Here is a 230,465-nt window from a genome sequence, read left to right as displayed (position 1 = left end):
CACACCTTGCCCACTTCAATCATCACTTGGAAATGTCCCACCTCTGAAATTTTAAACCTCATGGAAATTTGCTCCAGTGGCTATGCCCTCTTTCTCTGGTACATTCTCTACTGCATTGTTTCCAAAAGCTCTGGACTCTACAATTGTTGTAACACAAATGCTCCATCAAGTCTATTTAAGGCTTTACTTCCTTCCTTCCTCAGCTGAGCTTAAAGAGGAGTTTACACCCACTAGTTTGATTTTACTCTCTCTCAACCCAGATATTCTGGTTTCTCTTTCCACAACTCTATCAAAACCGCATTTGCCAAGATCACCACCTCATAATCCCATCGGATTGTAAAACCATTTTCAAAACAGAAATCTGACACCAAGTGTTAGGAATATATGGAAAAAGAGGAACTTTCTTACACATGGGGGAAAAATGGCAGAACCATTCTGAAGAGTAATAGGTAAAGTTGAAAATAAATTACCAACAACATAACATATTCCCCTAGAAAAGCTCTCTCGCTTGAGCAAGAGAAGACCTATATATGAGTGTTTGTTACAGCATTGTAACAGCAAAAATTTGGAAATCACCCAAATGTCCATTGTGGTAGAGACTTTTACTTGGTCTCCAAAATTCACCTTCCCCTTCTTATTGGTAACTGAACAACCAAATTTTTGACATGTGGTCACTAGGAATAAAGATTCCCTTTCCCACTCTCTCTTACAGTTGTGATCATGTAAATTAGTTTTAGATAATGGGATGTAAGCAAAATTAGAGAATGAAACATCCTCCTTTTCTTCTCTCTACTGTAAGAATGCAAATAATGTCCACTAAAGCTGGAGCCGTTCTTTTGAAGTCCAAGGGGACCTGTATAGAGGAGTAATAAGACGGAGGGAGCCTGGGTCCTGAACTTGTGGCACTCAATACCATTTCTGGAAAACTAGCTTTGGACTTACACACAAGAAGGAAGATTTTTTTTATCTTCTTTAAGACTCTGTTTTTAAAAAAAAAAAAAAAAAAGACTCTGTTTTGTGTTTTTTGTTGTTGTTGTTGATCTTCTTTAGCCAAACTTAGTCCTAAACAATTGAAACAGTGTATCCACTAAACTGACTTTAGTATAGTAATAAATAAACAAGAGAAATCTATCCACATGGATAAATCTCAGAAGCATAATATTGCAGAATAAGGAGTACAAAATAATACTATTAAAGTTAAAAATGCATGATAACATAGTTTATACTTACATAAAAAAACAAAACACAAAAACTAGTCATAATAACTTCAAGATAGTGTATCCTCAGAGTAGGGATTTTTCTGATTTTGCATGGATTAACCAGCTAATTATTGATTATCTTATCAGCCAGGATGGTCAAAGCCAAACCAATTAAAAACCACTGAGTTTATCTTGTCAAGAGCTTTCAAGGCGGCTCTGTTCACCCTTCCCTTGCAAATCATTGCTACTGAAATAAAGCCCTGATCTTCAGTATTTGAGTCACTCCTGAATGATAAGAGGTAAGACAAGCTGTTTCCGGGATGTGACTTTGTGAAAAGCAAGCCAAGAAAACTATCTTGCCAAATTTAATAGAACTAAAGCTGAAGTAGCCTTGGCTAATTGGCCACTGTGGATTAACCAAAATCTATTCATATTCACCAACTTTTTCCTGAGTTTGTACTGAGTTAGGGTTAAGAATATTTGCCTTGTAAATTAATGTGAGTGAAACAATAGCTGGCTGCATTCTTTTTTTATGTGGAGACAATCTGATCTTGAGATCAAGAAGAAAATCAACCAGTTAGCCATTTTCAAGTTTCTAATAATGATGAGAATAAAAAACACCATTTGTTGAGTACTCACTATGCGCCAGACACATGATGTATACTTGCTGATTTGAAATATTTTTCACAACAACCTTATTTTATAAATTCAAAAACTGAGACTTAGCAATGGCTAGTGTCACATAGGCCGAAAGAGATTGAATCTGGGTTCTGTTTTTTTTTTTTTAAAGATTTATTTATTTATTCATTCCAAGAGAGAGGCAGAGACACAAGCAGGCTCCATGGAGGGAGCCAACGTGGGACTCGATCCCAGGTCTCCAGGATCACACCCCGGGCCACAGGCAGCGCTAAACCACTGCGCCACCGGGGCTGTCCCTGGGTTCTGTTTAAAGAGCTTTCTAATCCAAAGTCTATATTCTCAAATATTGTGCTAGTCCATTTACCACCACTGATGCTATGTACTGTCATGGGTTAATCGCATGAACAGGTAAACTAAATAGGTGATTACACTGCACAGTTAGAATGGTGATTACAATATGCACAGGCCATTGAAGGCCATTGTCCCCCAAATTCTTCTCCATATACTGCGATGTTGTTACCATTTATGTCACTTTTGGGGTTAAATAATGTACCCTAGAATGTTAGCAAAGTTTGTCTCCTCTGAGGAAGATATTCTAATAGACAAATCCATGGATTGATTTAACAGTTAAACTACAACTTAATAACAAACTACTAAAAGTGGATTCCCAAAGGAATAAAATACCTTCCACATACATTTTAACACATAATCTAAAAGTCTATTAAGGATCAAGTTCTCTGTAAAAAAAAAAAAAAAAAAAAAAAAAAAAAAAAAAAAAAAAGCTGTGACAGAGGGACCTTAGCAGTTAAATGAAACCATAAAGGTGCTGTATACCCTGTAGATTTGGTGTCTTAACCTGAAATGGAATGTTGTAAATTAAAGAAATCTTGAATATTACCTACCACAACTCTTGCATTACCACATCCACAGAAAGACACCGTTTACGAAAGTAAGAGCTTAGCTCAGAGAGATTCCTCCATTTGTTCATAGCCACAGAAGTAGAATTTCACTATGCTAAATCATAAGCCTCTTAACTCCAAGATTATTTCTCTGTCAAAATTTGAGGAGAAAATGGCAAAAAGCAGAAAAGAATGAGGAAAGAAAGAAATATTTGGTCCAACTCATAATTTTAACCAGCCCGAGCCTACATACCCACCAAATGCCTTTATCTCATTGGGGATGACAGGAAGGGAAAAGGCAGAGGATGTAAGAAGATGGCTCGGTGCATGCCAAGGGCACTCTGCCTCTGTTTGGGAGAAAAGGTGTTCAAATCACTGTGAGCTGGAGCTCTGATTTCTGCTTCTTTTTTTTTTTTTTTTAAGATTTTATTTATTTATTAGAGACACAGTGAATGAGAGTGAGAGAGAGAGATACAGGCAGAGGGAAAAGCAGGCTCCGTGCATGGAGCCCGACGCGGGACTCGATTCCGGGGTTTCTAGGATCACACCCCGGGCTGAAGGCGGCGCTAAACCGCTAAGCCTCCGGGGCTGCCCTGCTTCTTTCTTCCTTCAAGCCCACAGCTGATCTTAGGAGGAAGGAGAATGTCCTCCCTTTCATAATGGGAGGAGAGGCTTACTGTCATAGAGTCAGAGAACTCATCTATTTGCAGCCCAGTCCATCCTCAACCCTTAACATCCCTATCAAGGAGTCCCAAGCTCGGGTGACAAGGAGCCAAACACTTCCCTGTCAGATCTAATCTTTGAGCCAAAGTCAAGCTTGCTATGGTTCTTACCCTCTGGTCCTAGTAACTCCCTCTAGAGCCATTCAAACAGGTCAGACCCTTTTGTTCAGAATAATCCTTCACCTACCTGATGAGTAGAGTAGTAATAATAACAGCAAACACTTGCCTGTTATCAGCCAGGATAGTCTTCAATGTGTTTTACTTAACTGTTATCAGCCAGGCAGTCTTCAATGTGTTTTACTTAACTTTCTCAACAACCCAAGGGGCTATTATTGTCATTGGCACCCTGGAAAATTGAGGCAGAGAGAGGTTAAGACATTTGCTGTGCTCTCACATTTAGTAGGTGTTCAAATGAGGGTTTGAGTCTATGCAATCAGTCAGCATGTTACACAAGCTTTTCCTCCCTATTTCTTGCTCCCCCCTTCAGCCCCTCCTCATATGATAGGATCCTCCATCCCTTTCACCCTGTCCTTTGACTCACACTCTAGTTGGTCAATGATGCTTTTAACAGAGTCACTGTTGATGGCTGAGTTCACTGGGAAGCAGGCTCTTGCCACAGAGTTTGTAGTATGCAGGATGTTTATTAATGAGCACCCTTGATGTCAACACCTGAGGAAGATGAAAAAGATGGAGGGATGGGGGCAAAACAGACCTAAAACATTCGCACAAGTATGGTAGGTCTATCGAAGTATATATCATAAAATATTCACAGGTTACTCAGAAAATGTAAACCATTTTCAATGCAGTGGATATAAGACTGGCTGAAATTTTGACCACATTAAATTAATAACCTGCCCTATTTTTGTTCTAAATGTTAGTGAGGCAAGTTCACCCAAGTTGTTGGTTTTTGTTTTGTTTTGTTTTTGTTGTTGTTGTTGGGAGTTGTTTCTCCCTCTCTCTGTACTCTCTCATGCTCACTCTTTCAAAATCTTGATAAACTCCTCAAGAATGGAAACCTTGCCTTGCTCACTGGGTCAATCCCAATGGCAATAGCATAGCCAGCCTGGCACCTAATTCAATAGATTTTTGTTAAAAATGGGACATGATGGTGTTTGTGAAGGATGACAGTGGAAATCCTTTTACTGATTCAGGATAATTAAGTAAAAACTTCTGGGTATTCATGCCTCTGCACAGATATGATTTATCTTCCAAAAGAAAAGGTACATACCTTTGGTATGTATCACATATTCTTGTGTTAGGAAAAAGTCTACAGATCCCCTGGAAAGATTAGTAAGCCCCATATTTGTGCAAGCTCTTTTGTTTTTTTAGTTTAATAATGCTACTGCTCGTTGATCAACCAAGTTGTTTTTAAGAGCTCCACAGTATTTTGGCAAGTCTGTAAAGTAATAGATAATTAGTCCCCAGGAAAAAGAGGAGGAGGATGCCACAGCCCCCGCAAATCTGTTCCTTCCCAGATGCCTATTACAGTGGCTGCTCCAAATGCTATGAAAGTTAAACCTCAAATTCTTACCTTATTTATGCTTCCAGTCTGTTTATCAACTGTTCATATCTCAAAGCTGCAGATAGTCATATTCTTAACACATTACCCATTTCAGCACAGTTGATGTCTTAGCTAGAGGAATTTTTACAGTATAAATATTAGAGATCATACAAAGCTATACAAGAGAAATTGGTGGGAATATTATTTTAATAATAGCTATGAATACAGAAATGAGGAAACTTTTCAAAGGGAAATTAAAAACAGGTACGTTAAAATAACAGGAAATGGAATGTGATGAAGAACCGTCCACCTGCTAAATTAATATAGTCCCATTCAGTGTGAACACCGATGCATTGTTCCTGCACATTGTTAAGTTTGCTGAAAGGATTTTTTAAAGATTTTATTTATTTATTTGGGAGAGAGAGAGAAAAAGAGCACGAGGAGAGGGAGCAGCAGGCAGAGGGAGAGGGGGAAGTAGACTCCCCACAGGGAGCAGGGAGCCTAATGCAGGGCTCCATCCCAGGACCCTGGGATCATGACCTGAGCCCCCCCACCCCAGGAGCCCCCTGAAAGGGTATTTTAAGTGGTAATTCCCATCTTCAAGTTGAATTACTTCTACAAAGTAAGCCAGTTGCATTCCCTGGATGCCAGTCTCTCCGTTACATTTTCCAACAGGTAATAGCATCTCCCTCTCATACCCAACAGAATTCACATTTCCTTCTGGGACACCAGACATAACTTCCTGCTCTTTGGAGTAGTCCAGCCTGGTTCTTTCACTAAACTGACTCCATTCGTTTGTCAATTTTACATAAAGATTCTCCATTGAAACGGCTCCTTCTGAGTCTCAGTCTGAGACTGAGAAAAGAGCAAAAGAACTCAGCCAGGTACACCCATTAGAAGTACCTGCATTTTGTTTGACCTCCTGGAACCAACGAGTTCGACAGAAGTCAGAGAAGAATAGAAAGCTAATCAGATAAGCTGTTCGTCATGGGGCAGCTTTCCCATGAATGAACCCGTGATTTCCTCCAAGAATTACATAACACGCGTTTGCTCACTTTGCCACAAGTCCTTATCGTGCCTATGATGTAAAGCTGAGCTGCGAGCCATACACGTCGAAGAGAAGGGTCAGCTGGAGGCCCGGAACCAACCCCACAACTGCAAAGGGAAACTGACTAATCTTAGAAATGTGTTTTTCCTTCCTTGTCCTAGGCTTGATCCAACTGGAGGAAACGGACTGGTATTTCATGATTTTCCTTTACAATAAGCCGGGAGCAAGCTGCAGAGGAAGCTGGTCGGGTCAGAGCAGAAAGGAAACTGCCTAGCACCTTCGTCAATTTCCTGTTGCATCCAACTGATAGCAGACAGGAGAGGACGTGATGTCATAGGCGCTGGCCCTGGGCTCCTAGATGCTGCTGATAAACGCTGCCACCTTCCCATCAGGGGCTAGTGATTCAGGGTTCTCCACCAACTTCATCTCCATTCAGACTTTAAAAACCGCTTCTTAACTGCCCAGACCTTTAAAATGCTTCATCCTGTGTAAGAGAGAGAGAGAGAGAGAGGGCCAATAGTTAAACTATTTCCTTCACAACCAGCCCCCTGCTGATCCACCAACTGCTTTCCTCCAGAAAGACCCAAGATCTGTTTCGAGGGACATGGGCTCCTTGAGAATTCGGTCAGCTGATACAGACATTTCCATGGGAGGATGGGGAGAATGTCTTCGGATTTAGGCCAGGGTAAGGGTATGTTGGAGACATTTCATTAGAGACTTTCCCTATAGGACACGTGACTGCCCTACTCAAAAATGCCAATGACTTTCCCTTAATTACTGAATGGAATTCTAGTTTATTTGCAAATGGTTTGAAAGCCTTAAATAAGGCTCAAGGTCCCTACCTACCTTTCCAGAACTTGTCTCAAACTATCTTACTACTATCATTTAAAAACAAACAAACAAACAAAAAACAAAAAAGCAAAACAAAACAAAACTGTGTGCATGTGGTGTCCCAAGTTCCAGAGCTTTGGCTCAGGCTAGGTCATCCAAAATGATCTCCCTATTGCTATTCTTCCCTCCATGACTTAACCATAATTCATGTTCAAGTTGCTGTTTCTCCGTCAAATCTTCCCTGATTATTCTAGGTACAAAGAAATTGCACTAACCTTATAGTATTTCTCATATCTACTTCTCCCTTAGCCATAGATCATTTCGCTGAGCACATTTTGTGCTGTTTTGTTGTGTGACTTCTTAATTCTTGCATTCCTGTTTGGGTCTGTATGCTTTTGTAATAATTCTGGAAGGTTATATAGTTTACTTTTTTTTTGAGAGAGAGAGAGAACACAGGAGAGAGACAGTGAGAGAGCACAGGCAGTGGGAGGGGCGGGGGGGGGGGAGAAGCTGGCTCCCTGTTGTGCAGGGAGCCTGATGTGGGGCTCGATTCCAGGACCCCGAGATCATGACCTGAGCTGAAGGCAGACCTTAACCAACTGAGCTACTCAGGTGCCCCTGGCTTACTTCTTTATATGCCTGCACCCCACCCAGAAAAGGCCTTCAATTCAGCAATACATCTTTTAGATTAATTTTTTGAAAGCGCACGATATTAAACAGAAACAGACACAATCATGTATGAACTTAAGTGGAGGGACGCCTGGGTTGCTCAGTGATTGAACATCTGCCTTTGGCTCAGGTTGTGATTCCAGGGGTCCTGGGATTGAGTCCCGCAATGGGCTCCCTACATGGAGCCTGCTTCTCCCTCTGCCTGTGTCTGCCTCTCTCTGTGTGCCTCTCATGAATAAATGAACTATTTTAATAAAAACGTAAGTGGAGAGGAATAATCTAGCATACAATAAGATAATCATGCGTTTGGGGAATTTAAGTAGTTAGGTTCTTACAGACGCTCAGATTTGTGATTTAATAGGAAATACCTTGACTACTTTCATCAGCCAATCAACCAATCTATTAAGCAAACAAAAGTAAATAAAAAACTCCTCTGAGGAGCACCTGGGTGGCTCAATCAACCAAGTATTTGCCTTCAGTTCAGGTCATATCCCAGGATCCTGGGATTGAGTCCCGCATCAGGCTCCCTGCTCAGCGGGGAGTCTGCTTCTCCCTCTCTTTCTGCCCCTTGCCCCTGCTCATGCTCTCTCTCGCTCTCAAATAAATAGAATCTTTAAAAAAAATTTGTTTTTAAATAAAACCTCTTCTGAGTTTGGGTAATAGTGATACAGTTTCATCGATTGTAACAAATGTGCCCCTCCAGTGTAGGATATTGATAGTGGAGGAGGCTGTGTGTGGGGAGGGGCGAGGAATATATGGGAAATCTCTGTACTTTCTGATCAATTTTGCTCTGTGAACCTAAAATTGCTCTAAAAATAAAGTTTATTTAAGGAAAAAAGAAAAACTTGAGTACCCAGTGTATTAAACCAGTTTAGATACTGCACTCGACAGTATCCGGTCTCCGCTCCCAAACCTCAACCCCTTGACGTGCTTCCATCATCACTGCGATCAAATCTGGAGTCCCCATTGTATGATGTCACATGACAAGGAGGGATCACTGTATTTGCACGTGGCTTGGACCCCTGGAGGTGCTGCCTTCTACCAGACTTGCCCGGGCTGGCTGAAAATCGCAGAAGGGCACATGGAGTTAATGCCCCCAGTGGAGTAGACTTTAATCAGTGAGAGATAGAAGGCGGGAGAAACTCAACAGATAAATTGTCCTTCATCCATCCATGGCCTGTCTGGTTTCCTGTAGCCTCTCTGGGCACCAATCAGCAGTGTTCTGTTGTGAGCGGCCAGCTCAGTGACACCTCCTTGTATTCGCTCTCCTTCCTTCTCTGACTCATGCCCTTCTCTTCACTCTTACTTCCCTAGGATTGCCCCCCTCCCTAAATCATGGCCATGTAAACTCCTACCTCCTGCTCTATTTTCTAGGGAACCTGAACATCTGTCAAACGCCAAACCCTGTGCTTAGTGTTAGGGGAAAGACCTAGTGCTCTCTAGTTACAAATGCTCTTTCTATATACATTGTTCTTTCGTAGACAATGCATTCACATGGTTCATAAAAGGAAAGATACAGTGAAAACCTCCCTCCCCCATACATGTGCATGGTACTTCATGCCTTCTGCACTCTGTTTCCTTTCCAGTAATAGATCTGGGAAATTGTTCCAATCAGTAAATTAAAAACTTCCACACGATTTTGCCTGCATGGCTTCCTAACATGTAGATGTGCCACGATTTACTTACTCATTCTAGTAGAGATGAAACTCTAGGTTGTTTCACTCTGATCCTCTTACAAAGAATACAGAAATAAATACCATTATATGTAAGCTATTTTGCACGCATACCTGTGTAGCTATCGGCTGAATTTCTAGAAATGATATTTGCAGGTCAAATTATATTTGCATAAGAGCATCTGTTTTGGGCAGCCTGGGTGGCTCAGCGGTTTAGTGCCACCTTCGGCCCAGGGCCTAATCCTTGGAGACCTGGGATCAAGTCCCACATCAGGCTTCCTGCATGGAGCCTGCTTCTCCCTCTGCCTGTGTCTCTGCCTCTGTCTCTCTCTGTGTCTCTCATGAATAAATAAATAAAATCTTAAAAAAAAAAAGCATCTGTTATTAGGTATCTGACAATACAGTGTGTTGAAGTTTTCACTTTTTGTCAGTTTGGTTAGTGAAAAACGCTATCTCAACATACATTTAAATTGTACTTCTCTTACTATAAGGGAGGTTAAATATAATTTTAGACATTCAAGAGCCATTTGTTTTTCCTTTTCTGTGAGCTGTTTGTTTGTGAAGAAGCCTTCACCAAGGGAACAATCTTTGGCGCCTCTATTTTTAAAACCCTGTGCACCAGACTCAAACCAAATTAAATTGAGGACTTTAACACAACTCTCATCTCACTACTTGAGATACTGCAATTTATACCATCTCCACGTTGCAAAGTCTGGTCCCCACACTCAGCCCCTTCAGTCTAGCAATAAAGGAAGACGGTGGGGGAAAGGGAGCAAATTAGACTGAAGAAGATCCAGCTGTTCCAATGATAACACCCAGAGAAGCGAGAAACACTTCGCTGATGATGGGTGATATTGGTACCCAAAGGCACAAGGTGCCGCTGGCATGTCTGGCTTATTTGGAGGGGAATGAAGCGCAGTGCCCCAATTCTAAGAAAAACTGCTAAGGATGAAGCCTGACTCCAGCTAAGAGTAGACAGGGCTGGGACAGGCAAGGATGGAGACAGTGTAAGCATGAGAGTAAAGGTGTTTTCAGACTGCTGTGGGAACGCAGCAAAGAGGAGGGAAGTAAGGTTTGGAAAGGTCACACACTGAGATGACTTTTGAGTAAGGCCTTGAAGGATAGGGTGGAACAAGCAAGCAGAGGTATGGCCCTTCTATACAAAGGAAACAGAATGAGCTAAGGTATGGGGTCTGAGGTCTTCCTGTGAATGATGGCTGATCTAGGGTGACCAGAGAACAGGGAGGGTGTGTGTGTGTCCGTCCAAGTGAGGGGTATGAGAGAGGGGCAGAATGAAAGATGAAGTCACCCTTTAATTAAAAATTAAGAGCTTTTCTTCCTTAGGGTTCTTCACAACCAAGCTCAAATTTCCTTATAAATTTTTTTTTGGCATAGATGGAAAGCCCTAGAATAAATACAGCTTGGGGTGATGTAAAAACAACCTATTTTAAGGAAGAGGAAGAAGCTCACTAAGTTAGAGAGAGTTGGACCCTATTAGTCACAAGCCGTCTTCTTCTCAAACAAAAAATTCTGGGGCATGAAGGCTAATGGGCATGTTTGTAAGGATCAGCATCGAAGGTGAAATAAAGTAAAAACTTATATAAAAACTGAGGAAATGTATATCCCTCTTCTGTTTATGGTAATTAAAACTGTAAGGATAAAGAACAATAAAAAGGTAGTTGCAAAGAGAGGTCAGTGAAGTGAAATTCGCTGCATCGGAGAACCCTAATGATACCCACTTACTAAATGCCCCGTCGACTGTACTGATGGATACCCCAGAGCTGTAATCATTTTTTTTTAAATCTAGTTGGCTTTAACAAGAAAAAAAATATGATAATTATTTTTCCAAAGAGACATTGCCAAGGTTTATTCATGCCAAAACACTGAGTGAAATTTTAATGTGAAATAAACCACAGGAAAGCGATGATAAGTGAGAGGCTTACAAAAGCTCTGCCGTCGGCAGACGCATTGGCAGTCTCTCTGCTCTTCCTTCGGCCTCTCCTGTCCTCTAATCCTTGATGTTTATATCCTCCTCCTCTTCAAAATCCAACAATCTGCAGACTCCCGGGCTTAAAAACAAGGGCACTGGATTACCAACCCTTTAGGTGGAAGAGAAAAATAGTAGCCGAGGTTCCAAGGATCTCACGGGCTTTGCCCTTTGCTCAGCTTTGCCCTGCGGGGCTAGGTGAGGGCCGGTGGGTTCTTCCTTCTAGACGCTACCGGCAACATTTTGCTTGCTCCAGGGCAGCTCCAGGGTAAAGGTCAAATCAGGTCCACAGCTTCCCGTCTAAAGGGCTGGGGAGGCCGGGCTCGGGGTGGCGGGGCCTGGACTCACCGGCTCCGGGGCGTCGCCCTCCCTGCCCGCCACCGGGTGGGCCCTTCTCCTTGGCCAGCGGCTGCCAACACCCGGGAGCGGGCACCAGAGTCCGACCTGACTGGTGCGGGGCCAGCAGAAGTCGGTGGAGGGCTTGGAGGAGAGATTTCACTTCCTGATAGCAGAAGGCAAAGGGAGGAGAAAACCCTTTTGCCTCCAGCGTGAAGGCCTCTGCGCACGGGCAGTGGCCGCCTTCGGGGTTGCAGAGCCCTTGCTGACTCACGCGGGAGGCAGGGCGCAATCTGCCCTCTTTGATAACATTGTTGAGTTACCAAACCAGCCTGGAGACAAGCATCTTGTTAAGTAAGCACCAAATACACTTAGGGTCTTAGGTCACTATTAGGGGTTTTTTGTTTGTTTGTTTCTTGTAGCTGGAAAAGACATCCTCTAACTGGGAGGAACCAAATCAGTAACCAGGGAAATAGTGCTGGGGGTGGAGTCCACAGGGTCGGTGGAAAGTGCGAGAAGGGGGCCAAGAGCATGTCAGCCTGCAGTGTGGGAAACAGGTTGGGAACACGTTCAGGACTGGGAGTGTGTCCTGGGCTCTCCTGGAGGCCTCCCGCAGGGTGCTGGGGCTGGGGGGCGGGGGGGGGGGGGGCGGGGGTTGAGCGAGGGAGAGGGGGCTGCTTCTAGAGTCAGTGCAGAGCTAGCCATCTGGGAAAGCCACAGCTCCCTTGACTTTTCTCTGTAGCGCACCTTAGCCCAGATCCTTGTTGCCTAATACGTGCAATCTTACATGTGTGACTAGTCTCCTATCTTGGGTCTCTACCTTCCAACCCACTCTGGACACGGTAGCCAGATTGCCTATCAGTTCTGTTACTCCACACTTTGAAACCTTCCATGGCACCTCCCTGAAAAGTCGGGCTTCTAGAGTCCTTCGTCATCTTGCCACTCAGGGACTCATCAAGGTAGACTATGGTCTCTTGAGAACAGTTCCAAGTCACAACCTTCTGTCTCTCACAGTTCTTAGAGCAACAGCTTATGTGCAGTAATTTTCAGTAACTATTCAAGACAGATTTTTTTTTACCCTTAGCCTTTATCCTGTATCATGTATTTTAGATTAAACAATATTGACTGGTTATCGGATGATATGACAACATCTACTGATTATATAAGTGAATCACTTTAAGTGTGCAGTAAATAGCCATTATTCTCCTAAGTTATGTCTACCTTAATATTTTTTTCTTGATGGCCATCTATTGTTTGTGTGATCTTATGACTTTATGGTGATATGAAAACACCCTTTAAAATGATCCTTAGTGGGGTGCCTGGCTAGCTCAGTCGGAGGAGCGTGCAACTCTTGATCTCAGGGCTGTGAATTCAAGCACCTTGTTGGGTGTAGAGACTACTTAAGGAAATAAAACTTTTTAAAAAATGGTCATTAGTGTTGTTGACTTCAGTAAATTAACAAATTTGAGCAACTATGATATTTTGAATTTAAGTTTCTGTTTATTATAATTATTTTTTAAAATAATTTTTAACTAGATCTACCTTTATAATTGCACAAGCATTTGGTTTTTTCTTTTTCTATTGCAAAAACAGAACTTTATTTTCTCAGTAGCTTTATTTAGCTCATCAGTAGCCAGCTTCCTGGCTCACAGAATTATCATTTTACTCTTTGACCATTGCAAAAACCCCAGTTGGTATTTTTGTATCTTTTGCAGGTTCTTGATTCCATGATTTTGCTCTTTTATTATTCTCTCCATCTAGAATACTCTCTTGTCTTCCCTTAACTTCAAAGCTAAGTCCCAGTTTCGCATGCCCTGTGCAGCCTTTCCTGACCACTGTAATCCACAGTGGCTTCTCTTTCTTCTGAGTTCCTAGAGCACTCAGTATGTGTGTCACCCTTCGTGCATGTTTTCCTTGCACTGTGAAGTCTTCTTTTTAAATGTGCATGTAACCCAAATGTTTCCAACACTCGGCCTTCTCTTTTAGTATTAAACAGAACAAGTCAAGCTCCTATTGGATATTGCTCTGCTCTCCTGAGAACCCTTGGAATTACTGAGTCTCACATCTTGCTCCTAGCTCAATTCTTGATCCTCTCTCACCACCCTGCCTCCTGCATTTGTAGCCTCTCTTAATGTTCCTTTTCCCCAAGAAGAGGAGCCAGCTCTTCTCCTTCGTTCCTTTTTTAAAAAAAGATTTATTCATTCATTCATTCATTCATTCATTCATTCATTTGAGGGAGAGCACACATGCATGAATAGGGGCAGAGGGAGAAGCAGATTCCCCCCTGAGCACAGAACCCAAGGTGGGGCTCCATCCTAGGACCCTGGGACCATGACTTGAGCCTACAGGGGACACTTAACCAACTGAGCCACCCAGGCGCCTCTTCTCTTTCATTCCTAAATGCTTCACTAACACAAAGCTGTTTCATGTAATGGATTTTTACTAAACATTTGAGAATAATGGAGAGTAGCCTCGCTTAGAATAGAAAATGATGAAAAGTTGTATATGATCATCAAAATAATTACCAATTACTGAGCAATTAACATGGGCCAGGTCCTGTGCCAAGCATTTTACATACCTTATTTTATGTAGTATTCAGAGCATCCTTACACCCACTATCATACAGCTGGTAAGTGAAGGAGCCATCATTCAAGTCCAAGTCTTTCTTTTTGGCTCTAGGGCTTGCCATAATCTTTACTGTTCTTAAAGTTCATGGTCCTGAGAGAATCTCTTACTGTATTAGTAGAGTGTGTGGTCACCTATCCATGTTTAACTCCATTTCTTTTCTCTACTTCTTCTAGGACTTTGATTTTGTTCAGGAACCCAACTTCTTCAAGTCCCATCCCTGAGATCTGCATCCTGGTTCTTCTCACCAATTATGGTTGGCAGTCACTGGTGTGGGCATGGGCACAGGATGCATTTTGGCCAGTAAGACATGCAAAGAAATCTTCTGGGCTCCTTCTAGGAAAAGTTTCCTCTTGCCAAAAGAGATACATAGGGACACCTGAGTGGCTTAGTGGTTGAGCCACTTGGCTCAGAGGGTGATCTTGGAGTCCTGGGGATTGAGTTCTGCATCTGGCTCCCTGCAGAGAGCCTGCTTCTCCCTCTGCCTGTGTCTCTGCCACTCTCTCTGTGTCTCTCATGAATAAATAAATGCAATCTAAAGAAAACAAAATGAAACAAAAGAGATACACAGAAAGAGGTAGTCTCTCCTCTGACCGTTGTCTTGTGCAAAGGTGACAGGAGGAACTGCTGTGGTTGTCTTAGAACTGAAAGAAAGTTACCCTGAGGGCAAAGGCAACACAACACAGGATACAGAAGGAAAGATAGAATAAAACCCAGTGTTTATTGTTGGCTCACCAAAATATTTAATCTTTTTTTTTCAAAATATTTAATCTTAAACATTTCTATGTCTGTGCTTCCTGGAATTATAGTGTTATTATTTAGACCCACTTTGAGTTCAGTTTTCTCTTACAATGAAAACTATTTTATCTTTTTTTTTAAAAAAAGATTTTATCTATTTATTCATGAGAGACACACAGAGAGAGAGAGGCAGAGAGAGAAGCAGGCTCCATGCAGGGAACCCAACATGGGACTCGACCCCAGGTCCCCAGGATCACACCCTGGGCCGAAGGTGGCGCCAAACTGCTGAGCCACCCGGGCTGCCCCAATGAAACCTATTTTAATGGATGCTTTGGCTTCTCTCTTCTAAGACTCCAGCCTGCTGCTACTACAAGGATTCATTCTCCCACCATCTGCAGCCTTCTTTGAGTCCCAGGCTCCCCAAATCTACTCTCTCTAGAGGTCAAAGAAAACCTCCTCAAATTCTAGTACTTTACTGGATAAAAAAGGGTTTGTCTCAGCTTCACTCATCTAGCCTCTGGGGTCCCCTGCCCACCACTTCATTACCAAAAGACCCACTTAATGAGTTTTCCTAAAGAATTTTCCCAAGAGATGAGATTCTAAAGACCAGGAGTCATGTGACCTGAGTCTAAATCTCAGTTTCATTTCTTGCTAGCTGTGAAAACTTTGACAAGTTGCTTTAATTTTTCTGAGGCTCAGCTTCTGTCAAAGGGGAATAATAATTGGAGGGTTGTTGTGAAGATCAAATGACATCCACACAATGCCTTCACGATAGTGCCTGGCACTTGCAGAGCATTCAAGATAAAATGCTGATTGGAAGTAAAGGAAACTAGCTAAGGTAGGCCAAAAAGGAAATTTCCATTCAATGCATTAGCTCATAGAATGGAAAGTCCAGCTTGATAAGCTGGCCCAGAAAAGCCAAGGACTGGGGCAGGCTTGGGGATTCAGATAGCAAGCAGAAAGTGATCTTTTTCAATTTTTCATTCCACTACTCAAAATTAAAATTCCTGGGATGCTTGGGTGGCTCAGCAGTTGAGTGTCTGCCTTTGGTTCAGGGTGTGATCCCGGGGCCCAGGGGCCCAGGGATCGAGTCCCGTATCGGGGTCCCCACAGGGAGCCTGCTTCTCCCTCTGCCCCTGTCTCTGCCTCACTCTCTTTGTCTCTCATGAGTAAATAAATAAAATCTTTAAAACAAAATTAAATAAAATAATACAAATTCCTCAGAGCAAGCGTCTGATTGGCCTAGCTTGGGTCAGCCCCCCCTCTTGGTTTGGCTGAAAAAGGACTTTGGTTGCTGTCTCCAACAGTGGCCCAAAGCAAACTTGGAGTGCTGTCACCAGAAGAAGGAGTAAAGTGGAAAACAAACAATCTAACTACATTCATTGGTTACTCCATATTTATTATATTATGTTTATCAAACAAGGATTATGCTTAATCCATTTCATTGCCTACTATCCTATTACAGCCGTTATTGATGTTCGAGATTTGTTGTTTATTCTTATATAACTTGACTTATAACACTGATCATTGGTATTTTTAAGGTTTGATCTAAAAAAACCCACATGTTCCTTTTTTGGCTTTTTTTTTAAGTGCAGGAAGCCTGTTAATGATAATTATAAAGGGATATAACACGGTTGTTTTTGAAGAGTGGGGGCAGTAGACTATAGGTGAGGTTGTTAACCAAAAAACTATCACTATTAAAGACAAACAGTAGAGGAAAACATAGACAATTGGGGACGCTACATAGTCATCCTATCTGCAACCTTTTCTAAACTTTTAAATTTATTTATTAAATAAAATAAATCATCCCAAGAGGATGAAAAAAAAAAAGGGGGGGGTTCAAGGAATTAGTGAGAAAACATCTCAGTGGTCTAACTGGGTCTTTTTGTTTAATCTTCGGAGGAAGCGCTCTTTGGACCTCAAGCATGATCAAAAAGAAGGCAAGAGCCTTAGAGGAAACATTAACTTCACTGTTTATCACTTCTTTTATCCACATTTTCAACCACCAGTTTGTGCCCACTTTTCCTCAAAAACATATTTTGCCTGGATCCCAGTCCCCTTGTGGCTAAACTGCCACCAACAGCTTATTCTTACTCTATTCTTTTCTGTGAAACCGGGGCACAGGTCAACTTCCTCAAGCATTATTTGGCCTCATGCCTTTCAAATCATACTTAAACTCCCAATCCAGCTGTGAGAGCGATTTGGCTGAGACATCTGTTGGCCCTTTGTTCATCAGTGTTGAGTCTACTGATCTGATTGAGGAGGCAGATGTCCCCCCTCTTCCCTCACTGTTCCCCACGCACCCTTCCCCCCAACCCAAGAAGCTGTACACATGGAAGTAACGACAAATAAACAGGAAGGAAAGCCTTGGTCTTGGGTAAGAGGAGAGGAGGGGCTTGGGACCAAGTATCAGTGAACTTCAACGTTAAATGGCTACGTGGTAGAGAGCGAGCTTGGAATGAAACAGAGAAACAGAAGTCAGAGAGGTCAGAGGAAAACCAGGGAAAACAATTGGGGAAGCTAAGGAAAGAGAGGGCCTCAAAAACTAGAGAGGTTGTAAACAAAATGTGGCAGATCCACATACATACAATGGAATATTATTCAGCCTTAAAAAGGAAGGAAATTCTGACTCATGCTACAGCATAGGTGAACTTTGAGGACATCACACTAAGTGAAATAAGCCAATCACAAAAGGAGAAATCCTGCATAATTCCACTTATGTGAAGAACCTAGAGTCAGATTCATAGAGGAAGAAAGTAGAATGGGGGTTACCAAGGTCTGGAGGAAGGCGGTTGGGATTATTGTTTAACTGGGATAGAGTTTCCCTTTTGCGAGATAAAAAGAATGTGGGGGATAGACCACAGTGATGGTTGCATGACAATATGAATGTACTTAATGCCACTGAGATGCACACTTCAAGGCAGTTGAGATGGTCAATTTTGTATTATATGTCTTTCCTTTCTGTGTTATGTGTATTTTAGCATATTTTTAAATTTTAATATTTTTTGGCAAATTTCTGAAACATTTACTTAATTTCTTTGAAATCCCATTTACTCTTTCATGCCATGCAAACTTATTGCACAGAATAATTCCTTTCCACACACAATTGAAAACATGCCTACAGATTTTCCTAGCCAGAGGAGAATAAGCCATCACAAATGCTTTGCTCCATCCCCTTGTCAGTCCTAACTTCCTAAATTTAATTCTTCTTCTGAGAGAGGGTGTCACATTATCAGTTACCATGTGGTGATCAGGGGACCCTGGGTGGCTTAGTTGGTTAAGTGTCTGTTTCGGCTCAGGTCATGATCCTGGGGTCATGGAATCGAACCCCGCATTGGGCTTCCTGCCAGGAACCTGCTGCTTCCTCTCCCTCTGCCTGCTGCTCCCCCTGCTTGTGCTCTCTCTTTTTATCAAATAAATAAATAAGTAAAATCTTTAAAACAAACAAAAAAACATATGGTGGTCAGCCTGTGGATAGCAAGCAAACCAAATGCTGAAGTGTAGGAGAAATTTCAAGAAAAAAGGAAACCAGATTGTTAGTAGCTAGTGGGTGTGCAAAGTGAAACACCAGAAATTGCACTTGAGACAACAAAATAAGAGGGGCTTGGGGTGGTTAAGTGTCTGATTAAAAAAATATAAATATTCCAGGCCTTTGCTGTTAGCACTTTTTTTTTTTTTTTTTTTTTTTTAAGGAGAGAGGTCAACAGAGTCCCATGCTGCTGAAAGGTCAGGTGTGAAGAGAACTGAAATGTCCCCTGTGTGTAGTGTCTTGGTGACTCCTGGTAACAAGTGCTAGAAGGATCCTGCCATATTCTGGGTGACTTCACTATCCACATGTACACATCCATGCATATTTTCTGGCTCATAACTGAATTGTAAGTAAAAGCAAGTCAAGGCAGACTGATGCCCTCTCCAGGTCCCTGGCTCACTTCCCCCTCCTCCTCTCTCTGCCCTCACTTAGTGCATTTCCTTCACCTTGTTCTCCTCTCGATGGGTTTCTTTTTTTTTTTTTTTTTAACCAGTGGGCTTTCAAACCCCCCTTTAAAAAATAAAAGATTTTATTTATTTATTCATGAGAGACACACACACACACACACAGAGAGAGGCAGAGACACAGGGAGAAGGAGAAGCAGGCTCCATGCAGGGAGCATCGATGCGGGACTTGTTCCTAGGACCCTGGGGTCATGGCCTGAGCTGAAGGCAGACCCTCAACCGCTGACCCACCCAGGTTCTGTCCTCTCAATGGCTTTCACACATATTTCACCATTTTCTGCATAAAATTTAACAGGACTTACACATCCTGCTTCCTGAGGAGACTACTTAGGCCTCCCCTCTGCCAGCCTGTATCTCTTCCCCTGCTTCCAAATAGTAGCTAAACACTCCAAAGTTTTTTCCTAGGTTAACTCCATTTGGCTTCAAAAATTCTTACTCACCGTTGTCTTTGTCTTTTATTATCCACAATATTTTTTTTCTTATAAAGAATGGTAAAATGCCACTTGTCATTCCTTCAACAATTGCATACTAATTTAATATTTCAGAAATATTAATAGAGCCTCTATTCCATACCATGTATTGGGGGCGTTGCTAGAGATACAGTCTCTGCCCTCAAACAGCTCATAGTCCTGTGAGGGAGAATTTATCTTCTCCTGGACTTTGTACAGAGAAGTTTTGTCTTGAGCTTAAATTTAAAAATGGGAACGGTCAAAAAATATATATCTTTATAGAACGATTTATAACTATTTTAGGAAAAATATAGTTTTATAACTTCGGTAGGAACTCCTTCCATTCCTGATAAATTAAGTATGCTAAAAATGTATCACTCTGGCCTTGTTATATGCAGCATAACTTCTACAGCAGAACCTTCTCAGCTCCCCTACACATACTCTATGTTCCAGTAAGACTGAATTACTTTCTTCTCCCATTTCTAAAATGCAACTGATGGTTATAAGGCACACCATCAATTAAATAACATTTTAGAGAACAAGAGATACAACTGTAGTATATTCAGATAGTAATTATAAGACACATGCCAATTATACCAAATTAGATATGTTAAAATAGAAGGAGGAAGTAAGAGGATGAAGTGCATCTTGAGTTCAAAGATACACAGTGTTTTTTGCTCTCAGAAATTGCTTTGCATTTCCTAGGCTCCAAATATTTGCTTATGCTTTTCCTTCTGTTTGAACGTGTCTCATTTCTCTACCCTTACTTATAACCTATCCAGTCCTGCAGGGTACCTTACTTCCTTTCATGAAACCTGTCCTGATCTTGCCAAGGAAATGGGATCTTTTGTTTGTTCATTGATTCATTCAACAAATCTATATTTCATGCCAGCTGTGTTTTAGGTGTTGGGTTTTTTTTTTTCAAAGATTTTGTTTATTGATTTATTTAAGAGACAGAGAGAGAGAGAGAGAGAGAGAGGGAGAGAGAAAGCGCACATGCACAAGCAGAACCCCAGCTGAGCAGAGAGTCTGACCAGGGGGGCACGATCCCAGGACTCTGGCATCATGATCTGGGCTGAAGGCAGATGATTAATTAACTGAGCCACCCAGGTGCCCCTGTTTTCAGCACTATTCTCGGCGTGAAGGAAGACAAGACCGGGACACCTGGGTGGCTCAGTGGTTGATCATCTGCCTTGGCTCAGGGCGTGATCCCAGGGTCCTGGGAACAAGGCTCCCATGGGGAGCCTGCTTCTCCCTCTGCCTGTGTCTCTGCCTGTCTCTCTGTGTCTCTCATGAATAAATAAATAAAATCTTTTTAAAAAGTAAAATAAATGGAAGACAAGACAGACAAATATAGTCTTGCATTCTCTAGAGCTTATATTCTACATAGGGAGACTGATAAAAGTTAAAATTAACAAATAAATTAAATAATCATAAATTGTAATAAGTACTATGAAGAAAAACAACAGCAAGGAGCCGGGATCAATTATGGAGAGAGAAGTCTCCTCTATGATGGGCAGCCAAGGAAGGCCTCTACAAAGAGGTAAAAACAGAAGTTAAGCTCTCAAGGAAGAGGAGAAATTGTCCATATTGTATAGGGGCAAGAGCATTCCAGGTTCAGGGAAGAGCATGTGCAAAAGTCAGGAGGTGGGGGTGAGTTTTATGTGCTTAAAGAATAGACCTTTCCTTCCTTTGAACGTCACAGAACATTTTATATCCACCTTTGGGATTTACACTTGTCTCCCTGGACAAGTCTTGTTATCATTTTCTTATTCTCATTCCCATGCCTTATGTGTTAATAAATTCTCGAGGGCAAGGATTGAGTCTATTTCTTCTATGGGTTCCTTTACAGTGCCTAGGAGAGTACCATGCACAAATTAGATGCTCAGTAACTATTTTTTGAATTCCATAAGACTACAAATTTGGGTCAATTTACTGAGTCCATTATATAATTTTTTACCAACCTACATTTTAATAGAATACTTTGGGTTTTGGGGAATCCCTGGGTGGCTCAGCGGTTTAGCGCCTGCCTTCAGCCCAGGGCGTGATCCTGGAGTCCCAGGATCGAGTCCCACATCAGGCTCCCTGCATGGAGCCTGCTTCTTCCTCTGCCTGTGTCTCTGCCTCTCTCTCTCTCTCTCTCTCTCTGTGTCTCTCATGAATAAATAAATAAAATATTAAAAAAAAAAAAAGAGAGAATACTTTGGGTTTTTACTAAAGGTTGCTACACCAGCCATATTAAATCCTTGAGGGTATTTGCTATAAAATGTTATTGAAAACATTACTCAATGTATTATTTATTTAATGTACCTTCTGTAAATTCATTTTGGAATTCACGGCCAGCAAAATTTTACTTCTGGACTAGTTTTCCTCTTACTTTCTAAAACCAAGATTTATATAATGGACTATGTTTCATCTTACTGTTATGAGAGGTAAAAAATTAAAAACCAATTCAATAATTTAATTTGGACAATTAAAGCAATGTTTATCTATTTGATCCTAATATTTGTATTTTTCTCAGATTCTGACTTTTCTCCTTGTAATGAAAATAATATAGTTTGCCAGGTGCCATGCCAAGTACGTCACACGAATTATCTCATTTAACCTTTATAATAATCCTGAGTTTTACAGATGAAAAACCTAAGTTTTGAGTAATGTCAAACAGATTGTGAGTACTGGAGACTTTATTGAATCCAGGCAGTCTGACTTTTCCACTGAGCTATATTTTAATATCATATGGGGTAAGTCTCTTAAAATAATTTTGGGAAAGAATAGGAGAAAAATATATGTGTATGCTTACATGTACATACGTATATATATATATAATTATTTTAATAATTCAATTAAAATAATTTTAATTGAATTAAAAAGTAAGATACAGAGCTTGATGACCTATCTCACACATTTTTATATTTGGTGGTCATAATGAAATATGCCGAGTCCACTAACCCTTTGATTATTTGGTATAGGTGAGTTAGACTACAAATTTGGGTCAATTTACTGAGTCCATTATATAATTTAGAGTTAGAAGGACCTAAATAACAAGTAATTTTTTTTTAATGCAGTTTGAATACATGGTTAAATTTAGGATGTAAGAGATTTTATTTCAAAATTTTATCAGAATATGAGTTTGGATAAAGAATCTGCAAAGTTTCAAGTTCAAAATATGGCCCAGCACACTGCAACGAATTTCAAAGTGAGAATTCCCAGCTGCACTGCAGTAAAATTCTCTCAGATAATATTTGCCATGTTTTAATATAAGATCAGTTCCCAACAGGGAATTGGATCATGGGTTTCTAGCCTTCAAAGACTCAAGTTGAGCTCATGAGGAGAACTTTACACTTAAATTCTGCATTCTCTGTCAGCCAAGATTGCTTTTGCATTTTTATTGAAATATTTATCGACTGAAAGGAATTATTGGTATTTATTCCCAAAGCAAAGGCTATCTCTTAGGGCAGTATTCAAGACTACCTTTTCGTCACTTGTGACAAGAGTTTACATGGGCACTAGTAAGAAAACAGGGCTATTAATATATCGAGAACTGAAAAAAAATTGCCAGGAAAATTTGTTTCCCTTCACTAAAGCTACTGAGGTGAGAAAGCTCAGTAGGAGAACCTGTTTCAGCAACAAACAAAACCACAGAAGGAAATCCTCCCAGGGCATTAGGACTCATTTAGTGAGAGCAATAGCTTTTTTTTTTTTTTTTTTTTCAGAATGAACAGGTGTTTCCCCAGGAAAAAAAAAAGAAAAGAAAAGAAAAGAAAAAACAAAAAACTGCAGAGTCACCTTGCTGAGCCAATACATGATTGGAAACTGGCAAAAGCCAGATTCCTGCAGAATAACTCAAGAGGAACATAGGATACCCACACATTTATCGCAGAGTATATTTCACTTATCTGTCAGTGAAATTGCTTATCTGTTACTAAGCTTACTTGGCAATATTATTGGGAGCTTGGAGCGGGGGCGGGGGAGTAGAGTTGTTTCCAACTGAGACAACAACAAAAAAAGACTCTTTTTTCCTTCATTTTGGAAGGATTAATGGGAAAAGCACAAATTGACTCCATCATATTATTAAAATGGTCAGGAATTGAGTGAACAAATTTTAGTATGGCCAAGAGCAGCAGGGAAAAAATATGCTCTCTAAAGTAAGAAAATAACGGCCTAAGATGGTCACAAAAAACCAAGGGGCTAGAGTCTGTGCACAAGTCAGGTACATGCTGTTCAAACAAAGGTTTGCCAAATGGGAATTCCAAGATGGTTTTGCCCATTGTCAACTATGTTGTTAATGGGATAGGGGTTGGGGGAGTCATCAATTCATATGTCTAAATAGTTATCTTGCAGCAGGCTTTCAACGGTTGCTGGGTGTCAGAGTCTGCCCACTGGACATGGAGAATCTTTCAAAACCTCATTCATTGTTTTATTAGTCAACTAACATTGCCTGGGTGCCCGCTAACTGCCAGGCACTGTGCTGGGCTGAAAAGATACAGAAGTAAATAAAAGAAGGAATGATGATGGTGTGATTGGGTCTCAGGACAATGGTTTTACACCACTCAAACTCCCAAGAGCTTGTTTGACAAGAAAGAGATCAATTAGCTTCTAATAGAAAGTGTTAAGGACCTGGATTGTGAATTGGGACTGCATTCCTCATAAATACCCACTATAGAGCCTAAGTCACAGATCATAAGACTCTGGAAATACAGATTTACCACAAAGAGAACTGGATTTGTTTGCAAAATGGTACCTTCTCCAAAGATACTTCTATTCATTTCCCTTTAAATAAATCCCTCCTTCCATGGATATCCCATATTTACCCTTCAGCTAGGAATTCTGTTTACTCTCTGTATGCTTATTTCCTCACCTATGTCTTCAATTCCTTAACATCTGTGTACTGATTAAGAGCACAGCCTGAGAGGTAAGGAGACCTGGGTTTGAATGATAACTCAGCCACTAGCTGTGTGCGACTGGATCAGTTGCTTATCATTTCTGAGTTTCAAATTCCTCATCTATAAAATGAGGACAATAATAGTACTTGTCTCACAGGGTTAGTATGAAAATAAAATGAGATAATATATGCAAAACAGCTAGCCCAATTAGTTATAGCTACATAACTACTATATTCTGAAAGTATCTGCTCTCATATCAAAGTGGCATATAATCTTGACTTCTGCATGTCTCATTTTCTCCCCAGTTTTCTGTTTTGTTTTAATATGTAATTCATATTCTAAAACTAATATAATAACATTATGGAAAATTTGAAAATTAGAAGGAAAGAAACAATAACTCTTAAACTTTCCTAATATAATCACTAAAAATTAAAATTATTCCTGACATTATTACATTTGCACATCTGCTTATATGACATCTAGCTGGAATTGAAGGGAAAAAAAGTACTTCTAAACATGGCATCCTTGGCTTTTATACGCATTCTCTGTTGTTATGGGATGCGAAAGCCAGTTTGCTTACTGTGAGCCATGATTCTGGCGCCTGGCAACTAGCAGGTAAAAGGCTGAAGAAACACCTTTGCATCTCTCTACCCTGAAAATACATGAGACTGTGAGGTGCTTCTGTTACTTGTTTTGTTTTAAGAAGACTCAATTTGGAAAGGCTGGAATTTCCTAAAAGCATGCATTTTCCCCAACATTCCTGTCTAAAGGCTTCTTTTTTTTTTTTTTTTTTTAAGATTTATTTATTTATTTATTCATGAGAGACAGAGAAGTAGAGACACAGGCAGAGGGAGAAGCAGGCCCCATGCAGGAAGCCTGACGCAGAACTCGATCCCGAGACTCCAGGATCAGGCCCTGGGCTGAAGGCAGCACTAAACCCCTGAGCCACCCAGGCTGCCCCTATCTAAAGGCTTCTAATTGCATTACTAGGCAAAGGAAGCCACAGGCAAGCCTTGTGCTATTAAATGGTCAAGTTAAATTATAGCTTGGAGTAAAGGAATAATAAGGAACCAGTGTCTTTGCAAAATTAAACACTCTGCTCTGGATTTACTAACATTTTGTCTGTTACTTTGGATCAGAATGTGGAGGAATTTGCGATTACATCATTTTCTTCTTCTGAAAAGAAGTGCCAGTCATTTTCTGTTGTTTATCTGTCAAATATGTGCTGAAAAAATTTTAAATAATTTTATGAGCCCTTTTGGGGAAGCTCAAAAACCCTGAGTTACCTGGAATGGTAAAGAGTTATTTATTCAAGTAAAAACTACAGTTGCAAACAAAATTTCAGAATTATGGTGCACATGCAGTGTTTGGCAACACATCTGGTTTTTCTGCTTTGATGAAGAAAGCTTAACACACCAACATGAGTCATTGCTTTCTACATCACCGTGTGTAGGCATCAAAGCCCTTGCTAATAGTCCTGAAGAAGTTTTGCCTATTGCGGCTGAAGTCGTCAATTTCTCTAGACCTTTTGACTCTTGGGGATTTAAAACAAAAATTTATCAAGAAATGGAAGCAGAATGTGAAGTTATTCATTGGAATTCACTCCTAAAATTAACCCATAGGAAAGAAGTTGTTTGTGGCTTGATATATTTGATCACATGAATAAGGTAAGGCTTTTTTTTTTTTTTTTTTTTGGAGGAGATTCTGAGGATGACATTTTGAAACCAAAACACACACACACACACACACACACACACACACACACACAAGAACTGAAAAAGCCCTTTGGGTCAAGTTACTATTGTGAGACAAGGGATTGGAAACAGAGAAATAGGAGCCTTTCCCATACTGGAGGAGAGTCTTCAGGCTCTACTCAAAAATGATGAAACTAGTCAATTTCTCACAAAGCAGAATGTGCAGATACCTGGAAACACTACAAAACTTCTCCAAAAATTAGTTATGCTCATTTGATTTTAAAATTGAAATGTGGATTTAAAAAAAAAAAGATTTTATTTATTTATTCATGAGAGATACACACAGAGAGGCAGAGACACAGGCAGAGGGAGAAGCAGGCTCCATGCAGGGAGCCCGATGCAGGACTTGATCTCGGGTCTCCAAGATCACACCTTGGGCTGAAGGCGGCGCTAAACCCCTGAGACACCGGGGCTGCCCTGAAATGCGGATTTTAACCCTGTCTTTATTGACATATATATCATTGATGATGCAGACCTTGCAAAAATGTATAAATTCATTGACCGGAGGACACAGGAAATGATACAACTATCAGCTTGAAGCGTTCTAGAAAAATCCAATACGTCTTGCCATTGGTTGTAACCTACTTTGTTAATCCTGTTCACTTGTGGCTATCAAAATTAGGAGTAAACATTGATAGAGTATCATAAATGACCAACGCATTGTTATGTAAAGATTACTATTTAATTTCTTCTCCTGTCAAATGATGGCAGCCTTATTTAAATTTGCTTTGGGGAAGAATTTAAATTTTGATGTTTTGTATTTGCATACTGAATTTATTTCAATTACTTAATTAATGTGAATAAACAAGAGAGATGGGAAAATTTTTGTAAGTTTTTCCTGTGCGAAGGGAATCAATTTCCAATGCAATAAAATATGTAATATGAGGGAATACTTACATGCATTTTTGTAGACAATTATTTTCCTTTTCTATCAGATCAAAGAGGGGAGAATGATTCTCCCCCCAAAATAGTTAAAAACCAGGGATCTGGGGCAGCCCCGGTGACTCAGCGGTTTAGCGCCACCTCCAGCCCAGGGCCTGATCCTGAGACCCGGACTGAGGATCAGGATCGAGTCCCATGTCAGGCTCCTTGTGTGGAGCCTGCTTCTCCCTCTGCCTGGTCTCTGCATCTCTCTCTCTCTCTCTCTCTCTCTCTCTCTCCTGAATAAATAAATAAAATCTTAAAAAAAAAAAGAAGAAACATGGATATAATATAGCCACTTCATTTTACAGTGAGTAAGTGTGGAGACTCCAGAAATGAATTATTTGCCCAAAGTCACACACCTACTAAGTGTTAAAACTGCAATTTGAGCCTAGATCTCTTGTCTGAGGCCCTTATACGATGTTGCCATTATGTTTCTTCAGTGGGACATCCCACAGTCACATAAGAAAGTTCTTTGGAACCAAACCAGACCAAAACAAACCAACCACCAACAAACCTTTGTAAAAATGAAAGCTTTTGTTCCAAATGTGTTACTACCAGACTTTCCCAGCCTTGACTTCCTACCTGCCTAGACCTGCACTGATCGCCAGCTGCTAGGAAAATCCATCTGCCACTTACCCCATCTTGTTCCTGCCTGTTTTTCTTCTTTAATGACAGATGTCCTGGTTTCAAATCTACTAGCAGACTTAAGTACCTTAAATAAATAGCACTAGCCTTCACCTGGGTGTGTCTCTATTCTCTCTCTATCCTTTTTTTTTTTTTAATTTTTAAAAAAATTTTTAAGGGTTTATTTATTTGACAGGATGAGTGAGAGCACAAGGAGGGGGAGCAGCAGAGGGAGAGGGAGAAGCAGGCTCCCCAGCTGTGCAGGGAACCCGATGTGGGGCTTCATCCCAGGCCCCCAAGATCATGACCTGAGCGGAAGGCAGATACTTAACTGAATGAGCCACCCAGGCACCCCGATCTCTATTCTCTAGACTCTGTGACAGATTCAGTGTCTAGTGAGAACCCATGTTTTGGTTCATAGTCAGCCATCTTCTTGCTCTGTCTTCACAAGGCAGAAAGGATGAGGGAGTTCTCTGGGGTCTCTTTTATGGGAATATTAAACCCATTTGTGAAGGCTTCACTCTGATGACCTAGTCACTTACCAAAAGTCTCACCTCTTAATACTATCATATTGGGGTTTAGGATGTAACATATGAATTTGGGGGGGGGTGTAAACATTCAGTTTATAGCAAATAACTGTTACTAGAGTTTAGTGAGTTCTGTAGTAAGTATCTTATGGCAATATGCTAAAATGGACCCTTTGTTTGAAAAAGAAAAAAAACATTAGGACGCCTAGGTGGCTCAGCAGTTGAACGTTTGCCTTCCCCCCAGGGCGTGATCCTGGGGTCCCAGAATTGAGTCCCACATCTGGTTCCCTGCATGGAGCCTGCTTCTCCCTCTGCCTGTGTCTCTGCCTCTCTCTCTGTGTGTCTTTCATGAATAAATAAATAAAACTTAAAAAAAAAGAGAGAAAATGCTAATTTAAAGCCTTTTCATCTTCAAGTGTATGAAAGTCATGTATTTTTCTCATTTAACTTAATGAAGTATCTTTTTTGGAATATGAATTACTTTGAGTCCAAGAGCTTTTTTAAAGTTGCTCATCAAAACAGAGTTGAAATTTTGACTCTCAGTCTGTAGTTCCTATCTGCCACTTTGAAGATGGGGTAGGCCTTTTGAAATAAGTCTGCTTTTAGTACATGAACAATACTTAATAACATTAACCATCAATATCAGTATCAATCTGGTAGTGAGAGCTGTACAAGCATGCCTATGTCCTTACAACCACTCTGCAAAGTAGAAAGTATTATCTCAATGTATAGATGAGCAAATAGAGGTCAAACAGGTTAACTTGCTAAGAGATATACTGTTAAAAAATGGCAGGGTCGGGGATCCCTGGGTGGCGCAGCGGGTTAGCGCCTGCCTTTGGCCCAGGGCGCGATCCTGGAGACCTGGGATCGAATCCCCCATCGGGCTCTCGGTGCATGGAACCTGCTTCTCCCTCTGCCTGTGTCTCTGCCCCCCCCCCCTCTCTCTCTCTCTCTGTGACTATCATAAATAAAAAAAAAAAAAAATTAAAAAAAAAATGGCAGGGTCGTGAGACTGAGCACCGTGTCTGCTCCATGCTGAGTGTGGAGCCAGCTTAAGATTCTGTTTCTCCCTCTCCCTTTGCCCCTCCTCCCCCTCAAAAAAAAAAAAAAAAGTGTCAGAGCCACTTATTATGTTACTTAGAATAAATATTTTTTAAAAAATATTTTTTAAAAAAGATTTTATTTATATTTTTGGGAGAGGGAGAGAGAGTGAGCAAGAGAGAGAACACAAGCAGGGGTAGAAGGAGAGGGAGAAGCAGGCTCCCTGATGAGCAGGGAGCTCTAAGCTGGGCTCCATCCCAGAACCCAGGGATCATGACCTGAGCCAAAGGCAGATACTTAACTGACTGAGCCATCCAGGCACCCCCAGAGTAAATATTTTTAAAAAAATTCATACCAAGCCCAATATTTAGACACAACCTTTCTTATCACTAAAAAATGAGTGTAGTTTAGAGGAAGTTCAGGAAAAACATGCCTACTGCTGGGAACCCCAAACACTTTTGTCGGCCCCTAGTCCAATTTCTACCCTCTGCAAATGGGAACCCAGTAGGTTGGAACAGCAGGAAGTGAAATCAAAGTAGGTGAACTTGAAAGGATAAACTGAAACAGAAGTCTATCTAGGAAGTCAACAGTGTGCAGGGCAAATGATAGCAGAGGCAGCCTCAATTTATCCAGACTCAGCTTGCTTGAAAGCATGGCCGTAACCAGCAATAGAGAAGAGCAATTAAATGACACAGGTAGCAACTGACTGGGCAAGAGCACAAGGCAGGCACCCCTCCCTTCAGCAACTTCCAAACACACTCTGGGGAAGATTTTTGCAGAGATGTGGGGGGGAGCCCTTGAAACACAAGTTACCCTAATATGATAAAGTTGCCAGTAAAAATGATGATCATGAAGACAACAGGAACAAGTGTTTAAGATAATGGTAAGTCGAGAACATGATACAAAATCATCTGTGAACTATTAAAACATATATGAATATGAAATAAAGGCTGGAAAGCAATACTCCAAAATGATAAAAGTCACTGTGTTGTGATTGAAGAGTTATGGGTGGTTTTTTTTCTTTTCTAATCTTTCATAATATTGTTACAATTTTTAAAGAGTTTTTACCAAAAAAGATGGTAGGTGAAGAGAACATTTAATTAACATTTTTATATTCTATAAGAAAAAGAGAAAGTTCTTAAAAACAGTAATAATTTTTTCCTTCATTCTTCCTTGTCATCTTTTCAAAGTCTACCTCAATCTGCCTCTCATTCCAATTCATTCTGTGTTTCAAATGAAACAGATTGTTCCCCCTCAGGCTGAGTTATGATATAGCTTGAGCATATTGTGTTTTGCTGGCTTAGGTGTCACTTGTGTGAGCCATACAGACGTGCCTAACTCTGAGTTAGAAGTACCTGACTTGCAAAAAAAAAAAAAAAAAAAAAAAAAAAAAAGCTAAGGCATCCAATTTGTAAGACCGCAGAAGGCATGAATCAGATACAAAAGCACAGACAATGTTTCTTAGGTGAAGAAATAAAAGAACTTAGATGCCAAACTTGGGAGTGAGGTTGTTTTATTTATCTTATTTATTTAAATTTTATTTGGTTAACATACAGTGCAATATTGGTTTCTGGAGTAGAATTCAGTGATTCATTGCTTACATACATCACCCAGTACTCATCACAAAAAGGGTCCTCCTTCAACCATCTATCCCATCCCCCCACCCATCTTCCTCCATCAACCCTGTTTGTTCTCTATTGTTGAGTCTCTTAAGATTTATTTCTCTCTCTCTCTTTCCCCTCCCTTCCCATATGTTTATCTGTTTTCTTTCTTAAATTCCTCTTTTGAGTGAGATCACATGATATTTGTTTTTCTCTGACTGACTTACTAAGTGAAATGTAGCATAATATACTCTAGTTCCATCCACATCATTGCAAATGGCTAGATTTCATTCTTTTTTTAAAGATTGATTTATTTATTTGAAAAAGAGAAAGAGTGGGGAGGGGCAAGGACAGAGGGAAAAAGAGAGAGAATCCTTAAGTAGACTCCCTACTAAATATGGAGCTTGATGTGGATCCCATATCCCCTGAAGTCATGACCTGAACCAAAATCAAGAGTTGGCCACTTAACCAACTGAGCCACCAGGAACCCCAAGATTTCATGCCTTTTGATGGCTGAGCAATATTCCATTGTATGTATATAACACATCTTTATGCATTCATTGGTAGAGTGAGGTTGTTTTAGTTGAGAAAGTTGGAAACTTGAATTTAGGAAAAGGAAATAGATTACTTCACATTTATGGGCCTATGCGATAAACAAAAAGTAAATTTTTAAAAAAGATTTTTAATTTATTTATTCATGAGACACACACACACAGAGAGAGAGAGAGAGAGAGAGAGAGAGAGAGAAAGAGGCAGAGACACAGGCAGAGGAAGAAGCAGGCTCCATGCGGGGAAGCTTGATGTGGGACTCGATCCCAGGTCTCCAGGATCATGCCCTGGGCGGAAGGCAGGCACTTAACCACTGAGCCACCCAGGTGTCCCAAAAAGTAAATTTATCTCCAAAGATTACTTAAAAATAAATTTGTTAAGGATTTACAGCATATCTCTATTGTAAAATAAAATGTTTAAACTTTTTGTTTTTTAAAGATTTATTTACTTATTCATTGAGAGAGAGAGAGGCAGAGACACAGGCAAAGAGAGAAGCAGGCTCCATGCAGGGAGCCCAATGTGGGACTTGATCCCCAGATCTGGGATCATGCCCTGGACTGAAGGCAGACACTCAACCACTGAGCCACCCAGGCATCCCTTAATCTTTCTAATGAAAGTTTACTACTGATCTTAATCTTACTATACATAAACCCTAGACCCAAAATTTATATGACTCTGCAGACATAACTATATCTTTAATTATTTAAAAATAAAGGCCTAATCAGTAAATCGAATTTAAATTTGGTAATTTAAAACTTTAGTTTTCATAGTATTGCCTTGCATCCAAGATTCATAAGGAATGGTATAGCATAGCACATCTACAATTTGGCAAAGCATTAGAGGCTATTTCAAAGTGTCCTGATTACTTTTTTCCGTTATCTGTTTATAAAATCACTCATTTTAAGAGAGACACGTGGAGGCACCTGGGTGGCTCAGTGGGTGAGTACGTGACTTTCAGCTCACGTCATGCTCTCAGGATTCTGAGATTGAGTCCCACATCGTCAAGCCCCATATTGAGCACCGCGTTGGGCTCTGTGCTGGGCATGGAACCTGTTTTAGATTCTCTCCTCTCTCCCTCTGCCCCTCCCCTCCTTCATTCCTAAAAAGAGAGAAAGGGAGAGAAAGGGATCCCTGGGTGGCGCAGCGGTTTGGCGCCTGCCTTTGGCCCAGGGCGCGATCCTGGAGACCCGGGATCGAATCCCACGTCAGGCTCCCAGTGTATGGAGCCTGCTTCTCCCTCTGCCTGTGTCTCTGCCTCTCTCTCTCTCTCTCTCTCTCTGTGTGACTATCATAAATAAAAAAAAAAAAAAAAGGGAGAGAAAGACCTGCCTTTGTCTCTATATGTAGATTCATTGTTTTTTGAGACAGGATTACCGTTCGTAAATGAATTAATAATAATAAAGAATCAGCATTTAAAATAAATATACCAGGGATCCCTGGGTGGCGCAGCGGTTTGGCGCCTGCCTTTGGCCCAGGGCGCGATCCTGGAGACCCGGGATCGAATCCCACGTCAGGCTCCCGGTGCATGGAGCCTGCTTCTCCCTCTGCCTATGTCTCTGCCTCTCTCTCTCTCTCTCTGTGTGACTATCATAAATAAATGAAAAAAAAAAAAATTTTAAAATAAATATACCAAAAGCTATAGAAGGAGTAGCATAGCCCGTCTACCCTGCACATTCTGCTTGGTGCTAGAATATTGGGTCAAACTACATGTTGTGCATTCCATGAGGCCAGGGATTACCACTTAAGGGCTCCCACGTTCTTGATAGCACTCAATGCTAGATTCCTAATTAGTCACCAATCAGCACTTGTTGACTTATAGAAGCCATGTAATGTGGCTTGATTGCCTACTCCCTGTACTTCTTCCAGCTAGAGGTCCTCCTCTTCCTCCAAGCAGCATATTCAGACTTTTATCTTCTGCTGTTAGTTTTTCTGAGTTATGGCCAGGCCTTCTTTTCCCCTGAGACACAGAGGCCTTTGAGGACGGAGACATTGCCTTTTATTCTTCTATTCCTGACAGTACTTGGTACATTCTAGACACCAAATATGTATTGGTTGGAGGAATAATTGAATGAAATAGTAGTTTAAAAGTAAATATGAGGGTTGGAGGACTTCTAGCTCTGTTTCCTAAAATTGCTTGAGTATCTCTGACAAAATAAATTGAAGTTTATATTTGTATTTGTAAATACAAGGTATAGAAAGTAGATAAATAGGAATCTGTATTCATGTGTTCTGTTCCCCTTACAGGAAGATCTTTATACATCACAAACTATATGTGTTTTATTCATAATGTTATTATATTACTGGCCCTTCAGAATTTGAATGTTAAGTAATACTTATGACAAATAATACACTAGGATATGAGCCATCTACTCTTTTTCTAAATGGGGCTGCTAATCTTCTAGCAAAAATGTTTGTCTCCATTCCTTTTTTCTAAATATTGTAGTTCCTCTTCCTAGAAAACAGATTATTTCTCTTGAGCAGTATAAACTTAGATCTCTGCCCTCCTAGATGCATTTTTATCAAAGTATTTTTCCATGACTTTTATAGTCATGATGTGCGAGAGTGGAAGGAAGAACATTAACATTTATTCATTACCAGTTAAGTGGCAAGTATTGTGTTAGGCAACTTTATATTTGGTGTCTTGTTCAATCTCACGAAAGAACCTCTGAGATATGCCATTTTACATAAAAAAGAAACCAAAGCTCAGAAAAATTAACCCTCTTTCTCATTGTCTTATAAACAACAGTGGAGCTAAGATTTAAACCTGGGTTCATTTCACTTTGAATGTTATAGTCTTCGTTGTTTCTTTTCCTTTTTAAAAAAATTATTTAAAAAAAATAAATGATTGATTGAAGCAATTGCTATACCCAGTGTAAGGCTCAAACTCACAACCCCAAGATCAAGAGTCACATACTTCTCCAACTGAGCCAGCCAGGCATCTCCAAATCCTATAATCTTTCTACTGGATCTGTGAAGATGAATGCAAAATAAGAGAAGGCTGGAATATTTTACTTCACTATATCTAGTAATGGATAGAAGGTAGTAAAGGAAGGAAGCATAAATATATATAGAGAGGTACCTACTACCCTAATAATTGATTTAAAGTGATTTGAATTATCTAAAGATATAAAATATCTTTTTCAACAGGCTACATTACCAAAATTTTTTATCATTATGAGAAGATTATCTTATAAACAACAAAAGCAGCCTTTGTAAAATGTCTTTGCATTTCCAGGTGTACAAGAGATAATACTAAAATACTTAGCACTTCTGATGCCTTCCAATCAAACTAGAATTTGAAGTTAGATAATTGCTTTGAGCTCCAGAAAGCCATTCTGTGATCTACCTAATGACTTTCAGGGGGCCCAAAGAAACAGAATATCCTGGCCAGTGGTAAGCTTCTCTCTACCTAGAAGGAAAGCACCTTTAATTGCACAGACAGAGGTGTCTGGCTGACTTAACTAGTAGAGCATGTGACTCTTGATCTAGGGAATGTGATTTCAAGCTCCATGTTGGGTGTAGAGCCTACTTTAAAAAAATTAATTTTTTAAAAATTACATGGACGATCTACATTTTAGAATATAAAAGCAGAAAATATTTATGAGTAAACATAGAAATAAATAGTCCATTTTTTTTGGATTCTTTTTACATTGAGAAGGTGGAAAGAGAAGTGAGCTGATGGGGTACCTGGGTGGTGCAGTTGATTGAGATTGAGCACTGGACTCTTGGTTTTGGCTCTGGTTGTGATCTCGAGGTGGTGAGGTTAAGCCCAAAGTCAAGGCCTGCTTTGAGCTCCACACTCAGCTGGGGAGTTTAAGACTCCTCCCCACCAAAAAAGACTCTTTCTCCCTCTCCCTTGCTCCTCCCCCAATGTCCCCCCCCCCCATGCACATGCATGCTCTCTCTTAAATAAATGAATAAATCTGAAAAGAAAAGGAAAGGAAAGGAAAGGAAAGGAAAGGAAAGGAAAGGAAAGGGAAGGAAAGGAAAGGAAAGGAAAGGAAAAAAAAGAAAAGAAAAGAAAGAAAAGAAAAGAAAAGAAAAGAAAAGAAAGAAAAGAAAAGAAAAAAGAAAAAAGAAAAGAAAAGAAAAGAAAAGGGAGCTGACATTTACTGAATGCTACAGTCTGCTTTGAAGAAATGTTTTGGATTCACTAGGTCAATATTTTATACAGGGTCAAGTGGATGTCAGACATGGCTTGTTCGGTAATGCCCACTGCTATAGTCTTTTTCACCATGGAGAACAATCTATCAAGAAAAATATCATCTTGCTTGTGACTTTTGTTAATCTCACCTTTGAGCCTGTGGCTAGAAAGCACCTTTGGGTTAGATGGTGTGACTTCTATACAGATATACTCTCAGAAAGCATTTATAACAACGTTGAAAAATTCAGACTTGCACAGACAGGTCAGATAATGGTTTCAAATGTCATTAAACAGGACAGTGTTTGGGTCATATTTGCTCTCTCTCTTTATTAAACAGTATCATTTAGGTACAATGAACAGATAATGAACTGCACATATTTGAAGCATCCAATTTAAGGTTTTCACATATGTATACACCATTGAAGCCATCACTGCAATAAAGGAAAAAAAGAACATATTTATCATCCCCACAACTGTCCTCACACGCCTTTTTTGATTCTTCCCTCTCCCAGACTCAAGCAATCACTCATTTCATTTTTGTCACTACAGATTAGTTTGCATTTCCTATGATTTCACAAAATGGACCATACAGTGTGTGTACTCTTTCTAATCTGGCTTCTTTTACTCGTCATGATTACTCTGGGACTCATCCATGTTGTTGCGTATGTCGGTAATTCACTTCTTTTTATTGCCAAGTAGCATCCCATGCTGAGCATCACTACACCACAATTTGTTTATCCATTCATTCATGCACTTCCTGCTCTTTTTGGTTGACCCTAGTCTCCTGACCAAAATTACTTTCTCTGATTTGCAATTTCTGATGATTATACCCTTTGCATTTACCCAGTTATAGTGGACACCTGTGGTTTTGACTGCCCTGAATCCCTTTCCTCTTATATTTGTTAATAGCACTTTCTGTCCCTTGAACAAGTGCATCTCCTCCACTCCACATGGTCTGTTAGGACTCTTCTGATAAGAGAATGGATACATATGACCCAGGTTGGAGCAATTAGAGTCCTTATTTAGAATTTTCTGAATGGGGACACCTGGGTGGCTCAGTGGTTGAGCATCTGCCTTTGACTCAGGGCATGATCCCATGGTCCTGGGATCTAGTCCCACATCGGGCTCCTGTGAGGCGCCTACTTCTCCCTCTGCCTATGTCTCTGCCTCTCTCTCTGCATCTCTCATGAATCAATCAATCAATCAATCAATCAACCAATCAATCAGAATTATCTGAATGGATTGCCCTTCCTTTGGATTAGGCATTATGAGGGCAGGTCCCAGGGAGCTCAGAGAACATGAAAAGAAGTCCAAGAAAATGAGGTTGCACATGAACTGAAGCCCAGATGAGAGACTGAGTCACTATGTTCTGAGGCAGACTTCCTGGATCCAGCTGATAATAAAGTCTGCTTATCCCTGACTGTCCCCATTTTAATTAAGTGGATGGTAAGAGTGTCCTCATTTTTTTTTTTTTTTTTAGAGGGAACCTCTCTTCCCATGCTCTCAGCACATGTAACTTAGGCGAAGCAAACTCCACCTTGGCTTTAAAGGGTAGAGCATATGTGGCCAATAACTCAGCTGCCTTGGTCATGGTGACAGTTCGTTGATTCAAGTTGGGCTAATAAGCGCTCTTTATGCTACTGGGGATGTTGCTCCCTTTTTTCCGGAAGACTTAAGACAGGAAGTACTGAGTTACAAATATTGCAGCCATCTTTTGACCTAATGGGTAGACGAGCAGGGGCTGCCAAAGTCAGAGCCAAAAGGAGAAAAACCAGGTCCCAAAGACATTGTGTGGGCTGTTGGATAAGATGTCTCTGAAGCCTGCAATACCCCTGGTTTTTGAAGTTCTGTAAACAAAAATCTTTTTTCTGTAAAAGTTTTCTGAGTGGCTATTCATGTCAGTTACAAAAGAAAAAGTTGCAGTACAGGTGCTTTACATTCATTATCTCATTTAATACTTGCAACCCGGCAGGTATGTTACTACACTAATTTTATATGTGGGGAAACTCTTAGTTAAGTAACTTACCAAAATCTTACAGTGGCAAAGCTAGGATGCCCATCCAACCCAACTATTGCAAAGCTCAGTTCCTATGCAATACTGCTTCAGGGCTGGAACCCTGACCTGCTTAGCTCTGTGTTTTTCTATTCTTTCTTTCCAGTACATGAAGTTTAACACTCTGCACATTTGTGGCTTCCTTGTTGCTGAGATTAAAAAAAAATATATATATATATATATATATTTAAGATTTTGTTTATTTATTCATCAGAGACACAGAGAGAGGTAGAAACACAGGCAGAGGGAGAAGCAGGCTCCATGCAAGAAGCCCGATGTGGGACTTGATCTGGTGACTCTAAGATCACACCCTGAGCCAAAGGCAGACGCTCAACTGCTGAGCCACCTAGGCATCCCAAGATAAAAATATATTTATAAGACTTAATACTTCTCTGCCCCTGCTTTTTTACCTTTCTTATTGTCTTCTTCCACTTTTTCATTTTTAATTTCTCCAGTTTTTTCAATGTTAGATACCAAATATTTGCTCTACTCTCCTCTTCCTGGGTGATCTATGCTCACGTTGACTTGGGCAAGGAAAAGTTAGTTTACTGACAAACTTGCCCTTCTAAACTAATAGCTAAAGACAAGAAGGATTACGTCTACAAGTCATTCTGATAAATATCACTGCAAGCAAATCACTGGGGCAAATTCTGAAGATGACAAAACCAGAAGTCCTCTGCTACTTCCTCCCTTCTCTCATTTTTTAAAAAGATGAAAGGCCAGTGATCATTCTGACAAGCCCCAGGAAAATAGCTGATTGCTACATCCTCCTTTTTAACACACTTAAGAGGGAGAAAACCCTTACTGCCCTAGCTCCCACTTTCCAACAATATCTTTTTTTTAAAAAGAAAGAAATTTGTGAAATCTAAAGATGGTTTGCTGTTGTGCTTCATTTCTCAGGAAGCTCAAATCAGCCTTAAATATATTTTATTGGAAGAGCCCACCTCTGATTTCTTTCAGGAGGTAGGAAACATAAACCTAGTTAAGAGCAGTTAATATCACAAGGTTTAAAAAGGACAGAAAGAAAAACAATTTAATCCCTCCTTAGTCTTTTAATAGAGACCCATGTGGGAGCCTTACTGGAAACCTGGAGACTAACACTCCCTAAGCATTTTGTCAACACTAGAGAACAACTTTATTTTGAAACATAATGTTTGAAAATTATGTCTTCCTTAACTGCCAAGACTGAGTTTGGTTCCTGGATTCATTTCCTTTGTGAGGATACATGACATCACTTTCCTGAAAGCTTTTTATAATACTCCCTGGACTGTATCAAATCTCTTGGATGTTACTAAGCCTTTACGTTTGATAAATCTAATACTGCAAATTAGAAATTTTAGATGTAGACAGTAAAGAAATTTCTCTCCCCAAATTTGTAAGTTGTGTGTCTATGGAGATACTTTGATAATGATTTTTAAATAGAGCTGGATCTGTAACATCTCTGTAGTTAACCTTTAAAGGGATGGGCTACAGTTGTATCATTATGCAACGGTATAAGGTTATTTTGCAAAAGTTGGGTTGGTACCAAATATTTATAAAAAATAAACATTAAGGTGATGCCACCTGTTTTGTTTTTGAAGTAGGTTAAAAAATCCTTCAATATTACTCTTTTCTCATCCATAGTTTCATTTTTACTAAAAGTAAAATTATTTTGCTCAGGTGATAGTATAGGGAAGATAGTTAATTGCTGCCCTTAGCTTGATTTACTTCACTCTTATTGCAAACAAATAAATTTATTCTATGGTTCGGCCTAGCAAAATAAAGAATAAAGCCAAACAAAAAGCTTTTTTCCAATTTGATAAGTTAACTAATTTCTTTGAGAATTTTTTAGAGCTTATAATAATTGGAAATGGTTCCAGAATTCAGACATGTGGGAAATTGTTTTTGTAAATAGATGGAGCTATGTGTTGCTGCTCTAAAGAGCAGTGGTTCTCAAACTTTATTGTGTAGCAGAATCCTAGAGGACTTGTTAAAACTGTTTGCTGGGCTTCATCCCAGACTCTCTGATTCAACTGGTCTAGAGTGGAGCCTGAGAATTTTAATTTCTAAGAAATTCTCAAGTGATACTGCTGCCGCCACTGATTTAGGGATCATTGTTTGAGAACCATTAATGTAGAACAACTTAAAACAGGCTTCAGTGTCTCTCCCATTTCGTAACTTGATAATGTTTCATATTTGTTTCTCAGGCTTATGTCATTCTTAAAGTGTGAAGCACAATGAAGATTTTCTGACTACATCCCCTTCTACTCTCTCTGTCCAAAATTCAATGACCTTCAAATTCTCTCTCCTTTCAAGGACCCCCTTGTCCCCAGATTGGAGAGTAAATACCTAACGCTCCAAGAGACCAGTTTCCCAAATCGTGCTCATAAGCACATGTGTCCCGCAATATCTTCATATACATCCTGTGATGAAGCTATTCTATGGTCAAAACATTTTGGGATACACTGGTTTAACTGGAAAGAAAATTACTTTCAATCTCAGAACTTCTCAGAGTTTTTCATATACAAATGTACATGGTGAATTTTCCAAAGGGAGATGAAGTATGTGGCATTTCCCAAGTGGATTTGATCTTGGAATTCTTTCTCAACCCTCTTCCTCACCATATGCTAGGGAATATTTATTAACCATAGTTTAGGAAATGCTCTAAGTAATTTTGTAATTTACTTTATAAGGTTAAAAAAGTCTATACTACAACCCAGCCAAAAAAAGCCAATTTAGCAGACCAAAAACATCATGGGCAAACTTTAAATCAATTTAGAAGAGTAACTAAATAAATGTACTCATTATTTTGATTGTATATGACTTTTTAAAAATTGTCATAAGATCTACCCTCTTAACAAATTTTTAAGTGTGCAATATTGTTAACTACAGGCACAGATCTAGAGATCTGTACAGCAGATCTCTAGAATTTATTCATTTTGTATAACTGAAACCTTATACCTGCTGAACATCAACTCCCTATTTCTCCCATCCCACAAACCCTGGCTCTCACCCTTCTACCTTCTGTTTCTGAGTTTGACTATTTAGAATATTTCATATAAATGGAACCATGCTGTATTTGTCCTATGATTAGCTTATTTCACTTAGTATAACGTTCTCAAGATTCATCCATTTTTTTTTTAGATTCATCCATGTTTTTTACCACTTCCTCCTTTTTTGTAGCTGATAGTATTCCACTCTGTGTATATACCACATTTTCTTCTTTCATGTGACCTTTTTGTGATCAAATAATCTACTGAGGGATATAAAGAAAAGAACCCAAGGCTTTAGCCTCTGCTGTTCATCAAGTCTTTCTGAACCTTACCCCCAAGCTCTGTTCCTCCCACACAATTTCTTTTCCATTAGTTTTTCATTTTCTTCAGTATATTTCTCATGATTACAAGTTCTTATGAATTCCTTAGATGAGTTACAGATTTATTGCTTGTTTCTACCACTAGAAAACGGTTCCATGAGGGCAATATCTTGTCTGTTTTGTTCATTTCTGTATTTTCAGTGTCTAGAGCAGTGCCTGGCACATCATATATAGTCAGTAAATATTTTTTGATGGAAGGAATAAATAAATCTATACAATCATTACCTAAGTTTTAATTATGAAATGTTTATTATGGTAATAAAAGATATAGGAAGAAAAAAGGGTGCTCTTTAGCAGCTTCAGTTGAGGCAATCAGGACAATCTTTGGCTTTCTAAAGGAGTAATTCCAATCTAATAAAATAAAAGAGGAATTATTGATTTGAAACTCAGGATGTTGTTTTGTAGATTCGCTTTTTAAAAATATTTTATTTATTTATTTGACACAGAGAGAGAGAGAGAGAGCACAAGCAGGGGGAGTGCAAAAGGGAGAAGCAAGCTCCCGCTAAGCAGGAAGCCAGATGTGGGGCTCAATCCTGGGTCCAGAGATCATGACTTGAGCTGAAAGCAGATACTTTGACTGAGGGACCCAGGTACCCCTTGTAGATTAATTTTTATTACGATTTTTAAAATGATTTAAAAAATATTTTATTTATTCATTTGAGAGAATGAGCACGAGGGAACGCAAGCAGTGGAAAGGGAGAAGCAGCCTGCCCCAGGCGCCCCATGATTTTTAATATATACTAAGGGATCGAAAAAGGACAATTATTTTTTAAAAATAAGACAAGTATGTGAAAGATGCTTGGCATGTAAGCATGCCTTATATAAATACTAATTTTTCTAGTTCTCTAAAAGACCTCTAAAAATGATGCTATGTAATAGTGATGCTATATTCTTGGCATGTTACAAGTTCTCCAACTTGGACAAATTGACAAAGCATCATTAACTTTTTTTTTTTTTTAAGCACACTTGTTCTAAAGGAAAGCTTGTGTTCTATATTTGCATTTGTATAGAAATGATAAGCAAGTGTTAAATATGTGCAGAGCATAAATGTTGCTTATTTATGGATCCTGGTTAATTTTAGAGGCACGGAAATCGGATTGAAATGTATGACTTTTTTGGGTTATTACAATAGATACATTCAACTTTGCCCAACAAAATGAGAGAAAGAAATCCAGAGGCATTATTTTTAGAGGGAAAGGATTCGTCCAGGAATCCAAGAAGATAATTAGCAGAAGTCCTTAGGACATTTGAAATTGCATTAAAAATCTACGAAGACTATTTCTGAGTATTAAAATGGAAAAATATTTATATCTCACTTTAGCAGATTTTTTATGTGGTTTAAAATTTTTTCTTGTTTAGGTTGTCCACATCCGGTCCCCACTCTTGTCTTTTCTATCCTCTCATTATCTCCCTCTAGGGGTTTGTTTTTACTTTCTGCTTTTATCCTTATTAGTGGAAAAAAATGGGTCAGTATTACTTTAGTTTGTCTTCACTTTCACTCTGCTGTTCATTCCTGAACCAGCTTTTAGCCTCTGAGAAAAGAACAAAGTAAAAACATTCACAGAAACTGGGCCAACCTCTTGGCGCCCCCTCCCCCCAAGAAAACAAAACCTAACCAAGGGCAACAGAAGTTCTTCTCCGCTCTCCTATAGCACCTTGTATTTCCTTTCTCATAAAATTCAGAATTTCATTATAACCGTTTACTGAACATCTCTCACCCCAGCTCGACGCAGTCCTTTGAGGACCTAGGGCATTGCCAAGAAGATATAAAAAGGTGAAATGAACAAACGCTGCCTGCGTGCGGGAATGACTGCTGCACAGCTGCCCACCCAGGCACCCACAATAGAGGAGCAAAGGGGCCAACAACAGGCTCAGGTGTGGGCCCTTTTCTCCAGAAAACCTTTTGGTAGAGAACTGCGGCACTGGTATCTTCATTACATAATTACTTGGGTAATTTAAGCAAGAGTTTTTGTTTCGTTGGGGAGGGGGGGGGGTGGGAGGAGGATGAAGGGGCCGAATTACCGGGGTAATCTCGTTCCCGATGCCCGCGGAGTGGCTCTACCGAACCTTCTCGCCCTCTCACCTCCCTCCCGCGGCTCCAGGAGCTCGGCCGCCGGGAGCAGGGCCCCCACCCCCGGGCGGGGGGTTTCCCGGGGATACCCCGCCCCGCCCCGCCCTCCGGGCCCCGCCCCGGCCCCGCCCCCGGCCCGCCGGCCCCGCCCCGCGGCCGCCGCCAGCAGGGGTCGCGCTGCCCGCCGCGAGCCGCTCAGGCGGGGGTGGGGGAAGCTCCCGCGGCGGGTCGCTTTTCTCCGCTGCTGCTGGTTGGATCGTTTCAATAAAAGTCTTTTTTCTCGCTCGCTCGCTCGCTCGCTCGCTCTCCTCCGGGGAACAGGCGGAGGCGTCAATCCGCAGTCGCCGAGCGAGAAAGCGACGCACACGCAGCGAACGGGAGCGGCCGCCCGCGGTCTCCCGAGCTCCTCCGGGTCCGGCCGCAGAGAAGAAGGAGCCCCGGTCCGGGCGGGCCGCCTCAGCCGAGCGCCGGCACCTCCCTGCCCGGCCTCGCTCCCGCCCGGGCCCCTCCGAGGGGATTAGTGGGCTGCCCGCGCGGCCCGGCGGCCCGGCGGCCCGGGAGCCATGTTGTCCGGGGGGCTCGGCAACGCGTGAGGCACCCGCGGCCCCTCCCGAAGGCTCCGGACCCGGGCGAGGGCCGGAAGGCGGCAGCGGAGGCCTGCGCCTCGGAGGCGCCGTGGGTCCCCCGCCGGCCGCTGGGACCCGGACCTGCATCCGGTCGCCGCGGGCGTCGGCGGAGCCGCTCACCCTCCGCGCCTCGCCTGGAGACGCGGCCCCCGCGCTCGCTGGTGAGTTGGCGGCTGGCGACCGCGCGGGGCTCTCCCTGCCGCCCGGCGGACCCTCGCGAGCCCCGCGGGGCGGGAGGGCGGCCGTGGCGGGGCGCCGCGGGCTCAGGCCCGGCCGGGAAGTTGAGAGAGGCAGGCGCGGCCGGGGGGGCTCGCGGGTGCCGGCGGCCCCCGGCCCCGCGCGCGATCCCCGGGGCGCCGGGGCATTTCCGGGGCTGGGCTGGGCTGGGCTGGGCTGTGGGGAGGTGACGGGCTCCTTCGCGGAGGCGCGCGCGGTCGCCGCCACCCCCGGGGCTCGCTGCCCACCTGGACCCCGGGGGAGGCGGGGGGGCGCGAGGAGGCCGAAAGTCCCCCGAGACACAGATTCCCCCCGGCGGGGGCGGGGGCGGGGGCGGGGCCGCGGGGAAGGAAGGGCGCGAGGCGGCGGGAGGTGGGCGACGAGGCGGCGGCGGCGGCCGCGGCGCTCCCAGCTCCTTGGAGACGCGGGGGGTGTGAGCGGGTGGCGGGCGCGGGGGAGGAGCGGGAGCCCGCGCGTGGGGAGCCGCCGAGACAAAGCTGAGCGCGGCCTCCCGCCGGCGGGTCACACCCCTGAGCGCGGGGCCGCGGCGGAGGGGCCGCGAGTGCGGGAAACCCGGGGAGCCGGCGGGGAGGGGGCCTGGGCAGCCGCCCGGGGTTGTCGTCTCCGTGGCAGTTGCTTTTCTCAGCGTTTTTGTGGCCGGTGCCTTCGCTCCCCAAGTCCGCGGGCTGGCCCCGGGTCCCCCGCCCCTCGCCGCCGCGTGCCCCCCCCCCCCCGCGTTCTCTCCCCACCGTTCTCTGCCCACTTCTCACCCACTCCTTTTTCGGGTAAGCAGTGTTTTGCCTCCAGCCTGCGGGGAGCGTGAGCTAATGACAGGATGCCTGAGCTCGCTCTGACCCTGAACTGCCTTGAACTCCTCTCCCTCCCTCCCACCCTTTCCTTTCTGGGCTCCTGTAATGTCACATGGCCGCTAACAATTAGCTTTTCTTTCAAAAACGGCAGAAGCGTAGCCGAAACCCGTGGCGCTCCTCCGCCGTCTGTATTAATTCGTCCATCAGAGTCACGTCGTTGGTCATGGAGCTTTATCACCTCTCCGCCAAATTTTCTAGATAACAAAAGTGGCGAATTTTGTTTCGAGTCTCGGCTCTTCCTTAGGGTCAGCGGAGTGTATCCCCGGCAGCCAGACCTGCTGTCACTTATCAGTGACAGACAATGCTTTCCCCAAACTTTACGGATTCTTTCTTGAGTCTTTGTTGAGGGATTTCTTTTAAAAGGCGCTTGTGTAAGAAGGTCAAAGGAACACATTCGCGCTACTGTATTTTCGACTTGTTTTGTTGACCACCGGGCAGAGGAGAATAATGAATGGGGTTGGTTTTAAGACCTTTGATGCCTTGAGTTAACGAAAGCCTCTGTCGAAGCTAGAAATAGGTTCAAGCAAATTTTAAGAAGGAAAAAAAAAATTTGCCGGCAGTAGTTTATTGGTTTTTTGTTTGTGGATGAAGTCGTATCAGTCTCTGTAATTCTAGCATCTGCATACTTAGATGTACGAGGGTTGTAACAAAAGAAAAAAAATGTGGCTATCTTTAGGGAATGGTCTTTTTATGATGGAGAATTTTGGAATATAAAAATATTATCGTTTTACCTGGTGGACTGTCTCCTAGGCCAGAAACACTAACAGTTTGAATGCTGGACCTCAAAGAAAATAGTTGAGTCTTTGAATTTAAGCTGTTTAAAAATATATATATGTATGTATGTATGTATGTATAGATATATATTTACAGCGAAAGGAAGGAGATACTGAATTATGAATGGAAAGAAATTAAAAGTAAAGCCTGTTTGATGTAGCGAAGTTACTATTGATATCATTCTAAAAACAGTCACATCTTGCTGCCATTCAAGTATTTGAATGGTAGACTGGTCCCAGCCTAGGGACCAGTCTCCGAACTGTGGGACTCCCTATCCCACCCTCACCACTTAACACTTTTCAGATATCCTGGTAAAATTAACAGGTTGTATCATTAATAATCAATGTTTTTATAGAATACTTCTCAAAAGGCCAAAATAAAGGTACATTGTTTTTTTTTTTTTTCCCCTGGGTATTTATTAGTGTTTAATTAGATTATTGAAGTTTAATTCTCTGAAGGAAATCTACTAAAAAGTTAAGTAAGATTTCTGGGTGGTAGGATTTATGGCTGAATAAAAATACAGTTCTGTATTTTCCAAATTTTTACATTCCTCTTACAGGCAGGAAAAAAAAAAGTGTATGAAGTATGAAGGCTTGTTAATAACCTAATTTTCCTATTACTAGAAGAAGCTTCTATAAAATAGTTTATTCTCATCCTTGAACCAAGGCCCAACAAAGTCACTCACTTTCAGGTGTCAGCTGTTTGAAATAGTGCAGCCTGCCAGATGTGCTCTGGTTACCTGAAGGGAGAAAGATACATAGTAAGGAAGATAAAATCGGAAGAATTGATTCAGTATATGGTAATCTGATAGATGGGGGTAGATTTGTACAGCACTAATCTTAGGCTAATAAATCATTGGTTTTACAAAAATAGAAAAATTTTATTTTTTGTAGTACAGAATAGTTGTGTTGACTCAACAGATTTTAATGTATGTATTTGTTGATATGTTTAGTTTTCAGATATTGCTTCAGTCCTATGACTATGGTGGAACGAGATGACATATAAAATAATTTAGTCTGTGAGGCTTTTGTTTTTCGCCTTATTTTCAGCAATATGTTTCTCCTTTACTCATGAAATAGTGCTAACTAAACAACTGCAAGTCTTGTGAATAATAGAAACAATAATGGCAACTGAGGAAGATATTTAGAAATGAAGATGATTTCCTTTAATATTAGGAAAAATTATATGTGAATACAAATTTTTTTCCCTGATATTTTCTTTGTTATTGTCTAATAGTGCTGAATATTTATAAAGTATTATATTTTGAGTCTTTATTAGTGTTCTTCAGTCTTTATAAAAATTGCAGCATCATGTCATGGCTTATTTTTTTATTTTATTTATTTTTTTGTAGCTTTTATACGTCCATGGAGGATAAGTACTTAGCGAATGTGTTGCTGTGTTGTAGAAAAAGGACATTATATGTTAAATTCAGCTTATAAAAATAATCATTAGAGTATTTTATCTACTTTTAAAATTGCCTTCTTTCATATATATATATGACGAAAGATTAGTTTTAGGTTCTTCAAATTTTGACTGTAATTTTTACTTAAACTTTTATTTTTTTATTTTTATTTTTTATTTGTTTTTTTTTTTTTTTTTTACTTAAACTTTTAAATGGGAAAGTTATTTAAAGTGTACTACAGATTATGGCATTTTTATATTTTAAATGACAAAGATAAGCAATAAGTTTATGGCCTTTAAAATTACATTTTATATAGTATTTGTGAGGTTAAAAAAATCGCCAAAATAGAAAAGTTGGTTTTAGTTGACTAGCATTCAACCTACAGTTGTTGGCAATTTCTTTGAACTGGTCTTTTTTTTTTTTTTTTTTTTAATTTTTATGAGATGTTTACAATATTAAGCCAAGAATTCTTACTGTCATTAGAGGATTCTTTGTCATTAGTTTGCTCCCAGCCTTTTTAGTTGACAATTACTTTAATATCTATAAAATACTGACCTGGAAGGAGTAATTGCCAGCGACCAGAAAAACATAATGAATGTATCTGAGTGTGGCTTACCTTTTGCTAGCCTGTTTCCGCTAACTTGAAAAACCATAAATACCTACCAATACATCTAATCCGGGGAGTGCCTCCTATAAAAACGTTCTGTGGTAACAAATGGTACTGAATATTGTATGTGAAAAGGTAGATTTATAAATCTGTGACGTATTGGGATGAATGAAATCATCTTGCTCTCCAAAGCCTCCTTTAAAAATTATTTTTTGATATAAACTGAAAGAAATTAAACTTAATTGTTTCTTTTGCTGGGTACCATGACAGGTGTTACTTTGTTAAGTGCTCATCATAAGCCCATCATGTAAGTATTGTGCCTCATTTTCAAATGAGTACACAGAGGCCTTAAATTAATTGTCCCTAAGGTTCTACCACTATGGTGAAGCTGAGTTTTGGTGTTCAAACCATTTTATTACAATGCCTCCATAGAGATGTGATGTTAAAAAGTCTGTGTTAAGTGTCTGCTGTAGAGAGCACTATAAAGTGGTAAATTAAAATGTTCATCAAAATTAGGTTTAAATTCCATTGAATTAGTTTTTATCACACACAAAAAATTGGTCTATACAAAATGTATGAATGAGAGGATATATTTATAGCTCAAAATGGATTAAATGTAAAAAGATTGAAAGTTTTTGTAGACTTATTTTTAATCATGGATTTATCAATTAGAGTTTGGGCACAAAGTAAAATGGATTTATCAATTAGAGTTGTTTGGGCACAGAGTAAAATGAATAGGTAGTGAAAAGCAAAAATAATTATATTGCATATTTACACATTTTTATGTATATGTTTACTTATTTGATTTTACATGTGTTAAAATTAGTTTGCATTAGCATATGCCATAAAAGAGAAGACAGCCCAGATGCATGCCGTGTAGATTGCTTCAGTATTAGGTGGGAATTTTATGTTACTGGTTTTTGGGTTTTGTATTTATAAATTCAATGCATAAATTTTGATCTTGTATTTTTATCGATATATAGCTGTATACCACCAAAACTGGAAATATTAGATCACATTATACATTTTTGTAATAACTTTTCACACTGTAAACCAACCCTTATGAAGAAAAATATTGCAAATTAGTATTGTTGATACGTATCCTATCTCTTATTCCATTTGAAAAACAGAAAATGTTATTGACTTGACCTAAAGGTAGTCTGTTAAAGTGGAAGAACAGACGATTTGCTTTGTTTTGTTGTCATAAAAGTTAATTTAAAAAATTTTTGTCCACCCATTTTTTTTTTTTAATGTAAGCTCTATGCTCAACATGAGGCTAGAACTCACAACACTGAGATCAGAAGTCACATCCTCTATACCAATTGAACCACGCATGTGTCCCTTGTCAACTTTCTAATAGCACATCCTTATTTCTTTTTTTGCACTTGTTAGTGTAAATACTTTTAGGAATGCTCCATATGCATATTTTTAAACAGTGGGAAAAGGACCCAAGAATAAATTCACTATATTCTAGGTTAGTTACTAACTCACTTTGGTCTTCTCAATCATATATATAGTCTTTCTATTCTTAAAATTGATGGTTAAATTTCTGTTAATTAGTGCAAGTTAGTGTTAAAAAAGGTTGGTAAAAATTAACATTTGTGAAAAGTCAGGTAACAACATTGAAGCTCTCCAACTTTAGAGACATTATCCTTTAAATTAGCTAATATGTAGAAAAATTAGTTAATATGTATGTTTAAGTATTATCTTTGAAGTAAACCTTTTTCATAATTCCAGATTTTAATGTTTTAATTACTGGTTTGTACTGCTGTTTCTGGTTGGAAGGAAGCCTCCTATTGATTTTTGAAGTAAAGTTTGGATTTCTTAAGCGGACTTTAGTCCTTTGAGCCTGTCTTACTGAAAAAAAAAAAAAAATTTTTTTTTTTTTTTTTTTTTTTTTTTTTGGAGAGTGGGTGAATATGGAAGGGGTGCGGAGAGAGAATCCCAAGCAGGCTCTGTGTTCAGGGAAGAGCCCCAGGAGCCCCATGTGGGGCCCAATCCCACAACCCTGAGATCACAACCTGAGCCAAAATCAAGAGTCCATCACTTAACCCACTGAGCCACCCAGGCATCCCTTATTGAAATATTTCTAATGACATAATAATAATCCTTAATGGCTTTATTGTACTTAGTACGTTTTGTTTTTCAATTCAGGGATATGTATAATCAGTATTTTTAAAGCATTTGTCGTGTCCTAGGCATTGTGTTAGTCATCGTATGTGGTATACACTGCGGTGGTATTGTGAGGTAGTACTGAGACATGTGAAATAACAGCAAGACTAGTTGATGAATGTTCTGCTCTTGGCCCTGTTCTCCTATTTTATGTGTTGCCTGGGCAATCTCATTTGAATTTAGTGCTTTTTTCTTATTACCTATATGTTGATGATCTTCATATTTATTTCTAATCCAGACCTCTTTTCTTGAATTCCTTTCTAGCTACCTTCCAGATACTGCCTCTTAGTGCTCCTTCACGAGAGCTCATTTTTTTTTTTTTATCCCCTGCCTCGATTCCCAGCCAACAGTAACGTATCACTTTTAGCCTGGTGACTAAAGCCAAAACCTTTGGCAGATTGTCTTTTCTATTATGCTCTCCTCCCCCTTGTCCAGTCTGTCACACCAAATTTTGTTAATTTTATTTCTAAATATCTTTTAGATTTATCTTTTCCTGTTGTTACTTTCATATGTTAGGGTTTTGGAATGCCCCATCTAAATTATTATGTCCAATTTTTCCCATTTTAATCTATCAGTTACTCATTCTTCTTTATATTTGTATATATGTCTTTTTATCGTTCCTTCTATCCATCCATCCATGTATCCATGTCTGAAGTGTGTGTGTATTCTATACTAGCATTTATAGTCAGGGCTAGGATATAAAGATGAGAAAACTGGTGTATTGATGTTATTGTGCTGTGACACTTGAGAGAGATTCTCATTTTTGAAGACAAATGTCACTTCCTCTAAAGTCATCTTCAGTATACATATGGTGATTCTGCTATAGCATTTATGTCTACCATAGTACTTAACCCATTGTTTTGTAATTATTTATAAATCTGTTTCCTAGTTGGCTTTCTGCTCCAGAGAGACCATGCTTTTTTGGTATTCCCTCCAAATTACGTATTGCTTAATTGAATGATGAAGTGATGAGATTAGGAACTGGTAAATTAGGTCAATCATGGCCTAAAAAGAGTCGAGAATCAATTCTGATACAGGAGACAATAAAAACCCATCAAAAGTCTTGAATATTATTGTTACATGTAGGTGGTATTTGTGAGCATTCTTGAAGAAGCAGTTTGTAGGCCAACTTGGAGGGGCAGTAACTTGGCATTATTTGGTCTTTTTAATTACATGTAAATTGTACTAACTTGTTATCTTAGACAAATTGGAAATATAAAATTGTAATACTTATATGTAAATACCTATTTCTAAAGATCTGAAAACTCTGGTCAAGATCAAGACTAAAATTTGGTTTAACTGAGTTCTTTAGCTATGTAGTACTAGAGTTAAATGCATTTTACTGAAGTACAACATTTTTTTTTTTAAATTTTTATGTATTTATGATAGTCACACACAGAGAGAGAGAGAGAGGCAGAGGCACAGGCAGAGGGAGAAGCAGGCTCCATGCACCTGGAGCCTGATGTGGGATTCGATCCCGGGTCTCCAGGATCACGCCCTGGGTCAAAGACAGGCGCTAAACCGCTGCGCCACCCAGGGATCCCCTGAAGTACAAAATTGCACCCAAAAGGATAGAACAGTGTATTTGTCATTTCAGTTACCCTGATAGTTTATGTATACAGTTGACTAGGAATTTTGTTTTCTTTGGGCTTACTGTAATTAAAACCTGCTTTGTGGTCTACGTTTAAAGACATTTCATTGATTTTTTTAAAAAATTGAGTTTAAAATTATACCTCTGTTAAAGTAGGTATATTGTTAAGATTTATTTTAGAAACCAGAGATTATGACTTGATGACATCTGGAGATGTGACATTTAAAAATGAATTTTCACAAGTTGTGAGATTCAGTGCCTTTTAATATTTCTCTATAATATGGTCTTAAAACATTAAACATTTTTATATCAGCTACATTTTCATGTTCATGATTTATTTACTGACGTTTTATCATTTCAGGAACAGTGGAGTCAGCACTGTATTTTGCAGTAGATTTTATTGTTTATAAATCTTTTTTTTAATTAAAAAAATTTCTTAAAAGTAAGCTTTAGTGCCCATTATGGGGCTTGAATTCATGACCCTGATATCAAGAATTGCATGCTCTACTGACCAGGCACCCCTGCCCATAAACTTGTGAGCATAGCTATTTCCCTTCCATCTCCATATATTCTTATTTACATCGCTTATCTCCTCTGATCCCTTTTCTTCCCAAGAAGCTATAAAATGGTTGACACCTTTTTTATTTTATGTATAACTTTTTGGAAAAATATCTGAACTCTCATTATATAAAGTTAAAATTGGTTTATATGTGTTTTGTTTTGTTTTTTTTCCTGTAAAGAAACTACTTCGGTCGTAATTGATAATTATGTGATCTTGAGCTAGTTATTTATTTATTTATTTATTTATTTTTTTTATTTATTCATGATAGGCACACAGTGAGAGAGAGAGAGAGGCAGAGACACAGGCAGAGGGAGAAGCAGGCTCCATGCACCGGGAGCCCGACGTGGGATTCGATCCCTGATCTCAAGGATCGCGCCCTGGGCCAAAGGCAGGCGCCAAACCGCTGCGCCACCCAGGGATCCCTTGAGCTAGTTATTTAAACTCTTAAGGGTCAGTTTCTTCTATAAAATTGGGAAATGCCAGAACCTTCTTCATGGAGCCATGGGAATTAAATGAAATGATAAAAAGTGAAAGTACCTTGTACTTAGCACTCACAGCCTGCAAGAATTACTAGTAATGGTACTAGAATTACTTTGCTGATCTACCTCTTTAGGTTGATTGATTCCTTAAGGGTAAAGAAGTGATTCGCAAGGACAGTTGAATCAAAAGCATCTCTCTGGCTTTTGAAACTATACATACCTCCTGGATTTTGTCATATGCCTCCCTGCTCCCACCTAATTTGAGAATTAGTGTTACTAATTGGTGTAAGTTGCACCCTTTAGATATATTGTGGGGAGGAGGATAGTATAGATATTGGACCAAATAATGTAGGGTATTCATTGTTGTTTCTTATCTAATGCCTGTTAGGAATAAAGCTGTTAATAATGTTTCTGATAAGTACATTGATAAGCTTTTCCTTAGGACCAACCAAATTTTTCTTGTAACCATTTGCCATGTCTGTTCCCTTCTTCAGACCTATGCTGTACTGCTTGTTTGACATCTCAGCAGTCTAGACAGTATTTGCTTTCCTTGTTAATGACTTTTATGTGTGACTCAGGTATTCTGAAGTCACAATAGAATAACCGGTCCTATAGCTTACCCATCAAAAAAAGAAAATGGTTTTTACATTTTATTCTTTGTCATAAAGTCTGCTTGGGTGTGTACTATTTATTATTTTAGGTCTTTATTATCTTACGTTCTAGGTCAGTGGCCTTAACTTGAACTTCAGGAGCACTCTTGTGATTTAGAAAAATAAACAAAAAAACAACAACTAGATATCTCCGTGTGTGTGTATGTATGATGTAAAATCTGAAACTCTGTCCCAGAACAACTGAAGTGGAATCTCTGAGCTTGGTTTTAAAATGTTACAGATAGTGTTTAGAAACACCGTTTTACGGTTTAGCACAGTATTAAGGGGGAGCAACCATCATATATAAATTAAAGGCAAAGTTATTAAAACTTTCCATCATTGTATCTTATTTTTTCTTTTATTCTTTTTTGAATCTTACAGTTTTATCATATCTTAGGGGAGTTTTCTTAACTTCATTTATAAAAGTCTTATGTCCCAAGTATTTTTTATCCTTTTAGTGAATATCTTTTTGTTTTGCTTTTTTTACTTTGTTTTGTTAAAAGGTAAACTGAGACATGTTAATTTTTCAAAGTTTAATGAGCATATACATTGATGGAATCAAGGAGTGCCAAGCCAAAAGTTTTTACCAGTCCACCAACAGGAGCTGGGAGATAGGGGAGGTTTTTATAGAGAAGACACAGAAGCAAAGGGAATTATTTGATTGGTGATGGTTTAAGCAGTTGCTTTATTTGGAAAGCCTAGTTGGCTGTTTGTGATTGGTTGTTCTTAAGTTTCATTTTCTGATTCTTTTGCAGTGACTCTGGCTTAAGTTTTGGTTTGCCTACCTAGGTTATCAAGGCATTGGAGCCACTTAAGTCTAATGGCCTGCTTATTTAGTTAACAGTTTCTTTGAGTGTTTTCTATCTGTACATTCTCAATTATTATGTTTTTGAAAATTGTTAAACATAACATAATAATGTAGAAAATAGACCATAGTCTAAATTTTCTAGCAGTGGTTATCATCTACAAATACTCCCCTTTGTTTTTTTCATATATGGAGTTTAATATTTTTAAGACCTTTTTTTTATGATACATATATATTTTAAGTTACCAAATAATTCTTATGGCTATCATTTTCAGTGGTTATAGCAATCTTTCAAAGGAAGTTTTATCATTTCATAGTGGTTGATAATTATTAACTTACTACTTTATATTTTTCATTATTTTAAATTGTGCTGGGACAGGCTGTAGCATGTGACCACACCATCCTTTAACCAGCGCCCATTTGACATTTCTTTAGGGTAAACTAGGTATATGGAAGTGGAATTCCCAAATCAGATCCCGTGAGCCTTTCAGGTAATATTTGTTGTGGTAGTCCCACTAGTAATGTGCCACATCTACTTTCCTGACCCTACTCTTTAGAATATTTGCTTTAGATAATTTGTAGAAAGATGTCATGGCTTATGTTTGGATTTCTTTGATTGCTGGTTTTTTTTTTTTTTTTTTTTTTGTATTTACCCCTGAGGTTGCTCAGGAGGTAACAATTACCATTCCCTGAATCATGACAGCTTCATTTTTCATTATTTTGTGATACTTTTTAAAATATATATATATCATAGTGCTATATATGAAGGTTTTTTTCTTAATTTGAGATAATTTGTTTTGGTAATCCATCTGTTTATATTCTAGCTCTAGCTTATTTTAATTATCACTGCTTTGTAATATGTTTTAATATCTGGTTGGCAAAACAGTTTTTCCTTCAAATTATTTTGATATATACCTATTTTTATTCTACTTTTATTTATTTTCAAATGGCAGGCAAAAAAGATATAGAATACGTGTCTCTATTTTTTTCTTTCAAGCTGGTCTCTCCAAAAAAACTTCAATCCTAGATATGTCAGTGTACCTATAGGAGTTGCATCAGGAATTGGGGTAGACTTCCATTTCTTCATTGTCCAGGTTCTGTCATGTAAACAGCATATCAGTAAAAATAAGGTAACTTATGATTTAACCACTTATTCATGCTGTCACCAAAGATGGACTTAACAATTGTCCTTTTTAAAAAAGATTTTATTTTATTTTATTTACTTATTTATTTGAGAGAGAGAGAGAGAACTTGCACGTGGGGGGAGGGGCAGAGGGAAGGGCAGAGGGAGGAGAGAGAATCTCAAGCAGACTCCTTGCTGAGCACAGAGCTCAACGTGGGTCTTGATCTCAGGACCCTGAGACTATGATCTGAGCCAGTATCGGAAGTTGAACACGTAATCGACTGAGCCACCCAGACCCCCTGATGATTGTCCTGAAAAGGTGGAATGAATGACATTCAACCAAGGGTATTAGGTAGATTTCTTGGAGGAGATGTTGGTAAAGATCATTACCTTTAGCACTTCCTAGATTAGAAGAGCAGTATGTAAAAAGGAGGTATGAAAAAATTTTGCATTCTTTTAAAATAATTGTTATTCTTGTCCAGCCTATTATTTCCTGTGGTAGAAGTAGAGAAATACAGGTTGCATGTAGAGGCTTGGTAGATGAGTTCAAAGAGGAAGCTATACCATTAAAAATTTTGGATTTTATTCGTCTATAGAATCAAGCTGTTGAACAGTTTTTAGGCAGAATGTCCTCTTTTCTACATTGAAGTCATTGAGAAAGTTTTGTGAACAGCTACAAATGAGCTACTTCTGGATGTTGAAGGGACAATCTTTTGTGATATGTTAACTTTTCAGAAGCAGCATCAAACAATTGCTTCCCTACTTTGGGAATACTAAAAAGAGCTATTTGAGCCTTTCTTTTTCCTGGTCTGGATCACCTCAGGGACATAAAATTTATTCTCTTAGGAGCATTTAAAAATGAGTATTTGCAAACCTGCCATTATTATCTTCCCCCTTTTCTTTTTGTATTTTTTTTATTGGAGTTTGATTTGCCAACATATAGCATAACACCCAATTTTTATCTTCCAATGAAGAAGTGATCCCACATGTTAGCAGTTGGTTTCACCTTTTTGTCAAGGAAATAAAAATAATAAATTTATGACATTGAAATAGTCCTTTTATTTGACTATAAATATCAACCTACCAGTGAAGGATACAAATATTAATTGTGCCTCTACAAATGTTTATTTAGTTCTTCAGACTTACCTCTGCTCATATAGGTAACCATGTAACACTATCCATTTATTTATTTTTTTAAAAAAGATTTTATTTATTTATTCATGAGAGACACACACAGAGAGGCAGACACAATAGGCAGAGGGAGAAGCAGGCTCCATGCAGGGAGCCGGATGTGGGACTCGATCCCAGGACTCCAGGATCATGCCCTGGGCTAAAGACAGGTGCCCAATCGCTGAGCCACCCAGGCATCCCACACTATCCATTTAATAGTAATTCAGTTAAGTTATATGCAGATATCTAGAACAGGCTAATTTTAGCAGCTATATAGTGTTTTAGTCAAATTTAGTTGACTTTATATAGTTGATCCTTGAACCTCACAGGTTTGACTGCACTGGTCCATGTATACACTGATTTTTTTTGGGGAAAAATACAGTACTGTAAGTATTTTCTCTTGAGATTTTCTCAATAACAGTTTCTTTTTTCTAGTTTACTTTATTGTAAGAATACAGCATATAGAGACACCTGGGTTGCTCAGTGGTTAAGCATCTGCCTTTGGCTCAGATCATGATCTTGGGGTCCTGGGATCAAGTCCCACATCAGGCTCCCTACAGGGAGCCTGCTTCTCCCTCTCTCTGTGTCTCTGCCTCTCTCTCTGTGTCTCTCATGAATAAATAAAATCTTTTTTTTAAAAAAAGAATATAGAACATAGAATATATATATATCATACAAAATGTGTTAATCAACTATATTATTGGTAAGGCTTCCAGTCAACAGTAACCTATTAGTAGTTAAGTTTTTGAGGAATCAAAAATTAAATACAGGTTTTGGACCACACAGGGGTCAGTGCCCCTAACCGCTGCATTGTTCAAGGGTCAACTGTCCTTTCATTTTATTAAAGCTTACAAAGGATTTTTGATACATAATTTGTTTCTAAGATGGAGGTATCTTTTCTTATTGTATTTACTCTTCACAAATGATTATCTCCCTGCCCCATTCCTTTTTTAATTTGAACCCTTCACATCCTTCCACTTCTGTAGGCATTGAATAGTTTTTTAAAAATTTAACTTAATTTACTTGAATAGGTGATGTGATGAAGAACTTAAAAGTATATAGAGAGATCTTAGAGAAGTCTTGTTTTCCTTTTTGCTTTCTCTAGCCTGTTTTTCCTCCCACATCTTTTATAGATAGACATTTCCTTTCCTATCTTGTTTATCCTTCCAGTGTTTTTTGCAAATATAAGCAAATACATGTAGATTTTATTTTGGAGGTTTTTCTGTGTCTAGGTGAAGATCTTCCTTATTTTTATTTTTATTTTTATTAATTTTTTTTTTGCAGTTTTATACCTTTATTTGACAATCAGCAATTAGTTCTCAAACACATTAACAGTCTGTAGATTTTTGAAAGTGGTGACAGGTACGTAGGTAACCAGCGTGTAGAGCTTGTTTGGTGAATCTTCATCCTCGTTACGTTTTCTGGACAGCTGCACACGGATATGGTATGGAGCATTCCTTATTCCTTTGGCCCAGACAGCTTTGTTGAGCCTGGTGTCAATGTGCACATCTGGAGTTCCCATCTCCTTAATGCAAATTTACGGATCTCTTTGAGTGCCTGAGGGGCACGCTTCTTGAAACCCACTCCATGGATACGTTTGTGAATGTTGATGGTATATTCTGGTCACTATCTCGTTGATGGCAGAACGGCCCTTCTTCTCGCCACCCTTCTTTGCGGGAGCCATTCTGCCGGGCCCTATTTGGAAAGGATCTTCCTTATTTTTAATAGCTGAATTTTACACTTGTGGATGAGATAATTAAGTCACTTAGTCCTGTGAGGACACGTGGGTTGTTTCTTACCTTTTGCTATTACAATACCAAATGAATAACATAATACAACATTTTGTACTTACATAAGCAAGTGCATGATTTAGTTTCTAAGAACAAGGATCAGTCAAGTGATAAATACATCTGTACACATGTTTCCTTGCTCTGTCAGCTGAGAGGGCCTAGAAGAAAATGACACCCCAGTAGCAGTGAGCACAGCTAGTGCCCCGATCTTGGTTTCTAATACTGTTCTCCCATAAAAGGAACCAGAGCTCTGGAGAAATGACTGATTCCAGGACTGGGACAGGAAATATAATAATGCTGAAAAGTTAGGAAATACTACAACAAAAACAATGAAATATGTAAAACACATATAGGAGCCAACTCAAAGAATTTCCAGTAACTAATAATAGAATAATTTGAGCAACAAAAGTGAAATTGAATTTTAAAAATTAAATTATAGTTCAATTATAAAATAATATGCATGAATCCGTTCTGATAAAAATAAAAGGCAGAGAATAAACATATCTCCTATGCAGAGGAATTATAAATAATTTATGTAGGTACTTAGTCCTCAAAGATATATAACAGAATTCTCTTAAGTACTGGAAAAATATGGAAAAGAATAACTTGACATGGGAGAAACCTGATGAACACTACCTCAATTGTGTGACCAACGTTTAATACTATTAAGTATACAGTGTTGGATGTTCTACAACATACCTGAACAGTACTTCTTAAAACTGTCAAGGTCATCTGAAACAGGGGAAGTCTACTGTCACAACCAACAGGAGCTGCAGAAGACATGACAGTACAATAAAGTGAAATATAAATAGAATGGGCTTAAAAAAAAAATAAAGAGTGGGCTTTAGTCCAAAATGTCACCTTTGGTTGATTAATTGTGACAATTATACCATGATAATATAAGACCTTAATTGCAGAATCTAGTAATTGTATGTACTATCTTTGCAATTTTCCTATAAATCTAAAACTATTTTAAAATATTTTTCTAAAAAAGATGGATCTGTAATTCTGTTAGGTATAGTCATATTCCTGTTATGTATCTAAATGTTTAAGAGGCTTATTTTCCCATGCTTTACCAACTGAATGTGTTGTCAGACTTTTGGAATTTTGATAGATTTGAACTGGTGTAATTCAGACTGTTATGTTTCTCTCATTATGAATGATTTGAGTATTTTCTCATACGTTCAATGGACATTTTTCTCCCTTCTGTGAACTCTCACGTCTTTTGTTTATTTTTCTGTTAGGTTTTGGTTTTTCTCTTCTTTGTTTCAGGAGTTCTTTATAGAGAAGTTAGCCCTTCGTGTAATATAGGTTGCCAAAAATATATTTTTTCATTCTTTACTGTGTTTCTTATGCAAAATTTTTCCTTTTTTATATGGCGATATTTTTCTCTTATGTTTCTGGACTTTGAAACATAATTAGAAAAGTCTTCACCACTCTAAGATTATAATGGAATTCATCTATATTTTCTCTCAGTACTGTGGATTCCATTTTTACATTTAGATCTTAATATTTGAATTCTTCAGTTCCTCCCAAACATTGAAGCATTCTAAATGCTTAACTTTCTTTCAAATTACTCCTATATAGGCATCCTTATGGGCTTATATTGCTTTAAATGATTTATAGTAAAAGAAATGCTCATACATTTACTCTTGGTTGATAAAAAGTCTTTACTTTCTGGAAAATGTATTAAATGTTTCATTGTGACTTAATTCCACCTCATGGTTTAAAAATAATTTTACTGTAGTGAAAATTCCTTTAAAATTTCTCGTCGCTGTTAAATTGTAGTAAATTCAGCATTTTTTTTCTTTTACTGATTATTAGTGTTGCAGATTATTCACGTATTCAGTTTTTTCCCCATCCATTTTCTCCTAAGATTACTGCTTCAGTTATTAAACCTGTGTGATTTACTTTCTCTTGTCCTCAGAACTCCTCACTGGTTTTATGGCTGCTCTGATACTCATATCTCTTTATTTGGTATTACTTAGAAATTTTATTTGTAGGCCAAATACCTGTTTTAACTCATTAAGAAAATGGGACCAATAGTGTTAGCAGTTGGTGCCTAATGTAGGATGATGATTTCTTATGACCTTTTGTATAGGTATTCATATTTTCCTCACATTACATGTGATGAAACTAGTATTACTGAACAGAATTTTAACAGATATTTGGTGGGAAACTGTTTGGTAGTGCTGTGGAATATTGACTCTTAGAAAATACCACCAGAAATGACCTGGTGAATTTATTGCATAAAGGAGAGAACTACCTTTACAGAGTTGGTAGGATCTGCTAGGGAAAGGGGAGGGTGTGTGAGTGAAGTAGGAAGGGAGAGCAAAGTTGGGATATTTATTGAGGATTTGAAGTCTTTAAGACCGCTATTTCAGTGCAGGAACTGAACTAGTAAGGATTATGAATGATATATAATAGTTTAGGATTGATAGATCTAGCAAAGCAAGGGTTTTGAGGTGAGATTTTTTTTCAAAGTGTTTGAGAAAGTGAATGGTTATTTGCAGCTATTTATTAAAAAGTTGAATAGTGTGCTGTTGGTTTATATGGGGTTTTGGGGAAGTTCCTGAAATGAACAATGAAGTTATTTGCAAATCTTATCTGCCTGGACAAGAGTTTCCTGGAATAGTAAAGTCATGTTGTTGAGGACAACTGAATAGTGATGTCAATGTAGACTGTAAACTCTGGATGTAGATGGTTTCAGTTCTCCCTACCCATTCAGAACCACAATAAAGTTGGATTGTAATTATAAAAAGTATAATTCTTAGGACCAGCTACTAAGACAATATATTCCTTTGGTGAGGGGTTTGACATTGAATTCCCCCAAAGAATGAGGCCTAACTTTGATAATTAAGTTGTCTGAGACACCTAAGTAGGCAGTTGGATATAGGGGTCTGCAACCAAGAAAAGAGATACAAAAGAATCAGAGATGGAAATTTGGGAGTTACTGTTTAGATTGAATTCTTGTGCCTAGATAAGTTTGTCTAAGGAGGAAGCATGGAGTGAGAAGAAAAATACTTGAGCCTTAGACGTTCTAGTGCCTGATAGCTATATGTATGTGGGTGTGTGTGTGCACATGCATACATGTGTGCATGCGTGCAAACCTGTAAAGGAGTGGCTAGAGAGGTTGGAAGAAAGCGAGGATATGTGATCTCTGGAGATGTGGCTGAAAAGTAATGGTCTCAGAACATGAAGGGCTTATATGTCTAGGTGAAGAAAGACCTTTTGGCTCCAGTGGTGAATTTTCACCCAACAAGTTCTGTGCTTGTACAAAATACAGACTGTTCACAACAATATTCAATTATGACATTCTTTACATAAGAATTGCCTAATGGGAATTTTTTTTTTTTTAATTTATTCATGAGATACAGAGAGCAGAGACATAGGCAGAGGGAGAAGCAGGCTCCAGTGGGGAGCTAGATGTGAGACTGGATCCTGCCTGGATCATGCCCATAGCCAAAGTCAGATGCTTACCCACTGAGACACCCAGACATCCCGCCTAATGGTAAATTGTTTGCAGGGTAGTTATTTGAAATTAAGAATATTTTATTAGAAATAATTTTACTAATTCCCACATTACCCCGTAAAAATTAATCTCTCATTTTGACTGTGGTTGGGGAGAGATCAGTAGTATATAGCCTGCAATTTAATTACAGTACATCTATTTGGTGTTAATGCTTCAGGAGTGTATGGTGGAAGAAGTAACATTTATTGAATGCCTACAATGTGCTAGGCATAGTCCATACATTCTAAATTATATATCATGTCTTTTTGAAGTATTTTTTTATTTCCTTCCCCAAAGAGGGATAAATTAAGGTTGGATTTCCCAGTGAGACTTTCCTCAGTGTCTCTATGAAGGATTTGAACCCTGGTTAGGCTTATTCTCAGTTTTTCCTGAACCAGATGGACTTCCTGTGTGCTATATAAACCCTTGGTCAACCAATGCCATGGTTGTATGCAATAAACATTTCACCTGCTGTTAATTAAATGTAGGCATATGTTACCTTTCAGCTTTTGAGGAACAAAATTGAACAGGTATTAAGCAATATAGTGAAGCAAAGAAGAAAGGATGTAGGCCCCACTCAGTCTTTGATTAACTAGGATCTTTGATCATAATCCATTTAATTCCTCTTAAGGGAGATATTCAGGTTAAAGAACAGTATCCTATTTGACAGAATTCTGGTTAATTCAGACATTAATGTTTTTTATTTTTATTTTTTATTTTATTTTATTTTTGACATTAATGTTTTTTAAGTGTTTTTCTCTATCCTCATGAAAATCTTTTTAAAAAGTCTGTTATTAACGGGTATACACATTTTGCCCTCTTTTTTTCTTCATTTCACCTTACTTCCACTGTTGGCAAGGGAAGTTGGTCACTATGCAGTAGGATTTGTCTTAAAGCTTTCATAAAGAGCTAGTTTTTTAAAAATGTGATAAACTATTATTGTGTCATCAGTGACAGAGTAGCACATTCAGTTGTTTAGATATGTTTTGGTGAGAAAAGTTAGAAAGTTGTCCGTATGCCTTAAGAGCAGATTCATTTTTATCTCGTGCTGGGCATGGCTAAGAACATTCTCAGTGGGAGAATATTACAATAAATATTTACAAAGTGGGAGATATGAGATTTGAGCTTTGAAAATGTTTAGAAGACAACACAATTATTTGGTGGTAACTGAAAAATATGTCATCTGAATAGAATTAAATTGCTATTTTTGAAGGGAATTAAAGTTTCATTCTTACAGTACCTATATGAATATGACCTTTTAAGTATCTAAACATTTTTATGTCTTTCTATTCAAATGAGGTCCCTGAAATGCTTTTTAATTTTCTTACTTGTTGGAGTTAGGAGGCGTTTAAAAGAGTGAATGAAAAAAAAAAAAAAAAAGAGTGAATGATTAAGCTGAGCCCCACAGGATATCTTTACATTAGTGGAGTCATCATATTATCACCATGTGCTAAAGTCTGATCTTTTCAGTTTGCTGAGCAGTTCATTTTGAGGTGTTGTGGTACTGTAGAATCCTTTGTTACTTAAGGATAAAGTAGAGCATCATTTCAGAAAGACATGGTGAGAAATAATTTGGCTTGATATAACCAATTTTGCAGAGACATGAGTGATAGGATGAGGGTAGGGAGGGACACAAAGATTTAAAAAAATATTTCAGTCCTTAAGAAGTTTATAATATGGTGAAACCCAGGAACTTTCCATTTACATAGTTCACTTAATTCTGATGAGTAAATCAATTTGGAAGACCAGATTTTAGATTTGAGGATTGGTCGAGAATGGCCTTAGAACAGCAGCTTTTGTTTTGTTTTGTTTTAATGGTGTATTTTATTTTTTTTATGGTTTTGGCCTTTTAGGTTTTATTTGAGCGTTAAATTAGTTTCAAGTATACAACATACTGATGCAGCAATTCACATATCACCTGGTGCTCATCACCACAAATGCACTTCTTATTCCTCCTCATCTGTTTAACCCATCCCCTATATCCTCCTCCCCTCTGGTAATCATCAGTTTGTTCTCTGTAGTTAAGAGTCTGTTTTTTGATTTGTCTCTTTTTCCCTCCTTTGCTCATTTGTTTTCTTTCTTAAATTCCACATGCGTGAAATCATATGTTATTTGTTTTTCTCTGACTTATTCCACCAGGCATTATATCTCTAACTCCATCTATGTTGCAAATGCAAAAGATTTCATTCTTTTTTATGGCTGAATAATATTCCATTACACACACACACGCATACATATGTATATCTCACTTCTTTATCCATTCATATATTAGTGGATACTTGGGCTGCTTCCATAATTTGGCTATAGTTAATAATACTGCTAAAAACATACAGGTGCACCTATCCCTTTGATTTAGTATTTTTGTATTCTTTAGGTAAATGCTTGGTGGTGCAATTCCTGGGTCATAAGGTAGTTCTATTTTAAAATTTTGATGAACCTTCATACTGTTTTCCACAGTGGCTGCACCAGTTTGCATCCCCACCAACAGGGCAGAGGTTTCCTTTTTCCCACATTCTCACCAACATGTTTCTTGTGTTGTTGTTTTTAGTCACTGACAAGTGTGAGGTGATATCTCATTGTAGTTTATTTGCATTTCCCTGATGGTAAGTGATGATAAACATCTCTTCATGTGTCTGTAGGCCATCTAGATGTATGTCTTCTTTGGAGAAATGTCTGTTTCTTCTGCCTTTGTATTTTGTTCGCTTGTTTTTAAGATTTATTCTAGAGAGAGAGAGAGAGAGCAGGGGGAGAGGCAGAGGGAGAGAATATCCAATATCCATGAGATCAGGACCTGAGCCAAAGCCAAGAACTGAGTGCTCAACCAACGAAACCACCCAGGCATTTTCTGCCCATTTTCTAATGGGATTTTTTGTTTTTTGGGTGTTGAGCTTTCTAAGTTCTTCATATATTTTAAATATTAACCCTTCATTGGATATGTCATTTGCAGATACCGTCTCCCATTCTGTAGATTGCCTTTTGGTTTTAGTGATTGCTTAATTTGCTTTGCTGTGCAGAAGCTTTTTAATTTGATGTAGTCCCAATAGTTTATCTTTGCTTTTATTTCCTTGTCTCAGGAGACATATCTAGATAAATACTGTGTTGGCTGATGTCAGAGAAGTTACTGCCTGTGTTCTCTTCTAGGATTTTTATGGTTTCTGGTCTCCTATTTAGGTGTTTAATCCATTTTGAATTTATTTTTGTGTATGGTGCAAGAAAGTGGGCCACTTTCTTTTGCATGTTGCTGACTGGTTTTCTCAACACCATTTGTTGAAGAGACTTGTCTTTTTCCCATTGGATATTCTTTCCTATGTCAAAGATTAATTGGCCATATAATTGTGGTTTCATTTCTGGGTTTTCTGTTCTGTTCTATTGATGTATGTGTCTGTTTTTGTGCCAGCATCATACTGTTTGGATTACTGTAGCTTTATAATATAACTTGAAGTCCAGAGTTGTGATGCCTCCAGCTTTGCTTTTCTTTTTCAAGATTGCTTTGGTTACTTGGGGTCTTTTGTGGTTCCAAACAAGTTTTAGGATTGTTTGTTCTAGTTTTGTGAAAGATGCAGTTCGTATTTTGATAGCATTTGCATTAAATGTGTAGATTGCTTTGGGTAGTATAGACATTTTAACAATATTTGTTCTTTAAATCCTTGAAAAGAATGTCTTTCCATTTCTCTGTATCATCTTCAATTTCTTTCCTCAGTGTGTTATAGTTTTCAGAGCACAGATCTTGCACCTTTTTGGTTAGGTTTATTCTTAGGTATCTTAGTATTTTTGGTGCAATTGTAAATGGGATTGTTTTCTTAATTTCTTTTTGTGTTGCTTCATTATTAATATATAGACATATAACAGATTTCTGTACATTAGTTTTGAATCCTGAGGTTTTACTGAATTTATCAGTCCTAGCAGGTTTTTTTTGTTTTGTTTTGTTTTGTTTTGTTTTTGTGGAGTAATTAGTGTTTCCTATGTATGGTATCATGTCTTTGGTAAATAGTGAAAGTTTTGCTTCTTTACCAATTTAGACGCCTCTTATTTCTTTTTATTGTCTGAATGCTATGGCTAAGAATTTCAGTACTATGTTGAATTCAAATGATGAGTGTGGACATCCCTGCCTTATTCCTGACTGTAGAGAATAAGCTCTCAGTTTTTTTTTTTTTTTTCCCATTTAGGATAATATTAGCTTGAGTTTTTCATATATGGCTTTATAATGTTGAAGTACATTCCTCTAAAATTACTTTGTTGAGGTTTTTTTTTATCATGAATGGGTGTTGTACTTTGTCAAATGCTTTTTCTACATCTATTGAAATGATCATATGGTTCTTATCTTTTATTTTTTTTTTTTAGATTTTATTTTTAATTAATCTATACACCCAACTTGGTGCTTGAAGGGTGGACATTACATTTATTGAACCAGCCAGGTGCTCCTCCTTTCTCATATTGATGTGATGTATCATGTTGATTGATTTGCAGAGATTGACCCACCTTTACACCCCAAGAATAAATCTCACTTCATCTTGGGGAATGGTTTTTATAATGTATTGTTGGATCTGGTTTGCTAATATTTTGTTGATTTTTGCATCTGTGTTCATCAAGGATATTGGCCTGTAGTTCTCGTTTGTGGTGGTGTCTTTATCTGGTTTTGGTATCAGGGTAATGGCCTCGCAGAATGAATTTGGAAATTTTCCTGCCTATTCTATTTTTTGGAATAGTTTGAGAAGACTAGGCATTAACTCTTCTTTAAATGTTTAGTAGAATTTGCCTGTGAAACCATCTGGTCAAACTTTTGTTTGTTGGAAGTTTTAGGATTACTGATTCAGTTTCTTTGCTGGGAATTGGTCTGTTCAGATTTTGGATTTCTTGTTTCAGTTTTGGTAGTTTATATGTTTCTAGGAATTATCCATCTTCTCTAGGTTGCCCAATTTGTTGGCATATAGTTTTTTAGACTATTCCCTTGTAATTGTATTTCTCTGAGGTTGGTTGTTATTTCTTCCCTCTCATTCTTATATATTGGAGTTATTTCTCTTTTGTTCTTTGTGACTCTTTCTAGAGGTTTATCAATTGTATTGATTTTTTTTTTTTCCTCAAAGAACCAGTTCCTGGTTTCATTGATCTACTGTTTTTTTTAGTTTCTTTATTACTCATTTCTTCTCTAATCTGTATTATTTCCTTCGTTCTGTTCATTTCAGGTTTTGTTTGTTCTTTTCCTGACTCTGTTAGGTGTAATAAGTTGTTTGAGGTTATTCTTGCTACTGAGGCCAGTATTGCTATGAACTTCTGTCTTAGAACTGCTTTTGTTGCATCCCAAAATACTTGGACCACTGTGCTTTCATTTTCATTTGTTTCCTTGTATTATTTTATTTCTTCTTTTATTTTCTTATTGACCTACTCATTGCATAATAGTATATTATTTATCTATGTATTTGTGGTCTTTCCAGAATTTTTCTTGTGGTTGACTTCTAGTTTCATAGTGTTGTGGTCAGGAAAGTTGCATGGTATGACTTTGATGTTCTGAATTTGTTGAGACTTGTTTTGTGGGCTAATGGGAAATACGTTCTGGAGAGTGTTTCATGTACACTTCAAAAGAATGTGTATTCTGCTGTTTTAGGATGGAATGTTCTGAATGTATCTGTTAAATCCATCTGGTCTAGTGTGTCATTCAAAGCCATGTTTCCTTATTGAGTTTGTTTAGATGATCTGTCCATTGATGTAAGTCCCCTATTATCGTATCATTATTGATTAGTTCCTTCATGTTTGTTATCAAATGTTTTATGTATTTGGGTGCTCTTGTGTTGGGTGCACAAATATTTACAGTTGTTTTATCTTCTTGTTGGGTTGTCTCCTTTATTGTTATATAATGTTCTTTGTTTCCAGTTTTCTTTTGACACCCATTTGCATGATAAATGTTTCTCCATCCCCTTACTCTCAATGTGCTGGCATCCTTAGGTCTAAAATGAGTCTCATTTTTAAGATAAGTCTTGTTCTTTCTTAAACCTTTTCTGTCACCCTATGTTTTTTGGTGGCATTTAGTCCAATTTCATTCAGAGTAATTATTGATAGGTATGTATTTATTGTCATTTTATTATTTTGTGTTTTTTTCTGAAGATTTTTCTCTCTTTCTTTCATGGTTTGTTGATTTTCTTAAGTGATAGATTTGGATTTCTTTTTCTTTATTCTTTGCGTATTAGTGGTTTTTGATATAAAGTTACCATCAGGTTTGTATTAATCTGCATATAGCAGTCTATAGTAAGTTGATGGTCATTTATGTTTGAATCCATTCTTTATTCCTCTTCTCACATTTTATGTATATATTGTTGTATTTTACATCCTTTTATTTTGTGAGTTTCTTGACTGATTTTTTACAGAAATACTCATTTTTTACTGCTATTGTGTTTCATACCTTTATACTGTTACTTTTGGTCTCTCCTTTCCACTCAGAGAGTCCCCTTTAATATTTCTTGTTGGGCTGGTTTGGTAGTCATGAACTCCTTTAGTTTTTGTTTGTCTGGAAATCTTTATCTCTACTTCTATTTTGAATCATAGCCTTGCTGGATAGGGTTTTCTTGACTGTAGATTTTTCTCATTTAGCACCTTGAATGCATCATGCCAGGCCCTTCTGGCTTGGAATGTTTCTACTGAAAAATCCCCTGCTAGCCTTATGGTTTTCCCTTTTAAGTTACTGTCTCCTTTTGTCTTTCTGCTTTTAAAATTTTCTGTCACTATATTTTGCCAGTTTAACTAGTCTGTCTTGGGATGAATCTGCTTTTGTTGATTTTGATGGAAGTTTTCTGTGCCTCCTATTTGTTTTCTTCCCCAGATCAGGGAATTTTTTAGTTATTATCCAAATGAATTTTCTGTCCCCTTTCTCTTTCTTCTTTTTGGACTCCTGTAATTTGGATGTTTTTACGTTTGGTTAAGTCACTATGTTCCTTACATTTATTCTCATTTTGCATAATTCTTTTTGCTCTCTTTTGTTCAGCTTGATTACTTTATATTACTCTGTCTTCTCAGTAATTCATTCCTTTGCTTCTTTCAGCCTTTCATTCCATCAAGAGTGTTTCTCATTTTGTTTATTGAGCCCTTTATGTCTGCTGTTATTTATCTCTCTGTAAGGGTCTTACTCAAGTCTTCCACTTTTTTCTCAAATCAGTGAGTACCCTAATGATCATTGTTTAAAATCCTGTAAAATCAGATGTATTACTTATATCTGTTTTGATTAGATCTCTGGCCATGACCTTGTCTTGTTTTTTGATTTGAGACATTTTTCTCTGTCTTCTCATTTTAAGTCTTACTGCCTTTTTCTTTGTGTTAGAAAAGTCAGCTTAAATCTCCTGTTCTTAAGGTAATAATGGCCTTATGAAAAGAGGTTCTGTAATGCCCTGCTGTGTAGTGTCTCCTGTTCCCCAGGGCCTGGCACTTCAGAGAGTGCCTCCAGTGTGTGTTGTGTGCACTCTCCTTTTGTATTCTGGGTGCTCTATCCTTCAGGCCAATAGTGTGCAGAAGCTTTACTGCTATGGGCAATGTTTTGTCTCTGGCCTGAATGTGGTGAGTATTAACCTTGTGTGCTCTTCTCTGTTTGTGAAATGAGACCTGTTGCCACAGCCACCAGAACCAACGCCCCACAGAACTCCTGGGTCGGGAGACTGGGTATAGGCAGGAGTTTGGGCTGGTCTTGTTGGGGAGGGGGCTCACCTTGCCAAGGCAAGTAAGTCTGGAAAGGGTGTGGTTCCACTGGAGCATTAGAAGGCAGGGCTTGGTGTAAGCAATTAGGTAGCTGGTGGTGGTGCTACACTGATAACCTCAGGGGGCCTTCTCTCCTCACAGAGAGGGAAGGATAGCCTCTCCATGAAGGCCGCCTCTCTGGGACATGCTCAAGATGAGCAAATCAGCTACCACCGTGTGCCCTAGGAGCTCTTAAGATCGCTGTTTCCATGCTGTATGTCCATGGGTTGTTTGCCTTCATTCTAAGAGCAGCACAGTGCCCTTGGGGCTCTATCCCAGCCAAGCCTGCTGACCACTAAAATTCCAAGCTTTAACTCTGTTAGTTGCAAGAACTCAAGAACTCAAGCCCTTCTCCCTTTCCAAGCCAGTTGCTGTGGAGATTGACTTTTCCCTGTGTGCTGGGCTGTCTTTCATCCTTCTCTGCAACTGTGTCTCTCTCCCCACCTCAGTGGCCAACATCTGTTTCTCTCCCAAGCCCTGTCTCTGTACTTCCTACCTTTTTAAGTGTGGCTTCTTCTCTACTTTTAGTTGTGGAGTTTGTTCTGCTGGTCTTTGGGTCAATTTTGGGGGTGTTTAAGATTATTTGATGGTTACATAGTTGTATTCATGGGACAAGGTGAGCCTAGGGTCTCCTACCATCTTTCATCCTCCATCTAGAGCAGCAGCTTTTTCAACCTTTTTCGTCTCTGGACTTCTTTATGTTCTTTAATTTTAATTTACTTAAAATGAAACAAATTAATCACAGTGCATATTTTAAATGAAAAATAACTTTAAAAACATGGCAATAATATTACCGTTGTTTTATGTATTTGTAGATCTCTTTCCTGTCTAGCTCAATAGGAAACAGCTGGATTCTCTCCTCTACTTTTGCATTTCCACCTGTTGCAATATTCCATGCAGTGTAGTTTTTGGAAAACTCTGCTGTACACTTGAGAGAAAAGTGAGAAAGGCAAGTAACTTCTTAGTATCACTATAAAAATAATTTTGATCTCAGGACCAGACACCCCTGTAAAGATTTTACAGATTGCACTTTGAGAACTTATGAATCAAAATGAAATTGGATCCTAATCCCATGCTTGACCTTCTCTCAGTTGGATATTCTTAGGGGCAATTTTTTTTAAAGATTTTATTTATTTATGAGAGACACAGAAGGAGAGAGGCAGAGATACAGGCAGGGGGAGAAGCAGGCTCCATGCAGGGAGCCCAATGTGGAACTCCATCCCGGGTCTCCAGGATCACACCCTGGGCTGAAGGTGGCACTAAACTGCTGAGCCACCTGGGCTGCCTTTAGTAAACTGCAATTGGAGTATTCTATATATGGCCAGATTTTATTAGCAACTGAATATAACTCTATCTTTTTTAATTCCCATGAAAGCCTAATGAGTTGGTGTTGCTCCACAATACTAAGTGAGGAAACAGACTCAAAAATTTTAGCAAATTTGCCTGAGATCACATTGTTTGCAAGTCTGGCCATTTCCAATTGATAATGCCTAAGTGACAGTAAAAAGGAACGAAAGGTACAAAAGAACCAAAGCCTATATAGCTCCAAGGCTATTCAAAGTAGAAGATACCCAGAAGTAGATTCCAGAATTGGAATTTGGTGAGTTACTGGAGCTTAACAAAAATTGCCCCTAAGAGGGCAGCCCGGTGGCTCAGCAGTTTACTTGGAAAATTAAAAGGATATTTTCTGTTTATGTTTCTTATCTTGGCGATCAGAAAATATCTTTAAGAATTAGTGGGCAACAGGATTGGCCTATACTCAAATCTTAGGAGGCACCGTGCCCAGAGAGGGCCCCAAAGCTGTTTTGCTGGCTCTGGAGCAGCTGACTAACCAGATGTATAGCACATCGATCTGGTCATAATTGCTTTCATCCTAGAGCAGAGCAAGTTAACACAATTTAGATCAAGAGCCACATAAGAAGATCCTGACCTCAGGATAACCTCTCATTTCCTACCTTTGAAACAAGGAACAATTCCTAACTTCTAGCCACCAAATTGCATGGGAACATATAGCTACATCTAAAGATTGTGACCTTTTGACTTTCTTTTTTTTTTTTTTTTTTGGTGTCTGATCTTATTTATTTTGTCACTCTTAGAGAATCTCATTTTTGACTGGACTCAGACTTAGAGGTAGAAGCTCTCAGAGAGGACAGCCTCCGTCTCTCGGCAATCTGTTCCTGGTGTTTTTCTTTGGCCTCCTTCATTCTCTTGGCCAAAAGTTTAGCATATTCTGCAGCCTCTTCCTTATTTTTCTTAGTACGCTGTTTTTTTCAAAGCAATACGCCGACGTTTGTGTTGGAGGACACGGGGAGTAACAAGACGCTGAATCTTGGGTGCTTTGGTTCTAGGTTTCTTACCTTCTTTGTTTAGGGGCTTTCTAACAACATACTGGCGGACATCGTCTTCTTTTGACAGATTAAAAAGCTTTTGGATTCTGCTGGCTCTTTTGGGCCCCACGCGACGAAGCACAGTAGTATCCGTGAGTCCAGGAATATCCTTCTCCCCTTTTTTCACAATAACCAAATTGAGAACACTGAGATTGGCATCCACAATGCAACCCTGAACAGATTTGCACTTCCTCTCTCCAGTCCTCCTGTGTCGGTAGCAGGAATGCCCCTTACTCAGCAGCAGGCGGATGCGGCCGTTGGTCAAGACAGCCTGCTTCATGGGGAAGCCTTGTTTGTCATTGCCACTACTGATTCGCACCACGTAACCCTTCCATTCCTCACCCAGAGCATCGGCAGCAACTTCTGTGGCCATATGCTTCTCATAAAAGGTACGCAGTTTGCGTGCATCATCCACTTCAATGAGTTTCTGGCAGCCAGTAGCTGGGAAAGAGATGTTCAGCTTCATCCTGATGCGGCCTACCGCCTCGGAGGTGCCACGAAAAAGAGCACCTTTTGACTTTCTTAACACTTTATACAGATGGATTCAGAATAATAAAAGAAACAATAGTTTTAACCTACTGTTCTTTGTTGAACAGAGAAATAATCCTTCCCCTTCTCTACTTATTTTTTCCTATTGAAATCTTTCTAGACCATTCCTATAGATGCAGTAGACCTGAGACTTTATAAACTCATCCTTTTCCAAAAAAAGCATACCAAAAGTGTGACAACTCTTTTGTCTGTGTTAGACAGCAAATCATTGTTTCTTGATACACACATTTTCAGATCATTGCTCTTGAATGATTATTATTCTCTACATATTCCTGCTGGGTTTTATGGAGCTTTATTTTCTAGAGATTTCAACTTCATTTCTGCTATGATGCACATGGTAGAATAGATAATTTCATATATGGAAAACTATAAGTTACTGGATAGACAAGAGGGATCCACAAAAAATTGTGAGCAATTTTTTAAGATTTTATTTATTTATTCGAGAGAGAGAAAACAAACAAGTGGGAGAGAAACATGCAGACTCTGTGTTGAGCGTGGAGCCCAACTCAAGGCCCTGATTCCTGGACCAGAGCCAAAACTAAGGGTCAGACGCATAACCAAGTGAGCTGCCCAGGTGCCCCAGTTGTGAACAATTTCTAACTCATTAACTATAAAGCCACTTTCATTTTTGGGAATTTAAGGTTATTATAGAAATAACCTTAAATGTAGTACATAAAGTGCAGTTCACATATTTCTTACTTTGATGATAAGAAATTCAAGTGCTTAAAACATGAGCACGGAATACTTATTGAAAGCATTAATTACACAATCGAGAACTGTTGTTTTACTTTGTAAGTCTTCCTGATACCAAAGGAACTACCACCATAGTAGAAGTCTCTGTGCTTGACTTTTGGAAGATATACTGAGTTGGGGAAAAAAAAAAAAAGGAAGGGCAACAATCATTAAAAATGTCATGAAATGGGATCCCTGGGTGGCGCAGCGGTTTGGCGCCTGCCTTTGGCCCAGGGCACGATCCTGGAGACCCGGGATCGAATCCCACATCGGGCTCCCGGTGCATGGAGCCTGCTTCTCCCTCTGCCTGTGTCTCTGCCTCTCTCTCTCTCTCTCTCTGTGACTATCATAAATAAATAAAAATTAAAAAAAAAAGTCATGAAATGAGAGGAAAAAGAAATACGGAAGTAATAAAATGTATTGAGGTGTTTTGTAAGCATTGTAATTTTGTTGACTTACGTAGTTAGTATCTTTCTACTTAGAAAAAAACAACAGGACCCAGACGTTTACACAACATCACATCCTTTGGAGTTGTATACCTTTCTGTTGACTGATGGCATTAAACCACCTATAATTTTGCTAAATCCTCATAGGCCACTGATACATATTTTCTAAGTGTCCAGAGTTACAGCTATGTGATATTCCTGACTTATGTAGGATCAAACTATGGATCTTAGCCTTAGCCGGTTACCATTAACTGACTTTGTTTTGGCAGTTGACTTTTTTTTTTTTTTTAAGATTTTATTTATTTATTCATGAGAGACACACACACAGAGGCAGAGACACAGGCAGAGAGAGAAGCAGGCTCCATGCAGGGAGCCTGATGTGGGACTCCATCCTGGGCCTCTAGGATCATACCCTAAGGCAGGCCCCAAACTGCTGAGCCTCCCAGGCATCCCAGGATAGTTTACTTTATTAAATAGCAGCTTATAATTCCACTTAGTTTTCAAAGATGCTTTTTATTTTCTTCATGTCTATTTGTCCTGTATGTTGCAATACACTAGATAGAATGACATATTATATAGTATATAATGTTATTATATCAGTGGCTGTGGTTTATTATACTTAGAACTAAAAGACTTCAGTATATAACCTAGTCCTGTATTTGAAGGACTGGGTTATAATGTCCATAAAAGTAATCACAGAAATGACTTGCTATGTAGCAAGGTAACATCTGTGTTCATATAGTAATGAGTGTGCCCTGTTTCTCTGATGGAGTGTCTGATACTTGACAGTACTGTTTTCAAAGAGTTCATTGATAATTATAAATAATTTTATTTAAAAATACACTGGGTAGGTCTTTTGGGTGGTGCCCTCTGCACATTCTCTGCATCCCTTGTAGCCATCCCTCTGCACACTCTCTGCATCCCTTGTAGCCATGCCTCACAAAATTGAAGAATTCAAAAACTTTCTGCTCATGGCCAGGCTAAAGGATGCCAAATCTGTCAAGATCAGGAAAAATGTGGATAATGTGAAGTTTAAAGTTTGATACAGGGATCCCTGGGTGGCGCAGCGGTTTGGCGCCTGCCTTTGGCCCAGGGCGCGATCCTGGAGACCTGGGATCGAATCCCACGTCGGGCTCCAGGTGCATGGAGCCTGCTTCTCCTTCTGCCTGTGTCTCTGCCTCTCTCTCTCTCTGTCTCTGTCTCTCTGTTACTATCATTAAAAAAAAAAAATTAAAAAAAATAAAGTTTGATACAGCAGATACCTTTATACATTGGTCATCACAGATAAAGAGAAAGAAGAGAAACCGAAGCAGTCCCTGCCCCCAGGTTTGGCAGTGAAGGAGCTGAAATGAACCTGGCACACTGGTTTGAAGTGTATTAAAATTCTTAAAAATACGTGTGTGTGTGTGTGTGTGTAATGGCTAGTCTAGAAAGTCTGGATGGCATTGGAGGGTCAGATACCTCTTCTCAGAAGTGTGGCAGTAAAACTAGAAATAGTTGAAATTTTTTCCTAACCGTTTGTGGTATTGAGTCTGGAAATTCTTTATGATTCTCCCCAAGAAGAAATGATCAGAGGCCTACTAAAGGAGGAAAGAGGCATGTTTATAGGTCTTCTGTAAAGGTAATATTTATAGTATTATCTACTTTGTATAAACCTAGTTTTAAAAATACTTTAAAAATTCTATTAGAATATTCTCATTAGGAAATAATTTGTATACTTTAATATGACAGTAAATGAAATTTGGTAACTTTTACAGATAATTTGATGTTGCTAAAATTGCTTTATGGTGTGGTTTTTCTTTTGAAAAAGATCGCACATTCTTTGACTCAGTTTTATTCAAGAATATTATAAAAATTAAAAAGAAAGATAATTTGTATTTCACTTGTGATATGCACATGAGCCAACTTCTTTGTGAACAGATTAATGGAAGGAACACATAGGTATTAAATTTCTATTTTATTAGGATTTACTTAGTAGATTAATGAATCTATGGTGACTCACTTAAGTTTTGAGCTTTTGTTTCCTCATTTGCATAACAGGAATGGTAAATAATTATACCTTTTTACCTTACAGAGTCATTTTAAGAATCAAATAAGATGTGAAGACTGCTTATAAACTCCATAGGGCTAGGTACATAATGGTGCCATTCATGTTATTTTAATAGTAAATTGGTAAATGAATTATCTACATGTGTCTATTAGTACATATCTCATCTTTGGGGAGAAAAGCAATTTTATTTTTATTTAACATTGAATGATATATTTAAGGATAATTTTAAACCTTTAAAATTCTTATGGATAAATACATAATAAATAATAATACAATGTATAGGATCTCATTTTATAAATATCCAGAGGATTTTTAAACTGACAAAAGGTATTTGAGGCAAAAAGACAAAGGTTTGTTGTCTAAAAAAGATTTTATCATAACTGATACTTTTTGCAAATTAAGCACCTTCCTTATATAGCTTGTTCTGTCTCCTGTTTGTTTTGACCTCATACGTTCTTGAACATATTTAATAGCTTTCATGGATGAGACTGAGGTATAACTGAATTCTCAGCATTTTCCCTAAAATGGAGCAGTAATTTGCTAATCTTAATTTTGTTTTTTCAAGGCAGTTTTTGGTTTATTTGTGAAACATAGAGGAAAATATTTTCATTTTCCCATTTAGAAAGTACTGTAGACCAAGTATATTGAGGTGATTTCCTAAAGTACTTGCTGTGTTTCTTTATAGAAACTGAGAGGATTATTGAGAGGATATGTTTAAAGCAATAAGAAAACAAGATGGAAAGAAACAACATAAAAAACAAGTATAATATAGCTAGATGATTTAACATATGTGTAATTGGAGTCCCTAAGTGTTATGCTCTGAATGTTTGGTCCCCAAATTTCATGTCAAAATCCTAATGCCCATTGTGATGGTATTAGGATGTGAAGTTTTAGGGAGGTGCTGAGGTCATGAGGGTGGGGCTTTCATGCATGGGATTAATGCTTATATAAAAGAAATCCTCCAAAGTGAGAGAATACAGCAAGAAGTCTATAGCACAGAAGAGGGTCCTCACATGATCATGCTGGCACCTTGATCTCAGACTTTCAGCTTCCAGACCATGAGAAATTTCTGTTGTTTATAAGCTCTCTAATCTATGGTATTTTGTTATAGCAGCAAAGCAGATTAAGACATTGATGAAATGGTTAGGGGAAAGGGGCAAAAGCAATATTTGAAGAAATAATGGCTATTTTTCACAACTCTTAAGACCACTGATGGAGGAAGTTTGGTGAACCCAAAATAGGATAAATAATGAACTCTTACCTTTGGTATTTTAGAAAACTATTCATAGCATTACTAAGCTAAAAGAAATAATAATTCTATTTATTAAGTAGTTAACAACTTAAAAGTAGGAGTCAGTAGTACTATGTCTGCCTGCTGTTATGTTTTCCTCAGCATACTGTTCCAGATCACAGTGCTGAAACCCACATAAAAACAGAAGGAGGAAAAGACATGTTAGTTACAGAGGAATCATAAGAATTTTCAAAGTTTACTTTTCAACTACTATGTAAGTTAAAAGACAGTGGAATAACCCCTTTAAAGTGCTAAAAGAAGTAGACAACCAGTAATTCTATACTCTGAAAAATAGAAAAATAGAAATGAAAATTTCTATTTTTAGAAAAATAAAAATATTTTTATTTTTATTTTATTTTTAGATATTTTATTTTTAGAAAAATAAAAATGAAATAAATATATTCTTGCATAAACAAAAACTGAGAGAAGTCATTAGCAGCATACCCACACTTCAGGAAATATTAAGGAAGTCCACCAGGCTACAGGAAAAAATTCTCAAGTAGAAGCATGATTGAATACAGAGTACTGTAATAGCTAAATATGGCAGGCAAGGCTGTTAATTGCTTAAACCAGCAGTTTTAACAATGTTCTCATATTCCATTAGAAATGTTATATTGGAAAACAGTATAACATGTAGAAGTAATTATGTGACCATAGTAGCAAAAAGAGGAAGTAAATAGAATTAAATTACAAGAATCTCATTTATATGGGACATGATAAAAGTACTAGTTTAAGATAGAAAATAAAGATGCATTTTTGTATCTTTACAGTAACCACTGAAAGAATGAATGATGCTAAAAGATAAGCCTATAGAATACATAAAATAGAATAATATTCGATTAATAAAAAATGAAAGAAGAACAAAAGACAGACGAGAACGGGGGTCAAATGGAAAATAAAATAGAAAGATGGAAAAAAAAAAAGAAAGATGGTAGACTTAAACTCAACTATATCAGTAATTAAATGCAAATGGACTAAATGTTTCCATTATAAGACAGATTATCAGCCTGAATAAAAAAAAGCAAAACCCAACTATATGCTGTTCACAAAGCATAAACAATTTCAGAGTAAAAATATGGGAAACAATGTAGCATGCAAATGTTAGCTAAGAAATGGCATGTGTGACTATACTAATAGATATAGTAGCTTTAGGCAAGAAACATTATTGGAGATAAGGGATAATGTTAAAAGGGTCAATGTATTAGATATAACAGTTCTAATTTGTATATACATAATATAAAGCAAAAATTGAGCTAAAAGGAAAAGAGTCCACAATTATAGTTGTAGATTTATTTATTTATTTATTTATTTATTTATTTATTTATTTATTTATTTATTTATTTATGATAGTCACGAGAGAGAGAGAGAGGCAGAGACACAGGCAGAGGGAGAAGGCAGGCTCCATGCACCGGGAGCCCGATGTGGGATTCGTTCCCGGGTCTCCAGGATCGCGCCCTGGGCCAAAGGCAGGCGCCAAACCGCAGCGCCACCCAGGGATCCCAGTTGTAGATTTAATAAACCTCTCTGATAGAACAAGTAGACAAAAAAAATCTGTGGGAAATGAACAGTGACCTTTACCTCACACCAACTACAAAGAAGTAATTGAAAATGGTCAATGGTCTTAAATTGTAAGGCTAAAAATATAAAACTTGTAGAATAAAAATACAGAAAAAATATTTGTGATAATGTACCAGAAATTTTAGGATGCAAAGAGAACCAACCATAAAAAACAAGAGAGAACAAAAGGCAAGCCATAGAACAGAGATTTCCAATGCATGTTCGACAAAGGACTTAAACCCAAAGAAGTCTTAAGACAACTCTATTTAAAGTGGACAAAAGATTCGAAGAAGTTATATGAATTATACGTGAGATTAGTCACTAGGAAAATACAAATTAAAATGGCAGATGCATCAGAATGACTAGAATTTAAAAAAGATAATGTGTTTATGATGATGTGGAATAACTAGAACATATACCTTGCTGGTGGAATGTAAAACCTGTACGGCCACTTTGGAAAATGGGCCATTCTTTAGAAAGTTAAGTGGACATCTACCATAATGACCCAGCAAAAAAGATTTGTACAAGAATGTTCATAGGAACTTTAATCACTGTATTCAGAAACTGGAAACAAATGTTCATTAACAGGCTAATGAAGAAAATGTGGTATATCCATATAGTGGAATACTCTTCAGCAACAGCAAGAAACTGGATGCACACAACAACATGGATTAATCTCAGTATCATGCTGAATATAGAAGTCACACATGTAAGAATAAATACTCTTCCATGACTCCGTTTATGTGGAATTTCTAAAAAATGTACTATCTTAAGGAGCTGACACAAAGCTGCTAATGGAGCTGCTGGATCACCTTGCAGCACTGTGACTTCTCTTTCATTGTGCAGAGTTTATTATTTTTTAAGTCATGATCTCTTGAATAAGTAGTACTTCATGGGAGCCTAAGATTCTGTGGAACCTCAGTTGAAAAAGTTTGCTGACACCTGAACTAGAGAATCTTCTGATATATTTATTTACAATTATTTCAGAAGTATACTATAAATATTCCTTTTTTGAAAACTTTTGATGTAAGAAAGCAGAATTTATCATAAATACAATTTTAACAGCATTGTTGGAATACAGTTTCTGTGTAAAACTTACCCCTTCAAAATGTATAGTTTGGTGGTTTTTTAAAATATATTTACGTTTATACAGTCATCACCGTAGTCTGATTTCAGAACATTTTCATGGCCACCTCAGAAACTGTATCCATTCTTCTCCATCCTCTCCCATCTCCTTCCTTAGCCTGCAAATGTTGAATAAAATTATTTAGCCTACCAGTTTAAAATGAACAGAAGTGAACTAAGGTTAATATTTATGCTATTGAGTAAGTAAAAAGATAATACTGTAAGGGAAATAAAAATAGAAGTTTAAGAAACCAAAATACTTACATGCACTATAAGAACTGATACAAGAGCAATCGGCAATAAAAAAGTTACTAAAATATATTCTGAGATAATACCTCTTCTCAGTACATTAGATTTTTCTTTTCTTTTTTTTTTTTTTTTTTTTTTTAAGATTCTATATATTAGCATGAGCAGGGTCAGGGAGGGGGAGAAGCAGAAGCAGACTCCCCGCTGAGCAGGGACTCTGACTCAGGGCTCATCCCAGGACCCTGGTATCAGACCTGAGCCGAAGACACTGGGTGCCTCAGTACTTTAGATTATTAATGTGGTAGAGTTCTTTCAGGAATTCATAAAAGTCCATGAAAGAACTCATGCAGTCATAGTTTAACTTACAGCATCTTTTTCCCATTAGTGATTTATGCAATAATGCTGTGTTCTATAATCGATGGCATCTTCAATTTGGTGAAATATATGGTATTTTGAAGTGATGTATGTGTAAGTCATCTATTCCAGAGGAAGATTCAGAACATTTCAGGCAATAAAAATATTAAAATTAATTACTAGGAAAATATTTTGTCCAAAAGAAAAAGCTATTTACATTTTTGAAATAATGAAATAGCATTCATCTAAAATTTTAGCAATTCAGGCCTGTCATTAATTCACATTAATCTTGTGACAATATTTGAATACATGAGAGTTTTAAAGTTTCATATAGATACTAAATTGGAGCCACAAGATTGTTTTCAAACTCTTGAGGTTCTGATTTTTTTTTTTTTTTTAAAGATTTCATTTATTTATTCATGAGAAACAGAGAAAGAGAGAGAGGCAGAGACACAGGCAGAGGGAGAAGCAGGCTCCATGCAGGGAGCCCGATGTAGGACTCGATCCCGGGGCTCCAGGATCACGCCCTGGGCCGAAGACAGATGCTCAACCTCTGAGCCACCCAGGCATCCCTTGAGGTTCTGATTTTGTTGAGAAGGTCGGTGCATTGCCTAATTTATAGAGTACAGCAAGGGTGGTGGTTCTTTTAAAGTTTGGAGTGTTAAAGTAGGTGCTCTTATTTTAGTGTTGACTATATAATTTCCTCAAAAGTCATGAGAAAAATCAAATTGCTTAATTTAACTAGAGCCTTGTAAATATTTGCAGAATATTGCCTTAAGTATCTAGAGAGAAGAAAATTGTATAGGTGATGCTGGCTTTTAAGGTATTTTTTGTGAGCTTCAGACTCATCCTTCTAAACTTTATTACCTGGCGTAGGAGCTGAGACCCTTCAAACTGTATTTCTCATTTCCCACCTGGTTGTCTATTAAATTCTACCAATAAGAGAGTGGGAAATAGGAAAGCAAGGGGAGGGACAAGCGACTTGCTCCTTTATGTTTACTTCTTCCTATCTTTATCTTCACAGCAACAGAGGACTTCACCCTGGCAAGAGTAGGAGGGGCAAATGACTCCATTTTGCATTTTTCCACACTCATAGAACCTCACCACATCCCTCCTAGATACCATCAGCTAGCCTTTTGTTCCCTTTCAGGGATTTGTGTCCCAGTTTTGGAGGGACCCTCCTTCAAGTTCTTGGTTCTTAGTGTTCTTTAAAGAGTGCTTTATTTTTAGAGATCTGGGCTCCAGTTTTACAGGATTTCTGCAAACCCTTGAGTTTTGTAATTCCAATCACTTCCTTTTGTTTCCCTCGGCTCTGGGTTGGGGGGTGGGTGGGAAGGGGGGTGTCATAGCTGCTTCCTGTCATTACTATCTTTGTGATTATATGATTCCTTTTTTTGCCTTTCCAGTTCTCCAGTTTGTGGTTAACAACTTATACTAAATTCTCTGTAAAAATTACTGATACGATTTCTGTCTTTTGACTGATACCTGACTAATAATAGACTGGTCAAAATAGTAGGCCTTTACAGACCAAAGCCCTGGAGGTCACATTAGGCCATTCTTCATTTAGTAGTTATTGAACCTCTGCAGTGTGCTAGGTCTTTTTTGTTCTCTGTATCCTCTATCAGATGTCTTCCCTTATCTGTGGTCCCAGAGCTGCTTGAGAATATATCATTATTCCACTTCACTGTCGCTCCCTGCTTTCTTTTAATTTCTCACTTTGAGGCCAATAAATATTTTAATTAATAAATATGCTTGTAGATATGGTTGTAAAGGGCAGAAGTCATCACAAAAATTACCTGATAAAGGGAAAGATCTTATTTTGATTATTTTTGGCATATGAAGGTCCTCAGATACTGAGATATTTAAATCAAATGTTAACGTGGCATCAAAGGTTATTTAATACTCTTCTAAAAGTCACATACCTAAGGCTTGATTTGGGTTTTCTGGTTTAATTGTTCTAGTTCTGTTGTTTGTGAGATTGACTTATCTCACTACATTTTCACCAACTCTTATACGGCTTTGTTCCAGGGAAGAATCCAGATCCAATCATGATGATATTTCTCAGGTTATCAGGCCTATACCTGTCATGTCTCACTTTTGATTGAGATTTTAAGCTTCTCCTTCCCTTCTACCTTCATTATGCTCATGGAATGAGCCCTGTATTACAGTGTGCTTTACTTATTAGTGCATTATTAATGCTTGATATAGGGCCAACCAGAGGGCTTCCAGGTCTTCTAGTTATTTTGATTGCAATACACTTTGCCTCCAGTATTTAGTGGAGTCATCTTGGCCTACAAATACCCTAGTTCCAGACCCTTAACTCCCATCACGGTACAACATATTGGCACCCACGTCATTCTATTGTTATACTCTTTAGTATAGGCTACCTCCTCCTCAGTTTAAATCAAACAATTTAAATCTATAGTTACAGTTTTTCAGACTGAGAGAGTTGGGGACATCTTTCTATTCCGACTTATTTGTAGGAGAGGATCTGTTGATAAGCTAACTAATTTGAATGTCTTAGTCTACAATACTGAGATTTTAAGGAAAAAAGTATTTCCCTGAAATTTCTTTATACTTGTTGAGGGATGTAGATTTTTTTTTTTTTTTGCTTTATTTTTTTAAAAGATTTTATTTATTCATGAGAGACACGAGATGCAGAGACATATGCAGAGGGAGAAGCAGGCTCCCTGTGGGGATCCTGATTTTGGGACTTGATCCTAAGACACGGGGATCACAACCTGAGCCAAAAATAGATGCTCAACCTCTGAGCCACCCAGGTGCCCTGAGTTTTTGCTTTATCTTTCAGAATTTTGATGGGTATCTGGTCATTTAGCCTTCTATTTACTTTTTGAGTTTTTATGTTGCTAAATCGTTTTGTTCCAGTGTAGTTAACATGTGGTGCTATTGCTTGTTTCAGATGTACTATATAGTGATCCAGCAGTTCCATACACTACTTAGTGCTCATCGAAACAGGTGCCCTCCTAATCCTCTTCACCTGTTTCACTAGTCCCCCCCCCCCCCAACCACCACCACCTACCTCCCTTCTGGTAACCATTTGTATGTTCTCTGTAGTTAAGAGTCTGTTTTTTGATTTGTCTCTCTTTTACTTTCCCCTTTGTTTTTTAACTTCCATATGTGAGTGAAATCATGTGGTATTTGTCTTTCCCTTACTGGCTTATTTCACTAAGCATTATACTATCTAGCACCATTCCTTTTTTTTTTTTTTTTTTTAAGATTTTATCTATTCACAAGAGACATAGAGGCGCAGAGACACAGGCAGAGAGAGAAGCAGGCTCCATGCAGGGAGCATGATGTGGGATTCGATCCTGGGTCCCCAGGATCACGCCCTGGGCCAAAGGCGGCGCTAAACCGCTGAGCCACCCGGGTTGCCCTCTCTAACACCATTCCTGTTGTTGAGAATGGCAAGATTTCATTCTTCTTTTTTTTTTTTTTAAAGATTTTATTTATTTATTCATAGAGATGCAGAGAGAGAGAGAGAGAGAGAGAGAGAGAGAGGCAGAGACACAGGCAGAGGGAGAAGCAGGCTCCATGCACCAGGAGCCCAACGTGGGACTCCATCCCCGGTCTCCAGGATCGCGCCCTGGGCCAAAGGCAGGCACCAAACTGCTGTGCCACCCAGGGTTCCCCCATTTCATTCTTTTTATTTTTTTTTAATTTTTATTTATTTATGATAGTCACAGAGAGAGAGAGAGAGAGGCAGAGACATAGGCAGAGGGAGAAGCAGGCTCCATGCACCGGGAGCCCGACGTGGGATTCGATCCCGGATCTCCAGGATCGCGCCCTGGGCCAAAGGCAGGCGCCAAACCGCTGTGCCACCCAGGGATCTCCATTTCATTCTTTTTAAATGGCTGAATAGTATTCCATTGTATGTATCTATATAAATATACATATATCTATCTGCCCATATCTATATATATAGACGTGTATATTTATACATCTATCTTTATATATACCACATCTTTATCCATTCATTTGTCAGGGACACTTGGGCTGCTCCATAGTTTAGCTATTATAAATAGTGCTGCAATAAACGGGGGTGCATATATTCCTCGAATTAGTGTTTTCCTGTGCTTTGGGTAAAAATATCCAGTAGCATGATTACTGTATCATAGGGCAGTTCTTCTCCTTTTTTTTTTTTTTTTTTTTTTTTTTTTTAATGGGCTCTGTGCTCAGTGTGGAGCTAGTGCAGGGCTTAACTTAGGAACCTGAGATCAAGACCTGAATTGTGATCAAGAGTTCGACACTTAACCAACCAAGTAGGACAGTTCTATTTTTAATTTTTTGAGGAACCTCCACAGTCTTCCACAGTATCTGCACCAGTTTGTATTCCCACCAACAGTGCACAAGGGTTCCTTTTTTCTCCACATCCTCACCAACCCTTGTTATTTCTTGTTTTTGATTTAGCTGTTCTGACAGGTTTGAGGTGATTTCCGTTGTGGTTTTGATTTTCATTTCCCCGATATGTGATGTTGAGCATCTTTTCATGTGTTTTACATTGTGTCTGTTGGCCATCTGTATGTCTTCTTTACAAAAATATCTGTTCATGTCTTCTCATTTTTTTTTGGATTATTGGTTTTTGGGGGTGTTGAGCTGTATCAGTTTTTAATATATTTTGGATACTAGCCCTTTAACAAGTATATCATTTGCATATATCTTTATCCATTCAACCGCTTAGGTTGTCTTAGTTTTTGTTGGTCATTTCTTTTGCTTTGCAGAGATTTTCTTTTTTTTAAGTAGTCCCAATAGTTTATTTCCCTTGCCTCAGGAGACCTATCCAGAGGGTATTGCTATGACCAATGTCAGAAAAATTACTGCCTGTGCTCTCTTCTAGGATTTTTATGATATCAAGTTTTGCATTTTGAGTGTATTTTTGTGTATGGTGCAAGAAAGTGGTCCAATTTCATTCTTTTTCACATAGGTGTCCAGTTTTCCCAACACCTTTTGAAGAAAGTTTTTCTCCATGCATATTCTTCCCTATTTTGTTGACAATTAATTGACTATATAACTGTAGGTTTATTTCTGGGCTTCCTATTCTGCTCCCTTGAACTATGTGTCTATTTTTGTGCCAGCTCCATTCTATTTTGACTACTACAGCTCTGTAATATAACTTGAAGCCTGGAATTGTGATGCTTCTGGTTTTGCTTTTCTTTTTTAATATTGCTTTGGTGATCAGGGTCTTTTGTGATTCCATACAAATTATAGGATTATTTGTTCTAGTTCTGTGAAAAATACTATTGGTATTTTCACAGGGATTGCATTAAATGTGTACATTGCTTTGAGTAGTATAGGCATTTTAACAATATTTGTTCTTTCAAACCATGAGCATGGAATGTCATGTCTTGTCCTATTTGTTCTTTTTCTTTTTTTCTTTTTCCTTTCCTTTTCTTTTTCCTTTTCCTTTCCCTTTTCCTTTTTCTTTCTAAAAGATTTTACTTGATAGAGCATGATCTGGGGAGAGGGCAAAGGGAGAGGCAGAAACAGACTCCCCACTGAGCAGGGAGCCCAACACAGGGCTTGATCTAGGATCCCAGGATCATGACCTGGATTGAAGGCAGATGCTTAAATGACTGAGCCCCCCCACATGCCCCTGTGTGATCAGTTTCTTTCATGTGTTTTACACATGTGTTTTATAGTTTTCAGAGTACAAGTCTTTTACCTTTTTGTTTAGATTTATTCCTAGATATTTTAGTATTTGTGGTGCAATTGTAAATAAGATTGTTTTCTTTTTTTTTTTTTTAAGATTTTATTTATTCATGAGAGAGAGAGAGAGAGAGGCGCAGAAGCAGGCACCAGCCAGGTGCCCCTCCTTTGTCATATTGATGTGATTTGTCACTTTGATTACTCATGAAGATTGAACCATTTGTGCAACCCAGGAATAAATCCCACTTGATCGTGAGGAATGATTTTTGTAATGTAGTGTTGGATCTGGTTTGCTAATATTTTGTTGAGGATTTTTGCATCTGTGTTCATCAGGGATATTGGCCTGTAGTTCTCTTTTGTGGTGGTGTCCTTATTTGGTTTTGGTATCAGGGTAATGCTGGCTTTATAGAATAAATTTGGAAATTTTCCTTCCTTTTCTATTTTTTGGAGTAGTTTAAGAAGACTAAGCATTAACTCTTCTTTAAATGTGTAGTAGAATTTGCCTGTGAAACCATCTGGTCTTGGACTTTTATTTGTTGGGAGTTTTTGGATCACTGATTCAGTTTCTTTGCTGGGAATTGGTCTGTTCAGATTTTGTATTTCTTGTTTCAGTTTTGGTGGCTATTATGTTTCTAGGAATTATCCATCTTCTCTAGGTTGTCCAATTTGTTGGTATACGTGTTGGTAAATTTTTTCAAAACCTTGTATGTTGATTATTTTTTGAATTCTTGAATTTTTTTTTAAAAAGATTTTATTTATTCATGAGAGACACAGAGAGGCAGAGACATAGGCAGAGGGAGAAGCAGGCTCCTCTGCGGGGAACCTGATGTGGGACTTGATCCTAGAACCCCGGGATCACAACCTCAGCAAAGGCAGATGCTCATCCGTTGAGCCTAGAACCAGGCTCCTCTCTTTGTATTCTTGAATTTTTCATGCATCATAGTATGTTAACATTTCATTTGATGTTTCCACATTGTGAAATTGTGAAAATTGTTCACATATATTTTTACTCTCCTCTTGGGAATATGGTAGATATTCCTGCTAAATTAAAATTAGGCATGGCCAAGGGACATGATTTAGCCAATTAAGTGTGAGTCAAGTAGTGTGTGATACTCCTAAATGGAGGCTGTAGGAGTCCGCATATACTTTGCCACACTGTCTCCTTCCTGTGGTGGCTGCTACTTTAGCCTAGGTCCCTGAAGACTTGGAGGAGTGCTCTCAATGAGCAGATAGCATAAAAGAATAAAATCTTAGTTATTTTAAGCCACCAAGATTTGTTGGTATTTGTTATTGTAGCATAACGTAGTTGAGCCTGACTTAGATAATTGGTGTTAATCAACATAACTTTTTTGTAGCAACATTTGTTGAGCAAATACATGTCATATAAAAACTGTTCTCCAGTATATATATATATCTTTTGAAGTTCAGTGTAAGTGGTTGTAATATCAGTAGAAGTAGCAAAGAGAATCTACTGGGATGATTTAGTTAGGTGCCTTATTTTTATCTGTGGGCACAAGCTTAGTGACAGGTATTAGATAATGTTGGTAGGCCAGGAAAAGAAGGGAAGCCCAGAATGGAATGGTACATCTTTCAGAAGTGACCAGATTTTATACCTGATAACATGAAATATAGGCCATTTGTATCTGAAAATAAAAGAAAGAAATCCATCTGAGCATAGTCTGTTTTGGAAGCTCATCTGTTAAGTGAGTTAAGTGACTTAGTCCGAGATTACACAGCTACTTAGTGGCAGGATTGGGGGGAAAAATCAACCATTTTGACTATGTCCTTTTTATTATTAAAACATTTCATTTATTCTCTTAAGATTTTTAACCCACTCAGTCTTTAATTATGCCTTTCCTTTCATTACTGATTTTTCCCTCTAAACTTAATTAGCATTTTCCCACCAATTTGCACAGAATTGTCATAATCACAATTCTTGGCTCATGACACATTATTATTACTGGTTTGTGCATAACCTTACACAGAATGTATTTAAACTTCAGTAAAGTAATATCTGTGAATCCAGTTTCTCAAACATGCCAGTAACTTAGATCCTCCTGTGTGTTTTCCTTGCCTCTCCCTAAATGGTAACTATCATTCTGAACTTTGTATTTCAGTCTTTTACATTTTATAAAAGTTTTATTATAAATACATTTACCTAAACAATGTTTTTTTTTCTTGGTTTTATTTTTTAAAAAAGAATATGCTAAAACATGTTCTTCTGGATTTGCTTTTTTGATTAGATATCGTGTTAATAATATTCATTCTTGTTGCATGTGGTTGTAGTTTACTCATTTTTATCACTGTATATAGTATTCCATTCTGCAAACTTATTATAATTGATCCTTACTATAGACAGTTCCATACTATAGACATTTGGGTTGTTACCAGTATTATGCTATTACAGACATGTTGTTATGAGCATATTTCTACTCATATTTCTGGGTAAATGTGTTAAAAATTTCTCTCAGATGTGTACCCAGAATAAAAATTGCAGGCTCAAAGAGTATACAGTATTTAACTTCACAAAATGGTACCTAATTAATTTCCACCATTGTTATACTATGCATTATTTTTTTTTCTTGACCAGCATTGCTAGAGGTTTACTTATTTTATCTTTTGAAAAAACTAGGGAAGCTATTTTATGAGCCTTGTTGTAATGATTTAAAAAATAAATCATTATGATTTAAGCTAAGATTTAGCAGTGGAGATAGAAGGGAATGGGATATGAAAGAAATAGAGTCTGGGGATGCCTGGGTAGCTTAGGGGTTGAGTGTCTACTTTTGGCTCCGGTCGTGATCCTGGGGTCCTGGGATCAAGTTCTGCATCGAGCACCTGGTGCAGAGCCTGTTTCTCTCTCTGCCTATGTCTCTGCCTCTCTGTGTGTCTCATGAATAAATAAATAAAATCTTTTTTAAAAAAAAGAGAAAGAAATACAGTCTGACTTGATGCAATTTAATATGACATTTAAGGGAATGGAAATTGTAAAGAATGATCTTTGAGTTTCTGGCATATATATAAATCAGGAGTGTAAAAATGTAGGTTACTTTGTCTGATCTTGTAATTGAAAAGTGCCTAGATCAGTTTTGTTTCATTAGTTTCAGTGCCATTATTTTCTGTTATTAAAAAAAAAAAAAAGCTTTTAGGAATACTGTTTTTTCTTTAATGCTTAGAGAACATTTCATATAAACTACTTTACATTCCTCAAGAAGAACTTTGAAACTATTGTCCTAATATTATCACTAGTTGACTCTTTGCCAAATACTCTAGACAGAAGATAGGTCAGGTACAACACAAAGCTGTAAACTCTCAGTGCTCCCTGTATTGTTTAAAAGTATTAGTTCTCAAGGAACTAAGTAAAGTAATTTGAAGCCCAGAATAATCAGTAGTTGACTTTCTTTCTGTAGTTCTCCTTTGAGAAATATAGTACTTATATGCAAACCCATGATTAGGAGCTCTCATCACTTAACTGAGATAGCGAATGATAATTTGAATTGCATTCTTTGGGGTTTTTTTGTTTGTTTTAAAGATTTTATTTATTCATGAGAGAGAGGCAGAGACAAAGGCGGGGAGCCTGATAGGGGACTGGATTCCAGGACCTCGGGATCATGACCTGAGCGAAAGGCAGATGCTCAACCACTGAGCCACCTAGGTGCCCCTGCCTTCTTTATTTTTGAATTAGAGTGGAGGAGTTTAAATTTTCTTTTACAGTAGTAGTTTCATTAGCTATCAGAGATGATGATTGATTTTCAAGGGTGCAGGGGATAATTGGAAGGACAGGTTTTTTTTTTTTTTTTTTTTTTTTAAGATTTTATTTATTCATGAGAGACACACAGAGAGAAAGAGAGAGAGAGAGAGACAGGCAGAGAGAGGAGCAGGCTCCTCACAGGGAGCCCGATGTCGACTCGATCCCAGACTCTGGGATCACGCCCTGCGCTGAAGGCAGACGTTCCACCACTGAGCCATCCAGGCGTCCCAGAACAGGTGTTTTAAAAACAGTTTGTAGGGATGCCTGGGTGGCTCAGCGGTTGAGTGGCTGCCTGTGGCTCAGGTGTCCCGGAGTCCCCGGGATTGAGTCCTGCCTTAGGCTCCCCTTCAGGAGCCTGATTCTCCATCTGCCTATGTCTGTCTCTCTCAGTGTCTCTCACAAATGAATAAATAACATCTTAAAAAAAAATAAAAATCAGTTTGTAGGGGCACCTGGCTGCCTCAGTTGGTAGAGCCATTGTCTCTTGATCTCTCGGTCATGAATTCAAGCCCCACATTGGGCATGGTGCCTACTTAAGAAAATTAAAATTACCAAAAAGAGGAAACATTTGAAAAAAAAAAAAAAAAGAGGAAACATTTGTATCTTTCAAGGAACTTCTGGTTTTATAATTTAAAGTTTTTTTGTTTAATCATAGAGAATTTGGTAAAATTAATTTAGCTGGAATAAATAAAAGACTTTATATTTATGAATTTATGAAAGACTAGATAAAAATTAATGAAGTCTTATATTTTTCAAATCTTTACTGCTTTTTCGGTGGGCCTTTTCCTTTTTGTATATAACCATTTGTGTATCAAAATGAGGCACTACCTCAAATGATTACAATTGCTCTCTTGGTTCTGCTGTGAGTAAGACCATTATTATCAAAAACATCATATGACTTTTCTAATAGATGACTTTCTGAATTCACTGAAGCTGAACAGCTGTTTCAAACAAATGCCCTTTCTGTGGGCATTTATCATCTGCAGATCAATTTATTATTATTTGTGATGAAAATATTTACATTTTGAGTCATTTTTTAAAATCAGATTTTAATCATTATTTTGAATTTCAATGTATTGCCCAGCAATGTAAGTGAAAATATGTGTTTAAACATTTTTAAAAAAATATTTTATTTGTTAGGGTGCATGTGTAAGTACAAGAGAGGGGAGGGGCAGAGGGTGAGGAAGAAGCAAACTCCCTGCTGAGTGGGGAGCCCTACGCAGGGCTCAATCCCAGGATGCCTGGCAGACAGTTAATTGACTGAGCAACTCAGGTGCTCCAGCAAAAATACATTTAAAGAAATTAACTAAAATAACTTCTAGTGAAAAGCCAGGATTTGGGGATTAGCCCAGTGAATGTATTGAGATGCATTAATAAGCCTGTTAGAAGTTTCTTGGTGACTGTGTAGGTTTTGCCTAAGATGTTAATGAATCCAAGGGATAATGAATGAAGATGAATAGGGGGATACCATTTCATGTTCGAGTGTAGTGAACTAAATGTCTTGATCTTTTCAGCCAATTAAATTTTATAGAAGTTGTCAAACTGGTGAAGCAGTTTGCATGAAAAGTACATTTTGAGTATTTTGTTCAATGAATTGTTTAGCTTTTGTAACAATTTTAATATTTAGTTTATTAACATAGCCCACAGTTACCCTCATTTGTGATACTACAACTTTATTGTTCTGAAAATGATGTAATGCCTCTCTAGAACTAAGTTTCTTGTGGGCAGATTTCTTGTTTTATTTATCTTTTTGCCTTCAGTGCCTCATACTGTGTGAGACATGATAGGGCCTCTGTGTGAATGTTTGTTGAATGAATAAATAAAACTTTTTAACATAAAAGGGAAAACCTAAGCAGAGCCATCAGAATGGGACGGTGATCTAAAACTTTACCAGTTAATAGATGGACTTAAATTTTTTTTAACATTTTATTTATTTATTTGACAGAGAGAGAGAGAGCACATAGCAGGGAGAGTGTGAGAGAGAAGCAGGCTCCTGGCTGAGCAAGGAGCTCAATGCGGGGCTTGATCCCAGGACCCTGGGATCACAACCCAAGGCAAAGGCACATGCTCAACCATCTGAGCCAGCCAGGCACCCAGTAGATCGACTTTAAATAGAGAGAAAGATCTTAGGTTATACTAATGTTTATTATTTGCTTTTGTTCTTTTGCTTGAGAGGTTTGTTGCCTATTGAGTGCCAGGTTTTGTACTAAATGCTGGGTTTTGTACTAAGTACAATAATGAACAAAACATTAAGTCCTTGCTCTTGAGATTAAATTCTAGTGGAGGGAATAAGCAATAAAACTGGTATTTAGAATGTCAAGTCAGAAAGGCTATAGAGGAAATTAAAACAAGAGGGATAGAGTAACCTGGGTATGGAGTTGTCTCTTATATATAGGGTGACCAGGGAAGTGCTATTTGAGTACACCCAGAAAGATGTGAGAAGATCTGGGAGAAGTGCATGCCAAGCCAAGAAGAGCAAGTACAAAGGCAGTATCAGCAGAGACTGCTGTGCTGCTAGAATAGAGTAGATGGGAACAGAATAGTTGCAGATGAGATTTAAAAAGGAGAATGGCAGACAGGTCATATAGGGTCTTGTAAGCCATTTAAGGGCTTTGGGGTTAATTACTGAGTTAAAGTGCCAGTAGTTGGAGGATTTTGAAGAAGAGAGATGATGTTATTTATGATTTAGTGTTTGCTCTGGCTGCTGCATAGAAAATGCACAATGGTCATTGGGCAGAACAGGGAAGGTGGTGGAGTGAGAGCAGGAAGGCTGGTTAGGATGCTCTAAAAATTCTAGGTAAAGAGATGATCAGGGTTGGGTTAATATTTTAACAGTTTAGATGATAAGAAGTGATTGGACTCTGGATATATTTTGAAGGCAGAGCCTACAGGTTTGGTTGATGCATGATTGTGGGATATGAAGACAACCAGAAGAGGTGATAGGCTAATAAGAGGAGCAGGGTTTAGAGGAAGTAGAAATACATGTGTTATTTTCTCCTTGATATCTGTCCCTGATGCTAGATTTTAATTCTCTAGTTGGAATATGAAAGAATTGCTTCCTAACTCTGGAAATTTTGTACTATGGAAAGAAAACTGATTTGGGATTCTAAAATGGCATTTTAAAACCTGATGCTCTTATTTTCAGAGAGTTGGCCAGATCATTTTTTGAGCCTCTTCAAGCTTTGTTTCCTGAACCAGAAAAATGAATTGGTTGACCCTGATGGTCTCTAACATCCTTTCATTTGTCACAGTTTGTGTCCATTTCATTCTTTTTGGAAGTGCTTTAATGACTTACCCTTTATCCACTTATTAATTATAGGTGTTCCTCACATTTCTGACCTTCTCTCTTATCACCCATATTCTGCCTGGCTTTAATCAGTTTTATAAATGTAACTCTCAGATCTGCCCTTTAAACTTTTTGTTTTTAAGTTCTAGATTCATTTACATTTGCTCCAATAGGTTCAGTCCTGAATTCATTTTCTCTCCCCTAAACTTGCTCTTCTTCCTGAGCTCAGCAGTTGGTAATTTTGATTATATGATTTCTATTATTAATAGCCAATTATTAACTTATTTAATTACTAATATTCAGTTCGCTAAGATAAGTTAATTGGAATTAAGTTTGGGAAACTAAGTTGGCAGATCTCCCAATGTGATCCATGATCCTGAAACCCTTTCAGAGAGCCTGCAAGATCAAAACTAATTTTTGTAATACTAAAACATTATTTCATTATTTGACTTTTTTTTTTTTTTAAGATTTTACTTATTTATTTCATGAGAGACACAGAGAGAGGGAGAGGCAGAGATCAATGTGGGACTCGATTCCAGGACTCTAGTACCACGCCCTGTGCTGAAGGGTGGCACCAAACTGCTGAGCCATCCAGGGATCCCCATTATTTGACTTTTTAAAACTGTGGACATTTGCTCTCATGGTACATATGCAGTAGTGTATACAACTACTGGCTCCTTATTTTAGATCATAGCAGCAGCATTCTTCCCCTTATATGCATTTGCAGGGAAGGACACAGTTTTACTTACTTGCTTACTTTACGAAGCAGTAAAATATATTAATTTTCTTAAATCTTATTCTTAGATACATGTCTTAATATTCTGTGTGATGAAAACTGTAGTATAAAACATTTCTGCTGGGCAGCCCCGGTGGCACAGCGGTTTAGCGCTGCCTGCAGCCTGGGGTGTGATCCTGGAGACCCGGGATCTAGTCCCATGTCGGGCTCCCTGTGTGGAGCCTGCTTCTCCCTCTGCCTGTGTCTCTGCCTCTCTCTGTGTGTCTCTATGAATAAATAAACAAATAAAAATCTTAAAAAAAAAATTTCTGCTGTATGGTACAGTCATTTAGAGTGATGACATATAGTTACGTTTATTTACATAAATAGATCTCCATGACCTTGTTGAAGGAGGAAGGCTGAAATATAATATTAATAGAAAAATAGCCTAATTTGGATCTGGACTCTGTTACTGCTTTAGTTTTACTTAGTTCACCACTGGTATCATATGTTTTGAGTGCAGAATCAAGACTTTCCCTTCATTATGTCTTAGGATCTGAGCACTTGTGAGACTCAAGAAATTTCTTCATGCTTTATAGCCCAGCCAACAGTTCATAAAACTGTAAGAGATCTCTCTGTTCAGCACAGCTGCTAGGATTTTGAGCAGCTGAGACCTTTTCTTTTCTCTTTAGCTGCACCCCTGGCTTTTCTCTCTTCTGGAGAAAGTATTTGCCTAAGACCCACAAGGCATCCTGTAGTGGGTGTGGCCTTGCACTGGGGGCAGGCCTTGGGGACACTGTTCTCTGCCTTGCAGCCCTGTTCCCAGCATTTTACAGCCCAGCCTCCCATTCCCCTCATGCAGCTTCTGTACTTGGAAAGCATCCTTTTTTTTCTTTTTAATTTAAATTCAATTCAGGTTTTCTCCCATTCTCCATGTTGTTTTTTTTACTTTCTTGATGCTATCCCTAGATGCACAGAAGTTTTTAATTCTAATGAAGTCTAATTTGTCTATTTTTATTTATTTTTGGTTCCCTGTGCTTTTGGTGTCATATTTAAAGAAATGATTGCTAAATCCAACATCATGAATATTTCCCCCATGCTTTCTTAGAAGAGTTTTAGAGTTTTAGCTTTTAGATTTAGGTCTTTGATCCATGAACACATGCACATGCCTGGGAAGGGGGTACCGGGGAGAAAGAGAGAGAATCTCCAGCAGACTCCCTGCTGAGCTTGGAAACCTGCCTCAGGGCTCCAGCTCACCACCCTTGTTAGATCATGACCTAAGTTGAAACCAAGACTCTGATACTTAATGGACCAAGCCACCCAGGCACCCCCTTCCCAGCATAATTTTTGAAAACATTATCCTTTGTCCACTGAATGGTTTTGGCAACCATGTTAAAACTCAGTTGATCTTAGAGATGAAGGTTTATTTCTGGGCTCAGTTCTTTCATTGATATTTATGACTGTCCTTGTGCCTGTACCATGTTTTGATTATTGGGTTTTGTAGTAAGTTTTAAAAGTAAGAAATGTGAATCCTTCAACTTTGTTATTTTACTTCAAGATTGTTTTGGCTACTCAAGATTCATTGGAATTTTATATAAACTTTAGGATGTGTTTTTCTTTTCTTTTTTTAAAAAAGATTTTATTTGAGATAGAGTGAGACAGAATGGGGAGAGAGAGTGTGCACGGGTGGGGACAAAGAGTTGAAGAATAGGGAGCAGCAGTCTCTCCACTGAGCAGGGAGCCCGACTTGGGGCTTGATCTCAGGACCCTGAGATCATGAACTGAGCTGAAGGCAGATATTGAACCGACTGAGCCATCCAGGCCCCTCATGTGTTTTTTTATTTCTGTAAAAAACACCATTGGAATTTTAATAGGGGTTGCATTGAATCTGTAGGTCATTTTGGGTAATATTGTCATCTTACTATTAAATTTTCCAAAACATGAATATAGGATATCTTTGCATTTATTTAGATCTTCTTTGATAAAAAGATATTTTGTAGTGAAATTTTCAGTGTACAAGTCTTGTACTTACTTGTTTAAACTTATTCCTAAGTATTTCATTGTTTTTTTAATGCCATGTAAATGTCCTTTTCATGTTCATTGTAAATATATAGAAATACAATTGATTTTTGTGTGTTTATTTTGCATCCAATTTTGCCAAATGCATTAGTAGCTCACACAGGTTTTTTTTAAATATGTGGATTCTAAAGGGTTTGCCACATATAATAAGATCCTGTCATCTGTGAATAGAAATAGTTTTATGTCTCCCTTTTCAAGGGTTTTCCACATATAAGATCCTGTCATCTGTGAATAGAAATAGTTTTATGTCTCCCTTTTCAATTATGCTATTTATTTTTATTTCTTGCTTAATTACTGCGGTTAGAACTTTCAGTAGTATGTTGAATAGGAATGGTGAAAGTGGGCATCCTTGTCTTGTTCCTGATTTTAGGAGAAGTTTCCAGTGTTTTACCATTGAATATATTAGCTGTGGGTTTTTCTTTTTTTTTTTTCTTTTTTTAAATTTTTTTTTATTTATGATAGTCACACAGAGAGAGAGAGAGAGGCAGAGACATAGGCAGAGGGAGAAGCACGCTCCATGCACCGGGAGCCCGATGTGGGATTCGATCCCGGGTCTCCAGGATCGTGCCCTGGGCCAAAGGCAGGCGCTAAACCACTGCGCCACCCAGGGATCCCCTTCATATATGATTTTAATCATGATGAGGCAGTTCCCTTATATTCCTACTTCATTGAGTGTTTTATCATTAAAAGGTATTGAATTTTACTAAATGCTTTTTCTGCATTAGGACATGTTCATGTGGTTTTTGCCCTTCATTCTGTTAATGTGGTGTTACTAATTTGATTATTTTCTCATATCAAACCTCCCTTGCTTTCTGGGGATAAATCCCACTTGGTTATAAGTGTGATCCTTTCAGTATGTTGTTGAGTTTGATTTCTTAGCATTTTGTTAGGGATTTTTACTCTGCAATTGATAAAGGATACTAGTATTTTTAGTATTTAGTATTACTATATTAGTTTTTTTGTTTTAATATTTTATTAGTAGTAGCCTGTAGTTTTTGGTAGTGTCTTTGTCTGGCTTTGGTATCAGAGTAATGCTGGCCTCATGGAATAAATTTGGAAGTGATCCCTTCTTTTTAGTTGTATTTTAAAGATTTTATTTATTTGAGAGAAAGAGCATAAGCAGGAAGAGGGGCAGAGTGAGAGGGAGAAGTGACTTCCTGCTAACAGGGACCCTGATGCAGGATTCCATCCCAGGACCGTAAGATCATGACCTGAGCTGAAGGCAGATGCTTAACTGATCCACCTAGGTATCCCTCTCAGTTTTTTTTAGAATAGTTTAAGAAGGATTCTTATTAATTCTTCTTTCGATATTTGGTAAAATTCAGGCACCTGGGTGGCTCAGTGGGTTAAGCATCTGCCTTCAGCTCAGGTAATGATCTGGGGGTCCTGGGATCGAGCCTTGAGTTGTGCTCCCTCCTTCTGCATATGTCCTCTTTCTCTCTCTCTCTTTCTCAAATGAATAAATAAATAAAATCTCTAAAAAAAATGCTTGGTAGAATTCACAAGTAGAATTCACAAGTAAAGCCATCTGGTCCTGGGCTTTTCTTTGTTACAAGTGCTTTGATTACTGATTCAAACTGCTTACTTGTTGAGGGTCTGTTTAGATTGTCTATATCTTTTTGAGTCAGTTTTGGTAGTTTGTGTGTTTCCAGGATTTGTCCATTTCATTAATTATCCAATTTGTTGGTGTGTAGTTGTTCATATTAATCTCTTATAACACTTTTTATTTCTCCATAATTGATAGGTTGTCCTAATTTTCATTTCTGATTTTAGTGATTTAAGTCCTTTCTTTTTTTTCCTTAGTCAACCTAGCTAAAAGTTTGTTGACTTTGTTATTTTCCCCAAAGACCAACATTGGGTTTTGTTGACTTAGCATTGTTTTTCTAATCTGTTTTATTTACAATATAATCTTTATTATATCTTTCTGCTAGCTTTGGGTTTCATTTGCTGTTCTTCTAGCTTTGTAAAGCATACAGTTAGGTTGTTGACTTGAGATCTTTTTTTAATTGAGATCTGTAAATTTCTTCTCAGCATTGTTTTTTCCTGTATCCCATAAGTTTTGATGTGTTTTTGTTTTCATTTGTTTCAAGGTATTTGTAATATCGCTTATGATTTCTTCTTTGATCTGTTGGTTGAATATGGTCGTTTAATTACCAAATATGTGTAAATTTTCCAGTTCTTTCTTTTCTTTTTTTAATTTAATTTCATTTGAGACAGAGGAGAGAGAGAGAGCAGGGGGAGGGGCAGAGGGAGAGGAAGAGAGAGAATTCCAAGCAGACTTAACAGTTGAGCATGGAGCCCAACATGGGGCTCTATTCCATGACCCTGAGATTGTGACCGGAGCTGAAACTAAGAGTCAGATGTTCAACTGAGTCACCCAGGCACCTCTCCAGTTTTTTTTTTCCTGTTACTGATTTCTTATTTCATTTTATTGTAATTGTAAAACATACTTTGCATGATTTGAATCTTTTTAAATTTATTAAGACTTGTGGTCTTACTAATATCTATTATGGAGAATATTCTGTTTGTACTTGAGAAAAAAGCGTATTCTGTTGTTAGGTGGAACATTCTATATCTGTCAGGTCTAGTACACTAGGTAGCTTTCTTGTTCAGATCTTTTATTTCTTTATTGACCTTTTTCTCATTCTTATATCTAGTGTTGAAAATGGGGTATTGAAATTTCCAATTATTATTATTGTAGAACCATCTATTTTTTCAGTTGTTACTTTTAATATATTTTCAGGTTTTGTTAAGTATGTATGTGCTTATAATTGTTTTTTTTATTTTTTAAAAATTTATTTATGATAGTCACACAGAGAGAGAGAGAGAGAGAGAGAGAGAGGCAGAGACACAGGCAGAGGGAGAAGCAGGCTCCATGCACTGGGAGCCCGACGTGGGACTCGATCCCGGGTCTCCAGGATTGTGCCCTGGGCCAAAGGCAGGTGCTAAACCGCTGCGCCATCCAGGGATCCCTGTGCTTATAATTGTTATGTATTAATCTCTTATTAATCTATAGTAACCTTTTTTGTCTCCAGTAACCTTTTTTTACTATTTTAGTCTATTTTGTTTGATAAAAATATAGTAGTTCTAGCTCTTTTAGTTACTGTTTGTATAGAACACCTTACTCTATCATTTTACTTTCAGTCTCTTTATGTCTTTGTATCTAAATTAAGTCTCTTGTAGACAATATGTAGATGGACCATATTTTTAAAATCCATTCTGCCAGTCTCTGCCTTTCAGTTTAAGAGTTTAATCCATTCACATTTATTTTTCTTTTAATTTTTATTTTTTTAGAGTTTATTTATTTATTCATGAGACAAAGAGAGAGAGAGAGAGAGAGAGAGAGAGAGAGAGGCAGAAACACAGGCAAAGAGAGAAGCAGGCTCCATGCAGGAGCCTGACATGGGACTCCATCCTGGGTCTCCAGGATCATGCCCTGGGCCGAAGACAGCGCTAAACCGCCAAGCTACCCGGGCTGCCCAATCCATTCACATTTAAAGTAATTACTAATAAGGAAGGATTTACTTTATGGTCTTATTTCTTGTTCTTCAATTCCTCCATTATTGCCCTTTTTTGCACAGTTGATTTTTTTATAGTGTTATTTTTCTGATTCCCTTTTTTCCTTTTCTGTAATATTTTTCAGTTAACTTCAGTGGTTACTTGTCAGTTACAATTAATATCTAAACTTACATTAACCTAGTTTGAATAATACCAACTTAGTTCAATAGTAGATAAACACTGATCCTGTGTATCTCCATCTTTCTTTTTATCTTGCTATTGTCACAGATTACCTCTTTATACATTGTGTGCCCATTCACATAGACTTATCATTCACATAGACTTATCATTTTTTTATGTGTGAACTTTTGCCTTTTAAATCATATAGGAAAAGGGAGAAAAAAATAGAAGGTACAAATCAAAAATATATTATACTATCTTTTATAACTACATATAAACTTACTTTTACTAATATTCTTTATTTCTTTTTGTGATTTTGCTAGTGTCCTTTCATTTCAGACTGAAGCTCTTCCTTTAGCTTTTTTTTGTGTGGCAGATCTACTACTAATGCATCTCCTCAGCTTTTGTTTATTTGGAAATGTCTTAATTTCTCCTTCATTCTTGAAGGATAGTGTTGTCAGATAAGATTTTTGTTTGTTTATTTGTTTTTAAGATTTATTTATTTATTCATGAGACACAGAGAAGGGCAGAGACACAGGTGGAAGGAGAAGCAGGCTCCTCGCAGGAAGACCGATGTGGGACTCGATCCTGGATCCTGGAATCATGCCCTGAGCCAAAGGCAGACACTCAACCACAGAGCCACCCAGGCGTCCCAAGATTTTTGTTTCTTTATTTAAAGACATCATTCCCAGTGTTTCCTGATCTTTATGGTTGCTGATGAGGTATCAATTGTTAGCATCATGAGGGTCTTTTCTCTATGTCAAGTTTTTCCTTGCTTTCAACATTCTTTTTCTTTCATTTCTACACTTTGAATATAAAGTATTTTGGCATGGGTCTCTTTGAGTTTATCTTTGGAGTTGGTTGAGATTCTTGGATGATGTGTATTGTGTTCATGTTTTTCATCATGTTTCGGAAGTTTTCAGCCAGTATTTCTTCAATCATTTTTTTTGCTCCCTTTTATTTCTCTTCTGCGACTCCTGTAATGCCTATATGAGTATATAGGTCCCTCAGGCTCTGTTTGTTTTTCTTCATTCTTTCTCTTTCTGTTCTTCAGACTGAAATATTTTGTCTTTATTATGTTAAAGTCCACTGATATTTCTTTCCGCTTATTTAAATCCATTGAACCCTGCTAATGAATTTTTCATTGAGTTATTATACCTTTTAGTTCTGGAATATCTATCTGGTTTCTTTTTTTTTTCTTTTTTTTTAATCTTATTTATTCATCCATGAGAGACACAGACATAGGCAGAGGGAGAAGCAGGCTCCCTGCGAGGAGCGTGATGTGGGACTTGATCCCAGAACCCTGGGATCACGCCCTGAGCTGAAGGCAGATGCTCAACCACTGATCTAAGGCATCCCTATCTGGTTTCCTCTTATATTTGTCTCTTTATTGATGTTCTCATACATTGCTTTCCTTTTTTTTTTTTTTTTTTTTTTTTGGTCATTGGGTTTCCTTTAGTCCTTTGAGCATATTTAGGACACTTGATTTAATATCTTTGACTACTAAATCCAAATTCTGGACTTCTTTAGGAATGGTTTCTGTCAAATGCTTTTTTTTCTTGTGAATGGGCCATGTTTTGTTTGTATGCTTTGTAATTTCTTCTGGTGAGACCTGGACACTGTGTTACAATGTAGTAATTTTGGAAACTAAGCTAGATTCTCAGACTCCTATATGTGTGCTGTTGAGGCTGCTGCCATCTGTTTGTGACTTTCTCAAACTATTTTTGCAAATGTGTGTTCTTGGTTGTGTGTGGTCACTGAAGTTTCTTTTCCATTATCTTTGCAGTTAGCTAGTGACCTGATGAAGATATTGTTTAATATCTGGCTCAAACAACAAAAAATGTTGCTCTCTCTTTAAATCTTCCAATGGATGTTATAGGAAGCCCCTAAGGGGCCTTAAGGAAGGCAGCAGTCTGGGGGATCCCTGGGTGGCTCAGCGGTTTAGCACCTGCCTATGGCCCAGGGCGTGGTATCAAGTCCGGCATTGGGCTCCCTGCCTGGAGCCTGCTTCTCCCTCTGCCTCTGTCTCTGCCCTTCTCTCTCTCTGTGTCTCTCATGAATAAATAAATATAATCTTTAAAAAAAAAAAAAAAAGGAAGGCAGGTGTCTGCATTATCCCAGTTTCTGATCTGCCAGACTGAGCAAAATGTGCAGCCCCCAATTTTTTAATGTCAGGGTTCCCCATTGCCTGCCTTGGCACCAACCAGCTGCCCTAGGAATGTATGACAGAGCTGAGGAATGGGCAGTGTTAACTGGTTTGCACATGTGGTTCTCCTAGCAGCCTCTCCCTTTTAGCAAACACTCATGGTTGTTTTAAGTATCTAGTCAGGTTCCATGGTTCTGAAGTAGTTGATTCTGGTTGTTTTTTCCAGTTTACTGGTTGTTTTGGGTGGAGGGACCAACCTTAACAGCTTCCTACTATGACATTTTTTCATCTCCAATGTCACAGTAGTCTTACATGGGCTTTCGGATGTGGTGCTTATGAATGGAGGAAAATCCTTGGTAGGTTTCTTTTTTATGGATTGTGTGTTCAGATTTTAATCCTTAAAGGATTAAGATATTTAAGTGTTTTGGGAAAGAAAATTCCTGTAAGCATGATTGGACTTTTATTTCAGTGCTCTCTCAATGGTTTTGTATAGTAACTTTGTGTTTTATGTAAATAAGAAATTTGTGTCTTTGGTGAAAAAACTTAATTTTTAAATGTTAGTTTATTCCTCATTAAGTGGTTAGCTTACGTATCATAGAAAGCATTAGATGTTTATTATGATTTAATTATTGAGGGGAAAATAATAGAAAATTTGCTTGCAAACCACTTAGTGGGTTTACCTCATTTATAACAGATTTAAAGCCATGGTCACTACAGAAAATGTTATAAAGAAATAAATTGTCTTCTATTGTGAAGTCCTATTACTTTACTTCATATTTTAGAACTTTTGTCTGCCTTTTTAAGATTGGATTTTAATCCAAGCTTTAAAATGCTCAAATTGTTCTACATGTAAATTTTTGCTTTTTTTACCTAAAGAAAAGTCATTTAGATATTTAAAAACAATCTTCAGTTTTTTCCTCAACTTTTTCTGCAATGTTAACAGATTGTTTTGAGACTATCTCAAAGGCATAAGCAGACAATTGCCACTCTAATAAATCCTTTAACATTAGAGAACTTTGAATTATAAGGTAAATTTGCATCCAAAGAATTTCTTACCACAAGTGCCAAAAGGACCACAATATGTCACCATTTTTGCAGGTTAACACGATAGTAGAAGATCTATTTTGGGAATGTTAACAGTTTTCTTAAAAAGGTTGCGTGTGTGTATGTGTGTTTCCCATTCTTAGGACGAAACTGAGTTAGCATTCCAGAATGATTTTCTGTATTCTGTAAATAAACAGAATGGTTTCATTTCAAAAAAAAAAAAAAAAAGAAAAAATTTTCTTAATTTAACAAGTCAGTCCCAGATCAAGTTTAGCCCCAGGTGATAAAGTAGGATAACACAATTCTGGTTTCTTTTAAGTACTTGTAGTTGGAAACATACTGTCGTTCTGAGTATCATTTATTGCCTTTTTACCTTGCTCTAGCTATGATAAAAAGCTAGAGATATTTTCAAGAGCTACAAAAGCATAAACATTTCAATTTATACACACATACATATGTACATATTTGAATGGGGATATATATGTGTGTATATGTATGTGTGTACATGGGTATACATGATAACATGCAGTGAGAAAAAAAACTAAGAATAAAGAAATAGAGTCAGAGTCAGGAAAGAGTCCTTTGAATATTAACATGCTGAAAATTTGAGCATTTATAATGGTTTACTGTATAGGTAAATCTTTAAAATATTAAAACAATTGTGGAGTTTTTGTTTAGGGTTTATTTTAAATTACAGTACATTTAGGTGAAAATAAGTTTTTCAATGGCATGAATTAAACATTAAACTAAAAATTTAGGTGTTTACCATAAGTCACATTGTTACCTATTTTAATATTCCTGAAAATGATAGTGTAAAGATCCCAACAACTCCACATAAAAGTTTTTACTAAACTGGGTACAATATTTTAGAAAAACTCTTGAGGGTTTTGATTTTAGGAAATCAGCACTGCTTTATTATACTACAGTAGAGATTAATCAATTTTAAAGCTAATGTAAATAATCTTTATTTCTTAAAAGGTGTTTTTATTATACCATTTTATGTGTTTTTGTCCTTACCTAAAGAGGGGAAAATGTTGACATGTAATTCTACTTAAAGGTGATTAGAAATATCAAGGGATCTATTTAATTTGGGAGTCTTTTTTCTTTAATACTGATTTAGACTGTGACCATAGAATTCTTTAACTTCTGTGTTTAGCATTTTGACTTAATTAAAAGGTTACAGTTATGCCATGACAGATAAAAAGAAGGGTCTTCATTTGAAGATGTGGTTTTTGAAAATTTTGTGGTAAGATTTAGCTTATAAAATGAAGTGTTTTTTTTTTTTTTTTTCTCTTGCTAGTATGTACTGGAAATGGCTTTCTTATTGCTGATAAAATAGAAAATACCAAAGGTTTTTTTTTAGACTGGAATTACCTTGATAGAAAATAAATGCAGTGCATACTATTCTGAGTTATAAAACATAGAATGTCTCTTGATATATTGTTCAAATACATTTTATCAAGAAAAGGTTAAGGCTTTTGTGATTCCTTTTTTTAAATTGTACTCACTTAAAACTACCAAGATCAGTTAGATGCTCTATACCAGCATTGTCCAATAGAAATATGTGAACCCCGTACTTAATTTAAAAGTATATTTTAAAAAGTAGAGTTAATTTTAATAATACATTTTATATAACCAAATATATCTGGAATTTTTAAATGTTATCTATACAACAATTAATGAGCTATTTTTATGTCCTTTTAAAATACTATTTTAAAATACTGAGTTTTTAAAATACAGTTTGTATTTTACATTTACAGTATAAGGCAGTTTGAACTGACCACTTCTTAAGTGGTCAGAATGGGATGTTACTATTTTATGTGAATTAATTCTATAATAACATTTCTGTTGTAGTTTGTTGTTTGATCCTTATTTGTCATCTGACACAACAAGCAGCAAACTTTCAAACATGATATGTGCAAGATTAGAAAGTGGTGATGTCTATATAGTTCGATAGACATTGGGATGATGCCGCTATGTTTGAAAATATTGGAGTTTGAAACTTGGCAGTTGTGAGCTACCAGCTCTAAAGAGTTTTTGTTTTGCTTGGGCATGCAGATTTTTTGAAGGTGTGTGTGTTGGGGGTTCCCTAAGACCATCCTCAGGCTTGATGATTTGCTAGAAGGAAACAGAAGTCAGAGAAAAGCATAGGAAAAGCTTATGGTTATGATTTATTACAGTGAAAAGATACAGATTAAAATCAGCTAAGGGAGAAGTGTGTGTAGGATAGAGTCCGAGAGAAACCAGGTGCAGGGTTTTAGTTAACCTCTCCTACTGGAGTTGCATGGACAGTGCTTCCTTCTTCCAGCCACCTTGTATGACATGTGCAGTGTTGTCAACCAGGGAAGCTTACTTGAGTCTTGATGTCCAGTATTTTCACTGGGGATCAGTTACATAGGCACAGAAGTACCCATATAAATATCTTAGCTACTCTGTCTCCACCAGCTTCACTTATCTCTCCTCTCCTCTGAGGTCCAACTGATAGTGTGGTTTAAACCCCAGGCATACAAAAACAGACATTTACCATAATTTACATTGCTAATATAAATTACCTGGTGTGGCCCAAGATCTTAGGCAAACAGATTTACCAGGCAAGATATTCCAAGGGCTTAGAAATTATTTCCCAGTAGTCTACCACAGTTAAGTCTTTTCTTTGGAATGTGCAGAGTTTGAGCTGCAACCCGCCCCCGCCAGCTTATAGAGTTACCTTACCGCACAGGGTGATTTGGATCCCTATAGCAGAGTATCTCTAGTATAAATTCTTACAGTGACAGAAGGGTAGATGAGATTGGCCATAGCTCAATTTACCTTAAATATCCAATATGTTTTAAACAAACGGCATGGATTACTGACAAGGTAGAACTTTATAAAGGCTGACTGAGAAGTAAAGAATCTAGCATGTAGAACAGCCCTGTAGTAACAGGTTTTTAGTTGGAATCAACTTTTATATTTTACTTACTGCCTCCTATAAATTCACCTTGCTTGGTGAAATACATATATTCCCTATTTTTTTTTCTTAAATATTTAATTGGAGTATAGTTGACATACAGTGTTATATTAGTTTCATGTATACAACATAGTGATTCAACATTTCTATATGATGTGTTATGCTCACCACAAGTGTAGCTACAATCTGTCACCATACGACCTCAATACAAGACCCTTGACTATATTTCCTATGCTGTGTCTTTTATTCCTATGACTCATTCATTCCATGACTGGAAACCTGTATCTTCTACTTTCCTTCATCTGTTTTGCACATATCTCCCTGCCACCCCATTCCCTTTGGTAACCCTCAGTTCTCTGTATTTGTAGGTCTGATTCTACTTTTTGTTTTATTCATTTGTTTGTTTTTTAGATCCCATATATAAGTGAAGTTAAACTGTATTGCCTTTTTCTGACTTATTTCACTGAGCATAATACCCTCTAAATCTATCCATTGTTGTTGCAATGGAAAGATCACATCCTTTTTTGTGGCTATGTAATATTCCATACCACATCCTCTTTATCCATTCATCTATTGATGGACACTTAGGCTGCTTCCATTCTTGACTATTGTGAGTAATATGCTATACACCAAAAAGAATAAAATGCCTAGGGTTAAACTTAACCAAGGAAGTGAAAAACATGTGCTCTGAAAACTATAAAACATCGATGAAAGACATTGAAGACCAACACAAACAAATGGAAAGATATTCCATGCTCATGGATTAGAAGAATTACTATTGTTAAAATGCCTATACTACCCAGAGCAGTCTACAGTTTCATTGCAATCCCTATCTAAATACCTACAACATTTTTTACAGAATTAGAACAAATAATTCTAAAATTTGCTTGGAACCACAAAAGACCTTGAACAGTGAAAGCTGTTTTGAGAAAGAAGGACAAAGATGGAGGTGTCACAATGCCAGATTTAAAGATCTACCACAAAGCTGTAGTAAGCAAAACAGTTTGGTGCTGTCACATATACACTACCTCTTTTAATCCTAAATCTCCACTTCTATGTATGATAGAGCAACTTGTATTATACTGAATATTCTACAGAGAACTGTTTGATATGGGGGGAAAAATGAATTTGAAGGCATGGTAGAGCTTTGAAGTTAGTCACGCCTTGAGGCAAGATTCAGGAGAGAGGGGAGATAGACATATTCTATGCTGGTTTCCTTCTTAAGGCATTTTCTAGCTCTTAAGTTATTTTGGAAAGGATGATGAAAGCTGAACATTGTAGAAGAGATGAGCAAAAAGCAACTGAGGAAGCTAAGTGGAGCTTTTAATAGTTTTTGTTGGTTGTTCTAGCCTTAGGTTTGTTTGCATTTGGAATCCTTTGAAGGGTGGCATACCATAAGAGTGGTAACAAATCAGAGGTAGGCCAGTCTTTACAATGTTTGAAATCCAGTCTCATTCAGCTCAGTTCTTGATTGGGTTGAAGTGATCTGCTCCTACTCTGCTTGTTAGAAAAAAATTAAATCATCTCTGGAAGAAGGTAACATAATCTTTTTTCCTCTAATTTTTTCATATTTTCGTGCAATCATCACATACAATTAATAATATTCAATTAAAAATTACTAGGTATACACAGGACCAACAGAGATAAGTCAGCAATGAAATAAGTTATGCAGACTGGATTACAGACAAGAGCTTTAAAATACTTTAATCTATTCATGAAAATAGATGACAAGGTGGAGAATTCCCCTAGAGAACTGGAATCAATAGGAAAGAATCATATGGAAATTTGAGAACTGAAAAATATAGTAAGTGTAGATGATTTTAACTGTTGATTGGACACAGCTGAAAAGAGGATTAGTCAACAGGAAGATAACTCAGTAGAAAATACTCAGTACGGGATCCCTGGGTGGCGCCGCGGTTTGGCGCCTGCCTTTGGCCCAGGGCGCGATCCTGGAGACCCGGGATCGAATCCCATGTTGGGCTCCCGGTGCATGGAGCCTGCTTCTCCCTCTGCCTGTGTCTCTGCCTCTCTCTCTCTCTCTCTGTGACTATCATAAATAAATAAAAATTTAAAAAAAAAAAAAAAAAAAGAAAATACTCAGTACTATGGATTTGTCCTGTTGGTGTCCCGACCAAACTAAACTGAGGAACAGGGGTTTTTCAGTATCTCACCAAAAAAATATCAGCTGTTTTAAAGCTTAAGGATAAAAAGTGTCCTTATTAGAGTGCAGTTACAACTTTTGCTATTTTAATGTGCGTGGTTTTTATATTTTTGTTATAGGTTTTAAAAAAATATAATGTAAAAAGTAGTTGGTAAAATACAATATTGTCACAAATTTCTGCTCAGTACCCTCCCCTGAGCCCTTGAGCAAACAAATATCATATGATACCTGTTGAGCATACCTCACTACTTACATAGACCTAAAAATGAGAAAATAAGCAAAATACATAGAGATTCAAAGTAGCTACCCAGAGCTGGATGATAAAACATGTGTTTTAGCATAGGGGAATTATTATAAGATTCTTACTTTTAGTTGGGCTAATGGTTATAATATGTTTGGTAATCTGGTAAAGTTGCTCATCACAAGTAAAAAATAGTAAACTAGAAAAGAAATTACAAGTAGATTATTGAGAAAATCTTTTTGGCAGCAAATACTTAGACTTTATTTGTGGTTCTACTATGAATCATACCATTGCTGTATGTACCACTAAGAAAAAAGAGGCTGTCAATTTTATTTTGACATCCCCTTAATGATAAGCTGCATCCTAATTTCAGAGATGTTAAAATGTGTGGGAAAGATGATCCTAGTTTTAAATCTCAGTTCTATCATTTATTGTTCATTTGACTTTGGTCAGGGGACTTCTTTGAATCTGTGAATTTATTTGTGAAAATGGAATAGCATAGCTGCTATGGATAGTCCACTCTAGAGGTAGGAGGACTAAATGAATTAAACAATATGAAAGTCATTTGTACAGGGTATGCATTTAATATTATGAATTTAGCTTTCATTTCTTCCTTTTAAAACTTGTCATTCGGGCAACCCCGGTGGTGTAGTGGTTTAGTGCCGCCTGCATCCCAGGGCGTGATCCTGGAGACCCTGGATCAAGTCCCACGTCGGGCTCTCTGCATGGAGCCTGCTTCTCCCTCTGCCTGTGTCTCTGCCTCTCTCTCTCTGTCTCTGTCTCTATGAATAAATAAATACATGATCTTTTTAAAAAAAAAAACCTTGTCATTGTTAGAATAATAGGAAGAGGTTCCTAACAGCTGACCAAGGGGAGAAAAAAAATGTAATATATTGGTTAAATAAGAACTTTAAACAGAAAATTCCTGTTGGAGTTGTTTAACAGTGTCAAACATCACTCTTTCTTCTCTCTCCAGTCCCCTTTACATGTCCTATGTCCCCATTTATATATAAGATATCACTGATTTCTTCCAATGTGATGATTAATATTTATAATGATGAGACCTATGCATCAAAATACTATATTGGTTTTTAAAGAGCACATTTTAGGAAAATTTCTAATCCTTCTAAATTCAGTTGTGATGCTTCAGACCTCCATTTTTACTTGGTTTTGTAGAATCCCTGCTCTTCTGATGATACTGCATAAATATAGCATTATTAATCAAAGTGTCTGGATCTTGAAGAAATATTGTATTGTGATTGGTGGACACGAGAACTCCTTTTTATATTCCTATTTTGAAGATTCCCAGTAAACTCAAAATGGCATTTTTTTTAGCTTTAATTTCGTGTTCATTCTTTTTTTTAATTTTTTAATTTTTTAATTTTTTTTTTTTTTAGGATTGTTCGAGTCACGTTCAGTTGATAGGATGAAAAAATTTAAGAGAAGGCTATCCCTCACTCTTCGAGGAAGCCAGACTATTGATGAATCATTGTCTGAATTGGCGGAACAAATGACCATTGAAGAAAACAGCAGCAAGGATAATGGTAAATATTTGGCTGGGGAGGGGAGGGAAGGAGAGATGCTTCTCCGTTTTAATTACTTTATAAATTGAATGTGAATTTAATTTTCTGATAAGTTCCTAATAGCTTCCTTTTGTTTATTTGTCTTGTTCTCTAGTTCTTAGGAAACAGAAGACTACGTGACTTTTGCTTGCGCTTACTTATTGGAATGTTTCATTCTTACTGCAGGAGTGTTATTATACCTAGTCTCTAACCCTTATGGATTTTCCTATCCTGTTTATCTTTCTTTTTTGTGTGTGTGTATTTTTTTATTGGCATTCGATTTGCCAACATAAAGTATAACACCCAGTGTTCATCCTGTCAAGTGCCCCCTTAGTGCCCGTCACCCAGTCACCCCATCCCCTTGCCCACCACCTCCCCTTCCATTATCCCTTGTTCATTTCCCAGAGTTAGGAGTCTCATGTTCTGTCACCTTCTCTGATATTTCCCACTCATTTTCTCTCCTTTCCCCTTTAATCCTTTTCACTATTTTTTATATTCCCCGTATGAATGAAACCATATAATGTTTGTCCTTCTCCGATTGACTTACTTCACTCTTTCTGTTTTTTTAATTGGCTCTTAAATAAGAATACCTTATATAATATCATCCTAGTTGTTAAATAATGGTTTTTAAGATAATTCAAGTTAACACAGCTTAAAAGTGTAGTAAGTTTGTGAAATTCCTGTTTGATGTTCCTCATAATTTTGTGACAGTATATATGCATATGGACTATAAATGACAAGATTCATGACATGAGTGAATCTTACTCTTTCCTTATTTTATATTTACTGTAGAATCTATCCATAATATTGAGATAATCCATAATATCTACTACTTAACAGTAGATAGGCATATAACATTTCATGTGTTTGACAGTTCTTTTTTACAATGTAAAGTAATACACAGATGCTGATATAAAATGAAAAGAGCTTATTAAATTGAGTAGATTAAAATGTAAAATCCTGATGAAATTTATAGAACAGGGGTACGTATTTTAGAACTGAAATAACCCTGGGGATATTATAGTAATAATCATGAAGGAGTTGCAGGAATGACTGCCTTCTCTGGCAAGCCTTTCTTCCCTGTGCCTGAAATTCTTTTGTTAGAAATTTGTGGCAGTAGGTGAAAGCATGAATACCCTTACCCACTTTTGCTGAATGTAAATGTCCTTGTTGTGAGAGAGGGAAAGGTATAATGGAACGGGCTCTGAATTTTAGTTAAAAGTCATGGATTAGGATTTGGGATACACTAACACACCCTTACTAGTTTTTGTCTCTGAGTAAGTAATTTATCCTACTCAACCTTTAATTTATCTGTTTTCTCAGAAGGATCATTATTTACTCAAGTTTATCTGGCTGGTTGTAATATGGAAGAGGAGACAGATAAATTCAGTAGAAATATTTTTTAAAAATAATAATTTGGATATAACTTAAATGTTGGAGGGGGACACATTTTTCATTTGGGTCAAAACTCAAAGATAATTTTATAATGTCATTTTTTTCCTCTTACTAGGAACAAAATCCTTAATTCTCTCTTAGACCCTCTTTGAATTCTTGGTCTTTTAATTAAACCTTGGGGGTTTGTTTGTTTTTGAGAGGGCTGGGTGGGGGGCTGAAGGGAGAAAGAGAGGGGGAGAGAGAATCCCAAGCCCAGTGCAGAGTTCTGTGGTGGGGCTTGATCTTATGATCCTGAGATCATGACCTGAACTGAAATCAAGAGTTGGACTCCTACTAACCAACTAGGCCACCTAGACACCCCCAGTAAATGTTTTTAATTGTATTTTTAGACATATCACAGAAAAGTTAAGATATTTCAGGATCTTGTTTAAGTAACATTACTCTATTGAGAATATTTGTTAAAATTACTGAATTTGATGAATGGAATAGGTGACAATTTAAATATGAGGGAGAAAATAGATCACAGTTGAAAAAAGCAAGAATAATGTTTTATTACACATATATTATTTGAGGGCTTTCAAATGCAGTTACAACAAAAGTTACTTTTTTTGACAACTAAAATTCTTAAAGAAAACTGCATCTTTATGTTCTTAGGAAGTATAATAAAATAAATTTAACAGAATGCCACTTCTCATGATTACTTAGAATCTGAAGAAACCCCCCAAAACAGCAAAGATTGAAATGATCTAGTTTTCCAGATATTCCAGTTCCTTTTCTTTACTCAGTCTGTGTAATGGGGAAGTTTATTAAGTTGTTTAGAGTCAACAAGCCTAGTTGGTGGATATTGTGAGACTTTGTCATTCACCCAGGTTTTTTTCCTTTCTCCTGATGATCTGGTAGATGATAGCAGTGAAGTTTTTTGCAAGAGTGGATGCCACTAGGAGGTTGTAGGTAGTGCTGACTCTTACAAATAGCAAGGGTCCATGAGAGAATGAGGTTAAAAGCACAGATTATGGCTGTATGTAGGGTCTGACTAGGATTAGGTATTAATAGTGTTAAAAGAGCAGGATTGGGGTAGGGAATAAGGAAGAGTACAGCATGGGCTAAGAAATCGCATGTTCCTGCTGATAGTTCACATAATCAGAAAATCCAAATGAATAAGATGCTTGAAATCATGATTGCCATGTTATGTTAAAAATCATTAGGAAGTCTTACTTTGAACTAACTACTTTGTAGAATAAGAGATCTGCTGTTTTTCATACAGATCGTCATTACTTTAAAAAATATTGTGGTAGGGACGCCTGGGTGGCTCAGCAGTTAAGCATCTGCCTTCGGCTCAGGTCGTGATCCTGAGGTCCTGGAATTGAGTCCCACATTGGGCTACAGAGAACCTGCTTCTCCCTCTGCCTGTGTCTCTGCTTCTCTCTCTCTCTCTCTCTCTATCATGAATAAATAAATAAGATCTTTAAAAAAAAAAAATACTGTGGGCAGCCTGGATGGCTCAGCGGTTTAGCGCCGCCTTCAGCCCAGGGCGCGATCCTGGAGTCCCCAGATTGAGTCCCACGTCGGGCTCCCTGCGTGGAGCCTGCTTCTCCCTGTGCCTCTCTGCCTCTCTCTCTCTGCGTCTCTCATGAATAGATAAATATTTAAAAAAATAAAAAAATACTGTGGTAAAGTATACATAATGTATAATTTACTATTTTAACTACTTTGAAGTTTTTAGTTTTTGTGGCATTAGGTACATTCACGTTGTTGTGCAGCCATCACATCACCATCTATCTCCAGAATTTTTTCACTATTCCAAACTGAAACTCTATATTCATTACATAATAGCTGTCTGTTCTCCCCTTCCTTCAGTCTCGGGTAACAACTATTCTACTTTTCTGTCTTCTGTGAATTTAAAGGTACCTCATATAAGTGGAACCATACAGTATTTGTCCTTTTGTATCTGACTTCTTTCACTTAGCATGATGTCTTAAAAGTTCCATTTTTTAAAATACAACATATTGTCTTATTGAACTTCCAATTAATTGCTGCCGTACTCTTGAGATGTTGGAATATTTTATGATTCATGGACCCTATTCTCTTTTCTGTACACTCTCCTTGGGCTGATGTTATCCAGTCCTGTGATTTCAGCTACTATGTGTATGCTGACTATTCCTAAATCTGTATTTCTAGTCAGGATTTTTGTCTGGATCTCTGGATTCACAGCCAAATATTAGTTGGCTTCTCCATATAGATATTTAATAGAAGTTGAACTTAATACTACCAAACCATAATTCTTGATTTCCTTCCCCCCAAGTCTGCTTCTTTTCCAATTTCCCTCACTTAACCTAAACTTCTTAAAACTAGAAAACCAGGAATGATCCTTGATTTTTCTTTTTCACATTTCTGTTTCCCCCTTCTCCTTTCTATCATTTTAGTTTCCTGTGTATTTACCATGTAAATAACTTTTAAAAACTCACTGTTAATGATAGTTACATATATGCTTGATAACATGGTTACAGCTCTTGTCCTTTTTACGTATTATTATTTATTTTTAACAGAGGCTCTGCTGTAGCTTTAAAATTTTTCTTTAGATAGATGTTTTTAATATAGGTCCTCACTAAAAGCTGGATTGGAGAATATGTATGAAAGTAATTTTGTAGCCATGTCTGCTAGCCTTTGATTCTGTCTTTATAATATATCCTAAATTTGCCGCCTCCTCTCCATTCAGTCCAGGCCACCACTGTTTGTTGTTTAGGATACTATAGTAGTCTCTTCTGTTTCCCTTCTGTTGATTTCCTCTCATCTGTTCTCCAGCAGCAACAAGAGTAATGTTTAATTTTTTAAAAATTTTTTAAATAATTATAGATTCAAAGGAAGTTGTAAACATAGTACTGAGAGGTCCCTTGTGCTCTTCTCTCAGTTCCCTCCTTTGGTTACATCTTCCTTAACTATAGACCATTATCAAGCTCGGAAAATTAATACTGGAAGTGTGAGTATAGTTTTGTGCCATTGTATCATGTGTAGATTCATATAACCATGACTGCAGTCAGGATAAGGAGGTATTCCATTACCACAAAGACATCCCTCTCATGCTACCTCTTTATAGTTATTCCACCTCTTATCTCCCACCATCCCTGACCCCTCAGAGTGGTAGTTTTAAAACATGAATGAAATCATATTACTACCTGCTTCCAAGCTACCATAACTGATTCTAATCTGAGAATAAAATTTAAACTTTTATGGTTACCTACAAACCTGCTTATCTCTCTGACCTCACTAAATAACGTATGTGTACTACAGCTACACTTGCCTTCTTTGTGTTCCTTTAACACAGTGTTTTCAGAGTTTGACCCCTGGACCAGCAACCTCAGCATCACCTGAGAATTTGTTAGAGATGCAAATTTCAGATTCCATGTCAGACCTACTGAGAGTCAGGAGGTCTGGAAGGTTGGGCCCGGCAGTCTTGTATTTTAATACTGAAACTTGCTAAAATTTGATGACTGCTGCCCTAGGAAGTCAAACTCCTGCCACGTGTTAACTCTTGCAGTAGCTTTACCCTCTGTCTGGGATATTTTTTAACTTAGATTGACTCTTTCTTGCATTTGTATCTCTGTCAAAAACACTTCTGCAGGGAGAACTTTACTCAGTATTCATTGTAAAATAGGCACTCCTTTATATTCTATCATATCTCTCTTTTGCATATTGCCTATCACTGATTTTTTTTTTTTTTTTTTTTTTTTTTATGATAGTCACACAGAGAGAGAGAGAGGCAGAGACACAGGCAGAGGGAGAAGCAGGCTCCGTGCACCGGGAGCCCGACGTGGGACTCGATCCTGGGTCTCCAGGATCGTGCCCTGGGCCAAAGGCAGGCGCTAAACCGCTGCGCCACCCAGGGATCCCTGATATTTTTCTTTTTTTAAGATTTTATTAGCAAGAAGGCCAGCTTTAGCCAGGTAAGGGCAGAGGAAGAAACAGAGTCCCTGCTGAGCAGGGAACCTGACACAGGGCTCAGTCCCAGGACCCTTGGGATCATGATGTGAGCTAAAGGCAGATGCTTATCCAACTGAGCCACCCAGGTGCCCTGATATTTTTCTTATTCGTTAGTTTCTTATTTGTTTCCCCTTCATAAAATCTTACAGCCTTAGTAGTATTTTGCTTGTTTTGTTCACCTGTTGATGCCCAGGACCTAGAATAGTAGGCACACAATAAATAAATGTCCACTGAATAATTGAATTTTTATGATCTTTTTAAGCTATATTCCTCAAGACTGTAAAGCTTTAATCCCCAGGATAACTTTACAGAGTGACTAAAACATGTTGTCTATAGGCAGAATATATGTGTATTTTATTACGATTCCAGATATGGAATATTATAACATAGAAAGAAGAAATTTTTAAATATGTTCTAGCCTATATCTTACACTGTTTGACTATTTCATTTTTGCATTTGTATTATATATCTCCTCTGCATTCATTATTAAATCATTGGTTATTTTACTAAGCTTAAGATCCCTTAAATCCTTGATCAGCCAGCTACCACCAAGGAATGTACAGGCCATGGGACACTTTAGACAGGCATTATCTGTTACTAGTTAGGTACTTTTCCTTTTTCCAGTTTGATGTTTTACCAAAATTAGAGAACTTGAGTTCTGTTTGACCCCCAAGGACCCTTTGGGTCATCCTCCTTCTCCCATTTTCTTTTATGCAGCCATTATCAGTAGAGGTGTGGGTCATAAAGTCTTCTTGTTCTTTGTGTCTCATAAACCTTTACAGGTAGGGGAAATACCCACATCAGGAGATACTCTTGCTTCTGATTATCAACTACAAAAGAAGAGCTGGTTCCATTTTAGAGGAGAAGATATTCAGAGAAGCCTAGTTCCTTTTAAAATTCCTTGATTACTACCAGTAAAACATAATTCTAATACAAAAGACTAATTATTTGTCATAGAAGAATGTATCATGTCTTTAACCTATTTTAGAGCTCTTACTTAGAGGTGGAAAGGAATCCTGAGATTCCTCATAAGCATTACAAAACAGGATTTCTCCTGTTTTGTATATAATTACAATTAAATAAATTTTAAGGTTTATATTTTTTAAATGTTTCTGCTTGTGTATACATCTGTAATTTCTTTAAAAAGCAAAAACCTCGGGCAACCCCGGTGGCTCAGCAGTTTAGCGCCGCCTTCGGTCCAGAGTGTTGTCCTGTCCTGGAGACCCAGGATCAAGTCCCACGTCGGGCTCGCTGCATGGAGCCTGCTTCTCCCTCTGCCTGTGTCTCTGCCTCTCTCTCTGTCTCTCTCTCTCTCTGTCTCTACGAACAAATAAATAAAATCTTTAAAAAAAAATAATAAAAAGCGAAAACCTCTTTATATTGAAAGTCCTAAATTTTGGGTAATAAATTTCAGAACCTCTATATTGATCTGTGCTTAACTACTTCTGTGTTTAACCATTAACTGACGTACCTTTTGAATGTATAGCAAATAGGGACATAAATTCATTCAGGCCAGGACCATGTCGTTTATATACTCTAGCATGCCTAATTATAAGGGATATTTGAGGCAGTTAGTAAATGTACAGTAGTTTGGAAATAAGCTTGAGATACATTAAAATAAGCAAATGGTTGAAATCTGTGGACTGTATTAGTAGTTTTATGATTGCTAACCAATTTTGGTTATTTCCAAAAGTGGATATTTAAGTGATTAGACTACTTTCAAATATTAAAGTGTTTTCTGTGGTTTTTCATAGAAATTATTTAATTCTGCTTCTTTGTATAGATAGCCAAAGAACTCTTAAATGTTACTAATCTCATAAACCTTTTGTTTTCTGTTTTGCTTTCTCAATCCTTCTCATGTGATCCTGGATCTTGGGCTGCTAATGGAATGATTTTGGATACTGTGAACCACAGAGCCTATTGTGAAGAATGGCAGGCCTCCAACCTCTCACAGTATGCATTCCTTCCTTCACCAGTACACAGGGTCCTTCAAGAAGCCCCCATTGCGGAGACCACATAGTGTTATTGGAGGAAGCCTTGGATCCTTCATGGCAATGCCCAGAAATGGAAGCAGATTAGGTAATTTAATGGCCCTTTTTTTTTTAATTTTCTTACTGTAGATCATATACATAGCTATTGTTAGAGTTGTATGGAAGTCAGCTAGCCTTCATTATCTGATTTTTTTTGTAAACTAAAAATCAAGTTGAAAATAACAGAGATAGCAGAAAGAAGGCTCTACAGAGGTACTAGTGCTGACACTACAGAGGAGTAACATTTGAAAACCTATCCATCAGGAAAAAAACAAAACCCTTAGGAAATGGATGCATAATTTCAAGATGAAATCATGAAGATCGTGCTTAATTTAGGGTCTTACCATAGTAATTCCAGATCATCGCCGTACAAGAACCCAGTGCAATGATTTGTATACATGAATGTCACCTGAGCTGCTATTCTTATATCACTATGTCGTTCTAAATATTTAGGAAAGATACATACCTGCAAGTTTCTGTTTATTTCTCTGGTCTTTTTTCATAGCATCTTACTATCGTGTTTTTATTTTTATATTTTTAAAAGGTATTTTTATTTTTTTAAAAAATTTTTAAAGGTATTTTTAAAGATTTTATTTATTTATTTGAGTAAGAGCACATGAGCTAGGGGTTGGGTAGACAGAGAGGGGAAAACAGACTCCCCACTGAGCAGGGGGCCAGATATGTGGGACTCGGTCCCTGGATTGCGGGATCATGACCAGAGTCAAAGGCATATGCTTAAGTCAAAGGCATATGCTTAACAAACTAAGCCCCTCAAGTGTCCCTATGTTTTGATTTTTAAAATCCATTTAAGGGCAGCCCGGGTGGCTCAGTGGTTTAGCACCGCCTTTCAGTCCAGGGTGTGATCCTGGAGACCCGGGATCGAGTCCCACATCGGGCTCCCTGTATGGAGCCTGCTTCTCCCTCTGCCTGTGTCTCTGCCTCTCTCTCTCTCTCTCTCTCTCTCTCTCTCTCTGTGTGTGTCTCTCATGAATAAATAAATAAAATCTTTAAAAAAAATCCATTTAAACATAATGATTTTATAGTCTCATGACATAAGTTTCTAAGGCTTTTATTTTGCCACTTGCTTATCTGCTTCCTTTGCCATGGTAGGTTATTTACTCATGTGTTTTGTTAACTTGAGGAATATGAGCTTTTGAGTTTTGTTAATATGAGGAATATAGAGTGGGGTTTTATCTATGGGAGAAATGTAGGTCACCTTTATCCCTGCAGATGTAACTTTGTGGAATGGTGTGCTGGAATTGGCTCACACTGGTTCATGAGAGATGATTGTTAAATTTTCAGGAGTTTTGCAAGCTGGTTGTTAAATATAGCCATTATTAAAATTTATTTATTTATTTATTTATTTATTTTTTAATTTTTTTAAATTTTTATTTATTTGTGAGAGTCACAGAGAGAGAGAATGAGGCAGAGACACAGGCAGAGGGAGAAGCAGGCTCCATGCACCGGGAGCCCGACGTGGGATTCGATCCCGGGTCTCCAGGATCGCGCCCTGGCCAAAGGCAGGCGCCAAACCGCTGCGCCACCCAGGGATCCCCATTATTAAAATTTAAATGTTAAAAACCTATAACTAAGTAAGCTAATTAAAAACAAAAGTAATGAATCTTTAAAGATCATTATTTCCAAATTATTTTACTACACTATTACCTCTGCTTTTGGGGTTATTTCTGTTTTATAGCCAAAATTTTATGTAGTGGTATGTACATTTCTTCCCAACTGTATGCTTGGTGTTGGTCATGTTATAGCTTGAAGTTGACCATGAAGGGAGTATTTACCCCACCGAAATTGGAAAACATTCAGATCAGGACTTGGTTTATTGTTTTGTTGTCTAGTGGGGATTGGCAAACTTTTATGCAAAGGGCCAGATTGTAAATTTTTCAGGTTTTATAGGCCACATATGCTTTCTGTTGCATATTTTTCTGCTTTTTAAAAATAACTCTTTAAAGATGCAGAAAATATTTTTACCTTAGGAGCCATACAAAAACAGGTCACCTTTGCTGATATTTGGTCTGAATTTAAGAAAATAATATTGAAAATGTTAGTAATGCATATTCAATTTAACAGTGTGTTATATTTGTGGCTTTTACACTTGTGAATGGCACAAAATTGAGCCATTTGAGAGGTAAATATTCTTCTAGTATACAAAAACTATTACCTTGAGCAAAGAGGTTGTTCACACCATTGACAAATGAGTGAAGTTTTGACATAAGCCTTCCTTGTTTAACTTTTATCTTATTAGTGGAAATAAAAATACTGATACTCATGTTGGAATTACACTTGTTTGTTAATGACATGAACAATTTCTTGGTTGAATCAGATGGTACTCAAGTATTTATTTATATATAGTCTGAGATGAATGTGCTCCTTTGTAGTCCTTGTGCAGTAGAACAGATTTAATTATGCCCTTTATAGGACTTTGAGAGTCTTGTCTTTTCTTTAGGATGCTCTCACTTGCACCTCAGACACCTGACACTTCTTTAATCCCAGTGTGGCAGCTAAACTCCAACACCTTCTTACCAAGATCAACAGCTCCTCCCTGAGAGAGTGACAGACTCAATTTATGCATAACAGCTTTTGGCCCTCAGTTCTCTCTTTGTCTCTGCTTCCTGAGTACTATGCACATATTCTTGCAAACTCAGCTATATATTTTAAAGTATTATTACATTTTATTCAACATTTCCTTGAGGAAGAAAGTTTTCAGATTTTGCCAGAAAAAAGAAGACCTGGTTAAATTATCTTTAATATATTTTTTTAAGATTTTATTTATTTATTCATGAGAGACAGAGAGAGAGACAGAGAGAGAGAGAGAGGCAGAGGGAGAAGTAGGCTCCATGCAGGGAGCTTGACGTGGGACTCAATCTCGGGACTCCAGGATCAGGCCCTGGGCTGAGGGCAGCACTAAACCGCTGAGCCACGTGGGCTGCCCCATCTTTAAGATTTTAAAAGTGTGACAGAAAAGAATCCTTGGCCTCAGATATGTTACCAGCAGATTAGGATTTAGTTATCAACACATTGAATTTTATTTCCAAGTTAATTTTTTGTTTAGATTTTAATATAAAATTTCTCCAGAAATCTTTATGTAATTGAAGTATATTCTTTTATTTTATTTTATTTTTTTTATTTTTTATTTATGATAGTCACACACACAGAGAGAGAGAGACGCAGAGACAGGCAGAGGGAGAAGCAGGCTCCATGCACCGGGAGCCCGACGTGGGATTTGATCCCGGGTCTTCAGGATCGCGCCCTGGGCCAAAGGCACGCGCTAAACCGCTGCGCCACCCAGGGATCCCTTTTTTTTTTTTTTATTTATGAAGTATATTCTTAAATTACATATCAATCTATTAAAAACCATCATATTTGCAATTGCTTATCATTGTGAGTAGGGATTTTCTCAATAATGTGTTTTCAAGGGACATGTGGGTGGCTCAGTTGGTTAAACATCTGACTCTTGATTTTGGCTCAGGTCACGAACTCAGGGTCATGAGGTCAAGCCCTCCCCCAACCCCCTGCCTGTTGGGCTCCGAGCTGGGTGTGGAGTCTGCCTAAGATTATTTCCCCCTCTGCCTCCCTGTTCCCCGCTCCTACACATGTATTTTCTCTTTCTAAAAAGAAAATAATGTGTTATCAAGACAAAAAAAAATTTAGGGAATTCTAAGACTGATTTGGATAAGATCCTTTGGTTCATTTCTTTGTTAAACAGTTCCCATTTTCATAAGCAAATATTCATTAAAAATACAAACTTGTGACTATAAAATACTACTTTGTTTTACATATTGGTGTTTCATATAACATTTCATTTGAAAGAAAAGGTGCAGTTATCTAGAACATTCTTTGATTTTTAGTTAATAGTCAATTTATTGGATTATTTTTTGAGCACCTTCTAAATGCCAGACACTTTAAGTTTGGGGAATATAAAATGAATGAGCTAAATCCTGCCCCAAGGGATCTCATAACTTGCTATAAAATCATATGAAACCAAAAAATGCACTTCAGTGCAGTAGATGTGGTAAGTGTGGGCACAATAGTCATCTGTGTCTCAGTGTAGAAAAGATTTCACTGATGACAAATGAACATAGTTTTGAAAAATAAGTATGAGTTTACCAAATTGGTAAATTGGGGAAAGGCATCTCTTATGAATAAAAGAAGGAGGAGAAAGTGTGTTGTGTTAAAACATTCTAGCATGAAGCAATATGATACTTCTTGGGGAATGAATAATTGTATAAAGAAAAACAGTGGTAAGAAATGTGTTTGAGATCTAGCATTTGTTTCTGCTGGGCAACTCTTGCTAGATGAATTACAGGATGATTGACAAACACAAATGTAAGCAGGTATACAAGTTTGTTTTTAATGTATTTCCAGATGGAATTAATCTTCCTCCTCACTACTCCCATTTAACTTTTATCATTAATTAGAAAACAAAAACAAAAATCACCACTTTGATAATTTAAATATGTTTTTGCCTGTTTCTATAGTTAAATAATCACTGAATACTTTTTGAATTGTTCTTTTATTTTTAACACTGTGGAGAGGGGAAGCTGCATTAGTGGCTTTAAAAAAATTTTTTAAAGAATATTCAAAGAAGTAGATCATTTGGCTATAGACTCAGTAGCACATTACTTTACAGAAAAAATACTAAACTAAATAAAAGGCTAAAGATCAGGTTTCTATTTTAGCTCTGCTTCTGAGCTGTGTAACCTTTGAAAATCATTTAACCTTTCAAAGTCTCAGTTCCCAGATCTAGAAAATGAGAGAACTAAGTAATCCTTTTTCCAGTCTGTAATTTTATTATTCAGCTCCTGATAATAACTTGGTTGTTAATTTTTTTCATATTTTTCATAATCTCAAGAGTGTGAAAGGTTTGTCACTACTGTTTCAAGACATCTGAGTTCTATTTTGCTCTATTAGCTACGCACCTAGAGCAGCAGAATGTAGAATGATTTTTTTTCTTTTTTAAGATTTTATTTATTTATTCATGAGAGACACAAAGATTGAGGCAGTGATACAGGCAGAGGGAGAAGAGGGCCCAATGTGGGACTCAATCCCAGGACTCTGGGATCACGCCCCAAGCGGAAGGCAGACACTAAGCCACTGAGCCACCTAGGCATCCCGAGAATGTAGGATGATTTTTGTGTGTTGGCTACCTATATCTTATTTGTAGAAATAATAAATTGTGTGATATAGTAGTATATAAAATATATCTTTGAAGATAAATGATGTTTCCTTTTGTGATACAGATATTGTTCATGAAAATCTAAAAATGGGATCAGATGGTGAGAGTGACCAAGCTTCTGGGACATCATCTGATGAAGTACAGTCACCTACAGGCGTTTGTCTTAGAAATCGTATACATAGACGAATCTCAATGGAGGTAACAATACACCCGCATATATGTGTTTGTATAAATACATATACACATCAAACAGTAAATGCCCATTGGAAAATTTTCATGAAGGCAAATGACATTGTAAGAAAATTGTTTCTCTGCATTAGTAAAAAAATAGCCTTGTCAATATTTCCTTTTTCTAGTTATCTACTATTCCAAGGGAAATCTACATTAATTATATTTAACATTCTGCAGAACACGTATAGAATCTCTGTAAGAGAAATGTGAATTTTCAAAAATACTGGAAATTCAGAATGGTACTTTAGCATTTTTCTTTTCAGAAAATATGATTTTAATTCTATTTTTGAGGTTCATCCAGATACTTAATATTTATTTTATATTTTATTTCAGATTTTTAAAAAAGATTTTATTTATTTATTCATGAGAGATAGAGAGAGGCAGAGACATAGGCAGAGGGAGAAGCAGGCTCCATGCAGGGAGCCCGAGGTGGGACTCGATCCTGGGTCTCCAGGATCATGCCCTGAGCTGAAGATGCTCAACCACTGAGCCATGCAGGCATCTCTTATTTCAGATTTCAAACCCTGTACATAAAATAAGCACTACTTTTTTTTTTGCTTTATATTATAAATAATGGATATCATTGCCTTGATGGCTTATTATACATACCAGTTTCTGTAGAACATATAAGTTATGTTTTCATGTAAAAGAATAGCTCAGGTATAACCTTGAGACCGAAGTTGATTATGAATGTTATTATTTCAGTATATACTATAGATTATAAAAGTTTTCTCCAAAACAATTGAAAGTGTTTTGAAGAATATTGTTATTTAAAAATAAATAATTTTAAAAAGAATATTGGGTTTTTTTGTTTTGTTTTTGGTACTTTTGAGTTGAGATTACAGTGCTTAGGTATCTGTCCCATTGGCTGATTGCATTTTCATTGATTAAAGATTGCTGCTAAATCAGTTAAAAAAACAGTATCAGTTTTCTAAATGACAAATTAATATTTTCAACTCTGAGATCAACTTGCTATCCATATCACTATAATTATATTACAATAATAAAATATATTTATTTTTCTTCATATGTATAATTTTATCATGTTTAAAAAGTTTTTTACTACTAGGATTTTTATTAGGATGTTTATTAGGATTTTTTTTACTATTAGGACTTTACTATTGGGATTTTTATAAGGCTTTTTTTTTTTTTAACTTAGTCTTCACTGAGCTATATTTATTTTTTGCCCCAAAGGTGATAGTCCATTGATGATATTCTTTCTTTTGTATAGTAGCTGAAAAGACTTCTTTCTTAACATCTTCTGCATCTTGCATACATATATATTCTTATCTCGAATGTTTTTGGATTCTGTATATACTTCTAGATAAGTTTTAAATATTTTGTTCTTATAATAATGTTATTTGATTTATTTGGGATTATGTAAAATATAAAACTAATATGGGAGAACCATTATATTTTTATTATTTAGTCTTAGCATTTGGGAGTATGGTATATATTTCTATACTTGAGTCATATATCTCTCAGTAAATTTTTACATAATTCCTATACATCTCAATTTTGTTTTATACTATTATGGATAGTAGGGATTTATTTTTTATAGGATTTATGTTTCTTGGTGTGACAATATAGGCAAGATTCCCTTTTGAATTTCTCCCAGTTCACATTTATAATTAAATGGAACAGAAATACCCCATCCTTTTTTTTTTTTTTTTTAAGAGCCACCCTTGTATCCTTGGAATAAATCCCACTTAATTGTGGCAAATGATATATATGATATGTTAAATATATATATTATATTAAATATATATATTTAAGTTAGCTCTATGCCCAGCATGGCCAGGCACTCCTAATTTTTTTAATGTATTGTTTGGAGCTGATTTGCTAATTTTTTTGTGGGATTTTTGCATATATGTTCAGAGATACTGGCTTATAGTTACTTTTTTTGTGGTGTTTTTATCTGGTTTTGGTATCAGGATAATGCCAGCCTCATAGAATGAATTTAGAAGGTTTCTTTCCTCTTCTATTTTTTTGGAGTAGTTTGAGAAGAATAGATATTAACTCTTGTTTAAATTTTTGATGAGATTCATCTGTGAGACCAGTCTGGTCCAGAGCTTTTGTGTGTTGGAAACTTTTTGATAACTGACTGATTCAGTTTCATTGCTGGTAATTCTTGTTTTCAGATTTTCTTCCTCATTCACTTTTGGGAAGTTGTTATATGTTTCTAGGAATTTATCCACTTCTTCTGGGTTGTCCAGTTTGTTGGCTTATAATTTGTCATTAAATTCTCTTAAAATCCTTTGCTTTTCGGTAGTGTCGGTGGTTATTTCTCATCTTTCCTTTGATTTTGAGCCCTCTCCTTTTTTTTCGATGAGTCTGGCTAATGGTTTATCAGTTTTGTTGATCTTTTCTTTTTAAAAAATGTATTTATTTGAGAGAGAGCATGCACACTGGTGCATGTGGAGGGGAGGGGCAGACAGAGAGGAAGAGAATCTCGAGCAGACTCCCTGCTGAACACAGGGCCCTACACCAGGCTCTATCTCACCACCCTGAGATCATGACCTTAGTCAAAATCAAGAATCAGTGCTTAGCCAGCTGAGCCACCCAGTTGATCTTTTCAACAAACTAGCTCTTACTTTGATCTGTTCTCTTTTTTTAAGTCTCTATTTCATTTATTTCTATTCTAATCTTTATTATTTCCTTCCTTCTAGGTTTGGGCATTGTTCTTTTTCTAGCTGCTTTATGTGTAAAGTTAGATTGTTTGAGACTTTTGTTGCTTTTTATTTCTTTCCATTGATATAGCAATAATAAAAGATTTCAGTTGTCTCACTGTGTTGCGTATAAAACCTTACAATACCTGTTTGGTTAGGTATTTAAACTGGTCACATTTTGTGGTAGTCTTTGCCTCTTCCTATATGGTATAATGTCTAAGTAAATTCCATGTGGAATTTACCAATGAAAGAACTCAGAAATAACTGGGTTGCAGAGTACCATTTCTGTAGAATTATGTTATATACTTTTGCTTACAGTAAATGTATTTGCATTCAGATATTATATATAATCAACAGGGTAACTTTGAAACTTTAATAAAACTTGTCACTTACCATTAATAAATAATATAGTAGAGCCCATGAACTCAAAAGTGAAATGCCTTTGTCTCTTCTATTTGTAGTTATCTATAAATACCTTTTTTTCCTTTTTATCTTTTTAAAGGACTTAAATAAGCGATTATCACTGCCTGCAGATATCAGAATACCTGATGGATATCTTGAAAAATTGCAGATAAACAGTCCACCGTTTGATCAACCAATGAGCCGAAGGTCTCGTAGAGCTTCTTTAGTAAGTTTTCAATCTCTGTATCTATGCCATTAAATCTGTTTGATTATCTGTATGTAAACATTTTAGATTAATTTTTATATTTACTTTCTGAATAACTAAATTTTATTGCGTTGCTTTTTGGATTTTATTGTTTTCCAATTCTTTTGAATTTAAAGATGCATATTGCAATACAATTTAAGCTATATTCTGTCTTATTTTCTGAAGAAATTTTATTGATATAACTTAGAAGTATAGTATATATATTAGATATATAAATATATATAATACAGAAAAGAACGTAAACCATAATTGTATATAGCTCAATGTATTTTTCCAAAGTTAACATACCTGTGTAACTAGTCTCCAGATCAATAAAAGAAAATTCCTCAAATCCCATAACTCCCTCCTGCCACCTCTCTGTTCAGTTTCTGCTCACACTTCCTCAACTGTAGCCACATTCCTGCTTTCTAATGCCAAAGATTAGGTTACATATGTTTCCTATTGTTTTGGTTATATTATCCTTATAATTGTCTTACTATCTCAAAAGACTTTCTAAAATTTTCATTTACATTAACATTCTTATTTTTAAAATGCTTTTGTGATTTCTGATTATTCATATCAAAACTTTTGAACTTTAATTATGACTATATAAATTACTAAAATACATTTTATACAAATACATAAATATGTATATCTAAGTTTCTATTATACAATATGCATGGAAGAATAGAGTATATATTCTGTTTTTGGCTGGCCTCTTTTGCTGAATATTATGCTCTTGTTTCATCTGGTTTATTCCATATACTTATAGTTCATTTGTTCTTATTGTTGCATGGTATTCCATTGTATACTATACTTCATCCAGTCTCCTTTTGATGGACATTTAAATGTTTGGGTTGTTTTTAGTTTTTAGTTAGTACCAAATAGTGGTTCTGTCATCATTCTTGTACATGTATTTTGGTTAATGTGTGTAAGCATTTTTGTTGGGTGCATACCTAGGAGTGAAACTGTTGGGTCTAATTGTGCGTATATGTTCAGTTTTCCTAAACATTGTTAAAAGAGTTTCCAAAGTTATCATACCAATTTACACTCACATAAATATTTGATAATTGTTTATTCTCCTTAGCCAACTTTTGATATTGTCTTTTTTTTTTAAAAAAAAAAAAAAGAAAAATTTAAGCTTTTTTGGTGAGTGTGTAGTGTGGTTTTACTTTGCATTTTTCTGAGGACTAAGCTGAACACCTTTTTAATGTTTAATGGTCATTTAGATATACCTTCTTTTGTGATTTAACAGCTGCAGTCTGTTTTCTTTAGGGTTTTCTGCCTTTTTCTTATTGATTTATGAAAATTCTTTATATATTGTGAATAAAGAAACTGTGAATTATATGTCTTGTAGATATCTTCTAGCATTTAGCAACTGACCCTTGCAGTTGCAATAAACATTGCTGATTAAAAGGTCAGCTTTCCCTGTTGCAGTGTCACCTTTGACATAAGTTCAGGTGGTTGTGTATTTAAGGATCTCTTATGGATGCCTCTAGCCCTATAGTAGAGGTGCACACAAAGTGCTGTGGGAGGGGATGCCTGGGTGGCTTAGTGATTTAGCGCCTGCCTTTGGCCCAGAGCATGATCCTAGAGTCTTGGGATTGGGTCCCACATCGGGCTCCCTGCATGGAGCTTGCTTTTTTCTTCTGCCTGTGTCTCTGTCCCCACCCCCCACCCCCGTGTCTCTCATGAATTAAATAAATAAAATCTTAAAAAAAAAAAAAGCGCTGTGGGACAACAGAAGAGATAGTAAGTAGAACGGCTTTGCGTATCACAGACTTGCAAAGGAGATAGTACTTGAGCTGGCTCTAGGATGGGTAGGAACTTGTCAGGTTGACAATAAATAGAAGGGTATTCTAAGCAGAGGAAACTTGATGTATTAATACCCATAAGTATGAATGTAAGTATGTTGGGGAAATTATAACTGATATGAAGGGTAAATGTGGGATAATATTAAAGGATAGGGATTAAAAGAATAGGATCAATCCAGACCATAAAAAGCTTTGGCCAGGCAAGGAGTCTGAACTTCATTTATCTCATGTAATGGACCTCAGAGTTTGATTTAAACAAGGGCTGATGAAACATTTTTGTTTCAGGACCATGTAAAGATAAAATAGGCAGGACCTCTGATACTCACCTGAACTTTGTGTCTGAAGAGCAATTGATGAGGATTCCTGAATTGCTAGCAGTTGTTATTTTTATATTTTATATCATGGAATGTTTTTATCCACCAAAAACTTCTGTTTGGTTACATATTCTAAAGAGTAAAATTACCTTATGCTGTATGTAACATGAGCACATTGTTATTTAACATTCATCAGTGTATAATAAAGTAAAAATATAGTGCCAACTCGATTTTGGTATTAAAGGTTATGGTCCTCATAGTTTTGCATCACTGCCTAAGACATTTTTATTTAAATAGCTTTGCCATTTGATTACCTCGTTTTAAGTGTTCTTTGGCTATCGATTTTTATCAAAGATTAGTGCTTAAGATAAATTTTGGGGTTATTTAATGTTCAGATTGAGATGAACAATATGATATATTCACATAATTCTTAAAACTGTCCCTTATGAGCTATCTTTTTCAGTCTGCACTAAATTAAGGAAAACAGTGCCCTCTAATGAATATTAAGTGATGGAGTTTTTATTGTGGTTGAGTATTCCTACCCAACTTCCTTGGTTTTTGATCTAAAGTGGTTTATAGATTTCAGATTAATTATACCAGCTATGTTTTGGTTTCTACTAATGCACTCTTTTCATTATTCATCTGCCTTGCTAAACTAAACCATGGTCTCTTGTGAAGTATATTAGAAAATTATTCTTCACTACCTTAGGTTTAGGTATGAAGGGGGAAGGGCTAGAGAATGGATAGAAAGGGGATGGGAAAAGAAATATATCCTTCACCTGTGTTAGAGCTCATGTTTCCGTGGATAATATACTTTTTTTTTTTGAGGTTTATTTATTTTAGAGTGAGAGTGCACACGCTCATACAAGCGGGAGGTAGGGCAGAGGGAAGGCGAAAGAATCTCAGGCAGACTCAGTGCTACACAGAGATCATGACCTGAACCAAAATGAAGTCGGATGCTTAAGCCACTGAGCCACCCAGGCATCTCTAGATAATAAACTCTTTATCTAAAAAAAATAAAATGTTTTCAATATAAAATATAAAATTTTAACCTTGTCTTTCTAAAACTATAAAACTTGGTTTTTGCTTATTCATTAGTAATATATAACAATATAGTAATAACATAAATCCTTTGCATAGGAATTAAGAAACCAATCACAATTCATTTCTGGTGAAAGAGACTTACAATAGGATTTATTGGTTCTTCTATAAATTTATGATGATCATTATTGACCTCAAATGAAACCTGTTTTTCTTGGCTATCCTGTATTGTCTTTCTCTGTTTAATTCTTCCCCTCTCACTCTGCGCAGATGATCTCTCTGTGTGATAAAGAAGAGAGAAGCCATTAACTAGAAACCTCCTTGTATTTTTTAATAACAAGCATGCAAATTTATCTATGCCCGTACTCATTCTGATCTTTCCTTCTTTTAATATTGAGAAATTGTCTTTCTTCTATCCCATCTCAGAATGCTTGAGAATATTTTTGTCATCCTGGTCCATTCATATATGTTTAGTCTCTTTCTTGACTAAATTCTTCCTATTTTTATTTAATAAACTTTTTACTTTAGAATAGTTTTAGACTTATTTTCTATAAATTTCTTTAAATTTTTCTTTCTTTTTTTTTTTTTTTTTTAAAGATTTTATTTATTTATTCATGAGAGAGAGAGAGAGGCAGAGACACAGGCAGAGGGAGAAGCAGGCTCCATGCAGAGAGCCCGATGTGGGACTTGATCCGGGGGGGTTTCCAGGATCACGCCCTGCCCCAAAGGCAGGCACCAAACCGCTGAGCCACCCAGGGATCCCAAATTTTTCTAATTTAAAAGATAATATTGAGTTCCCATACACATATCCAGTTACCACTATTAACATTTTTCATTACTTTAGTGTATTATAACTAAGGAAATCAGCATCTTGTACATTATTACTACTCCACACTATTCATTTCCCTAGCGTCCTTTTTTTGTCCCAGGATCCCATTTAGGACACCACATTACATTTAGTTATTATATCTCATATTAAAGATACTGGTTATTGAATTGATGAAGTGCTATATAATATTACTAATGGTTGATTAGAAATGAAATGTTCTAACTCTTAACATTGAAACATTAGATTAGTGGAAAGCCCACATACCAATAGTCAAGATTCGTTAGAGCATTGATTCACTTAGAATGATAGCATGCTCACTGGAAGTTCCGTGAGCCTGTTAAGTGCAGCTCTAGTAGACTGAAAGTCTATATATGAAAATTTGCCTCATTATATTGTAATTAATAGGTTTTACACACTTACAGAATCTACTTGTTCCTAACAGCAAGTTGGATTATTCAGTCATGGCTTGAGCAGTATTATATGTACTCCTTTCTTCTTTTTCTTTTTTTTTTTTAAAGATTTTATTTATGTATTCATGAGAGACACACAGAGGCAGAGACATAGGCAGAGGGAGAAGCAGACTCCCCATGGGGACCCCGATGTGGAACTCAATCCCAGGACCCCGGGATCACACCCTGAGCCAAAGGCAGACACTCAACCACCCAGACACCCCTCCTTTCATATTCCTAAGAGTAGGTGAGAAAGTAGTGTATCAAGTCCTGATGTCCCTTAGAGATAGTAAATATATTACGGAGTATGGAAGTGAGGCTTAAAATCCACTCACAATTTAGTTTACTTTTGTCATATTATGTACAGAATTAAGATAGTATCATACTGATAACAGCAGTTTTTGGAAGACAAAATTACCAAGTGGAATAAAAGTTCTCAATCTGTTTTCTGTCCCAGACAATTCTTTCTTTTCTTTTCTTTTTCTTTTTCCTTTTCTTTTTCTTTTTCTTTTCTTCTTTTTTTTTTTTTTTAAGATTTTATTTATTCATGAGAGGCACAGAGAGAGAGAGAGGTAGAGACATAGGCAGAGGGAGAAGTGGGCTCTCTGCAGGGAGTCTGAAGCAGGACTCGATCCCAGGACCCCAGGATTATGACCCAAGCCAAAGGCAGACGCTCAACCACTGAGCCACCCAGGTGCCCCTGCCCAGGACATTTCTGTTAGTCATGCTAACTCCATAATGGGAAATGGGTATTCGAAAAAAAATCTCCCTTCGTTCCCTGTGTTTATTATGTATGCTTTGACTTTTAGGATGGCATGTATAGAACATTGGTTTTTAACCTCAGACTGCATTGCTAGCATGTTAATACGAAGGAGGGACTTGTGATGAGCACTTGTAGATAAATTATATGTAAGTGATGAATCGCTAAATTCTCCTGAAGCCAATATTACACTATATGTTAACTAGAATTTAAATAAAAACTTGAAAAAAAATCTTTAGGATTATGATACAGTGATTATGTTGGTAGAGCCAGAGTAATCCAGAAACCTCCCATAATGTTCAATACCACTTACAGGGTACGGTGAATTACAGGAAGGCTATTAAAAATTATAATTTATTTTGGATTTAAAAAAATTTTCATGTGGTTAGGCTTTAAGAGTCATCTGAATAGGAATTTGATTGGGGCTGCCAAAAAAAGCCAGGTATTCTCTTGGAGCAATGAAATAACAGAAAAAATTATCTTCATTTGTTTGGAAAGTAGAATTAAGGAAGTTTTTATATTTTATTAAAATATAAAGTTGGTGTATTTGGGTGCCTCAGTTGCATAAGCATCTGACTCTTGATTTTGTCTCAAGTCATGATCTTGGGATTGTGAGATTGAGCTCCAAGTTGGGTTCTGAGCTCAGCAGGGAGTGTGCCTGAGGTCCTCTCCCTCCCTCTTCCTCTCCCTCCCCTCCCCCCTTCTTGCTTGCACGCTTTCTCTGAAATAAATAAATCCTTAAAAAATAAAATATAAAGCTTAGTGTTCAATTCCTTTAGCTATTTCTGCTTTTACAAAACTTTTAAAATATTGTAAAATAATCTAATGGTGGAACTTAGTCTAGATTGTGAACGCATGAAAGCGGGAATCCTTTCTGTCTTCACTATATCCCCAGTACCTAAAATTGTACTTGGTAAATGAATAAATGAGCTTTGTCCTCTGTCCTCTGAATAATTTCTGTAGGAGAACATGTCAACAAGCTAGTCATTATATCTATTGTTAATCTTGTCATGTTCAGCAGATAAAAATGCAAGCAAATTTTTCTAAAAATTCCATTTAAAGATTCAGTAAGTAATATTTAGATATAATTATTAAAGCCTTAAGGCTGGAAATTATTAAATGAGGTGGTTACAGTTTATTCTGGCAAATAATTCACTAGTATAACTATGCCTTTTTTCTGAATTCTCTGCCTGCCTGCCTGATGAAATTCAATAATGCTCTTTATCATATAGATTGATTATTCAAATTTAAATTCAACTTAATAGTACAACATTGCCTTTGTTTTAAAAAACAAACTTTCAGCATATTTTAATGATCTCACTAAATGTCATTCTCTGAAGAATGAGTTTGTTATGTTAATATTTGATCATCCCTTATATACTTCATATGTTACAGTAATCTCTGTAACATTTTTATCTTTACAATCTTGAATTTTTGGTCTACTTACATACTCTTTAAAGCAAATATCAGCATTTTTATCATAGCCACTGAACCATTGGCCAAAATATATTTGGGGTTTTAAGGGAGTACCAATATTTATTTACTTAAGATAAAAAAATGAATAAGAAAATTTCCCAACTCCTGAAAAGAAAAAGTTTCTAGCTCACGGTCATATTTTTCTTTGTGGTTCTCATTATTATAGATAATATTTTTTTCAGGGACTTCATTGTTTTGTTTGTATTAGTTTCCATTTATTATCAATATATTATTTTCCCCTTCATTTAAGATATGACACTAGACTTAAAATTCATGGCAAAAGTGCAGTAGTTCCATATTTGTGAGTTTAATGAATTCTAGAGATAGGTATAAGAAAAGTAACACATTCTACCATAGTTGATGTGACCCTGGCAATTAGTGTTTTTTCAAAGTAGTTATTTAAGATCCTGTCTAAATAAGCTGTAAACAAAACATACATACACTAAAAGATTATTTAGGATCAGGGTATTTGCCACATTTTCCCTATTAAAGTTAAAAGACTTGGGGCAGCCTGGGTGGCTCAGCGGTTTAGCGCTGCCGTCAGCCCAGGGCCTGGTCTTGGAGACCCGGGATTGAGTCTCACGTCGGGCTCCTGCATGGAGCCTGCTTCTCCCTCTGCCTGTGTCTCTGCCTCTCTCTCTGTGTGTCTTTCATGAATAAATAAATAAAATCTTTAAAAAAACAAATTCCATTTGTACTTGGAAAGTGTTATCTATTGTGAATACTACTTTATTATTCTGCATAGTTACTGATAATAGAAAGCAAGGATTTAGTACCTCTGAGTCACATATAAGACAGAGCACATGGGTAGATGGTGTGTGATGGTTCCAGAATCTCATTTTTTAAGTAAAATTGTTTGAAAGTACCACATAGTGCGAAAAGTCTTAAAGAGTGCAAAAAGAAATTTGAGAGTCATCTGTTATTTGATCATAGTCATCCACCTATGATTAAAGCTTTTATTAGTTTAGCAAAATTGAATTAAGTACTATACAGTTTTCCTCATGGCTTTTAACATGATGTAAGTCATTGTAACAAAAGGATAAAAACAATATGTCAACTATACTAAAAACAATAAAATTTAATTTGAGAAAAAGATACCATTCTATTTGAGGGATTTGTGCCGTTTTTGGCCTTTCAAATTTGGCAAGTGACTTTAAGTCAAATTGTCGAGTATTATTTTTATTTTATTCAACACCTCTGGAAAAATTGCATATTTGAGCCTTCAGAATTGGACTAAAACATAGTATTTAAGGATCCATTATTATTTATACAACTTTGAGAGCTGAGATCATGTATAAAAGAACATTGTTTCCTTTCATTGGCTATTCATTTAAGGGCATGAGCACAGCTCTCAATGAGAATCGAATCTCTTTAAATATTGCCTTTTTCACTATGTACGAAGGAGTATGAAAAAGTACAAGAAGGCAATTTTAAGAAAATTCTTACTCGCCTCTATTTGTTAACCTTTTTTTTTTTTGTCACTGCTCTCTCAATCCCTAAGTTTTCATCTTTATATTTTTTTCTTTTTTCTTAAATCTTTAGTGTTGAGGTTTTTTGGTTTTAGTTTTTAAATATTGTTTCTGTTATATATTTGAATGTATTCCATCTACCTCATTTATTGACTCCATACAAAATGAGGCACATAAGCTCAAGGTTTAAAAGCAGTGGTTTTGAGAACTCACTTTTAAAGACTTTTTAGGGCCGGCCTGGGTGGCTCAGCGGTTTAAGTGCCTGCCTTCTGCCCAGGGCATGATCCTGGAGTCCCAGGATCGAGTCCCACGTCCGACTCCCTGCATGGAGCCTGCTTCTACCTGTGTGTGTGTGTGTGTGTGTGTGTGTGTGTGTGTGTGTGTGTGTCTATCGTGAATAAGTAAATAAAATCTTTAAAAAATAAATAAACAAAGACTTTTTGGGGGGTTGTCTTGGGTTGTCAGATTTAGATTTACTGCTTCTGTGTTAGTTTCCTGAGCCATAATGGAGTATGACTTGCAATGGTCTTTTTCATTACATTTTGGTTAGAAAACCTGAAACAAATAATATTTTGTTGTTTGCAGGCCTTCCAAGGGAAGTCAAAGATTGGTAAAGGAAAGTATGTAGGAAAATTACTTATTTTGCAGTTTTGCTAAAAAGAAAATCATGTAATTGTCTTTTGTAAAATTCTTTAGTATCTTAAAATGACTGTGGTGTCTTAAAAATCTCAGGGACTTAAAGTAAAAAATTTTTTTCATAGCAGAATGTTAACCAATCTATATAAAAAGATGGTTTGGCAGTTTTAATTGTGAACTTTGATATTTTTGAACCTTTGAATGTTCTAACATTGGGTGTATTTTAAAACTTGACAGATGTTCAACAATTTAATTATAATCAGATTTATCTATTTCAAGACACTCTTCAGAGTGAGAACGTTTCAGAAATTGAGGAAGAGGGGTACCTGGTTGGCTCAGTTGGTAGGGGATGCAACTCTTGATGTCAGAGTCATAAATTCAAGCCCTATGTTGAGTGTGGAGCTTACCTTAAAAGAAATAATAAAATAAAGTGTACTCCTTTAAGAAAAGGAATAATGTTTAAAAAGAGAAATTGAAGAAGAGATGGATTGAAATTTTAAGAACACTAAACTTATAATTGTTTGCTTTCAGTCAGAAATTGGGTTTGGAAAAATGGAAACTTATATCAAGTTGGAAAAGCTTGGAGAGGTAAGCAAATACTTTTTTCAAAAATATAACACACCTTCTTTTTCTTGTTATCTAAACTCCACAATTCACAGTTTTTACCAACCTAGAAAAAAAAAAACGTAAGCACCATTGTCTAAAAGACTGTATCTTATACTGAAAAGGTAACAGAATGTTAGAAGGAAAAAAACTTTGAAGTCTTGAAAATATGCTATCAATTTAAAAGGAAATGTTTTTTTTTTTTTTTTTTTTAGCTTATAATCTTTTATTTGAAGCATAAAATGTTATGCTTTCTTGGTAACAAAATAGGCATCTCTCTGTTAGCCTCCTTGGTAGTCTGTTGTCTGTGCTGTCATGTGGGAAATTGCATGAGTTCAAACCTGCAAAAAATAAAAATTTGTCTCTAAAGATGAAAACATATCTCATTGAAGGCTTAGGAAATTTTTGGCTAAAAAGACCTTGGTTTTCTTGAGCCTGCTACTGAACTAATTTTGCACTTGATCTTAGCCAAAAGGCCAAGAAGTGATGTGACTAATTTTAAGGTGGTCTTCTGCCCAGGGTGAAAAAGGGCCAGCCAGAAAACAATGGAATTAGCTATTAGGAAAGCCTTAAGAGAATTTGAGGGCTATCTTAGCAGTGATAGAAGAAATCTCCTGTAGAATATATTTGTTGTTTAAAGAAGAGTAAATGTACATAAATTCTGAAAAGTCTGAGAACTGATAAAAATTTTTCATATTTAACAATGTCAGTTATATTTTCAGTTTTCAGTTAATATGGTCAGTTAGTGGCCTCAGAGTTCCCATATCACTGCAGGCAAAGCACCTTTGATTCTGAAGCTACTGATCCAGTTAATCTGATTCAGAGTACAAAAAGTAGATTAAATATTCTCCCTGAGTTTTCATACTTTGAGGCACTCTGTAGGGTTATAAGAATATGGAGGCTCTGCATATGGTACTGAAAGTCCTCTTAGCTATAAGAAAACCAAGACTAATCATTGTAGAGTTTTGCTTGCAAAATGGACTTTTAACATATGCTTACAAATTAGGAATTTAGGTCTCTTTATTATATAGATGCTGTAGATAGACTCTTAGGATATTTTGATGTGTCTTTCAAAAATATATTTTATAGGGTACATATGCAACAGTATATAAAGGAAGAAGTAAATTGACAGAGAATTTGGTGGCATTGAAAGAGATCCGGTTGGAACATGAGGAAGGTGCACCCTGCACAGCTATAAGAGAAGGTAAAATTTGATCTTCGTGAGCAAAATGTATACAGAGTTTATATAGAATGTTTTAAAACCAAAGCTGCATAATAAGAGTTTATATTTTAATAAGTAAAAGAGCTCAGATAAAGATGACTGGGAGATATATTTAGACCTTAAAGCTAATATTTAAAGTCAAAATATTTAACAGAATTAATTATATTATTGTATAGGTTACAGTGAAATACTATGAAGTCATTAAAAATTACTGTCATTGATAAATATTTGACTTTGGGAAATGTTATATACTATCTATGGGGAAAAGTAAACTATAAATTGATACGTACAGAATAACATGATACCATTTTTTTTTTAAAGTTAGATTATCCAGAAAATGACTTGAAGCAAGTCATAAGCAATTTGGAGGAAAAAGATAAGTTAATACTTGAGATAAAAACAGAAGATGTTGTGGAGAAAGTTACTGTAAACATTGGGGACAATTTTAAGTATGAAAAACAAACCCAAATCTATAAAAGAAAAATTATTAGATTAAAATCTATGCTGCAGATCCTGTTGGTGCATTTTTGTTTTACACTTAAGAGAATCTTTTTTTTTTTTTTTTTTTAAGATTTTATTTATTCATAGAGACACAGCTAGAGAGAGAGAGGCAGAGACACAGGCAGAGGGAGAAGCAGGCACCATGCAAGGAGCCTGATGTGGGACTCGATCCCAGGTCTCCAGGATCACACCCTGGGCTACAGGCGGTGCCAAACCGCTGCGCCACTGGGGCTGCCCTACACTTAAGAGAATCTTAAACTCAGGTCATGATTAAACTTCAGGTTTTTTATAGTCTGGCTACCACAGACTGAATAATTGACTTTCTTTTCTTTTTTGCAGTTTCACTATTAAAGGATTTAAAACATGCAAATATAGTAACCTTACATGACATTGTTCATACAGATAAGTCTTTGACTCTGGTGTTTGAGTATCTGGTAAGCATTTAACAAAAATTGAGTTATTTACTTTTGCTATAATAAAACGTAGGAAATTAAGGCTCCAGGGCATTGCTGTTTAGTTATTGGTATTTAATTAAATTATGTGTTGTGCATTCAGTATCTTAAGAAAACAAACAGCAAAAACCACTTTTAAAAATTAGATACTATTAAGAAATCAGCCATGTCTTCTGAGAAGTATGTATCACCTAGTAAAGTACTGTATTTTTTCAGGATAAAGACCTAAAACAGTACATGGATGACTGTGGAAACATCATGAGCATGCACAATGTAAAGGTATGTTTTAGTATGTGTTCTTAAATAGCCCTTATATTTTTCAAACATAGAATGCAACAGGAATAGATAGAAATAGTAATTTTAGAGTTTTCAAAACATATAAATATGTAGAGTGTAGAAACTTCTGCTTAGAATTTTAGGCCTATTGTTCAGCTCCTGCCCTGGCTTATTCTTAATGTCCTAATGGTCTGTTTTTCATGTACAAGTAAACTGAAGGTACATTCTTGAATCCTCTGTACTTGAGGCTCTTTTTGTCAACTCCAGAGAAACAAAAACCTTCTGTGTTGCACATCCCTTTTTCTACCAAAATGCACAAAAAAGGTCTACCATTAACTTATAGGAATTGCTTTTTTCAGAGAGTCATTCAGAGCTCTACAGTGCTAATTCTCTTTTCTGAATCATAGCAGATTTCGAAGGCTGAGTAGGAGGTGCAGAAAGTAAAGTACCCAGAGGGTGGGTGATAGAAGCTGGTTTAGGTTATTTTTATAGCACATAATTCGCCAGAGCTATGCAGTACCAATCTCTTTGACACCTTAGAATTTTTATAAAACCACTAATTCCAATGCCTTATTTTAAAGACACTGTCCCAGATCAGGTTTTTTGGGTGGCTGGGGGGTAGATGTTGTTTAGTTGTTTTGCCAGAAAAGCATAATCAACTTGTAAGTCTTAGGAGGCCTGTAAGCTTATAAGGATATATTTATTTTAAATAAATTTCTATAAATAGGGATTATTACTATGCAGACAAAATTTCATTCCACTGTATTTTCAGTTTTTATTTTCATAGAAATTGTCAGACTAGAAAAGTAGGTGGATGCTTCAAATAGAATAATAAATTGTAAAATTTAGAGAACAACTGTATAAGGAAAGCTTTGTACTTAAGGATGTGGGTTTTTTTTCTTTGACTATTTTGGCCAGTTACTTTTTGTTTACCATAACATGCTTACCAAAGTATATCTTATTATTTTTAAGACTAATTTCTATTCATTTGTTTCTGTAGCTGTTTTTATACCAAATTCTACGTGGTTTGGCATATTGCCACAGAAGAAAGGTATTGCACCGAGACTTGAAACCACAGAACCTACTCATTAATGAAAAAGGAGAATTAAAGCTAGCAGATTTTGGTATGGAATGTATGAGATATTTATAAATAGTTCCAAGTGGTTATATTTATAAGAGCAACTGTTGACACTGTGTGATTGCTTTTACATGAGTTTGGAATTTTCTCTGTAGCCCAAACTTTGGTGGGTAAGTTATGTTCATGAATGCTAAAAGGTACCAGTTCTCAGATATGGTCTTTAGACCCCTAAGCATCCTGAGACTCTTTCAGGGCATCTCCAAAGGTGTATAATATTAAAATTATACTAAATGTTACTTTCCTTTTTGACTGTGTTAATATTTGCAGTGATGGTCCAGAAGCACTCAGGGGTAAAGCTACTGGTGCCTTAGCATATATCAAGGCAGATTGTACTTAGTGGTCATTGTGTTCTGTACCACTATATACTTGGAAGGAAAAAAGTGTCAGTTACATATAAAAAGGTATTTGATGAAGCAGTAAAATTTATTAATTTTATTAAATCTCCATCTTTATATGTCTTTTTAGTATTTTATGTGATAAAATGAGTATACATAAAACATATTTGCTGTACATGGAAATACTATGGTTATCTCAAGGAATAGTGCTTGTGTGACTACTAAACTTTTTTTCAAGGAACATCATTTTTACTTGAAAAAAATGATGAACAAACTATAGGTACTCAGATATATTTGGCACAGGTTTTCTTGTAAATGAAGTAAGCCTATCACTTCAAGGAAAACAACTGAAAGTATTTCTTGCCAATAGGAAAGTATGAATTTTCAAGAAAAAAATTAGATTTTGGAAATTTGAATCTGCTACTTTGAGCTTAATATTTTCCCCATACTTAAATATTTAAAAGATTTTACTGATGAGATCAGTGGTGATATTAACAAATATGATTTTTAAAAATGTGCTCAGAAGTCTGTAAACATTTGGAATATATGTATAACTTAGAGAATCAATATTTTCCAAAATAACTAGTATTTACATGATATTAACAGAATCGTGCCTGGCTAAAAGATACACTTAAAAAGTGCAAGATAGACCAATGAATTTTAATGAACAGGAGCATGAGAAGTTTACTAAGATAATTTGTTACCACATAATCTTTAAGAAATTAAATCTTATGTAGTGTCAAAGAATATGGACAGTTTTCAGAAAAGGCTATTTAAATACTTTTCTTTTTTCCAACTTCATATCTGTGTGAGATCTTGAATCTCTTCATAAACTTCAATCAAAGCAACATGTCATACAGATTGAATGCAAGAGCAATTGTGAGAATCCAAGTCTTCTTTTAAAATAGACTACAAATATAAAAACCAAGGTTATTTGTACTAATTTTTATTTTCCTTTAGAAAAAATCTTTCATAAAAATTAATGTATAAGTGGTGTTTTAAATAAGTTTTAATTTTTTCTCCGTTTTTCTAATATGGCAGATATCAATCATCTATATAAATAAAAGCTCTTTGGGTGCTGCCACTACCGAAAGGTTCTTTAACATGACTGCCACCATGACTTGTATTTATATGCTTATTAACTAATGCTATTTATCTGTCTCTCTTTAGCTAACCCAATTTTAATGAGATCACAAGTTCTTTTTGCTTCTAGGAAGTAAACTTTTTTTTTTTTTAATTTTTATTTATTTATGATAGTCACAGAGAGAGAGAGAGAGAGAGAGGCAGAGACATAGGCAGAGGGAGAAGTAGGCTCCATGCACCGGGAGCCTGATGTGGGATTCGATCCTGGGTCTCCAGGATCGCGCCCTGGGCCAAAGGCAGGCGCCAAACCGCTGTGCCACCCAGGGATCCCTAACTTTTTTATATTAAAGAAATTATATAGTAGTTTTGTATTTTTTGTTTTTTAAAATATTCCACATTTTGAGAGTTTTAGTACTGTAACAGAACTTGGTTTTAAAAAGCCAGTGCAGTTTTCACAGTTAGTGTTTATCATTTTTCATAAATGATTATAGTAGTTTTACTTTTGGAGTATTGCATTAAATTTGAAAATATAAATGGTTCAAGTTAATAACATTAAAAATTCACTAAGTGGTGATTTTATTCAGGAAATTCCTATACTTTTACTCATTGAACTTTACTATTTGTTTGAAAGTAGGTTAGTATTTGTTTTTCCTTCCTTAAAAAGGAAATGAGTAGAGGTCATGTGTTTTTAAACTTTGGAATTATTTGCATATGCTTAGACATACTATATAGTGTCTTGGGCACAGTTTATGTTGTTACTTTCCTTATAATTGTTATTTTCACTCTCTTTCTGTTTTTTGGCGTTTTTTGTTTTGTTTTGTTTTTTGTTTTTTAGCTGAGCTGCATTTACTACTCTATTCCTTAATCCTAAAATGAATAGCAGTGATAGAGAAACCCTCCTTGGCTATTAGAAATGCAAAAAGGAATGAATGGCAAGGACCATCAAAAATGTACTTTTGGGGGGGGAATAATGTTATGAGTGCTCTAAATTTTGCTTCTAAGAAAGTAAACAAAGCAAATTTTCTTTTCACAGGCCAACAAGAAATTCTGATTATTCCATGAGATAGTACAATCAATTTATCTCTGCTTTTAGTTAATTATTTTTTATTGGTTGTGTAGTAAATATACTTAAGAACCACAAGTAAGGGAGGGTCATATAACTTTGAGTATTTTATTATAAACTGTTCTTGATCTCTATGAAAATTATATCATTTTTCTGTGATTGATGATTCAGATATGGGGAAGTACTAATACAGACAAACATTTTTGTTAATAATAGAAAATGACTTCTATAATTATACCATATCACAATTAATTTGGTTTGAAAGATTATTTTGTTTCATACCAATACTGAAATTCTAATTGTGAACCAGGAGTCTATTTGAACAAGCACCCTAGTTCAGAATTCTCTTAGGAGCAGGAGAGTAAGGTATGGAGGAGACTATAACTTGCTGTTAATTTGATGCTGTACATACATACAGGTTCTAGAATAAACCAACTTGTGGCCCTGTCTTTTGTCCCCAAATAAGCCATTATTAACATCAGGAGGAAATATTAGAAAGCTTCCCACATCTTGCTAATTATCAAAGTTGGTAGGAAAATAATTTGTTGAACTTATTTTACCAAGTTGGGTTGGTACAGTAATACTTGTATTTTAATTGTTCTAGTTATACCCTTTAGCAGTTATGTTATAGTAAACAAAAATAGTATGAGTGCTGCCTAACTGTTTAAATTTCTGGTTTTATTTGAGTGATTTTTATCTAGTTTAATAAGTATTGAATTATCCTTTTATAACATTTTTCTTATTTAGTATTTTAATATATAAAATTATACATACCAAATAACAGCCTAAAAATGAATTATTCCTCGTTATTGAAATAAACTATATGTTAGAATAAATTTATATTTTTTTCAGGTATCTTTTACAGTTGCTTCTTCGAGTGATCAGAATTTGGAGGCTTAGAGATAATAAAAACTCTCATGCAAGTAGCTCAAGGGATGAGGTTGTGAACTCTTGCCTTTATTTCTAAATAATCAGTGAATTCCACTTGAAATTGGCAAAGGAATGGCACATGGTTTTCATCATTTACATTAATAGCCAAAGGCAGCGTGGTCCATTTTATTTAAAATTATGCTTAAATATAACTTAAAACTTAAAGTACACAATAGCAGTGTAATTTATTCTAAAAAAACTAAAATTGGTATAGCAAATGAAAGTTGGAATTAGGTTAAGAAAAGGTAACAGGCCTCTAGCTATAAGCAGTAAAACTGTTTATCTCTGTATCATCAGCCTATTTGGCATTAATTTAAGTTCCACTTGGAAATAATTTTGGCACCGTGATTCATAGAAGGAAAGTATCTTAAGTTTAGATTAATGGGAGGCACTGTATCAAGTGCATTCACATGCATAAAAATAAACATGGTTTCAGATTGTGGAATTGTTATTATTTTAATCACATAAGGATTTGCTTACCCAAGACCATGAGCTCTCAAAAAAATTCATAAAACTTATTTTGTTAAACTTCAGGAAACTAAAGAGTAGCTGTCTCAGACATCTTGTGACTGGAGTCATAGTGAGGATATGGTTTATAGCCATTTCTTAATTGTTTTCTTTTCCCTGTGAAGGGCTAGCCAGAGCCAAGTCGGTTCCTACAAAGACCTACTCCAATGAAGTTGTCACACTGTGGTACCGGCCACCTGATGTGCTTCTTGGTTCCTCAGAGTACTCAACACAGATTGACATGTGGTAAATACATGCATATGTTATTGTCATTTATAATTGTGAAAGAATGTAGCCATTAACACAAGGCATACTGATAGATACTTGAGTTTTAAGGCAATATTACTTTAAAGAGTGAAAACATAAGCAGTAATTAAGAGTTTTGTCACATGAGTAAGATCACATTGGTTTACCAGTTCTACCACTTACAGCCATATAGTTAGTAACCTTATTCAAATTACTGGCCTTGCCTCAGTTTCCTCATTTAAGGAAATGGGAATAGTAATATTAACTACTTTAAAAGACTGTTCTGTGGATAATGTTGAGACCAAATGAGCTAATAATACATATAAAGTACTTAGAAGAATATTTAGTACATAGTAGTTTCAAATAAAATTATTCTTGACATTTAATATTCATTAAAATCCATTTGTTCTTAAGTTGACCTAAGAATAATAAAATATCATAGCCACCTTCCTCATATCCCCTCTGATGACATTCCTTTACTCAAATACCTTTGCTGCTTTCTCCATTATCTATGGAGTAAGGTTCCATCCATCAATCTGATACTTAATGATCTCCATAAAACATCTCTAAACTATCTTTCCCAACTTACTTTGTGGGACCCAGGAAATTTAACAAAATCCCCTACCCCTGGACAAGCAGAGCAGGACTGACTATTTTGTGCTGCACCCGCCTTGTGCTGACATGCTTATTACTTAGGGCACTGCCCTACCCTAGTCAAGCCCAGGGCACACCCTAACCGGTAATCCGGCTCAGTGATAGGCCAGTTCAAATGGATACTGTAGGGTAAAATGTAATTCAGTCGGCCACCTGGACCAGAATGACTGTGCAACTTTCTGCGTATCTCATTGGCCACTGGCCCCTATAAAGTTGCTAAGCCTCTTAGTCTCGGGGTCCAAGTCCCTGCTCCGCTGTGTCGGGTATACTTGGACCCAAGCTCGAGCTTGTAAATAAACCCTCGTGTGTTTGCGTCGGTGTCGGCTCCGAGGTGGTTTCTCAGATTCGTGATCTTGGGCACAACAACTTTACACTATTCCTCTATATAAATATTCTCTTCTAGCCCAGTGGGCCACTCACCATATCTCAAAAATAACCTGGGCTTTCCCATCTTTGCACTTGTGCTCATACCAGTCTACCCATCTGGAATGCATGCTGTGCTTCTCTGGGCCTATGAACCTTCAGAACACAGCTTTTCGTAAATCCTTCCTGAATACTACCCAGCATCCAGCGGCAATCCCTTTCTCTGAAATGTGGTCACATTTATTGAATATATAATGTAATGTTAAGTCATATACTTCTTTCTGTTGTCTTGTGTTGAACAACTATATATAATTTTGTGTAACATTTTTTAAACTTATTTTTTAAATTGCAAATACATATAATGTAAAATTTACCATTTTACCCATTTTAAATGTACAGTTCTTTGGCATTAAGTGCATCCACATTGTTGTGCAACCTTAGCGCTCCAGAACTTTTCATCTTGCAAAACTGAGACTCCATACCCATTAGACAATTCCCCATTTACTCCTCCTTCCAGCCCCTGGCAACCACTGTTCTACTTTCTTTCCCTATCAGTTTGATATTTCTAAGCATTTCATATGAGTAGAATCATATTTGTCCTTTCGTAACTGGTTTTTTTCACATAGCATAAATGTCTTCAAGTTTCATCCATGTTGTAGAGATATTTGACTTTTTTATGTCAGAATTTATTTAATTTTTAAGACTGAATAATCATTGTATATGTATGCTACATTTTGTTTATCCATCCATTGGTGGACGTATGGGTTGTTTCTACCTTTTGGCTGTAACGAGTAATGCCACTATGGACATGTGTGACAAATATGTCTTTGAAACTCTGCTTTCAGTTCTTTTGGGTATATACTTAGGAGTGGAATTTCTGGATCATATGGTAATTCTATTTTAAATTATTTTGAAGGACAACCATATTGTTTTCTATAGTGGCTCCATCATAATTTTTTATATAGCATTTTAATATGTAAAATTTTACATACAGTAGTTAGAGTGTGAGTTCTTTAATGGAAAGGACTGTCTTTTAAGTTTATTGACACAGATTCTAGAAGATAGTATTCATTCACTGAATCTCTCTCCATTTTTTTCCTTCCCACACACGTACACACTCAAAACACTCACCACCCTGCACCTGTATGTTCTGTCTCTGCTTCCTGCATAAAAACATCTTGAATCATTTGCTTCTCCCTATCCCTGTTACCCACTGTCTAAGACATAATAGGCATTAAATCACCATTAGTTATTGGCAGTGTTTTTTTTCAAAGATCATACAAAGGAGAGCTAGAATTTTTAAGGCAGGGTGGAGGAACTGAGATGGAGGAATGGATATAGCAATATGGAAGTTGAGACAAATAGGATACATGTTAACAAATTAGCTGGAGCTGAAAAAAAATCTGCGGGAGGTTTTTCTAGCAGGTAAATACAAAATTCTCCATCTTGAGAGGCAATCTTAAGGAAAAGAGAATTGTCCTTCATAACAGGTAAATGGCTTACTCATCTTTTTTTTATGATGTATCTTAAAGGGGTGTTGGTTGCATTTTCTTTGAAATGGCTTCTGGAAGACCTCTGTTTCCAGGATCAACTGTGGAAGATGAACTGCACTTAATTTTCCGACTGCTAGGTAACAGAAATATTTTCCCAGTAATTTGTTTTCTGCAATTGTGACTAGCTAGATAAGACTATATATTTTTTAAAAATATATCCAAAAATTTGGTACTGAAACTAACATAAATAGCTGTTTTAAGAATTATAATTAGTTGGCACCTGACTGACTCAGTCATGGGGCTTGTGACTCTTGATCTCTGAGTTGTGAATTTGAGCCTCATGTTGTATATAGAAATTACTTAAAAATAAAATCTTTAAAAGAAAAACTGATTAAGGAAAATTGTAATCCTAAAGATTGAGCATTCTATGTGACTTCTTTTCATTTACTGAGTTCTGCCTTTGTATTAAAAATTATATGGAAGGACAGAGAAGAGAAATATTATTGAAAATTGGTCTGTAGCATATTATTAGGAAATAATTCTAGGTTAGGTGTTAGTTAGGCATCATTTTTAAGGCTTATCGTGTAATCCCAAAAAAAGTAGATATGTGTTTACTAATTCTTTCATTTTGCTTTCAGTTGAAATAGTCAAATCACCTACTAAATGTGAATTATTCTTTAAGACATTTTCTTAGTTCTCCTTATTTATATATATTTGTATGTATGTAAATTTGTATGTATTTACAAATACAAAATTTTTTTTTTTCGATTCAGGGACACCATCTCAGGAAACTTGGCCAGGTGTTTCTTCAAATGATGAGTTCAAGAACTACAACTTTCCAAAATACAAACCACAGCCTCTCATTAACCATGCACCCAGGTACTTTTTTCTTTTTCTTTAAATCAAAGGGAGAAAAACCCACATGATTCTTTCCAGTCTCTTAAAGCATTAGCCATAGTAAGGATTCAGGGAAAAATATAAAATACACGTACAAAGTTCTTAAATATTTTAGGATCTGATTTAAATGAATTTCTTCCTTTTGTCAGATTAATTTTATAATTCAGAGACCAAGATATGTAAATCAAAGAATTGAGCTCCTTATATGAATATAGAACATCCATATTAGAATTCTAGAGTTTATGTAGATTGTTCCCTTTATCTGAAAGAAGACATTGGTTAATGCCATCCTCAGTACCATGAAGACCACAATGAAGTTTTTGTTTTGCTTCCTACAGTATTATTCTGTATTTACTTATAAAAACCTAAGAAAGTGTTATAAGTAAAATCTTGACTCTGACACAAGATGACTTGTCAGTATTTGGCCAGTGTTAATGATGTGATTTGTATTTGAAGAATGTAAACTCTTTCTGACCTCTTATGTCCTAAATGTTGGCCATTTCATTAAAGTTTCTCAACTCTACCCCCAGATCTATTTAATACTGGCATTAAAATTTCAGTCAGAACATTTCTACTTATGGAATTATTACGTTTTCAGTAAGTAACATAGAATAACTGACCCCTTCTATTTTTTCACATTTCCTTAAAAAAATAAAAGAGTACACCCAGATACCAAATAAGGTCAGTGTTTGTTTTAATAAAAAGCCATTCACATTGCTTACAACATAACACACTTGGCTGTAGTTCCATTTATTCTCAAGCTAGAGAGAGTAGGAAAAATAGTTCTGATACAAAAATATTTTTTAAAGTATTTATGTGAATTGATGTTCTTATTGTTACTATAGCAACTAATAACATTCTAAGTAGACTTTCTTAGGAAAATAATACTATGTGCAGGGCTTTTTATGTGTGTCTCTTCCTTCTAAGTAGCATAAATCCTATTTTTGTGATTTTTATGTTGCTTGCTATTATGGTGTCCAGTGCAGAAGGTCAAGCTCTTCTTTAAAGCAGGTTCTCCATGACCTTAGCCTCTAGTTTGTGCCCAAGGAGCTCTGGATATTTGCCAGAATGGCAAACTACAAAGGAACAGAACAGCCTAGAAAATGTCTAGGCCACAGCATCCCCAGTATCTACTAAGAGCACTTGAGAAAATGTTTCTTTATTCATTATCATGCTTTTGACAGTGAAAAGGAATGCAAAATAGAACCTATAATTTCTGATCAAGAGATTATCCCATTAAAATAGTCCCTCAACCTTCTATTGCTTATTAAGTGAATTTCATCACTATAAATGACTACCTCATTGATTTTGTAGCCCTAGTTTTTAATTATGTTTTATGATGTCATTGTGGCATATTTAAATTGAACTTTATAGCTTCTATAGTAGACTGCCCTGTAAAAATGTGTTGAATAAGTCATCTGTGTTTATTGTGAACCACAGTGATGCATGTGGGGCCACTTGCCTCTTTATTTTCACCTATACAATGAGAAAATGATGCTTCTATAGCTTGTGTGTAGTGGAACACTGAAAATGATACACTTAAGTAATAGAGGTTACTTTGAGATAGAGTGGTGATTTTAAAAATTTCTTTAATTTTCTAATTTGTTTTTCATTATTGAAAATTTGAGTCAAAGCCCGGTTTTTTATAGTTTCTTCTTAAACAAGTGGCAGGGTAAGTCTTTTAAGGATAAAACAGATTTGAGTCTGTTTGAAAGCAACAAGAGTGGCTATTTTAGAGCACTTGAAGTTAGCAGATTAAGACACTTGGAAAATAGTTATATTTGAGAAGTTGCTGTCAACTGAGATAAAAGAATAAATTGCCACTTGTTTTTTGTTGTTTTTAGGTTAGACTCTGAGGGAATAGAGTTAATAACAAAGTTTCTTCAGGTAAGTTACATCTTACTTTGTAATCACTAAGCCTCAGTTTCTCTGCATCTGTAGAATGGGATAAATAATGCTTTGCTTAAATATTTGTCAAGACGATTTTTTTTAAGATTTTATTTATTTGAGAGGTAGAGGTAGCGAAAGAGCACATGAGCAGGGGACAGAGGAAGAAGCATATTCCCCTCTGAGCAGGAGCCCAACATGGGGCTCAATCCCAGGACCCTGGGATCATGACCTGAGCCGAAGGCAGATGCTTGACCGACTGAGCCATGCTGGTGCCCCTTGTCATGACATTAAATAAGATTATTTATGGTAGTATCTGGCATGCTTAAGGCATATGCTTAAGTAAAATAAGAATAAATGATGGTTTCTCTTAATGTGTATAGGTCTCTCATTGTGACCTAGAACAATATGAGGTAGTCCCCTTCTGGCATTGATCAACTATGTCCAGGCCATATTCTCTGCAATTCCTGTTCTCTTAAGTTCTTTTTCTTTTCCTTATACCTAGAGCCTTATAGGCTGCTGCACCTACAAATATCTTCTATTCAAAGCAGGAAGAAGAGAGGATAAGGGTGTCAGCCATAATAGTCCTCTTGTATCTGGAAAGCAAAGCTTTTCCAGAAACCCCTACAAAGTTTCTTCCTAAGTCTTGGTCATCAAAACATTAATTGTAAAAGAGGTTGGGAATTGGGGAGCAAGATTGCCATAATTAGTCTAAGTTTGGTAAAATCATGATTCATCATTGATATGTTGAATTTGGAAGCATGGACACCTTAAATAGATTATCTCATCAAGGAAAAAAAATGGGATCCTAATAGGTAATTTAATAGTATCTGTCCTGGAGTGGCTGCACCAGCTTACATTCCCACCAACATTCCTCATCCTCACCAACATCTCTCATTTCTTGACTTTTAATTTTAGCCATTTTGACTGGTGTGACGTGGTATCTCATTGTGGTTTTGAATTGTATTTCCCTGGTGTTGAGTGATGTTGAGCATTTTTTCATGTGTCTGTTGGCCATTTGTATGTCTTCTTTGGAGAAATATCTGTTCATGTCTTCTGCCCATTTCTTGACTGGATTATTTGTCCTTTGAGTGTTGAGTTTGATAAGTCTTTAATAGATTTTGGATACTAGCCCTTTATCTGATGTGTCATTTGCAAATATGTTCTCCCATTCTGTTGGTTGCCTTTTGGTTTTGTTGACTGTTTCCTTTGCTGTGCAAAAGCTTTTTATCTTGATGAAGTCTCAGTAGTTCATTTTTGCTTTTGTTTCCCTTGCCTTTGGAGATATGTCTAGCCAGAAGTTACTGCAGATGAGGTGGAAGAGGTTGCTGCCTGTGTTCTCTAGGATTTTGATGGATTCCCCTCTCACATCTAGGTCTTTCATCCATTTTGAGTCTATTTTTGTGTGTGGTGTGAAGGAATGGTCCAGTTTCATTCTTCTGCATGTGACTGTCCAATTTTCCCAATACCATTTGTTGAAGGGACTGTCTTTTTTCCATTGGATATTCTTTCCTGCTTTGTCAAAGATTAGTTGACCATAGAGTTGAGGGTCCACTTCTGGGTTCTCTGTTCTTTTCCATTGATCTGTGTGTCTGTTTTTGTGCCAGTACCTTACTGTCTTGATGATTACAGCTTTGTAATAGAGCTTGAAGCCAGGAGTTGTGATGCCACCAGTTTGGGTTTTCTTTTTCAGCATTCCTTTGGCTATTCGGGGTCTTTTCTGGTTCCATACAAATTTTAGGATTATTTGTCCCAACTCCGTGAAATAAGTTGATGGTATTTTGATAGGGATTGCACTGAATGTATAGATTGCTCTAAGTAGCATAGACATTTTAACAATATTTGTTCTTCCAATCCATAAGCATGGAATGTTTTCCCATTTCTTTGTGTCTTCCTCAGTCTCTTTCATGAATGTTCTTTAGTTTTCTGAGTACAGATCTTTTGCCTCTTTGGTTAGGTTTATTCCTAGGTATCTTAATGGTTTTGGGTGCAATTTTAAATGGGATTGACTCCTTAATTTTTCTTTCTTCTGTCTCATTGTTAGTGTATAGAATTGCAACTGATTTTTGTGCATTGATTTTATATCCTGCTACTTTGCTGAATTCCTGTATGAGTTCTAGCAATTTTGGGGTGGAGTCTTGTTTTTTGTTTTGTTTTTTTAAAGATTTTATTTATTTACTCATGGGAGACACAGAGAGGCAGAGGCATAGGCAGTGGGAGGAGCAGGCTCCCTGTGGGGAGCTCAATACAGGACTTGATCCCAGGACCCCAGGATCACAGCCTGAGCCAAAGGCAGATGCTCAACCACTGAGCTACCCACGTGTCCCTCTTTTGGGTTTTCCATATAGAGTATCACATCATCTGTAAATCACAAAGAGATACCTCCTCACACCAGTCAGAATGGCTAAATTAACAAGTCAGGAAACAACAGATGTTGGCAAGGATACAGAAAAAGGAGAACTCATACACAGTTGGTGGGAATGCAAGCTGGGGCAGCCACTCTGGAAAGCAGTATGGAGGTTCCTCCAAAAGTTGAGAATAGAACTATCCTACCCTAAAGATACAAATGTAGTGCACATGCACCCCAATGTTTATAGCAGCAATGTCCGCAATCCCCAAACTATGAAAAAAGCCTAGGTGTCCATCAACAGATGAATGGATAAAGAAGATGTGATCTAGATATACAATGGAATACTACTCAGCCATCAAAAAAGAAATCTTGCTATTTTCAATGATGTGGATGGAACCAGAGGATTTTTTTTATAATAAATTTATTTTTTATTGGTGTTCAATTTACCAACATACAGAATAACACCCATTGCTCATCCCGTCAAGTGCCCCGCTCAGTGCCCGTCACCCATTCACCCCCATCCCCCGCCCTCCTCCCCTTCCACCACCCCTAGTTCATTTCCCAGAGTTAGGAGTCTTTATGTTCTGTCTTCCTTTCTGATATTTCGCACACATTTCTTCTCCCTTCCCTTATATTCCCTTTCACTATTATTTATATTTCCCAAATGAATGAGAACATACAATGTTTGTCCTTCTCTGATTGACTTATTTCACTCAGCATAATACCTTCCAGTTCCATCCACGTTGAAGCAAATGGTGGGTATTTGTCGTTTCTTTTATTTTTTTTTTTAATTTTTATTTATTTATGATAGTCACACAGAGAGAGAGAGAGAGGCAGAGACACAGGCAGAGGGAGAAGCAGGCTCCATGCACCGGGAGCCCGACGTGAGATTCAATCCCGGGTCTCCAGGATCGCGCCCTGGGCCAAAGGCAGGCGCCAAACCGCTGCGCCACCCAGGGATCCCGTATTTGTCATTTCTAAAGGCTGAGTAACATTCCATTGTATAGATAAACCACATCTTCTTTATCCATTCATCTTTCGATGGACACCGAGGCTCCTTCCACAGTTTGGCTATTGTGGACATTGCTGCTATAAACATCGGGGTACAGGTGTCCCGGCGTTTCATTGCATCTGAATCTTTGGGGTAAATCGAACCAGAGGATATTATGCTAAGCGAAATAAGCCAGAGAAAGACAATTATCATATGACCTCACTCATATGTGGAATTTAAGAAACAAAACAGAGGATTATACAAGAAGAGAAGAAAAAAATAAGACAATCAGAGAGGGAGACAACGATAAGAGACTCTTAATCCTAAGAAACAAACTGAGGGTTGCTGGAGGGGAGGCAGGTGGGAGATGGGGTAACTGGTGATGAACATTGAGGGCACGTGATATAATGCACACTTATTATTATATAAGACTGAAGAATCACTGACCTCTACCTCTGAAACCAGTAATACGTTTTATGTTAATTAATTAACTTAAATAAAATTTTTTAAAAATACCAAAAGAGACACATCTCTCCTAAAAGTATTGGATGTATTTCCAATGATCCTTTGGTGCTCATGAGGAAAAGTAACACCAAAAGTCAGATATTTTAATTTTTTAAAAAATTCAGAAATACAGGGAATCTGAATTTTTAGTGAAGATCCAACTTCATCTTGGAAATTTGGAACTGAGATATATGGTCATTACTACATAATCTCAATAGCAACTCACATTAAAATACATCTGTATTCTCCAAGTTGGTTCTTAAAAAGCAGTCACTATATTACAGATTTTCAAGATACAAGTAGCTCTAAATGCTAATCTGCCTCCCCTCATAATGTTTAGAGAAAAAGTTAATGAAGCAGTTCTTTGCTTTTTCGCAGTACGAATCTAAGAAAAGGGTTTCAGCAGAAGAGGCCATGAAACATGTATATTTTCGAAGTCTGGGACCAAGAATACATACTTTACCTGAAAGTAAGAGAAAATCTAAAGTCCCTTCCCCCCTTTTCATTTGTCTAGTGTTAGAGACTGGGGTGAATTAAGGGTTTAGGAAGAGATTGTTGTTAGTTTTTAAGCATAAAATTTTAGTCTTTATGTAACCAGATTAGAAGTCCTTGAAGGGAAGTGTGTCTTATTTGCATATGTTTTCATTTCTTTTTCTTTAAGATGTATTTATTTATTTTAGAGAGAGAGTGTGTGTGAGAACATGCCCACGCAAGTAGCAGGAGGGGCAGAGGGAGAGTCTTCAAGCAGACTTGCTGCTGAGCACAGAGCCTGACGTGGGGCTCAGAGTGGGGCTTATCCCCTACAACCTAGTAACCTGGAGTAATTGATCCAAACTGAAACAAGAGTTGGATGCCCAACTGACTGAGCCACCTAGGCACCCCTTAACTTGTTTAACACTGAGCACATTGCCTCTGCTCTGTAAGAAATCAATAGTACTTAGGCATGGGTTATTAATCTTATTGGACTTAAATTAGAAAATGCCATCTGATGATAAACATTGTCATTAGGTCCAGTCTGGATTGCTTAGATTCAGAGTTTCTAAAAATGGATTTTTAGGCAAAAAGTAATGAAGCACAACCAAAACCTAAAATTGTTTTCTTGTGAAAGTAGATTTCCTTTTCAAGATATAAAGATGATTTTTCTTTGCTGTGGTCACTCTGACTTTACTATCCTCATGACAGTGGTGAGTGTATTGTCGGTCACTAAAAGAGCTGATTTCTCATGTCTAATTGCTTCATTTTAAAAGATTACCCCAACATTTCACTTTAAAACAGAGTAAGGTGAATGGGGAATTAGAATATTTAGGAACTGAGATTCCAAAAGCTTTCATTAATTTCCCATTCTCATTTACAAATAAATAACTGATTCATTGACGTTTACTAATTGGAATCAAGAATCCTTAAGACTTTTCATTTATTGGTTATTTTTTAATAGACTACCTCTCTGGCAGAGATTAGAAATAAGAAAATTGAATTACAAGATGATATTTACATTTCATTATTAATACCAAGTTTTATAGTGTGAGGTAGGCAATTGTGGTTGTGTACAAACCTGTTGATTTTTTCCTGGAAATCTGAGGGTATTTTGAGGCCCTGATACCTTCATGCCATTTTAAGGAGGCAGATAAAAGGACAGAGAATAAAAATCAAATACCTCTTGATTACATCTCCCAACCCCATTAAGTCCTGGAAAGAGACAGGGTCTATTCTCTATATGTACATATTTGAGGAGAAACATGACATTGGAAGCATGATTCAAAGCAGAGTTGTGGGGGAAAGGTTCTGAGGGGTGATTATTTTGTTTGATTTTCTTCTCAAAACATTGGGACAAAGGGGAAGATAGTTCAGTAGGGCTATAATCTTATAAATGTTGAATCAATATACATTTTTAAACATTTTGTCTATAGTTATGTTTGTTTTAATAATGTTAGACCTTCACCTGATAGTTTTTGTCTATGCATTTTAGGTGTATCAATATTCAGTTTGAAAGAGATTCAGTTGCAAAAGGACCCGGGTTTTCGAAATTCTTCTTATCCAGAGACAGGTGTGTTTGTCATAAACCATTTCACGTGTCGATCATGAAATTTTGCGTGGAACCAAGTTTTTGGTTTATAAATTGATCAGTAAAATTATTGATGTATAAACCAATGTACAGTGCATTCCACAACTGTATGTTTAGCATTGCACGTACTCACTTTTCTGTATGATGTGGGCAGCTCAGTAATTCTTCAGAGAGAAATCTGACTCAGTCAAGTCAGGGATCCTGAAAGCTGCAGATGGCACAAAGACCTTTTACAAGTGGCCTGGCTTGATCACTGCACACGCCATCCCTGGTACCTGAGGCAGAAGACACATCTTGTGCTTCCCTAGTCATCAGGTTCATCACTTCGAAGCATAGAAGCTATAGACTGACCCCATCAACAAAAGGGTCATTTCAGACAGTGCTGATCACTCTTATCGTGGAACATTAGTTTTTGCTGGTGGGACCATTAGCTTCCTAGAGTCACCAAATACTGTATGTGGGATAAAACTGAACTTTGAACTGCCTCATAAAATGACTTTATATTTTAGGACATGGGAAGAACAGAAGACAGAGCATGCTCTTTTAAGTCTGATAAAATGGTTTCAAGCCCAGCCCCCAGCCTTTCTTATCAATCAAGGACTCAGATCTGAAGGCAAATTATTTCTTTTGGTGGACTTGGAATCTCCGTTTGTCTGCACTGTCCTCTTCACAGTGGAGTCTTTTTATTTCAGACCTACAGATTGTTTTTATATTTGTTGTCACAGTGTGACAATTTTTTTGTACAGTTGGTTTTAAGGTCTTCTCTGCCATTAGAGCCAGTAGGTTACAGCTATTGATGTAACTGTAGCTGCAATTTTTGTGCAGGACTGAGAAACACAGTGCATTATTTATTGCGGAATCATTGCTGCTAAATAACTACTGTCTGTTTATTTAACACAACAGTTAAATGCCTGAAGAAGTTGCAGTGGCTTTATTAGATGTGAATGCATCTGTTTCTCCTCACGAATTGTTTTACTGCTGCATTTCTTGTTTGTTTTTAAAATTAAACTGCAGTGTTTCCTGGAATGTAAATTTAGCTTTGCTTAACAGTAAAATAAGTGAGCCATCTTGAACACTCTAAGTTCATGCTGTATAATTTTTTATTGAACATCAGCAAGTAGAGTAGCTAAGAAATTGATGAGCACATTTATGTTTAGGAAAGCATGTGATGCAGAAGTTGATTCAAGCAAGTGAATACCTTGACATTATGGGGATCTTACCTTAGATACCAGTGAATTAAAGAACCAAAATTATTTATTTTTACCTTTCCTCATTTTAGAAATATTTACTGCATATTATTGGATATGTGTATACTAATACACTTACCTATTTTACATTGTGCTTTAATTTAGTTAAAAGTAAACCATACAAGTCCAGTGAAATATGTGAGGTCTTGTTTCATCTTAAACACAATTCTTTTATTAGAAGGGATGATACTTCTTTGGGGAGCCATTTATTTCATTTGGGGGGGAGCTGTGTATGTGTATGTTTTAATAACATTCACTTGGAATCAGCTAAAAGCTGTAATATGTCTTTGAAATGAGCCATGTTAAAAACAAATGAGAGAAATGAGAACTTAGAAGATTGTTTTGAAGCATTGTAGGTATTAATGTGTTTATCAGAGATAGTAAATATTACAGTTTCAATTATGCATCTCTTTGAACATCATAAACACACCTTGGTGTTGGTAAGTGTTTTAAGCATTTGTGTTAACTTTTAAGGACTATTTGTTTATTTAGTGCATCTTACAAACTACAACTCTTAATTGGTATATTTTGAAATGGTCATGTAAATTTTTGGCTTATATATCATGAAAATAATCATAACTTAATATTTTTTTCCTGATATTCACTGTAAAACATTCAGGGGTCCTACCATTTCTGTTCAGGAAATCTTGTAGTTTATTGTTATTTAACAGTATTAAGTGAATTTTTGTATATTTCATTTTAACTTTATTTGTGAATAGTGATTGTGGCATGTTTGGGTGTTATTTTAATATTTCATGATACAGAAATTTTAATTTTTAAAAAAATTTTCTGGAAGAAACAGATTCATGTGTAATGGTGAATATTGGACCACTACTGCTTTTCACATTTGTAAATTGGTTTTCTGTTAAACCCTGTAGCCTAACAAACTGCTGTTATTTCTAACTGACAGACATGTATTAATATTGTACTTTGAAGGCTATAAATATTATGTGGAAATTCCTCCATTTTGTTTTGAAATTTATAATAACAAGATCTTCATGTTGTTAAAATGTGGTTTTGTTGAGTCACAGTTCTTTCTGGGGGAAGAAGGCCGTGCAGAATGGGGTCATTTTCTTCTATGGGTTTCATTTTACGATGATGAAGTCTCGCTGTGCCAGTAATGATATTTAATTTATATTTGTGCTAGCCATTCATTTAGTAATCTCTGCTGTAATTTTATAGAATAGTACTCAATTATAAAGCTGTCAGATTTTTCATTTCATAAGTTATATAAATGATTTGCAAATTTCATATAGTTATCCATGTTTGATATTCTTGCATATAAAAGATGAAGAAATATATCCAGTAGTTATATAAAATTCTTCCTAGGAAGTCCTAGGGATGTTTCTTCATTTTATTAAGGAATTCGATATTTTTTTTTGATACTTGAGCACCACAATTCAGATCCTGAAAATTTTGTAATGAAGAGAAATGAAGCTCAAAAATTTTAAACCTTGAACCCTTACAATTCATCTTAAACTGACGTGGTTTTAAAGGTAAGAGAGGATGTGTTTTTTGTTTTCCTTCCGAGTGATGTTGTTAACACACATTAACTACATCACTCTAGGTGTATAGAAGTGGCTCCACTCCTATCTGATGCTTTATTATATTTCAAAGACTACTTGTTAACATGATCTGTCTTTTGGATCCAGGACAATTCATAAGGTGGATCCAAAGCATTTTGTATGCTTCTGTATTTAATATTTTTTTTAATCTGCCATTTTTACCCATTGTAAGTATACAGTTTAGTGGCATTAGAGTATTGTACAGCAGTTACCACTATCTTTTACCAAAATTTTTCATCTCCAAACAGAAATTCTACACCCATTAAGAAATCCTCCCTCATTTCCCCCTCCCTACAGCTTCCGGTAACCTCTGATGTGTAGTCATAACTCATTTTGCTGTGCTGCACTTTATCGTGCTTTGCAGATACTGTGTTTTGTTTTGTTTTGTTTTTAATAAATTGAAGGTTTGTAGCAACCCTGCCAGTGCCATTTTTCCAACTGCATTTGTTCACTCCATGTCTTGGCATCACATTTTGGTATTTCTCAAAGTATTTAGAATTGTATTATTATATTTGTCATGGTGATTCGTGATTAGTGATCCTTGATATTACCACTGTAATTGTTTTGGGGATGCCACAAATCACACCCATGCGAGACAATGAGCTTAATTGATAAATGTTATTAGGTGTTCTGAATGCTCCACCAACAGGTTATTCTCCCAGTACTGAAATTAGGCCAATTAATAACCCTACGATGGCCTATAATTGTTCAAGTGGTAAGAGTCACACATGTCTGAGTTTAAAGTAAAGCTAGAAATGATTTAAGCTTAATTGGGAAGGCATGTCAAAAGCTAGCATAGGCTGAAAGCTAGGCCTCTTGCTCCAATCAGCCAAGCTGTGAATGCAAAGGAACAGTCTAGTGAACACATAAATGATAAAGTGAAACAACCTTATTGCTGATACAGAGAAAGTTTTATTGGTCTGGGTAGAAGGTCAGATCAGCCACAACATTCCCTTAAGCCAAATCTGATCCAGAGCAAAGCCCTATCTCTCTTCAGTTCTTTGAAGGCTTACAGAGGTAAAGAAGCTGCAGAAGAAAAGTTTGAAGCTGAGGTTGGTTCATGAGGTTAAAGGAAAGATGTCTGCCTAACAAAAGTGTAAGTTATCCAGATGATCTAGCAAAGATAATTAATGAAAATGGCTACCTTAAACAGAGTTTTAATGTTGGCAGAATAACTTTCTCTTGGAAGAAGATGCCGTCTGGATCTCAAAGCGAGAGAAAGAAGTCAGTGCCTACCTTCAAAAGATTGACTGAGTTACAGTCGGTTGAGCACCTGACTCTTGATTTTTGGCTCAGGTTATGATGATCTCAGGGATGTGGGATTGAGCCCTGTGTTGGGCTCCACACTTGGCAGAGAGTCTGCTTCTCCCTTTCTCCCTCTCCCCCTCTCCTTTCTCTCCCTCTGGCTCCCTCTCTGCCTCTCCCTTCCCACTCCTACACTCTCTGAAATAAATAAATCTTTTTTTAAAAAAAGAACAGACTGGGCAGCCCAGGTGGCTCAGCAGTTTAGCACCACCTTCAGCCCAGGGCATGATCCTGGAGACCCAGGATCGAGTCCCACGTTGGGCTTCCTGCATGGAGCCTGCTTCTCCCTCTGCCTGTGTCTCTGCCTCTCTCTCTCTGTGTGTGTCTGTCATGAATAAATATATAAAATCTTTAAAAAAAAAAAAAAAAGAACAGACTTACTCTCTTATTAGAGACTAATGCAGGTGATGACTAGAAGTTGAAGCCAGTGCTCATTGACCATACTGAAAACCCTAAGGCCCTTAAGAAATATGCTAAATCTACTCTCCCTGTGCTGTCAATGGAACAACAAAACCTGGATGACAGCACATCTCTTTATAGTATGATTTACTGAATATTTCAAGCTTACTGTTCAGAAAAAAGATTTTCAAAATACTGTTCATTGGCAATGCACCTGATCACCCAGGAGCTCAGATGGAGAGGGACAATCAACACTAATCTTGTTTTCATTCTTGCTAACACAATATCTGCTCTGGAGCCCATAGATCAAGGAGTAGTTTTGACTTTCAAGTCTTATTCTTTTTTTTTTTTTTTTAAAGATTTTATTTATTTATTCATGATAGACATAGAGAGAGAGAGAGAGAGAGGCAGAGACACAGGCAGAGGGAGAAGCAGGCAACATGCCAGGAGCCTGACGTGGGCTCTATCCGGAGACTCCAGGATCACGCCCTGGGCCAAAGGCAGGCGCCAAACCGCCAGGCCACCCAGGGATCCCTCAAGTCTTATTCTTTAAGAAATAAGTCTCATAAGGCTATAGCTGCCATAGTGATTCCTCTGATGAATCTGGGCAAAGCAAATCAAAAACCTTTTGGAAAGGATTCACCATTCTAGGTGCCATTAAGAACATGTATGAATCATGGGGAGAGGTCAGAATATCAACATTAACAGGAGTTTGGAAGAAGCTGATTTCAAGACTTCAGCGGAAGAAGTAACTGCAGATGTGGTGGATGTAGCAAGGGAACTAGAATTAGAAGTGGACCCTGAAAATGTGGCTGAATTACTGCACTTCCATGATAAAACTTTTAATGATGAGAAGTTACTTCTTAGGGATGAACAGTGGTTTCTTGAGATGCAATCAACTCCTGGTGAAGATGCCATGAAGATTGTTGAAATGACAACAAAGGATTTAGAATATCATCACATAAACTTAGTTGGTAAAACATCAGGGTTTAAGAGTACTCCAATTTTGAAATAAGTTCTATGGGTAAATGCTATCAAACAGCATGAAAGGACCCTTCCATTGTTGCAGCAGACTTCATTGTTGTCTTATTTTAAGAAATTGCCACAGCCACTCCAGCCTTCTACAAGCAACCACCACCCTGCTCAGTCAGCAGCAATCAACATGAAGGCAAGACTCTCCAAGAGTAAAAGGACCATGACACATTTAAATCTCAGATGGGTTATCATTTTTTTTAACAAAGTGTTTTTTAACAAAAATATGTACTTTATTAGACATAATGCTATTGCACACTTATTAGCCTGCAGTATAGCATAATTTTTATATGCACTAGAAAGCCAAGAAATGCACTTGACTCGCCTCATTGTGGTATTTGCTTTATTGCAGTGGTCTGAAACTGAACCTGCAATATCTCCAAGGTATGCCTGTAATTTTTTTAAATTTTCATTTATTAAGTATATCTCTACACCCACATGAGGCTTGAAATCACAACCCTGAGATTGAGTCGCATACCTTTCCGACTGAGCCAGCCAGGCACCCCTTGTATGCCTGTACTTTCTGTGTCTGAATTTGCCTATTGTAGATATTTCATATACGTAGAGTCATAGCATGATTGTCCTTGGGTGTCTGGCTTATTTCATTTACTTAAAATGATGTTTTCAGCTTTCATCCATGTTGTAGCATGTGTCAGAATTTTATTCTCATGGCTGAAATAATACTCTTTAACATTTTGTTTAAATATCCATTGATTTCACACTAGCTTTTTCCCTCTTTTTGGCTTTTGTGAATAATGCTGTTATGACCATGGGTGTACAAGCATCTGTGTGGGTCCTTGTTTTCAATTCTTTGAGTTTGTATGCCTAGGATTTGCATTGCTGGGTTTTTTAAATCTGTTTACCTTTTTGAGAAACCATCAAATGATTGTCCATGGCGATTGCACCATTTTACATTCCCAGTAATAATGTCTGAGAGTTCTAATTTTCATCCTTGCCAACACTTATTTTTCTTTTTAAAAAAATTATATTCATTTTAATACATATGACATGGTATCTCATTGTGTTGTTTGTTTTAAGATTTTATTTGTTCATGAGAGACACAGAGAGAGAAAGCAGGCTCCATGCAGGGAGCCCGATGTGGGACTCGATCCTGGGACTCTATCCCGGGACTCCAGGATCATGCCCTGAGCTGAAGGGAGGTGCTCAACCCCTGAGCCACCCAGGCGTCCCTCATTGTGCTTTTGATTTGTATTAACCAAGTGAGTAGGATGTTGAGCATCACGTGCTTATTCACCATTTGTTTTATCTGGTTTAGAGAAGAGTCTATTCAAGTCCTTTGCCCATTTTTAAGTTGTTGTTGAGTTAAGTCATTTAAGCTATAGTTGTTTAATTTTTTTTTCTTTTCTTTTTTAAGAATTTCCCAGTAGATTCCCTGCTGAGCATGCAGCCTAGTGAGGGGCTCAATCTCACGAACCTGAGATCATGACCTGACCTGAAATCAAGTCAGATGCTTACCTGTGTCACCCAGGCACTTGTCTTTATGTATTCTAGATAGTAGACTCATATGAGGTATATGACTTGCACTTATTTTTTCCATTCTGTGGGTTGTCTTTTACTTTCTTGATGGTGTTTTTTTAATATGTAAAATTTTTCTTTTTAATGACATATTTGGTGGTTTTTGTTTTTTTTACTTCTCATGGTGGCATATTTAAGAAACTGCTGCCAAATTTAAGGTCATGAATATTTTGCCCTGTTTTAGGAGTTTTGTTATTGCTTCCATGTAAAACTGTGATCCATTTTGAGTTAATTTTTGTGGTGTAAAATGAGGATCTATACATTGCACGGGAATGTCTAGTTTTCCCAGAACTATTTGTTAAAAAGACTGCACTCTTCCCATTAAATTGCCTTGACACCCTTGTTAAATTAATTGGCCATAAGTGTGAGAGTCTATTTTGGGGGCTCTTGGTTCTGTTTTATTGGTCTACATCTCTGTCTTTCTGCCAGTACCACAATGTTTTGGTTACTTGTAGCTTTCTAGATTTTGAAATTAAGAAGTGAGTTCTCCAACTTTGTTCTTTTTTTCAAGATTGTTTTGGCTATTCAGGGTCCCTTGAAATTCCATTTAAATTTTAGGATGGGGGATCCCTGGGTGGCTCAGCGGTTTAGCACCTGCCTTTGGTCCAGGGCGCGATCCTGGAGTCCCGGGATTGAGTTCCACGTCAGGCTTCCAGCATGGAGCCTGCTTCTCCCTCCTCCTGTGTCTCTGCCTCTCTCTTTCTCTCTCTCTCTCTCTCTCTCTCTCTATCAAAAATAAATAAATAAATCTTTAAAAAAATGAAAAAAATAAATTTTAGGATGGGGTTTTTCTGTTTCCCAGGAAATATACCATTGGGATTGTGATAGGAATTGGATTGAATTGGTAGATCACTTTGCGAGTATTGTGATCTTAAGTTTTCGAGTCCATGAACACAGGATAGCTTTCATTTCTTTTAGTAATGTTTTGTAGCTTTTCAGTGTGTAAGTCCTGTGCTTCCTTGATTAAGTTCATTCCTTAGTATTTTATTCTTTTCGATGTCACTGTAGATGGAATTATTTTTTTAATTATTTTTTTTGTTTTTCATTTGCTAGTGTGTAGAAAGACAAATGATTTTTGTGTCTTGATTTTGTATCCTATAATTTTGCTGACTTCGTGTATTAACTCTTTTTTGTGTGTGGATTCTTTAAGTTTTTCCACATATAAGATCAGGTCATCATGAATCAAGATAGCTTTACTTCCTCTATAATACGGATTTATTTTTTTTGCCTAATTACTTTGGTTAGGACTTTCAGTCCTGTGTTGAAGTAGAATTGGCAACATGTTCTTTATGGTAAGGCAAAACACTTTCAGTCTTTCACCACTGACTATGGTATTAGTTGCAGCTAAAAGAGTAAATGATAATTTGTTCTTTTTTTCCTCACCAATATAGAATGATTGGTAAACCTTAAAGTTTAAAAGATTAGAGGACACTTTTCAAACCTGTTCTCCCCCAACCCCTCTCCTAAGTCAACCTCAATAATTCTGTTTCCTTAAATATCTCTTTAAAGCAGATTATATTATATACAATAGCATGTTATGATGTATCCTATTTAAGGCTAGATGACAACACTTATTTTCCAACTTGTACCCACACAAAGTAAAATTTGGATCATCCCAAGTAAATGGAAGTAAACCAACCCACTTGCTTCCTCACACTTTTATCACAAAGTATTTATTGAACAAAAATAATATAACAGTAAAATTGATACATATATGAAAGTGAATGAAGATATGCACTCATAGAAAAGAGGTGTACAAAGAAAACAACGTTTAGGTTATAGTTCTATAAAACCTTAGCCATAGCAGTTTAACACTGATCAAGCAGACATATAAAAAGGGAAAAAGGTGATTTAATATGTCCTTTGAAACCTATTTTCTGACTAAAATAATTGTTAAGACACACAGAGAATGAGGCAGAGCTAGAAGGGTTATACTTTAGTATCTCCAGTTCTGTATTTGTGTCATGATAAGTTTTTTGATCCATAAAAATCATGGCGTTTTTCCATTTTTAATAAACAGCTAGAATGTATGTTAATCATACATTCTATCATACATGTATTCTATCATTACATGTATTTCAAGGAAGGAAATACAAGGATCAGATTTAGAGTCATTTGGGCATTTCTAATCAGCATATACGTTTTGGGTTGAGATTTTTGGACATTGATTAACTGGCATTGGTTTCTCTGTAAGAATCTTACATTTGGGGTATATTCTTCTCTTACAATTTTTTTTTTTTTTTTAATGTTCTATCTTTACCTGTTTTTTTCTACCTTACAGTTTTGGGCCAGAAGTTACAGCTAGGTATGGGAAACAGAACTGGACTAAGCACCAATCATTGTTTTACCTTTAATGAGCTGTGTGGCCTTAGGCAACTTCCAGTTGCCTTATCTGGAAACTGGTGAAACCTTTAACGTTTCAGGTCAGGTAAATATCAGTTCCCTGGACCAGCTCTTTTGAGTACAGAATTAGCCTTAGCTTATGAGGGAGTGACAGTAGTGTCTGGATTTTATAATTTACTTTATATTCCAATTATGTTAGAGATGTATATACATCCCCATACACAGAATTGAAAATCTCAAGATTTTAAGGATAACAGTTCTTAGATTTTTTGAAAATTTAAAAAATATGTTTTTATAAGCTTTATTTTTTTACCCTTTTTCATAATCTTGTCATTTAACCCTTACTTTGGAGTCATTCAGCCACATTTCAGATTGCCTTGTTACTCTTATATTTGAGGATGATAATCTGATCTTGAAAGCCCTGGGCACTTTGCAGTTCTCTTCACATTAGAACTTTCATACTTCATGTACAGAACAATGCCTTAGAGTGGCACCTGCTGATGTTTCTGTTATCACTGCTCTACCCTACACAAAAGAATTTACTGCTGGGAAAAAAAAAAAAAAGAATTTACTGCTGAGTGCTCCAGGTTGTTAGTTCAGTTCTACAATGAGATTCCTGAAGAATTTTATATTTTCTTATATCCAATTTCCTTCATTCTCACCATAAACTTTAGTAATACATAAGCAGTGTATCCTACCTCTCAGTTTCCACAAATAAGGCTATGCCTTATACACCTGAAGCTACCAGATGTTACAAAATTCTTGCATTCATCACCAGTCTGTGAGCCTCTTCAAAGCATAAGATGTTTACATGTTAAGAGTTCTAGGGTTTTAGAGCAACCCTAACTTACAACGATACAGGAAATGTATCGGGTGTGATTATGGAAAACTGGGAGAAGCACAAGTAATTTTTTGAAATAAGAACATGCTTACATAGGAGATATTCCAAGGGGCATGGTAGAGTGATAGATTTCCATCTCAGGTTTTTGTTTGGGAGGAGCCTAAAAGATTCTAAACTACTTGGTGGCTAGGCTTTCAAAGTTCATTCTTTAAAAAATGCACTTTAAAAAAAAATGCACTTTAGAACATTTTCTTTTATGAATGTTTATTTTCTAGATATGGCTTAGTTTCTTTTATAAAAACATTAAATTGAACATTTGCTGAATTTCAGTTCAAAAGAGGTTCTAAGGCAATTCTTATACAATTGAAAGCGAAAAAGAAAAATATGAATATGCTTTCATATTGCCTACTTATGAAAAATAATGATTCTACTAGAGAGCTGTTTGATACTAATTTGTCTTTCAAACATTTTCTCTTAATACTAAAAAATATATAAACCATTTACATAAAACTAAATGCAAAGGAAGGCACAGCTGGTTATAGTGTCTATAAGCATAGTTCAGCATATGCGGAATTAGAGAAAATAAAGCTTCACATCCTTATTAGTTACACTGAAAACCATTAAGAAAAGTTCTTCACTGTCAACAGTGTTCAGTACTTAAGAGATAAGAGAATATAAAAACAAAAACATTAAAAATCACTTAATGCCAAACAGATCTTCATATATACTTGAATATAAAAAAAGTTTTAAAAATGCTAACATAAATCTAGACCATCCATGTTATGAAAAGTGCAAACCAAATTAACAGAGGGTTTCACAACGTCCTTCTCATGACACAGGTAAACTAGCCCATGGGGACAAATTTTATTTTCATCAGTTAATAAGTCTTTAATTGTGGGCAGATGTCATCAGGATTTCTGAGAGTTCGAAGAAAGCAGTACTGGAGAAGCAGCTCTATCCAGACTGGGGATTGGCACTGGCATGTGGCCGTTAAGCAGTGTTGGAAACTGTAAGGAAACAGAAGATTTTTTTAAATTATTATTGCAGACCCATTGGGATAAACTTGAGTTCTTTACATTCTGAAACAGAGCATAGCTAGGACTATTTTTACAGAATGAGATCAAGATTACATACAGCAAAAAAGGGATAAGGCCCAGAAAACGTCCCTGTTTTATATGCCTAGGCCACTAGAAAAAAAAAAAATGTATACATGGTGCTAAAGCATGTTCTAATACTCCTTTTAAAAGGCTTCAAGCTACTTAGGATGCTGATTTGCCTTAAAGTAATTTTAAAAACCACAGACAACTGACTCTCCTGATTCACGTGTAAAATTTCTAATACTATATTTTGAAAATGGCCCTTGTTTTTCCAGAGTACTATAAAGATGCTTTCTCAGTTCTGTTAAAAATGAAGAATGTTTTACCTTAAAAGATTTGGAAAGCAAGAATATATTTTGGAACTGAGGAAGTATTTTTTAATTACATGATAAATAATATCAAACTTCATAGATCACCCTTAAGTAACAAAACAGAGTAAAGTTAATTTCCATATTGTTGGTAACTAAGATGATAAACAGGATAACTCTCAGGTCTAAGAGAAATACCACTGCTACACTCCCAACTGAGTAAGAATAATTAAGGGCCTCCTTTTAATATATTATATTCACAACTAGATTTTCGTTGTCTAGATGATAGATGTCAAAATGATCTCCTGGGCTATCTTCTAGTTAAATTTCTGTTTATTCTGGAAAAGTTAATATTAAATTTCAACACTAAATATCAAACTATAGAGCCTAGCACAAGTTAGAAGTACATTAAATATAAAATGTATATTTTCAAACTATTTCAATAACCTAATGTCTAGTGCCTTACAGTTTATCAATGGTTGTCATTTCAGTTGGTATTTAGGAGCCTGTAAAGTAAATTTGGTCATCTCCATTTTATAGGAGAGAAAACAGAGTTCAAATAAGTTTGGATTGGTTAAAGACTAGTAAGTAGTAAAGCCAAGTTTTAAACTCTGAAAGATACTGCGCTTTTGTACCAAACTGTCCAACTTGTTTTTTGGCAGGGCTTGCTGTGGATGTGCTCTTTAAATACGATTTCAGTTTCTTTGAGGGTCACTGGCATATTCAAGGCTTTTGTTTCTTTTCTGACACTTTGGAATTTTAGCTGCTTGTAGAATTTTATCCATTTCAACTGGGTTATCAAATCTGTTTGCATACTGTTCATTAACAATATATTAAGATCCATGCTCCTAATTACTATCCCCATTGACTTAAGAGTGAACTCAGGATGAAGAACAGGCTTTGAATTTTCATTCTCTTATCTTATTTGCAATCTTTTTCTTTTTGTTTTTTGTCCATCTTATTGGTGTTTTCAAAAGAATCACCTTTAGATTTTGTTAATACTACTGTTTTTAAAATGTATATTCTTGATGTCTGCCCTCTGCTCTTTATTTCTATACAAGCAGTTGTAGTTTGGCTTTGGCTTTTCTGGCATGTTTCATCTTTATTGACTCCCCACGTCCAATTGTTTCAGTTGCAACATTCCTCCTAAACTTCTGTTCCCAGCTTCCTTTCTCCTATATTGGACTCAGCAATCCTATCCTGTGTGTCAGACATCCCCATCAATGCGTCTTCACCAAAAACCTGTTATTCCATGTTCACTCTTAAGTCAGTGAGAGTGGTGATAGATATATGACCCTAAACTTGAATCAGGGCTCTGCCACTTAATGTCGTGTGATCTGGGGTAAATTGAGCAACGTCTCTGAGCCTTAGTTTCCTTATCTTTTTTTTTTTTAAGATTTTATTTATTTATTCATGAGAGACAGAGAGAGAGGCAGAGACACAGGCAGAGGGAGAAGCAGGCTCCATGCAAGGAACCCCATATGGCACTCGATCCTGGGACTCTGGGATCATGCCCTGAGCCAAAGGCAGACACTCAACCGCGGAGCCACCCAGGCATCCCTGTTAGCCTAATATTGACCAGAAATCTTTCTGATATTAGTAATTAAGGCTTTGAAGAGTCAGAAGTTAAACATGGGTTTTCAACTGTAAGGGGTGTAGTCAACTACCTCCATATTGTTCAAGGATCAGCTGTATTTGAGAAGCCATAAAAAGTGCTTTGGAAATGCTATGAGTGAGAGCTAATGTATTCTAGACATTGTTCAATCTTTTAATCACATAAGTCTTTTGCCTCTTCCTAATCTCCTCAAACCAAACTAAAAGTCTCAATTTTACCTCTGGAATGTCTTTTAAATATATTCCTATTTCTACTATTCTAGAAGATGATTTTCCCCTCAGTATTCGCAGTAGTATAAATATTCCTCATACCTTCTGCACCCTACACTTCCTCCTTTCTCTTCAGTCCTTCTTCCACACTGGGATCAACAATATCTTCCTAAAATAGAGATTTTAGGGGTGCCTAGGTGGCTCAGTTGATTAAGCATCTGCCTTCTGCTCAGGTCGTGATCTCAGAGTCCTGGGATCAAGCCCCAGGTCAGCCTCCCTGCTGGCACAGGAGCCTGCTTCTCTCCCTTTACCTTCCCCCCTCCATCACCTCCCTTGTCTTCTCTCAAAAATCTTTAAAACAAAAACAAAAACAGATATTATACTATTTATCTCCAGCTAAGAAAGTTTTCCATGGTTATCAATTAAGAGAATACGGTGGACATACTATTCAAGGCTCACAGGTGCTTTTCTAATCACCCAGTCCCTTCCTGAACAGACTGTGTACCTGCATATCCAAATCATGTACATTATCTAGAAGGTGCTTTTCTCTCTGCCAAAATCCTGTCTTAATGTCCCAGCTCAGGTGCCAGTTCTTCCCTGGAGCCTTCATCTAGTCCCCAGCTAGAAAACTAGGCCTATTGGGTTCCTATAATGTTTTGCTTATAGATCAATTAGTTCCATATTGTATATTTCCCTACAATCCCTGGTAACAGCACTGCAAATATTTTCTGGGTTAGATTCGAATTACAACACCCAGAAAACATTCTCAATTGAAAACTTAATTCTGCCTTGTTTCAAGATATCTGTATTGATGCCAAATTTCATCAAAATTGGTTTCAAAAATGGAACAGACATCTTGTAGATAAGCTCAAAATGCCAAATTGTTCAGACCAATCTCATTTTTATTCTTTTTTATTTTTATTTTTTTAAATTATTTTATTTTATTTATTTATGATAGGCACACAGTGAGAGAGAGAGGCAGAGACATAGGCAGAGGGAGAAGCAGGCTCCATGCACTGGGAGCCCGACGTGGGATTCAATCCCGGGTCTCCAGGATCACGCCCTGGGCCAAAGGCAGGCGCTAAACCGCTGCGCCACCCAGGGATCCCCCAATCTCATTTTTAAATATACCTCTTCCAGAAAGGCCAATACCTTTTCTCTCCTTCCCTTAAAACAGGAAATTTGCCAAACATCATTTAACACTTATTGTAGCCCAAGTGTACTTCTTTTCGTGCTCCAATACATATATATGAAAGGTTTACTTTGAAGAAAATTAATAGTTTATAAAAGGGGCACTGCTGATAATCTGAATTTCGAATGTTCGTTCCTCTATGTTTTAAAAAACTGCTAACTTCAAGTTCTTTCACAACTACTCTTATAGGAAGAGTAATAGTCTTAAAAGTACAAAGTTTTTCTTTAGTTTTATGGACCCAGTCACATAAAGAGGGCAGAAGGCCCTGCCAACGATCTAAACATGATTGTATTCCCCATTCCTACCTCCCATTTATGGTTTTTGAATGCTTCTGGTAATCGGTACATTTTGTGAAATTAAAAAATGCAGCAATTTCTTCTGCAGAATTCCAGTTATAAATTAGGAACCATTGGTCTGCTATGGTTCTCATAGTGGATTCCTGGAGCAGCAGCATCACTAGGATCTTGAAAAGATGTCATAATCAGGCCACGTCCCACACCTACCTTCTAAATCAGAAACTCTGGGGTTGGAGCCCAGCAAAATCTTTTTAAACATACCATCCAAGCTGATTCTGTTGCACATTAATCTTCAAGAGCCACTAGTCTACAACAGTGACTGAAGAGAAAGGGGTACGTGGATCCAACACCCAGAGCTCCGAATAGCCTGCAAATGTGTGGAAATGCTATGTTCACCAGCCACTGCTACTGCTAGAAGTGATGGGCTGGAAGAGGCTTAGCATCTAGGGCAAGGGATCCCAAAGAACTCCCTAACAACAGTTCCCTCCATGGCTTCCCTGGAGATCCCCAAGGCCTGACCAGTCAGTTGAAGAATTCCCAGTAAGAGGGGCAGTGAGAATCCATTCATTATTCACAAATACCCAGAGAATCCTACAGAGGCCTTGCTAGAGTCTAGGACCAGAGTACTACTGCAGTCCCTGTGTCCATGGAGCTTACCCTACACATGCTCTACTCAGCAGCTCTGATGCGGAAGTACTGCTGCTCCAATCTGAATACCTGGAGGAAATAAGGTCTTTCAGCTCTCCACCAAAACACTACTAATCTAGAACTTTCCCAGTACTACATTTGTTCACTGGTTCTAGTTTGTTTCCCTGCCTGAGTTCAAAGGGCTAAGCATCCACATGTTGGCTGTGTTTGACCATAGCTCAGTTTTCTTGTGATGATAGGCCAGGAGAGAAACCTGATTACCTAGAGATGTACAGTCATATCCTACCTCAACCTTACTAGGAAACCAGAGAAGCAAGGTAGCAGTCAAAACCTCTTTAGCTCCACCCTTCTTCTGAGACCTTAAATCCCAGCATGTATTGCTCCTGGCAGGGAGGACAAACAAAATGACCAACTCAAAACACAGAGACCTGATCTTTTTAACACTTAAGTCAGACATTTCTTACTCTCTTTTAAGTAACCCTTATACCAAATGTGGGGCTCAAACTCCTGACCCTGTGATCAAGAATCCCATGCTTTACAAACTGAGCCGGCCTGGTGTCCCAATTTCTTGGTGAATTCTTAGGTATCTGCTCAGTGGTAATTACTAAGCATCATTTGTGTGCCACGCAATATGCCAGACATGGGGTGGGGAGGGCACCATAATAAACAAGATGCAGTTCTGGCCCCTCGGGGGCCCACAGTCTAGTGGGGGAGATTGATTGCCAGGTGAGCAGGCAATCATAACACAGAGTGGTCAGTGCTAGATGCAACAGAAGCAAAAGAACTACGACTAGCTTGGGTGAGCCGCACTGGGGGGCAGGCACGGGATTCAAGTGAGACAGGCTAGAGTTTGAGGGGGTTTTCACTTGCCCCCAGCTTTGCTTCACTCTTGTTCCTAGTACCGTTTCTATTATTCTCTTAGTAATCTCTTTGTGAAGAACAGTCTTAGAGTCTCAAGGAGGAAATACTGATTACCACATGATCGCAGGCAGTGCTATCGCAAGATTCTAGTGTATGAATGAATAATAAGTGTGTCTACCTAGTAACGGGACTTGTGCAAGATAAAACAGCTAAGACTTAGTTTTTAACCAAATGCCCTGAGTGCTCCTTTCTTACAATGGAACAAGGAAAACTTGATTATGGTTCACAGGATTATACAGATAGCTTTTCTGTTAACAGTGTGGAGACATGCCTTACTGTTTTTCAGTCTATTTCAAGTGATGTCAGTATATGGCTTAATTCTTTTAAAGTCCCTTTTCCTTAATAAATTTCCAGTTTTCATAGTCCGTGAAAATACCCAAACACTTCAAGAATTAATTGTTCTATTTGTGGATATCTGACATGATGTGCCACCTCTGCCTCAGTGAAAATGTCTGCTGTTGAAGGCTGGCTTTTGCAGCCTCATGCACTCCCTTTGGAAGCTTACCATTTTAACCAAACGTAGGGCAGAACTCTTGTTACCTTTGCAGGATTTACTGGGGAAACATCCCTTAGAAGCTTGATGTTTAAACGTTGATTTCTAAATGCTCACCTGGAACAGCGTGTTTGGCCCTTGCAACCGGGCAGGACTCAGTGGAGCAACGGGACTAAGGCTGCTCCAGAAATGTATGCTGGATAGCAGTGGACTCGGGGTCAGGAGCAATCCATTTGGTGTCTGGGAAAGAAAGCACACACACAGATTGTGATAAAGGTGTCACCTGACTCTGGCCCTGATCAGCAGTGTGGCCAGGCACACTAGCCATGAACCAAGAAACAAGCCTTCCCGTTTTAGGAAAATCTGACAACTACGTTATTTCTGCAAGGCTGCACACAGTTGAATTTTCTTCAGTGCTATTGTATTAGCAATTTCATAAAGGAGAAGAGTATGGACGAGTTACCTTCCCTAAACAGTCTAGTTATAAGACTCAAGTTCAGAGCAACTTTTGTCCAGATGGTTTCTTCAATTTGTTTCCGTTCCCACATTAAACAAGATCTAGTGTATACAAAATGAGATTCCATGAAGGGGCTTTATTAATTTTTTTAATCTATATTTTCCTACAGTGGACATCCATTACAAACACATTTTTAAAAGGGCCTCTCAAGCTTCACTTTTGTGGGTATCATTGGCCCTTTAAGATTTTAGGATCTGTTGTTAAAATACCCTGTTAGCAGCTTCTTCAAAAGTTCTGAACTGGGTTTTCCAGATTGCACTCCGGATGTGGGGCTGATGAGAATTCATCTCCCTGGCAATGATTTGGAAGAGGAAAAAATTCTTTGTTAGATTGCGTGTAAAGCCAAAACTGTGGGGTTTCCCAGGAGAGCGCCAAGGACTGCCTTTGCTTGCACACACACAGCAGGGGTCCTGGCCTGCAAGCTAGCTAGAGCACAGAAGAAACAACTCGCTCCAGCTGGTATGTCTGCATGGCTTTTATTCTCAGCTGAGGCAAACTCCCTGGCCCATGGTGGTTTTGCACCTTTGCTGACTAGAAAGAGCCCCCTCAGTGGTTTTGTGATGTCAATAAGGTGCTTTGTGTAAGAAGAACCACAGCACAGGCGCCAGCATTGCAGATTGCATCACATTGGATGCTGAAGTGTTATTTTTTCCTAGAATTGGCCTCAGCAGCTTCGTTAATTATCGAGAACTCTTGGCATAAACCTAAGTTGAAAGGTCCGCTCTGTTCAGCGAAAAGGAGACAAACATCCAAAGGTTCTCAAACTGTGAAGGTGCTGAAAGGTAAACTGATTTATACCAAGTCATTTGAGTCGTTGGTTCCACAGCATTTCCTACACATGAAATGACCTGTGGGGTTACTAGGATAAATACATGTTTTGGATAAGCTTCCCACTTCTAATCCAAGGCAGTTTCACAAAGATACCGGGCCATCTGGGCTGATGACTACGACCTAATGGTTCAGCACGGGCTCTGTCAGGGTTCCGACCTCAGGACCACCACTCCTGACCTGCGTAACCTCTCTATCCCTCGGTTTCCAAAGCTAAAAAATGGGGAGGAAAAAGACACCTACGATACAGGATTGCTGGGAAGATGAAATAAGCTCTTCATACGTGCCCGGCACAGAGCAAATGCTCCAGAAGTGTTCATTACAAGTGTACCCGGCCTCCTTAGTGAATCTCATGTGTTCATGGGAGAAATCCTCAATGTCTAACCCAGAAGTACTCAGCATTCTGAGACCAGTCAGGTCAGTCGGTACCGTCAAGGCTCCTCTCGTTCATATTAGGCTCAAGTCCACAAGCCCAGGTCATGAGAGAACTACCGTGTTTGCACATTACTCCGGAATCAGATTCTAACCACAGCACGCCACATTAACATTCAAAAACCAGGGTGTTCAGGGTCTCCCACTTTACCTGCCAACGGGGAGGTCCCAAAGCTCTTAAGAGACCTAAGTCTTAAAAAAAAAAAAAAAAAAGAGACCTAAGTCTTCTAGACTACAAAACATCTTTCTCTTATTCATGGCCATAAATAAACATCCCCTCCTTTTTCATCCTGTGAGCAATACATGAAGTGTAGAATTTTTATTTTAGTCTAAAATATGTACCCAGGTCTGGATGTGAGATGTTTGCACATCTGTTTCTAAGGGATACAGGATGTACTCAGAATACAGTAGTCCTCTGTTTTGCATGTTTAATACATTTGGAATATCTTTTATAATATATGCAAATAAATACTGTGAAGTGATTTCATTCGCTCTCCTCCCTCCCGTCTCTGTTCTCCCTGAAGATCCTGTGGCTGTAAAGAAAACTATTTGGTTGCTCTGTTAAGGAATGTCCCTATTCATGCCCACCCTGGGTAGTCCGCAGTAAAGTGTGTTTTCAGGGCCTCTTTCCGCAAGCTCCTAGAGTCAGGCAAGGGGGGCTGAGCCTAAGGGCTGGAGGCTAAAGAAAGAAGCCACAAGCAAAATGCATGCTTCCTCTGCCTTCACCAAAAAATATTTTAGCAAATGGGCCGTTTTGAACGGCAGACCGGGAGTTCCTGATCATCAGCTGCAGGGAAAGGAGATGCCCTAGGACCCGAGGCAAAGGACAGTGATGTTCAAGGGGAAAGACCTTCCGACCAGGATCTCATTTCATCCCTTTCAACTCAGATCTTCCACACAATACAGAGTTGCCTACAAAGCTGCCTGTTTGAGCTAAACCTGGTGAGCTGGCATTGCCCAGACATGCCCCTCCGAGTGCCCTGGTTCATGGCCCTCTGCCTCGGCCAGGCCCTCAGACCCCCTCCTCCTCCCTCCTCTGCCTACCTCTGCCCATCAAAACTTGACCTCCTCAAAGGAGACTCCTCTGCTTTTCTCTCAAAATATGACATTTCTCTTCTTCCTAAATCTTTATCACACTTTATAACCATTTTTTTCCTTCACATTTTCTGCCTCCTAGCATGGTAATTTGCATATTCTTATTATACCTCTTTCTGTCACCTTTAAGGTACCTTGCTCATCTTTATTCCTCCTACAGTATCAAGTTTCTAAATACGTGATGAGTTGAAGCAAGCTGGGGCTCTAGGTACATTCCCTCACATGTCACCTGTTGGACGTGTCCACTTGGAATGCCCCACATGTTCAAACTGGAACTTCTCCCTTTCTTTCCAAATCTAGGGTTTCTTACGACCCCTCCATTTCTATCAACAATACCACCTGTTTGTCCACTCGAGAAATACTGGCTGAGTGCATGGTATCGGGTGCCAGAAATACAATGATCAAACAAGACATGATCCCTGGACTCACAGCCCTGTCTCCAACCCAGCATCCTAGTCCCTGAGATGCAGAATGCCTTCCCACTGCTACCACCTCTGGACACGGCCTGTGGATCCTTCTTGGAACTGACTCTCTTATGCCCCCCTCTCTTTCCATTCCTGCTACATTCACGGCCTTATCACCTTAGAAATGGCATTCAATAAATGCCACCTAAACCAGCCCACATACCTCTGGTCTCTCTTCCAATCTGTTCTGAGCACCGCCACCAAATCAGCCACCCTAAGATACTATGTTTCTTGAAATTCTTTCAGTTTCCGGGGGAAAAATTCCTTAGCCACAATTCTAGGTTCCCCGATAACCTGACATCATATGCTGCTTAATTTCTCTCTATGAACCCTCCTACTTTGCTTCTAGGTCCTGAACACTATAGGATTCCAACCTACAAGTTCTTTAGCACTCATTCCAGAACTCCCCTGCCCACCTAGCCCATACTTCCCTGGGCTAGACCTGTTCCATAGGTGATCTCATCCATTTCCATGATTTTAAGCACGCTTCCATGTTAGTGACTCCCTAACTTTATCTCCAGTCCCAAACTCCTTAGCCACAGCTCTAGCTGGATGTTTGCTCCTTCATGTCCTACAGGCTTCTCGAACTCGACATGGCCCAAAATGAACTTGTAACCAACCTTTCACCAGGAGCTTATTCTTCCTCCCAAGCTCCTCATATTCAGCTCCTGGCTCTCCCCTACCACCTTCACACTTGGTTCAGTCACCAGGTCCTGTGTCTCTCAGTCTGTCTCCTGGGACCACCTCCCACTGCCACCACCTCAGATCTAGATCCTCTTTGTCTTTCATCTGGAATATAACAGTATCCTGACTGGTTCCAGCCTCACCTCACCCCAATCTCCGTCATCAGGTTGATTTCTAAAAGAACTCTGTCATTCAGCCCCATCTCCGACCCTTTCACCTTTGGAATTTATCCTCCCCACCCCTCACTGAATTACTGTCCTGCCCCTAATATACTAAGCTATTTCACATCTTTGTAGCTTGGCTCAAGCTGCTCCTCTGCCTACAATGCCCTGCTCACCCTATGTGCCAGATGGACTGCTACTGATCCGTCAACACCTGACCCAAGTGTGAACATGCCTCCCATGAAGCCCTCTCAACATCCTTTCCCAGCCCCAGCAAAATTAATGCCTTCCTCCTTTGTATTTCTTTTGTACTGATTTGGGATAGCATATTAAACAATTTAAGGCAAGTTATGAGCTCCTAATGATCAGAGACTAACTCATGTCCGTATCCCCAGCTCCAAGCACAGCAGCTTACATGTAATATGTGCTCAGTTCTCATGAACTAAATGATCTTTGCCCTCTTCTGTTCCTGATGTGAGCTTCTCTGCACTATGTGTTTGACTCTTGCCCTGTGCTCCTGGGTGTCTGTATGCCTTTTCTTGGCTAGGTCCTATGGTCTTGAAAATAGGCACTGTATGGACTTCTGAAATTCTTGCAATGATTTGTAAATACTACTTGATAATTACCTGTTGAAAGATATTAGTAAAAATTTTTGTTTTTCTTGATTTAAAACCCCAGCAAGCTATTAGTTTCCTATCAAGTCTGAGTTCCTTATCTAGTTTTCAGGGACCTCTGCAATTTCACATCCCCCCCCCCCAAGTTATATTCCCCACATTCCTCACCTACCGGACAGCAAGCTATAAGCTCATGAGAGCAGGAACTATCTTGCCCGCCTCTGTATACCCCACAATCACTAGCAAACAGGAGGTGGTTAACAGTTATCTTCCCAATGAACAAATGAACATAGTAACCATTTACTGACTAAAAAGGATGTGCATGAGCAGCTCAACCAGAAGTACTTGCAGATTGATTTGGTAATTTGAGATAGTAGTTAAGTCTTTCTCAGGCTTTAGAAAATAAAAGAGGAAATCAGGATGTCAGTTTAATATTTTGTTGTACCAACAGACATCACAAATCTTAGTCTCTCGTGGACGCCAACAGAACCCATGACAGTGCTGTTTTGGGGTTAGAAACAAATCCTCAAACAAAAGGCAACTATCTCTGGAGGCTTCTGGAGCTGGCCAAATTCAAGTAAAATCATCGATTTTAACCCTTAGCCTCTCTCTCCTTGGGAAGCCCTGGACCATTCAGGGCTGAGGACCATGCTCTACGGTCTGCCCAAGGCCCAAGCCCTCCATTAAAGCATCCAGCTTTCCTATGCTCTCCCCTCCTCTGTTTTAGGCCCGTCTCCTGAGGTTATACCCGCACTCTCTCCCCACCTCATGTCCAGGTCCCTGCTCCCCTCAGCCCAGCCATACCACCCTCAGTCCCACTGCGCACAGCCACCCGAAATTCCTCGAGTGCAGATTCAAAACCCCAGGGCCGGCCTGAGCTGCTCGCCTGAGACCACAGCACTGGCATGGGTTCAGAGATGGTGAAACAGGCTACCCGCACCCAGAAGGCAGACACGGGAATCAGGGTTGGCCCCGGTCTGGCTTGAGGCCTCCCTGAACCTGACCAGTAAACACGAAGGAGGCCGCGGGAGGGAGATCCTCAGATGGCCCACCCTGGCCCACTTCTCCAGTTGCTTCTCTCAGCTGCTTCAGGAACCGCTGTTTCTGAGCCACTTCTTGAGCGGCCCCCAGTCACAGGATGGTTTTGTTCGATCAGATGATGCCTGAGAAACCCCTCCATGCCCGTTCGGGCCGGTACCTGAGACCGAAGCCCTCCCGGCCGGGGCGGCTCCCTCAGTACCACCAGCTCACAAGCCTGATGGACGCGGGCTCTTTGGGCCACAGTTTGGGAGCAGCCACGGAGGGGAGAACGGCCAAGAGCTGCCCTCGCTTGTTGGGCCGACTCCACGGGCGGCTGCGATCAGGGACAGCCAGGTGTTTTCCTGCCAAGGACATTTTACTGAAGAGCATGGATTCTGGAACAGACGAGCTGGGTTCAGATTTGCCTCTACCGCTGTTAGCTGTGTGCCCGAGCTGCCCCGCCTCAGCGCCTCGTGGACCTCAGGGGGCCAAAACCGCGTGGACCTGGTGGCCCGCGTGAAGAGTAACCAAAGGGGCGCGAGCGACCGGCAGGCGGGAACCCCTACGATGCCGCGGCCCTCAGGACGGTCACGGCAGGAGCCCCCGCCTCTAGGCCCCAGCATCACCCCGACGTTAACAGCGCAGGACAGCGGCTCCGAGGACGAGCATCCACGGCCCCACGCCCCGGGCCGCGGCCCGAGCCAGCACCCGCAGGGACGGGAGTCCGCCCGCCAGCGCCCGCCCCGGAGCAGCGGCTTCCCGTCGCCTTTGGAGGGAAAGGCCGCCTTCTCGTGGGCGCTCGTAACCCTGGAGAATCTCTAATCCCGCGGGCCAGCCTGCTCTCCTCTCCCTACGCGGACCCGGGTTTTCTCAGGGTAGCGCCGCTCTTCCTGGGGAGCCCGCGGGGCTGGGGGGGGGGGGAGCCTTCCCTTTCTTGCCGGAGACTGCAGGGCAGAGCAGACCCACGCCGCCGGCGGCAGTGGCAGGATCAACCTCGACCTCCTTAGCAGAAGCTAAGGGCCACTCCTCAAGTGCCCCAGAGAGGACCCCGTCATAAACATTCCCTTGAGCCCAGGGACGCCTGGGCAGCTGGGTTGGTTAAGCGTCCGCCTCTTGATCTCGGCTCAGGGTCGTGAGATCGAGCCGCACGTCAGGCTCAGCGCTCGGCGTGAAGCCTGCTTAAGATTATCTCTCTGCCCCTCCATCTCCCTCTCTCACCCCCTCTAAAAAAAAATCAATCAATCAGTCCTAAAGCCCAAATGCCTTCATGAAATGTCACTTGGCCTGCTCGACCTTCCCTGGGAAACTACTGTTTGCACCTGCTTCGATGGCCAGGGCGCATGGTCGCTTTCAGCCACTAGAAGCAGGAAACCAGTGAGGCGTCGCACCGTAGCCACTACCCTGAACCTTTTCTCCTGTGGACGCCCTGGTCTGGGGATGGAAAAGTAATTTCCCTTCACAGTCACACCGTGACTTTGGCCTGCGGGCCCTGAGATGACATTCTGCAGGACAGAGGAGGTGGCTTTGCGTGCTCTTTCCTGCCTTTCTGCTCTGCCACCGAGTCAGGGCGCCTCCCCCATGCAGGGCCGGCTCTTACCTGTGCGGTGAAGAAGGCTGGGGTGAGGGATCCCGAGGGGAGAGCTGGGCTGTTGAGGGCGATAGAGCCGATGTCGGTGCCAGATAGCACCAGCGGGGGTGCGGAGATTTCCAAGCCTTTGGGTTTTTTGGCCTTTGGGGGAAGAGATGGAGACCTGGTCTTGGAGCCCGATGACAGGTTCAAGGGCTCTAGGGAATCGGAGTCATGGCAGGCGGCCTCCAGGAAGAGGCTTCTGTGTTCAGCAGGGAGGGGCGAGCTGGGGGACAGGGACGGGGACCGAGACGAGGAGGGCGAGGCGGATGAAATGCTGGCGGCATTTGGCAACATTAAGGAGGAGACCTTGGCTGAGGCCGGCGAGGCCAGGAAGGCCTCCGAGGTGGAGGGCAGGGGCACCACGGGCCTGCTGCTGTGCTTGTCGGTTTTATTGGTCACAAACCTGATGACAGTCCTCACTTCTTCCACGGGAGGGCTGTCTTCTGGCGGCTCCTCCAGCTTTTCCGTCTTGATGGCCTTGAAGGATTCGGGTGGGTTCTGCAGGGAATTAATGGTGAAGGATGAGTACAGGCCTGAGTGGATGTATTCGTTGCGGCTTGTGCTCTTGAGGGCTGACAGCCCATGTCTGGGGGCCTCCCGGCCCTCGGAGGGCGCCTTGCAGTCGCTGTCCTGCAGCAGAAGGCTCTCCCGGCTGATCTCCACCGCGTGGGGGTCCATTTTCAGGATCTCCGGGAAAGAGACAAACTTGTACACAAACTTCTGTCCAATCACCTTTTTGATGATGTTCTGTGAACAGAAGAGGAGACAGTGAAAAGATGAGTGCAGCAGGGAGGGGGGACACACTTGTCGCCAGGGGATGGGGGCAGCATCCACTGGCAGGAGCCGCGGGAGGAGGCCTCAGCCTGGCCTGGCAGCCCTGCCGGTGGCGCCGATGATGCGTCTCCGTCGTCATCGGTGACGTAGGGTCATCGTGCCTAATAACCAACGCCGAGCGGTCACCCTTCGCCGTGCCCATACCACGTGGCCGGCCGTGCCCTGCATCATCTCACATCATCTGCACGGCGACCAATCCGAAAGGGAAGGTACCACAGCCACCTCCACGCTAGATTAGGAGACTCCCTCTGAAAACTTAAGAAAAATCAGCTGAGAGCGCTTGACTAAGGCCGGGAAGCCGCGTGGCAGGTGCGTGACACAGGCCGCCCTGGCTCAGCCGCCCCGTGGTGCTGAGGCCTTGACCTGCCTCTGGGACCTGTGAGGGTTCCACGAAATAATAACGGGAAAGCATTCTGGAAGCTGGGCCGCGTCACAGAAATGTTAAGTTATTATCAGCAGCCACCACAATGTTTTCTTAAGTCGTGAAACCTTTTCTCCCCCTTTTTAATTTTCTGCCAAGAAAGCCACTGGAGGGAAAAACAACTTGTCTCCTTTTAAGATTTACATCACTCCTGCAGGATTTTTGGTTGCTGGTATCGAACTCTGGCTCTTCAGGCTATGGCCCCAGCCCTCACACGGTAGGACAGAAATGAACACCACTAATCACTGCAAAAGTTTCCGAACCCCTTTGGGAGAATGGACTTCGTATGAAAGACTGTCAACTGTCCCTGAGGTTGGTTTCATCGGAACATCAGCAAGTATCTATCAGATGTTTGTGGGGTACAAAGGAGGTAGTGGCGGCGCCATCCTATGGGGAAGGGACTTGGGATGTTTCCTTGCAAACAGACCTGGGTATCAGTGTAAAGAAAAACAAAAACAAAAAAAGTCATTTAGGGGAGAACTTTAGAACCCCTGTTGGGCACTTACTGCATACCTGGTGTTGTGCGCCAGCTCTGACCTGTTCTCATACTCACCCGTCCTGGAGGGTGGGGGACATCACCTACCACCTGAGCTCAGCAAGCTCAGAGATGGGGACTGAGCATCAAGAACCACCAAGATGTTCTCATTCTGAAGCTTTTTCAGATTTCCACAAAAAATTTAGGTGGAGAGTGCCGAAGAACCCCTTAGTTGGGGTGAAATTTCAAAATGGAAACGCAACTGACACGTCACACCGCATCAGTTTTCAGGCGTTCCGCGTAAGATCACAAGTCGAGTTAACATCCGTCACCGCGCCTAGTTTAACATTTTCCCCCTTGTGATGAGTACTTTTAGGCTCTACGACTCTCTTAGCAACTCTCCAATATACCACAGAGGCTAAATGTAATTAAATTTTGATGTTCCTTTTGTGATCGTGGTTCGGCTCATAAACCTAAGTATATTATGTTTTTACCTCCCCCTTGTTACCTTACAGCATGCCCACGTGCATGCTTCCTCCTTAAACAGATCATCAAATCCCAGAGGTGACTTTACCCAGCAGTCAGGAGGGGAGGGCACGGTTACTATGCCCCTGAGGTTTCTGAGCAGGAGTCCCTCAGGAGAGACACACGACGTCCCCATCCAGCACCAGAAATCCCAGTACTGCAAATCCTGGAGAACCTTCGCTCAGCACCAGCCTATGGGAGGCTCCCACCCCTGAGCACGTTAGGTGCAACACTGAACAGTTGTAGGGCCCGGCATCCTGGTGCTGGGGCCCGCGATTTAACCCACTGAGTGCCATTTACCCCCACCTGACCACAACTGCACACTCATCACTAGCAAAGCCAAAAACCGCTTACAAACCTTCAGAGGAATCTGAGAAACTCAGGAGTTCCACCTCAGCCTCCTTGGCAGCCTCTGTGGGCACCCACCGGGCGTGGATAGACAACAGGCCTGGGGGAAGTCCACTCCTGGCACAACAGGGCTAAATAAAGGGTCACTGGTGCCGCCCCACTCAGGGCAGGGTCTTAGTCATATTTCTGGTTTTCGTTAATATTTCTCTCTCTAGGTAAAAACCTTATTTTGTCTTCAGCCAGTTTGGACATCTATCAAAACGGACTGAATGATTAGATCAATAAATAATTAAGAAGTAAATGATAAAATTCATTATTATAAATTTATAAAAAGTACAAGTTTTTAATTTTCATAAATTTGTAAATAAGTAAAAATTGAAAAATAAATAATTACACAGAAGAAAAGTGAAACTGTATGGTCTCAATCATTTCTCCAGGCACTTCTTGTAAAGTTTCTTTTCTTTTTAAAGATTTTATTTATTTGACAGAGAGAGAGCACAGGCAGGAGGAGCAGCAGGCAGAGGGAGAGGGAGAAGCAGGCTCCCTGCTGAGTGGGATCCCAGGACCCTGGGATCATGACCTGAGCCAAAGACCCCATAAAGTTTCTTTTAAAACCTCTAATTTTAACCTTTAATTTTATTTTGGGTATTCAGAATATAATGTCCAAGCAGGGGCTATATGCATAAGCAAACCAAGGAGTAATTTGGGGCTGTGATAAAAATAACAAAAAGGCCCCTCCCTCCTGAAAAAGTGACTGGGAATTGAAAAGTAGTCTCAAAGAGCAGGGCTTTGATGTGTTCACATAAAGAAGGGGCGCCTGGGTGCCTTGAGCAGTGGATTTCTGCTCAGGTCATGATCTCAGGGCCGTGAGATCAAGCCTCGCATCAGGCTCCACACTCCACTTGGACTCTGCCTCTCCCTCTCCCTCCACTCCTCCCCTGGCTCACCTGTGTGCTCTCGCTCTCTCAAATAAGTAAATAAATAAAATCTTAAAAAAAAAAAAAAAAAGAACACGAGGAAGAACTCACATGACTATCAACTGACAGATGAACAAAATATGGTATATTCAAACCATAGGCTATCATCCAGCCATAAAAAGGAAGGACATACAGACACATGCAACTGCGTGGATGCAACTTGAATGCCTTGTGTTAAGTGAAAGAAAGGCCATGTACGTGACTGATTCCATTTCTATAAAATGTCCAGAATAGACAAACCTATAGAGACAAAAGAGTCATTTCCTAGGATTTGGAGGTGCTATGGGAGGATGACACTAAAAAGTAAGGGTTTGGGAGGAAGGGTAGGAAAATGTCCTAAAATTTACTGTGGTTTTGGATGCACCACTCTGGAAATATACTCAAAGCCACTAATTGTGTACCTCCCATGAGTCAATGGGATGGTCTGTGAATTATACCTCAATGAAGCTGTTTAAAAAAAAAAAAAAAAAAAAAAGAACATGAGGAATCTTCTTCCTCCCCCAGCTTTACTGAGATAATTGACATATAACATCGTGAAGTTTGGGCCGCCTGGGTGGCTCAGTGATTGAGCGTCTGCCTTTGGCTCGACATGATCCCAGGGTCTTGGGATCGAGTCCTGCCTCGGGCTCCCCATGGGGAGCCTGTTTCTCCCTCTGCCTGTCTCTCTGCTTCTCTCTGTGTGTCTTTCATGAATAAATAAAATATTTAAAACAAAACATCATTAGTTTAAGATGTACAATATGAAGATTTGATGCATGTGTACACTGTGAAATATTTACCACCATAAGATTATCACCTCATGTAATTATGATTTGGCGGCGGCGGTGGCGGCCCCATTTACGGTCTACTCTCTCGGCAGCTGACGAGTGCACAGTACGGTATCGTTAACACAGTCACTGTCCATGCCTCGCCTCTCCAGGACGGACTCATTCTGTGGCTGGAAGTTCCTACCTTCGGCCAGCACCTCCTCATTTCCCTGCCCCTCAGCCCCCCGCAACCACCACTCTATCCTCTCTGTAGGAGTTCTGCTTTTTTATTTATTTCTTAAGATTTTACTTCTTTATTCATAAGAGACACACAGAAAGAGGCAGAGACACAGGCAGAGGGAGAAGCAGGCTCCTCGCGGGGAGCCCAAGGCGGGACTCGATCCCGGAACCCCGGGATCACACCCTGGGCTGAAGGCAGCCGCTCAACCGCGAAAGTCCGCGTCCCAGGTGCCCCAGATTTCTGCTTTTCTAGATCCCACACATAAGAGAAATCATTCAGTGTTCATCTTTCCCTTATTGCACTTTGCAGAAGGCTCTCAGGGTCTACCCGACGTGCTTGCGGGCCTCAGTGGAGGGCGCGGGTGGCGAGGCCACAAGCCTCCTCCGGGTACACCGGGGCCTCGGCCACGGACCTCGCGCTCGGCTTCGGCCGGGGGGCCTGGCAGGGCTTTCTGGGGACAGGTCCCAGGGCCGGGGATGGAGAGGACTCCGGGAGCTGACCGCGAGGAGGAAGGAGCCTTTGGAAAGAACCGGGCCGGGCCCTGCTGGTGTGGTCCAGCAGGAGAAATGGGGCAGATGTGGCTCCCTGGACAAGCTGGACCCCCCGGGACCGAGGCTAGGCATAGAGGGGGTACAAGGTGCCAGGCAGACCCCGGTCTCCGTGTCCCTGAGGGCAGGTTCCCTCCCAGGTCTGCCCCTCCGGGGGCTCGCGGAGGACACCCAGGTAGTAGCTGCTGAGCACGTGTCACGGCTCAGGCTGTGGCCCAAGAACCCGACCACCGTTCCCTCACTTAATGCTCTGAGAGGCGGGAACTAGCACGATCGGCGCCTGGGAGCCAGGCAGACTGAGGCGCGGAGGGCGCACGTCCCCTGCGGCCACAAGCTGGCACGGGCGGCCTGGTCCCAGGGCCCCGCCGGGATGGAGGGGCCGCCCAGGCACACGAGCGTCGGGCCAGGCTCTCTCCATGAAAGGCGACCAAGCATTTACAGAAAGTCCGCGTCTTCACCCCTTCCTCCCAGCCCCGCAACGGTGTGTCGCTTCCGGTCACCTGGTGGCCTGACCCCTGCTGCGTGCGTCCTCGAGCTCAGGGACTTCGCCAGCGAGGCTTCTGACAACAGCTGCGCACGTCTGCCTCCCTCCACATGCGGGCTCGGTCTCCCTATTCGTCCTGTCCCACCACGAGTGTGTCACTCCCAGGGCGGCCTCCTGGGACACCTCGCCAAGGGTCCCGGCAGCAGGGACGGGGGCTCCCGAGGGAGAACCCGGCGACACCTCAGCTGGGGCCCACGCTGCCACCTCCAGGCTGGCGCCCGGGGATCGCAGGGGCCCAAGGGCCGGGGGGGCACCTCTCCCCCCACTCAGGGCTGCCGGTTACCCGGACAGGTTGCAGGCTTTACCGGTGAAAACAGGGGTGCCCGCAGGTGTGCGTACAGCTGTGTGCACACACCCGGCTCCTTCTCGGGTCGCGGGGCAGAAACATGGGGCCCTTGTTACTGCCGCCACGGAGCGGTGCACCCGGAGCGGGTCTCCTGGGTACAGGAGCCCTCGACCCGCAGGGCCGGGCAACGGAGGGCTGCTCGGGGAACGCCATTTACCTCCTGGGTGCCCACGTTGTCTGGGTACCCCAGGCGAGCTGCGTGTCTGCAGGACCCTCACCGTGAAGAGCCCCGACCCATGCGGGAGAGCCGAGGCTCGGCCGGAGACGCTGTCCTCCTGGCCCCAGGCCGGCGCGGCTCCACCTGAATGCGTCCCGGGGCATAACTGCGTGCGCTCCCTTGTTGGCGCTGCCAAGCCGGAAACCCCGGACGGCCCGACGGCCAGAGGCAGAAGCCTACAACCCCCTCCTCCCGGGAGGGCTTAACAGCCTGGATTTCCCTTGTCCGCACACGGACTCCGCAAAATCGGTGCTGCGTGCCTTGGCTCTGCCCTGGCACCCCAATTTTGAGGTAAGGTCACGCACTGGACTTCCCAGCGCTCAGGCTTCTCCGCAGGCTGCTCCCGGGCCCGGCAGGAGCCCCCGGCCGGCTGGATAGGCGCCCTCGCCTTCCCCCCACGTGAGGCCTTCCAGGGACTGCAGGACTCCTGCCCTCCGATTTCGCAACTCCCCTTTCTGGTTCTCAGAACTGAGAAACGTCAGGAAAGGTGGTGGAGGAGCGCCTTCCTCACGGCCCAACCCATTCCCCACCCAGCGGCCGCGGCAGGGGCAGCGCAGGGCTGCAGAGGACAGGGTGGTGCAGACCCTTCCATAAATACCCACTTGACTCTGTCACGAAGGCTGCCACTGGGATTAGGAGGGGTGGTTCTAGAGCCAACTGCCTGAGTTCCACTGCCACTCCTATCTCTGGGCGGCCACGTGCCTCAGTTTCCCCATCTATGAAATGGGGACTGGTCTACCACCTGCCTCATGGGATTGAATGAGGTAATCCATATAAAGCTTACAGCAGCATACCTGAGACAGCCACACATGACGAGCCCACAATACACAACAGTATTATTATTATTATTATTATTATTATTATTATTACTACTACTACTACTACTGCTGCTGCTACTACTTTTATCATCCCATCTAAGCAAAAACAAAACCACACACAAAATCCACTCTCTAGGGGCACCTGGGTGGCTCAGTGGCTGAGCATCTGCTTTCAGCTCAGGCCGTGATCCCTTCCTGGGATCGAGTCCCGCATCAGGGTCCCCACAGGGAGCCTGCTTCTCCCTCTGCCTCCATGTCTGCCTCTCTCTGTGTGTCTCTCATGAATAAATAAAATCTTTAAAAAAAATCCACCCTCTAGCCACTCCAGGGACAAATGAGTAGTCAACATCAAACCTCCTAGAGACTGTGCGTATCTCCCCTTCTGTGTCCACAGTCCTGGGTACCAGGCTGGGGCGTATGGCAGACAGAATCACATCTGGTTTATATATCTCGACCAACAGGGGAAACATGATGTTTTATTTAGTTGGGTTCAGACAAAAAATAGACACCAGGCGTTCAGTATATCACGCCTCGCATGGCAATGCCTGCCATGTGCCTCGAAGGACACCTCGCACACTCCGATTAATTCAGGGCTCGGGGAGTGGGGGACCAGCCCCGGGGGCAGCAGACATGAAATCTGGGTGTCCCGCCCAGAAGGCCACAGTGGCTTTGGCAGGAAGGCGGCAGGTGCAGGGGACACTACCCAGACCCCCAGCTGATCCCCTCCACTCCCCCTGGCCTCGCAGGGCAGGAGGGAAGCAGGCAACGCAGGCTGCTGGCCCTGGGCTCCTGTCACCGAGATCCCCAGGCAGGGGAGGAAGGATGGACCTGCTTTGAGCACATTTGTCTCACCACAGTAGAGACCCTAACGTGAAAGGAACCTGTGGCCAGAAGGAGCCAAGGAAAGAAGCCAATGTTTCTGAGCGCCTACAGTGTGCTATGCTTGCACAGCCACCTGCAGGCAAGATGAGCTCTGGGAACCCATTCTAAAGATGAAGAAGTCAAGGCTGCTGATGGGGAGGTTAGATCTAATTTCCTGTCCCACGGGGTTGGTTACATAAAGGGAGGGCCTTACAGTGGAAGACCACGTAGCTATTTTAGAGGACAATATATCGCTAACATTGCCCTATGCCTTAAAAAGAACATCACCTGTACTCATGGAATGCTTCTGTTATTTTAGCAGAATAACTATATATGTATAATATATATAATATATATTAAATAAAAGAAGAAAAAGTTAATCTCCAAAGATGTATAATAAAACTTAAAGGTGGTAGGATTGCCAGTGATTGGTAATATTTCTTTTCACTGTCTGCATCTTCACATTAAATAGCGTGCATTTAATATGCACTGGTTGTCAAAATAAGCCCCCTGCCCCACTTTTCTCCCTCTTTTCAAAAAAGAAGCAGGCTCTAAAAAGCTCACTAGCCCAAAACCCCGCAGCTTGTAACTGGTGAAGCCGAGGCTTAAACCAGTTCTCTGGAGAGAGCCAGGCGGGGAGTGCTGTCACCCCCCACCCCACTTCCCCACCCCCCGCCCGCCCAGAAGCAGCTGCAGTTGGTGCACAGGCTGCTGTTCAAGTCCAGTGGCCGGGACGACAGGCTCCACATTCCAGAGCCATCGTGGGCCAACTGCAGAGAGCCCGGGAAAACCAGCTTTGTGCTCAGGAAGCAAGGTCCTTGCTCAGGAACCATCTCCAGCTCCCCCGAGGAGACGGGCCTTCCCTCAGGTCTATTCCGTGGCTGGAAACAGAACTGCCTCTGTCCACCCTCAGGGCAGAGGAGGTGCCGGGTTTGCTGGGTCACCCTGCACGAGGCTCCAGGGGCCCGGGGCGGACCCGCTGCAGCAGACCACACATCAAGAGCCCACCTTGAAGTGGGTGACATTCGGGAGATAAGGGTGACTGGCAAACAGCAGGAACTGGCAGCCACATACACAGCCTGCTCACGGCCCCCGCTGAGCCACGGACGTGCTCCTAGGGGAGCACGGGGAGCACTACACAGCATCTCTGAGTGTCCACAGGCCTGAGCCTGAATGGGCCAGATGTTAAACGGAACCAGCACTGTGTGAACTGACCTAGGTTCGCATCCCAGTTTCTCTCCTTCCTCTGACCTTGGGAAGGGTATTGAGCTTCTACAGGCCTTGGTTTGCTCATCTCTAAAAGCGGAACAAAAATGCTGCACGGGGTAACTTTTTTTCCCCAAAAAATCAATATATGTCAGTGCCGTATTCATATAGATCCTCAAAACATGACCTCTCACCCAGGGCAATGCCACTTAGCCAGCAATGATCTAATTACATGGCATCCCCATTATACCACTGTCTGCTCCTTACGGTCTGCCTTCCAATAATCTAAATTCTTTCTTAAAAAAAAAAAAAAGATTGCATATTTTAAGCAATCTCTACACCCAGCATGGGGCTTGAACTTATGACCCTGAGATCGAGAGCTGCACGTTCCACTGACTGAGCCAGTCAGGCACCCCTCAAATAATCTCAATTCCCTCTATGGGTGCCTCGCTTTCTAGCTTCCCGAGGGCTTACAGGTTAGCCCACGTAATCCCTACAACACTCTGATACCCATTTTACAGATGAGGGATGAAGTGCCAGGCTTAGTTCACAAACTAGTAAGTAGCAGAGGCGAGTCTCCGGGCCACGGTTCCCAGCCAACACCCTTGCTTCGGCTCCTCATTTTGGGTTCCCGTCCAGACCACTAGTCTGACTCACTCTTTCCTGACACAAAACCTGACTGTCCTCTCTCCAAAGTTAGAACAAGTACTCACTGTAGGAGTCATGCTCCCAGTCCCTCCTCTGCAACAAGCAAGCATTCTTTCAACAACATTTCAGACGCTCTCGTATGGAAGGCTCCTTGCTAGGCTCTGAGGAACAGAAAAGGAAGTGAATCCGGCCCCTGTCCTGGAAACATGGGACTGCTGCCGATATCTGTGCCCTCTCATTCCCTGCCATCAAACCCAAGGGGACGTGGAGCCCCTGGGGCCACACTGAGCTCTGCTACAAACCTGTTGTGGGCAGGCCCACCTCGCACCTGCCACCCTAAGAAGCAGCTTTGAAAGGACCTCCCACCCCCGTCAACTGGAGCCGCCTCTCCCTGGGACTGTCTGTCCCCTGCCTGTAGTGAGTTGTACAGTATGCACCCCCGTCCCCAAATTCATTTCCTCCCAGAGGCTCAGAAGATGACTTTATTTAGAAACGGCATCTTGGCACATGTGGTCAGTTAAGGATGTCGGGATGGAATCATCACAGAGTTCGGGTGGGCATGGAATCCGATGCCCAGAGTCCTCACGACCAGAAGAAAGGGAAGAGGGCACAGGAGGAGGGAAGCGACAGCGGGGGCTGCCGGGGAAGGCAGGGAGAGGGACATGCTCCCCGAGAGCCTTCAAAGGGAGCATGGCCCAGCGGACGCCCGGACTTTGGACTCCTGGCCTCCGGGACCGGGAGAGGAGCGCTGCTGTTGCTCTGAGCCGCCGGCTTGTGGTGCCGGTTCGGCAGCCCTAGGGGGCGACTGGCTCCTGTGTCGGGGAGCGGGCAGCGAGGCGGCGGCTTGGCCACCCGCGCAGCCACAGCCGCGGCGCCCAGCAGGTGAAGCCGGGCGTCCTCCGTCTGAAGCAGAAGTTTGCACCGTGCACTCTTGCACACGCACACGCCCACACCCCGCTTCCAACTTCTAAGAATAACGTGCTGCCAGTAAAGAGCTCCAACTCGGCCTTGGAATTGGCTGCCTCCCGGGGGAGGTTTCTTTGTGGTCTGGGTTGCCATCGCTTTATTCCCCGGCACCGCTGCCGCAGTGGGAACCCCCCTGCCTTCCGCGCCCGGCGCCCCCGAGGGCTCCCAGCCCACGCCGGGGCAACCGCGCCATCCCCAAGGCCTGCAGGCCCGGGAGCCCGTGGCCCCCAACCGGGGACCCCAGCATTCCTCGCCCTCTCTGGGCCCTGGCTGCTCCTCTGGACTGAGGCTCTGCTCTCCCTGCCGGCTCCCTTTCAACACTCGAGGGTATTTTTACGAGAGGCCTCTGGGTGCAAACCTGTTCCCCGCGCCTGCTTGGCGCGTGCCCTGCGGGCAGGGGGCGGGCAGGGGGCGGGCGAGCCTTGGGCAGGGCCGCCGGCACCCTCTCCCCCCGCCTCTGCCACCGGTTTTCCTGAAAATCCACCTGCCCCCCTTCGGTCCTCACTTGCTGAAGCCAGACACGCGGGGTCCTTCTGGGGTCCCCCGCAGCGCTGACGCTCCCAGAGGACCGACTTCCTTCCATGCCGCAGAGAAGCTCATCAGCCGGGTTCATGCTTGTCCATCCCGGGGCCACCCCTCATTCATTTGGCACCACTGCATGCCAGGGGGTGCGCGGAACTGGGAACGGTAAGGAGGACGGGCCCTCGACCCGCGGCGCTCGCACACGGGGGCAGGCCAAGCGGGGAAGGGGGGAGCGCCCAGGGGAGGCCGAGGTGTGAGGAGACGCCAGGAGGGCGCCGGCTGCCGGGCCCAGACCGTGGCAGGGGCTTTGGAGTCTCTCCAGGAGGCTGCAGGAGCGGAGGGGTGCCGGGCCCGGGCCTGTGGGAAGGGGGTGGGCGCTTCTGGGGCTGCCAGAGGCCCACTGGGCTCGGAGCAGGCCGCCAGCAGTTCTTCTGTTGTCATTTTGAACACCCGGGGTTGGTCTCCTCTCTCTGCCTGCCCTTAGGGTGATAATCAGCAATATTAGGAATGGGGGATCTGTAGCTGGGCGATCGGTCCCCCTTCACGACCCTGAGCACAGGCCTCGGGGTCAGAAAGCTTGCTGCTTCCCGGGGGCTCCGTCCTGGACCCGCTACTGAACCTCCCTGAACCGCCGTATCCAACCTCTACTATGGGCCCATCAGCAGCTATGACGACAGGCGTTTCACGTGTCAGAAAATGAGTCAATAAATGTAAAAATATCTAGCACGGCGCTGGCCCAAGACGAATCCTCCCTACAAGTGAGCTTCCTCTCCTTCTGTCACAAAGTGGGGGGTAGGAGCGGAGGTAAAGGGTTGTGAGAGCCCAGGCAGGAGGTGGGGGAGGAGGAGGCCGCCCAGAGGAGCAGCTGGGCTGGTAGGTGGGTGGTGGGCGGCATGATGCGAATGTCGGGTTTTGTCAGTTTGTCTACACAACCGCTGAATTTTCCCGCAGCTAGAAGCTGCCCAGAAGCAGGAACACTCATGCCGGCAACCAGTGTGGGCTTGGGCAACAGCCTGACGTAAGTGCCTTTGGCTAGGCCGCCGGAGCTTTGGCAGCTGAGGGCCGAGCCCAGCAGCCCCATCCACACAGTGCTGAAGGTACTCCCAAGACTCTGGGTGTTTCTTAGCAACTGCCCTATTTGGGGGAACACTGAGTAACACCGCAAAGCTAGCAAAATGTAAGCATGTGCAAGATAGTCAGCACCCCCCGAGCGACACGCCGTGCCCCCCTCCAGGCTGGCCCCGCCAACGCCAGCTGCTAAGTCCCGGGGCCCTGCGACCAGACCTGGAAGCCCTTCACGAGGCAGTCAGTACCCCCAGGTCACTAGGCAGCTTCCAGGAAGGCCCTGGTTCCCCTCGGCCCCCAAGCAAAGGTGCAGTTGCCATCTGTTGTACTCCAGATCGTATGAGCAGCTGATATGACAGAAAGGGAAAAAAAAGACACCTAACAAACACACTAGACCCTTCACCCTCAGATCCAGGGCTGGGCACCGGGAGGCAGCGTCGAAGTACAAAAAGCTTCTGAACAGAGCCCAGGATGGATGGGTCTCCCGCAGACTTTCACAACCAACAAAAGTCTTCTAGAAATTTCCAGGATGCAAAGGCTGGCTGGACTTTTGTTCCTTCTCCACTCCGACAGAGAATAATACATCACTTTATCTTCGTAAAATGTATTTTGGGGAGTTGGCGAACTCAGCCAGGGCCAGGCATCTTGGCCCAGGCAGGCCATCTCAGATACGTATTAACACGAACACTCTCCTGTCGTGATTGCACGCCCCATTTAAAATGAATTATCCAATTAAGTTAAGAAGGTGACGCGGTCCACTTCCAGGAACTCTCTGCCAATGATTCTGTCTTGACGGTGCGCTCCTGAACCTCTTCCAATTAAGCAAAGACTGTTCGGGACATTGTGAGGATAAGCGGGGATGTTGCTGTGGAGACCGGAGGATTTTTCATCATATCGCCATCGCAATCTCCTGATGAGAAGGGAGCTGGCAAAGCTTCCAGCCTCCCCCCGGGGATGAATGCTCCCCGCCAACAACAACAAGGACAAAAGCTCTGTTGGACGGAAAAGGACGGGGATTGCGTCAGCTTGCAGGTCTCCTGCAGCTAGCTGGGAGTCTGTGGCTGCAGCTTTCTCGGGGAGCTGCCCGCATGCAGGCCACAGCGGCCCCCCTCAACCCCGGCCCAGGCCCAGGGAGGGCCTGCACACCCCGACCTGAAGGTGCCACAGGGCCAGCCCAGAGACATGGGTGTGTGCTAACCCGGCCCCAAAGATCAGGGCCTGAAAGGCCCGGGTGGGGACTAGAGCAGGACCCCATCAGGGCCAAGGGCAGGGGGCCATAGTTTTATTTCTAAAATGCAAATCTGACCACAGCACCCTCCTGCCTCCAGCCCCTGCCACGAAGTTCCAACTTTTTCCCTGAAAGCTCTGTGCCCCGTTTCCCACTCTTCCCACCCCACGTTCCCCCTTATTCCCTGGAGAGCCCTGGAAACTACCCTCTGGGGAAACCAAAAGGCAAACTCTCACGCCTCTGCCTGCCTGCCTTCGGCACATGCTATTCCTTTTGTCAGTGTATCTTTTCCCAACTTGGTTCAGCCTGGTAAACCCAGTCTCATCGCTGCAGACCAGGGCAGGTGTCTTGACCTCCGGGGACCCGCTCTCTGCCTTTACTCCCCTCCTGCCCTGTCCTGAAGGATGCTGCTATCGCAGCCAGGCTGGCACTCTGTTGTCACTGCCTGGCATGTCTGTCTCCCCAACCAGCCACTGAGCCATCTGAGGGGCAAGGGGTAGGTCTTCAAATGTATGGCTGAACCAGGGAAGAGAAAAAGCAGAGGTGAAAGAGAGTGAAAGAATGTCTACGAGAGCTGGGTGTGTAACTAAAAACCTCCCAGAAGCTCCTCAAGAAGTAGATCCCAGCAGTGCATCATGCCCCTCATGCTTGGACCCCTGGATACAGACAGTGCACAGGGCCGCTCACGGGCACACTCTGGGCTTTGACCCCCCTTCTCCTCTCCCTCCAAGATGAGAGGTTTAAGAACCAGGTCTGTCTGAGTTGTTATGGAGTGAAAAAGAGTCATCGATCTCGTTAACAAAGCAGATCTCTGAAAGAGACCCTTACTACTGCATCAAGGTGTGAAGGGACTTTCTGGAAGACTCAGTTTAACCCCAAGAAAAATTAAAACAAACTGTACTCCCAAAATTCCAACCATCAGAACTACAACAAATAAAGCCATGTCCTGGGATGTACAGTGAGACTTGGGGGCAACAAGCTGGCTAGGGAGCAAGATCTTGAACTGTCCAGGCATGAACTGGCTCTGCCTTCTGTGCTTCTGGGCTCAGACAGCGGCTCCTCCCTCCATCTGCATGTTTCCAAGCTGACCCAGGGCCTTCAGTCTATGCCCAAGGAATGAAACATGCTGCGTCCTGGCCTGAGCAGCACTCCTTTCTTGGAATCCTACCTGGGTTTGCCCAGCAGCCTCCTCAAAAGCTGTCAGCAGGGGAAGCAGGTCTTTGCCAGCATTTCAGTGCAAACCCTTGACCCTCCAAGCCTTCCCTAAAGGCATATGTGATGGCAATCCCCAGAAACACAGCAGGGGAAGGAACCCCAGAGGTCTCCTACCAAGGCCACTGCTAAGCCAGAATCAGAGCTATCAAGGTGGGCTTTTCTTCTCACCCAGGTCCTCTATTAGAGTCGCTCGCCTTTCCAGAGTGGGGAGCCGCTGAATGCCCAAAGACCCTGACAACTCCTTCCAAGGCCAAACTCAACTTCTTCATCTTTGCTTCCACCCCGGGGACGTAGCACCGTGCCTGGCACGTGGCAGGCCCTTCATGATGGACCTGTCATAGAATCTAGCTTCACACCTGCTACGGAGTCTAGCTGCTGTCCACGTCACGCAGTTTTCCTCCAGAAAGTGTGGCAATAAGCCATCATCTCCAAGGATCTTTCTTTGTAGTTTTGAAAATCTAAATGAAAACCTAGCAGTGTCTGAAACAGAGGCATATATGACAAACCGAAATATGTCCCCCAAACAGGAATGTTGAAGTCCTAACCTCCCACCCCATACCCCAGACGTAACTGAGTCCAGAGGAAGTCATCAGGGTGGTCCCTAATCCAGTGGAACTGGATGTGTCCTCAGAGGAGGGAAATTCTGACACAGAGATACAGAGGAGGAGCATCATGCAACAATACAGGCAGAGACTGGAGCAATGCAGGTGGAAGGTGAAGGACGCCAAGGATGGACAACCCCCACCAGAGGCTCAGAGGAGGCCAGGAAGGATCTACCCAGAGTCTCAGAGGGAGCATGGCCCTGCTGACACATCGGGCTCAGACTTCTGGCCTCCACATCTGTGAGATGATGCATTTCTGTTGCTCTAAGCCACACACTTTGTGGTTGTGACAGCCCTCAGTCACTAATACTATACCAGGCAGTGAGATTTTGATTCCAAGTTTAGCATCATCTAATGTCACCTTTCATTATAAAAGTGATTTGTATTTGGGGAGTGTCCACCTCATTATGTTACCCAATGGCTTTCATTTCACATTCGTCAAGTGACTCCTAGGTGCCAGAGCAACAAAAGTGGGTGAACCAGAAGACCACAGTGAAGACGGTTTTGTGTGGCTACATAAACAGGCCACTGCAACGCAATGCAGGGAGCTGCACAGACACAGCTAATAGAAGGGACGAGCACTGCGTGTGTCCTTAACAGGTGCCTGGCACCATGCTGAGCACCCCAAACACATGCTCACATGTAATCCTCACCCACCCCCTGAAGAGGGAAGGTGCTTTTACCATGCTTCCCTTCCCCATGGCGGTGCAGACACTCAGAGGCTGAGGGACCCCGGACTCCAGCCCGGAGAGCACTGAGTGCAAAGCCCTGGCTGGCTGGCTGGCTGCTCAGGGGGTGCAGGGAGGTCTGACACCTGCTCCAGGTGGGGGCACACAGAGAAGGGTGCCCCTCAGAGGAGCAAGGAAGCATCATTTAAATATGAAAGCACCTTAGTCATTGAGTTTCCAAACGGCCTACATATATTAAGATAGTCAGTTGGGTAAAGAACCTGCAGTCACCCATTCTCCGTCACTGAAACACATGATGGCAAAGCACTCCCAGCAGCTCGTATGTGAGAGGAGCTGTTAAACCCAGCATCTGACTTCACCCCACTTCTGGGTGTCCTTGTGTGGGAAGGTGGTACACAGGTCGCAATTTCCTTCTTCGAAGCTGTCTGAATTTTTCAAATTGGTGATGAGGAAAATATCATCTGAGTCAAGCCTCTGGCTAATACTTCATAGCACCTACTGTATTTTGAGCACTGTTCTCAGAACTGACCATGTGTGAACTCAGCTAACCCCCACCACTGCCCCATGGTGCAGGCTCTACTGTTATACCCATTTTAGGAAGGAAGCCGAGACCAAGAAGGATGGGGCAAAGCACTCACAGTCATGGAGCTGGATTAAAACCCAGAAGTGTAGCCTAAAGTTCATGCTGTTAACCAACTTGCTATGATGATGGATGGGGGCTGGGGGGGGCGGGTAGATTTTTTGAGGAATGATGATTAAAATGTCTCAGCCCCAAGCAGATACAATTAGCCCATACACTATTCTGTTCTGATGCCTTCTACAAAGTACTGCACACATTTTCCATTTTTTTTCCCCTCTGCCCATGTCTAATATTCTGGAATGAGTTAAAAATATAACATACTACAACAACAACAAAAATGATATTCTCACGCTTGTCTACTCTGGCAGGAAAACTTCCTTATCAGGACACACCAAGGACGTGCAGTTTCAGCCAAGAGTGAAGAGATGATGGTAAGCACTGGACAGAAAAGCCAATGGGAGAGAAGAATGAGCTATCCAGGTAGGGAGTCACCACATCTATGCCACATGCGGGCTCTGGATCAGTGTCCTTAGGGGATGGGAGACACGGGAGTTGGACAGATGGACAGGAGGGAGGGTGGAGGAGGGGGCTGAGGAGAACTCTGGAAGGCAGAGAGGGTCACACCAAGAGCCAGGGGGCTGTGAGAACTGCCTATGGAGCAGGATGGGGTGCATCAAGGAGTGTCCACATGGCCAAGAGCTTCACATTCACAGACTCCTCCATCTGCCTCTCAGGTTAGAGACCAAACCATATGAGCTGTCATTTTTATGGGTCAAAATGGTCAGATGTTGGCAGCTTCTTATGGTTCGATGTACACACGCAGTCACAGGGTTACATTGGCACAGTTGAAAGAAGTGTTCGTCACGGGAGCTCCATCAGTGAAGCACCTGACTCTGGATTTCAGCTCAGGTCACAATCTCAGAGTGGCGGGATCAAGCCCCACTTTGGGCTCTGCACTTAGCAGGGAGTCTGCTTAGGATTCCCTCTCTCCCTCTCCCTTGCCCCTCCCCCTGCTTGCATGCTTTCTCTCTTTCTCAAAAATAAGTAAATGCAATCTTAAAAAAAAATGTTTATCGTGAAATGTAAAATTTACCATAATTTTTGTAGCCTTTGCCATTTTTCTTCCTCCCCTCCTCCCCTCCCACCTTTCCTTCTTCCCCTTCCTAGACTCTCCTTCATCCTCTGCCCCTCTCCCTTCCTCCCTTTGAATTTGAAACTGTATCCAGAGTCTAATGATCAAACTTACTCATCACCTGAGAGTATTTCATAAGGAAGAGTCAAATGCCTGTGTGCACAAGTATCATGTGCATGCCCACGTATATTGTGTACACATGTGTCCCGTGCACACACGCATATATATGGCATATACTCACATGTATACTGTGTACACATGGGTGTACTGTGTGTGCATGCATACTGCATACAGGCTCACATATACTGTGTGCACACACATGCATACTGGCTGCCTGTATGTGTTATGCACACACATATAGTATGTATATGTGCACGTATACTGTATACATGTACATTGTGCACAGGCGTGTGTACACTGCACACATGTAGGGTGTGTGTACGTGGAGTACACACATGCACAGTGTGTCCATGCACACGTGTACTGTGTACATGTGAGTGTACTGTGGACACATGGAAGGACAGACAGGAAGCATCTTCCCCTGGTGGCCCAGCCCGTGCGACCCGCTGGACAGAAGCTGCTCCTGCCCTCACCGTGGGCACCGCTGGCTGCTCAGAGGTCGCATGGCCAAACCCCAAGCTCCACGCTGGCGGGGAGGAAAGGGCCGAGTGGGCGAGGAGGCCACCTGGCCATGGGGACCCAGGGCGGGGCCAGGCGGGGGTGCAGCACGGCTTCGCGGGTCCCAAGTGCCACCGTGGCGCTGCCCAGTGGCCTACCCGGAACCCAAGTGTTCAGAGAGCAAGGGGCTCGAACAGCCCAGAAGGCAGGGCCTTGGCTAACAGCAGAAACTAGTGGTGGGAGGCTCGAGGACCTCCCTCGGCGTTAGTCGCTGGAGTGACAGGAGTGACAGGTCGGACGCTAAGATCTAGAAAGTCTGTGTGTCCTGCGGCGGGACGCAGGCGGGCCTCGGGGCTGCAGGTGCGGGCAGCTGGCTCCTCAAAGCCCCTGTCCTCATGCCGCAGGCCCGTCTCATGGGGCCGCTGTGCCACCAGGGGACACGGGCAGTGCCGCCGGGGGCCCGAGGGCATTGCCAGGCTAGAAACATAGGAAGTCTGCCCAAGGGTGAGCAGGTGCGGTCTACACAGCAAGGGGAGCCAGTTGCAGCCCATCTCCCTTCACGCTGAACATACAGGATCCTCAGGGCCCGCGCCCAGGTCACAGGAAGAGGTCAAACCGAGTCACAGATCCCAGGAGGGCTCCTTATCTTTGACGCCTTGATTTAAAAACAATGACTTTTTTTTTCTTTAGTCTCAAAGCCAGGCTTTTAGGCACCCTGCCAACAGGCAAGAGGACTGTTTTCCTTCAGAGCCCCCCTCCCCCATTCCCATTGTGTAACTTAGAACCTGGAGGGAGAATGCAAGACAATAAACCATCTGCAAGTCTCTCGCACTGCAATTTGAAGAAGTGCTTTTTGCTTCTTCGTAGGACTCTGCATTAAGCCAGGACTAATGAATTGCTACAGTAAAGGAAATTACCTTTAACATTTCAATGACATAATCATATGTAATTACGATCACATAAAGGAACACTTTATAATTAATGATGTCTCCACTTCCTGAAATGTGTAATCCCTCTGTCTTGAATTCCAAAGAGGTTGGCACAAAGGCAGGCACTAAACATAGATTGGGAACTAATATTTAAATCAGCTTTTAATTCACCTTTCAATATGAACAGCAAACCCAGAACAAAAGCTTACTCCTATTGGCGCTCCAGGTCTCTATGTCCAGGAGGCTAGCTACACAGCAACAACAGATCCACACGGAGACGGCCAAAATCACGGGCCCAAAATGATTACCTCTAAATAGCAATGATTTTGCCCTAGCAGGCACGTTAACTGCTTTTCCAGAAAGGCATTAAAACTCACCCCAACTGTCCTTGCTTGGCAACTGTGCCGCGTTACCACTTAACAAAGCACGCGGACTCCTCTTGGTGACTTAAAAAGGAAAAACCACTTTTCTTTTAATTAGGGAAGTTTCCCACAGAGGGACAAACCTCCGGGGTGGCTGCAAGCATCATTCTAAGTACTGGACACATTTCGTCTTCGTCACGACCTTCGTCACCATCCCGACGACATGGTACTACTGGGATCCCCCCCGCCACTTGTAGAGATGAGGACGCCCCGCCGAGGCCCTGCGCTGTTGAGTGACTTGCCCAAGCCGCCTCATTCCCAGGAGAGACCTCTGAATGATCTACGAACCAGTTGGGATGCACAGACTTCCTGGATCATAACGTTTGTCCTGCCGCTCCAGCCGCTCCCTCCAGATGAGGGAGCTAAGGATGAGCTTCCCTAACACTAATTACTGCTGTTAGCCAAGGTCTGCAGCAGTTATAAGGGAACACGTGGAGGGAACAAAATTTGACCCATAGGGACACCCAAAGGGCTTCCAGGAAAAAAAAAATCCCTACAGCATGGCTTTCCCCTCCACCAGGAAAACCTGCATAAATTGCTTCCGTCTGACGTTCCTACGTTGCTTCACAGTCCACGACTATCTGCTCTGGTCGGGGAGATGTGCAGGGGGCGCCCCCACCCCGGACCGGCTCCCGGAGGGTCGAGGGTTTACCTTGTCATAATAGTATCGAAGGGCTCTGCTCAGCTTATCGTAGTTCATGTTCGTTTTGTTCTTCCGGAGGCCCCACAGTTTGGCCACTTCTTCTGCCTTGAGGAGCTTGAATTCACCATCGTTGGAGGTCCAGCAGATCAGGTGCTCGTGTTTCTGGTCCAGCAGCAACTGCAACAGGAACTGCCACAGTGTGATTGCACTCTCCATACCTGGGGGAAGGAGGCCAGGGCGTCAGCACAGGCGGCGCGGGGACCCCTGCCCCCCCCCCACTCCGAGCCCAGCAGTCGCTTTCGCCTCCACCCTGCAGGCCCCTCTGCCTCAGGGGCCTTCTGGAGGCATCTTTGTCAACAGCCACGATGCTGAGATACAGGGAAGCCCGTGAGCCCCGGAGTGCCTCCCCACCGCCCCAGGGCACCAGGACACACTTGAGGACCAGCCGCCTCCCAACTCCGGTGCCTGTGCCCACGCATCCCACCAACTCCTTGGCCTTCAACGCTGGAGACCACGCTGGGCGCATCGGGGCAGCGGGGTTCCCTTGGTCAGGGTGACTACGTGAGACCCAGGGAAGGGTCTCTGTCGGGTTGCTCTGTGTCCTCCCAGGACTTTGAAACCACGCATAGCACCCAAAGGTCGCAGGGGCCCAGCTGACAAAGGTTTGTGAACTGAAGGGCCGCCACTGCCACCTGACAAGCCCCTTCGCTTCCCTGGACATTTGTCCTGCTGCAGGTCGAACCCACAGCCACACCTGCTTATATGGGAAAAAGCACTTTTCCCTGCTGTGAGACGTTTAGGAGATACTCTCTTTTCCTTTGCCTCTGGTGTGGGCTTTATAAGTGCTCTTCCTTCTGTCTAAATGCTGTTCCCTAGCCCTGGAGCCTGGCAAACGCCCAGTTTAAGGGAGCCTTCTTAAGAGATTTCTCCCCCTCCCCCAGGCAGTTCCTTATCTTCAGGCATTTGAGGACTTCCACAGCAATGGGTACTGATTCTTTTTTTTTTTTCTTAAGATTTTATTTATTTATTCATGAGAGACAGAGAGAGAGAGAGATAGGCAGAGACACAGATGGAGGGAGAAGCAGGCTCCCTGCAGGGAGCCCGATGCAGGACTCAATCCCAGGACCCCGGGATCACGCCCTGAGCTGCAGGCAGATGCTCAACCACTGAGCCACCCAGATGCCCCCAATGGGTACTGATTCTTCTACTACTACTAACACACTTATTTTATCAACAGTCATTAAATTATGGGCGAAGGGGACTAAGGAGGGCACTTAGCATGATCCGCATTGAGTGATGCACACAACTGCTAAATCACTGTACTGTACACCTAAAGCTAATATAACACCACATGTTAACTACAGTGGAACTGATATAAAATTTAAAAAATAAAGATAAATCTTGTCAACTAAGGGGGAAAAAAAGAACATCCATCACATTAGGAAAGAGTAGGCAGTTGGGTTGGTGTCGAAAGCTTCACCTCAGGTCACCCGTCACGGTTGGACACATGACGTGCCCCGGCCTTTACTCGGGGCAGGAGGGGCATGAGATCCCAGCGCTGGGTTGAGGAGGCCGGGGATGACCAGAGGGTAGAAGACTGGCTTCTCTGGCTGGAGCAAGCTTCAGGGGCAAGCTGTGAGCGGGGGTGAGCCAGAGAGAACCAAGGCTCCCCTGCAACGACAACAACAGGACACTCTGGAGGCGAGGTGCAGCGAGCTAGGTGCGGGACTCCCAGACACCTGGGAGCCAGAGTAACTTCCTTGGACGACCCATCTGTACCAATATTTGTGTCAATGCCTCGCCACCTCTCAGGCACTCTTCTTACAAGGGGCAGCTCTAGGACTGACAGGTTGTTTTCCTCCACACGGGAGAGGATGTGAACGCACCCAGCATCCACATACTTACTCCTCTTCACGTGTTTAGCCAAAAGCACACATTTTTATTATTTCTCTAAGCAACCATGGGCTATTTATTAAAGGAAAGCAGATTAGGAACGTTCTCCAAAAACCCATAAGGCAGTTTATTTATAGCTCTTTCGATCTTCGCCACGATGGCCCTCGGGGCTGTAAGACAGTCTGTCCTTTCGCTGGTAGATGCAAAGGGCCCTGCCCCCCTGAGCCTTGGCGCCCGCGGGGACAGGCCGCGGCTCGCAGGCCCGCTTCTTAATACGAACCACCCTTCCGATTATTTGTGGATGAGCCACAGACTTGCTTCTCATCATTGGCACTAACAATTGCTAACAGTTGTCTCAAATTTTTTGGTGTTTTTTTGGCCAATGCTTCAGACAGTCAGCTTGAACACATCTTGGAAACTTTAAGCAGATGCTCAGGGGAACCTGCCCCGGAGGACGGAAGGCTGGGGCGCCTGGGTGGCTCAGTGGTTGAGCGTCTGCCTCTGGCTCAGGGCGTGACCCCGGGGTCCTGGGACCAAGCCCCGCATCGCTCTCGCTGCGTGAAGCCTGCTTCTCCCTCTGCCTGTGTGTCTGCCTCTCTCTGTCTCTCATGAGTAAATAAAATCTTTAAAAAAAAACAAATAAAAAACCCCCACAAAGGACAGAAAGCTGCCAGTGGGTTTGGAGGCCTGGAGGGAAGGGACTGCCGGACAAAGCGGTCAGCCACCTGCACGTGAACCAACTCAAACCGTCATGTTCCACACGGGACGACAGAAACCTATTTGTGTATTTGAATGTGCTTCACACTTCCTGCTTCTACCAACCAGGCCTCCCTGGACCCTCTCGTGCTTCCTGGGATCCCAGTTCATGGCGTTCCAACCCCAAGACTTGGAACCATGTTCTCTGGCCATGACTTCAGAGGATGAGATGCCCTCAGTCTTCCACCCCTTCTCCTGTTCACGTGTCCAGGCAGCAGTGCACAGAGGGGGTGCAGTGCTTTCTTCCCACCCCACGGAAATCTGGGCTTGACCACCTGATTCATTCAGCCAATGCAACGTTCCGTAGAAGCGATAATGGTGCTGATTCTGAGCCAAGGTCTAAGAGGCTCCACATGCTTGCACTTTTCCTCTTGTGCCCTTGTCACCGCTGGGAGGCTGCTGCCCCAAAATGAGACATGTGGAGCCAATGTGAACTCAACCCAAAGCCTGGAGCCCACAGTGTAAGGCAGGCAGCGTCCCTGAAGCCCACCGCAAGAAACATGTGTCTGGTATGCCAACGACTCGCGGGCAGTTTGTGAAGTGGCACCCTTGCAGCAAAAGTTGAATAGGACAATGTCCAATGTATTTGCTTTAAAAAATTCTCTCTTTTGGGGGTTGCCAATATCTTTACACCGTAGGGCTTACATTCACAATCATGAGGCACATCCAGGCATGAAAACACATGTTGCACGACGCAGCATGGGTGGGGAGTGTTGGGTGAGTGGCTGATCAGATCTTTACTTCGAGGGCCACCAGCAGGCCAAGGGACAACCTGGGTGCTATGGCTAAGAGAAAGGTGGCAGGAAAGAAGCAGAGAAGGAAAGACAAGGGAGATGCAAAAGGACAGAGGCACCAATGGTGGTGGTGGGGCCCTGCCTCAGGAGTCCCTCAGATTTCTGGGATAGAGAAACTCAGCCAAAGGAAGGCACAGAGCTGTGAACTGGGAATCACAGAGCTACCCCCTAGCCCCCAGCTGGGTGGACCCTGGAACGTTCCCCTCCTTACCCCTCACGGCTCCCACATCGAAGTGTCACAGTCATGCTACCACTGGGGACCAGAGAATTCCTTAAGAAGTGTGACTGTCACCACTCTGGGGGAGGGGACCACGGGATCAAGCCCCCCTGCCTAAAGCACAGCAAACCCTGTGCTGGGTCCTCATTCTCCCATTCCCCAGCTCTACTGGCCACTCCTTCACCCTCACTGGTCTTCCCGTTTCCACGGTCGTAGAGCACACAAATCTCCACTGTTGTAAATCCCAGCTACACGCTCCCCAGAGGCGAGTCCCAGAGACCTCGCCCTGGGAGTTTACAGTCACACTTACAAACGCGTCACCCCCTTCTGCACCGGGCAGAGCTAATTCTGGGATGCAGCGGGGGGGCCAACGGGGCTGCAGACGCCCCCACCCCACCCCTCAGGCCACAGCCCTCCAGGTGATTAAAATGCATGAGTACATGTGGGCAACGGAGGCCACCAGCTGACGTCACAGCTCTGGTTCTCTCCATTCAAGGGCACTCACTGTGCTTCTTTTAGTTCCAATCTTAATTTATTTTAATTATGATTAAATGCAGTTAATCATCATTTACACAGTTGTTTCCACATACAATTATGCTTCACATTCTATCACCTCTCTGCCTGCTGCAAATCCTCCCCCTCTGGGTCACTGGAAAACATTCTAACATCACGACTGGGAAGCGTGCCCTTCCAACGATGACCAATACCAAACACATTCGCCAATTCCTCCAAATGACTATGTCTATCACCAGGAAAAAGCCTTAAAATGAATTCTTTTCTAAATTCTTTGACACCTAGAATCTTTAATGAAATGTTAGGTGTTAAAGTGCAGGTGCGATGAAGTCCAACTCATCTGGCTACCATTATAAGGAGCATGGGTAATTCAGACACCACGCCGTGGCTCATATTAAGCAAAAAGTTCAAGAAAGTTTTGATACCCGAGATTTACGTTTGACATGCTTTTATGCAAATGGAGACTTGCTTTGAGTTAAAAATAGTTCATCAGCCAAACCTCCTGAGGCCACTTCCCCACAATTCCCTGCTTAAAACACAAAGAACACGTGAAAGAAATTGCTACAAATCTTTTAAAAAGATTCCCCAAATCAAACTTTTAAATAGAAAATGCTTCTCTTTCCCCTTCCCCCCGCCCATACCTTATTTTGAACGTATACAGTTTTATCCAGTCTTGTAATGCCATTTTTTAATGCAAAAATCAACCTCTGCACTTTTACATTTAGGAGGATCGGTCCCCTTCTGAAGGCATCATCGCTCTTACAAGAAGAGGCGCCCCTCAGCATGAAACACCCTCCATCCCGCCACCTGCGCAGTCTCTCCTGGAGCAAGCCTAGGAGGACAGTCACACCCTGGCCAGACCCACCTCCAGGCCACTCCAGAGAACAAGGCCACCTGCTGGTTGTCCCAGCTCCCCTCCTCCTTTGTCATTTACAGCCCAGATCTCACCACACTGGAGTTTCATTCGATATTTAAAACAGTTTGTCCAATTTGAATAACACCCGTGCTTCCTTTTAAAGGAGTGAGGGGAAAAAAAATAGGTGCCCCGTGTCGACAAACCATTTTCATTGAAATTTTTACAGTGTTCTCCCTTAAACATAAATACAACTGGATATAAACTCCTCAAGGTTTGAAATTCTTATATAATGAAAAAATGAAGTTTGTGAGTTAGATTCCTCTCGTGTCCCATTCAAATTGATGATTTTACACATGACACATCTTGTTGGACGATGTCCGCATCCACGGCGAGGGGGTGGCAATGACTGAGCCATGTAAGCCCTTTTGAGTAAGATGTGTTTACAGCACTAGGCCCTATAAAGATTCCATTCTCTGCCCACTTGTTTCAACTTTTTTTTTTTTTTGAGTGTCCACTTTATGCCAAGACACCATGGGAGTATTTGGGAGACACCAGTGAAGAGACATGGCCTCTGTCCTCAAGGAGCTCGCGTTCTGGGGGCAGAGGACAGGCCAGAGGCCCCCACCACAGGACTGTCAGGAGCACAGCACTAGGGAGAAACCTAGGGAGCCAGGCAGCAGGGGGAGCCTGGGGAGGGGGTGGGTGAGCACAGGATCATCAAGGGGTCAGAGATTCCCTGTTAAAACCCCATTTCCTTGGGCAGCCCTGGTGGCCCAGCAGTTTAGCACCACCTTCAGCCCAGGGCGTGATCCTGAAGACCCGGGATCGAGTCCCACATCGGGCTCCCTGCATGGAGCCTGCTTCTCCCTCTGCCTGGATTTCAGCCTCTCTCTCCTCTCTGTGTATTCTCATGAATAAACAAATAAAATCTTTAAAAAAAAAATAAAATAATAAAACCCCATTTCCAAAACAGGCAAAGTCATTGCTCTCACACAGACCTCAAAACGAAGACACGGTAAAGATTTTATCTTACCCACTAAGCAAGGAGGGAACGAGGCAGGCCTTCTACACAAATTTCAAAATATCCAAATGACAGAAGCATTTACAGATCGGAAATTCCGCAAGGAGCCCACCTGTGGGCCCAGGGCGCCATGGGAGCCCCGCCCCGGGATTTGCATGTCTACAGACAAGGGCTACCTTGTACCCATAATTCACAGAATTGTAAAGCAGCTTGCCTAAAATCAAAAAGTCCAGGGGCTGTGCCCAGCTCATCATTCTCTACAACTCGCAGCAGTGAGAGAGGAGCCCTTCTGTTCTGGAAGGCTACAAGCAGTAAGGGCAGGCCAGGGCCAGCCTCTCTGGGTCCCAAGTCAAGGGCTGGTCCTCTGGCTGTGGGATTTTGGGTAAGTTCATTAGCCTTTCTGTACCCCATACTCCTCAGAAGTCAAATGGGGATGGTGACGATAAAGGACCTCTCTTACAAGGCTGTTGTAAGGATTGTTCGCGTTACTGATAATGCACTGGAACTACACCTGCTACACAGTGGTATTTGAACCTTTACCATTATTTTTTAAGCAACAAGGAAACTTCTTTGTAGAGCATGCTCTGAGGTCATCTGGCTTTCACCTCGCTCAAAGGCATCATTTATTTTTTTATGTTTTTTATTTTTTAAATATTTTATTTATTTATTCATGAGAGACACAGAGAGTGAGGCAGAGACACAGACAGAGGGAAAAGCAGGCTCCCTTCAGGGAACCCCATGCAGGACTAGATCCTGGGACGCTCAACCATTGAGCCACCAGGTGTCCCTCAAAGGCCTCATTTAGATACTTTAACACCTTGGTTTTTTGTTCATTAGGCAATGACCCCAGTGAAGTCAGTGGAATCCGGGGAGAATTTTCAGCTGTTTGGTGACTGTTTATAAAGTGATTTGAAATAATGCTTATATTTGTTTTTTTAGACTATCATCAAAAATAAAAGGGCACTTTTTTTTTTTTTTTTTTTTTTTTTTTGTATTTCTGAGAGAACTCAGATCCCTGGGCATATATTTACTGATTCTAACTTAAGAAACACTGGTTCAAAATGCTTAGCCTGAGGCCTGCAAGCTGCTGTGAGCCCACGGGTGCCCACACCTCCCTTGGGGCCAATTCCGCCCCACGTCTCGTGCTCCTGGAGGGGGTAGGGCAGGGAGCCACGTAGATGAAAGCCATTGGGTCAGAAAAAGAGAAGTGTTCTAAAGCGACGACCCAAGGGACATCTGTGACAACATGCTCACGACTGCACGTGACAGAGCCCACACAGGTACCCTCCCCCAGGCAGGTCAGGGCAACGGATGCAGAGTTGAGGTGGGGAGCGGAGGTGGCCCACGGGGAGAGGGCCTGTCTTCTGGGCCAGACGGGGAGGGACACCGAGGCACACCATTACTTTCCACCCTCATTCTGTGTCTTCAACTTGCCTGTTTTTAAAGAAGGCAGATACCACCCTAGATTGACTCTTAAGTCTAGATGGAGCTGCACAGAGGAGGACGCTACAGGCTGGTCACAGTGAGCCCCCTCATTACCCCGGTGCCCTCCTCCACCTACTTGGCTGCCACCTGGCCACGGGGCATGACTTCAGCATCTCAACCTCCCCTCTCAAGTCCAAGGCACTAGGCACCAATCCCCAGCACACTAGCTCACCTGGGGCATACTTCCTCTGGCCAATGGGGGGGCGGGGGGTCTAATGAACACCTTGCACAAAGAAGTGAAAGCTGCTCCCTCCCCAGGGTTGGGAAGGACCAACACTCACAAGCAAGCAAGAGCAGTAAGATGCAGTAATCATCCTGATGCCAAATCTAGTAGCTCAAACCATAAGCATGATGGGCAGGGCCGAGAAGACCAAAAGGCCACCCAGCTCCTCCCCCATGAAAGCAACTCACACACACATGGGTGTGAACACGGTCATGCCAGGAATCTCTTCAGCATTCATCATGGCCTGCCTCACAGCATTAGTCACTCACTCATTCATCTGTCTTTTCTAATTCTTTTTTTTAATTTATTTTTTTTAATAATGAATTTATTTCTTATTGGTGTTCAATTTGCCAACATACAGAATAACACCCAGTGCTCATCCCGTCAAGTGCCCCCTCAGTGCCCCCCTCAGTGCCCATCACCCATTCACCCCCACCCCCCCTCCTCCCCTTCCACCATCCCTAGTTCGTTTCCCAGGTTAGGAGTCTCTATGTTCTGTCTCCCTTTCTGATATTTCCCACACATTTCTTCTCCTTTCCCTTATATTCCCTTTCACTATTATTTATATTCCCCAAATGAATGAGAACATATAATGTTTGTCCTTCTCCAATTGACTCACTTCACTCAGCATAATACCCTCCAGTTCCATCCACGTGGAAGCAAATGGTGGGTATTTGTCGTTTCTAATGGCTGAGTAATATTCCATTGTATACATAGACCACATCTTCTTTATCCATTCATCTTTCGATGGACACCGAGGCTCCTTCTTTTCTAATTCTAAGAACAGTCTTACTTTGTCTTTTCTGCACACAGTGGATACCTTTATTAAGCCCTCACCATACATCAAGGCACTTTCCCTGTATTGTCTCATTTAATTCCAACATCTCTATGAGTTCAATACATTTATCGCCTCCACTTTGTAGATGAGAAAATTGAGGACCAGTTGTGGAAGGAAGAGCAGCCCCCACCCCACCCCCCAGCCCCAAACAGTGTACTCAGTGTGCGGTCAACACACCAGTGCTAACTGTTGGTCACCACCCCGCGATAAGAGGAGTACAGAAATTGAGAATAAGTGTATAGAGACTTCTACTGCAACTTGTCATGATCACTATATCCACATACATGATCAGCGTGGGCTCATCTTATTGGCACAAGCTGTTCACTGGTTAGAATCGTGAAGTAGGGCCATGCAAAAATGGGTGATATTCAAGGTTTTTCCACCGTAACCCAAAAGTCTACAAAAACCTAGAATTCACTGATTTCATTAAAAGTTTTAACTATGGCTTTATAGGAACAATTGTGGGAACTGGCAACTAACCAAGGAGTGAAGATGGATATTCAGATGCAGCAATACTTGTTTTTAGGTGAAAGTGAAAAAAATTAATACGAGTTTGTGGAAATGGGTTTCAAAAATCTCTTTCCTAGTGCCATCAACACACTTCTGTGAGACTGGCTTCTCTTCAGAGTAATTGAAACAAAACACAGAAATAGTTCATATACATCATCTCCTGCAAGTAGCATTATTGTATCCAACCGAGATTAAATTCATTAGTCAGTGAGAAACAAACTCTTTCTCCATTAAAAGTGAAGTGTTGATAAATACAGTGTTTGTTTAAAGTGTGCTTCTAGGCATATAACACAGGGGATCTCCAGTTCACTTGCAACCGTTTTATTTGGTTAAAAGTACTACATGGCAAAAAGTTACCAGTATTAATAATGATCTTCTATATCAATGGCCTTTGTGTGCACTTTCACGGACTATATCATTTTTTTAAAATTATTTTTCTCATTACACTTACTCTAATTGTATTTACTGAAATGTCATTTCACGCCCGTAAGAATCTATAATTAAAAATTGGGCTGATATTTTGGTGTCTTTGTTCATTGTTTTTCTTGTACTTCCCAAAATATCAGTCCACGGTGTCTCGGAAATCTTAAAAACCAGTCCTTTTCCACTGATGGCTTGAGAGGTACTGGTCCCAAAGGCTGGCTCAGTGAGTGCCAACCTCTGTTTTGCTTGCTGATGTACCCCCAGCTTAGCTGAGTGACAAGTCACCCCAGACAGCCAAGGAACATTGGTCCCATGAATGAATGAATGAATGAATGAATGAATAAAACTGAGGTTAGCACATGCCACAGCCTGTGCTGAAACTGCTCTGTGATACCGCCTGGGGCGTGCACCAGAATTAGGATCAGGCTCCTTGGAGGAGGCTTTCTAGAGGGGTGAGCGTGAGCGCTTGGCCTCCTAACTAAAGGGTGGGTAAGATTTCAAAGGGGCCAGAGGAGACAGGCAGATGTCCCCACAGTAGGCAAGGGAGCTACCCCAAAAGCCAAAGCAAGAATCCAGCTGGGGGGCTGGGGGCGGGAAGGAAATGCACCTGCAGCCGCCCCAGAGGCCCCCTCCGGCACCTGAGCCTGAATATCAGAGGTCACCCAGGAGCAGGGGTCATGCGCTCCCTTAAGCTCCACCAGGCCTCCAGCCGGGCTGACAAAGGACCTAGCTCTACCCCCCACCTGCCCGCGGGCCGGGCACCTGGATCCCGCGCCCCAAGGCCAACGCGCAGCCCATCAACAGCGTTAAGCGGGTGTCCAGGGCCATCTCTCGGCCGCCTGGGGTCCTGGTGATCTGGGATTTCTGATTTGGAGGGGGTGGCACACAGAGGGTCTCTCCAAACTGCTCAGGCCGCAAGCCCCACAAAACCCAGACGCGCCCCGGGCCGCCCCGGGCCGGGCCTTCCCGCGCTCCCGCAGCGGCCTGGGCGCCTCTCCTGGGGAGCGGGCAACCCTCCCGTCCGCCACGCGGTGGCGCCAGACCTCGAGCCGCGGCCGCGCACCCGGGCCGCAGCGGGCTGCTCGCTGCCCCTCGGAGAAGGCGGGAGCGGGGAGGGCCGCTGTGGTTCTGCTGCTGGCAGCGCGACCCTTCCCTCCGCGGGGTCCCGGCTAGGGCGGGACTCGCAGGGGACGGAAGTACTTGATTTTTTGCCTAAAGCTTAGCGATGGTGGGAACCAAAGGAAGTGGCCAACTTCAAAAACCCATTCTAGCCAGACATTAGGGGGCCCCCCCGGAAAGGAGAAAAGGACCCAGGTAAGAGGCAAAGCAGGTGCTCGGGGAGGGGGTCGCTTGGACGCTAGAGACAAGGGGATGGCTGTTAACACCCTGGTGACCATCGGAGTTCTCTCCTTCTCCCCTGCTCCTGATAGAGCAGCACCTACTAGGCCTCTATACCCCATATGTTACCAGTGCCCGAGACAAAGGGCAGAAGCCACTTCATTATAGAAAACCAAACCTGACTACTTAAGTCTAGGAATTGGAAAACAACAACTTGGGTTCTTTGAGACCAGCAGTAACTGCACAGAATACCTTTAAGGCATTAAGTGAACAAGGAGAACCTTGAAGTCTTACTATTTTTATGAGGTGGAATAAAGATTAAGTTTACTTAAAAAAATTTTTTTTAAAGATCTTATTTATTTATTCATGAGAGACACACAGACAGAGGCAGAGGGAGAAGCAGACCCCCTGCGGGGAGCTGATGAGGGACCCACTGAACCACCCAGGCGTCCCTAAATTTATTTCCAAAAGACATTTTAGTTATCATCAACTGCCACATGTAAGAAAAAAAAAAGCCAATCTGTGAGGCCAAGTCCCTCAAAGCGCTTTTTACTTATTAACAATGGTTTGTATTTGCATTTACTCTGCGAGTATCTACAGATTGTCCATGTTTAAGGGCAGGGTGACAGGCAGCGGGAAAGCAGCCATTGCTCAGTCTACTTAGTTACTCTTTATAAGTGGGCGATGTTCTTCTGCAAGTACAGCTTTACAAATAACTCTTCCATCTGAGCAAAGACATTGGGGGTCGGGGGGCACCGTAAAAGAGACCTATGAAACCTTGTTGTCTCCGGGTAAACTAGAGGCAACTCGATTGGTTCATCGGTGACTTTTCCACGGGTGAATCTGCTTTGGAAAAGTAAACGGATGGCTACATTCCCTCTGTCTGGGATAGCATGTTTGAGCCACTCTGCTTCATCCCACATCTATAAGCCCTTTCCCACCCCACCCCACCCCACCATTATACAGCCCTGCCCCATCACACCCCACATTTTCAGACAGACCTGCATTGAAATGGAAAGGGGCCTATTATCCCTCTAGGCTGCCTCCCTCCCGGCACCTCTGTGCCCCCTAAATTGGCAACGTCCCCAAATTTCCTACTGGTCCTGGTACAGAGTTTGTTCTCTTGGGGCCTGACAAGGAAACCATAACCAATCAATCCAGAGGGTTAATAAACAATTGTTTGGCCCAGGAGCACACACTTATTTCTCTGTACCTCAAAGAGGCAAGTCCACTTGAGTGGGAGGATGTCTGGGAAAAGCTCAGCACAGCGCCCTGGCCAGTACGAGCCTTCAGCAAGGCTTACTGTTGCCTTCATCCACGCCTTCTACGGAGCCTTGACAAGGCTCCCACCAGTGCAGCTCCTTAGTGTTAACATCATCACACAGGGTCACCCAGCAATTCCAACACGGCACCTGGCAGGCAGGCAACAGGTGCTCTCCCAAAAGGTGTGTAGTGACTCTCAATTTCTTTGAATCTCAACTTCTTTACCCTTAAGGTGGGTGAGACTCTTCTATAATGTGCTGGTGAGCCCAAAACATAGAATGACCTTATTGTTCTTTTTATCTCAGGAGAAAGATGGACTTGTCCACTTGTCCAGTGTCTTCTGACCCACATGAGCCCTGCCTCGCCCCACATGGCTTGTCAGGTAGCCACACAAACAGAGGATGTGCTCCGTGGTCTCAAACATACACATCTCCATTTCATCTCTTCTTTGAAAAACATCACACACGATTTTATTGGGCAGTTAAGGGAACACAAACCTGCTAGATCAAAGCAATCAACTGGTCACCCAGCCTTCCCCAGAAGAGGCCCAGAAGAGGTTCATTATAGCCACTCGGTTAACCACATCCACCTCCCTCATATATCAACATGCCCAGGAAAACCAATTTAGAAATCCTGGGCACTGCAGGGAACATCTTTTCAGGTAACCAATTGTATTTAAAAAGCAGACCATGTCTTTAAAGATGAGCAAGGCTATCAAAATCAGAAGCTCCTACAACCTGAGACGGTCCCCGGGTCCCCCTGGGGAAGCACAGGCTCTCCTGACATTGTCTTTTCTTTAAACAGAGGGGTGGCTCCCTTCCAGACATTTCTGTACTAAACCCCCACCAGTCACTTTCTTTGCAATTGTTTCTGGTGCCCCTGTTTTGTGCGCATGTCTTGATTCTGGCCCGAAGCACGTCCCCCTCCAGCTCTCATACTTGCTAACAGTCAGCTTCCTCTTCTGCAGGTTGCAGGCAGGAAGGTGGAAAATGGGCCACAGGAAACCTGGCCTCCTACATCTGTCCCACTTTGTGATTGCAGCTCTGGTTTCATTTTGCTTTGTGTGTCAGCTCTGTTTTAACCCTCACCACGACGGCCAAGCTCTGCGTTCTGGAAGAACACTGCTATTCTTACGGCCCAAGAAAACTCATGGAGGCTTTTGTTTCCTCCCCAGAGTAATTAACCCTATGACTTCAACAGGGAAAAAAACACTAAGCAAATTCTCCTTCGACAGTAGCCATTTGGATCAAAAGCATATGGAACTAGAAGCATGATTCATTAGATGGGAGAAAGCCTCCAGTAAATCCCCGATGAAAATCAAGACTATTTAATGGTACTGTACACACAAGTTAGATCAATTGGATTACCAGGGGCCCAAGGCTCCCTGATGAAGTTTACCTCGTGAGCTTTTGACAAATAACGTATGAAAAGAAACTACACTCATACCTCATTATAACCTCTTTCATTATGACACTGTTTCAAATTATATGTCTTACTTTTTTAAAAATTTATTCATGAGAGACACACAGAGAGAGGCAGAGACACAGGCAGAGGGAGAAGCAGGCTCCCCACGGGGAGCCTGATGTAGGACTCGATCCTGGGACCCCGGGGTCAAGCCCCGAGCCGAAGGCAGATGCTCAACCCCTAGCCACCCAAGCATCCCTCAAATTGTATCTCTTAACAGTTATCACCATTAGGTTGAACTATATGAAATTGTTTTCATGGGTCAAAAGCAGCCAAAGACAACCTCATAGAGTCAACTTAAGCATATAATCACATACATAGAATAGACACACACGGGCGTGCACACACACTCACATCCCCAGGGCCCTATTGTAAAGGAATTGTGAGGTATAGCCTCCCTGACCAGCAGTACTGAGATTCCATGGAATTCTCAAGAAAAGGGCTAATATCGCACCCCCCCCCCAAATCTGTTACTTCTTTAAACAGCAGCTTTTCTTTTTTAATGCGAACAGTTGATGAGCATTTATTATGTACCTGGCATTGTGCTCAGTACTCTGCATACATCTAAATTTAATACTCCACGGGGAAGTCATGACTTCAAAAGGTGAAATAAGATCTTCGTGGCCACAGGAGTAACAGGGACACACAGAGACTCCTATCCAAGGCCATCTGGCTCCAAAGGCCAGGTCCTTAATCACCACACATAGTTCCTCCAGCCGAGGCTTCATGTCTTGTATGCCCACCTCGCTGCTGCTGAGAGAGAGGCCTCCTACTTGGTGCAGAGGCCACATTCCCACTACGAATCAAATCAGGAAATTTCCCTGCCCATTGTGCTGACTTTGCCTCATCTGTGACTCCAGTTATTCCAATTGGCTCTGTTTTAAGACAGACACTTTGAACCCATGCCACCATCATTTCTTTTTTAAACCAATTTCCCTTTTAAAAACATCTGTATGTTGATTTAGACACGCTCCAGGTTCATTCAACGCTAAAGAACCGAGACTGGCCCTTCATTATGAAAGACAAGACAGGAGGAGCTGTCCCTTCTGTCACTGCAGAACGAGAGGATGAAAGTCAAGAAGAGAAACATGAGGGCTCTCGCCTGGCTCCAGACGCAGGGTGCAAAACCCACACGCACACCTCCCCACAGTTTCACAGGAACACCTGACCTCAGAGCAGGGACAGGCCGGGAACCCCTGTAAAACTGCACAACAGTAGATTGTGGGGCACCGATGGAGCTCAAACTTATTCCTTTAAAAACAAGCACCTTTGGGGAAGCCCTGTTTCAGGTTCCAAGAAAACCACATTTGGGATTTTGTGGAGGACCCTGACAAGCGCACCGAAACGCAGCGCTGTCTTGAGTTCAGTACAACTCACTTAAAATCTTGCCAACCGTCCTCACATGGGAGCTCCCACTTCATGAGCTCCCTGATTCCCAGTGGGTATTTTTCCTCCCATTACTATCCTCAATTCTTCTACTTCATAGGCCTTTACACGGAAAATCTTTTATCTAAACGTTTGTACTGTTCATATTTTAAAAACTCGATCCCCCGCATATGTTGGAAATGGGAACATAAATTCCATCGCAGCTGTGGAGGCTGCACGATCTCAGGCAGGGATGTCAACTTCTCTCCGTTCCAACTTCTTTACCTATAAAACGTGCATCCCCCTCCATACATGAGTGCTATCAAAGTGAAAGACTCTGTATGATTATTTTGAAATTTAAAAAATCCAAGTCGTCCTTCCTTTTGGTCGATGCACTGTACAAACGGTCTCTTAAAACAGGAATGGAACAATGCCTTCAGCTTCGAATAAAACCTTAACGGAGATATTTTTTAAATCTCTGGTCATCTTACCATCAGGAAATGTTTGTTTGCTCACTTTGTTATGATAGTTTCACAAAAAAATCAAAAATAAAGGAAATCTTATGTACTGCTTCCACTAGAACGAAACCATCATCTTTCAGATAAACTTGAAAGCTTTTCTGGGCTGAATAATAAGCTGGTGAGGGCCAAAAAGTCTATACCCAGCATAGTAAGAAAATTTCTACATGATACAAAATGATGGTGGATTTTCCACATCCAGAAACTAAAACATTTCCTGCCAGAGCATCCTCCAAAACCCTTCTATTGTGTTGAAACTGTAAAATCTTTCTAAATCAGGACTTCCTCCTATTATGCTTGAGAGGCGTCTTTCTGGGAAGGGTAGATCCAAGGCACAAGGTAGGAATTCCCGCAGCACCACCCAGTGGAAACATTAGAAAAAAAAAAAACTGCAAGATAAAATACGGTTTGGTCAAAGAAAATTCACATCTTAGCTCTTCTAATTAAAAATCTGGACACCGCTCTTTTCCGCAGGGGGCAACCAGCAGTATACCCTGCTTCAAACCAGTGCCCTTCTTTCTCGGGCCTCATCGAATGCCACCCGGCTGAGCATCACCAGCATTGGTGTCCCTGTCCTTGTCCCTGTCCTGCATGGACACACACACTGAGCGGACACCATGGGGGGGGGGGGAGGAAGGAGGCCCGGGTGGGGTCAGGTGTGGGCTGCGACACCATCTCTTCCTCTCAGAAGGATTCCCGAGGGACCCTGGAGACCGGGAAATCTGCACAGCTGTGCTCAGCATCCCGGCCCTGCTGCAGCTTTGGGCACTTCCTGACACCACGCTAACCAGCTGTGCACCTTCCTGGCCTGGCTGCACCAGTCTGGGCCACCTCCAACACATGGGCCCTGCAGCCCTGGGTCCACCCATGGAGAGGTACGGAGCCCTTCCTCGTGGCCCCCTAGCTCCTGTCCCTCCAAACCCCTCTCCAGTAGGACCACTGCTTCGGCTCCCCTGGCCCACCAAAGCCCCCATGGGTGGTCCCATGGCCTGCCCATAGGTGGCTCAGTCTCCCTACCTTGTTTCCTATCATTGGGACATGCCTCTCTTCACCAGTGGTGAGGATCAATAGAAATCGAAATATTTCTCATCAGGCCACGGATTTTAGGGACCCTCCTCCATCCAGCCTTCCTTCACAGCTCTAATGATGGCCTGGAGAGGGACAGAAGTCATGGTCCTCCCAGGGAAACTTGTCTTTCCTACACCACTTCATGTAATAAAGTATTAGTTCTTCAATCATTTCTGGATGGTTAAGTCACGGAAGAAAACCGTCCCCAACATCAGCACTCCTGGCAAAGTCAGCTTTCTCTCCTCCTGGAATAAATCTACTGAAACCACCTTAGAGGTCTTTTTTTTTTTAAAAAAAAGAGTACGACAGAAAATGATCCTGGTTAGCTGATCTCGGGTACTCTTAAGGAGTATACAGTCAGTGTTAAAATCTTGTAACAGAGCATTTTGGAGCTGATAATTTGCAAATGGCTCATAGTATTATAAACCTGTTCCTTTTTCTGTAATTGAACATATGTCAAAATGGGGTGGCTCCCAGAAAGGTCAAGATTCTGCTGGATTATATGGACATTAGCTTGTGTTTGTGTTTGGGTCGTACCCAATACAGTACATTTGCAAACTGTAGGAGTTTAGGAGTTTACTGGTCACTTGTGACACCTTCAGAGATTGTCGAGGAGCACAAAGTGCCGCCTTGCATGGACAGTGGGCTGTGCAAGGAAATGCACTCCTCTGGGGCTTCTCCATCCTGTGGGCACCTCAGCTGTGCCACCTTCCTTCCTTTCTCTCAGCAACACTCTTCCCCGGTTTAGGAAATGCAAATGCAAGGCATCAACATTTTTACATAATCTGGTATGATAATATATTCACTTTGCAAGGGATCTATAAAAAAACAGTGACTCTGCAGTCTTCCAAATGTCATCACCTGCTCATGTGGTGGACACCTGTGGGGGATTTCAGCTGCCTCTCACGTCGTGAAGGTACACCGTCCCTTTTATGGTTTTACGGTCTCCACATGCATATGTTTCCCTCACATTTTTACACCTTTTGCTACATATGGTGATTATGGTACCAAATGCGGGGTTTCATCTAAACTTAAACAACTTCTAATAAAGTTCTTTTTAACAGGAAGCAAAAATATCATGGCGGTAGGATAGAGTGGCACACACCAGGCCTCTCATTTTCCACCAAAAGTCTATTCAAAATTGAGCCGATCTTGTGGACGAACTACAGTAAGTGGAGCACATTTAAAATATCTTGGTGCTCGTGTTGAGTACAGTTACTTCTAAGAAAACTATTGCAAAAATAGAGTGATTTCAAAACTCTCCCAATGCCTTGTATTTTAAACCTATTTATTATCCCCCATGTGCACTGAATGAATGAACAGAAGAACTGTAAAATGGTGATCAAGTGGAAAACGGATGCTTTATTCATTTGTGTCCGGCTACTGTGCACACCTATGTCCTCCAAGAGGCCCACGACAGCACGTGACAGAAGAGAGGGCCGACGTACCAACAGCCACCAAACATCAGATATACACCCCAAAGCGTCCTTGTAGCCCTTACTTCCCGTTCAGGAATCTGCCACCACTAACTCGTCTTGGCTCTTTACTGAACTGTCACATACAACCTAATACTATCCTCTTGCAATAATTGTTTCACGAGACTGTATTAACTGCAAAAAACAACAACAACAACAGCCGGGGGACCTGGGTGGCGGTGGCTCAGCGGTTGAGTATCTGCCTTTGGCTCAGGTGGTGATCCTGGGGCCCTGGGATCAAATCCCGCATCGGGCTCCCTTCAGGGAGGCTGCTTCTCCCTCTGCCGGTGTCTCTGCCTCTCTCTCTGTGTGTCTCTCATGAATAAATAAATAGAATCTTTAAAAAAAAAAAAAAAAACCAGCCACATCCCACTTTAGGCAAACTTTCCCCCCTTGCCAAAGAAAGTCACCCTTTCTACATTTTCATCATCGAGAGCATGTATGATCCCCTATGTCAAAGTCTTAAAGTTTCTACTTTCCCGAAGACAAATTAGGTCTTAATATTTAGGTTAAGAGAGAGAGACAGAAAGAGAGAGAGAGAGAGAGAAGCAAAGGATGTGGCAAAGGCTGGCAGAGGACGCTGTTCTTGTGGTTCAGCTCTGATTTAAATCAAAGCAGGGTGACACTTTTATTTAAGAGCAGTGACGATGAGCTTTGGAGAACCCCAGTGTACTTGGGACATTTGTTAGATTCAAGGGATCTTCTAACAGATACACGTTTGTCATAAAAGTACTTCACTTTAAGAACATGTTAGCACTCTTCAAAATTGTTCAATTTATCCAAGTATTGTAAATGCAGAACCGAGAATTAGCACTAGAGCATCCCAAATAAGTGAATTAAGCAAAATCAGGGACTTTGGAGCGGCTGACTGATGTTTTTGCCTCGATGATCAAAGATGAATTTGGCCCATCGACAGGCACTCCTGGCCTCCACTAGAGGCTCAGCACAGATGTGATGACATGGCTGTGCCTGGGGTTTGGTCAGTTCCAATCCTGGACTCAGAATGTCACTTGGAGAATCTGGATATGTTTGTTCTAAGATACTTTTAAAAAGAAAAAATGAAATAAAAATAAAAAGCAATGTTCTCCACCCAACACCTTCTGGTCTAAGCGATCAGTTTCTCAGGCTTGGAACACAGGCAGAGAGACATTAGCAGAAATAACTTCCCTACCAACGGTCATGGGTTCTAGATTCCAGGAGATTTCAAGATGCAAAAAACTACATGAGAACGTTGAGGCACTGCACCCACGTACACACGCTTCCAAATAATACTAAAAGGTTTGCTCCCTTCCTTATACACTCTTAATGTGACTTGCTGAAAATAGGAATCTCTGCTTTCTCCTCTCCTAGAAATTATACATTTTAAAAAAAAAATCCAAGTCATCTTTGGAGTTCTCATAGCGAAATAATGGTTCTTTTGCATGAGAAGTTTAAGCAAATGTTCCCTTATGTTCCCATCCTCTGTACAGAATTAGGGCTCAAATCCTACATGAGAACAGTGACTCTGGACGTAGGAGGAGCAAAAGCTGAGATCATATTGTCTCACTCTTGGACTCAAGCATCTCTCGTTGCCTACATATGTGGAACCCATAACCCTCCCCCCCCCACACACCCCTCTCAATGCTTATCTTCTTCACTTTCAAATGAACTCACACAACCAGGGCTTCTAGTTTAACCTCTAAAAGAGAACCTTCCAAACTCCAAGAAGGAGATAGTGAGGAGTCTGCATTTCTAGTTCACAGAGTATTAACCAGAGAAGTCCTCTTCTGATCGGTGTTAGGAAACTGATCAAACCTATACCCCTTTTCTCGCTTAATCGAACATTCTGGTCTTCCTGGACTTTAGTATCAGATGATTCTGAGGATGATGAGAACGTACAGGTGCAGACCCTGTAAGAGCACCCTTGCTGTTAATTCTTACAGAGAATTCCTGAGCACCTCCTGGATAAATGCTGGGGCTTATTTTGTTGTCGTTCTCATCCCTGCCCTCTGACAGTTAAATGCAGGGAGAGAAATCTGCTTCATCACACATTCTGGTTATTTGAGGGTTGACTATCTACAAACTGCTCCTTGGCAAAACCCAACTGAAATTCACCACTGATCCAGCCAGCCCTCCTTCACCAGGAACACAATGCGGGTCCTGGTCATTCATCCTTCCAAATACATGGGCAGACTCTTTGGTTATTCTCAAAAATCAATCGGAAACATCATTCATGAATTACAAAAAGTCACAGACAAAAAGCTACACACAGGTTTTTAGGGTAAGTGAAGGAGGACTTTGAGCTGCAAATATTATGGAACTCAGCCCCAAAGAACTATGAGAACTTGGTCGATAGAAGTCTCGATGAGAGACTAATGATAGTTGCTGTAGAATGAGCAGTTTCAACACGGAAGGAATTTTACATCAAAAGCCTCTTAAGCTGCACTGACCTATGAGTGACTTCACTGCTAACCAGCCCCTTCCAGTATAAACCTGAGAGCAACAACACGGCTGAAGTGTGTCATCCTGGATATTAACAACCTTGTTTCTGTACATCTACTGTGCCTGCAAGTCTGGACAAAAATTCTGGAAAGGGATATATCCTCTATAGAGGCTCTTCCGGGCTGTTGCTAGGATTTAACTGAGAGACCGGCCTCTATTAATCCAAGTAATTCACCTCTAGGAGAGGGCTGGATTTATGTGTAGCAATGAAGTGCTTGATCAAGTCCGATGGCAGGTTTTTCCCCCTTTGGATTGTTTATAATTCACTGAATGCCAGGTACTGGACAATGTGCTGGGATAAATGCGAGGATGGGAAAAACAGAGCAGGCCCAGAGGGAGCTTCCGGCCCCAGGGCCGCAACAGATGGGAAACACATCATGACGCCTCCCTGGGCAGGTACCTCTTGCTCTCCCAACCTAATGGATTCAAAGGTTTGGTAAAGGCTTTTGATACCAGGGGAGGCCACACTAGCAAATCCACTTGGTTCCTGAATGTGGGATAATGAGTATTAATGATTAAGGAGGGACACCAACCCCACCTCCAGAAATGGAGATCTCAAACTGGTTAGTACCTGTGTTTGGGTCATGGGGATTTGGAGAGGGACAAAGTGCTGAGGAAATCTGTAAATAAATATGGCAAGGACTCTGAAGACCAAGACAGCGGAGTGGATGACGATGGGAACGCCAGCCTGGGGGCCCTGGAGCATGGCCACAAGCTGGCAAAGTGCAGTGAGAACAATCCATGGGCGTGGGGGCGGGGAAGGGAATTCCCAGGAGAAAGAACAGCATTTGGAAAGGCCCAGGAGCCTAAGGACACGTTCTGTGAAGAAGGGAAGAACAGCCGGGTGCCAGCCCGAACCACAGTGTGCAGCCTACATTAAGGATTTTGGCCTTTACCCCAACAGAAGCCCCTGGGGGATGTTAAGGTGGGACATGGTCAGACCTGTGTTTAAAGGATCACTCTAGCCTGTGTGTAGACAAGGGACTGCCAGAGGGAATGAGGACCCCCCCCCCAGACACAGTGGAGGGTGGAGAGCATTTCAAAGACTCTAGGAAGGGGGTGCCTGGGTGGCTCAGTGGTTGAATGTCTACTTTCCACTCAGGTCATGATCTGGGGTCCTGGGATTGAGTTCCTCATCGGGCTCCCACCTACTCATGTCTCTGCCTCTCTCTCTCTCTCTCTCTCTCATAAATAAATAAAATATTTTAAAAAATAGACTCTAGGACGGAAGGAACAGGGACTGAACCTGGTGATCCAAATCTTATGTAGGCCTTCTAAGCGTCCAACCCAGAGACCACCACTGGTGTCCCCAAGGATGAGGCGATGTGGGCCTTATTAGAAATGAGTGATGCTTGTCACAAACTTTAAACATAGGAGGAAATGAAGCACAGCCGCTAATACCAACCTTCCCTCGAGTGTTCCTTACTCAACAAGGGGCCAGGATGGGATTGAAGGGGCAATTTATGGGTAAGCCCTTTGCCCACCACCAGATATTTTGCTTAAATCACTGTGTATGCCTGCAAGTTGGCTGTTTGGGGATGGCAGCAAAAATTCACATCACGTTTTTTACCACTCTTAGAAGAACTCAAATTCCTTACTCCAAAAAAGTAGTACAACAGAACTTCTGACACTTCCATCACTTTACCATCCATCCAGAGAAACTGAGGTCTGGGAAGATTAAGAGCTAGCACCTCAACACGACTGATTTTAAAGGACTCTGCTCTTCCCTGCAGCACACATATTCCTTTCGGTTAGCTTATGTGGTAGTAAATAATGTAGAAGGGATTTTTTCCCCCTCCTATCATATTGCAGAGGAAATCTACACATTCTAATGATTTATTTTTAACCAAATTGATTAAATAAAAATAGTGCAGTATTTTATCAAGGTGTTCTGGGGTTTAATGACCTATATGGTAGAATCATGAAACTGCCATAATAAAAAGAAATAGCTAGGGAATGCTTCAAGGTGATGGAAATACTTTCTATTTGAAGGTAAGGGGTGGGGATTCCATGGGCATATACAAAAACACTGAGGATCTATCCATTTCCATGTATGAAATTATACCTCAACTAAAAAAACCCAAAGACATCAAGGATCGCAGATTCCTTTTTCTATTGCTTGGAGTAAAGGATTCCTGACCTCAGTCTAAGAGAAGGCATTAGATAAGGGTATTTTATTCCTACCCCATCCTCTCCATACTTATACATGGAAAATTAGCAATTATTCTTATAAATGGTAGCTTTAAAAATACTAATGAGACCATGTGCTTTAAAGAGCATCTTTTTAGAGCAGGTAGGTAAGTAAATCAATTTTAGCCCAATTCAAATTAGAGTATATTAGTAAAACGATCATCTTAATTTCTTTAAAAATATACAAGTCTCAAAGACAAATTATAAAATAATCCCCTTTAAATCTTAGAATAATTTGATAATCACTTTCTGGGAAATGCAAGCTAAAACACATAATTGATGAGTTAATAATTCCTAGTAGCAATTCAAACCAAATTACAATTTATTGAAATGACCAATTCAAGGTTTATTTTTAAACTGCTGGCACATAGGTTAAGTTTCCAGTAATGGCTGGAAGGCCATTTTTATTTTGGTTATAGGTAGGAGTCAAATTTCTACAAAGAATAGGACTTAAAAGAATGATCTACCATTTTAGAAGGCCTTTAGGATTCATTCACAGAAGGTTACACACACACACAACTCACATACTAATAACTCAATTTACTGGGGCTGCACTTTAAGTGGCAAAACCAAAGTTTTGTGCCACAAAACCATGGTCTCTCTGCCGAGGTTTCAACCAAAAGGCTGGATGATCTTAATTCAAATTAGCCATGGGCAATAGTCATTTTGAGCTGAAAACCCATTGAAAACATCAGTTACAAAGTTTGGAAACTCTCCCGATATAAAATGAAACAGTAATAACTAAGAATTGTCACAATGTACAAGAAGCACCTTCCTTCCCCCTTAAGTTTAAGTTCCAGGTATATTTTCGGTTTAACCTAGCTTCTCTTTTTCATCATCTAACATTCTATTTTGATGTGTAGTGCCCCGGACTTCCTGTTACTACATCTTGATACTCTCCTGCAAATCATGACTCATTGTTAAATCATAGAGAAACTCATCAAAATCGCAAATTTCACAGCACATATGAATTCAGCCTTCTAAGAGGTCAGCATTCTTAGAACATTACTTTGAGCCACAGAGAAAAACACTGAACAAGTCCATGTAAAAATTATGTCAATCCTCTGTTGAGTCAACACATTTATTAGATCAATAAATGCATGCTCTATGTGCAGCAATTTTGGTTTTGGTACTAGTTATAAAAACATGTTACATGATATGTTAAGTAAAAATAAGTGACAAAACAGAAAGTATAGTGTGACTCCAATGAAAAGTTTTATGTATGTGTGCATGTGTGTGTGTGTGTACACACCCACACCCCCACACACACACATTTTAGAAGACTGAAAAAATAAACACCAAAATGTTAACAGTGGGATTATGGGAGATGTTTATATTTTTCTTCGTGGTTTTCTGAATCTTCCTAACATAATTCACATTAATATTTTTTCAAAACAGACATAAAACCTACCTAACCTTTAGAAAATATCGTCATACTAGTGCGATCTCAAAGATGTTATAAATCAGTTTACAAAGACAAAGGGGAATTATGGATAAGTAGGACATAAAAAGCTCTCGCCTGAAACCTACAGAAAAGTCTGACAGCAGTGGGGGTCTTTCTTTCAAATGACCCAGGCCTCTTGGTGTGTATGTCGGTGTGTATGTCTCGGTGCAAGCCCTTAGCAAGGGGCAGAAGCCAGCTGCCTGCAGCCCAGGGCGCAGCCAAAACAGAGAGCCCATTTCTTTTAAAGTTTAATGAGGAACCCCAGGTCTGGGGAACATGTCGATGTCTGAATCATTCTCTAGGACTGGAAAGTAGCAAATCCATTAATTCATAAGCAGTAATTTGCCATTAGTGAAAAAAAAAAAAACCAACCCTCTGGAAGTCACATCCTTGGATAATCTTCTTCTCCTTCTTCTTCTTTTCTTTCTCCTCCTCCTCCTCCTCCTCCCCCTCCTCCTCCTCCTCCTCCTCCTCCTTCTTCTTCTTCTTCTTCTTCTTCTTCTTCGTGTTTTGGGTTTGTCAATAGATAATGGTTTGGATCCACATCAGTTTTTTGCATCAGATAGGTGAAAAACATAATTGGGTAGCACAGAACACACAAAACCCAGTATCTGACAACTAAGAAAGGAATATTTTAATTTATATGCACTGACTGGAAGGATTTTAAAACCCATTTCAGGAAAAGATTCAAGTTCCAAAAAGTTATTACAAATATAAATTTCAAAATATGATCTCAGAGTTACATTTACTGCATATTGACAGTTTTGAATTATTAATTTTTTAAATAAGAAGAGGAGGAGGTCTTTAATAAATGTTTTAGGAAATTTCAAAATTCAAATAGGGTTGGAAAAAAATAAGAATCACTGCTCTCCCCATCTGGGCTACTGCCATTCTGGTCTAAAAAGCATTAGTACCAAGCAAGTGAGGTTCTGAGATGGTCTAATTCAGCTCAAAAAGGTAAACCATCACAATTCATCATGTAAATGTCATTCTATTGCATATTACTGACCAAAAAAGAGAGCAAGGGAGACAAAATTCATGCACATTGTGTTACACATCCATAGCAGAAAAGTACAACTAACAACTCGTAAACATCCTATTCATTGACTTGATGCAGGTAAGAGAGTCATCATCATCACAGTTAATGTAAATGAGAGTTCCTCAGCGTGGGCACTACTGACATTTGTGGCTGGAAAATTATTGGGGGGGGGCTGTTCTGTACATTACTGGATGGGTAGCAGCATGTCTAACCCTCTACTGACTAGATGCCTAGGGCACCCTGTCTGGTTATGACAACCAAAATGTCTCCAGATATTGCCAAAGGTCACCTGGATGGCAAAATTATTCCAGAAAGTCTGTTTATCCAGGCTGGTTTATAGTTCACTCAAAGGGGCCTCTCTTGAAATTTGGAGTTTTCTTATCTATTTGTTCTAAGTGCTGTCATCCTACTCACAGCTTTCAATGCAACAATTTATTGAGCATCTACTCTGTGCTAGGCACTGTGTTAGGGACATCCTGTCCTCATGTCCACTGACTCACACCCTGGCTGGGCTGTTTTTAGGACATGCTTTGCCACCAGAAGAGAAATACCAACACCTCAAAAAACCCTCAAGAGTATGTCCTCAAGCAGCATGTCTTTGTCAATAAAGGAATGCCACGGGTCCAATCAAGTTCCTAAAAATCCTTTACCCCTTTAAGCAACTCTACACATTTCCAACATTTAAAGGTTTAGAGAGAGAGAGAGAGAGAGAGAGAGAGAGGGCCATAAGACCTTTGCTATATTTGGCATAGAAAGACCATCAGGGGTTTTTGCAGGCAGGATCATTACTGGAAACTCTAAAAACACTTATGGACAGTCTTCTTCACTGTCTGACCCACATGCCCTCCTAACACAATTTGTAATTTTATAATCCCCATAAATTGAAACTCATAACTGACCTATCCCAAATAAATGTGTGCCACAGACAGAGAAAAAGGGAGAGAGATCAGAGGGTATTTTGTTTGGCAGTAAAGCAATAAGGCTCAGAAATCGATTTGAGCTCATTAATATATGCCTATCACGTTTGGTTTCTCACCTCTTCTGGCTCCCCAACCCCCACCCCCACTCCCGGCGCCCTCCAACAAAGACACAGGCACAGATGAGAGAGAATGGGGGTGACTGAGCTGCCCAGGCAATAGAAACTTCACACACACACACACACACACACACACACACACCCTACACGCAACTGGGGAAGAAAAACCTGTAAGTCTGAAACCCAAAATGGCCAAAGGGACTTCAAAGTTCTCAAGATGCTGCCCTGAAAAAGGTTGTGGGGCAGCTGCACCTCTAAGTCAATAAAGCCGTAACCGCTCTCCCCGTGCAGCGCAGGGCTCCCCCGGCTGACAGTGGCTGCACAAAACCCCTCCTGTGCCGAGCAGCGGAAACTCCTAATGAGATTAGTTGGTGTGTGTGCAGACATTACTTAGCAGTGACTAAAGGGGCTCTCTCTTCCTGCAGCAGCCAGTGGAAAATTCAGGGAACTTTTTCCCCCTGCAGCAGCAGAATCCCTGTAACCCTCTCCCCAGCCAACTCCAACAACAACTCGGCCTCCCCCAGCCCCCCTCCGGCTGGGGTGCTGGGGGTAGTTAAAGACCGGCCAGGGGCTTCCAAAAGCGGCAGGGGAGGAGGGGGCCGGCGGGGAAGGGGCGGGGGACCCCTCGAACACTACAAAGGAAACTGTAAAAGGCACAAATACATAAACCTGAGAAGGAGCAAACCAGTTTCTTTGTGAGCTCCTCTAGTGAGTCATTTTCAAGATGCTGTCTGCTGCCAGTTTCAAAGCGGAAGCGCATGGCAATTAGTCTTGCCGTTTCCAGACAAGCCAGAAACTCTCCCGACACTCGTTTTTTTTTTTTTTTTTTCTAAAAAGCCCCTTTTGCAGTTTCTGAAATAACATTTCTTACTCCCACCCCCACCCGCCACCTAAATGCAGCTTGTCCTCGGGATGATTCGGTTCAGAAAATATAACAAAACGGAGACCTCTTTCTTTTAACTTTTTTCCTTTTTTTTTTTTTTTTTTTTTGAAGTCTCCAAAATTTTAATTCCTCCTCCCAAAAGTTACAGTAGCGTTACAGGCCAACATTCAGTTGCAAGCTGAAGCTCCCCTTCCTAAGGAGCCGGGGGCTCCAAGCCCAGCTCTCCCGCGCGGTCCTCCGCCGAAACCGTGTCCAGTGAGGACACGGCTGGTTGTTAAAGGTCCACCTGGGCGCGCGCCCCGGACGATGACCCGGGCGGGGGTCACCTGCCGGACGACCAGGGACGCGGCCCCCGGCCCCGCGTCTTCGCTCCCCACGCCCGCCGCGAGCCCCTCCTCCCCTGTCGTCTCCCCGAGTCGGAGCATCGGTGCCCACTGCCCCCTCGGGGAGCCCGGCCGCAGCCCCGCTCGGCGGCCGTCCCCCCCCCCGCCCCAGGCTCGCAGCCCGCCCCGCCGCCGCCGCTGCGGGGACCCCGAGCCGTCGCCCCCGCGCGCCCCCTGCTCCCCTCCCGGCCGCAGCGCGGGGCTCCCGCCGGCCGGCGGGGCGGGCGCTGGAGCATCCCGGGGGCCCCCTGCCCGGGGCCGCAGCGCACCCCGCGGCGCCCCCAGCCCCACCCCCACCCGCACCCAGCCAAAGAAAAGAAAGAAAAAGCGCCCCGACGGAACTTTGCAACTGTCGGAGCAACAGGCTGGAGCCCTGCTACCTACCCAGATGTGGGGGAGCTCTCAAGATCCTTCTTCGGGGGAATTTCTAGGAGGAACCGGGCGAAAGCCCCCGACTTTCCATGCTGACAGGCGTCTGCAGACGGTCTGTTGCTCTTGTAATGAGATCCTGATTTTTCCCCCTTTTTTTTCTTTCTCTCGCTCCTCTTTTTTTTTTTTTTTTTTTTTCCTCTGGTGTGTGTGTGAGAGCAGGAAGTTGGAGCAGTCAGGCCGAGCCGGCTCACTTCCTTTACTGCATTATTCCCCAGGCGGTGTGCAGTCTGTGTAAACAGGCTTTTCCGCCCCGCGCCGCGCGCCCCGGCCACGGCTGTGCGCCGGGACTGGCCGCCGAGGCCCGCGCATACTCCGCCGCCCGCGCCCCGCGCGCTCGCCCCGCCGCGCGCCCCGCTTCCTGCTCGGCCACCCCAGGGGAGGAGCCTCCCGACCCTCTGCGGCTCCGGGCGGCCGCAGCCCCTCCCCGAGGCGGGGGGACTGCTCGGCCAGAAGCCCCGGGGAGCGGGCCTCCTCCCCCCGCCCCCGCCCCGGGCCCCCGCCCCCGGGGCGCGGGTGGGGACCCCGGGCGGCGGCGGCGGACCCGGGTCCCTCGTGGACCCTGGGGGTCCCCGCGCCGGGCACCGCGGTGGGGTCGTGCCTTTGCCCACTTTGGCCCGGGCGGGAAGGCCCGAAGCGGGGAGGCCGCCGGACTTGCCGTTTTTCCTGATGCTGGGCTGGCCGGACTGCGGGGCAGTGGGGCGCGGGGAGTGGGGCCCGGGGGAGGCGGCTCCAGGCAAAGGGCTGCTTTTGGCGCGGATGGGGACGTGATTGCTTAGGGCGAGAGGCTGGCTGTGCAGAGAAGGAGGCACCGGCTCTGTCTGGGGATGGACACAGTTCCTGTCTGGGATTTTAAAAAAAAAGAAAAAAAAAAAAAAAAAAAAGCCAGAGCCCAGAGTAGGGGGCCCACTTGGGGGAAAAGAACGAGGAGCCTTAAGCTGGAAGCCGGGACTCGCCGGGAAGAGACCTCTCGGGCGGCTCGCTCTGGCCTACCAGGGCCCGACCTCTGCTGCGGGCCAGGGAGCCCCGGGGGGACGCGGGCAGCCGCCGTGGGCCGAGCCAGGGAGGCTCCAGGGGGAGGCCGGGGTCGCCGGGCAGGACCTGACGCCGCAGCGTCCCCGGGGGCGCCCCCCCCCCCCAGGAGCCCTCGGGCCAGGCTGTACCCGGAGCCCTTTCCCCCCTTGCCCCGCGGCGAGGGGGCCTGCATCGCAACCCCAGCTGCTGGCCTCGCGGGCCCCGCGCCCCCTGTGCCTCCGCTGCTTAGCCCGGCGGGCCAGCGGCCCCCCAACTGGCGTGTGCGCCAGCCTCCCGCGGGGGCTTGTGGAAGGACTGGCTGCCCCGGCCTCACCTGCCGAGCACCTGAGGCGGCAGATCTGGGCTGGTCTCGGGCCCGGTTTACGGTTCGAACCAGCTGGGGGGCGTTTTGAGGACTACTGGTCTCTGCACACGACCCACGCTGATCAATCAGATTCCCTGCGGGGACGCTAAGCGCTCCCCCACTTTGCTTCTCATTTCTGCCATCTTTTCTAAAGATGACTTGCTTAGGAGTCTCTCCCGTCTACCGACTGTGGGGTTTCAGAAGGCCAGACACCGTCTTTCCCTCAGGCTTGCCCCGGCTCTCCACCCCTAAGTGCCCATCAGAGCACCTGAGTCCCTCCAGAGCCTTGGCTTCCTGGCTGGTGCGGATGGTTGGCGGAGAGGGCCCGAGGCGGGCGGGGAAGGCGAGGCAGGAGCCGCGGGACACGATAGGAGCGCGGAGGAGGAGGCCAAGGTATGGGGAAGAGAACTACTTATCAACCCCTGATTTTCTGCAGCTAATTTTCCACTTTAGGGATTATCATTGTAATCCCTCGCTGGTTCCCTTGTCACTCGAGTTGGCTCACTCCGTGTCCCCGTGTGATCCAGTTATCCGTGGACCGGAGGGTGGGGAGGGGAATATAAACTTATTAGCCTTGGGGGGGGCGTAAAAAAAATCCCGCACTCACAATTAAGAACAACACCATTCTGCTTTGTTTTAAAAAGTGCATGCCAAAGCCCAACACAAGCCTATTTTAAACCAGGGGCTTTCATGATTTTCCGTGTATTTTTTTTCCACAATAAATCTTTGTCGAATCCTAATCTGTATGAGAGAAAAGGTGTACATGTTTTCATCAGGCAGTTTGATTGTTTTGAGGAAACATTTCCTGTTGAAGGCACTCCTGAAATATTTATGGGCAGCCCTAGGGTTTCTCTGGCCAAGTGAAGGCCTCTTAAGTTTTCCTGGTGTTTCAGATCGTCCACACCACTCCTCCCAGCTCTCGGTGTGAATGAGTAATTCAGGGCTGACTCTGCTCTTCCTCTAGGCACAGAGAATAACTTTTACTTTTCGGTGTCTCCAGCTTCTGCCCTTTGCAATCTCAAGGGAAAACCGCAGTCTTAGCTTGGACTGCTAAGACATATGCCAGAGACCTGATGGCTTAAGAAACAGACCTTCATTTCTCACAGTTCTGGGGGATGGGAAGTCCAAGACCAAGGTGCCAGCAGATGCGGTGCTTGGTGAGAGCCCTCTTCCCAGCATGGTCCCCTCTTGCTGTGTTCCGCTATGGCCTTTTCTCAGTACATGCATGTGGGGAGAGAGAGAGGAAGCAAACCCTCTGGTGTCTCTTCTCCTAAGAACACTAATCCCACATGGGAGCTCCAGCCTCATGACTTCATCTAAACCCAATGACCTCCCAAAGCCCCAGGCTCCTAATACCATCACATTGGAGGTCAGGGCTTCAGTGTTCCATTTTCGGGAGACACGAACTTTAAGTCCATAACAATTGCTGTTTGTTTTCATGCTTTCCATGCTTTCCTGCCCACTATCAACAAGTAGCCAAGCGGTGTGGCATTTAGTGTTACACGACCCACCCACCCTCTTCTTGTAAAACAAACAGGAGTTAACACTATATATAGGTTAGGAGTAAGATTTCTTCAGGAGCCCTTTTGAGCAAGTAACAAGGCCCAGGGTCATTCATTCCCACTGGCCAAGAGAGTATCAGGCTCTCTCAGCTTTGATAAGAAGAGCTGAGATCTCAACAGAGATGGCAGTGAGCAGTGTGATATGTTGGAGGGCCAGTGAGGAGGGCCAGCCCAACCAAACCCTACAGATAAAAAGTAGAAGAGGGCTGGGTCTCCAGAAGAAAACAGAAGCCCTGGTTCCAGGAGAAGGGATGTATTAGTCAGCTTTTGCTGGGATAATGCAATGTAACAAACAACTCAGTGACTCAGTGACAGCAAACGGGTCTAGGTTAGCTGGGTTCTGGTCTGTTTCACACATTTTCATTCTGGAACCTGGGCTAAAGGAATAGATTCTACTTGAGATGTATGGTTCTCTAGGAAGGCAGGAGCTCAATAGAGGTGCATGAAGACACACGAGGCCTCTTAAAACCTCTGGTTAGGACTCTCACACCCTCACTTTGACTCACAATCCATTGGGGGGCAAGCAAGTTATATGGCCAAGTCTAAAGTCAGTGGGACTAGGAGAAGGGCAGGGTGGGAGAGGAGAATTCTGAACAAATAATACAGTCTACCACAAGAAAAAATGGATGCCGGATGTACAAAAAGAGCAAATCTGTCAGGTCCTTCATAATTTAACATTTCACAATGTATAACAGAATGGGATGCTATGAAAAGTTTTAAAAAATACAGATGGATGAGAAAGCATAATTAGGGCAAGAGGTAAAAAATGAGTTTTAGAAAATATCATCTAAAATATTCTAGGATAGGGACACCTGGTGGCTCAGCGGTTGGGCAGCTGCCTTTGGCTCAGGTTGTGATCCCGGGATCCGGGATCGAGTCCCACATCAGGCTCCCTATGGGGAGCCTGCTTCTCCCTCTGCCTGTGTTTCTGCCTCTCTCTCTCTCATGAATAAATAAAATCTTTAAAAAAAATAATATATTCTAGAATACAGCAGAACAAATCATATATAAAACTTATGAATCAATGGTATTAAACATGAATTGATAAATTTTGGAAAAAACTCAACAGTGGTTTGCCAACACTACTTTGAAGCCTGCGTCAATTATGGAGGCATATGGCTAGGAGCCAGGAATGGAGAGCCAAAGCCTGATGGGAAGGCAGCTCACTCAGGTGGAAAGTATACATTTGGAATCAGGAATTTTGGGATCCAGTCCCATACCTGACTTGTTCTAGCTATGTGACTTGACTAAGACTCTCACCTTCTTTGAACTTACATGAGCATCAGTTTTTACTGATTTTTACAGTAAATGCCAATTTTCCATTAAAACAATATGTGTTATAGACTAAGATTCAAAGATTTTCATGAACTTCATTCG

The 230,465-nt window shown here is 40.5% G+C and overlaps 2 protein-coding genes, 3 long non-coding RNA genes and 2 pseudogenes across 9 annotated transcripts; 2 read left to right on the top strand and 5 right to left on the bottom strand.

Moving 5' to 3' along the window:
• Window positions 1–3,666: 3,666 nt before the first annotated feature.
• LOC140602917 (uncharacterized) lies at window positions 3,667–45,885 on the bottom strand. The gene is made up of 4 exons (XR_012005897.1): window positions 44,445–45,885; window positions 4,991–6,492; window positions 4,001–4,128; window positions 3,667–3,805 (listed from the first exon to the last, which is right to left on the bottom strand). It is a non-coding gene; the product is annotated as an uncharacterized lncRNA (long non-coding RNA).
• On the bottom strand, window positions 35,658–42,920 carry LOC140602915 (uncharacterized). The gene is made up of 2 exons (XR_012005894.1): window positions 42,784–42,920; window positions 35,658–42,506 (listed from the first exon to the last, which is right to left on the bottom strand). It is a non-coding gene; the product is annotated as an uncharacterized lncRNA (long non-coding RNA).
• Window positions 43,019–163,426, top strand: CDK17 (cyclin dependent kinase 17). 3 transcript variants are annotated; one of them, XM_072773173.1, is made up of 17 exons: window positions 43,019–43,619; window positions 108,739–108,885; window positions 116,191–116,355; window positions 121,559–121,692; window positions 124,897–125,022; window positions 134,360–134,416; window positions 135,521–135,635; window positions 136,494–136,588; window positions 136,823–136,885; window positions 137,883–138,006; window positions 142,064–142,184; window positions 144,734–144,831; window positions 145,468–145,573; window positions 147,436–147,478; window positions 151,702–151,792; window positions 153,290–153,367; window positions 159,286–163,426. In XM_072773173.1, exons 2-17 carry the CDS (start codon window positions 108,768–108,770, stop codon window positions 159,291–159,293), a joined length of 1,542 nt encoding a protein of 513 aa, XP_072629274.1. In that variant the 5' UTR covers window positions 43,019–43,619; window positions 108,739–108,767; the 3' UTR covers window positions 159,294–163,426. The 3 variants fall into 3 exon arrangements, with proteins under 3 accessions (XP_072629274.1, XP_072629273.1, XP_072629272.1); XM_072773172.1 differs by lacking the exon at window positions 159,286–163,426 and adding an exon at window positions 153,540–155,642; XM_072773171.1 differs by lacking the exon at window positions 159,286–163,426 and adding an exon at window positions 153,895–155,642 and having other exon boundaries at window positions 43,020–43,619.
• Window positions 70,937–76,635, bottom strand: LOC140602914 (small ribosomal subunit protein eS6-like; annotated as a pseudogene).
• On the bottom strand, window positions 134,747–134,919 carry LOC140603274 (U2 spliceosomal RNA; annotated as a pseudogene).
• On the bottom strand, window positions 162,127–226,488 carry ELK3 (ETS transcription factor ELK3). 2 transcript variants are annotated; one of them, XM_072773176.1, is made up of 6 exons: window positions 226,104–226,488; window positions 198,253–198,461; window positions 177,845–178,624; window positions 170,550–170,672; window positions 169,028–169,087; window positions 162,127–164,660 (listed from the first exon to the last, which is right to left on the bottom strand). In XM_072773176.1, the coding sequence occupies exons 2-5, from the start codon at window positions 198,457–198,459 to the stop codon at window positions 169,040–169,042; spliced, it is 1,158 nt and encodes a 385-aa protein (XP_072629277.1). In that variant the 5' UTR covers window positions 198,460–198,461; window positions 226,104–226,488; the 3' UTR covers window positions 162,127–164,660; window positions 169,028–169,039. The 2 variants fall into 2 exon arrangements, with proteins under 2 accessions (XP_072629277.1, XP_072629276.1); XM_072773175.1 differs by lacking the exon at window positions 169,028–169,087 and having other exon boundaries at window positions 226,104–226,487.
• LOC140602916 (uncharacterized) lies at window positions 187,788–207,867 on the top strand. Of its 2 annotated transcripts, XR_012005896.1 has the most exons (4): window positions 187,788–189,285; window positions 190,072–190,217; window positions 194,868–194,979; window positions 203,142–207,867. It is a non-coding gene; the product is annotated as an uncharacterized lncRNA (long non-coding RNA). The 2 variants fall into 2 exon arrangements; XR_012005895.1 differs by lacking the exon at window positions 190,072–190,217 and having other exon boundaries at window positions 187,816–189,285.
• Window positions 226,489–230,465: the final 3,977 nt, after the last annotated feature.

The sequence above is a fragment of the Canis lupus genome, chromosome 13 (assembly GCF_048164855.1).
Source record: "Canis lupus baileyi chromosome 13, mCanLup2.hap1, whole genome shotgun sequence".
Lineage (NCBI taxonomy): Eukaryota > Metazoa > Chordata > Mammalia > Carnivora > Canidae > Canis > Canis lupus.
This window is presented reverse-complemented; position numbering and strand designations above follow the sequence as displayed.

Coding starts and splice junctions, on each gene's coding strand:
- CDK17 (XM_072773171.1), top strand. CDS start 108,768: ATGAAAAAATTTAAGAGAAGGCTATCCCTCACTCTTCGAGGAAGCCAG. Junction 135,636..136,493: donor CTGCACAGCTATAAGAGAAG/GTAAAATTTGAT, acceptor TCTTTTTTGCAG/TTTCACTATTAAAGGATTTA. Junction 145,574..147,435: donor CTCATTAACCATGCACCCAG/GTACTTTTTTCT, acceptor TGTTGTTTTTAG/GTTAGACTCTGAGGGAATAG.
- ELK3 (XM_072773175.1), bottom strand. CDS start 198,459: ATGGAGAGTGCAATCACACTGTGGCAGTTCCTGTTGCAGTTGCTGCTG. Junction 178,625..198,252: donor TTCGATACTATTATGACAAG/GTAAACCCTCGA, acceptor TTCTGTTCACAG/AACATCATCAAAAAGGTGAT. Junction 170,673..177,844: donor CAGCCTTCTTCACCGCACAG/GTAAGAGCCGGC, acceptor TTTCTTTCCCAG/ACACCAAATGGATTGCTCCT.